General features: G+C 37.4%; 2 protein-coding genes across 4 annotated transcripts; both read right to left on the bottom strand.

Moving 5' to 3' along the window:
* Positions 1-26292: 26292 nt before the first annotated feature.
* On the bottom strand, positions 26293-48260 carry LOC139318231 (solute carrier family 2, facilitated glucose transporter member 9-like). Its single transcript, XM_070945572.1, has 12 exons — positions 48195-48260; positions 42743-42841; positions 42187-42347; positions 41214-41338; positions 39862-40007; positions 39114-39246; positions 37035-37222; positions 35245-35355; positions 29507-29608; positions 28934-29009; positions 27403-27530; positions 26293-26541 (listed from the first exon to the last, which is right to left on the bottom strand). The coding sequence occupies exons 1-12, from the start codon at positions 48258-48260 to the stop codon at positions 26293-26295; spliced, it is 1584 nt and encodes a 527-aa protein (XP_070801673.1).
* Positions 48261-53491: 5231 nt separating this feature from the next.
* BTRC (beta-transducin repeat containing E3 ubiquitin protein ligase) lies at positions 53492-213639 on the bottom strand. 3 transcript variants are annotated; one of them, XM_070945289.1, is made up of 16 exons: positions 213492-213639; positions 193980-194048; positions 176724-176831; positions 138479-138556; positions 125744-125830; positions 91866-92097; positions 90026-90212; positions 83943-84039; positions 81982-82119; positions 81333-81451; positions 75723-75972; positions 75069-75187; positions 71887-71997; positions 68154-68232; positions 63077-63270; positions 53492-57789 (listed from the first exon to the last, which is right to left on the bottom strand). In XM_070945289.1, the coding sequence occupies exons 1-15, from the start codon at positions 213537-213539 to the stop codon at positions 63109-63111; spliced, it is 1884 nt and encodes a 627-aa protein (XP_070801390.1). In that variant the 5' UTR covers positions 213540-213639; the 3' UTR covers positions 53492-57789; positions 63077-63108. The 3 variants fall into 3 exon arrangements, with proteins under 3 accessions (XP_070801390.1, XP_070801391.1, XP_070801392.1); XM_070945290.1 differs by lacking the exon at positions 213492-213639 and adding an exon at positions 213041-213091; XM_070945291.1 differs by lacking the exon at positions 193980-194048 and having other exon boundaries at positions 213492-213519.
* Positions 213640-288358: the final 74719 nt, after the last annotated feature.

Below are 288358 nucleotides of genomic sequence, written 5' to 3' on the forward strand. Positions count from 1 at the left end.
GTTTCTTGTTCTTGACTGAGAAATAAGCTCCTGTTAAATCTCCTTGAAAAAGATCCCTGGATTCTTACATCAAGAACAATATTTCTTAGTTATTATGGTCTGCCAACTAGAGGTTTACGAGTCAAATAAAACCTGACAAAATATCTCCTCAGACATTTTTCAATTCTGTAAAATAGTTCCAGTCCTAATGTAGTGGGCATCTAAAGTCTCTGCTGGAATCTTAGTGTAAAAGTTAACATGGAAAAAGCTTCACTAACATATTATTCCACTTCAGATCATTCATACAAGGAAGAATAGATTGTAAAATGATCAGGTACTATCCTTAGCATGGAGAATATGTTTTAATTGAATGCTTGCTTAATGAAAGATGTAACATCCACAAGATAAAAGCATGTAAAACATGCTGCATTCTGAAATGAAATTATATTTTTATGTTTATTACACATAAAAGCAACTTGCAGTAAATATTTACAGACACTCATTATGAATAGTAAGCTAATTAACAGCAGTTGAAGTGGAATGAAAACAAATGAAACAAATATAGACTAACAATGGGAGAATTCCACTATGGTAAACTCTGGTTATACATTCAAACTAATGGTCAGTCCCCCTCCATCTGGGCAAAATCCCAGTGGTTATTATTAGAAATTCCTATTTTTAAATGATTAGAATCATCAACAGACCCAGCGTAAGGATCATAACCAGCATTCATGGGGCGAGGGAAAGCTAATCCTTGCCAAAGGCCTCTTTATATTTAAAATCAAGCGTTCATAGGAGATAACACTGCAAGAGTGATTGTACTTTAGAGCTATTCCTTTTGACACTCCGGCTGCTCCCCCAGAAGTAATGGCTGTTTAACTATAATATCTCTCCAGGTTTGGAAGATCTATTAAACCATAGCTGGACAGGATTTGGAATCAAGATCCATAGGAAATAAAATCAGGAGGTTGAACTGAACAGCAAAGCCCAAAGATTAATGGATGGTGCAGAAACATATCAGAGCACAACAGCAGCTCAAATAAAGACTGGTGGAAGAGAGATATCCTTTTAAATCTTCCTCTTGTTCCGGAAGATCCAATGGCTAGCCTGGATGCATGGATCCAGTCAGCCCAAAGCTTGGAGATTCTGCACTGTGAAAGCTTTTCGCTATAGTTCAATGTCTCCGGCAGAAAAAATCAGCAACAATTGACAACTAGCTATGACAATAAAGTCAATGTGATATTTTTCCCTAGTCAGGACAATGGAAAACAAACAAAGATGCCTAATAGGTATTATGAAGGCCAACATGTTTTGAGACAAATGCATCCTGCTCTTGACCCAAGCGTGTAAAACAGGCTTGATACTGATTAATTAAATTATCATGCCTTCATCAGGGAAAATGCATTTTACAAAAGTTGTAGATGAAACTCTGAAAATTCAGAATAAAGATTGTTAAAGTGCTGAAAGAGTGGGGATAAACAGTATTCTAATTGGTCAGACCATGCTTGAAATCCTGTCCAGTTTCAAAGATTCAGGGAAACTGAAAAAGTTGAGAGAAGATTAACGAAGATGATTAGGAGGCTAGAAATTATGTCTCAAGAGTTTTTGAAGGAACTGAGTACATTTAGCCTTGACAGAAGATGCCTAAAAAAGAAAGGTAATGACAGCATGCAAGATAAAGGATGTCACCTAGGTATTATCTGCTCCTTCCTATAAATGCCATCTTTTCTAAGATCTTATAACAATAGCATCTTAGACCTAAACAGTTTGTGATACTGGTGTGTGTATATATGTGTATGTGTGTGTGTGATCATGCTATCCAAATGTAACCTTTGTGTGTCATGTATGTATAACATGTATGTGTAATGTGTGTGTGTGTACAAATACACACAAATACATATGTGTATGTGGGGAGAGAAAGAAATGTGGGATCTCTGCTTTATGTTGGGTTCACAATAATAACAGAATTGTCAACAAAGAGTTTTCCTTTTTAGTTTTCTTCTACAAAGTAGACCTATTGAAGCAGGATGGGGCAGAGAGAGAGGAACCGGTGTTCTGCTTCACATGGAAAAATGCTTTTGGACAGTGCTCTGTGTAAACACTCCCTCCACCTGAGCTGTGTCTCCCCCTCGTTTCCCATCAGCCCTGACCTACAGTTCCTTTTCCACATCCAGTCTCTGTGCTTAGAACAGGGAGGTAGGATTTAGCACATTGCGCTTCTTGGGCCTTTTCCTCATAACTTAGGCTGTCATCTGTGGATGAGAATTTCATGCTGATGCTTCAATTTTGATGTTGAGAAACAGGTCTTCTATCTTCCCACTTAGGTTTGAGTTCTTCAGGTTCTCTCATTTGCAACTGAACTAAATCAAGGTTGGTGGGAATGAGGATTTAATTCCTCACCAACTCAGAGTTTCTAATTTCAGATATATTGAACTCCTCTATAATGCCATCATCATCTAGATATGTGGGCTTCAACTCCTAGAATTCCTTAGCTATTGTAGGCTTTGCTGAGAGTTCTGAGTGTAATAGTTTATATATTCGGAAGAGGAGGAGGTTGGAGAAAGCTGTTCTAAGACCCATGAACATTTCCTACCGTCTTTCTCCTCAGAGTGTTGATAAGTCATCTTGGATCAAGACTTCATTCTTGTTTTGCCCTTGTTCTGTATCATGCAAACTCCTGGGATTTTTTTTTTTTTAAAAAAACAGCAAATAACAGTTTTGAGGATGTATGTTTTGAATCAGGAAAATGGTGGAGAGAGGAGAGGTAACCATTACTCACACATACATCATCCTGCCATGCTGATCAAACCTCTCTCTGCTCCAGGCTCTCCCAGGCTTTTTTTTTTTTAAATGATAACAGCACTGCAGATTCAAATAACAGATCCCACACTCATCACATTTACCTTACTTCTCACATAGCAAAATTAAAAGACTATTGTGAGGGTTTTATTTATGTATTCATTTATTTGCTGGTCGAACTTTTGTTGTTGTTGCTAGCTTTGCAGGCATTAGAATTTCCTCACTAGTCCCATAAAGAAATCACAATACTAAGATTTTCACAGAATTCAATAAGTCACATCAGCAACAATAATCTTGATGAGAACACCGCAACAACAACACTACAGACCGCTAGTAACCAACATCATCAATTACCATCTCTTCAAACAAATTACCAGGTGTGTTTGAACGCTAATGATTTATTATTAAGTTCTGGTTTTTTTTTTCTTCAAAACCTTAATGTATGAATGCAGCACAAGGTGCTTTTTTCTGCTTGAAAATTTGGCTAGAATGATACGATCTTAAAAGAGGTAACTAGGACATTCTTCCACTGCTGTTCTTTTGGTAGAAATAGAGGCATTTAATTTCAGCACAGTCAAGTGTCAAATCTCTCAGGGATTCAGCTGGGGCTAAATGGCTTCTTTTCTTACCCTGGTGTACAACAGCATCTCCTACGGACATCCCCATGACTGATCCATCACAGGAACCTTTTCGTTTGGTGTTCTAGTGAAGCACCTCCTGGCACTGATACTTATCTGGAAGAAATTGCATCTCCCTCTGCCTGATACCAGCCCCCTCTTTCACCGTCCCTGCAAGAGACAGTCGCACAGAGAGTGATTGGATTCAGCCCTTCACCTGATGGAGACTAAGCCAGCCAGATGCAGTGGGAGCTGCCGGAAGAGGCTGAAGCAGGGGGATAGAATACAAACACATGTCCCAGGCCCATCTGTGCCATTTGCCTGTCCAAGCGGCTGCCTCCAGCTCCCAGGGCACCTGTGGTTGAAAACCCCACCTGGAGCTGGGAATCTCTCCAGCTGATGCATTTGTATGAGGAAGTGTTTGGTCCTGCACCTTCAAGGTGATCTGACTTGATTAGAACAATGTTGGCAAGGAAGGCTGGGCACGCATGCCTGGGAGTTTCTTGGGTCTCCTCTTCGCTCTTTCTTTTCTGCCTTAATTGGAACCCTCCGAGACCAGGCAAAATCGCATTAGCACCAGGCCCCAGCACACAGAGCCATCCATCTTTTTTTATTACAGCGTAATGGGGCTGCTCGGGAGGCGGCGTTCGATTTGTCACAGGCCTCGTTCGCTGATAACAGGCATTTGTCATCACTTTCTGCCTGTGTTAATGTCATCATCGGCGAGCTGACAGCCAGGCCCGTCGAGGGAGCACCAGCGACACAGCACATCCGTCAAGCTAATATTTCCATGGCTGTGGGGACCGGGCAAGTCATGGACACACATTAAAGCATTGAGAGAAGACAGGAGAGAAAAAGCACCATTGTCATTAATTAAAATGTTAGGGTGGATGTGCAGATGTGTGCAGATTGAGTGTGCCAGTGAGTGTGATGCAGTCTTAGGGAGTGTGTATTAGCGTATGGTCGCAGTCCCTATTAACAGGCACTAGCTTGGATCATGAAGTGCATTTAAAAGCTATTTGGGGCTGGGGAATCCAGAGAGTGGTGAGTAAGAAGGTCATTGTTAATAAGCAAGAAAGGGAGAGAGGGATGAGGATAAGCAAGCAAGAGCATGTGAGGCTACCCATTCTTCCCCTGGAGTGCGTTTGCCACTCTATCACATTATTGTTGGTCATTCATGGACATCCTAGTGTCAATGATTAGGCTTTATGCAATCCCACGAAGCCAAGTGGAGTCTTCAAAGGAAGTTTGGAGACATTACAAATCAAAAGAACCTTTGAATTGAAAGGTCAGGACCAGGGTAGCCTCTCAGTGAAACTGGGAGCAAATTTGAATTGCAAATCACAAATTAAAATTAGCGCAATTGGCAATTTCATCCCAAGGAGTGGAATGGAACAGGATGGGATTTTCTTGGCAGAGATGAGTGGCAAAGAAGTGTCCCACAATATTTTTAACAACGCCATTCTATTTTTTGATGGTAAATCACAGCTCTCTTATTAATGTCAGTGAATAGTCTCTCTTGCAACTTTAGACCTCTTCTCATGCTCCACTAAGGGCATCATTTCAGTGACCAATCTGAATAGGATAATATTAAGACAATTCTGATAATGAATTAGTCCAAAGGTGGGTGTGTAGTGGGGAAGAGGGATGGCTGCAAAGAATTTAGGCCTCTCCTATTGTCCAGGTCAGGTTCTTTTCTCTTTTTTTCTATTTTTACCCTTGGTGTCCCTAACCTGTTGGATTCAATTGTATGAAGTAGATAAAAATAGATCCACTTTCTGTTAGCAGACATCATTTCATATTTATTAGAACTGGAGGCCATTTCAGATGAATTCACGGTAAAGCCAAGGACAGAGAGGACTTTCAAGCTCAGATCAGCAGTGTCCCTCAAAAACCAGGGTACGTGAGAGGTATGTAAAGCTCTCACTAAAAGAATGGAACCAGAGGTGCTCGGCAGCAATGGCCAAGCTGCCTAGTTTTGAAAAAAGGATCATTTGTCATAGAAGATACTTCCAGTAGCAAAGACACTTCTTGTCATTTTCTACTCCGTCCTGCTGGGTTTGTCATTCAGACCAGTAATAAAGTGTGGACTGACCCCTGTCCAAGACCTTTGCATCTGTGAATTTATTTTAATTGTTCCATTGAATACAACAACAAAAATCTTTGTGTTTTGTTTTCCCAAGTATAGGGAGCTTCCTGTTGCTTTTCCTACCATGCTATCTTGGCCACTGAATCTGATAGTCAGGATTCCTCTTTTAATCTGCCTGTGGCTATCTGTTGCAAGACGGCAAAAACCAGCAACAAATGCTTAGAAAAACCAAACCCTGACGGATGACTTAAATCTCTAGAGGTGCAAATAATTCAACCCACGTCTAAACCTAGTCATATTTTAAACTACATAGCAAGTCTGTGACTAGTTGAAAGACTTGAGACCACTTTATATTATTAATATTCTCCTGCAACACTGTGGGCACTTTCTTATAGTCACATTAGTCTGCATTCCCCTTGTCCTTGACTCAGGAGGAAAGTATGTCAACATAAATGGCAATGTTTTCCTGAACAGTTTTTACTGAGTCTCAGCAATAAAGCCAGCGAGTGATGCTCTCCTTACAGATTTAATGCAGGGCAGTAGTGACAATTTCAGAGCAGCTGCTTTTTCTTCCCATCTTATGTCACCTTCTGGTTGGCAAAACACTTACTAATCTTTATAACATTCCGAAAGACCAATAAATGTATATAGACAAAGAAGCTGTTTAATGCATAATTGCTTCATGACCATCACCAGGTAGAAGCAAAGAGAGTTGACTGTATTTCTTTACTAACCTCTAGTGATCACCGGGCTCAGCGGTCTCCAACCTTGGTAACTTTAAGCCTGGAGGACTTCAACTCACAGAATTCCCCAGCCAGCTTTGCTGGCCTGGATTCTTGTGCCCAACGTATAGCCTGAACAGACTCACTATCTACTTTCTCCAGGTAATGCCTGGTATTTCATGAACCCTTGCAGCAGGAGTCCCTTGTACCATTGGCAAGCCTTCATTTATCACTAGCCTCTTTCCCATTGGCTAGGCAAGCTGAAGTAGGCATGGCTTGGCAACTCTAGCTGGTGTTTAGAATGCGTATTCTGTGCTGCCAGGCCAGACCCTGACAGAGAGTTCTGTAATGTAGATGTTTGCTTTTTTCAGCTGTTCTTTTTCTTAGTATGCAAACATGATTTCTATATTTTAATAACAATAGGAATCTCATCTTTCCCCAGAAATAAATTCCAAAAATTCAGTAGTGTTTGAGTTCAGGTAAATTTAGAACTGCAAGACTAAATTTATTATTGTTGTATCTACCTCCTCTGACCTTGGTGATAATTTTTGTTATAATGATCTAAGCAAACAACTTTCAACTTGCTTATAATTAACATTATTAAGCTATTTGTTTACTCTAGTTGCTGGTGACTGTGAATGCCTTAACCTACCCTAACTTTGTAAAACAATAAAAAAACAACATGTTATCCAGCCAATACATATAGAACAGGGGTGGGTTCTACTTACCTTTACTATTGGTTCACAATGGGATCATGCGCGCCTTGCTTCTGCGCAGGCGCAGATCGCCAATGATGACATCCGGGGCGGTGGGTGGGGCCTCCCACCGGTTTTACTACCAGTTCTTGCAAACCAATCTGAACTGGGGACAACCCACCACTGATATAGAAGCCAAGAAACAATAAACCTTCATTACTAACAAATACATCATCATTGCAAGAATAAACAACCTCATAATGTACCTCTCTCCTAGGCCTGTTGGAACTGCTGTAGCAGTTGGGAGCTGCTGTTCTATAAAGAAGACACAGTTGAAAAGTCATGCTTTTATGGGGCCTAGTGGCGACATTCTCTGAGAAAGAGAACCAGAAGGGAGTCCATTCCTCTGGATCTTATTCAATTGGCAGATCCAACTGGAAGGAAGCAGTCCCAAAGTCATCTGTTGAAGAGACATGGAGCTAAAAGATCTTGTTCCTCATTTGGAACTTCCAGTGAATCCAGTGCCTTGCTAGAAGCTGACCAAGAAGGCAGAAGTGAAGAAAAAGTGTTCCTGATGTTTTATTTTTTTTAATTCTGCCCATAGCAATCAATCAAGGAGAAATAATATAGAGTAAAAAAAATGCTGATTAACATTTCTTTCCATTTTAAGATTTTGGCAAAGAACTGAGTAAACCTAGGACCTTTCTGATCTATAAGATGACACAGCCTACATAACATCACTCCTCCTGTTTGGTGTTCCTGATATCATGAAGAACTGACAAAATGGAGAGACGAATAGGAGGAACCAATATTGGATTTTCCCATTTAAACCTGAAAAGAAAAATCTTAGAATTCATCTGGACTCTAAGATCCTCTCCTAGGGCCATATGATGGAAACCTAGTATTATTCTTGTCTACTCAGTGAAAATATCAGCTCAGTCTGTAAAAGAAGTGAGTGGGGAACAATATATTCATTGTAGTTATTTATTCTATTTTTATAGCTACCCAGCTCAACCAAGTGACTCTATGATATACATGCCATAATCATAGCATCTGATTTTTAATCAGTCCTATTCCTAATATTCTATCGTAGTATTTATTTACCTTCCTTTGGAATTTTAAAGAAAAAAAAATGTACGGTAAATAAAATAAAACCATTAGGCTATGACAGAATGAGGAACATTATGCAGAGCTTTGATTACAAGGAGGTAAAATGTCAGCATTCATAATGATCAAAGAATTTGAATACTTACTTAGGAAAAGCTAGAGAGTTCAGCACTCAGTTCTTCTATGTCAGGGAAGCATGGAGATCTATAAAATTATCCATAACATGGATAATTATCTTATCCTCTTCAACCATTTCTCCTGGATTCGTCCTCCTTCTCTCCTCCTCTTTGTACTAGACTTGGGGTTATCCACTAAAATTAATGTTCAGGGGATTCATAACAGACTAAGAAAATGCTTGTCACATCATGCATCATTAACTACTCCAAAATGTGATAGCCATTGGCTTAGATGGCTTTCAAAGGTGATTAAATCTATGCTTCATAAATTTATCTGTCAACAGCTATTATAATAGTAAGATGGCATGTTCCTATGCAGAGACAGTTTGCCTTAATATTAGTAGCTATATAGGAAGGGAGAAATAATGCTTTGCTTGTGGACCACCCAGAAGCTTTGGAGAGTTTGATGTTAAAAACAGGGTACTTATTGATGATCACTACAGAGCAGTGATGGGATTCAGCCGGTTCTGTCTGGATTGCGCTCTGCCCACCTGTCTGGATGTAATGCGCGACTACTGCGCATGCACAGAAGGCTGGTACATGTGCAGTGGTGGCGCATGTGCTCACATTTGCGAACTGGTAGGGAAGGTACCGTATTTTTCGGAGTATCAGACGCACCTATCTAGTTATAAGACACACCTTAGTTTTTGGGGAGGAAAATAAGAAAAAAGCTGATTGGCAGATGGATCGGCCTCCTGAATACCCTCAATCAGCTGTTCCCAGAGGTGAATTTTAGCAACAGATTCCTTGGTTGTGAGCTCTGTGCCTTGCTTTTTTTTTTTTTTTTGCTTTTTTTTTCTGCCTCCGAAACTTCTGAAACTCCATTTCAGAAAAAACTTTTTCCTGCCTCTGAAAGCCTCTGAAACAGAGCTTCAGAAAAAAAGCCTCTGAAGCTGTTTGGGGGATTCTTTTCTGAAGCTTCTTTTCTGATGCCTTTTTCAGCCTCTGAAACCTCTCTTTGAGAAGCTGGGCGGGGCTACTTCGGAGTATAAGACGCACCCAGATTTTCACCCTTTTTTTGGGGGGGGAAAGGTGCATCTTATACTCCGAAAAATACGGTTAGTGAATCCCACCTCTGCTACAGAGGTATCCTGAATGTCCCAAAGGTGCTTCTCATCCAAGAAGCTTCTTCAGCTCTGACAGGATAGTAGGGAATGGAAGGATTTATATTCCTTCTTGGATGAGAAGCGAAACATCTTCAAAAGAAAAGGCAAGAAACTCCAGTTGCCTCCTGAAAAAGCACCTTTGGGACAACCATGACCTGGATGACTGAGAGTCTCTACAGACTTTTAGGTATCCTGAGTGCATGAGTAACTGTTTGAGATAGAAGGAATTTGGGATGAAAACCTAAACACATGGAGAACAAATGGCATAAACTTCTGAGATAAAGTTCTGTATTTGATTGTAGTTAACTATTATATAACATATGATACACATTACTTATTGTGGGTTCTATCTTCTCCTTTAATTAATGCTATAAAACCTGTGATGCAATATTAACTGCTATAGAGGTTGCACTATTTTGTATATGTGTATTTCACATCGAATATGATGTCATGAAGGAATTAAAACGTTGTAAGGGAAAAAAGATTAGTGCAAAATTTTTCATAAGAAAATGACTATCAATAGAATGTGTGAATATACAGATGTTAGGTAAGATCAGAAACATTTGTTAAGTGAATTTTGCTTTATTTTACAACCTTTCTTGCCACAGTTGTTAAGTTAATCACTGAAGTTGTTAAGTTAGTAACAGAGTTTTTAAGTGAATCTGATTTCCCCATTGACTTTGCTCATCCGAAGGTCACAAAAGGTGATCACATGACCATGGGACATTGTAACCTCATAAATATGAGTCAGTTGCCAAGCATCTGAATTTTGATCACATGACCATGGGATGCTGTAATGGTCGTAAGTATGAGAAACGGTCATAATTCACTTTTTTCAGTGCTGTCATAACTTTGAATGGTCACTAAATGAACTGTTGTAAGTTGAGGACTACCTGTATTGTGCTTAAAAAGAAGTATTGTGTATTTATTCTTTTTGACTGACATGCCATACTTAACCCAACATTTCTGCTTATCTCGACTGAAACGATTATCTCACCAATTCTTTCTTCCAGTATTCAAAGGAATGAATTTAAAGCCTGACCCACCTGTCCTAAAACAACCAGTCAATCTCTTCATGTTGGCTGTTTGTCCTTTCTTCATTGGATGAGATTTAATATGCGATTTCATAAATGGAAAGCTAATTGTGCTTCTTCTGTTTGTAATTTAAGCAGAATGGAAGAGGTAAGAGAAGAAGGGGGGAGGGGTGGGGCAGAAGGAATCACCATTGTCCCTGCACTGCCTTGTATGGTGTGCTAACAAGCTGTCCCACCTCCCCCCACCCCACCATCAAATCCGTGGAGATGGCAAGTGTGGTGGATCCCCAGACGGGGAGTGTAAATGCTTGCTCTTTGTAAATGAAGAACATAATTAACATTAAATTAAGGTAATACAAATGAAGACAACCCAGAGCCTGACAGGATGAGTGTTTGGGGAGGCAGTACAGTGAAGTGATTCATATTTTTAATTTACTGTGCAAATAGACTAGCCGGGTTTTGTGTGTGTGTGAGAGAGAGTGACTGTGTGGGCAAGGGCCATATAAGTGGAGTGGGGATTTCCCCCCCACTGTTGTTTTGCTCTGCTTTAAACACACAATGACTATTAAAGTCAACTGTCCATATAATGGGACATCTCCTACATGACTGCATTCTGAGAGGCAGCTTGGTGTAGCAATAATTTATAATTTATTGTTGTCTGACTGGCACCTAACCTTGGGACAAGAGAAAGAGAACGCTGGACAACCTTCTTGTGCCCTAAGAGATGCCTACAGAAGTTGCCTTCAGCCTCTCTCCATTGCCTAGGATGGAGAAAGGACTCTCTATTGCAATAGATCCAGACCTGAGATAAGTCACCAGTTGTACAGAAGAAACAGAACTGTTTGAGAGGTTCTTAAAATGGCACCTAGTCTTGATGGTCTGAAATGTGTTTGAATATTAGTAATGAATGAATGAATGAATATTTAATGGTCTTTTCTCTAGTTTCTGGTTTATGTTGACTGTCTAATAACAGCCAAAGGAAAATCATATTTACATGGGGAAAATAGCAAGCAGTATGAGCTAGAAATGCTTCTTTAGAGGAAACTGATTGAGGTACTTGTTACAAAGGGTCCTTCCCTGTTTAATTTTCCTTACTAAGACCTGGCTGTATTACTGATTTTGTTAGAAGGACAATATCCCATTCTAAGATTCCTAAAAATGTGACAACCTTTAGTTTGTATTTTTTTGGGGGGGAAGGAAGGGAGAGAAGGGGAAGGAGGGAGGGAAGGAGGGAGGGAGGGGGAGAGAGAGAATGCTAAAAAGGAAACATTTTACTAGATAAAAAGATAATGCATTTACATGTCACAGTATAGTCTCATCAAATACCATCCCACCCAGGGGTGGGTTCTAAATTTTTTTACTACCGGTTCTGTGGGCGTGGCTTATTTTGTGGGTGTGGCTTGGAGGTCATGTGACTAGGTGGGCGTGGCTAGCTGGTCAGTCATTTCTGGAAGATCCTCGCACTTACGACCAAGTCCTCGCACTTACAACCCAACTCATTTGTTTGCTTTTAACACTGATCAGCTGTAGGACGGCCCTTTGAAGCCCCGCGGCAAGAGTTTAAACAGTTTTTTTCCCTCTAGTCATCAGCTGGGACTCAGGAGGCAGCAATAGATTGGGGGTGGGACCAAATAAAAGGTAAGAATAACGTGGGTGGGGGAGTGGGGGGGGCGGGGGGGAGAACCGGTTTGGTGACATCATATCGTCACCGCTACAGGCTCGGCTGAACCAGACCGGACCGGGAGGAACCCACCACTGATCCCACCACTTCTACTAGCGCTATGAGAAATAATAATCTTTGTTTAAATCCAGTGGTACTTGGATTGTTTTTTTTAAAAAAATATGTGGTGTTTAAATGCTCTTACTTGGTGGTGTAGATACAAACAGGTGTCAAATCACACACTTGACTCATCCAGCATTTTCCTCCCATAGTGGCCAGGAAGATGTTTATGGAAAACTAATAAGCAGGACAGAAGTACAACCACACCTTCCTGCTGGTGTTTCCTAGCAACTAGGATTGAGATGCTTTGGATATTAGAGGTAATATATAGCCATCATGAGCACCAGCTACTGATATCATTCTGATCATGTCATCCCTGATGTTTGCAGAAGTAATATGTTATTTACTATCGGCATTGGCTAACCAGAGAAATAATTCTGCATGGGTAGTAAGGTGCATTGAATTCTTCCCTATTTAATTAGGTTAGTGCCTCTTTATGTGATGTGGTTAACAGATGTAGTCCTTGTGTAGCAACCACAATTGGGACTGGCAACTTGTCATTAAGCAAAGCAGCCACTAAGTGCAACTGTGACTGTGTTAATATTCTTACTTCAGCTTACTTTTGCTCTACAGGTATGCAAAGGTTATGCGTTACTTTTTCATCCCTGTTACAATTGTGAATGGTTCTGAATGAGGACTGCCTGTATGCCTATAGACTCTATTTTGAGTGAATATAGAGGAAAAAAACATTCCACTTGCTGAAATCAAAGGTAGTGGGGATGGCGATCACTGTCTGAACCTCTCAATGGCTTTTGATTATGAATATAGTTTTATCAGGAGTCTTAGATCAGAGGCCCCCAACCTTTTGGGCTCTAGGGACCAATTCTGTGGAGAGAGGTTTTTCTGTAGACTGGAGGTGGAGTGGTTTCTCATGCTACCTGCATCCCATGGATGGGGCTTTGCTTGTTTGGGTGGCCCAGTTTTTGGCAGGCCGAGCCCAGTGGCAATCTATGGACCAGGGGTTGGGGTCTCCTCTTAGATGAACTATTGGAAGACATATAGAAGTGACCTCTTCCTTTGGAGAAATTCTGTGGATCTACTGTATTTCCTTAAGCACATGGGAACCTCATTCTGCACAAATTAATTAGTGTCCCATCAGAATTCCATTCTCCTCTTCATAGATAAGGATTATTTCTTTAAATACTTATTCTCTCTCCCTCTCTCTCTCTCTCTCTCTCTCTTTATTGATTTTTTTAAAAAATTAAAAAGATAAACAGAAAATAGGAAAAGAAAGAGGCTCAGAAAGAATGAAAGCAAGTGCAGAAGGAAAAAGAAAAGAAAAAAGTAAGAAAATTTTGAGCTAGATGGGTCTTTGAATGCAGTGGAACTCTTATATTCTCATTATTCTCATTATAAATTTGGCCTAAAACTGGATAAGCAACCAATATAAATGAATTACCTTCTCTGAATTGGATTAATGAGGGCTGCTACTACTTTTAAAAATTAGTTTCCCATCAGAACTCCATTCTCCTCTCCGTAGATGAGGATTATTTGTTTAAATACTTAATTTGTCAAATATTCATAAGGTCCCAGCACACAGCCTAAAAGGATTGTGTGTAACAAGCTTGCTGAAAGAGCTAGCCACCCAGAGTCACTTTGCAGAGTGAGACGGGTGGCATATAAGTTTAATATATAAATAGTTGTTGAATGAATGAGTGTTCAAAGGTTTCATGGCTATGGCTATTCCAGCAAAAAGCTAAGATATTAGCAAGCCAGCCAGCAAGCAAACAAATAAGTAAATATATACATAAATGCAGGGACCTATAAGAACAAGATGCGCACACAGGAAAGAAACTTCACGTAGAAAAATCAGTGCTCTCCTTTTTTAGTCAATACAAAAGAATAATTGTTTTGCCTCTCAAAGCCTTTAGTTTTTGAGTGGCACTACTGCATATTGCAAAGAAAAAGAAAGTACTGATTGTTATGTTGAGCTCTATTGCTCATGTTTTAAATGCAAAGTTGAGGATGTTATATTCTTCAATATTATTACACAAGAAGTTTGTTCTATATAGCAAACCTTATGTGACGGAAGACTTCCTTTTTTTAAAAAAAATCAAGATTTCAGATGAATGCAAAATTTTTAAAAAATAATCCTACGCATCAAGCCTGAAATCTAAAATATGTCTACAACTTAGTGACTTTCAGATAGAGAGAGAGGCCTATGACTAGCGATAGCTGCATGACTATGCCTCATAATCAACAAACCAGTTGACTTCAGTCCCAAACTATGGACTGAAAATTTATAGGTATATGTATCTGTTTGCATGTGCACGTGGGTATTCTTTTTTTTTTTTTGAGAAACTTTATTGAGATTTTTTACAAACAAACAAAGAAAAACCATACAAACAGAAACATAAAAGACATAGGTGTAATGACATTTTCAGTTAGTATCGGATGTGCAGTGTTTTAACTATTTACATAAATAATACTTGGTGATATTTCAAAGGTCAAGGGTATACGATAGCTGCGCTCCCCTGCTAGAACCTCCAAACAAGCTCAAGGCACGTTGGTATTCTTAACTGAGAGCCCTTAAATGCACTTTCAAATATAGGATATTCCTTTTTTAAAGAATGACACATGGTCTTCCTATCTATTTGGGAGTATCTCTTTCCCCCCCCCCCTCTCTCTCTCCCTCCCTCCCTCCCTCCCTCCCTCCCTCCCTCCCTCCCCCCTCTCTCTCCAAGCCCATCAAAGATGAAAAAATGGTTCCTTGGTTTGATAACTTTTCCAACAAATATTTGAAATTTTCTTATACATTTTTGACAATTTTTTCAATGTGTCAAGTATCAATGATATATCAAATTTATAAAAATTCTCTTTAAGACCCGGAGCTGCATTTTTGAGTCAGGATTGATACATAAATGAAAACTTACATTGGATTAAATGCTTATTCACATAACAAATTCTCCTAGTCTACTTTCTCTTCATAAACAGCTGATGTGAAACACAAAATCAACCTAAGCTTCTCATATAAAAGTGCTCCCTACCCTGAAATTTACAGTTATTTGCTTATATCATATTGATTAAACAGTCAGGAACTAAAATAATAACCTTAAGATAAGTATTCTAATTCAAAGGCCTGAGTTATTATTTTTGCTTCCTTTTGAAATGATGCATAAATATATTATGTTATCTTATTATGCTACGTTATGCTATGTTATGCTACGTTACGTTATGCTACGCTACTCTATGGAATGGAATAGAATAGAATAGAATAGAATAGAATAGAATAGAATAGAATAGAATAGAAAGAGGAAGAGGAAGAGGAAGAGGAAGAGGAAGAGGAAGAGGAAGAAGAATAGAATAACAGAGTTGGAAGGGACCTTGGAGCAGGGGTGAAACGCTCCCGGTTTGGACCGGCTCGGGCGAGTAGGTAGTGATGGCGGCGGGCAGTTCGGAGAACCGGTAGCAAAAATCCCTTCTCCCCCCTCCCCAGCCTGCAACTTGCTTACCTTCGCTCTTCGGACTGAATCCTGAGCCGCTGGTTGCAACACCTGCCTTGCTTCGCTTGCTGTAATCCCTGCAATCCATTGCATCAGCAAGCAACTGAATCTCCCTGCCTGCAATCAAGCTCATCGGTAAGCAGCTCTATCTGCCTGCCTGCCTTGTCCCTTCAATTGGGTAAGTGTCAGCACTAGGATAAATGCATCTTGACGTTTTTCCGCTTTGGGAGCTTTAAAAAAATAGTTAATTGGGGTTTTTTTTAGTTGTTCGTTTTTTAGACCTAGCCATTTAAAGTTTAGGAAGTTTTAAATTTAGCTGCTTTTATATAAAAATAAAAATAAAATAAAATAATATTTGTGCAGCTTTCTGAGATTTTGTGTGTTTCTGTAGTGTTTCACTGTAACTACACAAACACACAAAATCTCACAAAGCTGTATGTGGAATTTTGTGTGTGTAAAGTGTGAAAGTTGGTTTTTGGACTTTTTGTGGCTGTGTGAGGTTCCTTCTTGTTGCAGGGGCCATTTTGGGTCTAGCACAGCTGCTTTTACATTGTGGGTGAGCCAGTTGTGTTGTGTTGTGTTGTGTTGTGTTATGTTGTGTATGTGTAAAGTGTGAAAGTTGTTTTTTTGGGCTTTTTGTGGCTGTATGAAGTTCCTGCTTATTGCAGGGGCCATTTGGGTTTAGCACAGCTGCTTTTACATTGTGGGTGAGCCAGTTGTGTTGTGTTGTGTTTTGTAGGTTAAAAAAGGGCAAAGAAGCCACGCCCACCTGACCAACAAGCTATGCCCACCCAGTCACCTGACCACCAAGCCCCACCCACTAATTAAGCCACGCCCACAGAACCGGTAGTGAAAATGTTTAGATTCACCCCTGCCTTGGAGGTCTTCTAGTCCAACCCCCTGCCTAGGCAGGAAACCCTTATGTTATGTTATGTTATGTTATGTTATGTTATGTTATGTTATGTTATGTTATGTTATGCTATGCTATGCTATGCTATGCTATGCTATGCTATGCTATGCTATGCTATGCTATGCTATGCTATTCTAATGTTATCATACTGTATATTATTTCTCAAACTTAACTTATTAACCATCAATTTCCCTCACAGAGGGGCTCTGGGTGGTGTACAATTCAATGAATACAATAATGTGTATATAATTATCAGTATATATGATACTGATAATTAAAATTCTCACTTTATAGACCGATAGCTAGAGGTCCCCTTATTGCAGACTTCAAAAGCAATATGGAGTGTGTTCAAATCATGAATGCATCATGCCCAGAGTAATGCTCACTCTAAAATTCTATCTTACCCCCAATATATACCAGGCTTTAAACCTGTATGATTCCCAGCTAACAGACCCAAAGGTCTGCAAACCCAGAATTTCGCAGCCCTCATATCTGACAGTTCCAGTGGACATCAGGTTGCAAAGTTGTTTGGTCCACCATGACAAAACAAAACAGCTTTTGTGTGGGCAGAAGGACTATTGTTTTGATGCAGGTTAATACGTACCAGATTGGTTTTGATTTTAAAAGCCCCGGGTTTCTGTATGAACAGAAGAACCAGGCACAGTCTCAGTTCTAATAAACATTCCTCAAGATAGGAATTTGACATCAGAAAGCTCTGATGGAACCTGTATTTTCTTCCTAATATCTTCCATCACTACCTTTGGGGAGGGAATTCTACCTAATTCTCACAGGGCTTTTGATGTTACTAAATGGCCAAACAGACAGTACTAGGCTCACTCTGGTAAAAATCAATACATGAATAAATACAGTCAGCAAAGAAACCTAAAATGATTCTCGTTTGTTGGGAATGAGAGACACCAAGTGTAATTTAGGGTTTGATATTATGAAAGCTGTGCTGCTCTAAAGCAGCGGGATTCTCAGCGGCTCATTAATAAAGGATAAACTTGGAGTCTATTTACAAGGCACTTTTTGGGATTATTTATACTTCATTATACATACATAATGTTGTACATATTTACCGATTAGCTCAGTGGTGAAGGAAGGAATTTGGAAGGAGGGGTCTCTCCTCTGTTGCCCTATCTTTCTCTTTAGAGCAAAGATATTCCAGGGAAGGACTCAACCATAGAGGATTTGGGTATACTTTTCCAAAGCAATGGAAGATAGGCCTGGTGGCTTGATCCTTGAAGAATTTGTCACATTTTTAGACTATCTGATTCTGAAGCACAGTATAGGAAAGCATTTCTATTACAGTAATTACACACTTTCTCCATCTTCCCTTTCCTTTGTGGGAACTTCATCGACAGCCAAGACATGGCAACATTCTCAAACATGCAGTCTTTATCCCAATTGCAGGGAAGAGGCCTTTTTTGGGGGTGGGGGGTTTAGAGTGTTGCATGTGAATTTTTCTAAAGGGTCTGGTGCCACATGTTTGGGGAGTAAATAGAAAATTTCCAAGTGGAAGTATCTACTGATATTTCATAATATTTTATTCCCACCCACCAACGTCATTAAATTTAATTTTATCTCAGCAGCAGAGGAAGCAGAGAAAGACCACACAAAAATGCCACAGGATGCAGGTTGCATGAGCCTTGAGCCACTAATAATTCATTCTTGATGTAAGTGGAGCCAATGAAAACTTGTCTGAAAATTATAGACTAATTGCAAGAAGCACTTATGGTAGGCTGGTATTTTACTTTTTCACCTTTTAGATGTATGAGACTTCCATCGGTCTCTGATCATTGGAACTGTAATCCATCTTGGCTTGGGTCAATTCAGTCATACCTGGGAACAAGGATTTATACTCCTTTTAAACAGCTGGTCATTTACATTCTTTTAGAGAGTTGTTGAGGACACCTGAAGGTTTATCTGTGTCATCAGGGTCACCTGAGTAGTGCAAATGGGTGTGGAGCCTTCTTGGAACTGTTGAAAGGACTGTGTTGTAGAACAGGAGACAGATGATGTCATATCCCTCCCCCTCTGTTGAGAGAGGGCTGTTCAATTTTGACATAGAGGGATTCATTGACCCCTGTTACAGGTGTTGTTTCATGCATTTTAAAAAGAAGGCAAAACTCATCTAGAAACAAACAAGATTCCCATTTAGATGGGCCTTTTGTAACTCAAGCATATTTTTGAAAGGAAATATTTGAGGGAAGAAAGAAGCATGTAATCAATCCAGATCCTGATGCCCTTTCTGAAAAGCACCAGAATCTGACAATCCTGGACAAATAGATATTCTGGGATTACTAAACCAAATCCTGAATTTTAATCTGCCCTTTATTCTTCCTATTTGAACAGAACAGCATTAAATTCTATCCCTGGGGATTCCAACAAAATGTCCTAATCCAAATCAGCAGCACACATTTTAATGGCTTAATCCTATTTTCGTCAGAAATTTGAAAGTCTAATGAGCTCAACTACATTTGTATTCTGCTGTAATGCCCCCCAGAGAATTCCTCTTTGAATTCCCAACGGTTTTCTTGATCCTTCAGCAGCACATCAGATTTGCCAAGTTAGGATATACGAAAGAGGAAGCTACATTCCCTAATCACAAATCACCACCCAACTCTAAGAGTCTTTCCCCACTGCCAAGTTAAACTGCTGCCCCTCTCCCCCTATTCTTGAATCAGCAGAAAAATAATGGGATGAAATAAACTGTCCTAATTACAAATCCCTATCCTGTTTTATTTTATCTGTTCACTGCAATTGAAAGTTATCTGACTTCCTTCCAAAGCCTAGCATATTTTGCATACTTTAAACCTGATTTTGGATTGTATCAGGAATGAAGAGGGCTTGACCTTTGGTATAACTAAGAATGCCTCTCACTCTTGAGCTCTTGAGGTGATGGCAATATCATAGAAATGGGTAAAAAAAGAGAGATCTTTCCATTTAAGGAAAGACCCTAAAAATCGTAAGACTGGGAAGCTGTGGAAGGAGGTGCAGATATCCAATCTGGAGGAGATGGGCAGAGTGCTGAGATCAGTCTTTCCCCATTCATATGACAGTGCCCTGATAGCAGGAAGCATGCCGAAAAAGGATACCAGAAAATTATTCATTTTAAATAACTTTGGCAGAAATAAGGTTAGAATTAAGGTTAACAACAGTTATGACCATAGCAATTCATGCTGCCAAAGGTTGAAGCTCACCAGTTTTCAGTGGTGGATGCTAGGTGGTTGGCAGGAAGACAGATGGAGTGTTATCTGTTTTGAACCTTAGCATGATGTTAAGTTGGAGAGGCCTTGATTTTGATATTCATATCTACCTATCCATTTCCCAAAGAATCCACCAAACTCTTTTCTTGCTTTCCTACAATAAATAAGAACACCACCATCTTCTAACCTTCTTACTGTGGCAGAATAGGGGAAGTAATGGGGTCAAAAGGACTTGTGCCAGGCTGTTTTTCTGTCAGCTCAGAGAGGGGTAGATAGTGCTTTATCCAGTGGTGGGATTCAAATTTTTTTACTAACGGTTCTGTGGGCGTGGATTGGTGGGCATGGCATGGATTGGTGGGCGTGGCAGGGGTAGGATACTGTAAAATCTCCATTCCCTCCCCACTCCAGGGGAAGGCTACTGCAAAATCCCCATTTCATCCCAATCATCTGGGACCCGGGAGGCAGAGAATAGATGGGGGTGGGGCCAGTCAGAGGTGGTATTTACCAGTTCTCAGAACTACTCAAAATTTCTGCTACCGGTTCTCCAGAACTGGGCAGAACCTGCTGAATACCACCTCTGGCTCTAACTCAGCTATTAGAAGTGTTACCATAGAGGCAGATTAGCGATTGTCAATGGGACTATTATTCTATGCTGGCATTGTTTTGTAGTGTCTCAGAAATGGGTGGATAGTACTTTAACATAGCCCAAGAGCTGAACCTGAAACACACCCCATTCTAGGTACCAGGTTGTGGAAATCATGTTATTTCTTCAGTATTGCAAAGATCCCTTATTGCTATGCTCTGCATAACTCTCAAACTGATAACTTGAATAAGAGCGAAGTGCAGTTCTGCTTGACGCAAGAGACTAGGTAAATGTACTAAGGAACTCAGATTTATGCAACCAGGTTTTATTGTTAAGCGTCCAGTTGAGGTAACTGACCAATAGGGACATCTAGTGGTCACTCATTGCAAAATCTTCCAGTCAGCAAGAACAAGATAAGTTAGATTTAGAACAACCTTACACATTATGTTTTTCTGGGTGAAATGTGACATACAATATTTTTATTACTCCGATATCTATGAATTTCAGATCTGGCTGAAACCAAACATAAAGCCTCAATTTATCATTTCTTTATTTTAAATACTTTTTGTTACCTTTCAGAGTGAAATCCTTCCAATTCAGGTTATGTCAAACCATAATAGTCATATAAAGGCAACTCCAAAACAACACTTGCAAATTTGTTCTTCAAGTCAAACTTCACAAGTCCATGCAGTTTTCTTGACTTTGAAATGGTTCTCTTGACCAGAAATGGTTTGCCATTGCCTTTTTCTTAGGGCTGAGAGAAAGTGACTGACCAAGACCACCCAGCTCAAGGCAGCATTAAATCCATGGGCTCCTGATTTCTATCCCAGTACCTTTAATTATTATTTCAAACCTTTTTTTTAAAGCAAAACAATATAGAATGTTAAAAATTAAAAATATGTTTGAAATTTAAAAATGATCAGACTCTGATCAAAAACCAACAACGTAGATTGGGCTAGTATATATTTATAGAGGCAGTCCCCAGAACTGGACTGCAGCTGAGAAGGTAAACATTTAATACACGGCCTTAAAAGCAGGGCATCCACAACTGATTGTAAGATTTGAGCAGGTTCTTATAGTTGCAGATGGTCTTTTATATACCTATCGGTGTTTTGAAGATCATTATGTGCAAGGTTTCACGACTAATAGCAGAAAATACTTTCCAAATATATCATTAAATTAGGGACTTTGCTGTCACTGGGTGTGGTGATAGCAATAAATGTAGAAGTTTTAAAATAGGAACAAATTCCAGTGTTAACAATGACTATAATCTTCATAACTGTTTGCGATTTTTGTCGTGCTCTGAGTATTAACTGCTATGAAATAACAGTGGAAAAGGCTTCCGTCTTCCTGTCTAAACTTCAAATCCATCTAATTGAATTCCGGTCTGAGAAACCAAACTTTTTGGCTAGATAGATGCATTGGAATTCTTACATTCTCATTAGCATCATCATAAATTTGGCCTAAAACTAGATAAGCAACCAATATAACTGAATAACTGTATCTGAATTGGATTAATGATGGCTGCTATCCAGGGATAAAATCCAGTAGGTTCTGACAGGTTCTGGAGATATTTTGAGTAGTTCAGAGAACCGGTAGCGGAAATTTTGAGTAGTTCGGAGAACTGGCAAATACCACCTCTGGCTGGACCCAGAGTGGGGTGGGAATGGAAATTTTGCAATATTCTTCCCCTGGAGTAGGGTGAGAATCGAGATTTTGCAGTATCCTTCCCCTGCCATGCCTACCAAGCCACGCCCACTAAGCCACACCACGTCCACCAAGCCACGCCCACAGAACCGATAGTAAAAAAAATTGAATTTCACCACTGTTGCTATCACTTTTTTCTCTGGTAGTTTCCCCACTGTGGTGTTTTGTATTTCTATTTAAATAGCAATGATTTCTAAATAAGTTTCAATATATAATAACTCCATCTCCCATGCACAAAAGGGTGTTCTTTTTTGCTCTCTTTTATTAAGACATCTTATATTTTGGATTTAAAGAAACAAAGTTATTGTCAGAAGCCAAATATGCATTGCTTTCTTTGAAAATGTAGCTAGATTAATGGATAAAGGAAATGCTGTGGGTACAGTATACTGAAATGTCAGTAAGATATTTGATAAAGTAGACCATGTCCTCCTTGATAAACTGCAAGGAAATTGGAAGGAGAATCCCACTGCCTAATGGATTTGCAATTGGCTGAATAAATATAACCAACACATGGTCCTTAATGGGTCTATGCAGGGAGACATGTAGTGGGGTACATCAAAGCCCAGTACTTCCCAACTTCTCAGAACATAAAGACTTAAATAAGTAATAATGATGCTCATAAAATTTATGAAACAAGGCTGGGGGTGGAAGGGATTGCTTGTCTTCAGAAGACAAGGTTAAGGTTCAAAATGATCTTGACAGACTTGAATATTGAATATTGAGTCATATCCAACAAAACACTGTTTAATGATAGAAAGGTAAGATTCTGCATTTAGAAAAAACCAGGTGCATTTGTACAAGATAGGTAATACCTGGCTTGGGCTACAGGTTAAACATCAGGTAGCAGTGTGCTATAGTTGCCAAAAAAGCCAATGCAGTCTTGGGCTGCATCAACACAGGTATGTGTTGAGTTCTAATTGACACAGGACAGGAAAAGATGCTAAGGAATTGGAAAGAGAGTAGTTGTGGGTGCTCCATCACTGGAGGTTTTCAAGAAAAGTTTGGTAGCCATTTGTCCATGTTGGCATTAGGATTCCTTCCTTAGGCATGGGATTAGAAAATCTCCAAGATGTCCTCCAACCCTATGATCCTAAACAACTCTCAATGTTTAGACATACAAGTAGTCCTCAGGTTCTGATGTCAATTGGGACCAGGATTGCTGTTGCTCAATGATATGGTTATACAATGCACTATCATGTGGCACATTACTTAGCAACAACAATCCCATCACAGAGCCACAAATGCATGGATCATTAAGCAGGTAGTGGTAGGGGTTCCATGTAAAAAGAGTGGGAGTGCTACAAGGAATGGGAAAAGGCTTAGAAGGCCTGGTGCAGGCTGCAGAAGAGCGCAGAAAGGCCATGGCTTGGCAGGGCATAAATGCAGGAAGGCTGGGAGTGTATAGTGTGGCAGGGTATGAACATAGGAAGGCCAGGGGTGTACGACATGGCAAAGCATGAGCACAGAAAGGCTGGGGGAGGATTTACCAGAGTGAGCTGGGATCTTTCTTCCAGCTTCTCCATAGACTTTGCTTGCAGAAACCAGCAGGGAAGGTCACAAGTGGTGATAACATGACTATGGGGGCACTGCAAAGACCAGAACTTTGAGGACTGTTCATAAATACCATTTGTTTAATGCCATCGCAACTTCAAATAACCATTGAATTGGTTGGTAAGCAATAACCACTGGTTGGTAAGAAGAGACTCCTTATAAAAATACAGTTACTGGACCCTGGAGAATTTTCCTTTGTCACAGCAAATGGGCTATTATACTCACCTTCAGGTTTCTGGTTCTGCAGACAGTGCTTCAATTTATTACTAAAGCACCAACAAACACCTCCAACTGACACTTTTCTCAAATAGTTTGATGAAACGGTTTCAGTGACAGAATCCTCAGCCCATTGTCATAAGCCTCTCTGGTTGGATTCATATTAATATGATTTGTTTGGCTTTGGCATAATATTTTGTGTGATTTTAGCCACAGTCGTTTTGAATTATTTCTTGTGGCTTAGCATGATACACTCAGCCATTATATTACAAAGTCTTGATTTGAGATGCAAAATTTTATTCATCAAACTTGGTGGCAGATTTTATTTGTGAGTGCTTCCTCCTAGAAAGAAAACTCAAGAAAAACTTTCATCTTCAAATATGATGAGTCCATATTAAGAGCTGAATATTCCATCCCTTTTTCTACACTGTCACAATATTATAGAAGTAATGAAGAAATAATTGAATGGAAATGTTGGTTGCAAATGGGCATATTTTCATGCATGCTTCAGTTGCTTAACTCAAATGTATATAATCCATATAAAGATTGCATTATGCACACAATTCTGTTATTAGTATATATTTCTTTATTTAAGAGCAATTGCAGTATAAGTCATCTGTAGGGAGTCACAGCATCATTAACACAACCTGCCCCAAATATATCTGTGGGCAACATTACAATGGAAGTAGAAACTAATTGGACTTGTTTGCCTTATGATATCATGACATGTGTTTTGTAATTCTGATGTCCTCATGGTTAGAAATGATATATATCTTGCTGTGTCTGAAAGCTTTGGTCTCTATAAATTTCATATTTTCTTTCAACTATCCAAATTGTTGGTAGTCTTCATTGCACCTCATGCAATGAAGGTTTTAGATTGTGTGGCAAGAAAGAGTATTGCCTGAATTTTCTCCCAAAACCAAAATCCCAAATTCTAATATTACAAGCAAATTTTATATTTCCCTGAAAATGGGGTTTTCCCAAATTATTTAAATTTAAAAGAAAAGGTTTGTGAGATATTAGCACAACCCCGTTGTGAGATCTTTTCCCACCCCGTGATATTTTTTAAATCATCGTGAATTCCATATCATATTTCTTTTGAAAACAGAATAACCTATATTTCTCCATTCTATGGATTTATTTTATGCCAAGCCATTTTATGCTAAAGCCAATTGCCTCTAGTCATTGGCCAAAATACAATAGTAAGGAAAGTCATGCCTCACAAGATCTTGGCAGATTTTAAATGCCATGCAACAAAATGGACACTTACTTAATTATGGCACCTTCTACACAGCTGCTAACGTCTCCTTTGAAACCATCATCAACTTCTGAGTGTCCTCACTTGTCTCATTGAATGTCAGGTCTGACCAATTGTGAAACACTAAAAAGTGACTGCTATCTGATATCTCACCTCTTCTTTTTATGGAAAAGAGAGAGGACGGGAGGAAAGGAGGAAGATCTACTAGTCCATGGTCACTGCATGGGGAGAACAAAATTGCCTCTTACAGCAATTAGAGAACAATCATTATTTTAAATATTTTTATTTCTACTTTGTCTTTAACAGCTTGTTTTGCTTATTTGTGCATTGACTACATGCAGTATGTGTTCTCTTTAAAAAAAGCACACTGCTACAACTCTTCCAGAGTAGTCATGATATCGATATTTACAATGGTACTACATGGATGCCTTGCTGTAGCTGATCTCTGACTGGAGTCTCCGCTCCATTCCAAGTGCCGATAGGGGGTACTGGTAAATAAAAACTGGAAATAGATTGGCATATCCGCCTACATGATAATATGGGTTGGATAATATGTTGTTGGGCACAGAAGGCCATCCAATGATGTTGCAATGGAATGGATACATGTTTCCCCCCTATTTTTAGAGGGGAAATATGGATGGGAATGGGATCAGGACATCTCTGAGATGCCGGGCGTCCATTGTTAGCTTACGTTAACCCAAATCATCATGTTGGGAATTTAAATTAAGTGTGTTTAAGGGTAGAAAGGAGTCTAGTATCTTCCTTGCTGACATTCTTTTCTTTAATTTTCCCCAAATGACAAGAAGTGGCCCAAATTGCCCTCAAAATGGCAACTTAGGGCATTTTTGTACTTTGTGGAGTTTTAGATAGGAATAAGAGGTGCCTTCTATTTTCCAATGTTTGAACAAAAGAAATCTGAAAAGTGTAACTATGCATTCATAGTTGGCTGGACCAGCTGTCTGCCTGTTATGGGTTCTCCATCTCTGCTGTTAGGTTTATAGAAAATAGGCATTCTATCCATTGCATCTGAAACATTTTCACTGAGCAGTTCCCTGAGAATATTATTAATTCTTTTATAAAGAAATGAAAGTAAAAGAAAGTAGAAAGTAGAACCTGCTAAAAATGAGAGGTGATAAGAGGCAACTTCTCTAGGTTGGAATGAGATATTGTTCCATTTTTTCCCACCAGATCTTTTTGTATTGACTGGGGAGGGAAAACAGGAGCCAGGTCATCTGCCCTTGGCCAGTGACAGAAGACAGCTCATCAAGATGCCTTCCCCTGTTCAGGGACATAAAGATGAATTGAAGAGCCTCATGGGAGATTCGATCCTGATCCAGAGAATTCCAAGGAGCTGTTCTCCAGGGCTCCATAGCCATTTAACTTGATCATCTTGAAAGAATCGGGCAAGTTAGAGAAGAAGGTAGGGCGAGAGGAGGTGAAGAGTTGGCTGATTTCCATAAATGTCTTATTTTTAGTCTCAGGGATGATGAAATACACATACAGTGCAACAATAAAGCAGATACTGCAGAAGACCAGATAGCAGAAAGCACCAGCTGACATCTGAGATAGAAACAAGATTGAGTCAGAAGAGATTAAAAGAAACTGGCACTGGCATTTCCCACTGCCCATCACTTCATCCAGCCTTCCCCAGATATGTTTAAATTTCAGCTCTCACCATTCCCAATTAGTACAGCAATAACAACATAGGTTAAGAGAGGGTGAATTGGTCCAATATAGGAAGAAACACCATTAGTAGGTTGAATATTTAAAGTTATTTCCCTCTAACAGATCCTTTACTGCTTTACCAATACAGTTTAAGAAGCTAGGAAATTCTCTTAAATCAAGTCAAATGATTAGTCCATCTCGCTTGGTGTCAATTATAGAGATAATTACAACTTTCTGGGAATCACAAGAGGACAGGAGTCTTTTTCCAGCCCTGCTTATTGGATGCCTAGGAATGATGTGCCATGACTGGCTCAGTTTTGTTACAAATTCTCTTCTCTGTAACTGAGGATGACTGAGCTCTTGTGATTCTCAAGAGACTCAGGGAAATTTGCAATGCCAAATTTGAAAAGATGGAGTCTTTGCTTCAGGACTAACTTGATTGGTGCTCCACTAGTATTTTCAGCTTGGTTAGAATCCAGACAATCTGTTTCGGTCTAGATAATATATCCTGTCCCCTACCAGCTCCAGCCAGAATTGTCTATGATGAAGTATGCTTGATATTGCAATTTTCCAACTGGAGGTTCCATTTACTAGTGGGGTTTGGGGCATGATTCCACACCTAAATGATCTGGTCCACCTGTTGACCTATTGACAGTTTCCAACTGCACTTATGCAGGCCAATATACTAAGGGGACATAGTTTGTGAAGCATTATCCTTGTTGAGGGAGGCAATCATAGCTCCCAGACCTATGTTACCTGCAAGAAGGGAAACACAAAGCCGACAGTGAAGTTCGAGAGCCAGTTGAGGGACCCACCCACAATATAAGCTGATGGCCGATGTGACTGCTTGAAGAATTCAGCTGTCATCAGAAATGGGACGCCAGCTGTCAGAGAAAGACTACACTCAGTACCAAGTAAATTAGTCAGGGTCCTACTTTACCTGGCTCTTGGGAGGAAATGTGCTTGAATCAGACTCAAAACCACCCGCTGACAAAACTGGGACTGAAGACAGAATTTTGGAGGGAGGGTAATATAATAGCATTGCTCCACAGCAAGTAGGATTGTCAGCCTAGTTGCTAAGGCAACAGTGATATGGTTATTTTCCCCGTTGTCCCTCCCACCCAGCACTTTCACATATTTGAGCTATCCCTTCAATAGCTGAAATTACAGAGCACTTTTCAAAGGGCATGAAGTGTTCCAAATTGTTTTACGATTCAGCTTAGTTCCAGACTCAAACATGTAATACAATGCTGGTACCTTTAAGAAAAGTGTTGCCCTGGATCCTAATGCCATCCTTTGCCCTGGTGCAAAAGAACTGCCCTCTTTTATTCAGCCGCAATTTAAACAGCACAACTGCTTTTTTTAGAAGCACAGAGTACTAAAATGGTTGCGGATTTTTTCCCCCCAAGCCTTAATAAAAAATTCTACCCATGAAGTATTCAGAAAAACCACTGAATGAGCATTGCTTACAGATCACCCAGAGTGGGAAGAGAGATATTTTTATTTTAAAAGTCAGATTCATCATTGTTTGTGAACAATGAGCCATTAAAATCCTAATTAAAGATGTAATTACAGCGAATAAATTCTTGGCCGACAATGAGTTATGGATTTGTTAGAGGCTCCACTAATACATCAATTGGGTAAACCAGCTTCCAGCTCGTCCATCATATTTAGAGTGCTCTGCATTTGCCTCTTGGTTAGCAGCATGCCGAGGAATTGCCTCTGCAGCACAAAATAAAGGAGCAGCAAAACTCAGAGAGGCAACTTGCATCTTGACACTTCAAAGGCAAGGTGTTATTGCCCTGAGCTCCTGAACAAAGGTGTGATATAAATTAAATAAATAAAATGAATTAATTAATTAATTAATTAATGACAAGATATTTTTTGCCTTGTTCTCCTAAATGAAAAATTGTTTAGAAATATAATAAATAAATAACATGAATGAATGAATGAATGAATGAATGAATGATAAGGCTGGTCATATAAATTTCTACATTGTCCTGATCTTCTGGCAGTTCAAAACTACGCAATCAAAGTTATATTATCCCAATGTTAACCACTTCTAAATGCATTTAACAAAATGCCATTTAGGGCAATACACATAAAAGAAAAGTTGTCACTATTCATTCCATCTCTTCAATATACCAATTTATTGAGCATTTTATTAATTCTTTTATTATTTTTAAGTTTGATGCTAATTGCAATTCTTCTGATGCATGGTAATATAGAATAAAAGTTTTTGTATCTTTTTATTCCTCAGATACTTTTCCCTGCTCCAGAAACTTACCTGGTCCCATGCAAAATCCTGCAATGATTCCAATCACAAAAGCCACACTGATGTAATGCATCCAGGACACACTGGGCTGCAAAAATGACATCCAATTGTTGGGATTTGTTAATGTTCAGTGCAAATAGTTACTTTTCTCTTAATCATAAAACCCTAAATCTCCTACTATTCCAGTTCTGCATTCTATAAATCCTATCTGTAGACTCCTAATTTATTGTTTTTGTTTGTTTGGAGTGATAGTCAAATGTTCTGGTGTCCTGGATCTAACTATTCTGTCTTCCTCTTCTTCCTCCTGTTTTGCAACTCAGCTTTTCATATTCTGATTAATATTTCAGAAATGGTAGGATTCTTTTGCATTTTCTCAGTTGTGTCCACTTTGATCTTCAGGGTGTTTTGCATTCATCCACCAGAGCTACTTTGTGTTTCTGTTTTAGTTTTAAGATAGAAAAAAGCAGCTCTGGGAGCCTTCGCGCACACAAAGTCACTATGTCACCTCTAAAACCATAGCCTGAAGTGAAAATCAGATTCAAATTAGATTACTCGGTGTAACTCTATGCACAAAGATGTTTTTACCTGAAGCACTAGGGACAGGGTGATGCCAGCAGAACAGATGCCCATAAAACAGAAGCCAACTATGAGGAGAGGACGACGTCCCACCTTCTCAATGGTGAAACACTGCAGGAGAAAAGTGGGCACAAGAAGGATGTTGGCTCTTAGGTTTTATGTTTCTACATGCATGTATATGCTACAAAAGTCTGATCGTTTGGATTTTTAAATTAATTGACGTAATTTGCACATTTTGAACTCCGCCACATTTTTTTTTCACATTCTACTCTTCTCTGAATTTTGCAACAGAGCTGTCAAATTTAAAAATGTATATAGAAATGCATAGATTTGGGAAATATATATCCAAAAGAAAATTACATGCAAAAATTTAACTATTAAAGAATATTGCATAAGAAATAAAAGAACATTTTCTTGGAAATTAAATTGTAGAACTTTTTTTTTGGCATTTTTACATTTCGTACTGAAAGGACATGAATACTGACTGCATCAACCAAATTTACATTGATACAGTACACACCAGGCAAGCATACTGGGAAGACACAACAATGCTACACAGAATTATTGCTAAAGAGTAAATGAAAAAAAAAATACTATTTTGTGCCATGGAAAAGAGCTAGAATGTCAGCCTCTAAAATTCTACTCCCCCCCTTATTGTTGTTAGTCCGACCCATCGCGACCCCATGGACAATGTTCCTCCAGGCCTTCCTGTCCTCTACCATCCTCTGGAGTCTATTTAAGTTCACGCCTACTGCTTCAGTGACTCCATCCAGCCACCTCGTTCTGTGTCGTCCCTTTCTTCTTTTGCCCTCAATCTTTTCCAGCATTAGGCTCTTCTCCAGTGAGTCCTTCCTTCTCATTAGGTAGGTAGATATCAAAATCCTTTAAAAGAACAATGGGACCACTGAATCTCCTGAATGAAATATTCTAGGCTCCAATATGCTTACTCCCTTAAGTATAATGCACTAGAATCAGGTGGCAAGGGAAGATTTAATTGAGGAAGTAGAAGTGAAAGCAACATTAGACTATTTAGTGCTAGAGTTCTTTTTTTAAGGGAAACAGAGCATAGTCCTGTGTGTATCTTAGATTCCAAAAAAAGTATATTTTAATAAACTCAAAGCAATTATAACTAGGATCCCATGACAGGAGAACTAATGTAAAAAAGGATCTCTGGAGAAAAGAAGTCCATTAAGAGAAATAATGGACAGCAGAAGCAGCAAATGTGACTAGTGAAAATAGTCAGGAAATAGAAAAAGGGACAGATCACAAAGGAACAGGTACCTAATCCAGAACTGAGGGCTATTGTTAACTAAGCAAAATCTCAGATTGAAATAAGGTTAGGAGAGGATTCTAAGACTAACCAAAAAGGTTTCTTTAGACACATTCTAAATAAACGGAAAAGGAAAGAATGAGTTAACTTAAAGAAAATGGCAAAATGCTAACAGGTAACAAAGAAAAGGCAAAATTATTCAATTCCTATTTTGGTTCTGTCTTTTCCAAGAAGAAGATATGTTTTCCATCAGGAAATTGTTCAACACAGGATAAGAGAAAGGACTAAACTGATCAAACACACAATTCCAAGCAATGGTGAGTTTCCTTGAGTAAGTAAGCTCTTACCTCCCTTGAAGAAAGCAATAGTGTAGCCACTCCTTAAGAAGCCATTATTGGGAAATTTCTCTAACCTTCTCATAGTCACTCATGCTAGTCATCTCTTGCTTGGATAATGCAATATGTTCCACATGGAGCTACCCTTGGAGTCTACTCGGGTGCTACAGATGGTCCAGAATGCAGCAGCTTGAGTAGTTATGGATGCATCTCAATTTGTCCATGGGAAACCATTACTTTGCAAGTTGCCATGGCTACCAATTGACTTCTCGGTGGAATTCAAAGTCCTAGTTGTCATCATAAAATTCTTCATGTATCACATCGTGGATAGCTGTAGGACCACCTGTGTCCAATTGATTTTGCTCATCTTATAGAGCTGGTAAACTGATGATGTTCCATGTCCCAACAATAAAACAGATGTGATGGGACCTCATAGACTGACCATCATTCTGACCACCCCAGGGGTGAAATGTAAAATTTGTTACCTCTGGTTCTGTGGGCGTGGCTTAGTGGTGGGGGTAATGTGACTGGGTGGACATGGCCAACTTTTTTTTTTTTTTTTTTACTTTTCAAAGCATTTTTTCTAATGCTTTGAAAAGCCTCTGCCGATCAGGCAACTCAGCTGGGATCGTCAGAGAGGCTTTTTAAAAAATGCCTCTCTGCCGATCAGGCAACTCAGCTGGGATCATCAGAGACTTTTCAAAGCATTTTTTTAACCACCTCTTCGGCCAAGAGGTTGCAGAAAAAAATGCTTTGAAAAGCCTCTGACGATCCCAACTGAGCCGCGCGATCATCAGAGGCTTTTTTTTTTTTACTTTTAAAAGCTTTTCTTTGTCGGAAGAGGTTGTAGAAAAAATGCTTTTAAAAGTTAAAAAAAAGCCTCTGATGATCATGTGGCATGGTGGGAGGGGGGGTGCAGGGATTTTTGCTACCAGTTCTCCGAACCACCTGCCGCCATCGCTACCGGATCGGGTGATCCGGTCTGAACCGGGAGCATTTCACCCCCTTGGCCAGAAAGCATTCCCCTCTAATCCACATGGCTCTGACCTTGATGATTTTTGGGATGCCTCAAAGACTTGGTTGTCAGGCAGGCTACGTTTTAGGCTACTTTGTGATCCTACAGATATTTTAGTTTGGGAGATGTTTTCTTATATGTGGTGTTTAATGTTATTATTTGTTTTGCTTTTAAAATGTGTTGATTAATTTACTGTATATAACCAAGGCTGTTTTGATGATGAAGGTCTTTATAATCTAGAATCTTATTTGCCATTATGTAGAGTCCACTTGGATTTACTGTATATGGGAAATAAATGGCATAAATAAATGGTAAACATTATGTGTTAATTTAATTTTCCAGTACCACATAAATTACATCTAGGATACCGAAGGAACTAGATGATGTTCTGGCCAAGTATTTATGTATTATTCAGGAGGACTGGTGAAATGTTATGTAACAGCGGGAGAGCAAATCCCTATCTTTAAAAGATCCAGCAAACTATGGATCAGGCAGTCTGAGTTCAATATCTGGGAAGTCCATAGAACATAAATTGATTAATCTGTAAGCACCTTGAAAACAATGTATTAATTACCAGAATGGATGACTAATTGTATCTCATTATTTTGATCAGATAGTTTTCTTAATAGAATGTGGGAATCTATATTATTATAATATAGCTTTATTTCAACAAAGCATATAACAAAATATTCCCTATATGCTGATTAACTAGTTAATAAAATATGGGATGGATGGCATGACACATAAGCAGATACATAATTCAATTGTTTGAAAATATGACTGAACAATGCTCATCACTAGTCCTCATTAAATTTGAGGAATATATTGAGTGAGTGTGCCTACAAGAATCAGTCATGGATATTCTACAATGTTTTTTTTCTATAAATAGTCCTTGACATACCGCCATTCATTTAGTGACCGTTCAAAGTTATAACATAACTTGTGACCATTTTTCACACTAATGACCATTGCAGCATCCCTATGGTCACATGATCAAAGGATGCTTGGTAACTGGTTCATATTTATGACGGTTGCAATGTCCTGGGTTCATGTGATCACCTTTTGTGGCTTTCTGACACCCAAAATCAATGGGGAAGTCAGATTGACTTAAAAACCATGTTACTAACTTAATAACTGTAGTGATTCATTTCAAAATTGTAGCAAGAAAGATCATAAAATAGGCAAAACTCGCTTAACAACTGTCTTACTTAGCGATGGAAATTTTGACTCAATTGGGGTCGTAACTCGAGGACTACCTGTATTAAAAATGTAATTGAAGTGATGCAGGGAATATTTACAAAATCTGCAGATAAAGAGACACAGAAGAATGTAGGAGTAAAAATAAAAACAGGTTAATAAATTAGAAATATGACTTGAAAACAAGATAAAATTGATCAGAGTCAATTATAAAGTTCCTGACTTGAATCAGAATAGAATGACATATACTTGGCTTGGCAGCAATATTTGTGAAAACAATCTTGATATATATCTTGACTACTGGGTCTGTTTCTAGGCACTATACTATACAGTACAGATGGTTAATATAGAGGCATACTGGAACAGGTTCAGCGAAAGGCAATGAAGATGACTATAGGATTAGGCACCAAGTGCTTCTGACTTCTTGGATGAGAAGCAAAACATCTTCAAGGAAAAACAAAGTCCAGTTGCCATTTGAAAAAGCATCTTTGGGTCTCTATTATATGTGTTCTAGTATTATAATAAAAATTTAATTCCTAACTGTAGTTATACAAACCTTGTGCCTAGTTTGTGCCTGCCTTTGGGGAGTCTGACAGCTAAAAAGACATATGAAAACATTCTTTAAACACCTAAAAGATGTCATATGGGAAGTCAAGAGTTGCTCTCAACCATTCTAGAGTGCAAGATTTGGAATGACAGATTTAAGTTATGGGGTGGAAGATTCCAAATGAATATTAGGAAATGTTCCAACAGTAAGAACAATGAAGTGAGTTGTCCAAAGCTGTGGTGGGAGTTGTCCAAAGCTGTGGCAAAAAAAACAGAAAGAGTCTGGTAGCATCTTTCCCAACAAACACATTTTTAAAAAGGCATAATCTTGATCTCCTTTTATTGCCTCAAGCAGGGGCTTGACAATCTTCTACCTAGGTTGCTTTAATTTGGATTCCTGCAGTGAAATTGGAGTTGGTGGTGTGGTGTGGAGGTGTTAGACTTGATGGCCTAAACAGTTCTTCCAAGTATAATCTATGAAGCTAAAAAGCAGCTGGGGGAAGGTGGGGGGAAAGGAGAGAGTCCTATTTGATTAGAATTGATGGAAAGGGACTGAGAGGTAGGGATCTGTAGATATATCCCTGGAAGGAAAGAAAGTCTAGACAATTAGAAATGGCCTATGGCATTATCCTATGATTGGGAAGGGATGCTAGCGTAAAGGAGATATCCTGGGATGATGAGTCTATATTGCCAAGTTGGGAGAAAAGAAGCTGCCAGAAGGAATCCAAAGCAGAGAGGCTGCTGACAGCAGAAAAAATGCCTGTAATTTTATAACCAACCTCAGTGCCTCCATTGGGGGCCATTTTTGTTGGCACTCAGGAGCAATCAGGCTGATGGAGTGATGAGCCTGCCAGAAGCAGGCATTGCTGATAGGCAGCAAAGATAGTCAGTGGATGGAAGAGCTACGGGTCTGTGTAAGAGGGAGAGAAGCGTGGGTCAAACACAGGCAGCCCTCCTGGCCCAGCTGAAAAGCTGTCTCAGATCAACTGAAATCTGGAATCAAAGGACTAGCAGCTGTTAAATTAGACTCCCCTATTATAATAATATTGGGGCTTGGATTTTCAGTAATTTATACCTCTGCTCTAGCAAAATAAACAAACCAAATTCCCACAACAGGCATGCTTTTATATTGGTATTACTAGAGTTCTCATCCAAGTTTCTCAAATATTCCAGCTCACGTATTTCTAGAATCCCATAGCTTAATATTATTTTGTTCACCCAGGTTTATTTCCCTAGCTGTCCAGCTTTCCTAAGATGGCTGAGAGGTCTGGGAATTGTAATTCAAACAAATATGGAAGACATCAGGTATAAAGGCTGGGATTAATCCAAAAATCACTTCAACAGCATTATTTTTAGGGGGAGACATTCTACTCCCCGCACTTACGCCTATTAAGCCAGCAATAACCTCAATAGCACCAGTGCCCACGGTAGTGTAAGGGATATCAGGATCAGGAATGCCAGCATTCTCAAATATAGCATTTGTATAAAACCAGATCTGTTAATGAAGAAGCAAAGACATAAGTACGTGTTGGTCTGATTTGTATTTAGATTTCATAACTGTTGGGAAATTCATTCTGAGAACAGCTTATCACAAATAGGAAACTATTATATAAGTCCAGCCAGTTTTAATAATACATACATCTATTCAGTTTTGTTAATACAGCCTTCCTGCCAGCATTTCAGGGTTTCAGGCAGGAATCATACAAATTTGTACAGTCTGGGAAGTGAACATGAGACTTTTGTATGCAAAGCATATGTTGTGTTACTGAGCAATGGTTTTCTTCCCAGATATAATACTAATACCTGATTACATTCCCTAATATGATGCTGATAATAACTGGCAAAGGAGCTAAAATGGTGTAATAATTAAAAGACTGGAATATTTTACTTATGAAGAACTGCTACAATATTGGGATCTGTTAACTGAGAGCCAGGATGTGCTAGGGAGTGCATCAGAGGTGGTATTCAGCAGGTTCTGACCAGTTCTGGAGAACTGGTAGCGGAAAATTTGAGTAGTTTGGAGAACCGGTTAATACCACCTCTGACTGCCCCCGCCCCCGCCCCCATCTATTCTCTGCCTCCCGAGTCCCAGCTAATCGGGAGGGAATGGGATTTTTGCAGTAACCTTCCCCTGGAGTGGGGTGGGGATGGAGATTTTACAGTATCCTTCTCCTGCCACGCCCACCAAGCCACACCCACCAGCCATGCCCACAAAACCGGTAGTAAAAAAATTGAATCCTATCACTGGAGTCCATAATAAGATGTAAGCAGGGAAAAGGCAACATATCTCCTTTCACAAATACAATTGTTAGAATTCAGGGAAATTTAGTGAAACTAAATGGGAAAGCTTCACAAGAAAAGTATCTCCTCACTGAATGCAACACAAAACTACTGAACATACCTGAGTTACAAAATTCCAGATGACCACTAGATGGCCGGAAAGTGTTATATATGCAGCCCGGACTTGGTAGTCTTATTTTAGTGGAAAATAGAGCTGAACTACATGATCTCTTAGTCTGATTCTGTTGGCCTCTTATGTTCTTATACACCATAAACAGCATTTTCAATCTTTGAATAGAAATCAGTGGGCCTTAATTAAACTAGTTTGGGACTCTGGCTAACCTTAAATGCCTAGGCTTGGAACCTAATTAGGATTGGGAGGTTGGAAAAATTCTCAAAATATCCCAACTCATTCCCACAAGGTTACTTAAAAAGCTACATGGGTATCAAATCACAGGATTTGACTTTCAGAAGAAGAGACCTATCTATACTTACTAAACATTTGTGTAGGAACATCACTCAATTTTTGCTTTATATAGAAGTTTTGAAATTAGGAAAATTGTCCTAGCACATAAAGTTATTGTGAGAATCATTACTCCTAATTATTTGAAACATGCAATGTAAAATGGATTAATGACTTTGAGCTGAAGAAAGTCTTCTCAGCTATCTCTCGGATCTCTTGGTGGTCAGTGGTCTATGTTTTTCTTTCATCACAAAAAAAGTTGGTAAAAATAGACAGGGACCCGAGAAAAAAGTTTGAAGTGGGAGAGAGGAGGGACAGGTTACAATCCACTTGATTCTGAAGTTACAGAAGGTAAAAGAGGATTAGCAGCACCACAGAATTGTGACTGCACTCTAATCCCAAAGATTATGACCTAGCACATTTATTCTTACCGCATCAATTCCAGAGAGCTGCATACCCATGTTGATCACTACTACAGACAGTACTTGCCATCGCACAGAATGATCTGAGAGCAGTTGCCGTACAGACACAGCTTTCACTGAGGCAAGTGAACGCTTTTCTTCCTCTATCTCTTCAATGGTATCCTGCACATTATGTTTACCAAGGAACAAGCTTAATGCTGTAGGATGAGAACGACAAGTTAGTCTACATTCCAGAGCACTGCAGGATGGGACAAGGGACAACCAATGGACAGAATGCAACTTCCAAGGTTTTCTGGACCCAAGTGACAACATCAAAATCATTGTCAAGGGGAAGAGGCAAAGGTAAAGGTTGCAACCTTTCATGTTATATCGCTGCTTTGAATGTAATAGAGAATAATATGCAGATTAATATAGAAATATGCAGATTAAATTTAATATATGTAATAAAAATATATTGCTCATAAGCTGTGAAATTCTTACAGTTCCTCAAATTGGTGACCTCCAAATATGGATTTTAATTCTTATAACTCCCAGCCAACGTAGGAGCTGAAATCATAGGAATTCAAGAAATCAGGAAGGCATCAGTTGGGAGGTGGGGGCCTGACAGAATTTATTTTATTGTTGAGCCCATCATTTTTGGCCTGCTCTGGCAAAAAAAAAAAAGTGTTATTGAACTAGAAGAATTGAATAGGTGCACCTGGATAACGTTGGGCCAGTCACCTTCTCTCAATCCTAGGAAAGAAGCAATGGCAAACTACTCCTGAAAATCATTGCCAAGAAAACTGTAGGGACTTCTTGGGTCTGAGAATTGGACATGACTGAATGAAAGGTAAAAAAAACCCTATAACCATCAACATTTCCTGGTCAGAGGTTGCACTTCGAGTGAAAAGCTTAGGGCCAGGAAAGGAACTCCATATGGTTTAATTTACATCATTACTAATTGTGTCTGTGTGTGTGACATTTATAGCAATTCAATATAAATATAATAGATATTAATTTTATCCTTATAACACATAAAAAAAATTATTTCAGTAAATGATTGTTATCAGTGAGGCCAATTCAAGCCTCAAATGCCAAAATGCATTAGAATGACCAGACGTTTAACGAAGCTGCACTTGGCTTGAATAGAGGAAATACAGTAGATAAAAATATGTTGCCATTTGAAATATTGTTAGGCGTTAAATTAATTCTGCTGCATTTTCAAGTGCTGGGTGATGTATTAAAGAGATGCAAAGGGAACCTTAATTACCTGAGAGCCAAAGAAGATTTTTTTAAAAAATCTATTTAAAAGGCTTCTATGTCACTTCAGTAATCACAACTCAAAATGGCTCATGGAAATAATATAAATATTAGTCAGAGAAAAACAACAAAAACTTTTCTGACAAACTGGAAACCTATATGACTTTTTGCTGAAAGAAAAAATAATATGATGATTTATGGGTTTTAAGATTAAAAATAATGTGTATTTCAAAAGAGGCTGAAGGAACATGTAGCAATATTGAAGAGGGAGGTGACATTGTAATTATCAAAAAGAAAGTTGGAAGTAATTGTATTTCATTTTCCTGCAACTTGGCACTCCCCAGAAATATTGGACTATGACTTCTATTATCCCCAGTCTCTAGACTGTTGAGGAAGATGGGCTTAGCATTTAAGACTAAAAAACCAGGAGCTCTTCAAAAAACACAATCTTGATAGTTTTATTTTGTTTCAAATGTAAGAGTAATGGAGAGGAGATCCAAAATATTGCATAATGTTCAAATGATCAGACAGGTTAATACTTGATACTCAGTCAGTACAAGCAACAAATTAAAGTATAAAGCCCAAACCCCTTTCAGTATTTTGAACTTCCTCCATGTGTTCTTGGAATATAGGCTATATCAGTGGGCAATATTAACCAAGGAAAGAGAGTTAATGACAAAGAAGGCAGCAAAAATAATATTGTTCCCAGGCATCTCTGGAAGATGTCCCTAGATGCTCGTCAAGTTCTCACCTGGATCTGGTCATGGTAAAAACAAATGAGGCCCAGTACAATCTCTGTCCCTACTTGACATTGGTTGGGGAAAAAATAGCAGTATGTGTTCAGCTTACCTTCAGCAGCTCCATGGACATTGTTTTTCTCAATAAGCAAGTAACGAGGGCTTTCAGGAAACCAATTCAGTAGCAAGAGCTGCAGAAAAGCAGGAACCACCACTACAGAGAGGAAAAGAGGCCAATAGGCATCCTAGAAAAAAAGTTCCCAACAGAAGTGAAGAGTAATTCACATATTCGCTTGTTTAGTTATTAGCATTTGCCCCAAGCAAAGATAACATGTGCTGTAGATAGGTGTTCAAGATCTTTGCCCATGATCAGCTTTCTTTCTATAGCTGCTGCCCTTCATCCTCCTTCATGAACTGGATAGTATGACTGGATTATTGGAAAAGTGGGTGCATAGGTAGAAATTAGAGTGGACAGAACAGCGTGTGTTATTTCTGGTGTGTGAAAAATAATGGCGTCAAGCAAGGCCAAAGTGAAAGACTGTATTTAACTCACAGGCACATATGCATTACACAAGAAATAAACAACTTTATGAGCAGAAACATTGGGAAGCAAAGGGTTTTGTGAACTACTTGCAGAAGTTCTGTATGCTTGGAGAAGCAGGCAGCATGGAGAAACAAATTGGACTTCAAGGAAGCCAAGTCCATCTACCTTATCTAAACCAGCAGGAGAACAACTGTGGGGAAGAAAATGGTGCTCTTGCCATTTCTTCAGCTTACTTTCCGAACAACGGAGGGACTGCATTTCATTGGGTGCTCTACCCTAACTCATTTCATCCAGAAAGTGAAAGTATAGCATTTACCTCCCCCAGAAGTTCTGGAAGGCCCAGGACTTGGGCAGAAAAGACCCCCAGACAAATGAAGATGCTTGGAACCAGGCCCAGGAATCCCCGGAGGTTCTTTGGGGCAATTTCTCCCAGGTACATGGGCACCACACTGAGACAGATGCCTAACAGAGGGATAAAAAAAAAGAAGGAAGATGATGTATTTTCAACATTTTTATAGCTGATATCATACAGTATTTGATAATTTAATCCCATTCTGTAAAAGCCACATAGAGTTTCTTGTGACTGAGGCGGCATTCAAGCTGACAACTGAATAAACAAAATAAATAATTAAAAAGTCACCTTTCCAGTAAAAAGATAAAAATGTGACACCATTATAATTAGTTCATTATGGCATGACATTTCTTGGGAAAACAGACTAATTCAGACTGCTTATGAAATGAATCTGCAGTCAATTACTTAGAAACATGGTAGGTTTTTTTAATGTCAAGGATTCAATTCCTGAATTAAGAAGGTGACATTTTTCTTTTCATTTCAAGACAAGCTCAGCAGGGAACTTTATTTGCAAACGAAATAGCTAGCTCAACCTTCTTCAATCTGCTGTCCTTCAAATTGGGCTGCACTGCCCATAATTTCTAGTCAGTATCTCATATCACCTGGGAATTTTGGAACCTGTAGTCCAATATACCTGGAAGACACTAAGATGGAAAAGGCTAGTGTAAATGCTATTTTGTAGCGGAAGCCTATTTTCTGGTTGCCAGAAGGTACAGAGCCCCAAAACCAGTTCATGGGGTAAGAGAGGGAAAAGGAATTATTTTCCATCTAACTCTGAGACCTGCACATTTGTTGCATATATGCCCATTGATTTGACAATCATTTATTATTATGACTACAGCAATGGTCTTTATACCATTTAGGACTGCTTTCGCTCAGAACGATAATTTTGTTTATTTTCTTAATTAACTTTACATTTGCATAATGACAATCCTATACATTGTAACCACAGAGAAAACTGGTGCAACGCAAAGAGGGGGAAGACCAGAGATAGGCTGCATATGTCTCCCTAAATTCTGCAACAGTTTGCAGCTTCAATAAAAGCATTCCAAAACCACAATGGGATTAAAGATCAATGCTTCTATAAAAACATTGCAAAAACCAATCTGTGTGCTTGACTTGCTTTATGGAAACACAAGGGAGAAAGCATATTGATGCACAAGAGAGGTCCTTGGTGGCCTCTGAGCTTGGTTGTTTTCTTGCAGATGTCTCATTACCCAAACTAGGTAACATCATCAGGACTAGCACTACCAAGGTCCCCTCATTTTAACCCCGAGCTACAAATATTCTCCTTTATTAATGCAGCAAAATCCTACCAGAATGAATCCCTATGATGAAGCGCCCCAAAATGACCATTTCAGGGGATCCCAAGTAGCGGCTGAATCCCATTAACATGCCAGCCAACAGAACAAGGAAGTTGCTACGGATCAAAGTGCCATTCCTAGTAATGAAAAGACAAACATTTTAATTGTTCTCATATTTTTCTCTTCTCCTTCTGCCTCCCCAAAATTGTTTTACCATAATCCCTTTTTCTTCTTTATCCTAAAGGAGATTGGCATTCCCCTTTCTTAATTCCCATGAGGACTATTTATCATACAGAATGAGAAATAAACTGACCAGCCAAACAATTCACTATATGCGCCTGTAGCTAGTTTGATGACTCTGATACCAAAAACTTAGAGTAAAAAAAGAAGAGCTTGCTAGAGCATAAATACAGATATTGTTCTTATGACAGCATAAATGATTCAGAGAAACTTTAAATTAAATGCAGGGCATGTCTGAAAGGCAGGCAAAAAGGAATGGGTCAGGCTTTTCTCGGTATGTCAAGCTGATTAACTCAATTATCTATTTAATTATTTTCATTATTTAAATTCCTCCTTTAACAAAATGAAGTTCTAAGACAACCCAAGGACAATAAAAAGTGCTCATTTATCTTGAAAGTTAATAAAGAGAAAATATATTTAAATAATTTAATATACTATAAGCAAGTTTTCTTATCCTGGTAATTTTCTTATCTGTTGTTCTACAGCAAACATCACTCACAGGCAGAATAATGGGGATATTCTCCATGCAGAATGAAAATTGTAATTTAACACACTTGAGTGGGACCATCAGATTAGAAAAAAATGTCCCAGGTGTGGCAGTGATTTCAGGATACATCAGGATATTGTTGCTAGCTTGCATGCTTTCTATGTATAATTGAGAATCGCTACCTTGTTTTTTATTTATTATTAACTTCATTGGTCCCCCATCTTACTACAGGGTAACTCTTGTTGGCACAGCTCTTACCTCCCATATTGGGTGACCAGAATTCCTACAGGAAATGACCCCACCAAGCCTCCCAGGGCAAAAATGGAGACAGTCAGGGAGTACATGAGGGTGAGAGGTCCTTGCGCCAGACCCTCCCCATAGCGTTGGTACCATGTTGCATTGTAGAAGGCTTTGATGTGCTGCAAAAGGAGGGAAAGGGAGACAAATAAGGAGAAGATTGCCACAATCCTAGCTCCACATTTACCATAGTCAATTTTCACAATGCCTGGGTCAACTGAAGGCCAGTGATGCCTGGAGGGGATAATATCAATCAAAACACTGAAGCACTGGAAAAAAGAAGAGAGCTAGCTCTTCTGTTAAGGTCAGGAAATGGAGAGGGCTTTCTGCCAGATCAGTGATGGGAAATCTTGATAGTTTCTGAATTGTAGCTTCGTCAACTCAGTCAACAAAGTCAATGGTGAGAAATGTTGCGAATTATAGTTCAAGAACAAAAGGCCAATCCGTTGCACCACTGCATTGTTCTGCTTGTTTAGGAGAAGAATAATTCCACTTTCCACCTTCTATTCTGTCTTACCACTGCTGGAGAGTTTACCACAGCCAGATTGAAGCCATACAGCATGGAGGACCCAAATGATGACAGGAGTGTAACAGCAAGAAGTGGAAAGGTCAGATGCTAGGAGAGACAAATAAGAAAAGCCAGGTCAGAAAAGGAAATATGTGATTTCTCAAAAGTCATCTTTAAGAGTCATCCTATGTAAGTCTGATGTCTTTTACATAAGATGGCATTACAGTTCCCAGAATTTCAGTCAGCTGGATCATATTATCTGAGGAAGACCTGTTCAAGCCATTATGTTTAACCTGAAATGGCACCAAGCATGTATTTTTTAGGTTGGCTATTATTGAATCTCAATAATTAAAAAATGAGAATCAGCAGGGAAGGAGGGAATTGATTTTCCGATATACTTTAATTCTATACTTTGATTATGGAAAACATGGACAATAATTTACAAAATATGCCCTTTTCCCTTTAACACTGGCACTAATTAGACTAGGAATAGGAAACTACTGGTCCTCTGGAAACTGCCTTATCTTGCTGCATTCAGTACAGTAGTTGGACTCATTTTGGCAGTCATAAGTCAACAATATCTGGAAAGTCACTGGATCCCTCTTTGTAGTGGCAAAACCCATAGAAGTCAACTAGAAGAAACTGTTGTTGATATGTAGGTCTTCTACTTTACAGAAGGCAAAGTAAATCTGCAGGAGGGATACCTCTATAGGTTCCCCTCTCAGAAAATGAGAATGAGGAAACGTTTAGACTCTTCAAAGTAATTGAAGATAATGGGATAGCAATTAGATAGTACAAAATATATCAGAGGGAGGAATCCAAGTTTATTGACGGATGGTGATTGATCCACAATGGGAATTAGGCATGCCTCTAGCCAGTCTATAAATAGAACTTTTCCATTGTAGCTAATGCTGAACATTGAATTTGGGACCTAGAGAAAATGGACACACATTGACTAAATCTTAAATATCATAGCAATAGATTGTATTGTATATTTAGAATGTGATATTGGTCAAATATCTTAGGTAGAATAAGCAACTACTTTACAACTGATTTAAACATTTAATATTTGTTCTGTTATTTTAACCAAATGGATTTTCCACCTATCACCTGCCATCTTAATTCTGATTTCTAATAACAAATCATATTGGGAAAAAAAATCCAATCATAAACATACACCAGGAAGGCAAAACATTAAAAAAGCATCAATGCTTCAATACAAATTTCAGCATCCAAGAGAAAAAAGAACTATGGGATATCAACTGCATAATTGTACAATAGATCAACCTGTGCTCTTGCGTTATCCTCAAAGTTTTCTGAAAAACCATTTTTCACTTTGTGTTGGAAAGGGAATAGTGACAAGGCAGGCAGATGACCTTGGAGAGAACCTTCTACAATAGGGTTTGCATGATTAGAGTTCTTTATTTTTCATTACCACCATTACACTTCAAATAGCCAGAAGACATGGAGCTGATCCTCAGGATAAAGCTTGAAAAGTAAAAGTCACTAATCTGAATTGGATCCCAAAATGAGAAATAAATAATAGAAAAGATGTGTTCTTTCTAGTGAAATTTCTGGTATTTGTGGGATCAACCGAATGTTCATCAAAATACACTGAATAAACTAAACTAGATGTTACAGATAGTGCTCAACTTATGACCATAAAGGACTGTCCCATCATGGTTGTAAGTTGCAATAGTTGTAAAATGGTTCACCCATGTGACTAACCAGATTTTATGACCTTCTTTACAGCAGTCATTAAGTGAACACTATGGACATGATTATTGTGATCCTTAAATCACAGTGGTTTGCTATGAGCCAGTTTTGCCAAAAATAACTAATTTTTTCAAAGGTTTAGATTCCTAAAAATTGTTTGGTGATTATGATAGACCCCTCCAAACTGAAAATAAATATGATTTCAGAATGACTGTATCATGTAAGACTCTTGAGAAATATGAAATTGACTTTTAATGGCTGTAATGTATTTAATCACATAATTTTTCCGACACACTGCATGAGTTTAACAGGGCTAAAAGTGTTTTGCTACTGATTTCCATTTGTACTCAGTGTCTGGTGCAACTTGCTGCAGTGTCCAACAATAACCAGCCAGCATTGATGGATTCCAGTTGCCCTGATACCATTTTTCTATTATGGCAATGTCCTGGTGAAACTTGCATCTACATTTTGGGGGAAGAAGTCCAAATGTCAATGCAGAAAATAAATCTTCAGTGCCCTTCATGGTCTTGTATGCCGTAAGAAATTTGTCAACCAGCTGAATATAGTTTGGTGCTCTGCAGTTGCCCAAAAAATTCTCAATTCTCAAATGCTTTCCAGGAGATTTTCTCTAGCTCCATCAACAGATCTTCAAACTGCTTGCCATTGATGATGTATCTGATCTGTGGACCAACAAAAATGCCTTCCTTAAACTTGGCATCAATTATTATTGGAAACATCTGTTTCAACTAACAAAAACCTTCACCTTCTTTGTTCATCACTTTCACAAAATTTTTCATTGGTACGTTTTATGCGAAGAAGAGGCAAACATTTCTTTGTTGGGTCAACAAATGGTTCATGTGCCACATTTTTCTGTCCTTGAACCAAATCCTCTTGGAATGGCCATTTCTTTATAAAATAATGTAACTATTCACATATGTAACAACAGTACTTGATATATAGAGCTGCATTCCAAGGAGCAGAGCCACTATTTTTAGATCTCCTCAAATATACCAGTTGTTCTTGGTGTACTGGATGTGCTTCAACAATAATTCCATGTTTGAGTATGTTTCTTTCAGGTGTAAAGCATAGCCAACACATACTGAAGGATGTATATTACCATTGTGTAAAAACAGAAGATTTCTATAAAATGGTATGTGATAGGTTATATTACAGTTATTTTTGTGATTAGAAGCCAAAAATATGTAAGATACATCCAAACGTGTTCAGGAAGCATATTCTTTGCTGTCCAGTGAAATCAGAAGTAAATGCTCTTTTTTGGCAAAACCATCATAAAATGCAGTCTTTTGATTGTGAGACAGTGTAAATGGCTGGAAATGTGGGCCGGTTGCTGAGTGCCCAAAATGTGATCACATGACCATGGGCAGGTAGCCATTGGAGCTTTGGAACTGGAACTTCCAATGTAAGTATTTCCAGGGAGGCCTATTATAACTTCAAAAGTTTGTTAAGTGACCAGCCATAAGTTGAGGACCATCTATACCACCCCATGAGCAATAGCGGCTTTATCTGCCTTCTCCAATGCATTCAGGAGCCATAAAAACCTAAGATGATAGAAGGCATGCCTGACCAGAGGATCACCCAAAAGTAGCTCTAAATTGTTAGCCAAGCTCTGAAAAGCAAAATACAGCTCTAGTGCACCAGGTCAACTGGTAATATTTCAATACTGTATATTATTTAACCTTTTGGGAAGAAGGAAATGTGTATACTGTGTATACTGTGTATATACATACAATGACAATAAACTTTATTTATTAAAAGATTTATAATGAGAAGAAATGGAAGAGAATATCATAAAAAGAAACATGAAAAATTGAACGTTTAACTAATACAGAACACTGGAAAGAAAGAAAGGGCCAGCTATTAGACAGGGGTTTAGCTAATATTTGTCAGGAAATATAGAGAGACAATATGTTTTGTAACATGTTTTATATCACCCAACTTAACACCACTGAAATTGCTGAGAAAGATATGCAGAAACCTTCTCTAAAGCAACTTCTAGCAGCTAAGATGGACCTATTCCCCCCCACCCCCGATGGATCTCACACATGTATACACCACAAGAGTGAGGATATTGTAAAGGGGGGCATTAAGAAAGGATTGATTATGCTTGTAGGTATAGGAGCATGCAATTCAGTCGAAGAGAGAGAATTAGTAAAAATACAACAAGACAAAAGAGTAAGATGGTGGAAAGGAAAATGACTTCTTCTTGCCTTCCTTAACCTCCTGAAGTTTTGACTTAGTTTTTTCATGCTTGCCCAATATGTCAAGCCACCAAATCATTACTATGTGCATCCACATCTACTCTACCACTCCAGAGTTATATCAGGTTTCATTACAGGCAGCATATTTGTGAGTTGCACAACAGAGCAATGTGGTAACCACTGAACTTGGCCAAGAATGAATGCACAGTGACAGATTATTGGAGCTGCAGCTAATCAACATTCCAGGCTAAATGGTACCTATTAGGCTATATTAGTTCAGCTTTTACTTTCTTCATGGTTACCTATTTTATACCTCAGTATTGGCTTCAGAACTCTTGGAAGTTCTTAAAGTATGATAGTTCTGCCAAATTTGGGAAAGAAAAAGTCTCACCATCACTCATTATTAGTAGCAATAGCACTTACTTATATACCGCTTCACAGTGCTTTATGCACCCTTCTGTAAGTGGCTTGCAGAGTCAGCATATTTCCCTCAACAATCTGGGGGCACTATTTTCCCAACCTCAGAAGGATGGAAGGCCGAGGCAAGCTTGAGCCGATGAGAATCGGCTGGCAGTTGGCAGTCAGCAGGCTGCAATACTGCATTCTAACCACTGTGCCACCACAGCTCTTATATATTAATCAGCAATATATACAATTTTTTTTAAAAAAATCCTCCCAATGATTGAAAGAAAATAAATAGGGGATGAATTTAGAACAATGATGAATAACTTTTACCGAAACTCATTTCAACCAACTATTCAGCCACCTGTATGCATTGTGATTTGAAAAATCCCAAGGTTAGGGCATTTTTTCCAAAGACCTATTTAACAGCAATATAAATACAAATTGTTACTTCAGAGAAAGTGACCACTGCAACTGGAAAGATCTTAAATGCTCAAATCTACCATACATTTTGGTTTTAAGTTTTTCAAGCTATATCTAGGAGAGCAGGAAGCAGGGGTGAAATGCTCCTGGTTTGGACCGATCTGGTAGCGATGGCGGCGGGTGGTTCAGAGACCCAGTAGCAAAAATCCCTGCCCCCCCCATGCCCAGCTGAGCCGTGTGATCATCAGAGGCTTTTTTTCTTTTAAAAGAAAAAAAATGCTTTTAAAAGAAATCAAAAGCCTCTGACGATCAGGGAACTCAGCTGGGATTGTCTGAGCCTTTTAAAAGCATTTTTTTTTACAACCTCTTCGGCAGAGGTTTTTTTACAACCTCTTCGGCTTTTAAAAGTAAAAAAAAAAAGCTGGCCACACCCATCCAGTCACATTACCCCCCCCCCCCACCCCATCCAGCCATGTCCACAGAACCGGTAGTAACAAATTTTACTTTTCACCACTGGCAGTATTCCACACAACCCAGAACACAGAGTAGCTGGGAAAATAATCTTGGCCTAGATTCTTAGATGGGGTGTAATTAAAATTCCAGGTGATTACTTCCAAAATGCCAGATCATAAGACCCTTGAAAGGAAAAAAAGAATCGGGCAAGTGGCAAATAAAAAAGTAAAAAAATAACAATCACTTACCCTTGTAATCTTTCTTGGGAATGCAGACATGGGGCTGTTGTCCATTTGTGAAAGATAGCCCGGCATCTTATGACTTGATAATATGATACAAGCTTGGTAAAAAGAAGGGGAATTGCCTGGTTGTGAGCTGCGCAATCATTTCAGTAAGTCATGAAGAGAATTTTTCGTGAGAAAAAGAAAGATGAAGACAGAAAAAAATAATAATAGAACCTTGTAAATAAACTCCTAGCCCAACACTGGGAGCTCCCAGCCTCTGCCAGATGACAAACAAGAAGGAAAAATTATTTACACTGGGGCCAAACTAAGTAAAGGATGGGTGAAGGAAGAAAGATGCAAGATGGGGAAGAAAGTTCTCTTTTAGATAAAAAGAGGACCCAATCACATGATGGACAAAGCAAATCTTATTAGGTATTTGGAACTGCCCAGACCACAATTAACTATCTCTGTGCTTGGATGATAGCTGCTGCAAGGAGGAGAATGTACTGAAGCAGTTTTTTTTTTTAAAAAAAGACATAGAAATAAACAAATATCAGACTCATATTCTAATCAACCAAACTTGATGTTTAGTCTGATCTAAATAATGTTGTCATGTTCTTTCTTACCATTCCTTGGAGTTTAAGCATGTTTCTTGACCTGTATCATTTGTGTATGATATATACAAACACAGTGATATCGTATGTACCCAGTGGTATATATACACACAGAGCACATCACAGCCAAATGTGAACGATGAAAATAGGGATGAAATAAACCACTTAGGTATTTCTTAATTTTCGATCTTGGATTATTCCATTTTGGACTATAACACCCCATAGCTTTCCAAATCATCTATAATCGCAAAATCACATGGAATCTTCAAATCACTTCCTGAAGTTTTTTCCATCAACTGCAATTACTGAAGATTTTCCTTAATTTGGAGCAGGAAATTAAAAAAAAATCATCATAAACATTAACATAAATCTTAATAGTCCTCCCAAATCAAGGAACAAAGGAAAATTTCACTTCCAGCTACATATGATTCAGGCTCACCACTTTGCACCTCTGACTTATTGCTTGTCTTGGCTGGAGATATCAATTGTAAATTTCAAAACTGCAGATACCCAGTACAGGCACAAAAAATTAGCCCACTTCTACTTTAGATTTTTAAACATGGCAGAATTATTCAATAATATATTTTGTCAAGAAAACTGGAAGATTCTGAAGAAGTCTGATACAGCCTTAGGCCAATAAAGGCTAGGAACCATATTATGAAATTTGTTCCCTCCCACTGCATTTATCTGAATTACACCTTGCTATCTTAAATCGTCTGACAGAGGTTATCTACTTTAATACTGAGGGAAGTCTACTAATCTTGAATGACTTAAATTGAGGCAATTTTTCCCAGCTTGGACCCTCTAGATATGTAGGAATTTTTCACTTCCAGAAATTATAGGCAGCAGATCTGACACAGCTGAGAGCACAGGACTAGAAATAAGGCGGCAATAAGGTATTTTGACTCCACATGTTAAAGAAACTCTTCCGTCTGGTCCTTCCTCAAAGTTGATAGGGCCCCATAGTTGCTGGCACTTTGAGTTCTTCCCCATGTAGTTCTTGATATTCTTTCCTCCCAGCCTATATTGCTTGGGAAATGCTGCTCCACAGTGTTCCTCTTGCTGGCAACAGGGCCATGGCTGCTGCTCTTAGAGGGGTGAGGAATCTTGAAGCCCCATGACTTGATGGAAAGGGACAGTCTACAAGGGTGGCCTCAGGTGCCTCCTCCATATTTGTAGAATGTTTGCATAGATTTGCTCCGTTTCCCAATGGAAGCACTAATGTTTTGCATGATAATCTTGGCTGGCATTAAGAGGCTCTGCTGCAAGGTAGAGATCTATGCATCTCAGTATTGAGGTAAGGGAGGCATGTAAATAAGCTCTAAACATTTACTAAATACAGAATGTTTTTGACAATCATAAAATACTCAAAGCATTTGCTAGCCTCAGATTCTGCTTCTCTTCCATATGAACCTTGTTGTTTGCATTGGCACATTATACAACACAACCCTTTGTCCTCCAATTTTCTGGCATTTTAAAGAATATTTCCTGCAGGGTGTGTCATTCTGGGTTTAAGCAGCAATATGAATGCCTAGTTTCAAAGAAAATTACTTGCTGCTTTTATATAGAATAAATTTATTTAGTTTTTTTTAATACTACTTGAAAATATCCAAGCAGAAACTAATTTAGGAATCATGTGACAGTAATCAATGATTCCAGAATTAGAATTTCCATTTTGGAAGAACAGACAAAATACAGAAGTAAACAGCTTTGCCTACTTAAGAAAGACTTGGTTTGGCAAAGAAAAATAAGTAATGGCATAATAGGACCACTAACCATAATTCATTTTGAAGTTCTAGGCAGAAGTTTCTATATATGGAAAGTTTTAGTTGGGTCAGTCACTTAACTTCATGTAGCAGGAAGACTTGACATTTCAGCATTGAAAGAATGCAGTTTCCTCCTTTCCCAGCGCAGAGATTCTTCATTGTCCTCATAAAAGAATCACTTTGTACTGTATTTTATAGGGAGTGGAGGGAGCTTTTGCAGAGTGATAATTCTGCAAAGGTAATACATTACTTGCTGGCAACTGGCAACCCCTCCAGCTATTATAGCTGTCCAGTATATCAAATGGCAGCCAAGAAATCAGAATCTGTCCTTCTTTTCTTCAATCCCAGAATAATTACAATTGCATGCAAACATTTATGCACTCCTGGCTCTGTTTAACTTTGTACCATATCAAGGTTGGTCATCTTCTGTTCCTTAGGGGTTTATTGGGATGCACAATTTCATAGGTGATATCTAAACTTCCAACAGTACTTCAGCATTAATGTTGAGGAATGAACTTTATAAAACAGCCTTCCCTAACTTTGGGTGGTAGTCTCCAGTTGTGTTGGACTTCAACTTCCCGCTATCCTTAGCTTGGCATACATCTGATTGAGTTGGAGAACTTCAGCTTGAGCAAGGCTATTGCAATGAGCAAAATAATTGAAATGGTTGGGAGAGGGAAGAAACACATTTACCTGGTTTTGGCATTGCACAAATTTTATTTAAGAGCTGTGGTGGCACAGTGGTTAGAGTGCAGTACTGCAGGCTACTTCTGCCAGCAGTTTGGCAGTTCAATTCTCACCGGCTGAAGATTGACTCAGCCTTCCATCCTTCCGAGGTGGGTAAAATGAGGACCCAGATTGTTGGGGGCAATATGCTGACTCTGTAAACTGCTTAAAGAGGGCTGTAAAGTATTGTGAAGCGGTATATAAGTCTAAGTGCTATTGCTATTTTCTTCTTTATGGCTTAATGTTAATTCAGCTACTGTAACTTGTGTCCAATTGTCCCTCATTAATAATGAATAATGAAATTATGATTTATTATGTGAGAATCTCTTCAGTGATTTCTGAAACCAACTTTCAAGAATATTGCATCAATAAAATGAGTCTATTGGTCCTAGTCCCTCACATGTATTCCATTCTGATCTCAGAACGTGTAAGAGAGTAGAATGCCTCCAATATGTAGATACCAGTTTGACGAGATTCCTGCCTGATAAATCTGCATAGGTATGAAATATTATGAGTGATCAATCATACGACAGATTTCCTTGTATTTTGAAGGTTCTTATTAATTCCATTTCTAATCTTCATATTTCTTCTACTTTCTAATCAACCACCTGACTCTGCATCAACTTTTCCTCATGAATTAAATTATAAACTTTGGCAGTTTTCAGGGATTTTGTTTCTGAGCATAAATATGACAAGAACAATCAATTTTATATACTGAAACACTGCTACTGTGAAGCTTTATCTCCAGAACACTTAGACTTATATACTGTTCCATAGTGCTTTACAGCACTGTCTGAGCCATTTATAGAGTCAGCATGTTGCCCCCAACAATCTGGGTCCTCATTTTACTGACCTCAGAAGAATGGATGGCTGAATCAACCCTGTCAGGGTCAAACTCCTGCCTGTGGACAGTTAAGAGCTGGCTGCACTCACTTCCTCACGCCCACCTGGCCTTGACCCAGTTGCACCCACCCTTCCACATGGCCTGGCTGCTCTGAGTCATCCTTAGACCCTCAGGAAAATCCTAAAGAAAAATGAAATAAATGAGGTGTGCTATAAAATAAAAGAAGGGAAGAAAAGGAGGGGAAGAAAATATATAGAAGAAAAGGAGGGGACTTTTTCTTCTATGACAAGGACCTGCAAATATGTGTGATTACTTCCTTTTTGTGTGTGACTTTGAATCAGTCTCGATTCCTGGTGGCTGGTAATATTTTCAGAAGGTCTAGGACAACTCACAGCAGCCAGGTCAATGTGGCTAGGTGGACGCAACCAGGTGGATACAGATAGGTTGACGTTCTTGACTCAGCACTGCTCACTCAGTGTGGCCAAATGGGTGGGGACGGATCGGCGCAGAACACATCGCACTGGCTATTTAAACAAAAATGACCTATGCATCTGTACACATATCCACAGACCCATGATTCGTCTAACAAATTGTTCTACTAATGGGCTCCTATTACCCATTTATTTTTTTCTTCCCATTAATGTCTGTAAGTATCTTTCAATAGATAGCAGGATACAATTAACTTTAAACCTCTAACCACTGACTTGTGCTGTATAACATAAGTATGTTACGTGATGTCCCTCCTTAATTTAGCCCTCCTAACATGGCTGAATGTTAAAAATAAAATCTGCAACTTTGGACTGGAAAATTGATTTCACTGTTCCTTCCCCTTATTTTAGAAGTAGATGCTTTCCATAATAGTGAATCTGAGTGCTTAAAAGTATGAGGGCTCTACCATTGGGAAAAATCGTTCCTGAAAATTAATCTGAATCCACATATATATGAAAAGTTGACTATGTATGCAAACAGAAGATGCATAAAAAGAGCAGTTAGGCCCAAGTTGAAACTTTGAAGCGGATGTGAATTGGTGAAGATGGCAAGAAAGTATAATCTAAATAATTCTGGATCTTACATGTTTGTATCAACAGCATTATTTAAATAGCTGCTTTTAGGATATCTTCCAAACTAATAATATAATATTTGAGTGAAATATCTTGTACGATCCAGATAGTGTAATAGGTTACCATAATATTAATAAACGACACATTCAAGGGGGACGCTGTTGCAGGTCAGTGCTATAGCATTTGGAATACACTTTTCATTTAAGATTCCAGAAATAAAAACACTTAGAAGGTTCACAGCTTAATCTTGTCTTTATATTCTTTTTTTTGATGAGTTAATTTTTTTAAAAAAACACACTTATCATGACCCTAGCTGAAGTGAGCTTTAGTACATAAACTACACATCACCAAAACATAATCACAAAAATTCCAAAGCACTCACCAGTTCTAGAAACTAAAGAACAAAGAGCAGCGTTACAAATAAGACCACACCTTTGCTTGCTAATCACCTATGTATGGATTATTTGCATTTCCTGCTGTTGCAATAAACATATATTGGTCTTTGAGATATTTGTTTTAAAACAGGAACAAGTTATTAGAGACATTGCCATGATTCTGTTTTACCAGATTTGGAAGTAACATTCTAATTCCTTTGTGCTATGAAAAATAAAATACGATTGACAATTATACTTTTAGACTGAAGATATTAAAAAGATTTACTATTATATTCTGTTGTGTGGATTAACAGCAACTTCCCTTTTCCCTTAGTTAAATTAGCCAAACCAATAGATAAGGATTGTCAGGGCTACACTTTTAAAAATATCTGAGGAGCATAAATTAACTGTTTCCTATTAAGACAAATGAGAAATTTGTAGCCCTCATTGTAGTGAATGTACCCTTAAAAACATGCAAAATAAATGTGAATTGCTTTGATCAAAGAGCTTTAGTATCTACAGTCCACCTTCATGGTTCTTCAGTTTTATTTTTCTCATGCAGCTCCTCATAGCCATAATAGTTTCACTATGCCTTGCTCAACATTTAATGTTGTCCTAAATCCTGAATATACAGTATATGCAAATAAAGATTAAGTTTAGATTCATTAGTGATTTGATTATTTTTTACTGTGAGCATTAAATGTTGTGCTTTTTATCCATATAAGTCAACCTATGAATCACATGTACCTTTTCAAGAAAAGCTCTCTAATATTCTATGCAGATATTTCTGCATCTAGAAATGTGACTGTACCAATTTGTGGGCGTTCCAGAAAAAGCATAATAAAATATTACATAGCACAGACAATTATAAGGTTTATCAAAGGTCCCATTTCTGAGCTATCTGGTACCACTGAAAGGCCACTAAATAATTGTAGTTACTTGAATGAGCACTGTCTCTAAAAACAGAAGAGTTACAGCCCAATTACATTTTGTAAAACTAGGCAATCTCTTTGAAATGTAACTTTACTGAAAAACAAAACTGCTACAAAGTCTTAAAAGGCTATGGCTTTGAAAGCAGACAGGAAAACCAACAGAAATTTCCCTATGGTGCTCTATAAAGGATGAGTTGCATCTATGCTTTATTCCAGTAGGCATGATATAAATCAGGAGGAAGCCAAAATTATTTTATCAGAGATGCCGCTTCCTGAATGTGCATTCCAGGCATCTGAACCCAGTTCGAGTCAGCATGAAGGGGATAATTGTGCTTTCATTACTATTGTTGGTTCACTTTCAGCTGGATATATGAGGTGAATGTCAAAAAACGAAGGTTGAGGATTATCTAGATATAGTGTGAAGAACAACTCTTTGGAAGGTTTTCTATTTCAGGAAAATAATAATTTGCTTATTTAGGAAGGGAGAAAAATAATAATTATGGATAGCTTGCAATGTTAAAATGCATCACATAGGCTGCTTAAAATGAAAAAAATAAATAGTTTTAAAAGATTTTCCCAAACCAAGAGGGCAGCAGGAAATTACACAGACCTACAATTCTCTTGATGCTGCTGTTACTAGATGTATTAGAATTTCACTCAGAAAGAGTAAAATCCCCAAACGTTTAATTTTGGGAAGTGTGAAATCCCACTACTCATACAGGCTCAAAAAGATTGTTATCTGTGGGACCAGAAAAGAGGAATACACATGAAGCCTTTTCCTTAGTCTCTTATTTAATCAAAATGGATTTTGTGAACTGCATAGTGGGGTGCTTATCCCATTTTAATGTTATAAACATACATAAATTCTTAATATAATCTTTAAAATGCTCAGCTTCCCTGATGATGGAACAGTGAAAATGCCTCAGCATTATTACAAGGGATTCCTTTATTCAGCTGTGTCCCTAATTGAACATTTTTGTTTTAAATAAACAATTGCAAGTATTAGAAATACAAATTTTTATAGTAAGAATTTTTCTTATGACTAAAATTTAGTTGTGCTCTAATTTGCTTCCAATTCCATACAATTCACAATTCCAAGTTAGTATTCATTCCAAAGCAAAATTTACTTTAGATATGTGAGAATTACATATTTAGTCAATCCATTTAATGTTTTGAAGAGAAGAGAAAACACAAGGTGGAATATTTTGAGCCAATGAACCACAAAGCCTTAGTAGAGAACTGGAGATTCAACAGGAAGTCTCTTTCAAGTTCATGCAGGGTGAAGTTGAAAGAAAAAGTCTTTCTTTTGTGGCCACTTTTATGGCAATGAATAATTTATCATCATTCTATCCAAATAGCTGAATTTCAGCTTTTTCCTTGAAATTGAGACTTTCTCTATGAAAACATATTTTGTACATCAAGATTATCTGGCCAGTATTTGGTTTGTTCAGAAACAAACAGCTTGGGGAAAATGTTTGGTGAAAACAGCAGGAAGGAGCAGGACTGAATATACAAGCAAAGTTGCGCTAGCCACCTCTTACCCTATTTAAAACTCCATCCGGGAGCAGGGGAAAACAATCACACATGCACATACACTATGGGCATTCAGGAGAGAAAACATTGTTTTGAATCAGTGCTTCCCAACCTCAGCAACTTTATGATATGTGGACTTCAACTCCCAGAATTCCCCAGCAGGTCCACACATTTTAAAGTTGTGGAGGTTGAGAAACGCTGATTTGAAGATGATAATAATCTCCTGATATTCTGTTCTGCATGTCGCACACATGGCAAAAGCTGTAGGCCTTGTACATAGGAGAACAATCATGAATGATTAAAGGGTAATGGTAAATTTCTAACCATAACTTAATTCTTTCTTCTCCTCTTGCTATAGGAAGTAATTAGTAGTAGCAAAAAAAATCTGAACTCAAAATAATTACGTTCTAAACACACTTGCACATTGGATTAGCATCTTTCCCAAGAAAACCAATGTCTCAGGCTATACTTCCTTGCTGATAATAGATTATATATGGGATGAAAAAATATAGACAGAACCAGCTGCCCAAATATTCTCTGTTCCCATCAATGTAGGTTCCACTGAGATTGCTACTAGGAATTTGCACAGGTGCAATTACTACTCTAGCAACATAAGCATTTTGTTTTCTGGAATTTCATACTTAAAAACAAACCTTTGCCAATTGAATTCAGCTCTTATCTTCCAATACCCCCAGTTGGTGATGGTGACTGCCTAATGGCCTTTAATGGGATTACTTAGAAATAAAGAACAAGTTTATTTTTATCTCTAAATCTGCACCAAACACTTTCAATCCCCCCTCCCCCCCACACTATTTTCTCTTCCTACATAAACTGGGCTTCCAGCTTGAAGGCTGAAATGTGGAGTCATAATATCAATTATCTTATAAGTTCCTTTCCAATTAGGTGGGAGAATACAAAAATGCTGGTCCATTCACAAATGATTCAACTAGGTTTGTAGGAAGAGTAAGATCTTTTTTGCGAGCATTTATTTAATATAGATGTAGGGTAAAGGTAGGAAGCTATAAGTGTGTAGGCAACCCTGTAGTTTCTGTAACTGTTTGTACTATGCCTTCCTTAAATATGGCATCCATCAAAAGAAGGAAATCGATGATCAATAAACCTCTCCACTTAAGCAATATTAGACTTAAAAAATAAAACTTACATTTTCATTTACTAGCATCTCCCAGACTAACATTTGATACAGATAAATAAATGCAAAGGTCTTAATTGAAATTGTTTTAAACTCCCATTATGACCACTTAACTAGTTTCTGGCCACCTGGGCCTTCATTTGGCATTAACCTGGCAATTCTTTGCAGTCCAAGGCCATATTACAGTGAAAGAGAGGGACCATCTATATAAGTCTTAAAAGTAGAGGCATCAGCCTGCTGTTCCTCTCTTACTTGCTCATCAAAAGGGATCTCCCAGTTGAATGAATGATGGTAATGATTTTTCTGCTTAAGAGCCAAGCAAGAAATCCTGACATATTAAATATATTTATAGGAAGTCAGCACGGGGATAAGAATTGTTGAGGGGACTTATTGTGAAGAGGGAAAGTGTGCACATCAGTCATTCAGGAAAGATAAAAGAAATCTTTGATATAGCAGCACCCAAGCAGTCAGCTGTGCTGAGAAGAACTTTTTTGAGATCAACTGCATGAGAACTTGGTTCCAAAAGCCTCTGAGAGTTTCTGCCACTTCAGCACAATCTGTTTTGAAGATAAATCTTTTGCCCTGGCACTGGCAGATCATTTAAGTATTGCAGCTCAGTCTGAGGAAAAGAAAGACAAGAAAATAATTATTTGTCATTTATAAATTTGCAACTAGAACTTAATTTACGTGCTTTACAAATTAGAGAAGACTACATCATTAATTTTATTTGAATGAACATTTATATTTCTTTTGTACATTTGTCATATTAATCGTGTACATGTAATGGATGAACACCCCTACAGAACTTAAAAAAATTGTTTCTGGGGGTACTAAGTTCTGTCCTTCTGCATTTAAATGTAATGCCTAAAATATATTGAAACCTTTACATAACCTAAAATAAAAATCGTGAGTACAGTTGAACTTGCATGAAATGAATGTACATACAGCTCTGTGAATGTGATATAAATGTGAAGTGTACACCTGGAACACAACACTCTAATTGTCAGTGTTTTTGAGAATAGATTTGAGAAGAGAAAAAGACTGATAAATCCACAACATAAATGAATGAATGAAGAATTAAGAAGAGAATTAGAAAAGACACCATCAACTTGTACTGCATTTATCAACCTCTCTGCTGCAGTCTGAATGACAGGCTGAGGCCTACAGATCTTCTTCAAACAAAGGCTGTATTATAATATAGGTTTAATAGAGACCATAAGTGTTTGCTTTGGATAACTGATATATTAGACTCCATTCTTGCATTTCTGAACATTTGAAAGTCATGACCTTTTGTTCATCACAACCTCTGTGATTCACACAAGACAGATGAGTTTTGTTTTTTTACCTAAAAAGGCACGCTTGATCGTGAGCACACTGGAGATGGGTCTGCTAAGCATTCTTGTTCAAAGCAACCATTCTCATACGTTTGCCCAGGAGGAGACTACTCTTAAGTTGTATGGTTAAAGCTGCTGGTCTTGTGAAAGTGACAAAAGATACCTTATCGATGAACTAACAAAAGAGACTAATGGCTGCAATTCATCTAATTTGAGAAAGGCTTGTTGATAGCAAGAAACTCTGACACAAATCTAGTCCATACAGTATGGGGTTAGATAAAAGGGGGGAAAAGCCTAAAGCATATCCAAATGATTCGGTTCCATTCCAACTAATTGCTCAGTTCGGGAATGACAGAGGGAAGTGTCAGAGTGACATTTCAAAATAGCTTTGAGAAGGAAAGAAACACCTAGTGGTAAAATGCAACTATGTATCAGAGCAGCTCATCACAACCCACAAGACAAAGTTTAATGATTTTGCATGTGAAAGTGATGCCAAATGAGCCGAGGTGGCACAGTGGTTAGAGAGCAGAACTGCAGCTACTTCAGCTGACTGCTAGTTCAGCAGATCAGCGGATCAAATCTCACTGGCTCAAGGTTGACTCAGCCTTCCATCCTTCCGAGGTGGGTAAAATGAGGACCCAGATTGTTAGGGGGCAATATGCTATTTAGTATACTGTCTTTGATGTAAGCCGCCCAGAGTCCTCGGAGAGTGGGCGGCACAGAAATATGACTAATAAATAAAAATAATTAGAAATCCTGTCTTAACAATAAACATAAAAGACATGAAACCATTGGCTTGAAGGCCTTTCCATTACACCCATCATCAGCAAGTTCCATACTATGGTAGAATAAAACTGGATGAGATGAAAAAGTCAAAATTTGAAAAACCTTTAAAGAAACATCTAATAGTGGAATATGTGGAAAATGATACTCTTTGAAAGGGGCCTCTAGAGGTAGCTACAAGGTTAACCCTGGAAGAAGGGTGGGAAGAGATAGGAGGAAATCTAGAATATGTTTAAGGAAACAATTAAGCAGGTTTATGCCTTTATAGCCACAAAATTTGGGAATCATTAACATTATAATTTTTTGAATTTCTACGGTTTCTATGCTGCATTCAGAATCTAGTGGTGTTTGAGAACTCAGTCTCTCTGATGTTCCCAAGTGGATACTGAGGGTTCAGATGTTAAATTAGGTTACTGCATTACCCTTTCTTCGTGTGAATTAAGGTATGGTGTGACAATGGAATTCTGTTTAGGTCCCACGGAGGAAAAAAGCAAACCAAGGATGAGGGAATGGTATAAGGGCATAAGCCATAAAGCATCTTCATCAAGACAAAGGAAAGAAAACAGTAGAAGGGGATAAAACAAAGGCATCTGACCAACAGAATGGAAAGTGATCAACTAGAACTGATGCTGGCCCTAGTGGAATTCTCAGTATTCTATCTGTTCTGGGCTGCAAACATTTCTATGTTTGCTTGTTCCCACAGTGAAGCAAGACGACAATAACAGTTGGGTGCAGATGCCAGTCATGAGATAGAGGTGACTGACTCAATGAATCTGTTAAAATATCCTGCCCAGAAAATGAGCTGTGATGAGATACATTTTGATTCTACTGTAGTTCTAAATTTGAACCTACAACTGGGTGAGGGATTTCCTAATGGCCTATTTATTCAGGTACCATGTAACTGAATGTTAACTTGTTTAATGTAATTTGCACTGTCTGGTGTCTGGTGATAGGCTTCAAAGTCTTGCACACTGCCAGGAGCTATAGAAGGTTGATATAAGATTTTCCGCTTTTTTGGGTATCTGCACTCCCTGGACCTGAATAAAGCAATAGTGAGCTACCAAACCACAGCAGGCATTGGTAGTTAGTATATGCGTTAGTGGTAAAAAGGACACGTCCATTACTAAGTTGTGTCGATCTACCCTCCTATGGAGCCATGAATATTGGTTGGCAAGTATTTACAAGAAAAAAGGACATTGTTAAACTCTTCCAAGAAAAAACAACATGGGTTGCTCAGCAGGAGAAAAACACTGCCAGTTTCATTGGTAATTGTGCATCTAAAACTATGGCTGACACTATCACCCTACATCAGCATGCCTGGCTCTACTCCACAGGTCTCATGCAGAAAGCAAAGGCATGCATTAAAGACATGCTGTTTGACAGAGAAGGACTCTTAGTAGTAAAACTGACACGATCCTCAATTAGATTCAAAAACCAGTTTACTGTTTAGTGCAGAGGCCTGGTTCTCAATAAGGTGGGGGGGGCACTCATTAAAGGACAATATGCATGTTTCTTTCTAAAGGAGCCATTGAAAGACTTCTACGCTTTAAACTGAAAACTGAATTTTGTGATATATTGCTCTACTGAGAGGAAAATGGTGTACTTGTATTAGTTTTAATCTTTGGAATGTGAATTGTTTCCTATCAGTCCAAAAATTCCATAAGGATTCTCATATCCATTATTCCCTTCCTTGAAAAGGGACATTATTTTTCACTAATGGATTTAAAGGATGCCTGTTTTATTTTTCATTATTTTCTGAGTTTTAAAGTGAAGACACAAGCTTATTGGCTTTCCTTTGGATTAGGTATTGCCCTCCCCCATGGTTCTCTAAATCTACAGCTGTCATAATAGCTCATTTGATATTCTCTGGAATAAAATATGATCTTTACTTGGATCATTTTTTTTTTTGCTGTTATTGACACACAGTGGCACCATCTTTTAAGTGTGTAGGTATTGTGCTTGACCTATCATCCAATGTCAACATAGAAAAATATTATTCTGTGTTAAATGCTTCAGATCACATGGCACCTGGCATATTGCATTTCTTCCATACCATTGCTCAGACATATGACTCTGATTATATCAGATGGTATCTGTGGATAGTCTCAAAAGGAGGAGCTTTTATATATAAAATATAAAGTTATAAAAGCTATAGAAGGTAGACATACCAATTTCTGCTCTTTGGTTGTCCATACACCATAGATCGGAAAGTGAATACAATCTTGGATAACTACAGAGTTCAAAGCCAGCTATAATGGGGGCACTAATCCTGCCAGCATGAGTCATAAAGACCATTTAAGTATATAGCAATAGCTCTTAGACTTATATACTGCTTCATAGTGCTTTTACAGCCTTCTTTAAGCAGTTTACAGAGTCAGCATATTGCCCCCAACAAACTGGGTCCTTATTTTATCCACCTTGGAAGAATGGAAGGCTGAGTCAACCTTGAGCCGGTAAGACTTGAACTACTGAACTGCAGCTAGCAGTCAGCTGAAGGAACCTGCAGTACTGAACTCTAACAACTGCGCCACCTCAGCTCAGATATGGGGTCTGGAGTATAATGGCCGAATCAAGCCTGACATCTTGGAACCAAGAAAGCATGCTACAACATGCTTCTACATTGCAGAATGGTTACAGAGGTATGACTGAGAATTAAGACTTTATCTCCCTTTTTGGGACACTCTGTCACAGACCTTGTGTTCTTACTGTCACATATACCTTGGTTGCCAGTTTACATCCAAGGTTATAGAATAAATCACCATGAATGATGCATCTTGTCTTCCTGTTTTGAACCCCAGAGCTATTTAAAAGGTACTTTTTATAAGCCATACTGAAGAAATACTTGACATTAACTCCCTAGGATCTCTATGGGTTACCAAAAGATGTCTCTTGGTATTAACTGAAGAACTCTATGGGCTGCTCAATGAGGCTAGATACACTGACATTAATCAATGTGATAACTGATAGCCTAAATCTCTGGCCTGCTTGAATCCTATGGGGAGCATAGTTTCCAATGAATCAATTGTAGTATCAGCTAAGTCTTACAGAAATGCCTTTAAGTGGGAAGAGAAGTTTCTGCGGGCCTGCCCTGAAATACAACATGCTTTTGCTGAAACAGATTAGGCAAATGAAGTGCTTCCCTATGGCTGACAATCTAAATTTGCAAAATATCAATATTTGTCATTCACATAAGATTAAAGTACATTTAAGTTGAAGAACTGCCTATTTTGTTATTGCCATAGAGTTTGAAATAGGATGGATGGCCCTAAAAGTAGATCTATTAAAGGTGGTGAGAATTCCCTTCAAAATCCTGAGTTGTACTTTTGTGAAAATCACAGTGATTACAGTGAAGAATCACGTATACGCTGTATACAGATTTTGGTGTATGGAACATGGTGTCCAATCCAAATAATCTGTACAACTATCTTCATGTTATGTTCTTTTACTACTCTTAGGTTCTTGATCTGAGGCATATCCCCTCCCCCCATCCCTTAATCCCTAAATTCCAATTGAGAACTTTTGCTATGAAAAGGATTATTATGGCACACAAGGATAGTACATTATCGTTTATTAACCATCTGGATAGATTTTTCTTAGACAGAAATTTCAATGAGAAATGGGATGGCTGGTTGTAAAAAGTGGTTAATAGGATGACCATCTTTAGAGAGTTCAGGAATGCTCTCATTTCAGGAATTAAATCCTTAAGATGCTATAAACTACATGACTATTTATATTCCTGGCCTCTCCCAATACACAGCCTGATGTCTCTTAGAGTTGTTTTGTCTTTACCTGTGCAACTGTAATTTAGAGTATAGTACCATTTATCTGGATATGTAAGTATATGTTCTGGATGGGGAGCGGTTTGATTCTGCTTGCGTAGCTGGATCATTCAGGAAGTCCCAGATAAGGATAGTATCATCATGTGAGCTGCTGACAATTTGAAATTCATCAAACTGGAGTCGAAAAACTCTGCCAGAATGTTCCTAGACAGAGGAAAGACAACCCAAAGTCAAACTTTTCCAGTTATTGGATAAAAATAAAACATATTTTGTAATTATTCTATATTTCTAAGGGAAATAGATCTTTGAAAAATAGTTTCATTACTGTTAATAGATGGCCCAAAACATGGTTCATAAGTTCATTACTTCCATTGGCAATATTTCAAGGAATGAACATTCTGAAACTAGAAATTTTGTTGCTTGGACTTTTATGACTGTGCAGGCCTTTAACAATAGCTTGAAAGAACGTTTCAGATCTTGCATGAACCCAAACTCATTAGATTAGCATGAAATTTAGAATAGCTTCCTTAAAGCAATAGCACTGTTTTTCAGGCTCTTGCTGCAGCCCCCCCCCCAAAAGGGGGGCGCTTTAATGAATAGCAGAGAGATGTTGTATTCGTGGGAAGTCCAAAAGAATTCTTGCAAATCATTTTCAAAGTCTGAATAGCCATACTAATAACTGCACAGTACTTATTTGCTTATCTAACATTTACTAGTATCTTGAGGTATAATTGAATCAGTGTTATTATTTATCGAACAGATTTTCAAGGCATGGATAGTTAAGGAGAAAGTTAAAAATATGTTGGCAATTTAAGCCCACTATAAATGTGGGTATATACCATGTATGTGCAAAATAATGTCCATTTGGGCTATTAAAGCCCCAGCTAGTTCAGTACAAAACAAACAACATATTTCATGTATTTTGGTTCAAGCACAAAACAAGCTATTTTGGTTCAAGTACCAAACAAAATACGACGACTTTGGATGAAAGAATTCTGAATGGCCTGTTCTATTTTAGATGACGTGCTAGGAAGTTGTCTTATCTTTTTGATTTTTCCAGTTTGAGGAAATACAGCAGAAGACTTATCATGTCTCTCCTGCTATTGGCTTAGGACAAGTGATGGAGTTAGGAGATTAAAAACCAGGTATTTGTGGACCACGGAGCCATTTTGGATCTGACTGTGGTTGGAGAAAGATACTGCTTTCAAAGAGGAAATTGCTATTAGGGATTATTGGACTCATGCTGGAGCCATGGTGGCTGGTGATATATTAAATATAACTGGTTACTTGCCTTTAAGACACACTACAGCCTGAATCATTTATAGTCAGGTTGTTCTTTATAAAATTAGTTTTGCAATTTATATGTGGGTCTCTCTAACTTTCCTTTCTCCTTGTTTTCCCAAATCAACCAGTCCATCCTCCAAAAAATTATGGCTTCTTATTTGAAGGGAATTCCTTAATTAGGTGTGCTCATGACACACACACACACACATAAAGTTCTGGTGATTGTACTGGCCAGATGGTAGTAAAAATGCTATCCCTACCCCTGAAGCTATAGTGCTCCTCCCACCCTGCCACTCTCTGAAGCCTGGAAGGTGAGGTAGTGCTGGTTTTTGTAAAAATCTTATGGGAAATCCTGTCTTCACGTGAATAGATTGATATGTAGGCCAGCAAAAGCAAAAGGAATACTAGATAAGAGACAACAGTATATTGTAAATACTAAAAGTAATACCAAGTGTGTGTTTTGTCCCTTTGTGAGGGTGTGCTTTTCACACACATCTTACTCAGCAAATATTATCCATTGTAAAAGCAAAAAGTACAATTAGTATATGACATGACCTTAGGCATGTGTGCATTCTGTGCATACTCTCTTTTCCTGAGATTCAGAATGCATTTATATAAGCAGTTAGTCCTCATTTTCAAAAAAAATTCTGAACACTTTGCAGACAACAGGACAAAAGAGCATGCACCGAATGCACATCCTCTTTTAAATTCATCAAGCCCTTAATTTGCTCATCTTTCCGCTGCCAAAGTGTTATGCTCAGCTATTTGAATATTAGATCTTTTGGAGTTTTTGAGTAACAATGAACTTGAAAAGTATTCATTCCTTTCTGGAAACTTATATTTAAAAATGTTACCACTGTATGCCGGATGGCCTGCTAAGCACACTGTGCCTGCTCTTCTGCAATGCTGATGTGGTCTATGGTGGATTGTGCTGCAAAAGCATGTTTGCACTTAGTGGTTTGACCTGTTTGCTGCAATTCTTGTGTGTCTTTAGCACTTTCGTTTTTGCTGAGCAAGGTAGTATGCATGACTACACTTTTTGTTCTGTTTCCAAAGTAAATGTGGCAGTGGGGCTGGGAGAATTCTTTTGTACTTCCCAGGGTGTGGCCTCTCCTGGGCAGCAACACACTTTTGTTTTATTAATGTTCTCATTCCACCAGGCAGAAAGTGTAATTCCTTTTTATTTGTTTTTGGCAGCCAGCTGATAGCAGGCTGTCAAAACAGGTACATCTGCAAATGAACTATTGGGGTAGAAATCCATATTGGTCATTTCATGCAAGGTGACAATTTAGATTAAGATGAAGTTTATCTTAAAACATTTTTTGAAAATTACCCCATTTGTGTCAATGGGTTGACTGGAATTCATTTTTTCCCCATGATATCCTATTGCCCTGAATGATGTAACTGATTTGAAAAGTGTGTATGAAAGGATAAGGTCTCTATAATCTTTTTCTTCTTATTAAGGAAAAACACTGATCTAGCCTAGTAAGCTTTCCTTACTTTTCTTTCAATTATTATATACCAAGGACGAAAAAAAATAATATATACATTTGAACCTGAGTGCAAGGAAGGCACAAGGCAGCATATGGAAAAAAAAATGCTTTCATAATGGGAAATTTCAGAAATATTTAATTTTTTTCCCTTTGCCAATCTTTTTGCAAGTTGGTTTGCTGGTAGCACAGAGCATTAACACTGGCTCTAGATGAAATTAAGAGAGCAAGAGGCTTGGTCTCTATGACTGAAACACTTAAAATGTATCAGGTTTTTTTTTTAACAAAACACAGGATCCTTGAACTGGTTCAGCTTTTGTTCTTTTGAACCGCAGTCACAGAAAACAATCTCATAAAATGCAACAAAATATATTTCCATTTTGCATGTGCTCATGCTTAGTATGTTGACAGAATATTGTTATTCTGTTTCTGCATTTTATTATTCCTGCTTGATTTCACTTGATCCCTACCCACTCTGTTTTTCCAACATATATTATTGAAGTTACCATCTTTTCTTGGCTAGCAATTCATTTTCTGCTAAAAATGTCAAAATATTCGAAGTATTAAGAACTGAATACGTAAGAAAGAATTTGAAGCACACTATAATAACTGTGTTAACTCCTGCTGTTGCTAAAATCTTGGCCCTTTCATTGGTCTCATTCAAGAAAGCATTTGTTATATTCTTGTGCAATGTACATTTTATATGGACTATTCACACTGCCTAAAAATTGAACAAGAAAACAAAAATAGATACTTTGTTCATTGGGTAACACCAATTTAATTTCAGATACTGAAGACAGTACAACAATGGCTCAGATATTTTCCCAAATTGTGTAAACATCTAGAACTTAAATGTTTCTGCCTATCCTTCCTTGGATAAAAGTAGGAGACAACTTTAATGAAGCAATGAAATCTTAGGGTTTGTTTACCTTAGCAGCTTAGCCATGAGCAGCAGGATTCACAATTCAGTCTCAGCTGAAGTGTGAACATAATCACTCAAGGGTAATGGATACTGACTCCCCTAGCACCTCATTTATGCTTAATGAATTCTACTCTGCTTCCCACACATTTAAACCTCTCCATTAGAAGACAAAACAAAGTGGATCTTTTTTTCACTTCCCTTCATCACTTGTAGATGATAAAAATATATTTAGGCATATTGGGCAAAAGCTACTGATCTGGTCTATGAAATTTGACTTCTGATAAAGTGATTTACTTCTGTAATGGATATACATTATTCTCATCAGAGGAAGAAACTTCAGAAGAAGAAGATGGGTCAGTTGATCTCACCACGTCGTCTGTAACAAATGAGCCAAACCTAAGCACAAGATCCAGGCTAGAATAATTCCCCTCTAGCCTGCGACCATCTGCCCAGGACTTGATCTAGATTATACAGACACTTATCCTAGTTGTGTGGCACTGAACTAAATTATCAAAAAACTGAAAATAGCTATTATGTTCTAAAACAGAGCATTTTATACTAGCTCAACGTTAAGTGGATGGTCTTTGCAGCCAAATCAGATTTGATAAGCACCAGTTAAGTAAAAAAAAAAGTTAGTCTTCCGTATAAATCTATGTGGGGGTGGCACAATACTGGAAGCAATTATTGCTTATATGATTGGCTACCCTTGCAACTTGATTGTGGGAATTCTTTCATTTACAGGCATTTCATTCTGGACTCCAAATTTCACTATTTCAAATTTCTTATTTTGCTTCTGGAATTAAATAGTAATGTTCTTTTTGCGTGCCAGGTTGTGGGTAACCTCTTTTATAATTAGGCCTTAAATTGTACAATAGTGCTTTTCTTCTGCTTAATTCATAACTTCACTCAAATTGGACATTTGAGAATTACAAATATATATTTACCCAAATTATGTCCCACCCTTCCACCCTAGTATTCTATATCTTTTCCTCTTTATGCATGATAATTCTAAGACTAGGGACCTGTTATTTTATATATATCTCATCTATTGAAAACTCAATCAAAAGAGATGTTGTCTTTTTTTGTGGATGAGCCAAATTTCAATCCAAAATTTTTTGAGCCACTGTCTTTTGGTTCAAACTCTAATTAATCTGGATTTAGCAAATATACTTAAAAATAACGTGTTAGATAGAAAGTATTAACGTATTATATTTAGCAACTAGAGCATCAGGTTGCTTCAGTCAATCTACCTAAGACACTAAAGGAGTTGTAGATTTACATTGCTTATTAAGTCCCCTTTCCTGTTATTCACCAAGTTCCATTTCATTATATATTAATGAAATTTCATTATATATTAATATTAGAACACAGTCAATTGAGAAAGCTCTTACCACAAGAGTACGCAGGCAGAGGGTTCCAGCAGGGGCACGGGGATCAAGCGCAGCTAACAGATCCCAGACCTTAATTTTTCTGATAAGGGGGAAAAAAGGATACAGTTTTTTTAAAAATCAAATATAAGGTAAAATTTCGTCGGGCCCTAAAAACTTATTTTTTTCAGCTAGCCGGTCTGTCCTGATTTTAGGGTTAGTTTTAAAATTTTAATATTTATTTTAATTGACAAGTTTTAAATTATGGGCCAAATTTATAAATTATTTTAACTTTATTTTAACTGTGATGTTTGTATAGATGTTTTTTATCTGGCTGTTCACCGCCCTGAGTCCGAAAGGAGAAGGGCGGTATAGAAATTCGAATAAATGAAATGAAATGAAATGAAAATTAACTGCCTTCAACCCAACCCAAGATAATGATTAATTATCTTCTAGAGAGGGACATATACCTCAGTTAAAATAATCTCCTCAAAACTATAAGACAGAAGTACATGAAGGATACATTTCTTCAGAAATTTGCCTTTCTACTCTAAATCTCCGTTCTGCCTACATGACTTACTATGCTATCAGAAAATAATAATAATAATAAAGGATGCTAAAACTTAGTCTAATGACCAAAGAATAATCAAGCTGTGTAGCTGCTCCATGTAATTCCTATGATTAACCATGTGACATTAAAAAGCCCAACTAGAAACACCTTCAGCAAAGACTAAGTCAAACATAAAAAGTTAGTGGAGGGAAACATGTTAGACTAGGATCCACACTCAAGCCCCCTCTCAGTCCTAAAGATTTATTGTGTTACTTGAGGCCAGTCCAATCTATCTCGCATGGTTTTTTGTGGGGAAAACTGTAGGAGAGAGTACTATGCTTGCTACCTTGAGCTCCTGGAAGAAAAGCAAATACATAATACGTACATAAAAGTGTGACAAATCAGATCAATTTGTGTGATAGCTCTTAGCCATGATCCTCATTTGATCATTCTCATCAAGTCACTGACTCAGATCATTACAATAACAAAGACAAGTTTTAAATATGAGAAAGAAGTTTCTTATTAAGAAACAGTCTGAGTTATTTTTCCTTGTTCAAAAATAGAGGGACAGAGCAGGAGAAATCTCTTAATTTGTTTGACTAAGGAAATATAATGAAATTTCTGATTTAACCTAGTTGGTTTTATATGTATAAGAAATAAAAATTAAGAGATACTAAAACAGAGTAAAATGAATATTGTGCGATTGTGAGAAAACATTGACTTTTCATTATCTTGATTCTTAACTCATGTGAAAACAAACTATAGTAAATTTGCACTTTTAACCCTTCTCTGAACATGGAACAACTCCTTCCACTCCCATTATTTTAATGGCGTATAAGAATATAGAGAGGGTGAATTCAAAATGATCATAGACAATAACCACTTCTATTCAAGAAATAAGGGACAAAAATAAAGCTAGAAATAATACATTTCCAATTTTTCGCAAACTCATGTTAACTATATTATTGCATAGTACATCTGGTATGTCAGCATTTCTGGTTAGTATTGATGAGAGTTCTGTAGATTTTAAAAGTACATGTTTTCTGTGGCACTTTATTTGTAACCCACATTTATTAATTTTACAAATAATTCAAGGCAAAGAACATATCCAATACACCTTCCTCTTCCTTTTTTCCCTATAACAACAACCCTGTGAGATGAGTTGGGCTGAGAGCAACTGGCCCAAGGTCACCCAGCTGGCTTTCATGCTTAAAGTGGGACTACAACTTTCAGTCTCCTACTTTCTAGCCTGGTGACTTAACCACTACACCTATGTTGGCCTTCTATAGTAACTTTCTGATTTGTTTGAATAATAATTTTGACATATAAAATTGCATTCTCTTTGACATTTTTGCCCAGATTATTTTCTTCCAGATAACCTGTATATTATTTTGCTGTGCATTGTAGCTGAGTCTTCAACAGAACAGCCTTCTCTTCCTCTGTTCCAATAGTAAATACTCTATTCTAGAACAAATGTTCTAGAAACAAGAATTTTTTCATCTTTCCAAACTCATCAAAAATATACATGGAAAGGTTTTAGGTTTGATGGATAGCCAGTTAGAAGAAAAACATGATATTTTGTTTTTATATATCACAACAGCAGCTAGACTTTTGTATGTAAAAAGATGGAAAGGCCTACAGATTCCCACAATAGGAATCTTTTAAATTCTTTTTCCCCCAATTTTCATATTTTATTTCTTAGAAAAATTCAATAAAATATATATTGCTCAAAAAAAAATAAAGGGAACACAAGCAGAAGACATCCGAGATCTGAATGAATGAAATAGCCTTATTAAATACTTTGTTCTTTACATACAGTAGTTTATACACTGCTCAAACAACTAAAGGGAACACAAAACTACTGTATGTAATGAACAAAGTATTTAATAAGGCTATTTCATTCATTCAGATCTCGGATATCTTCTGCTTGTGTTCCCTTTATTTTTTTGAGCAGTGTATATTAAAAGGTATATGAAAACTTCATGTAAATTAGGCTGGTCCACACCAATAGATCTAAGATTAACAATTCATTTCAGAAAAAAGAAAATTGTGTAATATAAATGTAAATGTATATAAATGCACTAGAATAGCAACAGCAATAGCAATAGCACTTAGACTTACAGTATATATCGCTACTTAGTGCTTTACAGCACTTTCTAAGAGGTTTGCAGAGTCAGCATATTGTCCCCAACAATCTGGGTCCTCATTTTACCGACCTGGGAAGGATGGAAGCCTGAGTCAACCTTGAGCTGGTGAGGATTGAACCCCTGGTAGCGGAATGGGACAACTCACCACAGCCAGGTCGCTGCGGCCATCTTGCAATGGCCAACTTGGGACAATTCGCCATGGCTAACTCACCATGGGACAACTCACCGCAGGACAATTTAACAATTCAATGTAATTATTTAAAATAAATTAAAACATATTTTAATTTTTGTAATTCACATATCATTTTTTCTCTCCTTTTGCACCTATTCTTTAATTATTCTATTCCACCATTTCTTTGATATTAGTGTAACTTTTGTCTTGCAACGAGTTGTCTTGCGGCAAGTTGTCTGTGGTGAATTATCATAGGCCCCCTGGCAGTGGACAGAGTCTACCTACAATACTGCATTCTAACCACTGAGCCATTACAGCTCAATTAAGTTAAAAAACTATTATTTTAGAGGACAGCTTGTAGCAGAACGGCAAGTTAATCAGTCTGTCCCAATGAAAAGCTGATTCTGAATTGAGAATCTGCATTGAAGTTGAATTTGGATTTTATAGGTACATTTTGAAAGCAATTGTTTAATGGGCACAAAAGATCAGTAGGAAAAGATGAAATAATAGATGCAATACAGATAAAAATGATATAAATGCAAATTAGATATTTTGAATATTCCAACAATTATATATAAACATTACCTCATTTTTTCTTTGTGTCAATGAGAATACTAAAAAAGTTATAAATAACAAAAGTTATTTATCCCCTTATAGCTAAGGGGTCTGCCAAATTTGTAACATGCTTTCTTCCCATTTTTTTTTAGTCTACTATTAAAATGAATCAAATTGTTTTCTTTTTTGCAGTCCACATTTCAGGAAGATTATTTTTTGATGAAGTGATTTTTCAAAAGGTATTTTTAAATTTCTAGTTTTCAGGTTTTAAGTCAGTTTAGGATAAGCAAATAAGGTATTCATGATATATGTATCTCATCATTACATTCTCACCCATCATAGGCTCCACTGACTATCCTCTTGCTATCAAAACGAATGCATCTCACCAGTTCCTCATGGCCTTCCAAGACCCGCAAACAGGCCCCACACTCAATGTCCCATAACCTGTTGGAACACAAGACAAATAACCATTATATTTTAAAAACTCTATAATTGAATTATAAATTGCAAATTGAACCTGCTTAATAAAGACTTAAGTGAGAGAACTTGAATATATCTAAGTTTCTATTTTGTATCCAGAAAATATCAACGTTTAATGCAAAAGCTAACTTCTATCCAGCAATTTCAGAAACAGCTGACATGATTTAAAGTCACTATTGGAGCTGCTATTAGGGCTAAATGACTGACAATACATAATTGAATCCAGATAAATTGGCCAATAGTAGTCCATATAAGCTTATGATAACATTTTCATATTAGACAATAGTATATTTTTTGCTGTAAACTGAGTTTGCTAGTGGAAAGAGACTGAAATGTGAGTTTTCTCTACAGTTACATCTAAAATGACTATTCTTTTTTAAAACATTCTATTGTCAACCTGGGTAAACTTTTCAGATACTGCCAATTGCATGTGATGATCACGTTTGTAGCTTCTTCACAAGTGTCTGAAATTGCATGTTATTTTATAAGTGAAATTGAAAGAAAGGAACATATTACATCAATTGCAATGGCAGATTCATAATAAAGTGAAGGTATAAAGTTCTTATGAATCTGAGTATAATGCCCTTAGAGTGCTTATAGTTCAGCATCCATTATAAAACAACTAAAAACTGACTTGTTATTCATATGAATCTGGCATAACAAAATCTATAATTAGTGCATACCAGTTATTTAAAAGAGAACACTAAAATTATGGATCTGTAATTCAAGTCTATAGGACTGTTGCCCTAGGGAGCAGGTGCTGTTATACACTTTATGACCTATGGATAAAAAGACAGTTGTTATACATTTTATGATCCATGGAGTAAATGGCTATATAACTGACTGAACTAAAAGTATCTCTTTGTGAATAGTTCATTTTTACTTCATTTCTATGCTCTGAAAGTCCTCTGAAATGCAGCTTTTAAGGTTTGTAAGGTATTGGTGGGAATGTGAAGAAGCAAAAAGAATAACTGGAAGAAACCTAGTTACATAAGAGAGATATTCAGGAGATTTTTAAGCAGATGAAGTTCATTTTTATCAGTTAAGCCTATGGCAGAGCCATCTTTTTGCTTTAATAGTCTCTCTTCCTATAAAATAGGTTTTAACGTTGTGGAAAAATGATCAAGATAATTTTTCTGACTACAGGGCCATTCTTGCCAAAATACATATAGGGAAACAGTTATCATATCCACTTCAACTATGCTAAAGGAAACATATAGTTTGTGATGCTAGCCAAATTTAGTGCAGTGACATAAATTCTAGTAGAGTGATTATGATTTTATTAATAGCTTATGTTTGGCCCATTACCCTACTCTTTCTAGCTAACTCTGAACAGGAACTGTTGTATTAAGTAACAGTGTCTAGCCATTCATTCCTCACATTTGGCTATGGTCACTGAATTCTAGAGAATTAAATTTCATTCTGCTTTTGAGATTTCAGTGTCGATTCTGTTAAAAAAAACTATAGTACCTATTAAAGAAGAGTGAGGAAGTAATACAGAATACTGAAATTATACGCAAAAGGTTTACAACCCACTTTCAAAAAACAAGAGGGATAGGAGAAACACTCTGCAAACTAATGTTTGAATATTAACTCTAAGAAGCATATAGGTCAACTATGTATTCAACCTGAATTCTTTTGAGATACAACTGCCAACTGCAGCAAAATTCCAGCACAAGATTTTTATTCCATGTAAGCAGAAAAATAATTGTATTCCTCTTTAAATTTATTACCATATTGACATTTATATTAATTTATTTTACTGTATGTGGTACCTCTAGTTGCTTTTCCAAGGTCCACAATATTTAACTGTTTCTTGGTTGGTTACTACTAGTGTTTGTGTTTTCCAAATTTTATACTTTTAGGTTTATCCTGTTTATTTTTCCTAAATAAAAATGATTTGATAGGCAAAATCTACTGTTACACTTCAAAGATTGTAGCATCAAGCAAACCTCTTTCACAATCTGTCTGACATTAATTCCAGAGGATTACACAAATAGAAAAAGGATGAGCCTAATGATAAGAGTTAATGATAAGAGTTATTAACAATGCTTATAATTCAATGAAATTTTCAGCTTTAGACTGCTAGTAGTAACTTTTTAAAACTGATCTTAAGCATTAGTTCACAGCAAGCTTGAAATCATGTTATTCATGGCTAGTATAGAAGCTCTATGCCAACACAGGAAAGCACTATGAAACATGACAAGGATTAGGATATTGTCATTGGTAGAAGGAAGAATACCTAAAGAGAAGAATGCTTTCCAATAATACCATCATGGTTTACGTCACAAGAAAGATTGGATTGGGGGAAAACTTGCACCTATAGAGAGGCAGTTCACTTAAAACATTAAGATAGCTTTTAAATTCGTAAATTGGATTGTATAGGAAGACACTGCAAAATTCACTTATTCACTTCCTTATTCACAATCATTTCCAAGCAGTAGATTTTGCTTATCATTTGCCTTCCTATCAAATCCCATCTAATTATCATCTGAAAAACATCTCAAAACTGTAATATTTGTAGTATGGAATGGACTGATGCTTGGATTATTTCCAGTGAAGGCAGAGCAAGTGGACTTTTTGAATCCAGGCAACTTGTTTCAAAAGGGGCTCAAGGCCAAGTGCTATGAGAAAAAAAAAAGCTGGTAGTTATTAGTTGGATTTAAGAACTGTATTAAAACCTCTTAGTGCAAATCCAACTTTTTTCATGCATAGCACTAAATCATTAAATGCAATGTCATATTAATGAGTGTAGCAAATGTGCCAGGGAGAGAGAGTGAGAGAATACGAGTGTTTCAAACAACTTTTCATACAAATAATGAGTAGCAATAACCTAAAGCTTCCCTTCATTTCTAAAATAAGATGATGAATACAGAAAGAATCCACATGCACACACATAAAGGCTTTATGTCAAAGTAGCTTTTAGTTGGGCAAAGTTGCTATTTAGATATATCACTGTTATATGCAGGTCTGTTTGCCTTGACCCCCCTCCCCCAAAAGACAGCACTGGTCAGTATTACTCCTATGCTTCATACCTAATTGTATTATCAGATGAACCACTGACAACTAGTCTATCTCTATATTGTAGACATGCAATGCCTCGCTTGTGGCCATTTAAGGTGCGAACAAACTCACAGGTACTTGTGTTCCATACCTATAAAAGAAACACAAAGAAGAAAAATGATTATTTGGAAATATTACATATATAACAGGTATTTTTATGAGAAAGACTTATATTGATAATAGAACCAGAATGATGAAGTGGTTAGTGTTGGACTGGATTTGAGTGTAGCAAGTGGTGGGGCAGTGGTTAGAATGCAGTACTACAGGCTAACTCACTGCTCACTCCAGGAGTTCGATTCTGAGCGGCTCAAAGTTGACTGAGCCTTCCATCCTTCTGAGGTCGATAAAATAAGGACCCAGATTGTTAAGGGCTATATTATGACTCAGTAAACTGCTCAGAGAGAAGGCTGTAAAGCACTATGAAATGGTATATAAGTCTAAGGGCTATTGCTATTAAGGAAAGTGCAACAAATTGTGATTTAGTTTATGGAGTGACTTTAGGACAGTGACATATTCTTTCAAATCTTACCTATTCACCGTGTTGCTTAGTTAAAGATAGAATATTAATGAAATAAATACAATAAATTAATACATATTCAAAATCATACTGATTTCAAGATTTGCACCTTTATAGTTCTATCCCCTGATGCTGACACAATGTATTTGTCATCAAAGTCTACCACATTGACGGCTGCTCTGTGTCCAACCAGAACCCTTCGTAAAGTAATGTCTGTTGGGGAGGCCATGTCCCAAACAGCAATGGAACGATCTTTAGAACATGTCACCATCATCCCATTATTAAAGCGCAGGTGCAGTACCGCTTCACAATGATGGATCAGTGTGTTGAGCATCTCACCAGTATTTACATCCCACACTCTGGAGTTCATGACAAAAGAGAAGATGGAAAAAAGAAGGCAATGAGTTTCTTATAGTAATTATAAACTTCCTATCACTACATGAAGTATCACAAATGTCCTGAAAAAATGTGTTACATGTCAGCTTATAAGCTTACTTTGAGAGGAATGGTTTAAGTAGCATGTATGAAATTTAAAAAATACAATAAATATAAATTTTATGAAATAGAACATTCTTACATCCATTTTAAAAACATAAATATCAAAGGACATAGTCTGGTCAACACTGAATCATGAACCTTTGACTGAGCTTATGTTTGAATCAAATTTAATTTTTCTATTAATCATGTGGGATAGCTAGCTACAGAGACCACCTAATTCAAAATAACCATACAGTACTGTTAATACTGTACTGACTGAGCAGGGCAAATGAAAACATTTTTAATTAAATGGTTTGATATACAGTATTATGTAGTGTTTCAAGAACTCCTGTCTTCAAAACAAATGGTGAGTTGCTGTGCTGGTGGGAATTATGCAGCATCTGAATGCTTCTCTAGAAGTTGTTATTCTAGACTAGGGGTGTCAAACTCAAGGCCCACAGGCTGGATCCGGCCTGAAACGTGGTTGGATCTGGCCTGTGGGTCTCTTTCTCTCTCTCTCTCTCTCTCTCTCTCTCTCTCTCTCTCTCTCTCTCTCTCTCTCTCTCCCTCCCTCCCTCCCTCCCTCTCTCTCTCTCTCTCTTTTGAGTGGATGATTAAAATTGCATGTAAAAATTGAATTCATACTTTTAATTCAAAATATATTTAAATATATAGGTAGCTAAAATATAGCATATTTTACAGCCTGCTAAATAAAATTGTATATAAGCAAAAAATATTGATTTGGGTAATATGCTGATAATATTTTCTCAAGGATAGTTATATTTATATACATATATGGTACATATGCATTGTTAAGTCTGAAATTGAGGATTTAAGTTTCTCATTTTCCAGCTTATTTTAATAAAAGCACATGACAGCTTTTCTACCTTTATAAATGCCTCCTGTCTTTTTTGTTTCAGAATGAAGTTTGACTTGAAGAATAACCAGTTCAGCATAGGAACAATCATAAGCCAGTATGGTTCAAGGTGGCACAAATAGGATTGTGTGAAGTTATTAGGGAGATGCAGCATTGCGTAAATGCAGAGGGGCTGGGGGAGGTTGTGCAGATGGGGGAGATTTACCCCAGTGACTTGCAATCTTCCCTGACAGCTGTAGGGAAGATCTCAAATTGTGATCACGTGTTCGCAGGGCACTGCAACCAGTTGAAAGTATGAGTCAGTTGCCAAGCACCGGATTGTGATCACATGATTGTGGAACTGTTGGGATGGACCTCCAAGGACCAATTGTAACCACCATTCATTTAGCATTTTGAAACTATGAACAACTGCTGAATTGTCGCAAGTCAAAGACTACCTCTAAGACTTCCTGTCTGGCTTCCGGCGCCGCCAGACGGTCCTCCATGACCGCCGCCCCGTTGCCTGTAAAAGAGCCGCCTTTACACCTGAAGGGCGGCTTGAAAAACTCCATTTCCTGACGGAAATGTGAGTCAGAGCAGGCGAGGGCAGGTAGAGCCCTCTGCGAAGTCCCCAGAGGCTTTTTTTTGACTCTTGGGGACGAGCAGGTTGAGGCTCCCTATTTCCGCTCACTGTCGCTCCGGGCATCGGGAGAACTCTGCCTTTTTGCAGAGCTAGGCGCTGGAACCGGATTAACCAACGAACTTATCAGATGGATTTATTAAAAAAGATGAGACTTGGACTTGGGACCCTTAATTGCAAGTATCCTTAATGAATTTATAAGCATTTCAGAGTGAAAGAGAAAAAAACTTTAAAATGGCGACCGCTGAGGCTTGGGAAGTAGAAGAAAGCCGAAAGTGAGAGTCCTTCCATAATAGATACAAAGTAGCGGAATATATAGTGCTGGCTACAATTTAGAAGAAAATTAGTTATTTTAAGTTCCTTTCTTCTTGGAGATTTGTACTTGATCTTGTTTGGGGGAAAAAAAAGTTTGCTGGCAAGATGGCGTTAAAACTTATAAAGCCTGATAGACAAGCGGGGGGGGGGTGCTCCCCCACTCACAACTGTTTGAACAAGCTCTGAGCCTACAGACTTTGCAGAACGGTTTTAATTTAAAAGAATTTCTTCAGGAGGAAATGGCAAAATATAATGAGACTGTGAACCAGAAATTTGAAAAATTAAGGCAGGAAATTAAAGAAATGATACAACTAAAGTATGATAACTTGCAACGAAAGATTGTAACAGTGACTAAGGGTTTTTCAGAAGTTGTTATAAAGTTGGATACAAATATTAAATTATTAGAGTCTAAAATGGAGGAAATTGATGATAAGATTTATAAGTTGGACAACAAAATACTAAGAATTGAAAAGGATTTAATAAATATTCAAGACAATAGTTTAGAAGTAAAGTCTAAAGAGGAAGCTGGTCACGAGACTTATAATGCAGAAGATATAAAGCAAGGGATTGAAAGAGAAGTTGTAATGATGCAATACAGGCTGACAGAATTTGCGATCAGAATTAGAGGTTTACAGGAAAATAACAGTGATGACCTAAGAAAAATATCTGCTCAAGTTCTGGCTGGGATCTTAAAGGTTCATCCTGAGGAGGTATCCTGTAAAATTGATAAGGCCTATAGAGTAAATTCTTGGATTGCAAAGCAAAGGCAACTGCCTAGAGATGTGGTGATTTACTTTACAGATAAAGAAATAAGAAATGATATTGTGCAAAAATCCTTTAATTCTACTTTACAACAGTATGGGAGAAAAATTTGGATATATAAAGAATTGCTGCCTAAGATGTTAAGAGATAGAAAGAAATTTGGACCTCTGGTGACTGAGCTAAGAAAACAAAATATTCTATTCAGGTGGGATGTCCCAGTGGGTATAATATTGAGATATCAAGGAGTAAGATATCAGTTAAATACTGTTGAAAAAGCGGAAGAATTTTACTACAAGGTCCTTAAAAAGCAAAATCAACAAGAGATAGAAACTCAAGAAAAGCAGAAGGAGATGGCAGTAATGAAGAAACAACAAGTCACAGAGGTCTCCACAGATGAGCCGCTTTTGGATTCTCTCTCAGAGGTCTCAGCTGGACTATTTAATATAAGAGAGGCGGTACCGGATTCTAATGTAATGATTCATCAAGCCACAAACCAGCATGGAAGTCAATCAGTTGATATACAATTTACAGAACCAGAAAGATTTAAGCCACAAAAGCAAGACCAACAAGACCAAGTTATAGATCAGCATGAAAACCAAATAGTCGATACACAATCTACAGAAAGGAATTCAGGATGGAGATCCAACCCACAAAAAGTTAAGAAAAGAAGTAGGTCTCACAAAAACAAAAACTTTTAAACTAAACAACAGTGTAATGCCAGTTATTTATGAGAGGACTGAATATATGAAAAGATAATGGGCAAAGTATTGGTTTATTTTATCCTGAGGAGAGTGACAGATCTCCGCAGTGCTGAACTTTTGGGATGTGAAAAGGGCCTTAAATTGAATGGATTGGAAATATCTTTTTCTTTTTTTGGATTTCTTGATAAATATACTACGTTTATGCTGAGTTACATGGCAAGAGATTTACTGGATTGGGGCACGCAGAAGATCTGGTTGTTACCCTATTATGATGGTTGGAATTAATAATCTGGATAAAAGACACCTCTATAGACATTATATGGAATATAAATATAAAGTCACTCGGGTGGTTGTTGTGTTTTTTGCAACATGAAGATATTTGTTATGGATGGGGGCAGATGGTAATTGAAGATTGAAGATATTGAAAATACTGTTGGAATTAGGAGGCATGTTACCCTAACATGGGCGATGGAGTTTATTATCCAGCTGAAAGACACTACAGAAGACATTATATGGATTACAAGCTTAAAGTTTTTTTTTTTAGGATTTTATTTACATAAGGGAATATTTTTCTAGTTGAGTGGGCAGAAGAATAAAGATATTAATATGGTAGCTTTTTAGGAAAGTGGGTGGAGATAGGTTAGGTTATTGATTGTTTAGTTTAAAGAAAAGGGATATTATGTCTAGATGTGAATATATATAAAAGATTTGAGCTAAGAGATATAATGATGGGGGGAAGGAAATGGGTAGCTGAACTGAATAAATGTTAAATTAGGATTTACTATATAGTCTTATAGTGGAAGGTTGTTTTGAAATGTTATATTAATATATACAAAAGATTTGACTTAAGAGATATACGTATGGGGGGTAGTAAAAGGGTAGATTATGAGTGGAAATCGCTAAATTGGGAGATATAATAATATTATGTCAAATTAGGAGTTATTAGATAATGCTACAATAGAATGTCACTTTGAAATGTATAGCATAGTATAGTATAAGGGGGATATGATAATTTTATTAGAAAGAAAGGGTCAGTATATGGAGATGGAGTAAGTGGATGGTAAAGTATGATATAATCTGTTATGAATTTGGGTTTTATTATGAAGAAGTCACAGGGGAAGGGGAGGGTGAGGGGGGGTTAGGGAGGAGGGGGGGGAAAAGGGGGAAAAATCTGTATTTGAAAAACTTTTTCAATAAAAAAAAAGACTACCTCTAAGATTACCACAGTGCATTATAAATATAAAATATAAAAGGATGCCTATGTATAATGCTTGGAAACATTAACACAATTCATTATGTACAGGTAAGATCCTATTATACAAGTACCTCATGAGCTGCACTGGGAACCAGTTTTCTGATCATAACTAACAATGTTTGTCTTAAAGCTATAGGTGGCACAAGAATTAGGTATCTTACAGACCGCTTGCTCTTTTATGGAGGCCTACTGGATGTGCTTTTCTTTTTGGAGATCAGAAACTACTTGGGACAACATTTTCTCATAGTGCCTACAGGACACAGCATGTCTCCAACCAAGCTTTATTCATGATGTGCCTACTGTGAACATTTTTAAAGCATCGATTACAATCTTTTCTGGCACACCAAAGTTTGCAATGACACTTAGCTGGTGGAACCAATACAATAATTAGTTAATATCTGAGTTGAATGAGGAAGACTCAGGTTCAAGACACCACTTGACCGTGAAATTCACTGGATGACTTTGAATCTTAGCCCAATGTACCTCAGGGGAAGGCTGTTGTTGGGATAATTAGTACAGATGTGATAGAAATGCAAATACTAATACTAGTAATTCTTTTAACTTCTTTTATCTGTTTTGTTTGTTGACAGCAGACTATATTAATAAGTTGTTTTAAAAATGTTCACTTTAATCACAATGACATAGGCTGGCATGGTGGTTTATATTGGTTAGAAAGACAGAATAAATAGATTTTTAAATGAATAGTTAGCTACCTGACAGTGGAATCTGAAGATCCAGTGATGATTACTCGCTCGTCATACTGGAGACAAAGGACTGACCCGGTGTGTCCAGTCAGAATCCTCTTGCATTCTAAGGTATTTTTGTCCCAGATCTAGGAAAACAAGAGAATACTAAGATTTTATCACAAAGAAACAGACTGCATATCGTCTTTTCTGTTTCCTACAACACAGCATTTTCTTTACTAAGGCAAACAGAACTTCTTTAAGTAGCACACGACGCACTTTGTATTCCACAGGCACTTCGGAGCAATATAAACTATCCTTAATATCTCTGTTTTTAATATGAACATCGTATTTACTCTTCTCATTAGGGAACAGAAAGACTTTAATTACTGAAGGACCAATAATATGGTTAGCCATGAATATAGCACAAGAAAATGAAGCTGGTATTATAGATGTATCCTCCCTATTTGAAACTGATAAAAGAAAATCAATATATTTTGAAGTCAAACTCAGCTGAGATAGGATATGGAAAGTAGCTAGTTTTTCTCATGCATTGCCTCTTCCAAATGAAGTTACACTTCACATTCTTTTGAAGAATAGGTCAATTCCATTATTATGCTGGCATTCTCTTGCAGAATAGATTTTGTATTCCATTATTGCACGTCGGGGGAACTCTCACCTTAATCGTATTGTCTCGTAGACCACTCACTATCTTCTGATCATCATACTGTAAACAATAAACACCTTTGCTAGTTTCACTCCTACAGTGGATTCTTTGTAAGCTGTGTCTTCCACAACGCCAGTTTGATTCTATTGTCTGGGGAAGAGAGAAAAACAATTTTAAAATGTGGAACAAATATCATGGAAATTTTACATTGCTGCACTCATGGGACAAGAGAAGCAGCTCTAATGCTGAACCTATTTATCATTAGAGACTCCCAAATGTGCAAGGAAAAAGGACAGTCTGTTTCCTCTCCCAATCTTTAGCTTTCACAATGTATTAAATCCTGCTAAAATTTCATTGTCATTTCTAAAAATCAAAAGCACCAGCTATCTAGAATATAGTACTGTTAATATAGGGTATGCATGGTAAACTGATTTTTGCATTCTTTTAAGACCCATGTCCTTCCTCAATACCTGTAGTCTTAAAAAATGTAGAATATGAATGAAATAATAAATAGGATATTTGATAATTCTCTATTACATTTTCCACTTTTTTATTTGCAATAAGCATGGAAGAATTATTAAAGTATATATCATTTATATCATTTTATTTATAATTATAGGTTGTTCTGGTTTTATATTTCTAATTTTCATTTCTATTCTAAATTAACTTCTTAATACCAAAGTCCTATCATTAACGAGTAGGAGCCTGGAACAAAAGCTCTTCTTGGACTTTGAGTTGCATGCTGGGGATCCCAGCACAAAAAGTGGACAGAAATAAGGCAAATTATTATTATGATTATTTTCAATTTTTCGCAAGTTGCCATAATGACATAATAAAAACAAAACTTTGAAACATTTAAAGAGGCTTTGAGAGTTGTACCTATTCATTTAACATTTACCCAGTTTAACTCTGAGAACGCCTGGAGAAAGGAATGGTCCAAGCTAGCCAAGACCTGGCCATTCAGAATGGAACAACTCACCATGGCTATCTCACCGTGGTCAACCCAGTGTGGCCATTTTGCTGCAGCCATCTTGCCACGGCCAACTCGTCATGAGACATTCCACACAGGATAACTCAGTGCAAAAAATGTTTCTTCTACATTATTTCCATTGACAAAAATGGAAATAATGAAGAAGGAACAGTGGTGGATAACACTTATTGCATTGAGTTATCCTGTGTGGAGTGTCCCATGGTGAGTTGGCCGAGGCAAAATGGTCACAGTGAGTTGGCCATGGTGAGTTGTTCTAGACCGTGGCTATTAGTGATCTCTCTACCAAACCACCTAGTTTTAATCTGCCTCACTCTATCTGGACAAAACTGAACAGAATTAGATGTGACACAGGAAGAAGTGTCTCTGGCCTCTATCAATGGGGGTGGAAAGATTCATCTTGGTGCGACTCTGATGCTGATATGCAAACTATTAAACATATTGTGCAAAACTCCCCATGATGTGCATTCTCTGGTTCTTTAGAAGATCTGAATGAAATAATGCCAGAGACAATCACCTGGATAGCTGAACTGAATATCCTGTTATGAGGCCGTTGTCATATCCCTGTAGAAATTTTGTATATAATTATACGGATTGTTTGTACGTGTTTACTTCTCTTTGTCAAGTTTTCATCTTGTGTTAAATAAAAAGTTGAACCTAAAATTTTGAGGGGCCACCGAATGTGTATCTCTGCACTAAAGTATCTGAACACCCTACAGTGAATAGAAATACTAATTATAAATTGATCTAGCCTACAAGATATATAAGTGATTCAAAAGCAAACTAATGCATATTTATGTGTAGTAGACATGATTTTTAGGGAAATGTATAGTCTTTATATTCCTTTTTAATTTAATGCAAACGTATATCACATTTGGCTGGAGGTAGGAAAGTCATAGATGAAGCAGTCGAAATAAGACCAAATGAAAGTTCTATAACCCATCCTACCCAGTTACTTCCTTCATGTGTTTTTTCTGACTCTTACCTCTATATCTTGTATAATTTTGGGATAAAGTGCTCTGTAAAATGAATTTGGTGGTATTATCCCATCAGGTGGTTTGTTTCTAAAAATATACTGTCCCCTTAAAGAAAGAAATGAAATAGTATTAATTTCAGTTGTTTAGTTTAGTTTTGTACAAGGTTGTTTAATATTTCAAAGATTCCAACTGCTTGGAAGAGAGAAAGTTTATTACAAAAAAAATTAGAAAAGATGATTTATTTTCTCCTTTAATATTGCCTTTTGAAATGGGGCAATTGCACCAGGAGGAAGATACCTAAGCATTTTTCTCAGTAGATTATGAATAAAAAAAAGTAAAGGAACTGTTGGAAAAATACCTACAGGTGTCAGTTTTGATAAGGAACACATCTCTGTTAGTTGTCATTGGACAATAGGGGAAATAATTTGTTTATTTAACTAGTGTTAAAACTAGTGTTGTAGGTCATAAATGCTTTAGGAGAAAGTTTCAAAATTTTCTTTCCACAGAGACTCCGATTTTCTTCAAGAAAATTGGTGAAACAATATGCACTATGGACGGCAACTTCCAAAGGTTAAATTCAGTGATATGCAACGCGTGATGTGTTGACCACATATAACCTCTCAGCACTTTCCTTTCAGGACTGCCTCAAGACTGTATCATTGAAACTGAGGAACCAGCTCCCACACTATGGCCACAAATGTTTCCTATTTTTAAATAAACAAACAGTACAAGTCAGAGGTGGGTTTCAGCAGGTTCTGACCAGTTCTGGAGAACTGGTAGTGGAAATTTTGAGTAGTTCGGAGAACCAGTAAATACCACCTCTGACTCACCCTGCTCCCATCTATTCTTTGCCTCCCAAGTCCCAGCTGATCGGGAGGAAATGGGGATTTTGCAGTAACCTTCCCCTGGAGTGGGGAGGGAATGGAGATTTTATAGTATCCTTCCCCTGCCACGCCCACAAAGCCATGCCACGCCCACAAAGCCATGCCCACAGAACCGGTAGTAAAAAGTTTTGAAACCCACCACTGGTACAAGTAATCCTTGACTTACAAGTTCATTTACATTATTGAAAAACTGTACTCACAACTTGCGCCTGAAGTTACAGCCATTGTAGTACCTCTCTGGTCATGGGTTCAGGCATCTGGCAGCCTGCCTGCACTTATGACCACATAAGTGGTCATAAGCTCTTCAACCTACCTATTTTTCCCTATATCTGCCCTTTGGTCATCCTTGTGGGTTGGCAAACAGCCCAAGAAAGCCAAAGCCACCCCAGGCCAGTCCCAGCAGTTGCCCACATCACCCTATACTCTGAGATACCTACTGTCATGTTCTCTGACTCCCCAGCTCACCTTTTTCATTTTTTTGTTCCCGCTGCTGCTGAGGCATGCTTGGCCTGGCTGCTGGGCCCAGTGTTCAGCTGCAGAAAGAAAGAAAAAAAAAAAAAAAGGAAAAAAAAAAAGCCAAAAGCACTCCCTGATGGCAATGTGCCAAAAACACCCTTGCAAAGAGGCTCCTGGAGCAGGGTGCACCAAAATGCCCCTCTTTTCTATATTCATAAAAATCAGCTGTGGAACAGGATTAGAAAATGATCTGGAAGTGGAGGAGAGCTAGAGATTGAGAATGCCCCTCACAAGAGAATTGGAAGCCAGGTGGATTTTGGTAGGGCAAGAATTAATCTCTGAGACACTTCTCTTGCCTGTTGTTCCACTGTGTTTTCCTGACTTCCAATCTTATGGTGGAAGAAGCAGTAGGCTGGAGATGAGCATAATGCATGGGTCAACATACTGTAAGTCCTTGGCATCAAGAGCAAGTGAAATGAATGGGCACTGATTTTAAACTCAGCTGATTGAAGGGTACCAGCCAAGGTGCTTTGAAGTCAGCTCAATGTCAAAGAACAGAGATTGACTGAAGAATGTATGCAGGGCAACTATGCCCAAAGGGACATTTTGGCATGCTGAGCCCCAGGAGCTTTTTACAAAGGAGTACTTTGGTGTGTTGCCACTAAAGATTACTTTCAGCCTTTTTTTTTTTCCTGCATCTGAAGCCTAGCCTGGCCCAGCAATCAGGCTGGGCCAGGCATACCTTGTCAGCAACAGAAGCTAGAAAATGAAGCTAAACTGGGATGGTGCAGCACAGGGCAGCAGTGGTCTTGGAGTGCAGGATAGCAAGGCTGACCGCAGCTGGGACTAAGTGGGTGCCGGGCACAGCTTACTGGAACATAGCAAGTAGCTCTAGAGCCACATTGTTCTGAGGCTGCTTGCTGAGTCACAAGGCAGAGTGCAGGTTGGCCAAAGGGCAGAGATGAGGAAAGACAAGTGAGTAGGGTAAATTGGAGGCAACCTCTTACCTTACTGAGGCTCGGGGCTGGGAGCAACCTGAACCACAATGGCTTTGACTGGGGTAGGTAGTCACTTACTGACCCATAATTCATGGTTAACAACTGCAATGGTGTGTGTGTGTGTGCTGGGATTACGATTATTGTGATCACATGATGTCTTACTTTACAACTGCATCAACATATGACAATAATCCCAGTCCCAACTGAGGTTGAGAACTACTATAAAATGGATATATTGCTTCTAATAGTTTGCACAATAAATAACTTTAAAGAAAATATTCAAACCCTCAAATATGTAAAAAAAAAAAAGCGCCAATAAACCCTATGTCCTGTAATGTGCTGCTAGAGAGGAATAATATTTTTTCCTCATTTGCAATTCACCAAGAAACACTATTCTGCAATTTTCTCTAGACTGGTTTTAAAAAATTACTTAAATTGCTTCTATTACCATAGGGACATTTAAATAAGAGACCCTAAAATGAGAATGACATCAGGAGAGTACCTTGGTGAGCAGCATATTCTTTACAGTTCAATTGTTTTGAGCGAAGCCTCATAGTAAAAATTATCAGTCAATTCTCAGTATTACAAATACATTTTACTGGTTCTTCTAGCTACTGGTAAACAGAAAGGCTTCTTCTTCGAACTAATTTGGTTTTGGAATGGATGTGTTTTGAAAATCAATGGGATCAAATTTCTCCAATGGCATAGTTTTTAAAATATTCTCATTTTAAAATTAAGAGGCTACCCAGTATTGTGCAGAAACAAAGAACTCCACAATGGATATTTTTATGTCTATAAAACTGAGGTGGACACAAATCCATAAGTACAATTCTGGCATCTGATGTATGACACCTAAATCTCTACTCTCCCTTTTATAACTGTCTTGTAATAATTCTCAGACCAGTTTATTCCACCTATAAATCTCTCCCTTCCTATACCCTTGAAACTGTATTAAGAAGCCTCTTTGTACATGAGATGGTCTGACACATGAAAGATATACTGTTTAAAAAATTACAAGAGTGGTAAAAATTTGAATAAAACAACCTATTGAAAACTTCTAATCTTAAATTTCCCAAAATACATTTTGAGGAATTGCAAGGTTTTACTGATGTGAAGAATATTAGTAAACAGAAATGCTGGGATTTCCTGAGAATATATTAGTAAATAAAACATTCAGCTAGGTTACAAAATGATTTATCACCAACGTATTTTCTACATATCATATTGGATATATGTTATTTTACATCTTGGGCTTTTGACAGCTTATTACTATTTTACATTTTCATGCTGGGAAGTAGAAAGTACAGAAGACATGCTACTTGATTATTCCTTTGCAGCTATAATGAATCAGTCTTGTTAAATCTACTAACCAACTGATAAAAAAAATTAAAGAGATAGAATAAGGAAAGAAACACATGTGGTTTAAAACTCATATAAAAGCAACTGTGGACTGTATAGGTAGCTTTCGGAGAGAGAAAAAAACAATTTACTGAGAAATTAAACAGAATGAAATAATATGTGGCACAGGGGCACTGACCCGATCAGATTTCAAGCTGTCTGCATTGCTCTAGCAAAGAATAACATTTTTCAAACCTTCATTTGTTGTATGTGGGCAACTCAGCAATCTAAAAATATTTGCTTTGTTATATACCATAGTAGCAAACATGCCTTTTGCTTTAATAATTGTTTCTTCTAAGGAGAATCAAAGAGGATAGTGATATAGTTTAGGTAAATATTCATTTACAACCCACTTTCTAAGGCTAAAGAAATGTTTTTTTTAATCCCATACTTGGCACAGAACTGTAGGAAATACATTTCTAATGTTATCGGAAAAGTGTTAGAACCTGTTATTGCTGCTTTTACTGCTTGATGTGTTGTCTACCTATCATTAAGATCTCCACAAATGGAATTTGATTTAATTGTTAAATTAAATCACATTTCCCTATGCTAAGTTTTGAAGACGCAGATAATTGTGATTATTATGTTTGCTGTTAAAAATACCATGAAAAAAGCAATTTGGGTACAGAGTTGCATTTTAGAAAACCTAAGAATATTTCATAAGCATTATTTTTTTTCTTAATCTATTGAACGTCAACATATTAATGATATCAACGCTTTTAATAGAATTTGCACTTGCAAATTGTGGCAGTATTATTATTATTGTTGTTTAAATAAATAGAAGCTAAAATGCCTTGGCTATCACTTTGTCTTGTTTATGAAATATTTATATCCAAATATCTCACAGAAAACTATGGAGGCCCAATGACTAGAAAATTGTGTATTAAAGGGGTTATCCCAGGAGGGAAGCATCTAATAAAATGTTAATAGTAGAACATCAGACTTGGTCCTGCATATGAAATAGATGGTGTATAATATCTGAATTTCAGATGCTAATTGCTTAGTAGTCAGTATTCCAGGTTTTATGAGCAAAGATTACATCTCCACATGCAAAGGTCTACTATTACATCTCCAAATGCAAAGGTTGATATCCTATTTATAACATAAACATCTATTTCTGAGTTGTAGAAACTTGTTTATTTGTTATATAGTAATTGGATTTTGATTACTCTTTAGGTATGTGTCACAGACTGATCTTAGTTGTGGGATGGAAGAATATTATACCTGACTGGTTTTAATATATACGCATCCCACCATTCAAATCCCTAAAAGGTGTTACATCTATTTGTTACATTGGTTTCAAATGGTGTAATATGAGAATTGTAAAGTGTAATAGTCTCCGTTAAATCCTGTGGTGCATTCTTTGCCTTTCTGCCTCTAGGCTAGCAGATGAAATATTTCTGGAGAAAAGTGCTAGTTGAGAAGAAAAAGGTGCAGTTAAAAAAAAAAAGATGAGCTCTTAGGAGTTTTGACAGAATGGTGCATCTGACATTAGACAAATCTGATAAAAAGCTCTCTATGCCATCAATATGGCAATCCATCCTCAATGCTGGATCCAGATTTTGATCCTTTAAGGGCAGTGAAACCTTTTTCAGAAGAAGCATGCCAAATCCTCCAAATTCTGGATTTAAAGTGGCCATAAAGGACTAATAAAATTTCTGTGCTAAGAGAAAATATTTTCCCACCAAATATTTGAGTTCTGGTTCGGAGAGAAACTACTTTAATGAAGCAGCAGCAGCTGAGAGAATGACCACCAGGAAACATAGGACCAATAACTAGAGAATAATGGGAACAGAGATGACTTTTCAGAGTCATCTGAAAAGAAAAACACTAAAATTACTGCCTATATCAGAAGGAAGCAGTGCAGTAGGGACGGCTGTAGTCCCACCATAGCAATACTAGGCCAGTATTGTTAAGAGACAGCACAGATTAACCTCTTATGAGGCAACATGGTAGTAATCTCTGTTGCTTGTGAAGAAGTGCTTTTGTTTTACCAGAGTCCTACATTAATCCCAGCTTGCCTTTACCTGGTGACTATATTAAAGATAGTTTTTGGATGGGGGTGAGGGAGAAAGATAAGAAAGAAATTGGGGTCTGAAAAATATTCCTACTGCCTTAAATTAGCAGCTAAATAGTTGTACCCTGCCTCCTGATGAAGGTGATATGCCTGCTGCCAGCGGCTTCTGGAATGAATTCTAGAATCAAGAGAAAACATATCCTCAGAAAATAGTAACAGACAAAATAAGAAATACATAGCAAAAATTAAAAGGTGTTTTCCAATTTTCAGGTAAAATGATCAAACTATCACTGGCAACTACTTCCCCTACTGAGCAGTTATATGTTTGATACTCTCACCATCCTCTTCGCTCCGCCAAACCCCTCCACAATGAGTCGGTACGGACCATCCTCTCAATCAGTTTCTTCCACAGCATACCATCAGACGTCACCCGGTACCATTCCTTGCATACTAGTTCAACAGAACACAAAGATTTGGCATCCAAATATGATAGAATATTCTCAGCAATGTGATCCAGGCCTCGAGCTGGAAGAAAGTAGTTAGTGATCACTGGGGAGCTTGCTTGGAGATCGTAAGTTACAAACACATTTTCAACCTCATCATTGCTCATTCCATTTCTTGTATTAAGAACTGGAATGTCTGAATAGAAAATAGTCTCATGTTAAGTTCAGCAACGAGTAGCTTCCTTTGGTTAAGAAACAGCAAAGCATTTAAGATGATAAAGAATTCAGGAAGTCATTCCAATTTATTTCTATTGGTTTTAGTACTAGAGGGATGTTCTACGGAAGACTTTATTCACTTGATGCATTCTACAAAATCTTGGTATATTAGGAACATTTTTCATTTTGCTACTATAGCTTTTCTTTTATTCCAACAGTTCAAATGCTACTTTGATGCTAAATGCTAAAATTAAAGGCTTTTGATGCAATGAAGAATATATGTTCCTACCGTAATATGAACTCCCAAGAAGTACTATCTAGTAAGAATAGTGATGAGACTGTAAAAAGTATCTGTCTGTCTGACTGTCTATCATTTATTTACTTTTAAAAGAAAACACATACAATTGAACATTGACAATTGACTGAGAACACTAGATTACTGTAGGTAGTAATCTACATCTACAATATACCCTGTAAATGATCAGCAAGTGGTTGCCTTCGCCCTCTTTTCCCTATATGTAATATCTGGACTGAGTTGCCTCTTATTCCCTTGAAGCCATCCTTTCTGGGAATCCACCTTCTTACTACATTCCATCACACAAGGCCTAAATACAAGCTGAGTATGTGAATACTTTATAGAATTAAAAGAACAGATAGTGTATCTCAAATTGAGAATATACCATTGTCAATAATTTCAAGTAAGTCATCTATGAGGTCAATCCATAGTTGCTCAGAGTATCTACTGAACATTTCACATGAGATCAAATGCTTCATTTATGCTCTTGTTAAAACTGAACTAGAGACTGAGAATCATTGATTAGTAGTAATGATTGAGCATGTAAAGCAACAAGTATATTTTGGGATGCTCAAGATCATATGTCTATACTTAAGTAGGCAGATACATAAAAGGCTTCTATCAGATGATTCTTAACATGATTAAGCAGGATATTATGTACCAAGTGTTTCCTGTTCAGGACAGACAAGCAAAAAAAATCTCAATAATGACCTTTTCAAGCATCTGAGTAATTTTTATTTCTTTCTGTCATGGTCTTCTCCAGCAAATTCATTAAGTGCAAATTGAGGAAGAGAAAAGTAACATTTGAAAGATAATTCCTTCAAGGCAAGTAAAAGGACAACTAAAACAGTTATGCTGCAGTATGAAAAAGACAACAAGGTTCACAACATGACAAATGCTTTCTGCTAAATAGTATCATGTGGATGAAAGTGTCAATCTATAGACAGTAAGGATTACTTCTGCTTCAGCTAACAGAGATTAACATCATTTATTATGTTTATATGTATTTATTATGTATGTATATAAATGAATGTGCCAATAACTGAAAGACAATTGAACTATTGTTACAGGCTCATCAAAGAAAAAGTCTAGTGAAGCATAAATGTTATGATAAGTAAGAAGATCCAAAACAACAATGTAAGCCAAAATAATTTAAACTTCTGGCAGAAAATGCACTTCCAAATAAAAACGAGTATATCTCTTTGTATGTTCCAAGTAGAATACCTGGTAATGCTGTGATGAAGTCCCTCTGCAACATAGGTTTCAAGTATGAATTTATGTGCCCATGTTGATAATGACACATCTGAGAGATGAGATGTTCCACAAATTCTACCTGGTCAGACTCTGACCACTGCTCAAAATACTTGATGCAGAGCTCCTTTTCTTTTTCATAGCTTGCAGACAACTTTCTTTGTTTTGGCACAATCATGCTTGAAGTACCATTGGTAAGTTTTGTCTATGGAAGAAATGAACACAAACAAAAAATTAGTTTTAAAGCAACAATAAACAATAAACAATAAACAACAATAAACAATAAACAATAAGCAACAATAATCTGGAATTTTTAGAAAACAATATTCTAGCATATGACTATTCAGGTGATAGGAAAGCAAATTCGTCTAGGCCTTAATATACAGTTTAAACTGCTACCAGAGTCTTACAGTGTAATCATCTTAAAATACAATTGAAATGGCTACAAGATTCTTACTGTATAATTCAATGTACTAATATAGTCACATAGTTTTAACAATTCAATTTTACAATAGCTGATTTAAGAGAAACATTGGACTTGATAAATTCATAGAAAATACATGAAATGATATATATTTTTTGTTTGAAAATATGTCATTCGTTAGTATGTTCCAGAATTTAACTGAATTGTTTAAAAATTTTGAATATGAAATGGCTGTAACTGGTAAATCTACATCCCCATTTATTTGCCCATATTTCTTTCACAGACATTGTGGTTTCTCCAAGCAGGCTTTTCCAGCAATAATCCCCCATTATATGGTTTCATTCATTGGGTCATTATGAAACAAGGGAAAGGTAGTCTACATGATCAACTGATATTTTTCTTTCCCATGTAGCATTATTTACTTGAGCCTTGACCAGAATGGGGTTATGCAAGAGTCTTAAGGAACCTGTTCTCCACTTGGAATGTTTTAATGTTCATTATGAGAATGGCTTTCATTCCAATCAATTATATGACTGAATAAGATGAAACTGTGCTAAACTGAAATCCTTCATTTTGAACACTTGGAACCCTACTCAAACACAATACTTATAGAGCAAAGTCTACTTTTTAATTATTTGCTTCATTTATAGCCCATTATGATTCTCCATCATCAAATGCCCATCATCTTTACAATAATCCTGTTAACATCTGCTTTCTGTTTCATCCTATAATAAGCATTCAGAACAGGATTCTAAAGGGTAGCTGAATTACTCTCTAACAGCAAAAACAACAAGAATCTTGTGTCACCTCTAAACTAAAAATGTATTATGGCTTGTTTTCAATGGTTGCAATCTGGTACAATAATTACCTCTAATAGATGGTTTCTCTGAAGTTGTGAACAAGCTAAACAGTCAGCATGAGTTTGCTACTAAAAGCCATGAAGTGAATCATATGCACAAGGATATTTTCAAGATAAAAATTAGGGCATGTTTGTTTTCCATTCCAGTACTAATCTTGCTCTTTGTGCACTATTTGATCACAAATAAAACTCACAATTTACTTGCAATATATTTTACTATTCTGGATCTGAATATACAAATTTCAAAAGAGATAGGAATTCTATCATCCAAATTCTAGACAAATTATGCAAAGAAAGCGGTATGATTCAAAGAGAGGTCTAAACAGGAAATATCTCAGTTTGTTACAGACTGTTCAATTTCTGGCTTTGGGCAAGTCATTTCAGCCCTCTGTGCTTCATGGAAGATGGAATTCCTAAAATATAACTCTTCGTGGCTTTTAATTATTCCTACCCAAATGTATTAACACCAATGCCTATTCTACAATCTCCAAAGAAGCTGTAAAATTCAAATTCCTCTACCCATAAATTATTGTTTGTACTTTCAAATTAGTGTTAATTCCTAGCGACTGACTGGACAAGTCTGTTGTTTTGGATTTTTGATTTGCCATTGTCTCTTTCATAGCGCTGAAAGTAAATGACTGGCTTTGTGACTAAGTAGAGTAGAATGTATGGCTTTCAAATTTCTGGCCTGTGTTTTAATCACTACATCAAATGGCACACAAAACATGGAATTAGTATTATATGTATTTGTTGAAGATCTACGGAAAAAAGAAACAATTTTCCTTTGAAAAATAGTTTTCTTCTTGAAGCAGGAAAGAAAACAAATTGGTAACTGTTGGCAAAAGAACTGTCTGGTTACTTGAGAAGTAATGTGAAGTTATCAGCAATGATTGTCTTGGAAAATTCTGCAATATATATTGGTAGGAAAAATTAACTACTGTACTGAAGTATTAGGTTTACACTAACAACTAAGCAGTATATTGTGGGCATATATTAATGCTCCAATTAACATGAAAAAGAAATTGTGAGAGGAAACAATAATTTAATTTCCAGACAGACCTATCCTACTATGACGGCCTACTAGAACAAATGCAATTAAGTAATGGGGGCCAAGGGGGGATGTCACAGCAGAGGACAGAAATGGTTGTAGAGTTGCTGAATAGTGCTTTTTTTCTACATCCTGCCTAATTTCATTAATACCTTTCTCCTATCTGAGCTGCAAAATCAACAGTAGCAGTTCAAAAATAAAACACAGTAGGATGGGTACTTCAATATCTTCTATCTATGCAACTAATTGGCAAATCCTTTTTTAATATGAATAGAATGGAATGGAACGGAACAGAACAGAATGGAATTCTTTATTGGCCAAGTGTGATTGGACACAAAAGAAATTTGTCTTCGGTACATAAGCATAACATTTTAATATTAACATCTTTAACATGTTAGCTTGCTGCCATCATGCATTTAGTACCTCAGTATCATGACATTTATATGTATTATAATTGGCCAGCTTAAACATTTAAAACTGAGCTCAATTACATATTCCATTTATGCTTCAATTTTTAATACGAAGTAGACTACCAGGACTATGAGCAGCATAGTGCCATGTTCTACTAGTTTTCATAAAATAAGGCACTGTATTGCTGAAGTATTGGTGCCATCTGGAAATAAATAGTCTTGGATACAAGGACATTATATTGATCTCAAGGAGGATACAAGAAGTTTCTGCTGAGCTTTCTACAACAAGATATGGTAGTTAATGTGTTGTATGTGCAATGGAATTATAGCTAAGATAAAAAGAATAAACCTAATCAACTAATAATTTAGAAAAGGACATATTGGATATTCACATACTATGACCAAAGGATAATTAGCTTTCCTAGTGGTAAATTTCAAAACGATTTCCTGTCCCTGCCTCTTAAACTAAAATATCAAATATATATTACCCCACCCCACCCCCACCCCGGATACAATGATTGTTTTACCACAAAATCCACACTCCACATTTTAATTGACTAATTAAACTAGGCATTTCCTTAGTGAAAGATATGGATTAAAGCTTTGCTGGATGTGCACAAACATTGCATGGGATTAAAAGAATTGACCAATTGGGGACAATGTTGGTAACTGTGGCTATTAGCCAGTGCTCAGCAAAGAGGGTTAAGGCCAAATGTTTCCCTCTTAAGGTTAACAGGATGTGTGAGAGATGTAATGGGAATTGCTTTAATGCAAGTTATCCATAGGCAACTATTTAAATAAACCTATACTACATAGTGAGAGACAAATTGTTAAGGAGATGAACCATTCTCATTGGATCAGCAAAAAAATAAAACAGGACAAAATTGTAGTAACAAGGGAACAGGCCACATATCAGGCTGTGAATTTAACATTGGAGAAAATAGCAAATAAAATAAAATAAAATCCAAATTATTACAACAACAACAAAAGGCTCACAGTTAAATTAATTGAGGGAAAGTGGGGGAGTTTTTTCACAGCAGGAAACTTCTGCTAACCATTGCTTTGCTTGGGCTGTTAAACTGACCCTAATAATTGAAATGAGAAGCATTTTTAACATATTTCATGGAAATGTGTAAGAGTTTTATGCTCTGTGGTTGAATCACAAGGACATGCCAATACTCAATCTTCTGAGCCTGAGAAGCCAATTGTTCTGTTATTACACACAAACTTCCATGAACATTTTTGACCATTGATAAAATCTATTCAAGTTATTTAGAAAATTTATTTCCTCGTGTTTAAGAAGATTACTTAATTACAACTTGGAATTGCAAGGATACCAAAATCAAAGCTTCTCAATATTTCTCTGGTTCAGCAGTAAGGTGCAATAGGAAGAGGTTAATAGAATATTATTGCACTAATAATAACTCTCTGCAAGTGGGGAAGTCCAGTTAAGAAAGTTTGTACAGGTAATCCTCGATTTATGACTGGTCATTTATGGACTGTTCACAATCACAAGGGCCTTGGAATGGATGCTTTCCAGTCCACAAGGTGCTTCCAGCCATTGCAAAATACCCCCATCCAAATCACAAGATGACTTTTCAGGCACTTGGCAACCTATTTGCATTTATGACCAGCTGCCAATTGCCTGTGATCATGTGTTTTCCATTTGCAATCTTCTCTGCTGGCTTCCCAAGAAAGTCAATGAAGAAACGGACAGGAAAGTTGCAAATGGAAGGAACATTTACTTAGGGACCTACAGGCTTGTGACTTTTAAGTAAGGAAATTTGCTATGTAGATGGGGACTAAATATTCTGTAATTATAATCACAGTAATTACAATCAATCTTCCATTGAGAAGTGGAGGAGGGGTTTAGGGTGAGAGGGGGTTAGAAATTATTTTATGACAAAGCTGTCTTTATTGGAGGTTCTAACATAAGCAAGGACTTCTAGGGCGCATTTTCTAATCAGGCTTGGGATTCAAGACCAATATGGAAAATGTCTGGGAGTGGGAGAACTAGAATCAGTAATCCAAATCTGGCAGGGAAAGGGCATGGAAATGCATCAAGGATACTTTCTTTCTTTTCAGGGCTGTTTGGCTCAGTCTGGGTTGTGTTACATCTGTTCTTATTCTTCATCCCTTTATTAGTTTATTCGCTTGGTCTATTTCCAAGTTGAGGATTGCCTGCTTTGGTATGCAAAATACAACCTCCTGTAACTTGGTGCAGCCAGCCTGCATCCTTTACTTTCTGTTACTCCAGAGTTGGCTTTGCTCTAATACCACATACTCCAAGACTACTTGGATTTTGTAACCCCAGTTAAACTATTTATAACCCCTGCAACTATTTATTTCAATGCTTATTTCTGGGGAAGGGGAAGCCCCCACCCTATGCCCTATCCGGATTTCAGATGAAATCCTGTTCAAAAACAGCTAGTGGCATTGTAACTACCTGTCCAGTTAAACTATTTTTCCACAACCATACTCAGAAACCCTTGAGCTCAAGCCTAGTGGATGAGACAATGGAAATTCTGGGGTGGGAAAGGGAGAACTTTTCTTGGCGTTTACAATAGACAGAGAGTCTTCTCTTGCTACCCCATGTCTAAGCAGCAATGCCTGAGCATATATTGGGAGCTCATAAATTTTGCTCTTCTATGATGCTGCTTTATATCATCAGCTGTATGGCCTCAGTGGTCAGTACAGTCTATTCTAATTGATAACGGTTCTTCCAAGACTCCGGCAGGGAGGTCTTTCATAACAGCCACCACCTGATCTTTCAATTGGAGATATCAGCATAGGATCTGATGGGAGGTAAGTGCTCTAGCACCGAATGTCCTATTTTTGGAAGCTGTCTAGAGCTAGTGAATGGGCACAATAAAAATGTACAAATGAAATAAAATACTATTTGATTGCATTATTCAACTGTTCTGCTGCCATAATATTCAATTAGGTTTGCACTGCATACATAAAGGTACCATGTTTTTTAAAAAAATCTTTTACACAATGCAGTGACTATAGACAAATATCCAAGAGCAACAGAAGACCAGTGTGTGGTCTTCTGTTGTTTGTCTGGGTGTTCAGGTGATGCCACTTTTCTATAAAGCTCACACAAGAACAACAATATGGAACAACAATCTATATAAATGCCAAATATTATTACCAATACCAGCAAGCAGGCAGTGTCCTAACACCCGCTTTGAGACCTCACTACAGCTTTGGCATCTCCCCCCCTCTCCCAGTGTCAGCAACAGGGCAGAAAGGTTTCCCACTGTCCTCTCTGTGATTTTTTATAACAGCTTTGATTCCTCACTAATAAACTTGCTGATCTTTCTACAGCTGCCTCAACAGAATTTTTGTTTGGGTCCAAGTGAAAGGAATGGGGGTGGAGTACAGGGGAGAGAGGACATAATGTTTAATTATAAGAAATGATTGAAATAGGCACAGACATACCCTGGGTGCCTCTGCACTGCAGCAAGCTCTAAACTTGTTATCCTTAATGGTTTAAATTTCACTGTGCTAATCATTTCAGGACACAAGCCTTTCTTGATAATCTAATGAATTATTCCAACATCCTTCAGCAAAAAAAAATCCTCCATGACAGCACTAATTACAAGACATTTTCCCAGTGCTTATGCAAAATATGACAGAGCAGCAGCTTAGGGAATTGCAAAAAAGAAAAAAGAAAGAAAAGAAAAGAAAAGAAAAAAGAGGGAGGGGGGAAGAAACCCACCCTAACACTACTTCTAATTTCCACTGAGAAACTGACAAACACCTCTCTTGCATCTCTCCCAGCTCTCAAGTAAGATTTAACTTTCTCATTTAGTTAATTACCGAGTGAGGATCATCATTTTCCCGGATCGGAGCGGCACAGAGCCTTTATCGTGTTAACTTGTGAACTTGATCGATGGCTGCTGCTAAAACTTAATAACTTCACCCCCTGGCAAATTGTAAGATAAATATAATAGGAGAAACTCTGACAGTAAAAACCTGCCAGAAATGAGTGCTGTGTTTATGTTTCTTTGCAGGCACCAAAAGAAGAGATTGGGAGGGAGAAAGAGAAATTGGGAGAGAGATGTGGGGGGGAGAGGAAGGGAGGGAGAGAAACAAAACAAAACCCAACAAAACAGGAATAAAAAAAGTCAACCAACAGTTTATTACTGGATGTATGTATTTAAAGAGACCAAAGGCAGTAATACCCTGGGACCTAGGTCTATGTACCTTTCAAACTTTGTTGAGGTCATAAAAGGCAAAAGCAAAACAAAGGGGGGGGGAGATACAGAAGTAGGATGGAAGGAGAGATGATAGACAAAGGTGTTAGGTAGCCAAGTGTACAACAAATGACCAACCACACTAATCAGTTTACCCGACCTAATAATATAAAAGGCTTTTTAACATACAAATTATTGATTGTTGGATTTATTTCCTACCTTTCATTTAGCTGAAGGCAGTACAGTGCTGATATGTAATACTTCCTTCATGCAATTTCTTTAAATCTGAGATAGCCAGGGGTGGCGGTGGGGGACAGGATGAAAGCGGTGACTGCCCTCAAACCCTAAACCTAACCCTACCCCCTTTCTACTGCTGAGCACAGAGTTGAATTTGGGTCTCCTTGGTCCTAATTCAGTAACTGCTACATAAGAGAATCTGAACAATAAAGTAAGAAAATGCAACTCAAAACTATATGCAAGCTAAATTGAAACTTAGCAAGATAGAGCTGCAATTCGTCCACAGCAGTTAAGTGTTAAAGGGACACTTAACAACTTAGGGTGTTCCTGACATTACAGCTATTGCAGGAAGGTTTTGCCCACTTGCAGCTCACCTGGAATGGGAGGACATTGCCATCATTACCCAGATCCTTTATTCACCTAGACTACCGCAATAGATTCTTACATGGGACTGCCTTTAAAGAACACTTGAAAATTGCAACGTGTCAGGATCCAGCAGGCCATTTGCTCGCCTTGCATATAATACATATGCTTGGGAACTTGTACTGGCTCCCAGGAATTTTTCAGGTGGAATTTAAAGCACTGCTGGAGATCAAGATCTTGTCTTTTAATATTATATAACACTTTTGGTCAACTCTTAAATGCTTATTGAGTCATAACATTTATCACTGCTTAAAGAAGAAGTGCATAATTCAGATTTCTCCTCTTTTTTCTCCCTCTGGAATCCAGAGTCCGGATACATTTAAAGGTAGACTAAGCAGGACTACTTGGAGAATAAATTCTTAAATATTTAAAAATATAAGTCTTAAAGGCAATGAAAATGCAAGATGCATATATTTTTACAAATGAATAGACTCATTTCCTAGAAATTAATTATTAAACATTTCTGTTACTGTCTGAAATTAGGTTTTTTTTAAAAAATGAATGCTTTTTAAAAACTGTCTAAATATACATTTTTGTAAATTTAATTTCTCATTTGCATTTTTGCCATGTTGCTGCATTCTGCAATCTTAGGAACTGACTTTTAAGAGGAAGATAGAAATGACTGTTCTGTGTATCTAAAGAGAATCTGCTGAAGGTCCCAATCCTTGTGAAATTCATTCATGAAATATGACTAAGTGACAGGCCTTCTTGATGTTCCCTTCCCCCACCTCTTTGGAATATTCTCTTTCTGAAGGTACAGCTGTCTTGAAACCTCCTTCCATTTGGACACAAGTGAAAACCATCTTGTTCAATCATGCTTTGTGGTTATTTAATTCATTGGGGTTTTGTATTTATATTTTATTCAATGGCTTCAGTCCATCAAGATTGGAATACGAAATAAATACTAGAAAGTAGACAAATTCAATGTTATGAACAATTTCATATTTAGAAATTTTTTCACTCCTAACTGTATCCTGAACAATACTATGTTCTTTTCTTTATGAACATTTTATAGAAAACAATACATCCTAAGAGTTCATGTGATTACATAATCTTCTGTCTTTAATCAATTAACTCCAAAATAGTTGAAAATATATTTTCTTAAAGTGAAAATATAAAGAATATACCTATCCAAGATGATTTTATTTCTGATTTGGGAAGCTGGGCTGGAATAGTTCAAATGTCTTTAATACACTTTGCACTCAATAAAGATACTTGATTATCTTTTTTACTGATGAATTTGTCTTGCTAACCTGTTGTTGACAGCAACACTAATTCTTCAAGCCACTCAGTCCATTTATTTTTATTTCAGAAACTGAAACGGACCAATTTCCCCCTCTCTCTAGAAGCCCAACTTGTACAAATTCATTCCAGGGGTTTAATTGATGAAAGACCTGCTCAACCAGTGCTGAATCACCCTCTCCACATAGTGAGCTCACTGAAACATTTAGAAATCCTGTGCAATTTAGCAGTAAATCACCTGAAGTGTCAAAACAACCACTGTGAAAGAATGTCAAATACTCATTATTAGTTATATCCAAATATAAATACTTAATCTTGTTGAGCAAAACAGGGAGAAGTTAATCTTGTTCCTATTCTTCCCAACAAGACTTATTTTGCACCCACACATGACTTCCAATTATGCAGTAAGTTTTGATGAATGATGCATCTCAGTGACATCTTGCAGTTACTTTGAACTATGCAGACTGTTCTAACTGGAATGAAAGCAATTTGAAAACTTCAGCCTTTATCTTCTCTCTTCCTATTGGTTTTATTGTGTACACCACTACCTCTATTACTTTTGATGGTGGCCCCAACTTTTGCAACAGTGTCAGCTTTATAGAATATGTTAGCAATATACAATCAATTTTTCAATTATTTATCTTTTCCCTAGATAGAAATCTGGAATTTCATTCAAAAAGCATAGTATGAAAACCTATGCCATGTTCAACATACATGAGGTAGCTTCCCTTAGAAACAGATAAACATCTTGCTTTAGCATTTTTTACAGCCCAATCCTATCCATAGTCTCTGATATGCTGAAATCTGAAATAAAATTATTTGAATCGCAACATTTTTTAAATATATTTACAGAGTAAAGTATACTTAAAGAATAAATTAAGTTAAATGGTCTTTTTTAAAAACAACAACACTGCTTTAAAGTATTCAAAATTGTATCTTGAAATATATGTGAGCTAACACAATCGTTCTTTTTAATTAAACCAAGAACCAATGAGCTATTTAAAATATCTCTTGGGTTACACACAATCTATGTTATCTTTTGCTGCCCAAAGAAGTGAAAACATTTTTTTCAGATTTTCAATCAAGGTATTACAAAAATCTTAATTACATCTTCCTTTAGCTATATGTGGCCCATGCAAAGTAGAGTTTGTGCAGTTATAAAGAAAATGCCTGCTGCAATACTAAAGGCGGAATTCTCCCACATAGATAAACAGCAAAGAGGAGCAGAGAAAGGAGATGGAAAACTTAAAGCTGTTATCCTTGATGTTTCAAACAGTCTAATAAAGTTTAATTGTCTGGAATGTACTATTTCTTCCTGTGATATAGGTCTCCCATTTGGTTTTTAAATGCTGGTAGAACCACCAAAATAAAACTTCTATGCTGTTGTGAAAGAACTGGAAAGATTTTGCCAGCTTCAAATTCATCTTCAAAGACTGATCTGATACAGAATACTTTATTGCCAACACAATAAAGAATACAGGAAATGAAATTAAGAGATAAAAGAAAAAACTGCATAACATGCTGATATATCTGGATGAATTTAATGAATTGTTTTAAAAAAATAAGAGACAAATTATTTCCCATAATTGAGGCAAAAAGGAGTGCATGATGATTCCAATTTAGAAATTTATTTTACATAGTTATATCTGTTTCTATGCTACTACTATCCCAAGTAAGAATTACATCAAGAATGCTTCAAGTAAGTTTGATTCTCTAAATATATGAAACAATGTCCATTATTGTGGAAGAAAACCTTGCTAATAAGCATTACTCATAGAGACCTTGATTTCCTTATGTGCAAATGCCTTGTAGGAATATCCTTAAAAAGAATTGCTGGGAAACAATACAATTCATATGCAGGGTTCATATGAACCAACTCTCAAACTTGCTGAATTGTGACCATAATTCATTTTAATCAAGTTCAGATAAGAGTAAATTCTCACACAACCAAGATGCACTGGTATCAGATGCGAAAGGCCAGGATCACACCCAAAGTTCCAATTAAACAGATTTATTGTTCATGCCTATGCACAGGAGTTTTTTATGAAACTTTATCATTCAACCATGTTTTCACTTGTTTTTAAGATGACAATTCTTAACTGAAACAAAAGTATCATTTGATTCAAGTGTTGCTTGGAATGCTATTCGTTTCATTTGAAATTCAATACTTGTATTTTGCTGATGGAATAATAGAGTTCCTATTCTACATAGTTTATATCCCAGGTTCCCCAATTAAATGCCCATACTTATTACATCATAACTGTTTTTTCAGATCCTCTATTATTTTAATTTTTATTCTGGTTCAGTAAACTGTAATGAACTAACAGGGGCAATGAATATTTCTTAAACCTGAGTGTCTTTTAAATGGCAGCTAAGATTTTACTCATATGTAAAATGAAGAATGGACATTCTTAGAACAATTAATTCACAATTTAATTCTTTGAAAAATAAACAAAAGCTGCATTTGTAAAACAATCTATCAAATGATGTTAATATGTCAGCATTCCCCCTAGCGCTGGATATTTTCATAGAATCAAGTAGTTTCCAAGTATTTATTGGGAGACTATTCAAAGAATAGTCTTGTATTTCCTACTTGGCACTGAAAAAAATGTTTTGAAATTGTGAATTGAATGAAAATCTTTTATGACTCTAACTTCATAATAAGCAAATAAGGAGGAGATGGAAATATCCAACTTGACATAAAAGAGACTTTTATTATCAAATTCTCCTAATAATTTCAGACTTAAGGATCTTCAGTGTTCTAAAATGAAAAATCCTACAAAACCAGAGTCAACCGAGAACTGGGCAGAGAAGGCAAAACTGGCAGATGATGAAACTTCCCCAGAATCAATAGGTAAGTGGGCAGGCAAGGTTGCAAGTGGATGGGACATTGTATTTGAAGTCCATTCTCCCAGTATGCCAGGGAGGTTGTGTTCCAGTTCCTCCTTGCCTGTTTCATTGCATGGAGATTCCCAGAAAACTTAAGAGCTGTTAGGGTCATGAACAGTCTATTTTAGTTCCTCATTCTTTAGGTCAACAAAGTCCCTGACAGCAGTGGTGAAATCCACTTACCTTCGCTACCAGTTTGGGAATGGGAGTGTGCTATGCGCGCGCTACATGCACATCTCGTCTATGCATGCACAGAACCTTCTGTGCATGTGCAGATGGTAAAAAAATGGGACATAATGATGTCCTGGCAGATGGGCGGAGCCTCCCACCGCTGGTGCTACCGGTTTGGCGAGCTGGAAAGAATGGGGGGATTTCACCACTGCCTGACAGGATCACTGGCACTGGCTCTGGCTCTGGCTTCATGAATTCCCCATAAACATTCAAAAATCTATTAGATTCCATAAATCTTAAGCTTCTTAGGAATCCCCTCTTCTGCTACTTTATCAGATAACAGTGACTGCGACAGAAAGATAACCATAACTCCTCACCCACATACATATCTAGGTCACTTCCAATTCAAGCTGAGCTAAAACCTAAATTGAGGATATGTCCTACCCTATGCATTAATCCAGTAAATTTGAGACAGATCCACAGTTGTCATGGAGTTCATGAAATTCCAAGCTGGTCGTGGCAATGAAGCTTTAACATTAACATTGGGCAATTGGATGAATGTGATATACCATCAGTATACCTTGTCTGCCTTGTTGAACTAACACCAAATACAGGCCCTATAGTTTATCCTAGCTTAGAGAGGCTTACTGGTGAGCAAAATAATATTTGTATGGACCACAGTGACTTTCCCATCCCAGCAAGCTCCCTAGTTTAAGTAGATGCTACATTGAGAAACCAGGCAAGCATAGTTCAACTATCTAAGTCACAATAATAATTACCAGATACATTTTATGGAAGAAAGATATTTTACTGTAAATTGTCTTGGCATTTAACAGCATCGTCAACAGCAAGGGAGGATCAAAAGCCATGCTACTATGTATCTATAAAAGAAGAAAGCAGGTAATGACAATTAACAACCAGAGGGAATGACAGCCTAAATCCCCTGGTTGTTTTATATCTTTATCTCCTATGTCACTATTATCTGTGAACAGAACAGCAATTGCTTGAATTGAGGCAGTACGCTTTCCTCTTTCTTACTTGCTATTCTACAAACTTTGCATACATGCTAGCACAGAAAACAAGAGGATTAAAATTCCACAGAATGCATTGAAAAACCACTACTGAATCACCAAATGCAAAGGGGAATGAAATCAAGAACAGTGACCAAGCTCTCACTTTGTCTTAACATGTGTTTTACTACGGTAGTAGGTGTATACCTTAGCACCTCCACACTCTCACTGGGAAACTCTCAACTCTTATGTAATAATACCCGGGTACAGACTACAGTCAGTCTTTAGGAAAAGAGAAAATAATTCTCAGGACAATAAATGCAGGGCAGAAGCTGGCCTACTAGTATTTAGAAGTTCTTCCTTCTCCTGTAGTGGAAGAAGAAAAGGCAATTATGATCGTGAAATATGATCTTGTCCGTTATTTTGTATTATTACCTTTATGCCTTTTCTTTTATTATAAAACCATTATTGCAGAAAATTCTCCAGTATCTTATCTATTAGGCATAGATAACTCAGTATTATAAAATATTTTCTTATTCCTTGTCAGTTGGAACATTGACATTTGTCATACAGAGAACCAATACTAATAGCGCCAAGCTCCTTAATTGAAAATGACATTTTCTAAAAGGCTCTTCCTAAATATGTTATTTAAACTAAGTCAGTAATCTTCTTGACTGTTGAGCTCTCTGAATTCCAAAAGCTAATGGTACGGTTTATTTTTTATTGCTGAGGCTTCATAATTCTTCCTGATAGACATGCTACATTCTGACAGCTGCTTTAAAATCAATACCAATATGAAACCAACTAACAAATTCCTGGAGTTCGGAGAAGTGCCCTAGAGAGGTAGCACTTTAGCAAAGTTACCTTACTTATCACAGCAACTTCAATATTTAACCAACAGGGGATTTCCAAACTTTGTTGAGTTTTTTGAAGTTAATGATTATTTTGTCTGTCATCTAGAGAAAGAGATATATACACCGGGTTTGTGTTAGGATAACTGAAATTACATTTTTCTTTTTTCCCTCCCCTTTAGAACTTGCAGCAAGAAGATGAGTGACTGAAAACAGCTAAAGTCAAGCCTCCCAGGGGCATTATATCAGAAACAATGAAAATTTTCTTTCACTGCATTTAACCCTGAATTAAAAACACACCACTAGTAGCTCTTCTTCAAACATTTCTCATAAACAAAGTTTTTTTTTAATTAATTAAATTTAAAGGGGTTATTTGAGGGCAATTCTGAGTTTTCCTACAATTTGACAAAGTTAATGCTAGAAGAATTCTGAATCAAACTAACCACTGCTTTGGTTTAACAAGATATCCCTGCCTTTCCAATTTATAAATAATATTCTCCCCTCCCGTCTCAGTGAATAAATATTGCACAAGAAGGAAACACTCATGTTTAAACAATATAGAATTAATGACTTTAGTATTTCAAACAACAATTTTCTTATAAATCAATTACCATACACTGCCTGAACTGTCTAAATTAAGAAATCCAGATCACAGGTTACAATGCATTTAACTTACTGTGAGGTTTAATTGCATTTTTTTCTCTACACAGCCATCAAATGTACCCAACCTAATCAATATTGAAGAATATAAATCATGACTTCAAATTGAAGTGACAGTCTTAAATTAACAGCACAGAGAAGCATTCTAGTTCAGTTATATGATTTACTTATTTTACTCTGTTTTACAAAATCTTAAACTTCACAGTGGCATTAATTAAACATGTTTATTACTTTCTACCAAAACATTACAAGGAGGGTATATAAGTCAGCTCCACTAAGGAATTATAAGCTTCACTCAATTTACAACTTTGTGGGGTTTTTTTTTGGTGGTATCACTGTTAATTGAGTTACCCTGTTTCCACCAAAATAAGACATCCTCTGATAATAAACCCAATCGGGCTTTTGAGCACATGGCAATAAGGCCAAGCACTTATTTCAGAGTTCAAAAAAATATAAGACAGGGTCTTATTTTGGGGGAAACACTGTATTTTTTATTTTTATATGTTCTAAATTATTGTTATAACGGAGAATTTTGTCCAAGCACACAGGCAATCAAAAGAATCTACATGAATCCTGAGGTCAGGAGAATTAACAGTAAAATATTTATTAACAGAATTTTGAAGATGCTGTTTTTTTAACCCCTAAAGTGGGCACTTTTATTTTTCATTCAACATTTAATATTTTAAATCGTAAATGTAGATAACATTGTTCTCCTGCTATTGATATTTGAAAGTACATTTGTCCAGTTTAGAGTTAATTATTGTTCATCAAAAACAATATTTTTATAGATTCAGAATTTTTAATAGAATTTGTAGACCACCCCAATCAGACCAACTCTAGGCCGTGTATAAAGTGAACAAAGATTATATTAAAAATAATTTTAAAATAAATAATAATCAATAATAATATATGGATGCCCCTGATCACCTAGGGTTTGAAGGTTCCCTGAAAGAAGTTGAGCAAAGGGAAGGCAACATGTTTCACCTAAGATAGTAGCCATCTCTTTCTCTCATGATGAAGAATTCCACATGTGCTGTATGAATTTCTTTTGTCCTAAATCTCATTTCAAAGCTTCCCTCATCTCATTTCAAAGCTTTTCTCCTAGCTTTTTCAAAGAAATCTAACTGTCCAGTTTATATCACAACCATGTCTCCTTTCTTCATTTTTTTCCTAAGCTAGCTCAAACATTCTAGCCTTTTCCCATATGAGAAGTATTTATGCCCTAGATAATTTTAGTTTTTCTTCTGTATTTTTTCCAATGTATTGTATATTTCAAATGTGAAAAGCAAAACAATAGGCAGCATTCCAAGTATGGCAACTAGAACTGTAGTCAGTATACAAGATGCAGACCGTACTGTACAGACATTTCAATCTGTTGATAATTTTATTTACAATCTCATTCACAGAATTTGACCTTTGCTCTGTTGCCACACAGAGTAACCATCTTTAACTGAGCTCTCCAATACGACCTCTGGAATGTTTTCTTGAAAGTTTATTGAAAGTTCAAACCTCATTAGTGTATATGTGAAGTCAGATTAGTTTGTCCCAATCTGCATTACTTAACAGATATCTTTATTATTACTTTTAATAGTGGAATACAAACACTGAAGCACTGTTTTTGTGTTAAATTTATATTTACAGACAAAGAAATAAAGGGAGACTTCTTTGTCAGTAAATATAAATTTAACACAAAAAATAGTTTGTTGCAAAAGTGACTGCCTACAAAGGCTCCTGGATTGGGACTGAAAGGTGAAAGCGGAAGCAGTATGCTCCTTCCCATATTTGGGTAGACCAGGTTGCCCTGATAAAAAACACTTAACCTGAAGCACTAGTAGTGATTTTACATTGGTGTTGATTAAAATAAACTAAATATAACAACAACAACAACAACAAACTAGATGAAGAAAAAGAGATCCATATACTATCAAGACCTTGGTGTGTGTGTGTGTGTGTGTGTGTGTGTGTGTGTGTGTATGTGTGTATGTGTGTGTGTATGCACGTTTTGGTGTATTCAAGTCTTTTCCCGTGTAAGATTGAGAGTATCTTGGCGATGTTTCGATGATCTCACTCGTCATCTTCAGATGGTGTCTTCGGCTTCGTGTTTGTGCGAGGAAAGCGTGATCGGACCTGCCGTTTCTCTATAAATACTGGTGGGGAGGTGTAGGGTGCGATCTTCATTCTATTTTTTATTCCTTATAAAATTGAATTGTTGGTTTTGCTTCAAGCATTTAACAATTTAAGGTTCCTAAAATCAGAAGTATCTCTGAAACTGCTAAAGCACAAGGATCATACTGTTTAGTCACTATAGGTTTTGACTGTATATACATCTACTGTATGTGGATGCTATATGGTAAATCATATTGAGAACACAATCTCTCAAACTTAAGCCTTAAAGCAAGCCATATAAATAAACTGATTTAAGGTATTTTCCCCTTAGTTTTGGTCTTGGCGTTCCAATAAAAGATCTTCTCAGCAATCTCCAAGTTTGAATTAGCCTATTATCATATGGTCTGGATGAAAAGTTCATTGGTTATCTTCTAAGAATCACATACTGTATGTCTAGCAGCTTTCAAGGCTGAAAATGAAGAGCTCCAGTTAGTATTCTTGGACACTAAAACTTACCAAGATTTCAAAGCTTTATACACTTGCTCTCTAAAGAAGCCCTAAGAGGACAACAATAATAATAAAAAAAATTCTCATTATATTTTTCTCATTCCAGAAAAATATAGGCGTTAAAATGAAAACTCAATGATGTAGTTAAAAATCTGGTTAAAGCTGCCTTTAACATAAGGCAACTTCAATTTGCCCTGTCACAAAAAAAATCTCATTAGTTTGTCGATCTATGTAAAGTATCTGATATGAATTATTAACATTAGAATATCTTGTAAAATATACATTAATCTTGATGTAGTATTCATTTTAATTACATTAATTTTACCCCAGAGACTTAATGAAGTTTTTGTTATTGAGTAAATCTCTTGAAATTACATCTATACATTTAGACATATTTAGTTCAACATACTGATATATTTTGAAAAAATATAAACCCAAGTACTTTATGGACTCTATACAAATTGTAAATTTAAATTTCTTACAAGTCTATAGATATTATAGATCTTAAAGAAAGCAGATCAGACTTTTTCCGATTGGCTGTGAACCAGAATATAAACCATATCACACATATTTAAACTGGGTCCCAGTTGCCATTTGGTTGACTAATGGCTATTTAAGGAGATCTTTCTGGATCACTTCTTCAATCACTTTGTTTTCATCTTCCTAAACAAGATTCTGCACTAGTTGTTCATTTATCAAATCTAGACTGTTTACTATGTAAGAATGAAAAAAAAATCTGGAAATATTCATGCTAATTCATGCTAATATTAGCGGTCCAGAAAAATAGATGCTAGTTCATTGAAGCAATTTAATATACTAGTTTACTAGTATACATTTAACAAAAAGAAGCTACCTTTGTACAGATTTCTGGATCCATGCCCCCCTATGGCTCTTTGAAAGAGCTGAAGGTGGAGACAATCAAGCACAATTTCAACTCCTACATTGGTTCTTAAAGTGGCTATACTCCCTAACCCTAAACAACAAGCGTACAAGGAAGTAGGATCACACAGAGTTTTATTATTTAAAAATGAATCTTAAAAACTCACTCCTCATTTATTCCTTAAGGAGGGATTTCAGTGAAGTGTCTGGATTTCATTTCTTTTCCATATTGAAGGATCCATGGCTTTTATCAGGTAAGACTGAAATACTGATCTGTTCCCTGTTGTATTTTGAAATACTCCCTTTTCATCTCAGCCTGACTCTGAGGGTCATCCAACACTTGTCCTGAAGCAAGGGGATTATGATTGGATTCTTCCTGAGTACCTGGCTTCTTATTTGATCAGCAGGTGGAGGCTGTAGTCAAGAGGGATTTTGTCCAGCTGCAGCCTTTTTTGAAGCAGAATGCTATTGACAAAAGCTCAAGCCTTCTAGGATACTCTACTTGGGGCTGCTTTGAAGAATTCCTGCTGGCCTGTTTGTTGGTGGGAAAAAGTTGCTGTAGTAGAGTAACACTGGTTCTGTGGATGCTACATTGACTGCTGATAGGTTTCTAAGTGCAATTCAAAGTATTAGTATTGACATTTAAAGATATATGATATGATATGACTCTCAGTTACTTTGGGGGATGTCTTCACCAAATAGAATTGGTCCATCATCATAGTCTTTCTAAAATGGGATATATTGGATTCCTGACCCTCATAAGCTTAAGAACACAGTTCTAGAGACAGCTCTTCTCAGCTGCAACCCCAGTGTTATGGCTGCTGGAAAAAAAGCATAGAAACTAGTGGAATCGGATTTCACTGAACTAGGGCTGCATAAAAATCTTGGTTAACGTAGGAAGAACCTGGCTAACAAGAAATACACATAAAGGCCTACGAAAAGAAAACAAACACACACACACACACGTATACACACACGCATATATACACACACACATGTACATATCTGTGTATTTAGGCTCTATGTGTAATAAGCGCCTAAATGACTATATAGATGTATTAATCCAAAAAGGAAGAAAGATATTAGATTACATGCTTAAGTATCAAGTATCTTTTGATGATAATTCAACTACCCCATTTGAATATACTTTTAGATTCAGTTTAGATTTTAACACTATTAAAACTGTAATCTATCTGCAAAAACACGGAGTTCCTGGACATGGAGTTTGCCATTGTTCTCCTGGCAGTGACTCCAAAGCCACTTGTAAGGATAGGACTGCGGAGGTGGTGGCGGTTGTGCCGGCAAGCCAGGGAACCAGCTCACCAGCAGCAGCAATTAGAAATACACGGAGCTGCCCTGAAGGGAACAGACCTCTGGAAAGCTGCTTGATGAAAAATCCTGGGTGGTGGAAGCAGCCTGGAGCCCCAGGCACTCTAAGAACACCGCCAGCAGCTGAGGGGACTGCTGTAAAGCCCCTGTAAATCCACATTGCACAGCCCTTCCTGTAAAGTCCAAATCAATCAAGTCCAGTTAATCCAAAGAAATAATAGTAGTAGTAGTAGTAGTAGTAGTAGTAGTAGTAGTAGTAGTCCACAAAAAAGACCAACAGAAATAAAACAATTAGGAAACTGACCAAGTCAGAGAAATGCAACTCAAGTCTCTTCAGCTAGACTGAGTGAAAAGACTGAAGAGCAGGAGCAGGTGGCGTACCTAGACCAACGGAAAAACTTTGGCACTCAGTCTCTAGCAAAAGAGGAAGTGAATACCCATGCATGGATTGTCGGAGCAGCGAAGCTGAAAAATAACTGAGATAGACCGTAATGATTTGGGAATGTAAAAGGACACATTTTATTATCTGAGTCTCACCAGGTTTTAAGGATTGTTCCTGCTGTCTGTCTCACCTTTATTAGGGCCATTTTTGGCAGAAATACATAAAATAAAATGAATTAGGGTCTGAAGTTTCCTCTCAAGAATGGATTTACTGGATAGCATGCTGGAGAGCATTAGTAACTAGAGTTAAATTTTAATAGTCTAATCCTGTAAAAAACATAATTTATAAAACAAAATGTCATATAAATGATCAAGAACAAAGGCCACTTCAACTAAGGTGCAATCACTTCTTGGGTCTGACACAATTACTTTGCTAGAGAGAAATTTTAGAAGTCATTCTCTCCAGGAACAACTGCAAAAGTCAATCTCTCTAGTGGAAACTACAAAAGTAATTTAGGTCTCAGAATGTAATCATCACAGCTGAATTTGGCCAGAAGAACATCAGGGTTAATAACCTCACTCTTGCGATAAGCACCAAGGGATCCTTAATGACCAGTATAAATTGAACTCCTTTCTTACTCTTTATTAACATACTATGTGGCTGATTCAAACCTACAAAAGCAAGAAATTAAGAAATGAAACTGCTAAACTCACCCTATAGTGCGTATATGTTGAAGTACCAAGACCGCCTACTGTTGTGAAAGAATCTTTTAAGATGCACAGCCTCCATAATTGCATGTTGAAAATGAATGAAATTAAAAGTAATTTTAGAAGATATTTTTGTAAGATGTATTTTAAAGAAAGTGACGTTTCTTCTTTACTTTTGCTTTACTAGTTTAGAAACTTGTAGAATATTTTAAGAATTGGGCCAATTTGTAAGTTTTATGTTCTAACTGTATTTTTTTATTTAGGGTATGGCACCATGCATAATAGACATGCCATGTATCTTAACTGACCAGTGGTCCCAAATTAGGTGAAAAGGAGAACAATATATAATACCACAGAAATTTTAGTTTGATGATTTGACATTATGGTTTCCCATGAAAATTTAGGAAATACTGCTCTCATGGATGGATCAAAATAAAAATGCTGCTAAGATTATCTCTTCATTATGAAAGTTGCAAAGCAGCTGTTCAGCATTCACTTTAAAGTGGTGAGACATCTGTCTTTAAATGACAGACCGTACGTAGAGGAAAATCTTTGTTATACCAAACAATACAAGCACACAATTTGTTTTTAGTAGGATGCTATGTTGCTATGTAGGGCAGTTTATACTAAAATTAGAGCTCAGCCATTCATAAATATTAACTTTAAGTAATACAGAGCTGTTAAGCAATCCATTTAAAAATTTGAATTTCTTGATTTGAAATTGCAGAACAAATTAATAGCAGCTAGAAACTGGAGAAAACATTAATTCACAAATTTCTATTGACCAAGGAAAACTTAGAGGGGGGAAAATGTCAACCACGACCCCTGAATGTGGTACCTCTAGATTCAGTTTTGTTCCCAACAAGCTTCATTCCATATTTCATTTAATATTTGAAAAAATAAATAAGGGGAATAATAGCATTTGGCAAAATAAAGCATTGTCTTCAAAGTATAATCATTATTCTGGCCCATATGTATCTTCAAAGCATTATTTGAAAATAAATATGGTTGGGGGTTGCAATTTGAAAGTACGCTAAATGGGTAGCCACTTCGTGAAACTGTTCAGAGCATGTTTTAAAATTCCAAATGTGTTCACTGCCCTCCTCCGAAACTGGAAATTGCTGAATTAAGCTGTTAAATAGGACATAGTTAGCAGAAAGTTATAAAAGGCAGAAAGTTTTAATAAACTAAATCAAAATAACAGAGTCACATGAATCAAACACATCCTCTTTGGTAATCACAGGGAGAAATAAGTCTTTTGAGAAGAAAAAGAATTTATTTTTTTAAACTTAAATTGTAATGAGCAAGATTTTTATATTTATTTTATTTTATTTATTTATTTGTTTCAATTTGTATACCACCCTTCTCCAATAGGACTCAGGGCGGTGAACAGCCAAAATAAAAACAAACATACAAAATTTAAAAACAGTTTAAAATAATTAAATATTTTTGGCCGCAAATTTAAAACAAACCCAGTTTAAAATCAATTAAAATTTAACCCAAAACTGTGGGATCAAGCCAGCCCGGCTAGTTGAAATAAATAAGTTTTCAGGGACCGACGAAAAATCCGGAGGTCTGATATTATACGTATCTCTGGGGGGAGGTTGTTCCAGAGGGCGGGCGCCGCCACAGAGAAGGCTCTCCCCCTGGGGGTCGCCAGCCGACACTGTCTGGCGGACAGCACCCTGAGGAGGCCCACTCTGTGTGAGCGTACTGGCCGGTGGGAGGCTATTGGTGGCAGAAGGCGGTCTCGTAGATACCCCGGCCCTAAGCCATGGAGCGCTTTAAAGGTGGTCACCAACACCTTGAAGCGCACCCAGAAGACCACCGGGAGCCAGTGCAGCTCGCGCAGGAGAGGTGTCACATGGGAGCGCCCCGTTGCTCCCATAATCCCCCGCACGGCCGCATTCTGGACCAGCTGGAGCCTCCCGGTGCACCCCAGGGAGAGCCCCATGTAGAGAGTGTTGCAGTAGTCCAGGCGGGAGGTGACGAGTGCCTGAGTGACCATGCGTAGGGAGTCCCGATCTAGAAAGGGGCGCAACTGGCGTATCAGGCAAACCTGAAAAGCCCCCCTGGCCACGGCCGTCAAATGGTCTTCTAAAGACAGCCGTGCATCCAGGAGGACGCCCAAGTTGTGAGCCCTTTCCGTGGGGGCGAGGGATTCGCCCCCAATAGCCAGCGATGGCACCAGCTGGCTATATCGGGATGCCGGAAGCCACAGTCACTCGGTCTTGGAAGGGTTGAGTCGGAGCCTGTTTCTCCCCATCCAGGCCCGCACTTTTGTATGCATTGCAAACAAAATCTGCAAAGAAATTCTCAAAGATAGAGAAATACTTCTTTGTCTTAATGTACTGTACTTACTAACAAAAATAAATAAATAAATGATTTCCCTTAGAAATAATTTTTTTCTAGAGATTTTTCACCGCCTCACAAATATGATATACAAATGCAACAACTATACTATAAGTTTTTCAAAGAATAATCGTCCACCAGACTGGATCAAATGACAGGGCGTTCTTTATTTTTTGTTTTAAAAAAGCCTTTAAAAACTTGAAAAAAGAACAGTCCAGCTCTAATCCTTGAAACCGTAAATAATTCCCTTCATCATAAAGAACTCACATGATGAATAATGACCGTATAAACCTATTATCTTAGGAATCCCAAATGCAACTTCAATATGTCATGAGTTAAAAGAACTAAGGCTTCATCCAAATAATTTTTTTGTGAATAATAATCAAATATCTGTTTGATTACAGTTAAGAATCTTTCTCTCAAACACCCAAGATATTAAAAAGTTAAAAGAAAATTATCCATAAAGAAGCAGCTGAAAAATCAGCTGTCTTTATGAGGTTGGTTTCTACTGGGCAACCTTAAGAATAGTTTTGTATTTTTAAAGAGTCTTTTAAAGAGGCATAATTTCATAAACCAAATTTAGCAATTATTTCTCACAATATTTTGTCCAAGTAACTAGGTAACTAATATATTTCTGAAGGATACATTCCAGTTACATGTTTAATTTAGTATTTCCACAATTAGTACATTTAGTATGTTCTCTAATGATTCAGTTCAATGTCCACAATTAACAAAGATTCCAGTTTTAAAATATTAGGCACTGCTTTGTATGATTGAAATTCCAGTTTAGAGCAAGAATGTGGTATAGTTAGTAGAAATAAAACAAAAACAATCATGTGTTTGAAAAAGTATGTTCCAGGAGAATATTTAAATGACCCATTATCAAAGATTAATGACAGAGATAATTTTGATTAGTATTATTTCAAATTCCTGATATATTAAATGTGTCTGAATTTCTCTCCCTTTTTCACTGCATCCATATTTTTTGTTTTTGTTTTTGTTTTACAGTGTAACTCCTAAATGAGATTTTGGGACAGGAAGTTACTACATAAGTACTGGTAGCATGGAAAGATAAAATGAACAGAAGGATGGACTTGCCAAATGCCAATACCAAATTTCACTTACACTTCTCAAGCTGTCACACAGCATATTACTCTTTTGATTAAAAAACAACAACCCTCTCTTACTATAAACTACTGTAAAGCAAAAGGAGCACAAAAGCCAGGTTAAGCAAAATAATTATATCTCCAACTAGGAAATATATCAAAACTTTTAAAATCAAAGCATGTTATCCTTTAACAAATTAATGAGGTACTGTTATGAAAAGCTTTGTTTACACAAATCTAGTTGGAAGCAAGCATTATTTGCAGAGCTCTTAAAAAAGGTTCAAAACAAAGCTAGACTGCTTCTGGGCGAGAAGCTGAGAGCAGAGTAATTTACAATGCATGTTTTTCCCTCCCCCTTTGCAGGAAGCAAGGCTGTCATTGCGCAGCTGTGCTTCAGGCGTCATCATTCCCTCTGTCTCCCATCTTGCTAATTAAAAGGTTGATCACAGAACAATGCTCTTCTCATTAATTTCAGTGTTCCGATTGGGCAAGATCCCCGATTGCTCCGCCTGATCTTTTCCATGCGGTTGAAGTTAATGTGACAGGAGTCCGAAGATAGATTACCTGCTGCCATATTGCCTTTCGCCTCCAATCAGGAGCTATCTGTGTAAACTGATTGTTCTAATTTGCTCTCATTATTTTTACAATATCAGGAGAAAATAACGCACACAGCTCACTGTCAAGGCCATGAAAATCAGTCATTAGTTAAACCAAGGCAATGAGTGGCTTTATTAGGACACTGCGGCTTATTGATGTGTAGCTTCACCAAGCTAAAATAGTGCCTTTTTCCAAACAGAAATAGAGTGTCTTTAGTTGAAAGAAAACATTTATTACGGTAATTCAAGGAGCAGTAGAAAAATTGCTGCTCTGACATAGTTAATTGGCATTATGATATGTATAGCTGACTAGGAACAATGAAAATGTTTCAGTTCAGCCTGCATCTAGATGTCAATCTGTACCAAACCTGAGGGCTGTAAGCCTTTTTGTTTAAGGATTCACTCAACTGTTCCTTTAAATTGAATAACCAACAGCAAAAACAAAAACAAAAATAAAACAAAACTGATATAATCAATACCTACCAAAGCAGTTTCTGAGCACCAGAGAAGACATAAGAAATATTAATAATTGTCTGATGTTTTCTCAAAGTGCTCCCAAGGTCCAGTATTTTGTCTGAATACCCAAAGGATTTCTGATTAAGAAGGGAGCAACCTGGACTTTCTTTCAAAGAAGGTACCATGCTATCCTATTCAAAGGAATCCTCAGAAGTTAGAGAAGAAAATGTTTTTTTTTTTCTCCTGATAACATTTTCGCTTGTACTCTGAAAATTCTTTTGAAACCAGAGTTTGGTTGATGTATCCATAGCCAACAAATATGGATGCTCAAGCAAAGAAAAAAAAATGTGCATGCCAAGCATGCCAATTTTAGTAACAGCCTTGTCCTTATTGTAACAAACCAAACAGGACATAGCAGACAAATAGTACACAAATAACTAAATTCAATTAGCTATTCAGAGGCCTGGGAAGAACAGCAGGGATGCACAATATTGAGCTAAAAAGTGAAATCTAATGAGAAAATGAAACATTAACAGTTCCATTGATGGATCTATGCATAGTTAAGACAACTAAAGAAAAGAATTAGAAAATTCATGTCCTTTGTCCATCTTGGCTTGTTGGCTTACTTATGAAGGGCTCTATTATATTTTAAATGCCTTAAGAAGAATATAGTAAACTGTCTTGTCGGCCATTATTCCCTAATTTTAAAGAAACAAGAAAGTGCTCTGTCTTTTTGCTGTTGGTTTTTAAATAATTTTAAAAGCAATCTGACTTATTTGCCATTCTGGACAAATAAGGACTGTAGGATTCCCTAAACTGTATTGCCCTTCTCTCTATATTAGCCTCCTTTCAGAGAACCTTAGCCAGGTTTTGCTCTTCAGAATTCTTGCATGGAAAATGGTGCACCGTGCCACAGTCAGAGAAACGTGCTGATGGCACAAATTACAAGCCCCCAGCCGAATGCTCCAGCCCCCACCATTCGGGCAGATTTATGTGGGCTCTTGCCGACGTTATTACAAGTCAGAGTTTATTGGGAAATTGTTACATTATGCGGAGTGTCTAACAAATTGCTTATGCTGCTATAATTGGATTACAACAGCCGCTTGCTCCCACCGGTAAGATTAGGCAAGTAGGACTCCTGCCGATCTCTGAGCGTTAGCAGTAATTTTATTTGCCTTGCCTCTCTCTTTCCTAACAACATGCCTCTCTCCCTGCCAGCTGTCTGCTGAAAAGGCACAGGCTTGTTCCTTGGCCCTAACAATGCAATTACAGCCCTGCAGATCGCACTGTTTGTGCATTAACTACAGAGCCAAAACGAGGCGAATTGATCGTTTGACTTTTGGAGTGGTCACGTGATCCGTGTGTGTATGTGTGAGATCTGGCATGCATCAGCAGGCAATGCTGCAGTACATGCCTGATGAAGAACTGGCTCCTCATTATAACCCCTCCTGGGGACAAAGACACAAGAGCTTTTCTGTGCTGACCCAAATGAATGTAAATTAATTTTTCGTTTAGCCAAAATGGTTAAGCAAAAGCATAAAAGAGTTTCAGTTATGAAATTCTTTTTTGCCTTATTATTTAAGTCCAGTATTGTGGTCTCTGGCTGTTATCTAAAATGGTCACTCCTAGTTTTAATATGATTCCATTATATCCAAGAAGATAATATTCATTACATTTCAATGAAGTGTACCATTATTCTTCCCATTTCATAGACAGAAAACTGAAAGAAACTTCTAACAACACATCTGCTACTATTTAGTGATTACATTGCTCAAGCGAAATTTAAATCCAGATTGTGGAATCAATGGTTTTAACACAACAAGAACCTGCTACTACTAGAACATGCATAAGAATCAGATTTTTCATTATACTTGTTTCTCAAACATATGCAAGAAACACATTATTTATATTTCTATACTTAACATAGAAAATAAATTATACCAAATTATTTCACCCGCAAAGGATACAGAATTCCTTAAGATTCCTAATCTCTATATCTAACCATATAAATTGGAATATTTATCAAGCTCATTAGTTTGATTCCTCATTTGTTAATTCAGTGCAAATATTATTGACTATACAGTAATGATCAGGCCCAGAATTTAAAATGGCCCTATCTAAAAAATGACTTGCCAGAGGCACCATAATTTGTGGAAATAACAAGATATAACATTATTTAATTCATGATGAATCCAACATACAAAAAGTAGCTTCCAAAACAGAAATAAAAGCATATGGTATGTGGTGTGGGTATAACAGAGACTAAATATGCCTGTTAAAATGTAGTTTAACACTCAAAAAGAAACTCTGAACAGCTGAAATATCTTATAAATAGCTCAGACCCAGAGGAAGTGCAAACGTCTGCATTGTGAATTGTAGATCTTAATTACAGACAATGGCTGGTACAGCAAGTACTAAGGAAAAAAAACATCAGTGAAACAGTTGCACTGTTCATAGCTGGCAATAACTCTTCAGGAAAATATTTACTATCAATCAGTTATGAGAAAAGGGACTCCATGCTCATAAAACAGCACGTTGCTTCTCACACCAGCACTATTTTGATTCAGCATAATCTGAATTTAAACAGCTTGTTTCCTGTGGATATAATTTTGGAAATAAATAAAATATGTCATCTATCAAAATCTGGGAAAAATGCGACTTGGGTAAAGGGAACAAGAATATTAATATTTTTGCTTCAACCCATTTTTAAATAATTTTGACAAATGCTGGAAGGAGGAGTGACTAAGAAAGTGAAAAGTATTTCTTGTGATGTTGACCTCACAAAGATAATAAAAACATTGAACATATTCAATAAATTAATTATGTCTTATGGTTGTAGGATACTTGAGTAAATTTCATATTTCTTCTTTGGATTTATTTTCAGTTAATAAATGTGCATTTTCACTCTAAAATAATTATTGACATTCTTTTTTAAGAGGAAAGATGTATAAAATACATAGATTTTTAATTCCTCTGTTCAAACCCCAATTTTGAGCAGAACAGAAATGCACCAATTCCTAGAAGGCAGCATTAGCCATGTGTTCAGCCATCATTACAAAGAAAACGTTAATGTGGATAAAGTGCAGAGCCTACTAAACTCTGATACAAAAAACAATGAGAAATAGTATTGAATATAGAAAGGTCACAATGCATAAACAGTCTTTCACTATAACTGTATTGACAGAATGCCTTTAAAGAAATTCCCAATAGGCATAGAGATGTTCAACAAATCTCATGTGCAAAATAAGGTCCTTGATCGAAGATCACTAATGCATTTCACAAACTTAAAATTTTCAAATACTATATACCCTATTCTAAATGATCCTATCACATCTTTTTATTTCCTAAGCCAATTAACTGCTCACTATAGAGTTTACATGTGCAGTTACATATGGTGCATGTAGTTTACCAACATGTAAAAAAAAAATCTAGATAGGAATGTTATCTCTTGATCTCCTAACCCCTTTGAAACAACTAGGAGGATACCACTGAAACAAAGCATAATTTCCCAAGTCAGAACAGGATGACTAAAAAGCAGGGAGCAAGAGCTTCCATAAATTCAGGCCTAAAGAAATTCAAACCACTATGGAAGGAAATTTATTTCTGCCTCAGGATTCCTGCATTTCCAGGAACTTTCCATCCTTTTTGAATCTCCCAAAGATGCTTTTTTTCAAGAGGCAACTGGACTTTCTGAAAGTCCCGTTGCCTCTTGAAAAAAGCACATTTGGGACAACCATGACCTGGATGACTGAGAATCTCCATAGACATCCTTTTTGAATATTCTTGGACCTCCAAATGAGAGGGGACAAGACATTAATAAGTACTTATATTGCAAAGTCTCCTCTATTGCCCAAAATACCCATATAGTATATACTTAGAGCTTACAAAATAAGAGAACAGCTGCTAGCTTGGCTGACTTTCAATAAGCCTCATTAAAGCAATACCTTAATTGTCCTTGAACTCAAGTAAAAGTTGTGAAGATGTCTCACTAAATTTATTGGGCCAACCTTAGAAGTGTCCACCTATCTGTGATTGAAATACTAAAAATGAGACAACAGTTAAACAAACCTTATTAGAATACTTGTTTACATACCTGGCCACATTGATTGTACCATTCTATAGCTGATGGTGATCTATGTTCCTAATATGCTGGAATATTTTTTTTAGCAATTTGTAGGTACATGTCAATTATAAGAAATCAGCTTAAAACCCATCTGAAGTTGACATAGTTTTTACAAGTTATGGTAGTTTGTTTCTGAGCTCTTACAAGGCACATAACCATTTAGTTCTTCCTTATATAGCATCATAATATTCATACAGGTAGTCCTTGGTTAATGACCACTTGTTCAGTGACCATTTGAAGTTACAATGGTGCTAAATAGTGGTACTTAAGACTGGTACTCAAAATTCTGGTCACCCCAGCATCCCTGTAATCACATGATTGCGAACTGGACACTTGGCAACCAACTTGAATTTATCGTGGTTGCAGTATCCTGTAGTCATGTGATCCCTATTTGTAATCTTCCTGGCTGGCTTCCCCGATATATCCTCCTGCATGCTGCAGCCACCCCAAACCCCACAATGCTTACATTGGACCTTCCTGCACCCACCCCAAGCCTTCCACACTCACACTGTGCTAGACTGGCCCCTCCCACATCTAGCAGCAGCCCTAAACTGCCCATCATCATGCTTGCAAGATGCCTGGGACTTCCTGTCAGCTTCCCCAGTCACTTTGCTTGTTCGTAGCTGGCAGGAAGTTGTGAGGAGGTCTTTGCTTCCAGATCCACAATTCTTGCTTAACAACGGCAATGGGATGCAATCATATGATGTCATGTTTTACAACTGCATTGTTTAGTAACAGAAATGCCAGCTCCGGTTTTGTCATTAACTGAGGACTATCTGTATTGCAATGCCTATTTAAAGTTAACGTCATGCATTTTTTGGCCAGTTTTGAATTTCTATGTCAAAGGGCGCAACCACACTGCCATGGTAATTTGCTTTCTAAGTATGCAGATATAAATATAAACATGACTGCCCCAAAACCTACCTTTCATTGCTTCTAAGCACTGAGAATAATAGAGGTGCTGCCTTCAAATACAGAATAGGTTCAGGGCAGTGACTGGTGGATGTCTGGAAGTCCTTTCCTCTCCCCCAGCAGTGACATTCAAATGATATGAGCAATCACTGTCCCAAACGTGTGATGGTGAAGATTCAGAATTCCACTTGTCATATTCACTGCTTAATAATGGCAAAATGAAGTGGAACCCTGAGTGGCTAACTACTTTCTTCTTATGGGGAGTTCAAATCATCTAATAGTGATATTCCCTTGACAAAAACTTAAGTAAATATTCTGCTTTGAAACTCTGCCACGTGAATCCTCTAATATAGGGTTGGGCAACTGTGGCCCTTTTACAACCTGTGGACTTCAACTCCCAGAATTCCTGAGACAGCCAAGCTGGCTCAGGAATTCTGGGAGTTGGTCCACAGGTTGTAAAAAGTCCATAGTTGCCCACCCCTGCTCTAATAGGTTTCCGTCCTATTTTGTTCTATAAAACCCTAACAAGATAACAAAAGGTGTTTATTATATGCAACATACCGGGTAAGGACTGCCACTATATAGGACAGATAGGCAGAAGACTAGCAGAATGCATCCATGAACACCAACTAGCAGTCAAAAAACACAATGAAAACTCTTTAATCTCATAACATATGGATGGACTCAACAACAGTTTCAATTAGAAAATTGAGCATCCTAGGACTATGCTACATCCAAAAATGTTAGGGAATTCCTGGAAGTTTGCATTACACAAATCAATCATCAATAGTCACATAGAGATAAATCACATTCATACGCTAAGAGGCAATTAAAAAAGCTAAGAAGGAAACAAAAAGACCAGAATGCATCTTCTCTAGCAACTAACATTCAGAGAAACAGGAATTAACACCAGACAAACAATCAAGCAAAAACCAATAACGTAATCACGGAATTACCAAATCCTAGCATATAAACTAGTGCATATAAGCAGGGCACTAACTACATAGTCGCTAGCACTGACAATGTTACCTAGTTAGGTAATGACATGTTCTGCAACCAAACTCAGAGAGCACAAGGGCTCCACAGTTATTATAAACTCTATACTGGGAAAGCAATACTGCTGAAGCACATCAAAATGTCCAGGAAGTTCCCTCCCTTCAAATCCTCCATCCAATTCAGTTGCTGAACTTTTCTTTTCTTCACAGCCTTCTTAAAACTATGACACACAAAGCTAGAGGTGGTAGGTTTCCCCATTTCCCCACCTCTATATCTATCAAAGCAGACCTAACCTTCTGGATCTTCCATAAGGTTAATCTTTTCATACCAGCATCAGGAAGAGGAAGAGGAGGTGCCTCCGACATGAGTGACATTAAACTGGCCATGCCCCCTGGCCACACACACACACACACACACACACACACACACAAGGTCAAACACAATCCTGATACGGCCCTCAATGAAATAGAGTTTGACACCCTGGTCTAGTTCTTTTGGCAGTCAACAAAATAAGCTTTAAATCTCCAGCAGCAAGACAAGAGGGTGTAATCCTGCAACAGTCCAATTGGACTATAACTGACCTTTAAAGACTCTTCCTACAATGTCTGCAGGAGAAGTCTTCTGTTAATACAGAATGAATAACTGTTGATTCTTGTAGAAACAACTCTTATCAACTTCAGCCTGTCTCAGCAATTGGCTGATAATGGGGTTGTGGCTTCACTGTGAGAACATATCCTTAGTGAACAGTAAGTGGAGTGTTTTTACAGTGTGGTAACCTAGTTGTATGGATGAGTCCATAGAAGGACAAGATAATGTTCATGGAAATAAAAGAGAATAGCTTCTTCTGAACAAAGTGAGGATATAAAAGCTTTATGTTTCCATTTTAACAGGATAATACAAATACCCTGTCTATCTGTATATTTCCTAAACTGTGCAAATTTGTTTATTTAATATTCAAAGATATATGGTAAACACAGCTGGTTTAAAAATAAAAAAGTTTTGAGACATATATGTTACACACACCTATTCCCTTGCAAAATCTAGCAAAACCAATAAATTCATACACAAAAACATGCAGTCAACTATAAAAATCTTAGTGATACAGTGCTAGAAAAGAATATATCTTTAATTTGACACCAGGGCTTACTAATTATTTTTTGTTATCATTGGCTTTTTTCTCATGGATTGTCCCAAAGATTCTAGGAAGAATAAACAGAGGTCTAATTTCTGTAAGCACACCTTCATGTGCTGCAAAAAAAAAAAATATTCACCTCATGTCTCTCTACCAGCTACTTGTAAGTTCTGGTCAAACCAATGAGCTCTGAACAGAAAAGCCTTACTGCTGAATGAACTGCATATTGCCCAGCTTTCTCATACTCCCAGGGTGAAACTCAAACCAAATTTTTAGAGGGAATTTTCAAGCAGAGTGTAATACTGTGGTAATTACAAGAATCCCCATTTGTAGAAGATGGAATCATTTCTCTAATGCTCAGATAGAGCCTGATCATGTAATTACCAACTGTAGATAAGTGAAACTATGGATAATGAGGCTGCTGGAAACAAGGACTACCTTTTCCAGTTATGTTTAAGAGACCTTGGCTATGAAGTTTATACAGATTTAACATGTTCATTGTGGAAGATATATATTACAAAAATAAATTCTACTTACCATATTTTTCACACTATAAGACGTACTTTTTTTCCACCCAAAAAGTGGATAGAAATGTCTGTGCGTCTTATAGAGTGAATGTTGCTGAAGCCCCGCCCACCTGCTGGCCCCTACCCTTCGGCCATTTTCAGCCTCCACATGCCTCGTTTTCAGCCTCCGTGTGTCCCGTTTTCGGCCCGTTCCAGATGGTGGGGATTGCTGTCGCCGCCTATTGTCGCCAGGAACGGGGCAAAAATGGGGCGTGTGGAGGCCCAAAATGGGGTGCACAGAGGTGGCAATATGCAGCAGCCATGGGCAGCAACAGTGGTGATGGGTGGCGGTGATCCCCGCACCCTGGAACAGCTGATCGTCAGTTCTGGGAGGCCGATTCAACTGCCAATCAGCTGCTCGTGCTAAATAAGGCTGTGCTGAAGCTGACTAGGCTGCAAGGAGGCAAATTGCTGGGAGGCAGAGGCAGATTTTTTTTTCTTGTTTTCCTCCCCAAAAGCTAGGTGCATCTTATGGTCTGGAGTGTCTTATAGTGCAAAAAATATGGTAATAAGGTGCTTATTTTCCTATCAAAAATTACCTTGTGGTTGGAGCATCCATAAATGCTAACCTACAGCTGTATGCACTGAATCTTACAGGACTACCCTGAACTTTCTTCTAATGAAAACATGAAGCTTAAGTAAGGAGAAAGTGCACCCACATTCCAGTCATTCACAATTTCTCAGACTTAGTTCTTATTTTAAAACAGTCATATTTGGTTAGAGGGAAAGCTAAGACAAGATACACATTTTGTCTAAGAATAGTTCTTCTGAAGTGGAAATATAAAAAGACACATTACCCATTTACCATTATATGGCAATTTTAAGTTCTTCCGACTTCCACTCTATCATGTTAACAGGAGTCTCCAAAGGGGAGGGAATACAAGTAAATCTGAGTTTTTATTATATAATGGTGGCCAGCAGAGGGGGTAGGAGAGTATCACATGCTCACCATTTAGACTTCTATATAAACTTTACTTTAGAAAATAGATGATAGAGGCATTTAGATTCTTGGGTTACCTATTTAAATCAAACATGGGTACTTTCTTTACAAGAAGGTAGGAGAAAAATAAATCAAACCAACATATAAAAATATGACCCATGCTAAAATGTATTAAGTAGAACATCTAGGATATATTTTGTTAAACTACTAGACTACAAAATATTTAAAATACATTTTGGCTTTTAATCTCTTTATTTTTCAGCTTTCTGAAAAGCCAAGGGATTATAGATAGGATGCCAAATGCCCACAAGGGTACACAGTCAAAGTTTTACTTACTTTGGCCACACAGCTTTCAGTCTTCATTGTAGTACCTAAGCAGACCGTGTCTTGGTTTAAGCAAAGTCTGGTACAGCTGTTATAGGCCTGTGAAGATAGGGAAAAAAAGTGATAAAAATAGAGATACAACATAGTAAGAATCTATTTCTTTAAAAAAAAATCTGTATTCCTAAAAGGGCCTTACCATAAAATATCAGATAATATTATTTGCAAATTTGTTTTCAGTTAAAAACTCAGAAGAAAAGCTGAAATACTGTGATTTAGTGATTAAAGAATTTAACTGGAACATTGTTTAAGATCTTAAACAAAATTCATATCAATCCTCAAGTATGAAAGATCAGTGATGATATTGGGTCATGGTCTCTCAGCTGCTGGGAAAAAATTGGAGGAGTCTCTCCTTTGTATATCATCTTGACTTCCTGAAGAAAGTCAGGATATAAGAGAAACAAATAAATGCTAATTTTGTGATCACCAAAATCCTGCATTTACTTGAGACAATAAAAATTGAAAATACATATGTAAAGGTATGTAAAGGAACATTTACATATAGTATACTCCTCCCTTTCCCCCTCTCCCATGTACCCCTGCTATCAAGAGTCCATTAACCTCCTGCAGATCTGGGGATTCCTAACAGGTATGTATGTATTCAGTAGACAAAATCTACTGCAAAAGCATTGCTATTTTATCTTAACAGCAATCACAATAGCACTTATATACTGCTCCATAGTGTTTTACAGCACTGTCTGAGTGGCTTACAATGTCAGCACAGTATATTGCCCCCAACAATCTGGGTCCTTTTAGCAATCTTGGAAGGGTGGAAGACTGAGTTAACTGAGTAGGTCAGGATCGAACTCCTGGCTGTAGGCAGAATTAACCTGCAATACCGCATTCTAATAATGGCACAACTATGCTCGTCTTTTAAACATATCTGATGCCAAAATATACTTTGGCTTACTCACAGTGGTAATTGAAACATGAGAACTCTGTGGCTAAGCAGAGCCACAGTCGTAAAGTGAGATGTCATGTGATCATGGCAATTTACAATAGCTGTTTTGGCAGTCCCAGCTGCCACTTTTAGGTGAATCCTGCACAGTCATAATATCCCACAGTCACATGATTGCTGTTTCTGATTTTCTGCTAATTTCCCAATGACTTTGTTTATCAGAAGTTGGCAGTTAAGTTTGCAAATGGTGAGAACATTACTGCAGGATGCTGCAATGTCATAATTGTGAGCCAATTGCCAAGCACCAGAATTATGGTCATGAGCTGCCATTGCACTGACACTAAATCCCCCTTGTTCAGCACTGTGATAACTTTGAATGAACAAATGGTTCTTGAATAAAGACCTCCTGTATTATATTCATATATTTAACAAGGACATTGCACTGCGCATGATACAGGACTGGTGTTCTAATGAGTGAGGTCTATGATTATGGACAATGAGTCTGAACACGGAACACAAAATGTGTTCATACAAATTATATGGTCACAAATAGGAAAAGAAAGGTGTGTTGGACATGTTCACTAACTTCAATTCTTTGTAAAGACAAAGGGGGGATATAAATAAATAATATAAAATGAGTAGTTTATTGATGAAGCAAACAGTATCCAATATTAAAATAAGGTTCTTAAGTCTGTTGTTATCTTGGCTTTAAAAAAACAGAATTTTTAAAGATATTTAAAAGGCAACATCTTTTTGGAATGATGCTGTATTTGTTTGAACAACTGTTTCATCAGAGGGGTGATAGTGATAAATTTTATAGCCCCAAATTCTCGAGATCTTCCCCAAATTTTCTTTAAGGAGGGGTTTAAAGATAGACCCAGACCTTATTTTTGTTTCTTTGTTTGAGGCACGAATACTTTCCATTAACCAAAACACATGTATCTTCAATGTTCACTGAAAACAAAGATGGAAGAAGACATTCTGCGTTTTCATTTAGATGCTCCTTCCCTATTATTTACTTACTTTGAACACATCTTTTCATTTAAAAATATTAAGCTAGTTAGTTACAGAAAAATAAAGCCAATAATCATGTATGTAAGGAAAAATAAAATAGAGAAAAATCACCTTTCATTCAAAGCAGCAAAACCCAGCATCTACAAAGAGAATCTGTCTACTGAACATCCAAAAGTGAGAAACTAAGTGTGCAATCCATAGAAAGTCATCCCACAATAGTTTGCTACACAAATTATTTCTGCTTCTCCTTATTAAAGATCTTTGAGAGGCTTGAACAACTGCTTTCTTGATCTAGGGGATTACCCTAAGGGTAAAGCTTGAGAAATCTAAAACTCTTTCTGCCATGCAGGCAATGTTACATTTTTTCACACTGCTTTGGATTTGTTCACAAAATGCAGAATGGAGTGTTAATGAGAAACAACAACTTGTATTTCAAACAATAAAATAAATAGTCTACCTTTGCATTAGACCAATGTTTTCTATGTGCCCATTAATAGTAAAAAAATAGTTTCTTTGATGAGCTACAAAATAACAAATATTCAATTTTGGATTGATATTTGAGAGTCAATATGGACTATCATTTTTATTTTATTTTACCAAGATATTTTTATCTGCTATATTTTAAAGAGTCAGTTTGGTGTAGTGGTTAACACATCAGGTTGGACATTAGGGAGAGTGTGAGTTCTAGTCTTGAAGCCAGCTGGGCAACCTTGGGCCAGTAAGTCTCTCTAAACCCTAGGAAGGAGGCAATGGCAAACCAATCCAAAGAACCATGCTAAGAAAATTGCAGGGATTTGTCCAAACAATTGCCAGGAGTCAACATTTAAAAGGCAAGCATGCAAACACACATTTTAAAATAATATTTGAATTTGGGGGTCTTATTTGATTGCCCATTTTTCCTTTAGCATGTATTCTCAGCAGCACAAACTCTGTTACCTGTGAACTAGATTTCTGTCCGTCCTGGCTTCTTTGGGCATTTCAGCGTGGTGGTGTTATGTTTGGGAGATTTTGAATGACAATTTAAGGGAAAAAGTAATGCTCCCTCTCTTAAAGAAGCCAGTTTTTGGTGTCACTGTTTTTGACAACTTTCTCCCTGTCTCTAACATTCTTTTTCAGGAAAAGGAATTTTTAGAGAACATCTTCTCTAAAAATTTCAGGAAATTTTTTAGAGAAGATGACAAAACTCCAATTATAAGGGATCCTAGATTATCAAGATCCTTTCCAGCATGAATTCAGATCTAGATATACTGTAGGAAACTACACTGCGGACTATATAATTTACTATATATATTACTGCAGACTATATAATTTACTATATAATTCTTTGACTTTCAGGCTCAGAAGCTGAATTGTCCAAATACCTCCTCCCCAAACACCAAGAGAAACCCGCTTCTGGGCCATGAGAAACAGTGTCTGAAATGCTTGCCTGATTCTGTGCCAGAGGTAGATAGCCTTTAATACAGTTTTATATTGCATATAAAGAATGCAAGCATAAACCAGTTTGTTGAAAACTACGCTTTTGGTGAAAGCTTGCTATAATTCTGAACAAGTTTTCAATTTCACACTGCTGCTAGGGTAAAACATTTTAAAGAGTTTAATTTTTACAGTGGCTTCAATGACACAGGATTATCTAACAAAGTAATGGCTAATCAATAGGGGTTTAGTTGTCAGGTGAAACATATAACACACTAAAAGGGATTGATTGTTAGACTCCTTCTTATTTACTAGGAGGTATATATTTAAAATGACACAAACTTGTTACCAAGCTACATTCCTTTAACCTTGCAAAGACTGTTTGAGATGAGTGTTAAGCAGCCTATAGCAAAACACACACTAATGGAAAAGAATATCAAGAAAACACACCACTGCTTCAAATCATGTCAAGAGCAGGAGGAATACAATGAGGGTGACTAGGAGATACAAAGCTTAATCTGTTTCCAAACTGCCATCCCTGCTGGTACACGCTAAGAAAAAGAGAATAAACTCTACAATAATTGTCAGCGTGGAGGGTTTGGGAGGCCAAAAACTGGCCCGTTTTTTGTGAAAATGGGTCCATTTTTCACAAAAACAGGATGTGCAGAAGGTTTGGGAGGCCTACAGAGTGCTCCTGGGAGGCCACAATTTTTTTTTCTTGTTTTCCTCTTCGAAATCTAGGTGGGTTTTATAGTCTGAAAAATATGGCATATGAATCACAATTTATGGGTGGTGGGCTTAAATAATTGCATCAATTCAGAATATTTTGATATGGACTTAAACAGCAAACAAAAAAGATGGACTAATATACAGAAAATATTTTGAAGTTTGACCATAATCTGAGTTTCTACAGGTATTGTAAAAATGGCCAACATTTTCTGTGGAGCCATATTTTTTTACACTAAAAGAATCTCATTTTTCAATTTAAAAAATTACACAGTTTTCATTTTATCGCTTTTTAATTGACAAGCATTTTCAAGTTCTCATAAGTTACTTATATACAGTTTATTGATATCAATGTGACAAACAGCATGTTCATAGAATCAGAAATAATTACAAAGTTCTTAATGTATATGTAATGCTGATATCACTATGTATCAGTCTGTCACATTTATTGTATATAATCATAGGTTATTACAAGCTAAGTGATGTGTAAAACTGTCCTTAGGTTACCAGTGTGAAGTAAGGTTAATTGTCAGAGAAAATAGCCTTTGAATCGCTGAGAGATTTCAAGCTTCCCATTTAAACCAATTGAAACCTTTTACAATTGTATGGTCTAAAGAAAATGTAATTTCCCAAGCAATTCATCCAAAAGATCACCATCTGTGAGTAAAACCCCATTTTTGTCAGGTGTGGCAACCTAAAGTTCAATGAGAATGCTTTCCCTACCAATTAATAAGTACATGATTTATCAGAGAAATATTGTAATTAAAAATTCTAAAATACACAGCTCACCTTGTCCTACTATTTTTAGAGACATGATTGTTAAAGAAATATTTGGGAACAGAACTGCCAGATGGTTTTAAAAATATTAGATTCTGAAGAACTCAGCAGATTTGAGAAGTTATAGGTAAATCACTTCTACAGATTCACAAATACTATTTCCATTTCAAAGGCGGAAGCTTCCATTAATTGTGTTTAATACTTTTTGCAGAGAGAGATACTTCCAAAAGTATTAAATAATGCTTGTAAATTTGAAAACATTTATAAACCATGCAATTAAAAATGAAATTTAAGTTGAGCTGCACAGTATTACCCATATTTCAACATGCAACTAGTATTTCCAAATCTATGGTTAAATCTATTTCCATAGTCCAGAGTATTTATTATTCAAATTTCTAAGATTATATATCTCAACAGGAATTCTGGCCCTAGATGAATTAATAATAAGAGAGGCAACAGAAATTTGCAATGTAAAATCCCAATATAGCTCAATCCAGGTAGGCACGTGCCTCAAACAGCCTCAGGACCTAAGAGAAAAGCCAGGTATTCAACATTTGAATGCTGGAGGAATATGCTGTTCCAGAGGGCATGAAGTGAGGCCAATATGTCAGATCATAGAGGACAGGCCAAAAGAGTGGCAGAAAAAAAGTCCCTCAGATAAGCAGGCTGTATCCCATGAAGGACATTGTAGATGAAAACTAACACATTGAATGGAGTATTTCGCAGAGGGATTATATGGGCATATCAAGTTATGCCCATCATTCATCTATTTTAAGAATGTATATGTCTGCTTTCATTTTCCATTTGGAGCACAATTGTTTATACCGCTGCATTTTGGACCAGCTGTTGTTTGAGTGGTCAAGAAACAATGCACAGTTATTTCAATAATCCACTCACAAGATAACTAAAGCATGGATGACTGTGATAAGAATCTCCCAGTCCAGTGTAGGCAGTTTTGAAGATCTTGTCCACTTCTTCAGTCTCAGGGTCAAACACTTCCCATGTAACAGGCAAGGATATGCCTAAAAAACTCAAGAGTTACTCAGTTGGAGCTCGGTTAAGTTTAACACTCATATCTTTGCCAGAATCCAGTGCTGCTACTTTGAATGCTCATCACAGTGGCTGAAACTGAAACCATCCCTTTTGAGGGAGATGGGCGGTTCAGAAATGTAAACAGTAACATGAATTTTCGGGCTGGAAATCAGCCAACTGCCAACCTTCCAGATGCCACAACCCCTCCATGCTAGCTACATTGTTTAAAATGGTAGATACAATATAAGAGGTCAATCATGGATAGACATCCTATTTGAGGGCCCATCTCGTCATTCCTGGAAACCCAGGACTTTGTTCTTTACATTTATCCACAGTTGTCCTACTCTACTCCAACCACCATTCTCAATTAAAGAACAACTGAAATCATCAATTTCAAATAAACCTTTCCACCCACTGGCTGGAAAAACCTAGTAAAATACTATTTTCTCTGTGGCTACCATCAATATTCAACCTCCCTTGATCACCACCTTAAAGATAAAGGCATAAAAAAGAAAGATAGAAACATTTGGCAAGGCACAATATAAACTAGATAAATCAAAACCCTTTTCAAAAATATTCCCACAGCTCTGTTTAAAATACTGCAATTAGATATTTCTTCCTGTGGAACCCAGAGAACCTAATTTTACCACTAGAGGGAAGAATTGTCTTGGTACATAGGCACAATACATAGAAATTATTTTTTTAAAACAATTTCTTTAACAAAAGTTCTCTTGACTAGATGAGCCTTCTAATTACATACAAAATAACTAATAAGAAAAAAATCAAGACTCTCTCAACATTTTTTAAAGGGCAGCGATATTATCTGTTCCCATTTTAACTTCCCCCCAACCCTGAAAGTTACCCAATAAAAGCTCTACTGACAAAAGCAAGGAAAAATAATTGTTTGTAAAACAAAATCTGAAATAACAAGATCAAACAAAAGAGAAATGTCATGGTAATTAGGCATCTGGTAGTAACCTGTAAACAAACTGTCCTCCAAAGAGAGCAGAAAATACATTCTGCTAAATTATGATTCAAGCACTTATTTTTAAAAACAGATTAGCTAATGTTGGCAGAATTTGCCAGATTCAAATAGCATTTCTTATGTACAGGCGGTCTATTCCATTCCTGCCTCATATCTTGACCATAAAAACATGCAAAACCCACTTTTTCTGGCTTTCCTGTCTGCTGTTGCTAGCCTGCCTTATGTTTTGCTCATCTTCAAATGTTCAGATTGTTCATTTTAAAGCCTAGTCATTAAAAGGGAAGATGGCAACTTAAGCAGTCATTTTTCTTCCCATTTACAATAGGTGACATTTCTCCAGCAGTGCACAAGGTGTTGAAAACCTGGCAGCTGTTACCTCCTGGGACAGAGCTCCTTTTTTATCCTCCTCTTGACAGTTTAACTCAATGGGTCAGCACCTTTAAAGACAGCAAAGTATCAGTGAAGTGGATGGCTAGAGTTGAATTACTGCACCCTTCCTAATCAATGGAAGCCCTCACTGCAGGTGAAACTCTTCATCTATAGAGGTGCATGGGGGAGGAAAATGTAATGCCTTAAGCCAGATGGGTTTCATCTTGTGGTGTGTGATTTTTGCTTTGTCTTAAAAAAAAAAAAAGAATGGAACAAGCTAACAAGCGGACAGATACTTTGTTAGCTTCTTGGCCTCTCTCATGGCTCTGAAGCCCCAGGGTTCCAGCCACACAAGAGAAAAGAATTCAGCATACACGTAAACACTTAAAGAAATATAACTAAGGGGATGGCAGCATGCTGTTTTCAAAGAGTTGAAAGTCCTGTTCACAGCTTTATTTATCACTATGCACGTTCAGTAGGCTGTAAGTGGACAGAGAAACAAAAGGTCAGAAGAATAGGCAATGCTAGACATTTACTCCCTTAGAGAGGAAGGCAGAAAAGCAGCACATCTGACAGACATGATTAGTATTAAAGTAAAAAGTCAATACAAGTGGGCTTTGTGTTTCAGGATAATATCTTTGGCAGCAGCCTTGAATTCCTGTTTAATTTATAAAGTTAACTCTTAAAGTGCTAAAGAAAAGATTATTAACTGAGGGAGGGCAGGAAACATAAATGCATTACTTTATGGATATTTAAAAAAAAACTTGATGGTCATTATCAATGTTAAAGGTCAGGCTAAATCAATCATGTTGATTTTTCCCTCCCTGAAAGATATGCATTCAATTTTAGATAACTATGAGATTTATTTATTTATTTTTATTGTTTTTCCTTCATAAGGTTTGCCCAAAATTGTAAACATCCTATGGTTGGGCTCAGCCAGGGTGTCAAACTGGTGGTCCATGGGCCAGATGCGTCACGCACAGGCCACACCCACCCCAGCCCCATGAAGGGGGGAACTGTCGTGAAATATCACGTGATGGCAATGTGACGCTGCAAGTTTGACACCCGTGGGCTCAGCAGTTTTTCTACTTTCCCCACAATATATCAGAAGCTTTCTAAGTCCTCTGAATATTGCAGCCAGAAAACACAATGCAAAACTGCTGAAGAAATGGCTGACCAAAATACGGTGATGGAAAGGTGTAACTATTCTAGCAGGGGAATTCAAGGAGCTGAAGTCCATACATCTAAAAGTTGCTGAGATTGAGAAATGCTGATGTAGAAGGAAGGAGAACCATTTTAGTTGACAGAAAGTCAGGGATAGCTGCTTCACTTTTATTCTGTCTGGAAGCTGTGCACTTCAATGCAAAAACTGCCATGCATATCATTTCAATGATGCTGCTATCAGCACTTCCCCCCACATGGCACCTTTTGACATAAATTCCTCTCTGCAACGACTATCCAATCTCCCTCCACCCGCAGAGCAAGTTTTGACAGGAAAAAGATACTTCATTAATACTCTATTTGAGCAAAGGGGAGTAGTTTTCCTTAAATAACCTGTGCTGAGCCAATCTTTTCAAAAAAGGCAGGAGAGTAATCAAGTTCAGGGCAGCCCTGGACAGCTGCCCTGTGACCTAGGCCTGTTGACCTTTGCTATTCATCACTTTCCTTTAGAGTAGGAGGGCAGACTCTTGGGGAGTGACTTCACAATAGACAGCTACAATCCAACAATAATATGGTGCTTACAAAAAGAAAGGGAAAACCCAGATGGTATTGCAATAAATTTACAAATCTTCATTCATGGCTCTGTTTAACACACCCCAAAGCCAAAAGGCGCAAAAGTCCCTGGAGAGATTTCCCGTCATTGGCTTCTAAAGACTAACTCTCTTTTAAGGCTAGTAAGACTCAATTCTTCACAGAAGTAGAGCCCTTAAAATAATAAATGCTTGACCCAATCAATCTACCATTCAGATCCAACGCTAAACGATGGGTACTGAAAACTAATTATGTTTTTGGCAAGAACTTTGAATTTAAAATAGAAACACACAGGTTAAAAGGGGCACTGAAGCATTTGAGAGGGTCTTTCAAAAAGGCTGCACACATACATAAAACAGGATTCAAACCAGGAGTTTCATTCAATAATTCACACATTTATTTTTAAAATGAATCAGATTAGTCCCATGTGTGACCTGCTGGTCCATCTGTATTCACTGGACTTAATGGGCATTCTTTTCACACTAGCTTCAGTTTGAAGTATGAGACAGATAAATTTAGTTTAATTTTCAACAGATCAAGCTATCCATTTTCCAAACAGACCATCTGGATCAGCCTATTAAAATTAATTTATAACTTAGCAGAGAAAGCATTTGTTTGTTAGCTAAACATAGTTGCCAAAAACTTTGGCCCTCTTGTTATTGTTTTCTAAAACTTCACACACACACACACACACACACACAAATCATATGCTGCATGTGTGTATACAGATTTTATCCCTAACCTTGCCCCTCCACAGAATTTACTACATGTATTTTTTTCTACTTTTAAACTAATTATTTCTCTCTCCTTTATTCCTTCTATTCATGAGAAAGTGAAAGCAGTCAAAATGAAGTCCCTCATACACTATCTTTCAACTGTTACCCTGTTTCTCCCAAATTAAGACATCCCCTGATAATACGCCCAATCAGGCTCTTGAGATCATGGCAATAAGGCCAAGCGCTTATTTCAGGGTTCAAAAAAATATAAGACAGGGTCTTATTTTCGGGGAAACGCGGAAATGTTGTTAATGCAGGGTGAACAGTGGTAATTCTTGCCAGAGAAAAGTTAATGGTCACTAGGATCCTTATGACTAATTTAATTCCTCTATTATGAATGCCTTTATCATTGTAGATCAGATAGCGATAACGGCTTCTCACATTATTTAATCACTCTTCAATTCAAGATAAATATTTTTATTTTAATCAATTAACCAACCCCTTCATCAAGTAATCTCCCAGAAGAACTTTTGTTTTGTATGTAGCTTAGAGTTGAACTGCAAAGTCTTTGGTCCTCCCTGAGCACTGATGTTACCTAGTTGGGTAATGAAATGTCTGCAAGAAAACAACCAAGCTCAGAGAGTACCAAGGACTCCACATTTTAACAGCTCTAGCTAAAGAAAAAGCCATATTTTGCAGGGCTAATGTGAAAAATATATCCAGTAACTTTGGCAGTTATTGACTATATTTTAAAAACATGTTATTGCTGGTTTAGCTTAGGTTAGATTATCTATGAGTCTTCAGCTTCTAGCAGCAACAATTGCACAGTAAAATCTCTAATTTGGGGGTAAGAATACTGATTATTTGTAAACTATAAAGGACAAAATTCTCCAAACAGGTTAACACACTCAGGTTGCCATATAATCTTTTCCATAAAATTTGCAACAGCAACAGCATAAATATGCTGATAATATACCGTATTTTTCGGAGTATAAAATGCACCTTTCCCCCCCTAAAAGGGGGTGTCTTATACACCGAATTAGCCCCGCCCACTCACTAGCCCCCACCCTTTGGCCTCTGCCTTGCAGCAGTTACCTCCTTGGAAGCAAACAGCAAGAAAAAACAGCTCCTTTCAGCTTCAGCACAGCCTAATTAGCACAAGTTGATTGGATCGTCCTCCCGACTCTCAGCTGATTTGCTCTCAGCTGTTTTGCGTAGGGCTCTCTGCTTGCTACAAAGAAGTAAATTGCTGGAGCAGATTTTTTTTCCTTGTGCTAATCAGGCTATGCTGAAAATGAAAATGAAAGTAAAGCAGTTACTTTGCTTGGTTTGCTGTTTGCTGCAAAGGCAAAATTGCTCAGAGGCAGAGGGAGATTTCTTTTTCTTCTTTTCCTCACCCAAAAAGGTATGTGCGTCTTATACTCCAGGGCGTCTTATACTCCAAATACGGTAAATCGTATGCCCCTCATTTAACTAGTAGTTCTGGTACAGACAGAACACTCTCCTTTCTATATTGCAATTCTCACACACTTGCCTGCTGCTCACCTCCAGCTCTGCGGTCCGGTTCCTAACAGGCCACAAACCGGTACCAGTCTGTGGCCCAGGAGTTGTGCACCCCCTGTCTTAGATCACTGCCTCTCAAAGACATAAATTGTAGGTCAAATTAAATTAACCTTGCTATTCCAAACAGTTTAGTCAAATCATAATTTTACTTTCACACAGTCCTGAAATTTCTCAATAGTACTTTGCCAGTAGTAGGTATGTAGCCTCACCAAACATTATGTTGCTATGTACCGTGTTTCCCGGAAAATAAGACCCTGACTTATATTTTTTTGAACTCTAAAATAAGCGCTTGGCCTTATTGCCATGGATGCAAAAGCCCGATTGGACTTATTTTCAGGGGATGTCTTATTTTGTGGAAAACAGGGTACGTAACATAGTCATTGAAGGTTAAGGATATAGCATAACTATAGATAATCTGAATGCATTGGGGTCCCTTAACTTTCCTTCTTATTGCATTCAAACTGGGACCAGAAATGTATGACATTTTACTCTGATGTAACTTTCATCAATATATTGAATAATTGACTGCTAATTACTTGTTCACTTGAATTTTGTATGAGATAATCTTGCTGTTTCCTAAGAGGTTAAATAGGTTACAGAAGTCTGAATGGCTAGGTTATACATAAGATGGGAGACTGTTGCCAGGTGAAACCAGCAAAGAAAATGACTACAATTTTATCTGTCTGATACACAAGGCTCTGCTTTATAGACATTACTCAACTAGGTTAAGATCCATAGGGAACAACTCCCAGACTGCTCTATAAAGATTATAGGTTATTTAGACAAAGATTAGCTCCTAAAAGTCAGCTTCTGAAGAATACAGAATCACTTCAAAATTAGCATAATGTTTCAAATTGAAAGGTTGTAACAAAATCATGTCTATATTTATGCTATAGCTTTTCACATTCCAAAAGTATGTCAGAGAATCCTAGCTGTTTCAAGTAAAGAGGTGGATGGTATTTGTGAGTCTGAATCAGGGGTGAAATGTAAAATGTGTTACTACCGGTTCTGTGGGCATGGCTTGATGTGTGTGTGGGGGGGGGAGGGGTAATGTGACTGGGTAGGCGTGGCCAACTTTTTTTTTTTTTTTTTTTACTTTTCAAAGCATTTTTTCTAATGCTTTGAAAAGCCTCTGGCCAAGAGGTTGCAGAAAAAAAATTCTTTGAAAAGCCTCTGAGGATTGCAGCTGAGCCATGCGATCATCAGAGGCTTTTTTTTTTTTTACTTTTAAAAGCATTTTTTCTACAACCTCTTCCAACGAAAAAATGCTTTTAAAAGTAAAAAAAAAAAAGCCTCTGATGATCGTGCAACTCAGCTGAGCATGGTGGGGGGAGCGCAGGGATTTTTGCTACCGGTTCTGCGAACCACCCGCCGCCATCGCTACCGGATCAGGTGATCCGGTCCGAACCAGGAGCATTTCATCCTGGTCTGAATCAACTTCATACCTGCCTGAGTGCATTCTTCTCAGGAATGATCTTTCTGGGAGGCTCATCATTATTACAATCTTCTCTTTCAGAGGAAGTCTACCCAGAAAAGAAAAAGAAAAAGAAAATATTAGTTCAAGTATTCCATTAAGGCAGTTACCTACATAATTAAACAAACATTTATAATACAGGCAGTCCTCATTTAGCAACCGCAATCGGTTCTAGTGGCAAGGTTGCGAAGAAAATCATGTGACTGAAAGAAAGCGATGCTGCAAAGATCACTGGTTGTTGCTGTCTCATTTAGCAAAAGTTCTCTCATGGAGTGATGCCAAAATTACTCTCGTTCTGGTGTGTATTGTTGTCAGTAGAAGAAATTGGGCACAAGTGCATGCCCAGGTCAGAAAATTATTTTTTACTAACAGTTATTACCATCATATTTGGAAATGCTCAATTAATAAGGCAACTGCTAAATGAGAACTACCTACCTGTATTGCAAATATAAGTTTGTTGCTTTAAATTTCTACAATGCAAAATGCTTATTCTTTTACATATCTAAACTCGTATGTCTTACTCTGTGACAGTACAGGATTTAGTACACTGAAATCTCTTTTATGAAATTTAAATGAATGTAACAAAGTGGATATCCTATAAAAACAGAGGTTTTTATGTAGCATTTGTAGGGCTCAGAGTCCAGTTTTTTTGTTCAGCTAAATGGCAGAGACCCTATCTGCCTCCCACCCCCCAGAAAATAAAATATACCTCTTTTCTGGTAAAATTCTGTTTCTGTTCCTACAGGTGATATTACAATGACATCACCCCAAATCATGAAACCCTCAGTAGGCAAAATAACAATTAAAAAAAAAAATAAAACTTGTTTGTTTTGCAAACCACAGCAGATATCTCCAAATCTCTTGTGAGGTCTAAGCTAGTGAGGTTTTACACTTCCAAGCCAAGCCACTGCCCCATTTACACTTCCAAGCCAAGCCACTGCCCCATTTACTTTAGTACTACCTTATTCTGACATACTAGCTGTACCCAGTCCTCAGTAGCTCTGCCACCTGATTCTGTGAAGGTGCCACAGACTGAACCAACTTACTTTTTACCATTTAGCTTCTGTCCTTCTCATCCATGATACTAAGATGACCATATGATTATTTTTAGTCACATATTTCCTAGCAGCAAATGTTTATTGTCTCAATGATACTAAAAAGCCATGAACAATTATAATTAACTGTGTTGTGCTAATTTTATTTAATAATCTGAGAAGCCACATTTTAATTTTTTTCTGGTGGCTAAAAAGGTGATATTAAAATGTTTGTAAATAACTAAGGTATATACTAATTTTTGATTGCATTAAAAATAAAAATTCATACCCAAAACACTCATTTGGACAAAATTCAATAGATCAGGGGTTTCCAACCTCTGGTCCCTGGACTGGCACCAGGCCAAAGCATGCCAGAAACTGGGCCATGCAAACAAGTGAAACCCCATCCGTGGCATGCAGGCAGCTTGCGAAAGCACGCTCCCTCTGGCCCACAGAAAAACCTCTCTCCACGGAACCAGTCCCAGGTGCCCAAAAGGTTGGGGGCCACTACAGTAAGACAACACAGTGTCTCAGTCATGATTCTTATACTTTTAAGGACAACCTTAAGTCAGAAGACTGCTGACATCATTCCATAAACACAGAAAATATGGGAAAGAAAGAATCAGACAGCAAGTAAGATAAAGGATGGAAAAAGTTTACACATTACATTTTTAGGTTAATATTACAGTGTTAATGCAACTGGAATTTTTTTAAAAAAACTTTAATTTTGGATCCTATTTTGCTTTGATGTCCTTCTAAGTTATATTACTAAAGGCTCTGGAATTCTATTGCCTTTATGTAGCCCACCCCAACATGCTTGAAGTTTACCAATTTCATCTTGAAACTAAACAGCTAATTTGAAGCCTTTGTTTTATTCATTATCTTTATAGGTGGCAAGACTAAGAGGTTGGCTGAACAAAGACCAGACAATGACTGCCAAGTGCATATGGTGGCTCACAGCTTGCCGTCACCCTATTCTACTGCACCAACACAGCAGACTATTAAAGAGGAGCGCTGCTCATGCACTTTTGTCAGCAAGTTAAGTTACGCTTGGCAAAGGCTGAAAAACTGGAAAACATTAAGCTCTGTAACAGCAGCAAAGATGGAACTCATTGCTTAGAAACTGGAAATCTTGGTGGACAACAAGCCTTAGAATATTCCTGAAATATATTTTGTATTGTAACCAATCCCAAGACAAAAAATAAATTTCAAATGCTAGTTGTTTTTTAGGTCTGTTATGCATCCTAACAAGTAAAATAGATATGGACATCTGTGATCAACACTTCCCACTGAACTGCTTGTTGACTTTCTTATAGCAATTTAAGAGGGCCAGGGCTAGATTTCTGATTCAGCAAGATGATTATTCTTCAGAGGAAAAAAATTAAGCGATTGTTACTATCTTCTACTCTGCTGATCAGTAAAGAAATGCTTTGCAATGAAGTACAAGGAAGTTCAAAAATTGTGATTAAATTAGATAATTATGAATATAACCATTCATTATATTCCTGTTGCTAAAACTTTCTTCATTTTGAACGTACAATTTAGATAGAAAAAAAAGTCATTTTGCTATTGCTATTCTTAAAAAAAATTAAATCAGAAATTATATTCTCTCTAATGTATGTATCATCGGACATCATGAATTATTAGATCTTTTGACTCGGTTTACCATATAACATATGGTCTTTTGCTATTTCCCCCCACATTTAACAATTCAGAAAAAGGCAATAATTAATGATATAGTCCCACATGGCATCAATGAGAAGAGAATATTCTGAATTATTCTATAATTGCCACATGATATTCAAGAAAGTAATGAGATGGTGTGGTTGACATTATTTTTATCTGCTTTAAGGAAGGCCTGTATAAATAAATGTAATATAATCATAACAAAAAGAGGTAACTTTCCTGGGAAATTTTGTTTTCTGGCTTCAACCCTAACCTAGTACAAGATTAAAGATAAGAAAGCATAAGAAAATGTAAAGTAAGCTAATTTTGTGAGAGATGTGTTCTTTATTCTTATCTCAGTAATCAATAGGCGGGCAATACTTAAATTACTACTTCCAAAGTGACCTAAAGAGGAACAGACTTTTGAGAAAAGTCATTTGTTTTACCTTGTAATGAACACAACAAATCTGCCTAGCCTGTGACCACCTAAACAACCATTGTACACAGTTCTCTCATGAAATTCAGTCACACCTCTCCAAAACATCCCTTCATAGTTACAATGAAAACTCTGAACGTAAGGCAAATTGTTGCATTAAATTCATCTGCTAGAATCAGAGGCAATGGATGTATTAAAAGCCTTTCAAGATTATTAAAAATGCCTCTTGTCTCAAGCAATAATCTTGCCAATGGAAGCATTGGGGTTTTATTTCCTGAGGATGGGAAAAGTAGAGGCTTGCATTTGTCAGCACTATTAATAAACCATACAGATGCAGCACTTTTTGAAAAATCTATCTGCATGTGAAAGCAAGGAACCATATATACACAGAGAGCACTTCTTTATGCTTTCAAATCCTTAATCCTGTCTGGAACTGTCAGTGGGGGTTAATGGTAGCTTTGGATAAGAGAATTCCAATCTGGTTGGCAGATGGATAGGTTGGTTATAGCTGCATAACTATGTCTTGCCTACAGGCACAATTCAGAACACTGTTAAAGCAATATAAAATCACTGTCAAGCTGAACCATTTGGATCAGTAGCAAGGAGAAATAATAATAAAAGGAGTTCATTTCTGGGCCTTGTGTATTCACGCTAGTATGCAGAAACTGATTAATTGTCATCATGTGCTGGTCGGCTGCACCTCAGATTCCTACTTCTGGAGTAGATTTTGCATGCTAATATAATCATTTCCCCTCTTGAGACATTAGCAAATAATCAAATGAAAAACTGGATCATAATTTACTGAGATTCAGGCAATTTTCTATGCAAATTTGACTTGTTATTGCTGCTGCCTCGTTAATCTGAATGCCTTTGACAAACTCCTTTGATTTATGAACTCATGACAACTCCAATGTGTATATATTTTGCTAGATTGACATTATCATTAAGAGTGGGTGGACTGAGCTCATATGAATGGCTGATTTTATTCGCTGGTGTCGGCTGCTCAACAGCTGAGCATCTCCTTTGCACAAAGCCCCCAAGCACAAGGCTCTTCCCATCTACCCATCCATTCATCATCTCGATGTTAATTGGCCCAGGCTTTAAGCAAATTTTCAACACGATTTAAAGGCATGATGACACTGATTACTGACCCTCTGCCATACGGTGTCTATTGATTAACCTGACAGAGAGAGAGGATGAGCTTGAGGGGAAGTAAGTGTATGGGGATTTACAGAGAGAGGAGGGAGGGAGCGAGGGAGCGAGGGAGAGAGAGAGAACATACATACATACATACAGTGTATATGTGTATGTGTGTGTATACACATATATACACACATACACCTATATATATATATTCATACATAATACATACATACATACATACATACATACATACATACATATACTATATATGTACTTGTGTGTGTGTGTATACACATTTTATTTGCATTGTGTATGTGTATGCATGTGACTGATAGTTACATGCATATACATACACAATGCAGATAAAATGTTTATCATTAGTCATTATCTCATGAACCAGAATTTATTGGTCTTTAAAGCCTTTAAGGACTGCACACACTAATTAAAATGAAGGCTGCTTTGAGAGAATAAAGCCAGTTACAACTATCATGTCAAATATCATATCAGACTATGGAAGCAGGCAAAGCTAAATGATAGAATTAACTGTGTCTAGTCATCATGAACACTATTGGTATACAGAAGTAAAAATTAGCAGCAGCACAATCAGATCACAATTAATTCCTTAAGTAAATCAAGAACAATTAAAGAGATTGAATACAACATTCCAGACACTTTGATAGACTCACATTTGGTCTTTCAATACAGAAGAGGCTTTGGGGGAAAGAATCCAAGTTGAATTTCACCATCTTATGGGACAGCATAACTTAAGTAAGGATTAGAAAATTAATTTGAATTACCTTGTGACTCTGTCCACAGCACACATTTAAAACAAAGGGGAAATAAATACTAGTCTAATAGTTGCAGAAGAGTAAAGCTCCTACAGTCTTTGTAAATGATAGATTGAAGCAAGAATCTTGTTACTGTAAAGCAGGGGTGTCAAACTCGTGACGACACATTGTTGTCATGTGACATATTGCAACTTCCCCCCCATCGCTAACACCGGGGTGGGTTCGGGGTGGCCAGCGCATGACGCATCTGGCCATAATTTTGATACCCCGCTATAAAGGGACCATCAACCTCTGTTTCTTATGTGAGCTTTAGTAGTTTATAAATTTCAAAAAATATTGACCTGAAAAACCGATAGATGTGTGATACATCTTTAAAAACAAATCTCTTCAATATCCAAATGTCTCCTATCCCAAGAAGATAAATTAAGTATGATGAGGACATAATCTCTCCAATGCTTGAAATTTCCAAAGAATAAGAAAGCAGATAAAGATCTACAAACCATAAACTAATACAAGTTATAGAAAATAGTTGGAACAGGGGATTTCTTCAGTGAGAACATGTAAACAAACTATGTAATACATTACCATAAAGTGTGAATTGTGAATTATAAAATCAAGGAGAGTGGGACGGGCAGGAGAAAATGGGGAAAGTATTTTTCTCTGAAGCATTTCTTTTGCTTTAAGAACTGAATAAATGTTAATATACTGCCTAATGTATCTCTAAGTGGTCAGAGATAAACATAGAATATTGGTTGAAAAGAGTCACTAGATTACAGATCCTCGCTTGTATAGACCAGCAAGAAGATGTTTGGAGCAAGACTGAACTTCAGCTGCACTTGTGCCATACAAACCAAAATGTACCAAATGTGTCCTCATAATTAGCAGGAAATGCTGACCTTGGCAAAGGCATATCTAAGGCTGCTCATCTAGTCTGTACCTTCTCTATATTACTAAAAAGTGTTATACAAAAGTTTAATTGCCCAAAGTCATGATAATGAAAGTCAATTATCTGTCACCCTACCAGCTGAAAACCATGGCATATGAAAGACCGCAGCTTGGAATGTAAGAAAAGTAAATTAATTGATCAATGGAAAAAATGAAAGAACAAACTGTATATAATAACTGAAAAACTAAGAAAGAAGAAACATAGAATTGAAGAAAACACATAGAAAACTGAAGGTGTAGGTATAGTTATAAAAGACTAATTTATGATAAAATAGAAATTATCATTTAATTAATACCAGGATATATGAATGTAAGACTCTATAGGCTGGTAATACAGGTGTCGTCTTACAACTATTCATTCAGTAATCATTAAAAGTTAACATTGTACTGGAAAAAGTGACTTATGACCGTTTTTCACATGTACGACTGTTGCAGCATCCCTATGACTTCGTTTTTTCTTTGAAGACGTTTTGCTTCTCATCCAAGAAGCTTCTTCAGCTGAAGACAACCATGACCTGGATGACTGAAAATCTCCATAGACAAAATGATTTTATTTACATAAGTAAATAAGAGCCATAGAATATAATTTCAGTGACTTTTATTTACATAAGTAAATAACAGTCTTCGAATATAATTTTCCACAATTAAGCAAAGAACATTTGCTTTCTCTAATCAGGACATTTAATTATTTTTGTTTATTCAGACAACTGTACTAGAGCTGTTTCATAATATTTCTTAATAAGCGGTTAGATTACATCTATAAAAACTTAAAGGACATTAAGGCTTATCAGCTTCCAAAATGAAATATCCTTTTAAAATCCTCTTCATCTTCCATTTGCTTTCTAGCTTTTTACTTTTTTCGCCGAAGGGTATATATATTCTATTTACCAGTACTTAAAATTTAAAATCACATGCTAGGAAAAACAAAACGCAAAAAAAAAAAAAAAAAAAACTGTTTAATTTTACTATTGTAAACTACTATTTTTGGTAAAAGTGCAAATACCTAAATCCCACTGTGCAGCTTACTTTAAACTTGGAACATTAGTAATACAACAATGTAGCAAATCAACTGGAACTAAGTTTTTGTTCATTTGAAATTCTTTTCAAATTCTTTTGCATTACAAATCAGTATTTTTAAAATGCTATATCCTAGCACATAGAAGAATAACATTTAACAATGGAATGCAATAGAATTCAAGACTTTTTCTGAGTATTGGCAGAGACATATACAGTAGGTTGTTTTTCTTGTATAGCAGAAAGCAGAGTTAAACATCTATGGTACAATGCCAAGAGACATTCAAAAACATTTTTCTAGAATTAACAAGAAGCAATAAGATTCAAGAGGCCTGAGGAAACTTAACAAAAACTTTGTATTAACATTCTGTAGTCACAAGTTCATAGTCTCTTCTTAGTATCTATTATGGCTTCATCTGCAGGAGAACAGCAGGTACTCAATTAATGTTTTCTAAGATTTGCTAGTTTCATTGCACCTTTTGTGTCATGTTCACAAAGACTAGTTAACTTTGATATCTATTATATGACCTTAGATCTGATTATCCCTTAAAATAACTGAATCCTCATTTCCACCTCTATTTATAAAATATATAATCATAGTTCACAGATAATGGTAGTCCATATGATGGCTTATGTCTAGCCTAATACAGTACACAAATCATTTCACTGTGATTTATAAAACAAAATGGACATATTTGCACATCATGCTATGAAAAAACATGCCTTATATCTTATGATTGTCCTATTTTTGAATTCTCATGACCACTGAACAAATGCCAAATGGTCTATGTAGTTCTTAATATGTACCTCATGTCCCAATATTGCTCCTCACACATGTAAGAACATCTTTAGAAGTAAGAACAAAACTAAATAGGCACCAATAGGTTTGAAATGGGCGTCATTGTAGAACTTAGAAATGTCTAAACCTCGTGATTCTAGATTTCAATTTTTTCCTAATCAATATCATGCCAGACTAATCTTATTATATTCTTTGACAAAGTGACAAAATTAGTGGACCAGGAATACTGTCGATATAATTTACTTGGACTTTAGTAAGGCATTTGATAAGGTAGACCATAACCTACTCTGTTCTAGGCCCAGTACTCTTCAACATCTTCATCAATGACTTGGACGAGGGATAGATGGGGAACTCATCAAATTTGCAGATGACATCAAGCTGGCAGGAATAGCCAACAGTCTAGAAGATAGGCTTAAGAATCAGAAGGATCTTGATAGAGTTGAACATTGGGCGCTATCGAACAAAATGAAATTCAACAGTGAAAAAAGCAAGGTTCTACATTTAGGGAAGAAAAAAAAAATGCACAGGTACCGTATATGCGGTACCTTGCTCAATAGTAGTAACTGTGAGAGGGATCTCGGAGTCCTAATGGACAACCATTTAAATATGAACCAGCAGTGTACAGCAGCTGCCAAAAAAGCCAACACAGTTTTAGGCTGCATAAACAGAGTGATAGAATCAAGATCACGTGAAGTGTTAATACCACTTTATAATGCCTTGGTAAGGCCACACTTGGAATACTGCTTTCAGTTTTGGTCACCATGATGTAAAAAGATGTGGAGATGATGATGATTAGGGGACTGGAGGCTAAAACATATGAAGAACGGTTGCAAGAACTGGGTATGTCTAGTTTAATGAAAAGAAGGACTAGGGGAGACATGATAGCAGTGTTCCAATATCTCAGGGGCTGCCACAAAGAAGAGGGAGTCAAGCTGTTCTCCAAACCACCTGAGGGCAGGACAAGAAACAATTGGTGGAAACTAATCAAGGAGAGAAGCAACCTAGAACTAAGGAGAAATTTCCTGATAGTTAGAACAATTAATCAGTGGAACAACTTGCCTCCAGAAGTTGTGAATGCTCCAACACTGGAAGTTTTTAAGAAGATGTTGAATAACCATTTGTCTGAAGTGGTGTAGGGTTTCCTTCCTAAGCAGGGGTTTGGACTAGAAGACCTCCAGGGTCCCTTCCAACTCTGTTATTCTATTCTACTATTACTCCCTTGCACAGCTCCAATTTTCTTATAAATTACTTGGAGAAGAGAGGGGCTTTTCTTTCAGAGTACCATATTGCAAGTTCCTTTAGAATGGTTTCTGGCTATCCCACTATTTCAATTCTATTTTCTATGAAACAGTTGAATCACAAAGGAAGCTGATCTGAAATGTTGTCCTGAACAGCAAGATGATACAACCAAATTTGATCTATACCTCCCATTTTTCTTTTCAATTTGAGATCCTCTAAATAGTGAGATAGACTTGCAGGCATCTGAGCCATATTCCCATTCACTTCTTTTCCTATTAAGCAAGATTATCTTTTTCCTAAGTAAAAGGAATGTTGTGCTTACCTGAACATTCTTTCTATGTGTGCTACATGAGAGTCCAAGCAGTGGGTTTAATCTCATCTGATTGGCCAGAGACTGAGTTAAAACTTGCATAAACATGCCTCCTTCTTTCTGCGAGCTCAAGTTTGTTAATGAAGTCTGGATCTGGAGAGAATGAAACCTGCAATGAGAAAAACCACAATCTGTCCCAGACCCTGGACCCTCATGAAAAATGGGAGGGTTTGGACTCACGAGCGCACATAGAAAGAATGTTCAGGTAAGCACAATGTTCCTTCTCCTGTGTGCTGCTTAGAGAGTCCAAGCAGTGTGATATACCCAAGCTAAGTATCTCTGGGCTGGAAAATGGAAACGTCCAGGTCCCTTCAGTTGGAAGAACTTGCTATAGTACTCGCCACCCAAAGGATGCCCCGGCCGAGGCAAACCTGTCAATCTTGTAATTATGGATGAAGGGTAAGGGGGAAGTCCAGGTAGCCACCCGACAAATCTCAAGGATTGAAGCCTGAGTGGCGCAGGCTGCTGACATGGCCGTGTTTCATGTTGAGTGAGTCGTGATGTGAGACGGCCGAGGCCTGGCCTTCTGATCATAAGCCAGGGAGATACAAGCCTTGAGTCAATGGCTGGTTGTGGAAGGGGACACCTTCGTGCCCAAGAAGCTAGGTTGGAAGGAGACAAATAACAATTCTGTACATTGAATAGAGACCGTTCGGTCAATGTACTTGCAGAGAACCCTGCGTACATCAAGGGAGTGCCACCGTAGTTCCTTGAAATGTCTGGGTCATGGACAAAAGTCAGGTAGAATGACCTCCTGGGCCCTATGGAACCAGGAGCTGATGGGATGATGACATGATCAATATGTCGTCTAGATAGCACAATAGGCAAATGGGCTGTGCCCGCAGGTGGGCAGCCACCACATTGAGAAGTTTCGCGAAAAGGAGAACAGTGGGGTCTAGAGGGTCCAAAGATCCCTCTTGTTGCCCAATAAGTGTCCCCATGTTGGCCATAGTCTTGGCCTTGTACAATAAAGAGTGAAAAAGGTATGATGGAACAGACCCATGGTAGCTGGTTTGTCGAGAGTAACTCTTTCATTGTCTGAGAGATTGTAGTCAGTCATCTCTTCCTCGCAGACATATGACATATCGGAATGTTGTGAAGGCGAAGGAGAAGGAAGCTCCAACATGCCCTCTCTGCCTACATGACCCAAGGGTGGAATGGGTCGGAAAGGGGGCTCAGCCGCTTGTAATGGGCCTAAAATGCCCCGTTGAATGAGGGCAGCATCGATGCTTCTGGAAATACCATATCACACATTTCCTGTGACAGAGAGGGGCCCATGCCTTCCTCTGGGAGGAGCCCCGCCGTGGTAGGCATAAACATGGCCAAAGCATGGGAAGACCTGCAGGGATGGAGAGATCCTGATTCTGGCAGGTAGGATCCAGGTTCAATTCCTGCCAATCCTGCATGTCAGCAGATGCAGCCAAACTGCTCCGATTGTGTGTCCTGGACCAAGGGTCCCTTGTCCAAGGAGTCAATTGATTTCCTGCTGCACTCAGGAATTGTAGAACTCTCAGCCTGTTCTGCCCTCTTTTGGGCTTTGTCAAATTATTTCTCCAAGGCATGTTGGCGCCTTTGAGCATCCTTCGCCAAGGTAGCAGAGGAAGAGGCTGACACAGATGGTTGAGGCCTAGACTGTATGTCCCTGGAACGAGATCTCTCTGTTTTGCTACATGAGTCTTCAGATACACGATGCCTGAGAGAAGAGGAGGCCGAGGTGAGAGAGTGAGAGCCGCCATTTTGAATCACACAAATAGTCCCTCAGAGAAATCAAATTTGAGTATGAAGGTGACCCAACATAACCAACAGTCTGTGTTGTGGCCCAGTAGATTGAAGGTGGCTGGAAAGCCCAATACGCAGAAGCCGGCACTATGGTCCAAAAGCATAATTAAAGGGCAAGCACTGTTAAATCTGTGGAGCACAAACAAAATGGAGGGAAGCTGACACAACAGTTCCAAGTGCCCAATTCGCCACAGTTAAGCCAGGAAACTAGGAATCTGACACCACGGATCCTGTCCCAAATACAAATTGCGCAGGGCCGACACCATGGCTCTTCATGCGCCAAGCCGCTGCTGGCAAGAATAAACTCCTGACAGGGGGAATAAATACCACCTCTTGTTGCACATTAGATCTTCTTATGGCAAGACTGCAGCCCTTGAGGAGAAGAAGTGCTAAGCCGACACCACGGCTCCACACGTGCCAAATGCTGCCGCCAGAGTCACTGCCAGTAAAAAGAAAGGGTGTAGAGCTGACACTATGGCTTTTAAAATGCCAGGCCGGCTGCAAAATTCAAATCCGTCACAACCACACAGGGCCAACACCACGGCCCTTCGAGCACCAAAAACCTGCCAGGAAGTGTATTGGGGAAGAATTAAGTGGCATTGGGCCGACGCCATAGTTCTCTGCGTGCCAAAACTTTGAGGAAACAGAGTACGAGAGACCACTGATAGAGTACAATGAACACAGAGCCGACACCACGGCTCATAGCATGCCAATCCAGCCGCAAAAACTCATGAAGAGCTGGTTCCTTGAATCCAAACATCGTGCAGGCCTTTGCCTGTGAAGAGCCACTGCTCGAATTCCCATGGCTCAGTTGATCAGTGCAAGGCCGGGGGAGCGCCCCAGAGCCACAGTCTCTCAACAAACCAAGAACAGTTGATAGAAATCCAAACTCTTAAAATGCAGTTAGAAATTCCAAGCAGTGGAGCTAAGAAAAGAACAAGTCTCTCTTGGCCGACTGAGTTAACAAACTGAAGCTGCAGGAGGAGGAGGTGTCTTTATGCAAATTTTAAATCAGTCTCTGGCCAATCAGACGAGATTAAACCCACTGCTTGGACTTTCTAAGCAGTGCACAGGAGAAGTTACAGATTTCAAGTCATTATCAGCCATCACTGAATTACTAAAGATACGTTTGTTACTTACTGGCATCACTATCAGTAAGCATACAGTAACTATATAGAGACTACTATTATACAAGTATAACCCCTTCATGGATTACTGCCTTGTTGTGGTGAAGGGGCTTGCATAGCTCAATGAAGCTATGAGCTATGCCGTGCAGGGCCACCCAAGATGGACAGGTCATAGCACAGAGTTCTGACAAAATATGATCCACTGGAGAAGGAAATGGCAACCCACTCCAGTATCTTTGCCATGAAAACCCCATGGACAGTATCAAAAGGCAAAAAGATATGACACTAGAAGATGAGCCCCTCAGGTCGGAAAGCGTCCAATATGCTACTGGGGAAGAGCAAAGGGCTAGTACTAGTAGTGCCAGAAAGTGTGAAGTGACTGGGCCAAGGCCAAAAGGACACTCAGCTGCAGATGCATCTGGTGGTGAAAGGAAAGTCAGATGCTGTAAAGATTCTTTCTCCATAGGAACCTGGAATGTAAGATCCATGAATCAAGGCAAGCTGGACGTGGTCAAACAAGAAACGACAAGACTAAACATTGACATCTTAGGAATCAGCGAACTAAAATGGACATGAATGGGTAAATTTAATTCAGATGATCATCAGGTATACTACTGCGGGCAAGAATCCCTCAGAAGAAATGGAGTAGCCTTCATAATCAATAAGAGTAGGAAAAGCAATACTGGGATACAATCCCCAAAATGACAGAATGATCTCAGTTTGAATCCAAAGCAAACCATTCAACATCACAGTAATCCAAGTCTATGCCCCAACCACTGGTGCTGAAGAAGATGAAATTGACCGGTTCTATGAAGCCCTACAGCACCTTATAGAATTAACACCAAAAAATAATGTCCTTATCATTATGGGGGATTGGAATGCTAAAGTAGGAAGCCAAAAGATAACCAGAATAACAGCAAGTTTGGCCTTGGAGAAATGAAGCAGGGCACAGGCTGATAGAATTCTGTCAAGATAATACTATGGTCATAGCAAACACTCTAACAACCCAAGAGACGACTCTACACATGGACATCACCAGACGGTCAACACAGAAATCAGATTGACTATGTGCTATCTGCAGCCAAAGATGGAAAAACTCTATATAGTCAGTAAAAATAAGACCAGGAGCTGACTGTGGCTCAGATCATGAGCTTCTCGTTGCAAAATTTAGACTTAAATTGAAGAAAGTAGGGAAAAGCACTAGGCCACTCAGGTATGAACTAAATCATATCCCTGATGAATATACAGTAGAGGTGACAAATAGATTTAAGGAATCATGGCGCTCCCATGTAACACCGCTCCTGCGCGAGCTGCACTGGCTCCCGGTGGTCTTCCGGGTGCGCTTCAAGGTGTTGGTTATCACCTTTAAAGCGCTCCATGGCATAGGGCCTAGCTATCTCCGAGACCGCCTGCTGCTACCGACGACCTCCCATCGACCCGTGCGCTCCCACAGAGAGGGCCTCCTCAGGGTGCCATCAGCCAAACAATGTAGGCTGGTGGCCCCCAGGGGGAGGGCCTTCTCTGTGGGGGTTCCCACCCTCTGGAATCAGTTGCCCCCGGAGATAAGAAGAATCCAGGACTTCAATGCCTTCCGTCGTTCCCTGAAAACCCATCTTTTTCAGCAAGCCGGGTTGGCTTAAGAAGAAATTTTTAAATTCTTTTAATTAGTCTGTGATTCTTAACTTTCAGGCCAAAATTTATATATATTTTTAAATGTTTTAATATTTGTATTCTATGTTTTTTTTATCTTGGCTGTACACCGCCCTGAGTCCTCAGGGAGAAGGGCGGTATATAAATTGGAAATTAAATTAAATTAAATTAAATTAGATCTGATAGATAGAGTGCCTGAAGAACTATGGACAGAGATTTGCAACTTTGTCCAAGAGGTAGCAACTAAAACCATCCCAAAGAAAAAGAAAGGCAAGAAAACAAAATGGTTGTCTGAGGAAGCTTTGCAAATAGTTGAGGAAAGAAGGGAAGCGAAAGGGAAGCGAGAAAGATACACCCAGTTGAATGCAGAATTCCAAATAATAGCTAGAAGAGATAAGAATGCATTCTGAAATGAACAGTGCAAAGAAATAGAAGAAAACAATAGAATAGGGAGGACCAGAGATCTCTTCAAAAAAATTGGAGATATGAAGGAAATGTTTCATGCAAAGATGGGCATGATAAAGGACCAAAATGGCAAAATTAAGAAGAGGTGGCAAAATTACACTGAACTACTATACAAGAATGAGCTTAACATCACTGATAATCACGATGGGGTGGTCACTGACCTTGAGCCAGACATCCTAGAATGTGAAGTCAAATGGGCCTTAGGAAATCTGAGCAACAGATGGAGGAGACAGTATTCCAGCTGAGCTATTCAAAATCTTAAAAGACGATGCAGTAAAAGTGCTACACTCAATTTGCCAGCAAATTTGGAAAACCCAACAGTGGCCACAGGATTGGAAAAGGTCAGTTTACATTCCAATTCCAAAGAACGGCAATGCCAAAGAATGCTCAAACTATCGCACCATTGCACTCATTTCACATGCTAGTAAGGTTATGCTTAAAATCCTATAAGCTAGGCTCCAGCAGTATGTGGATCAAGAACTACCAGAAGTACAGGCAGGATTCCAAAGAGGCAGAGGAACTAAGATCAAATTGCCAACATACGCTGGATCATGGAGAAAGCTAGGGAGTTCCAGAAAAACATCTACTTCTGCTTCATTGACTATGCTAAAGCCTTTGATTGTGTGGATCACAACAAATTGTGGCAAGTTCTTAAAGAGATGGGAGTACCAGACCATCTTATTTGTCTCTTGAGAAAGCTATATTTAGGTCAAGAAGAAACAGTGAGAACTGGACACGGAACCACTGATTGGTTCAAAATTGGGAAAGGAGTCCGGCAAGGCTGTATACTGTCGCACTGCCTATTTAACATATATAGAACATATAATGAGAAAGGCGGGGCTAGATGAATCAAAAGTTGGAATTAAGATTGCCGGGAGAAATATCAACAACCTCAGATATGCAGATGATACCACTCTAATGGCAGAAAGTGAAAAGGAACTTAAGAGTCTCTTGATGCAGGTGAAGGAGAGTGCAAAAGTTGGCTTGAAACTCAACATTAAGAAAACTAAGATCATGGCATCCGGCCCTCTAAATTCCTGGCAAATAGATGGGGAAGAAATGGAGGTAGAGACAGATTTTATTTTCCTGCGCTCCAAGATCACTGCAGCCAAGAAATTAAAAGACGCTTGCTCCTGGGGAGGAGAGTTATGGCAAAGTTAGACAGCATACTAAAAAGCAGAGACATCACCCTGCCAACAAAAGTGCTTATAATCAAGGCTATGGTTTTTCCAGTTGCAATGTATGGCTGTGAAAGTTGGGACCATAAGAAAGGCTGAGCGCCGAAGAATTGAGGCCTTTGAACTATGGTGCTGGAGAAGACTCCTGTGAGTCCCTTGGACTGCAAGGCGATCAAACAGTTAGTCCTAGAGGAGATCAACCTTCACTGCTCTTTAGAAGGTTAGATCCTGAAGATGAAACTCAAATACTTTGGCCACCTAATGAGAAGGAAGGACTCACTGGAGAAGAGCCTACTGCTGGGAAAGTTTGAGGGCAAAAGAAGAAGGGGACGACAGAGATTGAGGTGGCTGGATGGAGTCACTGAAGCAATTAGGCGTGAGCTTAAATAGACTCCAGAGGATGGTAGAGGACAGGAAGGCCTGGAGGAAAGTTGTCCATGGGCTCGCGATGGGTCGGACATGACTTCGCAACTAACAACAACAATTATACAGGTAGTTCTCAACTTACATACATTCATTTAGTGACTGTTCAAAGTTACAACAGCATTAAAAAAGTAACTTATGACCAGTCTTGACACTTACGACCATTGCAGCCATCCCCATGGGCACACAATCAAAATTCGGGCACTTGACAAGTGGCAAATATTTATGACAGTTGCACTGTCTTGGAGTCAGGTGATCACCATTTGTAACTTTCCCAGCTGGTTTCCAACAAGCAAAGTCAATGGGGAAAGCCAGATTTGTTTAAGTACTGCACAATTCACTTAACAACTGCAGTGATTTGCTTAATGACTGTGGCAAAAGAAGTTGTTAAATGCGGCCTAACTGTCTTTCTTAACAAAAGAAATTTTGGACTCAGTTGTGATCATAACTTGAGGACTACCTGTAGACAATGCACTACTGTTCAGCTACAAAACAGAACTCTTACTGAATTCACAAGAGTATCTATTAAGACAAGATTTCATTTAAATCCATCAAAAACCAAAGGAATGTAAAATATGGAGACAAATGCTTAGAACATAAGTATTGAAAAGGTACTATTAAAATACTATAACTAGGAAGTAAGAAAACTCATTAATAACTTACAGTCATTCTTGTAACAACTATTCAAAGTTATGACAACACTGAAAAAAAAATAACTTATAGCTGGTCCTCATACTTACAACCATTTTCTGTGTCCCTGTGGTCATCATGATCAAAATTCAGGCACTTGGCAACTGGCATGTATTTATGGTGGGATCATTTGATCACAATTTGCCACCTTCCCCGGGGACTTCTGACAAGCAAAGTGAATGGGGGAAGCTGGATTCACTTAATGACTGTGGTGATTGTCAGACCTTCCAGGTAAATCAGATAAGAAACACGACTATATGAGCTAAATCTACTTTATTGTAAGGCTACATTAACATAATCTTACAAGTCAGAATTTACACAATGTCCTAATGCTTCTTTGAACTGTTTGATCCATTAAAGCAGGTCCTTTCTAAGTTTCTTTCTCTTACTGTTAAGCCACGAAAGGGGGGGAGGTGTTCTTACAGTGGTGAAATCTAAAATTTGTTACTACCGGTTCTGTGGGCGTGGCTTGGTGGTGGGGGGTAATGTGACTGGGTGGGGGTGACCAATTTTTTTTTAACTTTTAAAACCATTTTTAAAAAATGATAAAAAAAATGTTTTCAAAAGGCTCTGACGATCCCAGCTGAGTTGCCTGATCGGCAGAGGCTTTTTTTCTTTTAAATACCTCTGACGATCAGGCAACTCAGCTTGGATCGTCAGAGGCTTTTAAAAGAAAAAAAGGGTTTGGAGCGATGGAAGCGGCCGAAGAGGTTGTAGAAAAAATGTTTTTAAAAGTAAAAAAAAAGCCTCTAATGATTGTGCAGCTCAGCTGGGTATCGGGGGGGGGGGCAGGGATTTTTGCTACCGGTTCTCCGAACCACCCGCCTCCATCGCTACCGGATCAGGCGATCCGGTCCGAACCGGGAGCATTTCACCCCTGGGTTCTTGCCTCTCGTCTGATGCTAGGCAGCATTTCTTCCCTCTTTCCTCAAGGTCATTCCCACATTTCATTACATTGATTCGCTTAACAACCGTGGTAAAGAAAGGTCTTAATCAGGCATGACTCACTTAATGACAGTGTTGCCTAACAATGGAAGTTCCAGTCCTCATTTTATTTATAAATTGAGGACGACCTGTATTGCTGCACTAACACAACTGCCTGATCGTTGGTCTTACACCTACCTATCAAAATTACTGACCACTAATAAACTATACCTGAGTATGAACAAAGATTACCACTACAGTGCATATAGGAATACACCAGTACACACATGTAGTGCCATATGAATGATTCTAAAAAAAATTCAGTTCGAGAAAAGAATAATTATGGTAATATTATATTGAGAATGGCACAAGATCCCATGTCAATCAAATAATGGTGGCTATCCCAACCACTTACTATCATCATTTTACAAATATAAACTTTGAATAACAGAACTCTCATTTTGGAATCTTCAAGAGCTTGAATAGCAAACAGAGTTTCCTCATTAGCAATTATAGGAATAAAAGTTTTTCTATGAATCCTTCAAAGAACTGCAGTCAAGGAAGTAGAACATCTATCAGAAAGAAAACAACTTTAACCCATGGTGTATTAAAAGCCCCTATTCACTCCGTCTTGCTTGGACCTGAATGGCCTACTAAATTTACAACATATCTTCTTTTAGTTAACTTCTGAGCAGGGAAGGGACCCAGAAAAAAGCAAAATGTACTTAAATGCTGGGCTCCCCCCCCCTTTTGGGCTGAATGCCTTTCATCCAATAAGACATTCAAAGCAGTGACCCAGCAAATAGATTGAAAAAGCAATCTTCCATCTGAGTGCCACATTATCCTTCCTATTCAGTATTCTCTATGAGTGATCTCAATCAAGTGGATGTGTGTGTAAGAGACAGCGCAGCCCATTGCTGGGTTAATTAAACATTTGACTTTAACACCATCCCATCATTAAGCAAATAAAAACAGATAACTCAAATCACACTTCATATACAAAATACACAACACACATCAAAAATTTAGAGAACCACTAACCCCCTTGAGAAGTTTTGTCAGGAAAATAATCAGTTTAAATCCTGGCTGGTTTATCAATTATTCCATTGATTAAAATGGGGCAATTATGCAAGAGACTAGATTGCCACATGGGATCAACATCAAAGAAAGGCTAAAATAGTTTGGAAACATGAAGAGACCAATATGAGCTATTATAACTCACTTGAAATACACAAATGGGAAAATGTATGTTTTGCTTGTTTTGACATACTAGAAAAATTGCGTAGAACACAATTACTTATTTATTTTTGAATGCATATCATGGAAGCCAGGCATGTGTCTCTACATTTTCATAAACAGTATTATATTTTACTGACAATGATTAAACAATTGAATAAGGATGCACATTTTTACATAATTATTTATTTATTGAACTAATGTATACAACTTCCATGAATAAGAAATTATGGCCACAGACATTTCTTCATCATCTATATAACTTATAATTTGAAGACTAAGGCATCTATGAAAATTTGGGAATAACAATATTTATTTTATTCTCTGAATTCTCTTATCTTGGAATGATTATTTCTAGGAAAATATTGTTTGTTAAAAATTTCTACTTCAAACTTTTAAACTCAAATTAAATATTGAAATAAATAGGTGGATAAAAATGTCCATGAGTTTATGGGGTACAATAAGTATTGTTAAAGAATAAACATTATATTGATATATTGTATATCCCAAGAAGTGCTTTTATGTAAATTTATCTTAGATACATAATCATCAAGAAAACTTTTGAAGATACATAGATCCCAAGGAATTATCTAAACTGCAACTTCCATATGAAAATTGGGTGATGGATTTTTTTTAAAACTTTTTTTTTATGTTCAACTTTATCACTTTCACTCTCCTTTTCCTTTTGAATCCAAACAAATTTACTTCAGAAGACACTATGGCACAACTAGAAAATTATTACCTGATCTCTTTTATACCAAAGACCTGGTTCTTCTTTTAGTCAGAATTCAGTTGTTGTTGTTTTCAGCATTTAAGGATACAAGGCATATTTGAAAAATGTGGAATTGGACCTATAGGTTTGATACCTGTTCGTATGAACAAGTGGCACTTTGAAATTATTCTAATTTAATGTTTACATGTAACTCGTTTTCTGTGGTTGCTGTTGAATATTTGGACAGAAAATGGTATTACAACTCTTGTCCGACTTATACATAGTCCTTGATTTATGACCATTCTTTTTTTTTTTTTAATTTGATTTATATGCCGCCCTTCTCCGGAGACTCAGGGCGGCTTACAATGCATTAAGCAATAGCCTTCATCCTTTTGTATATTTATACAAAGTCAGCTTATTGCCCCCACAAACTGGGTCCTCATTTCACCTACCTTAGAAAGGATGGAAGGCTGAGTCAACCTTGAGCCTTGGAGAGATTCGAACCAGCAGTAAATTGCAGGCAGCTTTGTTAATAACAGGGTGCTTAGACCACTGTACTATCAAGGCTCTCACAGAGTGGGCCTCCTTAGGGTGCCGTCGGCCAAAAAATGTCGGTTGACGGCCCCCAGGAGGGGAGCGTTCTCTGTGGGAGCCCCAACCCTCTGGAATGGATTGCCCACCGAGCTCAGGACAGCCCCCGACCTCCTTTCCTTCCGTTGCAAGCTGAAGACATGGCTCTTCCGTCAACTCAACTGATCCGTTTGGGTGTACACTGTTATAATTTTAAACTGTTTTAATTGGGCTGTTGATTTTAATTTTATTTTATTGTGATTTGTATTGGAAATTGTCATTTTGTAAGCCGCCTTGAGTCCCTCGGGAGAAAGGCGGCATATAAATCGCAATAATAAATAAACAAACAAACAAACAAACAAAGCAGTATATTGATTAGTAATTTGCAAGAAATTTGCCATAGAGTTGGAATATTCTATTTTAAAACGTGGATAATTTTGTATTTTGGAGAATATTCATTATGTTCCTACAGATAAGACCAACTCATCAAAATATTATCTTTATACTTTCTGGCCACCTAAAAGGATGTTTCAGAAGGCCTAGATCAGTGATGGCGAACCTATGGCATGCATGCGAAATGTAGCACGCAGCGCCCTCTCTGATGGCTGGCGAGTCATTGCCCCAGTTCAGCTCTGCTGCGCATGCGCACGCACCTCCCACCAGCCAGCTGGTCTTTGGGTCTCTGCCGTGCATGCACGGGGGCAGAGCACGTATGGGGGCCCGTGTGCACATGTGTGTGGGGTGGGGCGCATGCAGGGCCACGCATGTGCATGCACAGGGGGTAGGGCACATGCAGGGGCCCGCACGCGCATTGCATTTTGGGGCTTCGTGCATGAATACTTTGGGCACTCAGTACAGAAAAGTTAGTCATCACTGGCCTAGATGTCAACCTTTTTATAGCAGAGATGTAATATTAAAAAATTTTGTGTTCTCACCTAACTTTTTTGAGATTTACTGTGGGGAATTAACATTTGAAAAAATTGGAAAACGTATCATGTGAGTTAATAATTTGAAGCTATGTGCCTGCCATGCATGGATTCTAGTTAACAGCAAAAATATGAGGTGTAGCGAAGCCATCTCAAAGAATACACTAGTTTATATTGGCTTTGCTATAAGATAAAATATTTCAATCTTCATGAATCAACGCAACCATTTTTCTTGACTCCCCATATCACACAGATATGCTTGCTGACTCCTCGTTCTCATAAAATTTGGGAACACCTACGTAAGAGAATAGGTAGGCTGTGGGCTATGATAGTTGGGGGACAAACATGGTTGTTATAGAAATGGCTAGTATTTATTAGTATTTATTAATTAAAATGTCAAAGTAAAAAAAATGAGGCTGTAATTTTACTTCGTATTCTACTGCACTGAAAAAAGTTGAATGTCAATGCTTTTTTTCTTTTCTCTTTAGCCTACACTTCTTCTTCACCTTTCTTTCCCTTTCTTTCCCCATTTCTTTACTATCTTTATTTTCAGTTGTATTTTATATTATGATTGTGTGTGTATGAATGAACTCTCATTCCATATCTTATATGCACTAGTTTATTACTGCATTATTTCTTCTTCCCTTCCCCCCCCCAAATGTTCTTTATATTAACATTGCCAGAAATTTTACAGTCACTTTAAATTCAGCTAAGCAACCCCTGAATAACATAGGTCACATACATTTCAGGCAAATCTGCTTTCACCATCCCTGTTTCCCATAGAAATTTCATTTGGGATGGAGTTTTCATTATGTCAAGTTTAGTTTAAAAATTAATTTTAATGCTAAGAAAAGAAAAATCTTAGAAATAATAGCAGCTTCTGCTAGAGTAGATTCAACTAGTCTCTATAGCAGTCACATGTATACAAAATCTGATAATTAGCTCAGTTAACTAAAAAAAGCAGTGAAGATAGTATTACATGCAGCATGTAACATAAAATATCTGTAAGATCTACACGTATGTTGTCATGTTGTCATAAAAAACCAAGCTGACAATAAAGAACCAAGTAATGGACTCAAATGGAACTGCCATAAATTAGTTGCAAATCTTAAGGAGAAAAAAATTATAAAGAAAACACAAAGAAAAGTGTACATTACTGTACATAGGTTACACATATAAGCTCCAAAGAACTACATGCAAATCCAATTGTACTTTAAAGGTTTTTCCCCCCTTCAGATCTCCCATCTTTCACAAGCCATCTTAAAAACAAAACAAAAAGTCCCGTTATATTAACATGCTGTATTTTACCCTCACCACTAGAAATACTAAGGGTACGATTTGTAATTGTATTCTTTTAAGAGGTTTGTTCTCTGCAGCTGTTTTCTGCTTGCAGTGTATTTTGTGTAATCAGCACATCATCATAAATACATTGGCTGTTCCCCTGAGGGGAGCTGTCAGTGTTTAATTTACAGAACAACCTGGCCAATGTGAATTCTAACGTTACATCACTAAAGCAAAGAGTAACCATACACAAGGAAAACAGGAGGGGGAAAAAAAGAGGTTTCTATGAATTTTTATGTCAAGAGCTAGTCCCAGGACAATTTAGGTTCAGAAATAGATTGTTTTAAAAAGCTTTTTGCACAGTATATAAAATGGATTCTTTACTGCCTATAACTTAACACTCCCCTGCAGGCATTAAGGGAAGTTGGCCTTGCTACAAAAAAGACTTCTGTTTCCAATCAGCAGGGGGCAGTAAGAAAACAATGCTTTCCAAAAATTAATGAATGATATTCCAACTCATTCTCCTCTCTTTGGTTAAATGATGAAGCACTAAGGTACTCCAAGTTTTTGATTCATGCCTTGTCGTTCAATTTCTGATATTTTGAATGCATTCTCTAAGAGTAAATGTTGTAAATATCTCTTTATCTTTTTTTTTTCAATTGCTTTATGGAGCAGCATACTAAATTTCCATTTCAGCCTAATGATCAACAAAGGTTTGACTAGCTCCTTTTCTAAAAAGCACAGCACAATCCCAATCTGGAAAATGTAGCTATAAATACACTTCTGAATCACTACAAATATCTGGACATCCTTCAAGCTGGCAACATCAAACACACTGAAATCAAGGAGGAGGTTAGAAGCGAATACATCATGAGTGTAGAAGTACTTAAAGTCCACATTCAATGGAGGAAATACCACCAAGGCAATTAACACCTGGGCAATTCCAGTCATTAGATACAGAGCTGGACTAGTGGAATGGACTCAGGCAGAGCTAAAAATACTTGGGTAGGAAGACCAGAAAAATAATGATAATGAATCATTATCCATGCAGTGATGTTGACAGACTCTGCTTACCAATGAAAATAGATGGGTGTGGAATGTTGCAAATGCACCATACAATTGATGAAGGGAAAAAAGGGTCATTGGAAGAATATCTGAAGGACAGTGAAGAACATGCACAAAAGCTAGTATACCATGAAGGCCTAGTGAGTACCAGAAAGACCAAAGTGGTCTAGAAGAAAGACCAAAGGAAGAATAGAAAAGAGACTTGGCAAGGCAAAGTGTTTATAACCAATGGGGGAAAAAAACAGGCAAAGCCAATAACAACCAGATCTGGTAATGACTAAGAGCGGAAAGTTAAAGAACAAGACAGAGGGGCTAATTCTGGCTGCACAAGACCAAGCCTTAAGAACAAATGAACACAAAGCCAGAATTGAGAAAACAGCAAAAGACAGCAAGTGCCACTTATGCAAAGAAGCTGAAGAAACAGTGGATTACCTGGTTAGCTGCTACAAGAAATTCACAAGGACTGACTACAAACAACAGCATAATAATGCAATAATGGTGTATTGGAAGATCTGCAAGAAAAACCATTTGCCTATAAGATCTGATAAGACCATAAAATAGAGAAAGTAATAAGAAATGAAGAAATGAAAGTGATCTAGACATTTAGACTTCAAACAGGTACCTGCCACATTACATCCAAGATTTAGCGACTGTTGATAATAAAGACAAAAAGGTTTGGATACAAAGACCTGCAAATAGAAATAAAACAACAATGGCAAAAGAAAGCAGAAGTAGTATCAATAGTCATATGTGTCTTGGGTGCAATTCCAAAACAACTGGAGCACCACTTGAACACCATTAGCATTGACAAATTCACCATCAGTCAATTGCAAAAGGCAACTTTACTTGTAACAGCTTACATCCTGCAATGATACCTCTAACATCAAATATCCACATCTGCCTATCTCTGGTTCTCGGGAAGGACTCAATAGGTGAATAAAAATGCCAAATCCAGTTTGAACATCTGGTTGACTCTATAACAAACCATATAAAATTAAGCAATATTTGGAAACAGTAATTTATTAGAATTGAATTTGAAAAGAAAATTGCAGTTCTCTTAATAATTCCCTTATTCTCCCCAAACCTAGATCCACATATGCAATCTTTTAAGAACCTCAGTATTAATTTTTCCTTAAAATACCATCCTAAGAAATCTCTCAATATTTCTCTTACCGGTGAAATGTGGCAACTGTTATCTAAACACTTTCAGATATGCATATTTAGAAGTATGTTTTGCCAACTTAAATATTTTCACCCAAGTTAATAAAGGCAGGGTCAAGTCTCATTGAGGTGATAAAGATATATCACCCTTGCACGTCCTTGAAAAGGCTGCACTGTTAATATGTGCGTTAGAATAATTCATAACTATCCATCATTCTACTTTTTTTTGAGGTAAACTGTATTATACAGGAACACAAAAAAGTAAGAGGTATTAATGGCAAAAGACAAAAGAAAACATCTAATCTACATCAATAAATGTAATATTATCTCTCCATCTACATTTAATCTTGCAACTCATCCTTCTTTCCATGCATTGATTCACATATTGCTTTTTGTTCTTTAAACTCTCACCTTTCAACAACATAATCCAGCCACAACATTCTCAGTCTTCACCTTTATCTCACTCCATTCATTCTTACTCCATAAATTTGTGTTAAAGTTTATATTTACTCATTTTTTTCAACATGACCAAGTAACTCAATGCACATCTTTTATAATGGTCACCTTTTCATTCAATTAATTTTGTACCTATTAATTCTTTATATGTTATTATTTTACCAAAAGGACTTCTTACGTAACCAAGTCCCAGTACAACAATTTTTGTGTGTGTTTTCCAAACGTATCCTCCTTTTAATTCGATGTATCAAAGAAGCATACGTCTATGCAAAGTCCTTTTTATTTCTTTCAACATACAATACTAGCAACAGAGCAAATACTGTTCACCCCAACAATGCCCTTGATGTGATGTCCCGCTGCCTGGAGGCCGTGCGGGCCTGGATGGGGAGGAACAGGCTCAGATTCAACCCCTCCAAGACCAAGTGGCTGTGGCTTCCGGCGCCCCGATATAGTCAGCAGGTGCCATCGCTGACTATTGGGGGTGAATCTTTGCCCCCCACAGAGAGGGCTCGCAATCTGGGTGTCCTCCTGGACGCACGGCTGTCTTTAGAAGAGCATATGACGGCTGTGGCCAGGGGGGCCTTTTATCAGGTTCGCCTGATTCGCCAGTTGCAGCCCTTTCTGGATCGGGACGCCCTGCGCACGGTCACTCACGCCCTTGTCACCTCCCGGCTGGACTATTGTAATGCTCTCTACATGGGGCTCCCCTTGAAGAGCACTCGGAGGCTCCAACTGGTCCAGAATGCGGCCGCACGGGTGGTTATGGGCGCAACTTGTTGTGCCCACGTGACACCCCTCCTGCGCGAGCTGCATTGGCTCCCAGTGGTCTTCCAGGTGCAATTCAAGGTGTTGGTCACCACCTTTAAAGCGCTCCATGGCATAGGACCCGGGTACCTTCGAGACCGACTTCTGCCACCAATAGCCTCCCACCGGCCAGTTCGCTCCCGCAGAGAGGGTCTCCTCAGGGTGCCATCGGCCAAGTTATGTCGGCTGGCGACACCCAGGGGGAGGGCCTTCTCTGTGGGAGCCCCAGCCCTGTGGAATGAACTGCCCCCGGAAATATGTAAGATCTCCGACCTCCGGGTGTTTCGCTGAGCACTGAAGACCCTGTTGTTCCGCCAGGCCGGGCTATCAACATAACGATTTTAAATTGGGGTATTTTAAATTTTTGGGATTTTAATTGGAGCCTAATTATTTAATGATTTTAAATTTTAATCGTTGTTTTGTTCTGTGTTTTTAAATAGGCTGTACACCGCCCTGAGTCCTTTGGGAGAAGGGCGGTATAGAAATAAAATTATTATTATTATTATTATTATTATTATTATTATTATTATTATTATTATTATTATTATATGAACTGTAATAAGTCGAGGACTACCTGTACAAGCCGATTTGTTTTACCTACTTTTCTATATACTGTACAGAAATGTGCAATAATATTCTGCCATTTTTTAATAGCTTCGTGAAAAGCAAAAACATGGCATGCACACACTGCCATATTTTTGTCCAGCATAAAATTGCTGTGCTCTTCTCCTCCCAATTTGCTTGCTGTCACCTCCCAACCATGCCTTCAATCAGTATTCTGCCAATCAGTGTTCTGTCAATATTCTTCTGATTAACATGGACACATTTTCATACACATTAACTCCATAAGCAAACCACATTAAGATTTTTTTCAGTTTTACCATCTATGCCTGCAGCCTTAGCACTTTACAGTAACCACACCATATTCATGCTTTCCATATATTTTTTAACTGGATTCTACAGGTTTCTAATTTGCGCCAGTTCCATTCTTCAACACATATCAGTCTCATACATATCTCTAAAATATTCCTTCCCGCATAATATCATCTCAATTTCATCCCAAACAATTGTATTAATTTTATTCTCACTTTCATTCTTTTTTGCTGGAAGCTCCTTGTTTACCCACTTCAACACTTCCAAAATGATTGCTATGGTCATTAAAATTAGTCCACATTTTCTCTACTTTTAATCATTCCCCCTCCCCTTGGTCTGCAAAACAGCTATCTACCTATATACATTATGATTATATGCAATGATTCACTTAATGACAACTAGAATTGCCATTGCTTAAATGTCACTGTCATGTTATGACATCACATAGTGATGGAATTTCTGGTCTCAATTGCTGTCATTTTGGAAATATCCCAGGGGCTACAAAGTTAGGAAACAGATTAATTTCAAGATCAGTGTCCCATTATGCTCCTTAAAAATTTTCAAAACCTTATACGCTCTTTTTTTCCCACTAGCAGATAAGATGTTTTCTGAGAATCCACAGGATTAGATCTCCTGGGGAAAAAGGTTAATTTTAGGAAAATAGTACCAAACTCTAGTTTCCTAGGAGATAAAGTCCATCTCTAAATATAAAATAGCATTCTTAATACATCTAGATTTTTCCACAACATTCTAACATCTTTTATTATTTCATTTTCATCATTTTTCTTTGGATAGTAACATTTATCATATGAATTTCAATTTCACTCATCAGCACATTATTTTGAATCCCACACAAATCTTTCTTTCCAACATTGCATTAGTGTCATTAAAAAATATTTCACTACTTTTCATTCCATTTACTTTTCTGGAAGTTCCTTATTTAATCATCTTCACCATTTATAAAATGATTATTTCCTTCAAGATTGCTCTGCAGATTTTTCTGTATGTTCTTGATTTTAACCATCCTTTCTTTTCTTTGACTATATTTCTTTGCAGTTACTTCTCCAAATGAGATTTAAATCTCTCTCATCCTCATTAGCAACACTGAAGCTGCCTGCCTCAGAGTTCTTGCTTGCATTTTTTTTCTTGTACTCATTTTTTGCAGCTATCATTCTCTTATAAGCACTTTTTCTTCATCCACAGCCTCTTTCTCTTCATTATTTTACCAAACATTAAATTTCACAGCATGGTGCAGCATGCTACTGCAGCATGGTTCTTCTTTTCTATTTCAAACAGCTTCCACATCATTTCTTATATCCCATTCATTCTGATTCATTTTGTTGGGAGATGAATCTTCTAATTTTTTTTTCTACAGGATTTATACCTTCCTGGAGTCATTCTATTTTCTCTCTCCTTTTACTCTTGCTTTTTTTTCCATGTTCATTTTCTCCCAAGATCTAATTCTAATACTATCTCACATTCAGAACATCTCATCACTCTTGCACCTTTTAGTAATTCTCTTAATCTTTAACAATGAACAATCAAATTAGCAGATCATACTATCTATTCCTTTCCTGTGTCTTATCTATGCATGAACAATTTATGTGTGACCATATTCAAAATGAATAGTTCTCTTTTTAAGCAGGTATTGACTGAACAGACACTCTTCTCATACATTCTTGTCTTAAAAAATAATTTTTTCACTTTTTTTGTCTCTTTCCTACCCAACCTAACTTCACATCACAAATCATATTAATTTAGGATGTGGATCATATTTACAGTTGTCCTCAGAATATATCTCTAGGTAGCCAGATGTGATGTCCAGTGATTTAAGTGGGGCCAGATGGAGTTGTTTATTGTTTTACCAAGTTCCCTGTTATGCAGCAGCACCCTTAAATGAGCTGCTAATCTCTGTAGGGGTTGGTGGTGGAGACCATTAATTTTGGGAGATTTCAACTGACCCTTGTTTGGTAGTCAGTCTGATGCAATTCATTAAGACTTCCTGTTCATCTAAAACTATCCCCAATCACAGAAGGCTTAATTCACCTAAGTGGTCATATGCTGGGTCTGTTTTATGTTTTAGGGCAGCTGCAATGTGATCTGAAGGTGGAGAACATAATCATCCTCTGACTGACTTCTCTGTGTACTTACAGGCATGTTTGAAAATCTGTAAAACAACTGTACTACTATTTTAGAGTGGATTCCTTCATGTTCTCTGAGCTTGGTTGTTTGCTTGCAGATGTTCATTACTCAACTAGTTAACATCATCAGTGATATTATGTAGTCTGGTAGTGAAACAACGATTCAACAGCTCAATCTTGAGCTACATATATTATCTTCTATTGCTATGACTTTAGCCTCAAATACTTTTCAGTCCACCTGATAAATATTTATCCCCTTTTTGCACAGAAGAATCTTAAGATGACAGCTAAATTTCTTTTAGTGTGTGTGTGTTTTTAAAGAATAGGTTTGGGCTCTACAGGACTTTTCAGCCTGAATTAACAATTCCAAATATTTGAAGTTTGAGGCTATTGATGTAGAGCAGATCTGGGTATTTTACAGCCGCAGGGCTACATCCAGCCCTTTGGCTATCCCTGTCCAGCCCATATGAGGTCAGTGGCAAATTACAAATCAAATGTAAGTAAGTATACGACAAGGGACAGAAGAAGCTGAATTGGGTCCAGCTCTGCGCAGTTGCTGTGCACTTGTTCAGTCGGCTGGCAGCTACGGAAGGGCAAGGAGAGAAAATACTTTCCTGCATCTCAGCAATGCTCGTCCCTCACCTGGGCAGCCTAATGAAGTCATTGCGTGAGGGATCCTAAGCTCAGCCACCCACTGCAAGTCTTACAGGCAAGTGGCGAAGTGCAACTGGGAGCTAGCAAACGATATTAAGCAGAATTAAGTTCAGTCTATTGGTTCAGCCCCCCAGAACAGTCCCAGTTTCTGATGTGGTCTCTTGAGAAAATTAAATGCCCTGATGTAGAGGTAAAACAGCCAATGAGCTTAAATACACCCTTGTTTAATACTAGCAGCTGGAGTTAGCAGCTATATTTTAAGAAATAAGCAAAAGCAACCTTTAGTTTTCAGGCAATGGTCAACCTTTATTTTTTGTAGATTTAATAAGCATCTTCTATGTGGCACATATTAGAACAATTTGCTCCTTTTAAATGTAAATAATCTGTGAATATTTAAATTCTTTATACCTGATAAAATATAACCTATTGCTAGATTTTTGTGAAGTTGTCATGAAGAGACAATAAAAACCAAAGCTAATTTACTTAGTAGAATCTGTACTCTAATTATTCACTACAATATCTTTTATTTTACTTAAATAAAGAATATATTATTTCTTTAGAAGTCAGACAGTACCAAGAATTGCCATTAGGTAGCAGCAAAGGATACTCTATTTCCTTATTCCTCTCCATTTTCTTACTTTCTCATATAGCTCTGGATTTGCTAATTTCAAAACAGCATGCATATCCACACTCATACAAAAACTGGCCCTAATTCAGTTAGTGTAATGTGCAATTCCAGGAAAAAAATTCAATTACTGCACTGAGGAATTTTCCAATACTACTGATGTTTACAAGCCTCGGAAATGTGGGGTTAACTTTAAGAGTACCTGTATTCCATCCAATTGTTCCTACATATGTCATTTGTCATAATACTTATACCTAATTTTCTGTCTTATAACAAAGAAAGGAAGAAATTCTATATTTGACAGACATGAAGCTAAGCAGAAAACAGGAAGTAAATGGCTCTATTTTTTATTTAAAAATTACAGATTCTTATTTGTTTGGAATTGATGTTATTTCATCAATTGTATTTTTCCCTCAATCATGTGTGTGTGTGTGTGTGCGTGCGTGTGTGTGTGTGTGTGTGTCTGTGTGTGTGTGTATCTTCCTTCAATACATACATGCACACATTCAAGTCAGTCTATAAAAGAGTGACTAGCTCAAAATCACTCAGGACTTTGCACATAATTCAGGACTAGGCCTCCCAGTTTCCAGCCTGGAACCTTAATCACTATACTAAGATGTCTCCTGTGCCCCCATCAACCCTCAACTGCTCTCCTCTGATCATGATAAATTTCACCAGAGACTATGCCATCCAAAAATTATAAGGTATTCTAACACATTGGAAAGTAACTAGTTTAGGGACTCTGCATGGTACAAGCTTTTCCCTTTGTATGATTGTCTCTACAACATATGCACTTCAACTGCATATTCCCTCAGATAATATGCTCACTCATTCTACTACATAGCAAAATGCATAGTCAGCTTCAATGGATAGCTAATATATTGGAAAGCTAAGCTTTATCCACAACCGATGCATGTAAATATGAATATCAAATGCTTATTTATTTTCAGTACTATCCGTCACTACATTTAGGTCCTTTGGGAGTTGATAATGAGAAGAAAAGAGAGGTCTCAAAGAACTTAAATATATGTAATTTTTAAGGCCAATGTTTAAAACTGAATGTCAGAAGTATGGTGGTTCAATATTTCATAGCCAATACAAGAAATGTGCAATGCCACTGCAACTTTAAATCTTGATAAATCCCCTATGTCAGCCTCTCCTTCTCATTGAAATGCCAGAGGGAGCAGCAATCAGAGAGGAGATGTTCAATGTGATAGAGGTCAGGACACTGGTGGATCAACGTACAAGGAACACGACCTTGTTTATTTTTTTCTCCAGTATTATTGTTTACAGGGTGCTTTGTTCATGTACCTTGTGGTTCTTAGCTAAAAGATGAAATTACAGCCTAGGATGGTGCACTCAGGCACACATCCAATTTGTGTTTCCATCTCAGAAAACAAAAAGCTTTGGAGGCCCTCAGGCTGCCATTCAAACTTGGAGAGGCTGACATTTTTAACAGCATGAACCAGAGACTGGCAGAGGGAATGATCGAATGCATTTCTAACTTGTCAATCAAAGATCTCACCTCTGCTGTCTTGTAAACAGTTGGGAGCCATCTAAGTACATTCATAAATGGGGACAAGTACATTCAGTTGGGGGGCTGAAGCCATGGCCATAGATTGCTAGCACTTGAAATCAGAGCCTAGTGTAATAATCTCAGCACAAATAACTTGTAGATTTTTAACAGTGCTGCTACAGCAAATCAGAATGGACAAGGTATATAGACTTCAGACAAATAAAGGCCATCTTTTTACTACCTTGATGGATATTTGGTTCAGGGGATATTCCAATTATATTCAGGAAACTTCCAATTATATGCAAGAAACATCTTGTATTAATAGAAAACTTTACCTTTTTTATCAAAAGACATCACTTTTATTGCAGATGCTAAACTAGTTACATGCCAGAACATGACTTGTTTCATTAGTAACAGTGATTTTTTTTGTAGTAAATATATAACAAGAAAAAAAAAGAAAGGGACAGAATTATTGCTTGAATGCTTATTGCTTGAGCAAGTTCACTGGAGAAGAAAAAATTAGGCGCTCTCCAGGAGAACAAATAGTAAACAATGTGCTAAAAATACAACGATCCAATAAAGCATTATGGGCAATGATGTAAATAACTTTACAATCAGCAGGGATTAAGCAGCCCTAGATGTTGCAACTTCTATAACATGAGAAAAGTCTACTGATACACTCCATGTACTTAGAACGTATTAAAAGAAAAGCTTAATCTCTGAGAGTAACTATGCTGAATTATTGAAAAAAATCTTATTTTTAAGAGACCAAGGCAAAGATGGGTATGACTAGAGGGTCGGAATAAGTAATTTTAATTCATCTCTAAAATTTATTTCAATCCACATTCAAAATAAGCCAAGAGAACAAAACTCCATCTCAGGCATTTCTAGCAAATGCAATTCATTCCTGCCCTGCTAAGTACAATTGTATTTTTTTCTAAAAACTGGCAATTGGAGGCTATCAAATCAAAAAAGAATTTTGCAAATTTAACTTCTATGTGTCTGAAATACTCAGGGATTGCTATTTGCTTGGAGGGTATCACTTTTCCATCTTGTTCAAAATCTTAAGAAAACTGGTTTGAACCACAGATTAACTGCAAAAGGGTCCAAAAAGCAGGTAAACGCCATTAGCATCTGTTAATATTTTAAGCTAAATAAAGTTAAATATAAAGTGTTCTCATCCAGTTATGCAAAAAAATAAGACTTTGAACAGATATAATTTCTGTCAACCTGCCATCATTTATGACTTACCTTTAATGTTATTCTAATGTAAGCCACCCAATCATCTCACCGTGAAATAGTCAGTAAATAAATTTAATAAATAATAATGATAATAACAATAACTTAAGTATTTGCATTATTTAAATGGCAAGCTCAATTCAACCAAAATTTTAAGGAAGATATCTTACTTACTCCAGGAACCAAACTACAAAATCTTCTGTTTAACCCTAGTCCTTGCATTCCCAAAATCTGTTACCTTCTTTAGAATCTTCATTAGTATTTTGTAACTATCCTTGAATCCAGTGCTCAGAAAAATTAGAAAATTAAGTGGGCGCTGGCCTTCTATTACAACAACTGGTAAACTTCCTAATACAAGAGAGTTAAGATATCTCTGTCACTTTTGTTGCATACACATAACATATCGAGCAAGCAACATTACACAGAGCAACAAAAATGTAACAAATAATAAAACAAAAAAGTTATAGTTATATTAGATATACTTATAGACTTAGATGTGCATTGATCATTATAATGAAATATGGTAACCCTTCATTGAAATATTTGCATAAACTTTCTATATACAGTGTTTGAAGATGTATTGGAAATGTCCATATATTTGTTTCATTTCCTTTTTGCTTTTTCCCCTCATTTCTTTTAACTAATTTAAGGCAGGCATACTTACATACATACTTATTTTGTATGAAACACTTGTGAAATAAAGAATCTTCTCCTAAATCACATCATTTTCTGCAAAATTCACACATGGTTCCTTTACATGGAATTACCACAAACCTGTAATTACAATTTTCATACATACTCACAACACAGATGATACCTATCTATACTCACTAGTATATATTTCATTTTTTTCATTGAGAATTAAACCTACCCCTCTAAAGGATAAGGTATTGTATATAAACAGAGGACAAACCCTTCCAGCACTAATGATGTTTACCTAGTCAATTAATCAAATGTCTACAAGCAAACAACCAAGCTCAGAGAACACCAAGGTCTTCACAATTTAGCCATGGGCTACATATATTCTCTTTTATTAATCCTTTATTTTCATAAATTTTTTAACCTTAAGCTTCTCAAGTGCTCTTCAGCTTATATTTTATCTCTTCTAGTACAATGAATATCTAGCTCTCCTTATGGAATTTATGGAAATTAAAAACATCCAAATCATTTAATCCCTTAAAAATCCTTTATAAAAATGAGGTACCAATTTACAAATAATTAATGCTGCCACAAATTGCCAATCAACTTTCTAAAACTCGAATCCAGGAGCAAATAACATCTTGGATTTATTCAATCTATACAAATCAAGGCAGAAATATATGAAGATAATTAAATTCTAGCCTGTATTTCTCCATACTGAAAAAAGATAAAATGTCCCTATTTCTTTAATTAATTTTTATTGATAGATATTAATTTTATGTAATAGAAAAACAATGCAAATTTAAGAAAAAGAAAAAAGAGCAAAGAAAATGGTGAATAGATTTATTTATTTATTTATTTTATAGCCCCGCTCCCATCTTACCTCAAGGTAAATAAATAGATAAAGAAACAGAAAAGAAAATAAAGTATAAAGAAGTGGCTTCTGATCATCTTTACAGCAGTTACAAATCAATCTATCATCTATCCTCCCACTTTAAGGTTGCATCATGATTCTTTCTATATTTTATCCTTTCCAATCATCAATCCCATAAATCACCAGTTCATTTTTTTCATTTTCAGAAAAAAGTCCAGAAAGGATTTTCAGTCACTAATAAATGTACGTCTTTTCCCTAATCAAACAAGTCAATTTTGCCCTTTCTGCAAATTTGATAATGTAAAACAGCAATTCTTCCATTGTAGGTAGTTCCAAATCTTTATGCACATACCGGTAATAATCTTGCTAGAGTTACCATATATAACATCAATTTTCCATGAGACTTATTAATGTCCCTATTTCTGAAAGTTGTGCTAGATAGTCAAGTAAATAAGTAGACTTCTTAAAGTCTATCAGTGCTGAATACTAGCTCAACTACAGGAACTCCCATGGAATGATCTAAGATGTGTCAGCATTATTTTCACATCACTCAAGGCAAAAAGCCAGATTTAAAATCAAATCAAATCATATGTTCTTGGCCACAATCTATGGATTTACCCAACTAACTGTCACAATGATTCATGAATGTCAGGAACATGATGAAGCAGCTGTTCCACGAGGTTTCCCCAGGTACTGATGGCACAGATTTCTGTTACCACAAATTTATTTAATGTTCTGATACATCATATCTCACATATTTCTCTTGGAAGCCAACATATAATCATTCAGATTTTTTCGCTTTCATTTGTATTTGCTTATAACTCTCCTAAATAATAATTTCATTGCACAGCCTTATGTTTAATTCAGTGGTTTTAAAACCAAAAACTAGGATTGTGAAAGGAAAGTGTAATTTTGCCTTATTAATTAAAAACTAAGGAGGAGTGAAAATGCCCAAGATCAATTAAAGTCTATGGGAAGATTCAGACTATCTTGTGGGAAACTGCCTACTTTTTTTTAGACACAAATTATTTAATCTTGTTTTGTAATAAATGTAAAAACAACTTCAGTTACTTCTGGATTTTTCAATTTTGGGTCTCTTGGGTGAACAGATTCTTATAACGAACAGTTATAAGAAGAATCTCTTTCATATACATACCTGAATACATATATCTTTCAACATGAGAAAATAGAAGGATATAACATATAAATTGATATGTAATGCATATCAATACTCCCTATTGATACACATTATATGTAGTACAGGGACTCCTCAAATCTACAACCACTCATTTCGTGACCATTTGAAAGTTACAACGGCACTGAAAAAAGCAATTTACAACAGGTCCCTGCACTTGCAACTCCACAGCATCTGCATGATTGTGTGATCAAAATTCAGAAGCTTGGCAACCAGCATGTATTTACAGTAGCTGCAGAATCCCAGGGTCATATGATTACAATTTGCAACCTTCCAGTCAGCTTTCAACAAGCAAAATCAATCTGGGGAAGCTAGATTTGATTAACAACAGCATGATTCATTTAACAACTGCAGTGATTCGCTTAACAGCCGTGGCAAACTAAAAAAGTTGCAAAATCGGGCACAACTTACTTAACAGCAACCTTACTTAACAATAGAAACTCTGGTTCCAATTGTGGACATAAGCTGAGGACTACCTGTATTGCACAACTCCAGCTAAACACAAATACAGGTATTCCCAAGCTTACCACCATTCATTCAGTGATGAAATTACAAACACACTGAGATATGTGACTCACAACTGGTACCTCAAGTTTTGGCCATTGCAGCAATTCCATGATCAAAATGTGGTGCTTGGCAGTTCTGCACTTACACCCACAGGCACGGTGTAACTCCACCCACCTATGCCCTTTTTATGAGGTATACCAGAGGTGGGTTTCAGCAGGTTCTGACCAGTTCTGGAGAACTGGTAGTGGAAATTTTGAGTAGTTCGGAGAACCAGTAGTAAAAATTCTGACTGGCCCCGCCCCCATCTATTCTCTGCCTCCCAAGTCCCAGCTGATTGGGAGGAAACGGGGATTTTGGAGTAATCTCCCCTGGATTGGGGAGGGAATGGAGATTTTACAGTATCCTTCCCCTGCCATGCCCACCAAGCCATGCCCACCAAGCCATGCCACACCTACCAAGCCACACCTCGTTTTGCCACACTCCAGGGCGGGGCTGGAGCTGGGTAAGGGGGGTGAGGGGGAAGATAGGCAGTCCCTCAGCCACGGTGTCTTAAAATGCTCCTCTTCACTTCCATTGCAATTTTTCACTCCTTATCCAATTGGGACTTTTATTCCTGGCAACCAGGCAATTTGCATGGAAACCACTAAATAAGATTGCTAGAGGTGATCTCTTGATTCCACAGGAGATCTGCTTGGTGCTTTTAATCCTCAGGAAGTCAAGCCAAAGCCAAGAACAAGTCAGCTGTTGCACTCTATTGCTCTTTTCTTAGCTGATGGTCAGAGGTCACCATCAGCTAAGAAAAGAGCAATAGAGTTCAACAGCTGACTCTTTCTTGGCTGTGGCTTGATTCCCTGAGGATTCTTCCTTTCTTGCAGGAAAGCACTCAGGTATTATCCGTTGGGAGTTTTGCTGGAAAAGGGTATTTCCTTGCAAAGCACTTAGTTGCCAGGGCATTTGGATTTCCTTCAGAAACACTGCTTTACACGCCACTGTGGAGGCCTCCCAGGCATTGGCCCTTTACGGGAGAAGCGTGGTTGCTTTGTGCTGCACCTGGCGCTTCCTAAGCATTTGGCACTCCCCAAGGCATGACGTGTTTAGTCTTGCTGCTGGGCTAGACTGGGTCTGAGGCTTCTCGGGTTGGCCTAGCTTATTTTCCAAGCTTTCCCCTGCTCTCACCACACTACAGCACCCCAACTTGCATGCAGCCTGCCACGGCCACCTCCTATCCCTGAGGCACTCCTATGTTCTTTATCTGGGACTCCATCCACATAATGATCCACAATTCTCACTTAAGAACAGCAAGGGGAATTGCTGAGATTGTGATTGTTGAGTGAAGCTGTCAGGTGACATCTCACTTAACAACTGCTAGTCCCAATGGTGATCCTAAATTGAGGATTATCCAAAAGATCAATTTGTAAATTACAATGTTTGTCTGTTCATTACAATATCACTTAATAAAGTCTTGATCTTTTGAATAGTATAATTTAGTAAAAAAAGTTTTAATTTTTTAATTAAAAGACGTTTTAATTTCAATCTCAGAAAAGGCAAAAGTCACCCTCCAGAAATATACCTTTGATTCTGTGTGAAGTAGGGGTGTAAATGGAATACGGGATAGACAGAAGGCAGAGAAATAAATTCTTCCAGAATCTATGACAATTAATCTTATCTGTCTACCTTCTTCCATTGTCAGTATACCACTAGGAAAGCAAGAATAACAGCACAAGCCAGAAATCAGACAGCTTGAATATGAAGTACCAATTCTTACCATATTTAGGTTCTAATTTAAATATCAAATGGCTTCCTGTCCAGGCCAATCTTTCTAAGCACAACTATACCTAATTTGCAAGGATCAGCACTGTATCTTCTTGTGAGATCTTAGCAAAAATATTTCTATCGGAACCATCAATCTTTCTGTGTTAATGGCCAACTCTGGATCTCTGCAACATGAACAACTGGAATGACATGCTTGTAAAAGCACTAGCAATAGCAATCATAATAAAGATGAAAGAAGTTATGAAAACAAACAGGATCACAAACCTCAGACACCCAGAGAGAGACAGAGTGAGAAAGTACCTGAAAAGTTGTGAGTGTGCCAGTCCCTGGGTTATACAGGCATCGCAGTGAGGGCATGCTGTCCGCCAGGCTGGAGCAGCCCAGCCAAAGAGACCGGGGCATAGAACACTGCAGAGAAAGGACAACTATGAGATGGGACTATATGAAACAGGTTGGTACAGAATATATTTTTTTTTATGTCTGTACAGTTTACTCATTGACATATGATCACAATTGGGACAGGAATTTCTGACATACGTTGTTGCAGTCATAAGTCAGTCAGATCTAATTTTTAATGATGGACGTTAAGTAAATCACCATAGTAATTAAGAAATCCAGTTTCCCCATTGGGTGCTTTTTGCTAGAAATTGGCAAAAAAGGTAACAAATCACAACCCCGTGACTGCAGGAGGCCGCAACCGGTCATGATGCAAGCCAGTTATCAAACACCCAAATTAAAATCATATGGCCATTTGGGGGGTTTTAAGTGTGAATATAGGCCATAAGTCACTTTTTCCAAGGCTGCCGTAAATTTGAACCATCAAAGTTAAACAGTCATAAATTGAGGACTGCCTGTAATTTAAGTTCTTAGCAAAATTACAAGTTAGTGTTAAGAAACTGGAAAAGCTTCCACACACCCACACATTAGTGACCTGTATGTTCCCCTTAGAGAAAAACAGAAAGAAGGGCAAGGTAGGAAATACCACACTACTTGCACACACAAATAAGGCTAATTAAATTTCTCATTAACATTTCATACTATTTTGTCTGCAAATGTATTCTAATTCAAAAGAGTCAATTCAATGCTTTTAGTGGAGCTGAATTACTTGTTCTTTTAACCCATTAACCAACTAATTAAAGCAAATATTATAAAACCTAGCGTAAGTATAATCAAGCTAATTCACTGACCGATTTTTTCTTCATAGAAATTCACCTGGACCTTTCCCTGTGCATCTTAATCATGACTAGTTTTCATCATGGCAATACCTTAACTATTGTTAATATTTATCATCTATTTCTACCCAAGGATTGAAACAGATTAGCAATAAATAAAGTTAACATTTGTATCAATACGCTGAAAATTGAGACCAGAGATAAAAGGTAATGTTTATATTTTATACAAATACCTTGCCTTTTTTTTTCAAAAAAGTGAAGGCTAGACAAGTTTTTTCTTCCATTCATAACAATATACTTAGTGTCAACTCGTGAAACTTCCCTGACCTGCTCCTGAGTTGCCATAGGTAGGGGGATGGGAAATTGCACCTCGCAGCTGCACCTCGGAATTTACTCTTCAGTCATAAGAAGATGCATTCTGACTGAGCAAGTCAAGGCCATCTCCGTGGATACCAGCAATGCCTGGAAGAGAGTGACTTCTGCAACCCGTGAAATTACCTAATTGGGGAATGTGACCGGGTGACACACTTTGGGGGGAGGGGGAAACAGGGTCAGAGGCAAGCATGAAGGGGGTGAAGTCAGAGTTGGCTTCACCTAGGTAATGCTGACTGGAGTTTTATTGCCAGATGGCTTGAGACTCTTAATTGTGTTAGGACACTGGTCGGAACCCTGACATTTAGGTTAAACTAGTTACCAGTATAAAAGCACCTGATAAACTTTAAGATGAACCTACCCATTACATTACACCAACCTTAGACATTTCCATGTCTATGATGCTCCTTTACATACCTGAATTGTTACAAAAACTGACCTTAACTACTTGGCCATAATTAACAGATGGTTCTGTTACCTGTTTTGTATACCACAGCATGCGATAATTTGATTATCTTCTGCTTTGAACTCTACCCGTTCTATGCATACAGTTACCATGAATTATAGAATATGTTTATAATTAGCACAAGTGTGAATTCAAACAAATTTAGTTTATTCAGCAAACTAGATATACTACAAAATTTAAACTCAATTTCAGTCCCCTCCTATTCATCTAGCACTTAAGACTTATAAACCACTTCACAGTGCTTTACGGTCCTCTCTAAGTGGTTTACAGAGTCACCATATTGCCCACAACAATCTGGGTCCTTATTTTAATGATCTTGGAAGGATGGAAGGCTGAGTCAACCTTGAGCCCGTCAGGATCGAACTCATGGAGTAAGCAGAGAGTTAGCCCTGCAGTACTGCCTTTTAACCACTGCACCACCCCAGCTCTTAACACCCATAAGGATGAAAAATCCCTTAGCAAAAGTTATTTGCCCTAATAAATTTTGTATTAATTTAGCTACAGCAATTTACAAAAGCAATCAAATGAAGTCATTGTGCAGCATCATGAATAAACCAGAGTTTTAGGCAAATCTGGCTTGGTGTTTTGTGCAAATTTAACTAACTAAAAATCCTATTTGCTCTGCCTCTAGAATAGGTAATTTCTAGCATGCAATTATTTTTCATGAGGAATGGAAGAAGTCTGTTTGAAATATCATCACTCTTTAAAAAGTAGGAGCTATGTTAATCTGATACCAAAAAATCAAGTGTCTGGTAGCACCTTTTTCAATCAACCACTTTAATTTTTTTTAAAAAAATAAGATTTTACCATTCTATTTATCTGATGAAATGAAGTGCAGACTACTAAATTTGTTAGTGAAATAAAAAATATTATCAGCCTCTTTATTTTTGGGTCTTCAGCAAGTAGCTTTGAAAAGTCACAGTATCTATCAAGCCCCATTTCCATGATTATACCCATCTTCCTTTTTCTAAATACTATGTTGTCCACTATCTCGTTATTTTTCAGTTGTATCTGAAATTGCCACTCCCACCCTAAAAGCATCTCCTTGTTTCTCCCTATCTTCTTTGATATTTGTCTTATAGGCGTACTCTTGATAACCCTTTGTCTCTGGCTTTATTTCAGCATCTTTTGGGAAGCAGCATCTTTTTTGTAAATAGTTCCACACTGAGAACCTCTTTTAAATTAAAAAAAAAAAATCTTAGGTTTTTTTTCATCCCACTCATCATCTCACTTTCAGCAAAAGATCAGTGTTCCAATTTTAATGCAAAAATGCAAAATATGTCTAATGAATTTATACACATAAAATTGTTGTCAGAAAAATATTTTAATTACTACTCCAGTCTCATTTTCCTTCACTTCTTTGCCACTTCAGTACTATAGTTTGGTCTCCTGTATGAGCTCCTATACTCTAGACCAGGGTTACCAACCTTTCAGACCTCAGGGACCACTAATATGATCTGCCTAATGACTGGCTGGGTGGGCATGGCTAGGTGGTCATGTGAATGCGTGGGCGTGTCACTCGATGTCACTCACATTGAAGGACACATTGTCGACCTCTCCTCACTCCTGCCCTCCCAACCACTCCTTGCCTCCCCACCCAGGCTCCTTAGGCCCCCTACAGAAAGCAGTTGTTGGAGCCACCATGAGAAAGAGTTGACAAAACAGCTGGTTCAGTTCAAATTGGATCTGACGGAGAGGAGGAAAGACCTGCAGGAGTGCAAGGCCAGGTATTGGTGCCTGGAGGCTCAGTTGGCTGAGATGGTCAGCTAGTTCCAGACCATGAGGCAGTCCCACTGGAACAAGGCCCTCCAGCTCTATGCCATCAGTGGCACTTCCCTCCAGCCTTCGCCCAAAGCCCCGCACCAGGAGGTTGAAGCAGACCCCAAGTCGGAATTTCTCCCCCCCTCTGACCCCTACAAAAAGACCCCGAAGGGGGAGATTCTCTGCAGCAACACAAACATTCATTGCATATATCTGTCCCAGGGGCCGTAGTTTGAGGACCCCTGATTTAGTGCAATATAAAAAATGCAAACAATTTTTCTGCAGACTACCAAAATTTTCTCGTGGACCACCAGTGGTCCACAGACCACCAGTTGGTGACCATTGCTCTAGACTAGGGCTGTCAAACTCCCAGCCCATGGGCCAGATGCATCACGTGATGGTCACACCCACACCCGGCTTAGTGAAGAGGGAAAAAATCCTGATATGTCACATGAAGCAGTAGTGATGATGTGAGTTTGACACCCCTGATCTCAACTCAATGCTGAGTAGATTTCATGTCTGTGACAGCTCTATCCAGTCTGCTGGACCCTCCCAGATAGACAACTGGGTACCAAAACACTAATATAAAGCAGTCTTCTTCCTAGCAATTTATTCTGAATAGTAGACCTGAATAGAAGCTGGGTTGTTTTTTTTTCCATTTAAAAAAAATTCTTTGCCTCTGGAACATTTCAATCCATAGTTTTATCTCATGAGCATCAGAATTCCCCCCGAGATTGATCTCCATGTACCTTAGAATGGACATAAATTCCAATGACTGCTGCAAGTTTTCTCCTTCCTTAATAAACCTCTTCTTCTTGTTTTCCCTCTTTGCTGAAATCCCTTTGGCTTTAGTTCTAAGGACCTATATAGCATGTCATTTTTTATCCTATAACTTTTTCCATCTATCTAATCTACTTCTCCAAATGTATTCTGATATTTAACTTAAGTGCTCCTTGGTGCTCTGTCTACTCAATTCCAAACATCTCACATTTCTTTCCAATATCTGTGCACTTCATTCTATCTTGCTACCTATTTCCTCCAAACAGCTTAACCGGCACAAATCTCTGGTTTTCTCCTTGATTTCTCTGTTCCCTCTGCCCTTGATGAATCAGTCAGAAAATGATGCTTTTCCCTCTACAATATTTAGTTCATTCTGCAAACATTTTTTACAAAAAGATTGGTCCATGCCCTGCACATTTTACTCTCTAATCTTCCTTTGCATTCATTCACCCTTCTCCAGCATTCTGTTATCAAAATCACATACATATTCTGACCACATAAGGTCCTTCCTTAATTCTAAATACTGGCATTTTTTTCCATTTCCAAATTCTACACCAATTTCTTTATTTTTGTATTTGTCCTGTGCCTGGCCTCTTTACTGTTAAATCTCCTTCAGATGCCTGAACATTTCTTATTCATACCACAGTGCCTTTTCTCCACGTTAGTTATCTAAACAATTACCTCTCAGACTAATCCCCACTTTAGTTCCTCCAAATTTATCCTAAAAACCTATGTTCTCTAACAGTTTCTTTCTATATCCTTATTTCCACTTTAAGTGGTTTTGGCTGGGAAGATAATAATTAAACTAATGAAGTGGCCTCTAGATTACCAAAGTTCATGCTGTAATACATTTTTCATCAATAGCCTACTATTGCTAACTCTAAATTAGTGCAATGTAATGTGGGTAATCTAGATTCCTTTGAACAACTACCGATCTATCACATTTGCCTGGAACATGCTCCCAGAAACCAGTCTATGGAATCTAACAAATAATTTTGACATCGTAAATAAAATCCTAAGAAACACTAAAGTGCCTTAAAGCTTCCTAATACATTTTATATAGCTTTTGTATTCTATATCATATGCAAAAAACAACAAACTACAGAAAATCCAGATACTGTACAATTATAAAATAATAAATAGGTAGAAGTCTTGAATGTAGAAATAAATGTTTAAATTCTTCTTCAAACAAGAATTATTAAAACAAGCCAGAGATGAAGTAATCCACATTTCTAAGGGGAATTAGAAAGGAGGAAAAGTCCCAAGAAAAGCCTTGCTCTAGCTCACAGGTGTCAGACTTGATTGCATCACATGACATGATGTGACGTATCGTGACTTTTTTCCCTTAGTGGAGCTGGGGTGTGGCCTGCGTGTGATGCATCCGGTCCACAGGTTGCTAGTTTGACCTCCCTGCTCTAGCTGATTCCAAGTAGGCCGCCACCATTCAGGACACCATCTGCAAAAAAATCCTTAGAAAGCTATGAGAGCTTTAGATTCACAACTTAGAGGGGAAGAGGTTCCTTCAGGTAGGCAGGGTCTAAGCTATTTAGGAATTTCAATGCTAATAAAAACACTTAGAATTTAATATGGAATTCTACTACTGGTTGCATGGCCATGGGAAGGTGTGGCATCACATTTTATGATGACCAGAAGTCCATTACATTACACTCATTTTGGGTCCTTCATAAGTGACCAATCAAGGATTACCTGTAGCACCAAAGAACTCCAACCAGAAGCCTTTCAAAGTGCTTGAGAGCATCTGACCTTATGCCAATGGGTGTATTTTCCTTAGCAAGAAGTCTACTCACACTCCTATTTTACTATATTCTAGAATATTTACTATATTCTAACCTTGTCTCTTTTAAAATCTTTGCATTATGGGATAAGCTGTCACTTCATTTTAATAAATCAGTAATAATCTTTTAGATTTTCCCATTTGTTATGTGCTAGATGTCTCAAAATATCATTTAGACATCTTCCATATACAGACCTTCACATAGGTTCCCAATTTTCCCAACCAAACATATGGTTGTGAGGATGATAAAAGCTACAGCTTCAGCTCATTTGAAAGATAATTAAACACATTTATGGTTCCAATTCTAAATACACTTCCTAATGTGTATTTAGGATTAGAACCATAAATGTGCTTAATTCTAGAGAATTTACCATGCTGAATAAAACAACTTCAGAATAAGTAAGGAAAAAACTACTGAATAGATACAAGCACAAGTAACAATACAATAAGTATAAATGTTAACTAAGTTTGCTATTTAAATACAATATAACAGAGAAACAAAAGCAATGAATCACTTTATCTATGAAATCTGAGGAAAATATACCTAATATATATATTAATGGGCTGTTTTGCAAGAAGCTGAGTTTATCTTACTAAGTTTTGATGCTCCCATTCCCATCTTTATTTTTGGAGGAAAACAAAGACTTTAGTTCAAAAATTCTCACTTTTTAAGCAACTTTGTTGCTAAATAATCTGATTCCTTCAAGGAATAGCTAAAAAAATCATATATCTGATCAGTAGAGCTCCTAAAACTGTATATATGTATATGTGTATGTATGAAAGAAGGGAAGGAAAGGGAAAGGGAAAGGGAAAGGGAAAGGGAAAGGGAAAGGGAAAGGGAAAAGGAAAAGGAAAAGGAAAAGGAAAAGGAAAAGTCTTTACTTTCCATTCAACTTGATAACTGAAGCAGTTAATATAAATAAAATGAAGCCAGCTATTAAAATATAAAATAAGATTTTATTGCATTTGTAAACATTCTCATTTAATAATCACAATCAATTTACATCATACGAGTCTGAACTATAATAAAGTTACAATGTTACAATACAAAATCCTCACAAAAGCATCAGATGGAGCAAAATTTCTTAGCAAATATATAGTCTGATTGGACACCATGTTTAATATACCTCCCAAAGCAGTTAATTTTAAGCTCCTCACTCAGACTGCTGCCTCCAGGCACTGCCCATGATCACCACTATAATCAACTCGGCACTCCAACAAAAACATATGCTTCAAGCCATTTAGGGCTTTAAAAGTCAACAGCAAAACCTTGAAAACTGGCAGTCAGTGAGGATCACTAAAGGTAGATACAATCATAAATAATTCCAAGGATTGGGATGAAAAGGTGACTCTGCTTAACTCATTTTCCAAAGGCAGAGAGAAGACACAAATGTAACATCTAACAAAAAGCATTTCATAGCCTACACTGTTCTAATTTAAGATGTTTAGAGATTATGCCATTCTCAACGGAAACATTATACATGACAAACAGACTAGAGGATCTTTTGGTAGTGAAACTTGCAATCAAGTGCATAATATATGAATGCAGAAGGGGAATTTTTTTTTCTTTTGCAGAATAAAAAGCCAATACATTCTGAATTAAACTAATTAACAAGCACACATTAAATTGCCAAATAGGAAACTGCCAAATAGGAAATAAGAATTAAGAAGACACACCTTTTCCTTTTTCCCTATAGGTTATTATAACCAATTAGGTTATAATAATTGTCCCCAAACTCTTTCTATTCGCCATAAAGTTTATATAATCCAATGCAGTCTCCTCTCTTTTTAAAGATTTTAACTCTTGTTATGGTTAAAAATAACCATAATAATGTGAAATATTGTATTTTAATTTGAAAATGAAAAGGGAAGAAATCCAGAAAGGGCTCAAATAAACACTGCTAAATTGACACAGGAAAAATAAGTAGTCCTACCTAGTGTTCATACAAAGAATTCCTTTTTATTCTATACTGGTCTCTGTGGTAACAACAGGGTGCCTGTATTGTTGTTATAACTGCTTTTGCCTTTATAGAAGGACAAAGGTTAATTGCTTTTCTGGAGGTCACCCAGCAAGCCAACACTGGAGTCAAAAAATTGGACCCAAACTTCCTTATTCCAAGGCATTATTTAACTATTTCTTTGCAGTTATTTCTTGTACACACAGCATGCTTTAGAATCCATCCAGAGTCTCGAAACCAATAGGATTGACAAATCCCTTAATCCCTGCATGGAAAATAAAGTAGCATAAAAATAAATTCAGCAGTGGGTTTTGAATCATGCCTTAGTAGACTACTGCTGTATGATAGATTCCATAAATTCAAACACAGATTGAGAACAGTTACTTTGTTGCAAGCACACCATTCCATTCACACTTGAATGACAATAAGGAATTTCACAGCAAAGCCATAATATGGCCATAATATTTGGAAAAAATCCGCTCCTTCCATAAATGCTAGAATATTCAGGGCTTCCAAGTGTAAAAACAGTGCAGTACTGAATAACACAGATTTTACATCTTTTCTCCACATAATTTTTCTTAATACATTCTATAACTAGTGAAATTTAGGAACAAACTTTAAATATCGTGCATTATCTAACTAATCCAATCCAGAAATCTTTGGCATACATTTTTGAGGATATATCTTTAACTCCCAGAATCAATTGTCAAGGTAAATGCTGTTCTTAAAAGGCACTCCTTCCCCCACCCCTTATTTGAATTCAACTTCAATTATTTCCAATCATTTCATCTAAAGCAATTTTCAAGCACTTGTTAAGGGATCCTCTCCCTCACTGGAATTCCAATGGAAGCTAAAATAAAGCTGTGCATCATCAGCTATATAAAACCACAAACAAATTTTTCCAATGTTTCACATAGATATTAAGCAGCCCAAGTGATAACAACTTATGAAATTTCTCTTATCGAATTCTGGATATTTTACTTTTTAAACACTATCAATTAAATAATTCATATGCAAAAACAAGAGAAGGCTCCCACCAAAGAATCTTGCAGGCTAAATCCAAGAGCTGCGGGGAGCGGGGGGGGGGGGTGGACACACAACAAATGTGAGATAAAGGGAATAGATACTACCCTTAAGGCCTCATAGAGAATTATCATTCTCAGCATTTGGTGTTTTTTTTTAAAAAAAAAACAAGCCTAAAATGTTTTTTTTTTAAAAAAAAAAAAAAAGAAGAAGAAGCCTTTAGCCTGAAATGATAGGAAATTCAACTAGACATTTTTTCTAGTTCTGTGTTTTCCCCCCGATTAAACTAATTATCCCTGTGGAAGTATTTTCCAGGCATGCGCATATGCACCCTAAAGATTTCAAAAGGCCCTTGAAGCAGAAGGGCTTAGTCTGTAAATAGCTGCTTTGAGAAATACTTCACTGAATAATTTGCACAGGCCCAATAAGCATGACTAGGTGGCTCAGTGGCTAAGATACTGAGCTTGTTGATCAGAAAGGTCGGCAGTTCGGTGGTTGGAATCCCTAGTATAGGTCTCCTGTGTGAGCAGGGGGTTGGACTAGATGACCTCCAAGGACCCTTCCAACCCTGTTACTGTTGCCAAGCATGTTTCTTCCTACCTTCTAACAGGGGTAGGGGTAGGGCCTTTTACAAGTATGCTTCATATGAAATTTTGCCCATTACTTATGAAATATTATATCTTTTTAAAAAAAAGAGAAGGGAGGATAAGTGGTTATAAACTTTTATGGAAATACCACAAAATATATTGTGCATTTTATCCAGTTTTCAGTTGACTCACTACAACTACATTTACTAATCCCTCCGATAATACTTGTTTAACTGATAGTATAAAATTGTAGTTATTTTTACAGTCAGTGAGCACTCACAATATCTAATTAAAAACAACTAAACTCTAGCCCTACCAGATTGTCTCAACCAAATTACAATCCCTTAGTTCCACATTTGCTAAATAAAATGACAATATATCTACCGGATAAAATATTGCAAAGAGATATAAAAAAGCAACATTGTATATATCACATTCTTAAAAAAAACTACATAATTTTTACTCTAGTTACTGTATAATTGGAGACTTCTATGGAAATATCTGTCTAAACAGGTATTTTAAAAATGTGACATACTACCACGCTGTGCATGGAATATGCAACGAACACATTCATTCAATAGGATGCATCTACTCAAAACTGCCAGTTTTACTGTCTTTAATAAGTGCAAAAATCCTCCAAGTGCAATATGCGGATTTGGTGACCTGTGGAAAGTGTGTACAGGTAGCTCATTTAGCTACCACAAGTAGGATTAGCAACTCAGTTGTTAAGTTAAACTGTCACTAAGTGAAACTGCAACCGTGCTTATGGTCTTACTTCAGCTTTTCTTTGCTTTACAGACCTGAAAGTCATAAATGTAAGGAGTGGTCATAAGGTTACTTTTTCACTGCTGTCATAACTGTGAACATTAAACATAGCAGTCACAAAATGAGAACTGCCTCTTTTTTTCCTTGAAAAAAGTATAAAAGTGTTTACACTGAAAAACCTATCACCAAGGCGCTTATAGGCGACATTAAGGTGGCACTACGGGAAAGGAAACTGTTTTAGCCAGAGTAAGAACCAGTATTTAGGAATTGAAGGCTATTAAAAATCCTTTCAAACACTAAGTGTGAGAGAGAGTGATGCAATCTTAGCTGAAGGGGGAAAGGACAGAATAATATAGGAAACAAATGGTGATACAAAATTGATCTGCTAGCTGGAGTGATAATATCAGAGACCATTGAATTATGCCATGTGGGAAAAGTCGGGCAGCAAAGATGGCAGAGATGTGGAAAAGGAGAGTATCTTCCAGAGAACCATGGTGATCTGAGAAGCCACAACTGGAAGAGAAGCTGGAAGCCCATCTTTGTTCTCTTTGCACCCCAGACTGTGATCCAAAGAAGAGGATTGAAAAAGACTGAGCACACCCATGCATACAAAGACAGAAGGAGATATACCGGTAGATGGGAGTAATTAAAATCAAAACATGGAGAGAATGGCAGCAAGGGCAGGCAATGGGTGAAAGCAACTGCTCAACCAGTGGGTAAGAGTGGAATAAATAAAGAGGGTTTTGAATAGGAGGAAGGAATAAATGATGAAAAGGATGGGCAATCATGTATCAGTGAACAGATTAAACATTATTGGAAACTGTACGAGACACTTCCCAGGGAAGCAATAGCAAACTAAGATGGCTTCACTTTTAGTGGAGCTGACAATCCTGGTGGACAGTGGAGCAGGTGAAGGAGCTGGCTCCCTAAATTCCTCCCAGATAAAGGAGACGGGATTGCTCAAAGTGCTTCTTACAGATGCTCCCTGTGATGAGCGGTCTCCAGAGGATTTTAGAGCTCTGGGAGTTGGGAGAGACAGCTTTACCCAAGCTACAGAGTTCAGAGCCTTTCAAAATGATACCGAGTTAGTCCAATAACCCTCTTCATCACTTTTATTGGAAACTGCAAATGTAACCTGCTTTTTGGACATTAAGAACCTCCAAAAGGACAAGTTTTATTACAATGGGTGATATTCTTCCAACCTGCAGCAAAAGAAGATTTATGTAAGTTTAAAACTTAAAAAGAAAAATGTTACTTAGAAATAAACAGTGAAAGGGTGACTAGAATGTTGATTCTGGAAAGCTTTTAAATGGACTATGGGGCCAGATTGACTAGAAACAAGGTTTTTGAAAAGTAATAAGAATATTTCCTGCTCAGTATATATGAAGATTTGAGTAAAAAATCTCTTCCTGGGAAAATGTTTTAGATGAGAGCAAAGGTTGATGAGATTTTGAAGGCTAGTTACTAGAGGCAGCCATAAAGACTTAAAAGATTGTATTAAAGGAGAATTCTCACTTCCCCAGAATAAAGAAAAATATTTTAATTCTGGAAGAATTTAAAGATATTTGGCCACAATGTATCCAAAAAGTACCCTTAATACAATGGCTATCCAACCTTTTGGCTTGCCTGGGCTACACTGAGTGAAGAAGAATTGTCTTGGGCCACATATAAAATATATAAAATAGTTAATGTATATAAATATCACTAAAATCACAATAATTGTAAAAGTCTATGATCTTGCGGAGCTGCATTATTAGCTGTCCAGGACTTCATGTGGCCCATGGGCCAAAGGTTGGTCACATTTCCTTTAGACTTTTTTTTATACATAAAAATGGAAGAAATACCACAGCTATCGCTGATATAACTGAGAATCAGGCTGTTTTGGGTATGGTTTTAAAAATGGCATGATACAAGAATGATGTTGACAAAAATGTTATACAGGATCTACAAATGAAATCTACCAAGGTAAACAAATAATAAACCAGAAGAGTGACTTGGATATGTGGATTTTAACTCAGAAAAGTGACCTGGATTATTTTTTTACCTTGGATTTACAAAAGAAATGTATTATATTATTTCATGAGAAAAGGAAAAGAGAGAAGCTATCAGCTTTTCCACCATTACCTAAAATAAATAATTAAGACCTTTAAAATGAAGGTTTACAAAGTTGGCTTATTCAATCAAGGTTAAACTATATATGATCTTTTTAAAATAGATTTTAATGGGTTTTCTTGACTAGGACTGAATGATGACATATTAAAGATTTGTTTATAGACAAATATAGGAAGTAGACTGTTTCACTGTATTTTTAGAGAAAGTGATAAATTATATTAAAATTGAGAGGAGATGAGAAGAAATGAATTTGTGGGACATCATTTGAAGGGATTAAAAAATTAATATTTTTAATTTATTGTTTTAGTAGCTCTTAATGGATTTTTTATCTGAATGATTTAAAGATTTATTTAAAGGTATAAGATGAGGTGTGAAATATTTTCTTTCTTTGGACAAAATGACAAGATATTGTGTAAAGTATAGCCATTTCTGGGCAAAAGAGGTGGCATATCAATTTAATAAATAGTATAAAGGGCTGAAATATATATATATTCCACTCTGGAATCTCTTAATGGACTTTTGCTGATTAAGATTGAAAGGCTTTATTATTTATTATAGATAAAACAGGAGATATGGGATGAAGAGATTTTTGACAGAAATGTTAGAAACAATGTTGAGTTATTGAAAATATTTTTATTTGTCTTTCTGAAGAGAGAAGATATTTCTATATTTCTTTTGCTTTGTTTCCTTTTTTATACACTTTCCCTGTGCCCCTCTCCCTCTTCTCTTTCTTTTTTGCCTTTTTTCCCCTTTTTTTCCCTTTTTTTAATATTTTCAGCCCATCCAAGGGAAAAAGTGCTTGTTAGGAGACGTCAAGTTTCAAAAAGTGCAGTAAGAGATTATTTGAAGGCAAGCTGATGCCTTCAAAATGATTTGTGTGAGTTTTCCTACAAAAAAAATCCCTCCACATATTTGCAACCACATATTTAATATTGAAGAAATATCTAATATATGGCTTTTCCAAGAGGAGTAATTCTTTAGAGGTATTTTTTTTTAATTTTGATTTATATGCCGCCCTTCTCCGGAAACTCAGGGCAGCTTACAATGTGCTAAGCAATAGCCTTCATCCTTTTGTATATTTATACAAAGTCAGTTTATTGCCCCCATAACTGGGTCCTCAATTTACCTACCTTAGAAAGGATGGAAGGCTGAGTCAACCTTGAGCCTGGCGAGATTCGAACCTGCAGTAATTGCAGGCAGCTGGTCTTAATAACAGGGTGCTTTAAACCACTGTACTACCAAGGCTCTAAATTTAAATGCATGGTGGTTTTTTTCTGATAATTTACAGTCCTATACTTTATAATTGCTGGATTGCATTAATTTATTTTTTGGTGATTTTGATGACTATATTATTATAATGTTGTATTTTGTTTTACTGTAGAGAAACATTAGAACATAGCAGCATTAAACATTTGCAATTAGTAAATAAACTAAATCATGGCTCAATAGAAAACCTTTGTTTAGAACTGATTACTTACATTCTCCAACCTCATAGAAATCAATTTAACATGTTTATTATTTCCCTTTCCATAAAGGTACAATCTTTGTTATTGCAATGAACTATAATTGAATTTCATTGCTTACTTTCATGTCTGAATGAAACCTATCGTTTCATAATTCAACAATCAGGTTTTTAAATGACTGGGCAAAGAAAAAAGCAAGCATCTTTTAAACTATTAAAAACCATAATATTTTCCCCAATCGATACTTACTATTTAAAAAAATGGTATCAGTATGCTGAGGGTGTAATGTTATTGGTCAATGGACAAGGCATCCAATGGAAGGAAAAAGTCGAGATTAATATCTTAAAAAGGAGCATGGACATCTGTTTCTCTCCAAAACTTGTGCTCATAAACCGAAAGGGCAAATTTGTTCACCAGTCACAACTATTCTTCATTTTAGTATACTACACTCTGTAAAAGCGTACTAAGGGTAGTAATACCTTTTTCCCCCAAAAATAAGACCTTATCTTATATTAATTTTTGTTCCAAAAGATGCATTAGGGCTTATTTTCTGGTTAGGTCTTATTTGGGGGGAAAATACGGTACTAAATGCATCTATTTGGCTGACAATTTTAACTGGGGCTTATTTTGGTGGGTAGGGTTTATATTACGAGCATCCTGAAAATTCATGCTAGGACTTATTTTCTGGTTGGGTCTTATTTTCGGGGAAACACGACTGATCCCTCATAGTTTCTGCTCAACAGTTATTCTGACTTTAGGTGGCTAAAATTATTCAAATCTAGTCAGTTATTTTTAAATAAAATGTCAGCTTTATTACTATTTCACTGACTGACCAGCTTTGCAGAAATCCATTTTGTTTCATTTTTATTTATAATATAAATTAGTTTAAGATCACTTTTACTAAGGTACTTATATTTAATGTATAAATCAGACACCAGATCGATAGAAAGTAATGCAAAGGGAAAACACTACTGCCAGTGAAAGAGACAATTTGGAAAACAGTTTGCACATAAACCAAGATTTTGCTAAAGGCTTTGTCAAGCTAAAGGATTTGCTACAATGTTACTTTTTAATAACATTTTCTTTTTAATAATATTTTCTTCATATCATAATTCAATTCTCCTAATTACACTTTGCCACATAATAATTTAAAAAACAAAGCCAATTGAAAAAAGGGGACAAAGAACAGGTTTACAAGAAAAGGCAGCATATTTATTTTAAAAACACAAGGAAAAGAAATATTTGAAAAAATTTGTAGTCATTGCTGAAAAATACCTGAAAGAAGAGGAAAACTATCCCCATTGCAAATAAAATACTGCAAATAATTTCCACCTTATTTACTCATTTATTTTGGATCAATATGTGGACTATGTAGAATCCTTGGGGTATTGCTTTTTCTCCAGCTATAAAAATAACTCCCCAGAAATACTGCATTTAATACAGGTAAAGGTGCATAAGTTACTGTCATTATTCACTCAGTGGGTAAAGACTTTGATAAGAATATGAAAAATACACATTCAGCTATAAATCATGCATTAAAGATTCTGTTAAGCATTGGAGTATCAACAAATTTATTTTCACAAAAATAACTATGTGCAATATATATTTAAAAGAAAAGTGAATACATTTAAATTTTCATCAAGTTATTTGTATTCATATTAAATTCAAGAATTGAAATGGAACAGTTTATAATGGTGAATGAGTAAACTCAGTGACACTCTTATAAAAATGTAACTTAGGCAAGTAATGTGACCATAAAGTCAGGAAATATAAAGACTTCAACTGTGATTTATTTAACCTGATTAATTTAAACAGGCAAATTCATATTCCATGTTTTAAGCAATTTTTTCTGATCCTACATAAAAATAGTCTTGAAAAGAAATAAGATGACTAATTTATTACATGATTAACGTAGCTACTCTATCCTAGTTATAGAATAAAAACATATTGACTAATAAATTTGTTTCTTCTGTACTATAACATATAAGTATTAGAAGTTATTTAATGATTAGGTGCACTATGGCTCAGCAGGTGGCAGCACCTGGTTAAGAAAGTTAAACATGATCAAGCTTGGTTAATTCTTGACTAGGGAACTCCAAGGCTGTATGCTAGACTAGGATGCTGAGAAAATGTCCCAGAGATATGTAGTGGTAAACTACTTCCTGTATTGTTACAAAGAAAATAGCAGGGACGCATCCATGTGCTCATGAGGAAGTGAGCTCAATTTGAAGGTTTGTCTCTCTTTTAAGGTAAGGTATACATACTTCATTTAAATTTTATTACTCCTAGGTTCTATTTTTGAAAGAGAGAACCTAATATTCCCTTGGCAATTCTTCACAACATTCCATCAGATTTACATATTAACTAAATGGATCCTTCAGTCTATCTTCCTGATTCTAGAGCCACATATAAAAAAATGTGAAAGATCACTGAAACACTCAAAACTCTACCCTTTCTTTTAAAAGTTTATTTTATATCCTCCTGCTTAATTTATTGGATTTTTCAAATCAGTTTGCTTTATCAGAACTCCAAAGAGAGATTTATTTCAGCACAATGTTCATTACTCTAACTACAAACATGGTATGTAGTTTATCTTCATTGTTTTAGTTTTTCAATAACAATGACATAATTCCTAATTCCTTTTCATCTCTACTGCATTTTCCCACAAAAATTACTATCACAAGCATGCATGTGTCACACATGCAAAGTTTAAAACAGGATTCTTTGGGGAGAATTGTTATACTAGATATGTTTTAAGATGCTGACAGCAATTGCCAGAGCCAGAGTGCCGAAACATCTAAAGCTTGGCCTTTAATAATCACCAAAGTAATATAGCACTAGACTACGTCTGAGCAGGGACTCCCAATAGTGTCAGATTGTGTCAAACTGCAGGATTGTTATGGGATATGAGCAAATGTCCACACTTGTTTTACCCAATCAAATCTGAATTAGGCTCTAGATGTAAGTCTCCTGTGTATTAACCCATTGCCCTCCCTGTTATTACCACCACTACAGATCTTCACACTTGAAGGTTAATTTTAATTTGGCAATCTAAGTTGTTGTTTCCCATCTTTCTAGGTATTGTTCCACTCTCCCTTCTGATGATCCTTGTTTGAACTTTTACTCATGAGAAGTGGAAATGTACACAGCATGCAGACACAAAACGCACATGAATACAGAAATGGCACTGGTATTTGATTACAGAATAAGAGTTGAATTCTGTATATACTTGACTAATGAAACAAGCACATGTTTCTGGTGCAAACTCTAACCATAAATAAGAAACAGTAATAAAGTCCAACCTGTTTTAGCCATGCTTGGTATCCAGAAGATGTAAGTTGGAATCCATCTTTAGGCATGTGTATTCGTGGCTAGGAAAAAATAGACATAAGAGACCTCCTTTTATATTGGGACCTGGCTATTCTAAACTTTGTTCCAGGTGATAATAAACATCAAACAAATATTCTGATATAATTTTCAAGTAAGGTATAAGTGCAAAATACAGTAATAGAACTATAATTACAAGGAAAAAAACCTTAACATTCTATAAAGGCTCCATCCCAATAGATTTATCAGTATAGTAGACTAAAATCTTTGGTAAAATATAATAAGGGACATACGACTCTCACCTCAACATACTCTGCATCTAATCTGATTTGGAGCAAACATTTTGATTCAGGTTACCCAATGAAACCACTTCAGGTTTTTTGCAACCCTTTAAGTCATTTTCTGCACAGTACAAATGTAACTTTTTCCCCAAGATGGCAGCACCTGGATTGGCTGTGGCTTTATCGTACAGGTTATGAAAACTGGTGTTCACATTGCTCTAAAATATGAAAATGTAGTACTTGCAAACAATGCATTAGTGATGTTTGGATGTATGACATACGTGTTAATAGAATAAACAACAGCAATAGCACTTAAGACTTATATACTGCTCCACAGTGCTTTACAGCTGACTCTGAGCAGTTTACAATGTCAGCATATTACCCCACAACAATCTGGATCCTTATTTTACCAACCTCAGAAGGATGGAAGGCTGAGTCAACCTTGAGCCCTGTCAGGATCAAACTCCTGGCAGTGGGCAGAGTAAACCTGCAATATTGCATTCTAATCATTGCACCACCACCAAGTTAATAGAAGAATCTAATACACAGACATTTGGTATGGGGTGGGTAGGGAATGACTCAATGTCATATATATTTGTATCTGATGAAAGGGTGGGCTGTGATAGATTGGGATACACGTTTCATCCTTTTTTTTCCTCATCACAATTGGTAACTGATGCTTGAATGAATCTGCAGTACATAACAGGAAAGTATACTTCTTTGGAAAAAAAAGCCATAACTTTAATAAAATAACAATGTTTAATTGAAAAAGCCAACAGTCTTCTATATACTATTAGGAAAAGCAAAAAAAAACCCAATTCTTAAGGCAACTTTTCCCTATTCCATTTCTGTTTTATCCTATATTCTGGCAGGAACTATAAGTCTGAGTTTTTAAAAAGACTCTCATTCAGCGACTTCCCAACGGACTTTACACTGTCAATACAGAATTATCCCAGTGCTTGTTGGGAAAGCAACTATCCCAGTGCTTGTTGGGAAAGCAAAGTCTTTAGTGCTTTTCAGAAGGCTAGGAGGGTAGAGGTCTGCTAAAATTCAGGGAGAAGTATGTACCATGTGGCATGGGGTGCCATGAAAGAGAGGTGCTTCCTAGCTGCCTTAGGGTGGCAATGTTTAAGGTAGGGGATCAAGTGCATGGCTACCCTAACTAATCTGATAGGGTGTGTAGATGTTCTTAGGGAAAAGTGGCCCTGCAGACAAGCTAGCTCTGGCCATATAGAATTTTAGAGGTAAAAACAGGCAACTTGTAAACCTAGGGGCACCCATTACTATGTTCACCACTGCATTCTGGACAAGTTGTAGCTTCTGGGTGATCTTCAAGGGCAGCCCCATGTAGAGCACACTGATGTTAAACTGCCATGGTATGTCAGTCAAAATCCATTTTGAATCACTCATTTGTTTGATTTTAAAAAGCTCATCAGTTTCAGTATTGAGATCTGAACCAAATCAGGTTGATTCAATTCACATTTTCCAGATAATGTAGAAAAATTGCTTTTATACATGCACAGAAATTGTCTGAATCTCGTAAGTGTACCCACATATATCTGTACATATACAGTCAGGTCCAGAAATATTGGGACATCGACACAATTCTAACATCTTTGGCTCTATACACCACCACAATGGAGTTGGAATGAAACAAACACAATGTGCATTAACTGCAGACTGTCAGCTTTAATTTGAGGGTATGTACATCCAACTCAGGTGAACGGTGTAGGACTTACAGCAGTTTGCATATGTGCCTCCCACTTGTTAAGGGACCAAAAGTAATGGGACAGAATAATAATCATAAATCAAACTTTCCCTTCTTAATACTTGGTTGTAAATCCTTTGCAGTCAATCACAGCCTGAAGTCTGGAACGCATAGACATCACCAGACGCTGGGTTTCATCCCTGGTGATGCTCTGCCAGGCCTCTACTGCAACTGTCTTCAGTTCCTGCTTGTTCTTGGGGCATTTTCCCTTCAGTTTTGTTTTCAGTAAGTGAAATGCATGCTCAATGGGATTCAGGTCAGGTGATTGACTTGGCCATTGCATAACATTCCACTTCTGTCCCTTCAAAAACTCTTTGGTTGCTTTTGCAGTATGCTTTGGGTCATTGTCCATCTGTACTGTGAAGCACCGTTCAATGAGTTCTGCAGCATTTGGCTGAATGTGAGCAGATAATATTGCCCGAAACACTTCAGAATTCATCCTGCTGCTTTTGTCAGCAGTCACATCATCAATAAATACAAGAGAACTAGTTCCATTGGCAGCCATACATGCCCACGCCATGACACTACCACCACCATGCTTCACTGATGAGGTGGTATGCTTAGGATCATGAGCAATTCCTTTCCTTCTCCATACTCTTCTCTTCCCATCACTCTGGTACAAGTTTATCTTGGTCTCATCTGTCCATAGGATCTTGTTCCAGAACTGTGAAAGCTTTGTTAGATGTTGTTTGGCAAACTATAATCTGGCCTTCCTGTTTTTGAGGCTCACCAATGGTTTACATCTTGTGGTGAACCCTCTGTATTCACTCTGGTGAAGTCTTCTCTTGATTGTTGACTTCGACACACATACACCTATCTCCTGGAGAGTGTTCTTGATCTGGCCAACTGTTGTGAAGGGTATTTTCTTCACCAGGGAAAGAATTCTTCGGTCATCCACCACACTTGTTTTCCGTGGTCTCCCAGGTCTTTTGGTGTTGCTGAGCTCACCGGTGCATTCCTTCTTTTTGAGAATGTTTCAAACAGTTGTTTTGGCCACGCCTAATGTTCTTGCTATCTCTCTGATGGGTTTGTTTTGTTTCTTCAGCCTAATGATGGCTTGCTTCATGGATAGTGACAGCTCTTTGGATCTCATCTTGAGAGTTGACAGCAACAGATTCCAAATGCAAATAGCATACTTGAAATGAACTCTGGGCCTTTTATCTACATATTGTAATTAGGGTAATGAGGGAATATCACACACCTGGCCATGGAACAGCTGAGAAGCCAATTGTCCCATTACTTTTGGTCCCTTAACAAGTGGGAGGCACATATACAAACTGCTGTTAAGTCCTACACCGTTCACCTGAGTTGAATGTACATACCCTCAAATTAAAGCTGACAGTCTGCAGTTAACGCACATTGTGTTTGTTTCATTCCAACTCCATTGTGGTGGTGTATAGAGCCAAAGATGTTAGAATTGTGTCGATGTCCCAATATTTCTGGACCTGACTGTATCTGTGTCTAAGATACTTAAACAACATAAATAGGACCATGTCAGGAGATATTGTAACATGATCCTTAAGAAAATGCAGCAGAAGACCCTTAAGAAAAGCAGCAGAAAATGGACCAATAGCATTAATTTCATTTTAAAAGGAGATGACTGGACAAAGTTTTAATTGTCAAGATTGTAACATTTCTTGCCTATGTTAAGAACTCAACACTCCCATGTATTTATTGTAAAAGTAATACTGCTAACCAATGTTTTAAAAATCCCAAGATATCCTTTTTTATTTTATTTTTAAAAAGTTTTTTATTAATAATGCAAAATTAAAAAAACATTGGACATAGATATGACATCACTGGTTCCAAACATCTTCCGTCACTTTACAATAATATTAGTACTCATATAAGTACTCATATAGTTTTTAAACATACATTTATCTATAATAACATCTATATTTTTGTTCTAACACTATACATTTGTCTTGGCTACCCTCTTGTTATCTATCCAAATCATAAAACTGTTCCCATATTTTGTAGTACTTAGTTTCGCTTTTATCCTTGAGTTCCAAAGTGAGTCTGTCCATTTCTGCGCAATTAAAGACTTTCAGTAATATTTCCTCTTCAGTTGGAATATCTTTCTCTTTCCATTTTTGAGCGAAGGCTATCCATGCCGCTGTAAGTATATGCAGTAATAAATAATGTGTATCTTTCTTATATTTTCTTTCTATAATTTCCAGTAAGAAAAATTCCAGTTTGACTGCTATATTTGTTGACAAAATTTCTTCCAGTCAGTTCTTTAGTAAATTCCAAAATTTTTGCGCCTTTGGGCATTCCCACCACATGTGGTAGTAATTCCCAATGGTCTCTCCACACTTCCAGCATATTGAGGATTTTCCCTTATTCATTCGTGCTAATGTTGTGGGTGGGTGGGGGGAGAGGTGCCAAAAAATCCCAAGATTTCTTGACAACAATTCCTCAAAGTTTCTTAACCATGTCAACATAATTGTTTTGTGCAGAAATTGAAACACAACCTTTCTACACACATTTTACAAGCATGATTCCATTTATCATCAACACAATTCAGTGCATTATCCAGCTAAACTATCTTCAGCATTTCACTTTAACACTAAAACTCAAACGTTGTTTTGAATATTTTACCTGACTTTTAAGGTTGCCTTCTCAATGTTCTCCCTCCCAGTGTTATAAAGCCATTATCTCACTCTGATTTCATACCGGTCATCATTTTCCTGCAATCTTTAACGGATTTTTTGTTTTATTGCCTTCCTTTGCTCCTTCTTCCACAGTTAAGTTAATGGATCTGAGTAGTCTCTAGTGAGGTTTGAAAAGGCTGTTTTCTCAGAATGAGTCAATATTTTAAATTCTATGGAATGCATTTCTTTTTTTCTCCTAAAAAAATGCAGTTTTTAAAAGACAGACATTAAATTACAGGCCTCAGTTCCTATTTTCAAAGCCTAATACAACCCCTGAAGGCTTACAATATTTGAATCACAGCTGGAGCCATGGTTACCATACAGTTTAAATATCAGCTTCTTTACTGTGCAATTTGTTTTAAAAATCAGATCAGAGGTTGTGTCATAAACAAGTGCTAATTATGTAGCAAGAAAGAATAAGGCTTTTTGTGCAAGAAAGGTTCTTAAATATCTGCCTCTCCTCCATACATAAAAAGGAGAAATAAAGCAAGCTGAGAAAATTATGGAGCCAACTCTGGCATCACATATAGAGCAAAAAAAAAAATGTGGCTGACATTAACCTTGCAGTGTTATTCCTTTGATATGAGAGTCAGGGGGCTACTGATTATGAAAAATTCCCTGCTTTAGGTGAACAATGTCAAATAAACACAGCAATATGATTTTGATCACATAATTCTTTAAGGAAGTCTAGTCCCATCCAGCAATCTTGCTTCAAGGCTCTCCATTTCAAAGCTACTGAATTCAGAACTGCAGCTTCCTTTTGGTACCATAGAACTACTGCTGGGATGGAAGAACATTTATTATTTTTATGTGGTCCTTCGCACAGACATATTTGTTAACAACAAGAGCACAGTAATTTATTATTATCCATTATTTGTTAAATTCATTTATGCTTAGCTAAATGCTTAGCTAAGAATAAATGAATTTTTAATACAGTTTTTACAAACACTTGTCACCGCTTCAGCATTGCCATTTAGTGAACAGGACTGATGTTTTTTCTCAGCAGGGGGTGATATTTTAATGATGCAATGCTGTACTTCCTAGAAGACAGACAAGCCTCATGAGGCAGATTATAGGACTACAGAAACTCTAATTCCATTAAAAGTAGACAGCACAAGACCATTTTTAAAATTAATTTTGTTTAATGATAAAAAGTATTATAACAGGTGGGTAGCCAATTGTAAAATTAACCAAAACATAGTTAAAGGAACAGAAAAACGCTAGGAAAGCAAGGGATGTTTTCATTATCAGTGTATTTAAGACTCGGTAGAAATATAGACACTGTTCTTTGCCTCCTCTTTCCTATCTACAAAGCATCCATGTTCTTTTTTAAGCTGCCCATTAGCCAATTGATACTTGACGACATAAGTGAATGTTTCAATTTAGAGGTAATCTTGCAGAGTGATTTGTTTAATTACCGTTGTACTCCTATAAAATGTTTGAATATTTCCAAATGTAGTAATTATTTCTGGCATGAAAATAAGCAATAATATCTTCTATTAACTAACTTATGTGTTGCTTGTCCTACTTCTGTAGAGTGTATAAAGGATTCTGCATGTTCCATCCCATTTTCCATTTGTTGGTGTCTTTAATTATATGGTTGTGACTGCCAATGATAAAAACTAGGTCTGAGAAAAAGAGAGAATTGGGTGGTATTGTTTGCATTTATTAAAGTGGGAAATCTAAATGGCTGCCTCAGGTTCGCTAAAATTATTTATTTAGTAATGTCTTATAAATATGTGCAAAGCTATGGATCTTAACTACACCAGTCAGGACAAGCTACATGGTCAAAAGGTAAAGATTAAGCTAAAAGGAATATTCCGTTCTGCAGCATATATATTATCATGTCCAATATCTGGAATGTTTAAGAAAATCCGTAAGAAAATCTCTGAAAGAATTATCTTTGACAAATGCCAAGTGCTTGATTCAATTCCCCACAAAGTGGACTTTACCAGTTATGAATGAAGGCGAATATACATTTCCCAGGATAATGTTTCAGGATCCAATCTGAGTCAGTCTCTCACATTCTAGTGAGAAAGAAGTTCCCTAAAGATGGGCTCCAGCATGGATCCGAAAGCTCAGAAGATTAAATCTCCAGTCCCAGTGACTGCCCCAGATTGGCTTTGTTCCAGTTGTGCCTAGATTAGCTGTAGTTACAACAACCTTTTAAAAAACAGTCCCACATAGAGAAAATATGTTTTGCAAAGGTATCTAGAGAATGATTGGTTGCACAAGAAACAGAAGTACTTTTAATTAAGGTGGAAAACTAGCTGCATAACAATACAATATTACAATGCTTGAAATAATATATGAATGTTCACTTTGGTTCATTAAAACAAAAATAACACAACTCCATAGTTGGGCAATACTTGCTTGCAAGTAACCAACATTCCACAATTTCTCTGAGTTCTCACTACTTTTCAGCAGGCTAAAGATTCAAAACCCAAGGAAGAAAAAGCTGTGCACAACCATGAGGTTTGCTGTTTAGATTTATCTTGGAGAGGTGACATATTATACAATTATTAGGAAACAATATTTTAGTGCCTAAGATTGAGGGGAGGGAGAGGAAGAGAGAAAAGGAGAGAAAATTGATTTTATACCTCAGTATCTGTTTCAAATTACACAGCATTTACTAACAAAATAGCAAGCATAATCCCCTCCCTTCCCATTTCTGAAAACTGAACAGGTTCACTATAATTCAGATATGTTTCTTACCTTATGTGATGTATAGAGATTTCTGACTAGGATCAGACCTTTATTTTTCTTCTCCCAACCCTTTCTTTTTGTATCAGCTAGCCTGATGAAGAATTACAAAGTCAAAAGTTTGTACACTCTTATTCGCATTTTGCTTACCTCTAATAAAAGTATAAAATCCACCTCTTTTATAATTCTAATGCAAATTTACTTTGCAGTAACCTGTAACAAAAATACTCCCTTAATCTAATCTATCTATCTATCTATCTATCTATCTATCTATCTATCTATCTATCTATCCATCCATCCATCCATCCATCCAGCTATAAAACAAAATATAATGATATATTGGAATAAAGAAATAGAAGCATTCTCTCACAGATTCAGTCATAAAAAGACACAAGTAATCTTCCATCCTTTGCAAATAAAACAAAACATAAACTATTACTCTGGGATCACTGATCACTTTCCCATCCCACACAACAATGAACGTAAAGACTGCCCAAAGCATCTATGTGCTGATTTTCTTCCAGGTTCTTCATTCACACACAAAGAAAACTCTACAGATAGTCCTCAACTTACAACCACAATTGACTTCAAAATTTATGTTATTAAGCAAGACAGTTCTTAAGTGAGTTTTACTCCATTTTATGACCTTTTTGCCACACTTAAGCAAATCACTGAAGTTAAGTGAATCATTCAGTTAATTAAGCAAATCTGACTTTCCCCATTGACTTTGCTTGTCAGAAGCTGACTGTGAAGATTACGATGGTGACCACATGACCTCAGGATAGTGCAACTCTCATAAGTACATGCTAATTGTCAAGCGCCCGAATTTTGAGCATGTGACCGTGGGGATGCTGCAACAATCACGAAAACAGTGTGAAAACCAATCCTAAATCACTCTTTCATTGCAGTTGTAAGTCTGAATGATCACCAAATAAATGGTTGTAAATCAAAGACTACCTGTATTACCTTCACTTTCCCTCAGTCTAATCTTGTGCTGTCTCTCTATTGCCTTTGCCTTCCCATCACTCCTACCTAGTCAAAAGGTTAGCATCCAGTATTGTTTTGATTTGCTTCTTAACAAGAACTATAATTTAGCACTAACTACTCATGAGAAATTATAGTGCTGCTGGCTGGTGAATAATTTGCCAAGGAAGACCCGCTTAGCCATATAAAATAAATATCCACCTGCATATACTAGCACTAATCAGGGCGTGAAATTAAGCTTTTCATTCAGTACAAACTAAATGCTGCAAGGCGGCGATTTAGTGGAAACAAATATTAAGGTCAACCTATTCTTCCTATTGCCTATATTATAGATGCTAAAAGAGGGCATGGAGCACTAATTCCACTTTTCTCAATCCAAGAAGCTAAATACTTCAATGATGTGTTAGCAAATTCACCATTTGCTTTTTACTAATTGCATATAGTTAATGAAGCGAATGAAACAAAAGCCTCCAAAACATTGTTAACTTGATCCCTACATTTCCTTTGTACTGTAGCTCAAATACAAGAATAAAAATCCATTTGCAAACCTTAGAACAAAAATACAAAACATTTATTATTTAAATTTTATATAAATTCTGAAAGAATGAGGAACCGATTTGTACAGTAGAACTGCAATGCACTGGAAAACATCCTTTCAGTTATGATGTAGGCAGCCAATTCTTGTACACAGCTGAAAAAGTTCCCTCCAAAACATAATTCCCCAAATGTGCAAGAGAACAATATATCTACGTGGACATAAACAAACATGGATCTGTTTACACTGAGTTTCCAGCAAGTGTTCCTAGAAATAACCAAGTAATATATGACATTTACTCATTCTCAAAGCACTGTGATACCCTAATATTTGCTTTAGCACTACTGTCAGCCTATATTTACAACCTACTCTTTCCTAAAGTTTGCAGGAATAACCAAGTAGAGAACAAAAATGGTACTCCCATTAGAATTACAACTGTGGCATTTTACTATTTTTACTTGTAATCTAAATAAAATATTTCAAAATATTTTTAATCAGATGAACAAATGTTAATAGAACATATAGATTGTTAATACATATGTATATGGACTATTAAGACAACTCTGATTATTAATCAAAGCATGTTATAGTTATCTACTTGATCAAATTATGATTGTCATGCAGCTTAAACCAATCTGGCACTTTAGCACTCACCTGGTCTATAGACTGTCAGAAATGAAGACAACAATATCACTCATTCCTTTTCTCCAATAGCCTATTCTGGTCATGGAAAAGAAGAAATTCCACTCATATCCACCACACAAAATAAATAGAAAGGCTAGGTGCAACCATTCTGTTTTCTCAGTTTTTTATGAGTAAAAAACTAGAGAGCATTTATAAAAATAGTGGTATTTAACAATTGTAGACTTATCTATAGATAGCATAGCATTAGCATTTAGACTTATATATCATTTTACAGTGCTTTACAGCCCTCTCTAAGTGGTTTACAGAGTCAGCATATTGCCCCCAACAATTTGGGTCCTCATTTTACTGACCTCGGAAGGATGGAAGGCTGAATCAACCATGAGCCTGGTGAGATTCGAACTGCCAAATTGCAGTCAACCGGCAGTCAGCAGAAGTAGCTTGCAGTACTACACTGTAACCACTGTGCCACTATGCAGTGTAGTCTCTGTGATGTAGTCTCAATGTACACTGTGATGTATTCTCAATGGCTCCAGATTAACTCAAGATGACAACTAATCAACCTAGCTATAGATACACAAACACTACTATCAGATGTGGTTTAATAACAGAGCACTAAACCTGCACTAATGACAGAAATGGGTTAACTGCATCCTGCTTTGACCAGAATGCCATCCTAAAATAAGGACCATAGTACAGTATTCTCAAGACTGACAAACTAATCTGATGCCAGTAATTGACAACACAAGAAAGACTTGATTTATCAGCATGATAAACGTCTAAATTTACCCTCTTCCAAAACTCAGAGATACCCACATCTAAATTATCACTGTGATATCTAATTTTTTTTTAAAAAAAATTTGATTTATATGCCGCCCTTCTCCGAAGACTCAGGGCGGTTTACAATGTGCTCAGCAATAGCCTTCATCCTTTTGTATATTTATACAAAGTCAGCTTATTGCCCCCACAACTGGGTCCTCAATTTACCTACCTTAGAAAGGATGGAAGGCTGAGTCAACCTTGAGCCTTGGCGAGATTCGAACCCTGCAGTAATTGCAGGCAGCTGGTCTTAATAACCAGCTTAATAACAGGGTGCCTTAAACCCCTGTACTACCAAGGCTACAAATTAAAATCATAGACTGCTAAATTCTTCAAGAAATATTTTCCACTTTTTGAAGAAAGTGAAAAAAAAGAATCTAAGGATCCTCCATAAGTTCCTGAATTTAAAGTCTATGAAATGGTAAAGGAGATAATAACCTCAAGAAAGATGCTATTGGGGGTTTTAATAGAAATTCAAGAATTTTTGTTGTTAACTTGGTTACTTAAAAACCTTCAATTCAAAATAAAAAATGTGAAACCAAGAAGTATAATTCATGTCTTCCAATTAAATTATCCACAACTGTCTTTTTTAAAAAGGCACTCAAAATATGACAGAACTAAGACAAAAGAAATCTAATAATGAATTGCAAAGGTATTTTTAATTAGACATCTAAACAAATGTAGTTTAGCTATGTGCACTGCTAATTATGTGAAACCTGAAGTAGCTACTGGCCGATTCAAGAAAACAGATGTTGAATCACAGAACTTTGATATCATTCTTAAATACCTTTGAAAACAAGGATCAGAAAATATGAACTCTTATTTAAAAAAAAGGCTTTATTGTATTTTTATAGCATATTACATACCTTGTAAGAATCAGTTTGTTTGCATGAATGTCAGTTTTATTTTCTGTCCTTCCCTTTTTCCTGGCTATTTACAAGCTTTGTAAGAAATTGTTCTTTAATTAAGTCTAAGCATAGTTTTATATAAATGGATTCCTGGAATTAAAAACATTCAGACTTAAGAAATGATTGTTATAGAGACTGTAAGAGGCCGTAAAAAAAAAGAATGCCACTTTAAACAAAGATTTCTCATTTTAATTAAAAAGATAATCATCACAACATTCCTACATTTAGCAAAACCATTTGAAGCTACTTTGGAAGAAAAAGAAATTCATTTTTGATGCAGTCACACATAGAGGACTTTAGAACTTTATTTACTCAAAATTCTGCCTATTCCTCTGTGCTTTTAAGAATCATGCATGCAATTTGAATTTTTTCTCAAAAATACACATTGGACATTAATCTCATCCATACTATCCTTGCAAATTACAGCACAATTTATGTCAAAACAAACTCAAGGAACTGTTCTAGGTTTATGGATTTCTTAAATTAAATACTTCAACATAGATTAATTATGAAATGTTTATTGGATTTATAGTGTACATACTGAGCACAGCTGTTCTAAAATGTTAAGCATCCATCTTTAAAAAATACATTTAAGAAACCAATATGCACATGATCCTTACATACTGAAAGATGCATCCACTATCATTATTACAGCTGTATAATCCTTTAAAAATGTGCTCAAAGATGTTCAGGAACATATAAGAAGCATTTCTATTTGAATAATGAAAAATAATGGGAACTTTTTTTCCAAGTTTGCACAACTCTCTTAGAAGATGTTCCTGGCTTTCTTTGTATGCATGTATATGAAAAAATGCAAGCTAAAGGAAATATAAAATGAATGTTTGGATTAATAAGATTTGAGCAGAGATATAAAAACCTCATTCCTATCACTTTTTCAACATTGTTAAAAGGAGGAATTTGGATAAAGACCAAATGTGTAGGGAGGATTATATACGTAACAATGGAACCTAACTTTACATTCCTAACAATAAATAGACACCTGCCAAATAAAAACTATGCATAATGATCAAACAACTACAAAATACATTAATGGTTATCAGATATTTTTCATATATCCATCAATCTAGTTGGTAGGCAGATCTGAGAATATATTTTGGCTACAAATACAGAATCGTTGCCATAGCAGGCATTGCAATTATAAAACATCAATTTGCCAACCTGATGGCTGAGGTTGCTCCTTATCACTCCATTTAGTTCTTCAGGATAATATCTACCATCTTAACTTCTTTGAAGTTTTCAGTAAAAAAAAAAAAGTGGACACAATTTCATGTGGAATATTGAGCTACACTTATCCCTTTTATTTTATGAGATTGCCTCTATAAAATGTGAAGCTCCATATTAATTTCCTGTGATTAAAAATGGTAAAAATGATGGAACTTGATGATCAACTTCTTTCAAAAGAGAAAAGATTATATAGTATAGTGATGGCAACATTGCCATCGTGCGGAAACATTGCACGCATGCATGCTCATCAGGGCCACACTCCGGAAAAGCTGAACTTCCGGGTTCTAGTGTGCATGCGCTCAATGATCAGCTGCCGTGTGCACAAAGGACACCTGATCGTTGCACACGCATGACCACCAGAAACCTGGAAGACAAACAGGCAAGGCCACGCGTGCTGGGCGCCATGGCTTTGTGTGCCACTTTGGGCATGCGTGCCATAGATTCACCATCACGGATATAGTTCCTTTAGTGCTGACTAGAAGCCCTTTCTAGAAACAAAAACATTTGTTAAGTGAGTTTTGCCCCATTTTACAATCTTTCTTGCTACAGTTGTTATGTGAATCACTGCAGTTGTTAAGTTAATAACACAGTTGCTAAGTGAATCTGGCTGCCTCATTGACTTTGCTTGTCAGAAGGTTGCAACAGGTGATCACATGATCCCAGAACACTGCAATGGTCATAAATATGAGACAGTTGCCAAGCATCTGAATTTTGATCACATGACCACAGGACACTACAATGGTCATAAGTATGAAAAACGGTCATAAATCATTTTTTTCAATGCCATTGTAACTTCAGTCACTAAATGAACTGTTGTAAATTGAGGACTACCTGTACTGCCTTGCAAGGGCTAATCTAAAGAAATGCTATTGTACAGATTACCACGAGTATGTTTGAGGTAACACTGGACTTTGATTACATTTAGGGCACACTGACCAAAATGTGCCAGAACTAAAAAGTATAATATCTTATGGTCAGTAGAAATGCCACCTGCATCATAGATACAAGTAACCATGTTCACACTTTATTTTTTAACTCCTTTTCAATACATAGTATTGTTGCTTATCATGAAAGGAAACAATGTGATCAGTATATATTAAACAGCATGTATCTGTGTATGTATATAGGTTTCATATTCAGGAATCTTCAAAATAGGGGATAAGATTAGGTGGGGCATGGAGTCTGACAGAAATGAAATAATTTGTCTGTGGGAAACCTACTTTCATAGATTTGGACTACAACGCTCACATTACTTAGAACTGCTGGCTGAGGACTTCATTATGTAAAACATCTGAAGGGTACTAATTTTACTGCTCTTGGTATACAAAGATAGTCTCTTAAAGTTTTATTACTGTAAGAATTACTGGCTACACTACAGCAACACTTAAAATGTCTAAAAACGTTTCTATTTTTCCTAACCAAATATAATGTATGAAAGAAATCATGTAAAAGGACTCCATCAGCAGGACAATTCTCCAAAAACTAAACTGAGCAGGAACAAATCTGGTATGATAAGAATGCAAAAGAAAGTCAGAGTTTAAAAATGGACTGAATTAGCTAGGAGCAGAAGAAAATAAATATTTCATAAAAAATCTCCCCCTCCCCCCCAAAAATCCCTGTGGAATAGGAAGTTAGGAGGTATCTCAGAACATTGTCAATTGCTCCATTCTATGTCCATCTCTATCCTGGCCATATGACCCAGGACAGAGCATATGCAGTGCATGTACTGAAACAAACAACCTGAAATGGAAGCAGAAACACACGAACTGTATAATGACACCACATATTATTTCATTGCATACAGACATAGTTTATGGCCACAATTAGTAAATGAATTTATAAGAATTTAAAAAGTCATATTCTGCATGCTTTGTTTTGTTCTTGAGATAACTTTAGCAACTTAATCAATTTTAACTTCAATTCAGAAGAGGACCCTCTGAATTTCTAACCCTGGTCTGCAATAATTTTGCTATAGATATACAAATATAGATATTTTTTAAAATTCTGTGGTAAAGTAAGAGAAATTTGAACTAGAAATAGGGAAAAATTGTGAAATATCTATGTAATTGATATTCAAGGTCATTTCTGAAGCCAATGGCATGTAATAAGCTGAGTGATCATTCTCTTGCTTGTTAAACAGTTTATCCACCAAGAATGGACATGAAAGATTAATAAACCAATTCCTGTCCATGGAAAGATAAAAACTCCACTGGAGAAGCTCCTAACCTATCATTAGCATTAAAGACATTTATGAGACAAGCCATATACCATATAATTGTGATTGTCTAAAACTCTTAACAAATAATATATAATTTACAGCATACAGCAATATGGATGAAATACAAGTTTTCAACAGGGATGTCCTTGAGGGTATTAGTATTCAAGGCAGTAACGTCATAAACTAATCCATGAAGCTCACCTAAAATATTTGTTTCCAAATAAGCTGAGTAACTGGGAAGGTCCTCAAAAATATTTGAAGGGCAATGATAGTGATCACTAATAATGCTAAGGATTGGTGCCAAACAACTAATCAGAGTGAAAAGTTAATAAAGAGATTCCTTGAAAATGATTCAATATGAAGGAGATGGGATAGGGACTTTGTCCAAAGATTACCAAAGATCCAAGACCCAATTCAGGTTAAATTACAGAAAATACAAACCATCTATGGTATTTTTCTTATATTTGCATAAGCTCTGAAAATCTTTTCAAGTCATTTTATAGTTTTTATTCCCATATGCTAAAAAAGTAATATATATTTTATCGTAGAAAAGCTGGAACTGCCCAGCCTACATCCTCAGAATACCCTTTACTTACAATATGATACTATTCAGTATTTTATGTTTAATTATATCCTGATTAAAGCTGGTTTATACAGAATATGTATACTCAATAATAACGAGTCAAGAAACTATTTGCTTAAAAATAGCCCAACCTGAAAGGATTTAATAGTGTATTATTGTTAATGCAGTATTTTTATTATTGCTTGTGGCACCCTTATATTACATACAGTCTGCAAGATCAAGAAACCAGAAAGCATAGAGTAGCTCTCTTGACCAACAATCCCTATGCTTATACAACATACCTGGAATCAAAAGAAAAGTACTTCATTTGGCATTGCATTGTAATAGGAATTCTCTTCTGAAAAACATTTTGATGCAACTCAAATCAATCTACAATACAAACACCTGGACAAATACCCCAAAAAAGCCAGCGGTTAGGTTTCTTTTGAAGACGTAACAGCAAGGATGGTTGGCTATCTTTTATCTGTTCAAGAATAGTTCTGTTCCTTTCTTTTAGCTTTCTTACTTTTTCCTTCCCCACAAACTCTGAATGAAAGTTTTCTCCTTGCGTGAAACATTCATCATACTTGTCTTCTTCTTAGAGAAAGATATTATGACCTCTACAGTTTGCAGTTGAGAGAGACATTGAAAAGATCCATACACAAGCAGATGCATTCACACCCATGCAAAAAAGATCAACTATCAGTTTCTAAAATGAAGGGAACCTCTGTGAAAATGCCCAGAAGCAGCATAGAGAATGAGGGATAGGAGGAAAAATCACTTGAGTCCCTACTGGCTGACTGAAGATGCTTGTGAGTTTACTGCTGACTCCATCTGCTCTTTTCCACATTCCTGATTACAGTATCCCAAACAATTTGGGCAAAAACCAAGCAAGAGTTGAAGCAATCTGCCTCCCCCCGCCACTGTATAATTAGGCAAAGTAGTCAAAGTGATCTGCTGTCCCTCCAGAGGAAAACATTTCTTCCCCAATAACCACAAATATCCTGGAAAAGGGAGGACCATAGTGTTGGTCAGAAAATGTTCAAGTCACATTTACTAATCTTGCCTTTTAGTTGTTGACTGCTCCTCTTTAGGCTGAATGACCAGTATTTTTACTAATAATGGTTAACAAATGATTGTATGCATAATCAGAAAACAAGAAATAGTCATACCCTAAATCTTTTAAATCCAATGCCATAAATTGGTGAAGACTTGTCAGGAAAACTTCACAAATAAAGCTATAATGGTAATTCAGGGTTTATCAGAGATGGATTTCACCTGGTGGTCTTCCAAGGACCAAAAGAAGAAAGGGTAGAGTAGCTGCTTGTTAAATGATTTTAACTATTAGGTAAATCAACTTTTGATTAGTATTGTGCCGATCAAGTATAGCCAATACAAATAATGATGAAATATATAAAACTTTGATTTTAAGAACATTTCAAAACCCAAAGATATACTAATTGTAGAATCTGCAATCTTCCCAAAAAAAATTCTAGCTTTAAATCACAAAAAATTACTTAGAGGTCCTTCTTCCCATAGAAAAAACCATTTTTCAATGTTTTATGAAGATAAATATAGGTATTTTTAAGAATAGACCAAATCTATCTGGAAAATGGTATTCCAAAAAAAAAAGTAGATCAGGAATGTTTCTTATGAAGGGCAGAAGTATCTAATATCTTTTCCCTCATTAGTCTATTTGTCCAGATGATAGATACAATAGCCATAGGTGTGAAAAAACATATCATATTCATTAACATGAATATATAACAATAAAGGAAGTATATCCTAGACTACCAAACTCATATGATGTCCTTTCAATAAATACAGGTTACATTCTCAAACATGAGTAACAAAAAACATTTTGGCTGGAAGCTATTATTTGCCTCTTCAAAGGTATTAACTAGACTAGGCAGTAGAATAGATTTTAGCTTCCAAATCTCAAATTTCAAATATAGTGACACTGAAAACTACTTTTATGTATACCCTGGCAGTCTTTCATCAATCACACCCTACAGCAGCAATAGTTTAACACTGTAAATTTATTCAGCTATTTTATACTTTCTGAAATTGAGGCTTAGCTCTCCCCTCTTGTTTTCAATATGAGAACATACAATTTTCCAATGCCTGCAAGGATCAGTTTTCTGACTGTACATACTGCCCACCATAATTCCACTGCCTTACAGCTTGTTTCTCCCAAATTCTGAGAGATTACCTTTAAATTGTATAATATGAAAACTAGGAAACATGCAATACCTGCAAGCTTTATAGGAAAAATACATGTCACTGGCTCCCATGAAATTAAAACATTGCCTATTGCTTTGCCATACAAGACTTATGATTCAGGCAGACCAACCACTGATCAGCATTTTGGTTTGGGTGGGCTACCTTTCTCAGAACTCATAATTGGTAGTACTAGTGCAGATATTGGATATACTGGTTATTGAATAAATGTATTTGTATCCACCATTATTTATTCAAATTACTCAAGGCAGCAAACATATTCCATACACCTTCCTCCCTCCTATTTTTTTGCACAACTACTTTGTGAGCTGAGTTGGGTTGTGAGAGAGTGACTGGTCCAAAAGAGATGCCCGGGAAATGCAGATTTCTTGGCATATCAATGAAAGCAGGATGAAAGCCTTTAGGGTAGGGGTCGGCAAACTTAAACATTCAAAGAGCCTTTTGGACCCGTTACCCACAGAAAAGAAAACACTGGGAGTCACAAAACTTTTTTGACATCTAAAATGAAGATAACACTGCATATCTTTTTTTTACCTTTATGCTATGTATAAAAAAACGATAGTGTGTTGCATTTATGAAATCAATGAACTGCTATAGAGAAAACAAATTTTTATTTCAAAATGTTTCAAAAACATTTTGAACTCTGAAAAAAAAAGATGGGTTGAAAAGCTCAATAAATCACGTGACAGTGGGTGTCGCACATTGGTGGTTGTGACTCATATTTTGAGTGACAGGGAGCCGCAGCAGAGGGATGAAAGAGTCACATGTGACTCCAGAGCCGCAGGTTGCAGACCCCTGCTTTAGGGCAACAGGGAAGAAAGGTGGATCAGGTATAGAGTATATTGCTTTAGATACAATTTCTACTCAGAGATGACTCTACTTACAACACATGACAAGATTGGAGATAGACCAATCTTGGTTTCAGGGGAATGAGGGTGGAAATGTAGTAGTTTCTACACAAACTCACCAATTTGTGTGTACCTAGAGAGAAGAATGTCCTCATAGCTTTTGCTGTCATATGACATCAAGTTGCAATAAGGAAAGGCAGCAAAGACTGCTCATCATAGAATAACAGCCTTAAACATATACATCAGAGTAGAGATTATACTCCTTGGTTACATTTAGCAACCATGTATCTAGCCTTTAAAAAACCCTCTCACAAATAGAATCTTTTTCCAATGCAATGTAACTAATCTAACATTCTATCATACAATATTTATAACAGAACTCAGCATTTTACTGATAAAAATGCCCTTCTATCATGATCTACTTTGTAAAATTGCAAACCTCTTTGATACCAAACACTACATAAATTCTTCTGTATCTTAGTTAGGCTTGCTAATGTTTTTTTTAAAAAAACATTTGTATAAAATGCTTCTTATCCTGTGTTGTTCAGGTGCTAATCTAATCAAGCCCCTCAAAAAATAACAAGCATTTTCATTTTTCCTAAATCCCATCCCATCTTCCAACATGTACCTCACAATGTTCTGATCCAAAACTTGGCCTTCTGGGCTCCTTCATTATAAAAGCCAGGCCTTCAGTCCAGATTCCTATAAAATCCGTTATTAAAAAAAAACTAAACAGAAAGAAAACCCAAATCAGGGAACTTCTTTTCCACTACAACCGAGGATCATCTATGGAAAGGGGGGGGGGGGGAACCTGATGGAGAAACCTACGATTTGCTTGCTTTCCTTTATTTTCTCAGTATCCCGTAAGAATCTCAATTTCCCAATGTTTGTTTTTTTCCTCTGGGCTCATTTAAAAGATAACTGTTGCCCTTATGACTTGTTAGTGAACCCGTATAAATCTCTCCTTCTCCACAAGTCCCCATCCTCCTCGGCTTCCTACGGTACTACCATTACCAGCCACAGCCATTGCCAACCCCCTTTTCTCCTTTCAATCCCCTCCCCACTCTTTTCCTTCTTACCATGAATTTCAGGGCTTTCTCTTGTACCACAGCCTCGGCGGGGTCCATAGCCTCGCCAATTCGCCTCTGGTGTAGCTGCCGTTCCCCCGCCAGCTCCGGGCCTCAGCCGGCCTTGGGCCTAACGCCGCCCCTCCCCCAAGCCTCTCTCTTTCTCGCTTAGTGCAAGGCCGCAGCCAGCGCGGTTAGAGAGAAAGCTCCGTTGTTCTCCGGCTCCTGTAAACGGGAAATGTAGTTCCCGGGAGCTCCTGAGAAGCAGCCGAGACTGTCCAAAACACTACACTTCCCAACAACCCCTGCTTGAGAGGAAATGCTGCACTAATCGCCTCTTATGGAGCACAAAAGTGGGGGCTCATAGAAGCGGCTGTGCGATCCTTTTGAGTACAGTAGCTGAAATAGGTAAAGGTGGGGGAGGAGAAGATTTCACGTTTAATCTTCCTATTCCGAAAGAGAAAAGGCTAATGAAAACTGAAGTTTTTTAACGAAACTGTGTGAATTGAATTTTAGGACAATATGTTGGGCTTTTCTATATATATAGTTACATATATACATCACTGTATATGTAATTGTACCATTGAACAGAATTGGCTTGCAGTGACTAAACCCTGACCAAAGAATGCATTTGGCTTAGCACCTCTTATGGATCAGCCATTGTGATGTATAAACATAAGCCATGTTAATATATTGTGCGACACCAGCTGTGTTTATTCAATGAGCATTACTTAAATATACCGTGGCTTAGCATGATATATGGATTTAGTGAAGGAATTAACATTTTTAATTAGCTGTTCAATAAAAAGTGACTCCAATATAACACTGTGTGTGTTGTTAGGATTGTTTTTAACACACATACACCCACCATCAAATAATTGCTGAGGCTCAAGTAACTCAAGTGGACCAGAAGCCCAACTTATTGAATAGCATCTCAAGACCAACACAAACAGAGGGACTCACTTCGATCTTCTCTCTATATGCAAAAAATAAAATAAAATGTTGCAATAGCAATCCTTTGTCATGACTCTTGTTTCCAATTGTAACCATTTTAGTCTCCTGCCCAAAATAGCTGGTGGTGTACTGGTACTCATTTTACTCATTCACCTGTTTTCTTTGGAGAGTCATGAGGAATAGGAGTCTTAGGTTACAGGAAAGCAAATTCCAGCTGAATGTTGTTAAAAGTTTTTAACAGGAACCTAATTCACCAGATTAACAGCAGAACTAATTACCAAGGATGTGATGGAATACACTCAATTTGAAATGCTTTAATTTGGATTTTTAAACAGAATTGTGGATTAGTTTGTTAACCAAAGTGTCCCTTATACCTCAGTGATTCTTTTATCCTATTAATTAATCCTGTACTGTCAGTCAGAGAAAAGTCACAGCTATTCCTTGAAGAAGTAGGGATAAAACAAGCAAGGTGTGATATCAAAAAGTCTGGTTTCCTATCCACTCCCTGGCTAAAATCAAAGTGCTGATGGGTGCCCTTTAAGGTTTTGGATGGTTAAAGGTTCTAGCAGAATGTCTCTATCACCAATCAGCTGTATAAATCTAATCTGGCATTAGTTTATGATTCAGCATGTTGTGAAAACCAGAAAGTTGCATGAATAAATCATTCTTTTTGTTTGTGGTTCAAATAATTGTTTGGTCATCTACTCAGATTTGCAGATGCCTGTAGGTGGTATTACCTGAAAGGTGATAAGTTGAGCTAGCCAATAAAGAAAATGAAAACAGCAACATCCAGGGTCTACAACTAGGCACCCCACCCCCATATTTTAGGTTCCAATTTCCCCAGGACACTGGCTGTACCACAGCTTTATAAATAGCCTATGAAGTCTCCAAAAATCTTTCTCTTGCTTATATCCTTTTCTACATTAGCTATTAAGTTTAGAAATATTAGTAACTCGCTAAAAACTTGGGAAACATATATCCTACCAGGAATCTATACTAGGACTTCAAGCTAAGCCCCTTTCAGAACAAAATAACAGAGTTGGAAGAGACCCAGTCCAACCTTCTGCTCAAACAGGAAACCCTACACCATTTCAGACAAATGATTGTCCAATCTCTTCTTTAAAACCTCCAGTTTTGGAGCACCACAACTTCTGGAGGCAAGCTGTTCCACTGATTTTTTTTTTATTTTGATTATAACATATAGTGATACATTTGGTACATTTTCTGTTCATTGGTGCAATTATATATATATATATACATCTACATGCATTATTACTTGTCTTTTATTTGATATTGTTTCTTAAAGCTATATTTAATTTCAAAACACTTAAAGATAATAGTGCTCAAATCTCTAAGACTAAATATAATACTATTCATATGGATTTTGTTAATTAATTAATATTTAATCTCTATTTCCTTCTTTATTTCTTTTCCCCATCCATTCGTACCACATGTCCCACACGCTATAAAATTCCGAATCTTCTCTGTCATTAATTTTCTGAAGTCAATTTGTTCATTTCGGCGCACTCCAATATTTTTCCAATAACATGTTCTTGAGGTGGTAATTGTTCTCTTCCCTGCACTCTCAACATCTGTTATATATCATGGTAGCCAAAACTGGATGCAATATTTCAAGTGTGATCTTACCAAGACATTATAAAGTGATACTAATGCTTTACATGATCTTTGTTTTATCCCTCTGTTGATGCAGCCTGGGACTGAGTTGGCTTTTTTGGCAACTGCAGCTCACTTCTGGCTCATTTTTAAATGATTGTCACTAGAACTCCAAGATCCTTCTCACAGTTACTGCTATTGAGCCAAACCCCACTTATTTTATACCTATGCATTTGATGTAGAACTTTACTTTTTACTGAAATTCATTTTGTTCGATAAGGCCAAGTGTTCAAGTCTCTTGCGATCCTTCTGTATCTTAAACCTACTTTCTAAAATATCCTTCAGTATGTCTAATGTTAGAATATTTTGCTTTATTCTATAATTGTAAGTAAAGAGTAAGTAAAGAGCCGAGATGGTGCAGTGGTTAGAGTGCAGTACTGCAGCTGACTGCTAGTTCAGCAGATCAGCAGATCAAACCTCACCGGCTCAAGGTTGACTCAGCCTTCCATCCTTCCGAAGTGGGTAAAATGAGGACCCAGATTGTTGGGGGCAATATGCTAATGCTAATGCAATATGCTATTATGCAATATGCTATATGCTAACTTTGTAAACCGCTTAGAGAGGGCTGTAAAGCACTATGAAGCGGTATAGAAGTCTAAATTAAAAAAAATTCATGTGTTCTTCTCCTTTAATTGTAACCTTTAGTTCGCTCTACTGTCCCAATTTTAAAAATCTTATCTTACTATGTTTTTTTCACAAAAATGCAAAACAAAAGCATTTTTCCACAGGAAAGATTCTTTATAATTAATTCCAAAATCATATTTTAAATTTATCTGAACTCTTACTCTGTTTGTAACTTTTTAAAATCAAAGTTGTAATACCCCTTTGCTCTTATTTAAAAAAAAAATCACATTTCTTAAACTTTTTTTTGCTAAGGATTGAAGGAAACCTACCTGGTGCTGTAAAGACTTGTCAATCCAAAAGTTTCTAATAGCTGAAAAGCAGTTTAACAAGCAATTTCTGAAAATGATAAGAAAAGGAAGAATGTGAATTTTGTATCCTTTCAGATGTACTGACCATAGTTTGAGCAGGATAGCAATTGACTTGTCTCCCAGAGCTCTAAACCTATTGCACACCACTTTCTTGCAGCTTCTTCATAAGGAGCAACTGTCTGGAGTACTTTTGGGCAATCTCAAATCCTCTTTTTGCCCAGATTGATTTCAAAGAACTGCACTCTTTAGCAAGTACCAATTGGGGAACGTGCTTTCCTTTCCACCGCAGTCATTGGCTCCACTTTTTGCAGAGCTGCCTTCAGTCTTCCAAAGTAATATTGTAAAATTCACCATAATCTTCTTGGTCAAAACAATCTCACAACAAATTATTTAGTGTAATTGAAGAATCTTTTTCCAATTCTAAAATTTTATCAGCAGAAAACTGATATTACTATAAATACCAATTATAAATTACACCAAACAGATATGTAATCAAGAAGCTAAACAGATTAACTGAGCAGTATGTCAATAAGTTATTTTATTTAGAAAGTTGTTTTATTTATTTGGTATAGTGCAATCGTTAAGGTGCTGGATTGGCAGCAGAATATGTAGGTTCAAGTCCAGCATCAGCCACAGAAGCTAATTGAATTAGTTTAGTTTACTTTTTCACATACTTTGGCCACCTAATGAGAAGGAAGGACTCACTGGAGAAGAGCCTAATGCTGGGAACAATTGAGGCTGTGGTGAAATCCAAATTTGTTTACTACCGGTTCTGTGGGTATGGCTTAAGCGAGGTGTGGCCTGGTGAGTGTGGCTTGGTGGGTGTGGCAGGAGAAGGATACTGCAAAATCTCCATTCCCACCCCACTCCAGGGGAAGGATACTGCAAAATCCCCATTCCCTCCCCACTCCTGGGGGAAGGACATTGCAAAATCTCCATTCCCATCCCACTCGGGCTAGCCAGAAGTGGTATTTGCCAGTTCTCTGAACTACTCAAAATTTCCGCTACTGGTTCTCCAGAACCTGCTGGATTTCACCCCTGGATTGAGGGTAAAAAGAAGAAGAAGAAGGGGACAATAGACAATGAGGTGGCTGGATGAAATTACTAAAGCAGTCGGAGTGAGCTTAAATGGACTCCGGGGGATGGTAGAGGATAGGAAGGCCTGGAGGAACGTCCATGGGTTGTGATGGGTTAGACACGACTTCGTGACTAACAACTTTTTCTCAGTCCAACCTATCTCTCAGAGTTGTAAGGAAAAATGGAAGATGGAAGCACTGTTTACATTGCTTTGAACTTCTAATGGAAAGGTGAGATATATATTTAACAAAATTATTAAAATAACAATGAAGATTTTATGGTAGAAATATAGTAGCAGCAGGAAAAAAAATATTTACTGTGTGCTTTTCTGATCATACCGTCCTCTTAAGAATTTCAGGCCCCAGATAAGAACACCTGCTGTTTCCCTGAGGAGTTGAATATTTGCTATACAATCTAAAAGCAGCTGTAACTGTCGGTCCAAGATAAATTAAGGTGTTCTAGTACTGGAATGATCATATAAACATCTGTAACAGCACAGAGGATCCTTGGATTAATCAGCAGAGGCATCTGCATGACTGACAAATAGAGACATCAGAGTTGTTGAAGCAATTATGAAAGATCTGTGATTACTTTTTTTAATTGTGTATGAGGTTTTTTAGTTTAACTTAGAAAACTATCTACACTTAAGGATCTGGTAATTGTAGACATCAGCTCTGCCTATTTTTATTTTGGGAGAATTAAAGACAATAAGATTTTCTGCAGGTTAGCAGCTACAGTAGAACCTCAAACACTTCTGACCACGACCAAATTGGGTTCCGACCAAAAAAATCCACCACCACCACCCCATGGCCGAGTTCCCCTTCCGCACTATTTTTTTTTTTTTGTAAGCGCCAAATTTCCAAAATTAGGTTTGGGTCATGACCAAATTGACCAGAGGTTCTACTGTATTTGTTTTTCTTGTCAGAAAATTAGAGCTTAATTGATTAAAAGAAAGTTGAAAGGCATATTTTAAAGCTAATTTATAATGCTGCAAGGAATCTTAAAACTGACAAATGTTGTGGAGCTCTTCCCTCCTCGGTGCATTTTCCAAGGAATCCACCGTATTACAGGATGTTCTTGTTTCAGATGGAATTACAAATTAATGTTTGGCATTACTATCACACAAACATTTTTTTCCACACAAACATTATTAAAGACACAACCACATAAGCCCTATACAGCAATTCAAAATACCCTTGCAAAATAATATTTAAGGGCGCTTCTTCATAATGTAATCTTCTGCTCATATCTATTATCTAAGGTCAGCTAACAGGTTGTATCATGTTGTTTTCAACATATCTTGGCACAGATATTTGATTTTTGGTGGATTGGCAGCAACTAAGGCGATGACAGAGAAGAATCTGGAACTGCCCAGGTTCTGTGAGCTACTTTTGTCTGCTATGTGTATCTTGGCTTTGTTCTGGTCACTGAGGTAACATCCCTCCATGGCCATTTTGGCTTTGACAAGAGGAGAGATCAAGTATCAGCCATCTGTTTATTCTTTTCACAATTAAAGAATTAGATTCCTTTTCCTCATTTTAAATAAAGGGCAATAACTATGAAAGAGCAAATTGAGAAGATAGATGATGGTTTACAGAAAAATAATTCATTATTTCCTCAAACTTTTTTTTAAATATAATTTTATTAAGAGTTTTTTTAAAAAGAGCAAAAATTAACACAATCTAAAATAGAATGAGGAGGGGGAAAAGGAAGAAATAAAAGAGAAAGCTAAGGTGCAAAAAGAAAAAAAGAGAAAACAGTAAAAAAGAAAGAAAAAGGATATAAAGAAGTGACCAGAAACCCTAGTCTCTTTCCAATCAATTGATTGGAAAGCCTTTATGGACTTCTTGTGTACAATATTAAAAAAAAATGAATTAAATATTCTTTGATGAATAGATGGAATAGATTATATAAAGAAGAGAGTCATAATGTAACTTTACAGAAAAAGGTAACTATGCAGTTGTATTTACAATTGCTATAAAGAAGCTCAAAAGTCATTTCATTATCTCCTCAGTCCTGACTTTATTACTCATTGTGCTTATTCTGATTTTCCCCCCACCACTGGCTAGTCTCATAATCTTTTTTAAAAAACCTGACTGTGGTAGGTTGTTGTTATTGTTGTTTGCCAAAGCCAACTAATTCTAGATATGTTGTTACCATAACAGACATAAAATCCAAATGAAGCCTCTTATCCAAAAAAGGACTACATAACAGTATGTACCATTGAAACATGTGGATGTGTACTTAGAATCTTCAAAACTCTGAAAATTATTGACTATATGGGGAGTGACCATATAAACCATATAATTAATTAAATTCAAATTTTATTTATTCATTAACTTACTTTTAAAAAATCTGTCTCAATCTTTGAAAACTGGAACAACAGAACGATGCAGACAACAAATATAATTTTAGGTTAAGTTGTTTTTTCAGTCTCACCTAGTTCTTTGTCATAGTGCCACCTACCTTTTTGAAATGCCAGACCCAGCAATGCCAGAGTGACAGATGAGGAAGAGGAAGACATGTGATAGAAATATTACTGACTGAGAGTGGTGATGGAGAGAATGTGAGAAGGCAAGAGTGACAAAGCAACAGGAGACCAATGGAGAGAACAAAGAGGTGGGAAAATGGAAGAACAAGAGAGAGTAAAAAAGCCTGAGTGGGTCTTTCAGATAGACAAATGAGATGAGATGCAAAACTTGAGCCACAAGCTGAATGAGAGCTTCTTGATAAAGCAGGAGGTGCAGAAGGGCCTCTTGATAAAGCAGGAGGGGCTCCCACCACTTATCTCCAAATCAAGTTTTGACAGAGTGCTAAATCTCCTGTCTGTCAAAACTGTACTAGCTCTATCCACTTTAGCAAGAGTGATGGCTGCTTGTTTTTCCTACATGGCAAGTGGGAATGGGAATGCTGGTTGGAAAGAAAACAATGTAGGAAAAGAAACACCACCATCAGTTGTAAAGATGGAAGCATTTACTGTAGCTCCAAGGAGGATCCCTTGCTTTCTACCATTCTGGGATCCTGGGGGTATGACATGGATGACTGCCTGTCAGCTTTGGAGAGACAAAACCATTTAAAGACTAAAATAAATTACTATATAAAAGAAGAAAGTGAGAAAAGACATAGTGGATGGAAAATAATATATCAGTAAATAAACATATATTTCAATTCTCATACGATTTAAAATTCATTATTTTGTTATGTCATTGATTACATAAGTAATTGAATGCATAAAACAAAATTCATGATATTCTCAGAATATAAATCACAAAATTATAAACATTAATTTTTATACTGATTTAAATTATACCACTATTTATCATTACCTAAATAAAGGCACATCTTATAAAATAAAATGAAAGAAAGGTCACCAGATCTTATGCAGTATGTCCATTATTTGGAAGTCTGTAATTATTCTCCTGCAAATAAACTTGTCCAACAAGACCAATTTCCTTCAAGAATCTCTGATAAGCTTCCAAGAAATCCTTGAGTTTCATACATAACAATTATTTTTTTAATATTTGTTCTTATTTACATATGTCAATATATATACTATTCATTTTATAGATGCTTGCTTAGAGACCTCTGAACATTTGGGAACAGTTTTAGATATGTTTATTATAAATATTAATTTTATCAATTCCATTTTTCAGTTATCTTTACAGCTTGTGTCATTTTAATGCTGAAACAAAAGATGACCATTGCAGTAGTAGTATCATCCCAGAGGAAATACATGTAATGGATTGATTATTGATTAATAATTGATTATTAAATAATCAAGACAATGATAATCAATCATTGTCTTGATTATTTTTGCATTAAGATGTTACCTCAGATTCTTCATCAGAAATGCTCATCCTTGGATGTATTCAATATAAATAGAAAGTGGTTTGAACAAAATTCAACAAGAACAATTGTCAGCTGAACACTAGCATTCTGAACGCTAAAATATTTGATAAAATATTATTCTAATCTGTCACAAGTAAATGCCCTACTTGCACCAGAGCCTGCAGAGAGTATAGCACTGCAGGGGTTAACACAAGCTCACACGCAGCCAGCCCCCTTCCCAAACCACTCCTTACCTGAGACTCCGCCCCATGGGCATATAAGGTTGCCCCTCACCATTCCAGATGCTTCTCCCAGATTTTACTTGACTTGTACGGATAAACCTGTAAATAAAAGAGATTGATTGAATGACTTGCCTATGTCCATTATTGGGCCTGATTCAAAGATCCTGTAACAAGATGGTAGCAGAGGATGGTTTAATGGCCCAATAAATCAAGGACATTCAAAGGAAACCTGATTGCATGCCTAAAGGATGGCGACACTACAAAAACAAAGCGGTGACAGCACAACAGGATCGCCAGAGAGGGCAGAGGCCACGATCGATCCCAAGGCCAGCACGATGGAAGAAGGAAAGGAAACTGAGGAAGGAAGCAACCTAGACCCCGATGATCAAGAGGACGAAAGCCTGCGGCTCGACGTCCTGCAACTGCTGAAAGAGCGAGCTAACGACAAGAACCTCCTCGCGGACCTCCGAAGCTTCATACTGGACCGTGAGGTGGCAATAAGTGAGGCCGACCCGAACCTGGAGCTCGAAGAACTGGACTCAGTGAGTGGATCGCCCCAAACCGACCCCACAGCGACCACCGAACCCCATGGCCCCGCGCAAAATTTCAAACAGCGGCCATCTTTGACCATGCGGCTGGCCAAAATGGCCGACTTCCGACCAATCGGAAGCCAGGATTTAAAATGGCCGGCGCGCGAAAAATACTCAGCCCTAAGTGACGGGGAAAGTGACAGGGGTGAGGGGCCAGGGTCCGATCCGGATTCCAAATGCCCCCCGACCGAGCGGCAAGTCGACAAGGCCATGAAGACCCTCGCCGCCGCTTTTGGCCCAGGCCTAAGGATCACCAGGGAGGAACCGAAGGGACCCAAGCGAACAGGGAGCCAGGGAGGAGGACACTGGGATGCCCACCCAGGGGATGCCGATATCACCACCAGCGCGCCAACCCTCCTGCGCACCCCAGGAACGCCGCGCCCTAGATCGACAAGGCCGCGAACCCTGGAACGCAGAGACTGGAGTGGCTACTTACCATCATTGCCGGGCCTTCCAAGCTGCCTGGATCTCCACGCCGATTAGATCGCCGCGAGCCAGCTCCGCCAGAGACACCGCTGGACTCCCAAGGTCGAGAACGAGGCCTACCCGACCGTGAGAGACTTCTATGCGGGAGCAGCGATGAACAGGTCCTTCCAGGGCCGAAATGGACTTCGCGCATGCGCAGCTCCACCTAGAGGAAGAAAGAAAAAGAAAAAACACAGAGAGGGCTTTTTAAACTCCCAGCAAGCGTCCCCATGCAGTATTGCTGTTACAAGCACCTGCAGAACCATGGACAGCAGCCTGCTGTAAGTAATTTAGCAAATAGTGCTGGGAACTTACCAAAGGACTTCCCAAAGTTGAGGATGGATGGGGGTAACATCTTAGAGTGGTCACAGCAGCTTCAGTTGGTGTTCCTAAAAGAAAATATGTCACACTTTATCAATGACCCCCCAGAAAAACCATGGACTTTAGAGTTGGACTGTGTGCATCAAAGGGCTTTTTACCTGTTAATCTCTAGCATATCACCAACCATATATCATAGCATTGGCCACCACCTCACAGTATCAGAGATCATACAAAAAATGTTTGGGTTATTTTACAGTGAGAGTGTGGCCACCACCACCCAGATTTCTAAGGATTTTTTCTCTGCCAGACTTAGGCCAGGGACCCCCATAAGCGAACACCTGGTGTCCCTGAACGCCACCAGGGCCGAACTACACCTTAGTGGGGAGGTCATATCAGACCAGACCATGAAGAGTGTAATACTTAATTCTTTAGACCACACATGGGATAGTTTCATTGCACACCTGGATACAATTAGCTTAGGACATCTGTCCATCGAGAGGCTATCCAACAAACTGATAGCCGAAGATAATTTGAAAAGGAGCCGCCATAACACAGTTAGGGAACACAAACACATAAGGAAGGTAGCCTTCCAAGACAGGCAACATGACACAACTGAGTGCTACAACTGCGGATCTAGGGGGCACCACAAGCAAGATTGTCCCAAAGGCTACAGAGAAAGAAGCAGACCAGAACACAGACTCAGACAGGCAGAGAGACACACTCCCGAAGACAGATACAGGCGCAGGGATTCCCCCAACCCACGGGACAGAAGGGGAAATAGGGACAGCTCCCGTGACAGCAGGACAGGGTCACTATATGAGATAGGGGAATGCACACACTCAACATGTCAGGATAGGGAGGTCAACTCATGGCTCCTGGACTCTGGGGCCTCTAACCACACAACCTGTAACAGACAATTGCTCTCCTCTTTTACAGAGGAAAACTTCTTGATCAAGGTTGCCAACCAAAGTGAGGTTAAGGTAACTGGAAAGGAAGTAGTAATACTGCCGGGCATAGGGAAAATAGAGGGGGTACTGCTAGTCCCAGAGATACCCCACAACATTCTAGCCGCATTAAAACTTAGTAAAGACTCGGGAATCAAAGTGACTTTCGCTGAAGGGAAGGCACACATAAGTAAGGACGGAGAAAGCATAGGGAGGGTGTTAGTCAAACAGGGGTTGCCCTACCTAACATTCAATGAGAGCAACACCCCCAGTGTAAACACCAGCTCAGCCCCCATAAGCAGCGCGAACCCAGACAAAAATGAGGAGAGTCGTGAAAGTGAGAGGGGGACACACAGCGAAGAAGACACTGCAAAGGAAGCGAACACAACCAAACACACACAGGGAAAGCTATCGATAGACAGACCCATGCACGATGAATGTGCCCACCTGCTGCACCGAAAATTAGGGCATGCTAGTTTCCCTGTGATTCAAAAAATGTCCGATTGTACCGAGGGTGTCAAAATAAAGAATTGCGAAAACTACCTTGAGTGCTCGGTGTGCAAATGTTCAAAGTTAAAGGTCAAGCCCAGACCAAAGAAATCCTCACGCACCACCAGCCAAGCCTTCAACTTAGTACACATGGACTTGGTGGGGCCCCTAAGGCCATCCATCAAATACAAAAAGAGATACTTTCTCACCATCGTAGACGATTATAGTCGCTACGGCTTCGTCTATACACTAAGGCAAAAGAGCGAAGCTTTCCAGAAATTTAAGGAGTTCTATAAAAGGGTAGAGACTCAAAACAACACACAGATTAAACAAATCATGACAGACAGAGGGTCCGAATTCCTATCAAGGGAATTCTCCCATTGGCTCAAATCCAAGGGCATGCTTCACTTTACGTCGACTCCGTTTTCGGCCTTCCAGAATGGTGTCGTAGAACGACGAAACTCCACCCTGCAGACCATGGTCAGGTGCGCACTAGAGGATGCAGGGATTGGCCAACACTTTTGGTCTGAGGCCTTAGTCTACTCCAATTACACGCTGAATAGGACCTGGTCCAGTGTAATAGATAAGACACCTTACAAACTCATGTATAATAAGAAACCACAAATAGCACACCTACACGTGTTTGGGGTCACCGCTGATGTGCACATACCAAAGCAGCTGCGCAGGAAGGGGAACAAAATATCCGGAAGGTTAAGGTTTATGGGATACGAACCGGGCACCAAAGGGTTCAGGTTTGTAGACAATAATAACAAGTTTGTAGTATCTAGGACGGCAGTTTTCCATGAACAGGCCAATTGGTCCAGGATACACCTTAACGATGTACACTCTAGGCGGGAAATGAGACTAGACAACCGAGAACAAGATAAGCAAGGCGCGCTAGACAGCGTAGAAAGGGAGGAACCCAAACCCAAACCCAAACACCAGGAGGTCAGGGTCAGGGAATGGAAAGGAGACCACCCCAAGATAAATGTAGACTCACTGACACAAAAGGAAGCCAGATACCTACACGATAACGAACACACAACAGACAGGCTGGTTAGAACAACCAGAAACCAGTTACCCAAAAGATTTGATGACTACATAATGCACATACACACATCTCCCATCATACCCAACTCCTATGAAGAGGTGTTGAGACTGCCACACGAAGAGAGGTCAAGGTGGGAGTCAGCCATGGCTAAGGAGATGGACAGTCTAAAAGAACTAGAAGTTTTCACCCCAACCGAGGTCCCAGAAGGAAAAAACACGATAGGTACCAAGTGGATCTTCAAGATCAAGAACTTAGAGGGGGGCAAAAACCTATACAAGGCCAGGTTAGTTGCTCAAGGTTTCTCCCAGAGGTTCCCGGAAGATTACACCGACACATACTCCCCCACCGTGAGAGCAGAAAGCGTCAAGAGTGCACTCGTAATTGCCTCCGTACTAGGGCTAGAGGTACACCAATTCGACATGCAGACGGCCTACTTACACGCCAAGCTAGATAAGGAAATATACGTCAGAGCGCCGCACAGCAAAGAGACCAACAAAGGGGACACCTGGCTGCTCAACAAGAGCCTCTATGGACTGAAACAATCCGGTAAACGCTGGTATGACTGCTTAGTCGGAGTATTGAAGTCGATGGGATTTACTGCAACCACAGCCGACAACTGTTTCTTCACCAGAAGTGGAGAAGAATCCCCTGAATACATCCTAGTCTACGTGGACGACATTCTATATATCAGCAAACACAAGGACAAGCTTGAAGCATTTGCCCACGGGTTGAACACACACTTCACATTGAAATATTTAGGAAGAATAAACAAGTACTTAGGGGTGCAAATCGATAAAACACCCAAGGGGTTCCGGCTGTCTCAGAAAGAGAAAATAAATGAACTATTACATAAGTGCAACATGGCAGATGCCAAAGGGTGTGAAACCCCCATGCAACCGGACTTCTTAGAGAATACACATGGCGAGTCCCCTGAATTCAAGGACAACACCCTATACAGATCCACCATAGGCTCACTCCTGTACATCGCCAACTGGACAAGACCAGACATCGCCCTGTCAGTTAATCTACTGTCCAGGCACGTAGGTAGACCCACAATGTACCACTGGGACGCTGTAAAGAGAGTGCTGAGGTACCTAAAGTACAGCGCCGATGCCTGCCTGCTCCTAGAGCCAAGTACATCTAGCGGGCCAGTCCTCACCTGCTACGCCAATGCTGATTGGGCCGGAGACACCAAGAGCAGGAAAAGCACCTCGGGGTATGTATTCTACCTAAACGATAACCCAGTGTACTGGTACACGGGCAAACAAAATTTGGTAGCCACCTCGATCACGGAGGCGGAGTACATATGCCTATCCAAGGCTGCCAACAATCTTATATGGCTCGATGACCTGCTCACCAGCATCTGGGCTGATCCCACGTATCCGATAACTATTCACGAAGACAACAGAGCTGCCATAGAAATATCCAAGGCCGATGCGGTGGGTCAAAGGTCCAGGCACATTGATATAAAACACAAGCATGTGAGGCAGCTCTCAAAAATCGGATTCATAAAAGCCGTCCACTGTAATACAGAAGAACAGACTGCTGACATCCTAACGAAGCCACTACTAAGCAAACAACACTCATACCTGGTATCCAAATTATGCATCAGGCCTTATATTTCCCACGAGGAACCCAACTCACAATCACATGCTAGACATTTAGAGGGGGATTACACAAGTAAATGCCCTACCTGCACCAGAGGCTGCAGAGCCTGCAGAGAATATAGCACTGCAGGGGTTAACACAAGCTCACACGCAGCCAGCCCCCTTCCCAAACCACTCCTTACCTGAGACTCCGCCCCATGGGTATATAAGGTTGCTCACTGCCATAAAATTATTTCCCACCTCCACACTAAAAAATGCTTTATAGGTAATATTCAGTTGCCCTCTTCTATGGTATATTAGTAATAATGGGCAGCAATATATAGAAATATTTACTTGAAATTGGAGTAGCAAGTATACAATAGATGGTAGCCTTACTTGTCAAGTAAAGTAAAGTAAACTAGCCCTTCCACCATAGACTAATGTATGATATAGGAACATTAAATAAATAAATACATTTAATGTTAGAAGAACTGGAGTAGATGAACTAGACTGCCATGACAGAAAAAGTTAAATTCTTTACTTTAGTTTAAAAGGGATCAAAGAGAAAAAAAAGCTAGCTCAATTCAACAGCATAAAAACAATCCCAACAAGTCTCTTAGAGCCAGAAGAGGCATTTTAAAACCTCATGAATATTTAGCTTGTCCTCACGTAAAATATATGACTTTGGGTAAGGATCAAGCAAAGGAGGAGCATGATTTTTTTCTGATTTATGAACCCAGTGACGGATTATTCATAGCAGAGCAGCTGTGTGGAAAGATTCATCCACTGCAAAATGTGATTGTACATCAGGCAGTCTGAGAGAATGGAACTATGACTAATGACTACTTTACATATAAATGAGAAGGTTTGTCCTAGGTATATACACACACAGATAGAGAATGAGAGGGAGGGAGGGAGGGAGAGAGAAATACTTTACTGAAGAAGCCTAGTGGCCTCTGTGTAATAACTGGGACTATAGAAAAGAAAATACCTAGCTAATCTTATCCCAATCCAAAACATGTGCTTGGAAACTAACTGGAAAGTCAGTCATTCTTTTGCTGCTCAACCATGAATTGATGATCTTTCTACAGATTCAGCCAAATGCAGTAAAGAACTGGCAAATCTCTTACCTATTCTTCATTAGAGCAACCTTGGAGAGGAGCCAAGACACATGAAATCTCACCCTAAAATTTAGTGGTCCATTCAAATACTAGCTTCAAAAAAGAATCTTTTGATGCCTGATGGAAACAGAAACGTGATGGGGTATAACATTTTTCAGGACCAACGTATAAAGATTGTTATATTTTGCTTCACAGGCTGAAACTCTATATTTACTAATTTGAAAATAAGCATAATAGATTTATATCTGAGCAAAGATCATTACTATCATTTTAAAGCATGAATTGGAATGAATCCAGTTCTGATGTTTGTATTAATTAGAGTTTTTTTTTAAAAAAAGTCTTAATTAAGTGTCAAGACTGTACTATATTTAATAGCTGTATAATATCTCCTGACTTGAAAGCAGACATTTTTAATACTGCTGGGAACTGATAACAAAGGAAAGATACTACAAACTTGTTTGTTTTTTGTGAGCATTCTGAATGCATCTAGTTACCATTATATGATTCAAATTCTGGGATACACAAGCCCTTAATATGATCCAGCAGAATCCTTGCTATGTCTTGGTTGGCCTTCTCTGTATTACAGCTTCCACTTGAAACAGTATGTTGGACAAGATTCTTTCTATTCAACTAGAAGCAGAATGGAATTGCTTTTTAGTAACCTCAAGAAGCATTTGAAATAAGCAAGAAAAAAATTTGGTTAAGAGCCAGTAACATTGTGAGAAACATTTCCTTTGATCAGAAACCTTCATTAGCAAGAAGGTAAACAGTGATCAGTAAGATCATGTTAATATTGATTACTGCCTGATTTATAGTGGAAAGTTCCCTATTCATGTGCAGTCACAGGAGGTTACTTATTATACCTGGCTCAATCAGACCTCCAGACTTAGAGAAGGGCTTCTCCATTCAATTACTGGGCGTTGATGGCTTTATGATATCTTACCGAAGATATCCTGGGCATTAAAAGTTAGTGAATCTAAGTTAAAAATGTTCTTCAATTGTTTTCTAAATGTAATTAATAGTACTTATTTGCAACAAAGAGATGAAAAATTTTCAGAGATGAAAAATTCACCCCAATGTCTAATTTGTTCTAGTTCTTTTTTGAGCAAGATACTACCCATGTTTTCCCAAAAATAAGCCTGGGTCTTATATTAATTTTTGCTCCAAATGATTCTTTAGAGCTTATTTTCTGGTTAGGCATTATTTTTGAGGAAATATGGTACTAAATGCTTCTGTCTGGCTGACGATCTTAACTGGGGCTTATTTTGGGGGTAGGGTTTATATTACGACCATCCTGAAAAATCATGCTGGCCTTATTTTCTGGTTGGGTCTTATTTTCAGGGAAACATGTTATAGAATAAAGTTTAAAAGTTGATAGTAGGATTCAAAAGGTCTAAGGAATTGATAGGTTATTTATTACCATTCTATTTTTTATAATTGGCTTATAGAAGACAGTGAAGTGCTTAAATGAAATAATTGCATGTCATTCATTAGAATGTCTTGACTAAAGCAGTGTAAAGAAGTGTTACTGAAAATGTCCAGTGCTAATGGACTCCATTTAATCTGATCATCAATTCAGAAAAGAATCCAAAAGCCTGGGAAAAGTTAAAAAAAACAAGATGGCATCATTGAAACCAGAAACTATGAAAGTAAGCTGAGAAATGACAACTTGAGTTACTTATCCAGATAATGTCACTAAGTGTGACAATAGTAAATAGCTGGCTTCAAAGAAGTAGAAATGTTAGAAGAGGCTCTGAAAAATTTTAACATTTTTGATAACTGAATTTGCTTGCTTATATTCTGGTCACCAAATCTCTGACGAGAGGAACTTCAGCAGTTATCCCAAGTAGAACTGACAATGGTATATACGTTGCATTTAGGAATTTTAATTGATAAAATACATTGATAAGATATAATCTTGTAAAATTAATGTATTCATCATAAATAGTGATTTAATTAATTTTTTTATGTTTTAAATAATTATTTGTATCAATTCTACATTGAAAGCCTAGTATCATAATATTGGTACTCTTCTTAGGGGAATATTTTATTAGGGTTTTATGATGACAGATTTTAAGAGAAAAGTAATTGAAATGAATTAATAAAACAGCCAGAAGAAAGATTTGTAGCCAGGTTTTTCATTATTTGGTGAGTTTCATTGCAATTTAAGAAACACTCATAATTTCCCCATATTTCATTATAAAGATTATATAAGTACACATAGCTTCCACATTTCATGATATAACAATGGCCTAATAGGTTCAGCAATAATCACCAACACATTGGATTGAAAGAAAGAAATTGATAACTACTTTTAGGGCAGAGTTATTATTGTTATATTCTGAAATACTTGCTGCTTCCAAAGATTCTTCAAAGAAAACCCATGTAAATAGATTGTAATAATCCAGTTTAGAGGTAATTGAAGGATACATCACAAACTCTAATTGTTTTACCTAAAATAGACATTTGGAGCATCAGCTTAAGTTGGATAAAAGATCTCCAAATCACACCAGGTTGAATTCCTGTTTATTTCCTAATCAGAATCATATTTGTTTTATCAGGATGAGCTTTCAGTTTATCAAACTTGATTGCAGAAAATGCGATTTCCATAAGAGAGTGGTCAATGCCTGGAATGCACTACCTGACTCTGTGGTTTCTTCCCCAAACTCCCCAAACTTTAACCTTAGACTGTCTACTGTCGGTCTCACCTCATTCCTAAGACGTCTTTAAGGGGCGTGCATAAGCACACCAGCGTGCCTACCGTCCCTGTCCTAATGTTCCCTTTTATTCGTATCCATTTTTATATTTATATCTGTTATCAATACATGCTTGACAAAGATAAATAAATAATAAATAAAAATAAATAAAACAGCCTGGGGAGTAAAGTAGAATTCTTGAATGACCATAACACTCTTAAAAAATTGTACATATTAAAGGGTATCTCTCAAGTCCAATTCCAACAGGTGATTTTGGATGATAGCCATGGTCAATGGTACTGCTATAAGTTCCAGATGAACCAACAAGGATATACACTCAACCTAACCAGCTCCAAACCAAGTCCTGTTCTTCATATCATCTCAATGAATGTATAATGAATAGATAAATGTTTGTTATTATCAACATCATATGGTATAATAATATAGCCATAACCTGATGGTTTACATTGTTTTTTAGTTTTCTTTACCTATTAAATTGTTAACTGTTTCATTGCCCTGAACTTCCCAGAAAATCAGATAACTTTCTTAACAAAACCAAAAGTGAAATATGGTCAGTAGCAAGTATGTCAACTGCAAGCTCATTTCCCCTTTTAGAGTTTTTAACAATTATCCAGATGGAGTGGTAGGAAATTTCCATAAGTCAGATAGGACACAATTTAGGTTTATTTATCAAATTTATATGGCCACCCATCTCACAAAAAGTGACTCTGGAGAGCATACAACAATTGATTAAAAAATAAACATATAAAAACAGCCATTATTAAAAATGCAAAAAATTCCTTTGTGGGGAATGGAGAAAAGAGGGATTGCAAATATTGTGTTTGCAAAGATACAGTATATAGAAATAAAATGCTGAAGCTGAGTTCAGGAGCTAGAAAACTGAGTTGTGCTGATAAATTCTTCCAGGAAAGGCTAAAACCAATGGTTCCCAAATTAAAAAGAACAGTTAATAAGCCTTTATCAGTTACCTGCAAGAGATTAATCAAGTATTCTTAATCTGGAAAGACAGGAAGAAAAAATCTAGAATTTAAACATGAAGCTCAAACAAATCAACTGAAACATTGTAAGGTTTTATTTTTGCCAGCAATAAAAGTTATAATCTAACCAAGTCACATATGAGAATCTTCACCATATTGAGCCCTGTGTTGAATATGGAGTTAAGTGTCAGGAGAACTGATATTTACTGCCAAGCCTGGTATGAAGTCTCCCATGAAATACAGCAACAGAGGTGCCAATAACATTGTGATTTGAAAAAAATTCTGAAGGAGACAGGATGATTGCCTTGTCAAAACTGCCATTAGATGGAATTTTCATGGTGGACTAAATAAATTATTGTAATACCTCTGATTGTTTAATAACTATAGGCCTGATGAATAAACTGGTCAGTTGTCAGTTAAGAGGGAAAATATAGTACTAAAATATTAATATCATCACCATCCTCCAACACACATCATAATGTAAGCTAATGGAGCAAGATGCTCACTGTATCAGTTTATACTTCAAACAAGATTCAGTTTTGTCCTTGTTGGTTGCTAAAAATGAAAAGTTCCAACAGATTGTTTCCTGTATATCATTTAGTCTTCCTGCTCTATTTAGAATGCAGATTGTGTTCTTCTGGGACAATAAATGAAAGTTAAAAAGTAAACTGAATAGGTGTACCAAAAATCTACTTTTAAAACTTAAAATGGTCCATTTGCATATAACATAAAGCAGTAAAAGAAAATTGATTTTAAAATGTCTTTCATTGTTAGAGGAAAGCATCATTGGTTAATTCAAAACATTATTATCTAAGCTTAAAGTATTTAAGAAATGTCTTAATCACAAAACTGTCATCATGCAGGAATGTGCCCAGGCAAAAATGCTGCCTCAATTCATTACAGGTTGTCAAAAAGCAGTGAGGAAAAGATATGCTAGATTGCTGAAATAGGACATAGCTGATAATTCATAGAACAGAAATGTGGTATGAAGACCACTGGATGGAGTCTTAATAGAAGAGCTAAGGTCATCCAATGAAAATCAGAATTTGCCCTTGAATTAGGAAGACATTGCTCCAAAATTAGTTATAGTTGATAACAGACTTAATGGGTGGTCTATATTTATTTATTTCACTAATTCTTTCCCACTCCAGTATAAAGAAGCATATTATATTTCAAGGTCCAAAAGCTAGTAACACACATTATGTCAAATACACAATTTCTGTCTAAAAAAGGATTAATAACTTCACTCCTAAAAATTATATATTGGGGTGTGTGTGTGGGTGTGTGTAAACTTGACTCCCATTTTACTGAACTTGGTATGTATTGTATTTTTATATGGTTTTTATGTTTTTATCTGTAAACCATCCAGAGTCACTTTGAAAGTCAGATGAATGGTATCTAAAATTGAATGAATGAATGAATGATATCTGATACTTATGAGAGAACAAAGCAAATCCATTTGCAAAAATGTTTCAAAACAACAAAATGAACTGTAGCAGGCTTTTGTTGTGGTTGTTTTCTGGAGTTTAGTACATTCATAAGGGGTTTTGACAATTTTAAAAAATAGTTTATATTGTCTATTATATATGATGTGCAGTATAAGAGAAAGGGAAAAGCATAGAAAGAAGAAAATAAATTCAGGTATGTACTCTTGTACAAACAGCTTTAAAGATTATTTCTTTTTCTGTTGAGGGAATTATTAGATCAGAAGCATCTGATCTATTTTATTTTTTATATTATAATAGACATGTATTTTGTACTATCTAAAGGCCTTGGGCAAATTGCAATGTTCATTTTAAAAGTGAGCAGAAAAGAAATTCACACATAAATGGCTGCTTTGATATGGCTTCTGCAGTTTAGTATCTATCTTTGAAACTCAATTCCCAAACTGAAATATGGGGAAATTGGTGATTTAGAGCTTCCCCGCATCACTTTGTGTATAAGAAATGCTCATTTCTTTCTCATTTGAGGTACAATATTCAGATAGTGTCCTAGGGAATAGTTCTTCATTCCCCTTAAATTCACATGCTTGATTCCATTTTCTGAATTTAATTTTTTGATATATGAAAACATTAATACACTAACCTTTTACACATTTACTAGGGAGTTGAATTCAGTAATCGTTTGCTATAGGTAGACCCATATATAATTGCAATTAGCTTTTTTCCTCGCCCTTTTTTATCCTTCCTAGAGCAACTCTGCAAACTTTGAATTTTTATTCTGATTATTTAAAAATTGCCATGCATTCTTTCTTTTATTTTATTGTGGAAAGCTCTAAAATAGTCAACTAGTTTAATCTGGTTGTGTATGTAAAAAAGGCAGACATTTAAATACCAGTAATTTGATAAGTCCAAAAATAGCTATTTTTCTTTTGCCTAGTAATAAGTTGTGGTACCAATTATGGCAAAGACAGTTACACAATTTTTGCATTTTTTTTCCTCGTAGCAAGAATGCTGCAAACCTTTTTGCAAAAATGGTTGAGAAAATTTGGGGAAGGGAAATGAAAAGAATATTCAGGTGGTTGCTATATACTGGTTAGATTTTCCTTTTAAGTGAGAAAAACTATTAAATGCAGGAATGGAGAATGTACTATATCATCAATAAAAGAGTCCTTTAAAACCTTTGTTATTAGAAGATCAGATAAAATATTTGCACAGAAGAATAGATATTTTTGGGAGGTGTATTTTCTTGGGTAGAGTGAAAAAAAAAACCTGTGCCTGCAGAAATATGAAAGGTACTCTCTTGTCCATTGCTTCTAAGTCCTTGACTTGAAGTGGCTACAATGTGCTTGTAGTATAACTCAAAATGACCTTTTGTACTGACATTAATATAGTAAAGATGAACAAAATAAATCACTGAAAAACACTTTGCTACTATTAAAATGTTTATAACACCTTAAGTATGCAGTCAAGATTCTGAAGCAACCAGCCAACTCAAGAAAAAGCTTGGCAATTTCCCCCCTTCCCCTTTTTTTATTCATGTCTTTGCTGTGCTAGATTTAATAGTTCGGGGAAATGAGATATGGTAACAGCTCAAACATACTAGAAATATAAAGTGTCTCCATCTCTTTTGAGGGTCGGTTTGTTTTGTTGTTTGCTTTTGGTTTTTTGACCTCCCATGGAGGAAATGGGGTTGTGGGCTTTTAGTGGAACTTAGCAGGACCCTCTTCTACCCCCTTTCAGCTCACTCATGCTATTTCAATTAAGCACTGCAGAATTTAATCTCTTGCTCTTAATAAAGTTTATTGTTGTCTTGCCAACTCGCCTCCGGACACCAAAATGCTATTACTCCTAACGCAACGGGAAGGGCTATTTTACTGCTGCAAAGTTTCTAACTGAAGAGTCAGGGAAGAGAAACTCCCATCCCACAGCAGGCTGCAAGCCATTTGGATCCGGGGAAATTAAAGGCAAGGAAATGTGCAGGAGGCTGCAGGAGTGAGCCAGAGGGCAGAAGGGTATTGCAAAGGCTGACACATCCACATCCACAGATCATGATGCAAATACACAACCCGCACATGGCCAGTACACAAATATTTTCTTTGATAATCCCAATATGTCCCAATATGCAACTGCAGAAGTGAACTTGTTAAATCCATCTGAATGAAAAGTGATACATTTCTTTCTCCTGAAAATGTTTCTGCTTTCTCTGACACGCTAGCATTTTCTGTTCTCCAGCATGACTCTTTTCCATACTGAAAGAGATATATTTAATATTCCTTTCTAAATTTATTTCAAAGCTGCAGGAATTGTATCTTCATTCCAAAGAGGATTTCTGTGGGACTCAATCACTGCAGTCTTTTCCTTTCTTGTGGGATAATATAATTTCTCCTCCCTGATTTCAGATGAAGAGTTCACCTCTCAAGGAATGCAGAGAAATCCTTTTTAAAAAAAATTCAGTAGTGAACCTTCATTTAAGGAAAATCTTTCACAGCCCATATGCCAATACTGTAGAGCAAGGCTTTAGGAACCCCAGTATCTGTGGGGATAGGAAAGCCCCAGAAAACAGCAAGGTTGCTTTAAGAAGTGAAGTAAGTCCTCAATAACAACAACAACAACAACAACAATACAGACTCTATTTACCAAGATACCAGACAGTTGAAGGACATTGGAAGAATATTTGAAGGACAGTGAAAAAGATGCACTGAAGCTAGCACACCATGAAGGCTTACTGAATACTGGAGAAACAAAACCGGCCTACAAAAAAGATCAAATGAAGAATAAAAAAGAGCAATGTCAAGGCAAAGTATTACATAGCTAGTACATACACAAATTATCAGGCAAAGCAGATAACAAAACCTGGAAATGGCTTGGAGCAAGATAGTTGAAAAAAAGAGACAGAGGGGCTAATTCTGGATGTATAAGACCAAGCCTTACGAATAAATGCATGCAAAGCCATAACTGAGATGATAGCAACAGACATCAAAAGCTGCCTCTGCAAAGAAGCTGAAGAAACAGTGGAACAATTAGCTACTGCAAAAAGTTCGTATAGACAGACTAGAAAACAATAGCACGACAAAGTAGCAACAATGATGCACTGGAATATTTGCAAGAAGCACCATTTGTCTACAAGCGAGACCTGTTAGGATCACAAAATAGGCAAAGTAATAAAAAGAGAAGAAGCTTCAGTGCAAGATCACCATCAGTCAATTGCAAAAGGTAACTTTACTTGAAACAGCTTACATCCTGCAATGATACTTTTAACATCATCCAACATCAACATCTGCCTACCTCAGGTCCTTGGGAAGGACTCAATATGTGCACAAAAATGCCAAAATCAGTCAAACATCTGGCTGACTGTGCCACCAACCATAATAATAAATTACCATATAATTATTCTAGTTGCCCTACAACCTGATATTTCCCTTTAGAAGATGTATTCTCTTGGTCATTTTCTTACTACACTTTGTTGTGTTTTTCTAGCCAAGTAACAAGCATATCGTCACAAAGTTATATACAATGAGTTAGGCTATGCTCCTACAAATAAAGCAAAGAAAAAAAGCTAATAGCCAACATTGTCATCTGCTCACAATTTATATCTATCTCTATTTGTCTGCCTGCCTGCCTGTCATATTTCTCCCTCTCTCCCTCTCCCTCCCCCCCCTCTCTCTAATCTATCTAATCTCAAGACTTTTTAAATGGTGCCAGGTGATAAGTAGTTGCCTACTTCAACTCTCATATTTGCAATGTTAGAGGAAAATTACTATTCACTTCCTTTTTAATTTGTTTTGCACTGAAGCTTATACTCATATATGCATACACACAAAGTATCAATTTATTCATATTCAAAGTTCTCATGAATTCTATGATTTGTCTCAGAGAAACAACATATGTCCAGTTCAAAGAACTCTTGTCCAGTTTGCTTACGCTAATCCAGTTTTAACAGAAGCACACATTACAATTATTTAGATCTTTTCAGATGTCATACAAAGGAATCCAGAACCATGAGAAATAATTTATGTGAATTGTTTCCTCTATGAAAAATGTATCTGTCGTATCCTAGTGATTGTAGGAACTATAGTATCCTACCCTCATATTGTGTTAAGGAAAGCAACCTACCCGTGTTCACCAGTCTACATAGACATGGACAATTTCTACTCGGGTGGCCTGTTTGCATACCTCTCTTCATCCCTGGCAGTCAACTTCCACATCAGCTCAACCCCCATTCTTTGTCATCTATAAATGCCAGAGATTCCTCTCTCCCCTCCCTTTTCCTCCCCTTCTCTCCCTTCCCCTCCCGTCTCCAGGCCCCTGCTCAGCAAAGCAGGCCCCGCTTCCTTCACTCTCCTCTGCCTGACAGATGCCTCAGAGCCTGGGGCCGCAGTTAAGGTGACAAGATGCAGCCATTCTTTATGAACATTTCATTCCCGCTCGCTACACGACGTAAATTAGATTGGTGTGTTACATTCGGGCGAAAAGCAAGCGATGTCACTGCTGAGCCGGCCCATTGGATGGAGAGGCTAATCCTGCCGTGAATTTCATTATAGCTTTTATACCCTCAGAATTAGCCGGGCGGCAGTGAGCCTGATTGCCTTTCACTAGGGGTTGCTGGGGAGCTGAGCGGATTCCACTTCTGATGGGGAATGCTGCCGAGTGACCCCCAGCTCCCAACTACTTTGATGACTGTGCCTTTCCTTGAGAGGGAGGGAGGGAGGGAGGGAAGGAGGTTTATATCTATCCCTCCCTGGCTGCACCATAATGGAAGTGGAAATGGAGCCCCTCTGTGAGAAATGGTCAGAGCCTAGTCAGGGGTAATTGCTCCCTGTGGGGGTGCAATATGTCAGTGGCTCCTCTACCACCTCACACTTGCAGTCTTTAACTCTAGAAACTCTTTCTTTTCTTGATTGTTGTTTCTCATTTACACCTTAAGCGCAGCATGGTAATTTTGTTCAGAATGCTGTGGTTGGAAGGAGAGGCTTTGAGACATTATATTAACCACGCCAACTAGTAACCACTTCCTTCTGAGAAGCAAAACATCTTCAAAGAAAAAACAAGAAAGTCCAGTGGCCTTTTGAAAAAGCACCTTTGGGTGCTATTTACTTCAATTTTTCACCACTTATATATATCTTGCAATTGTTCACTCCATTTCCCCTGTTACATGTAACTGTGTTGTTATTATTGATAGATTAAAATTTAAATCTAAACTCTTAATGCATCATGCACTATAATATTGGCTGAATATCATTTGAATTACAATCTATATAGACAAATACATGCACATTCATATCCCTGATCAGCACACTTCTAAATTTATTTATTTATTTATTTATTTTATTAAACTTGTATGCCGCCCTCTCTCCCAAAGGACTCGGTGGCTCACAACGATAAAAAACACATAAAGTTCAGTATTCAAATATAAAAACCAATACAATCCCCTTTAAAAATCCCTTCAGTCCAATCCGGCCAGGCCAAATAGCCATGTTTTGAGGTCACGGCAGGAAGAGCGAAGGTCAGGGGCCAAATATTACAGAATACTGAATAACAGAGCTGGAAGGGCCCTTGGAGGCCTTCTAGTCCAACCCCTGCTCAAGAAGGGGACACTATACCATTTCGGACACATAGTTGTCCAATCTTTGTTTAAAAACTTCCAGTGATGGGACACCCACGACTTTTGGAGGCAAGCCATTCCACTAGTTAATTATCATGAAATTTATCTTTAGTTCTAAGTAGGATCTCTTCTTGATAAGTTTCTATCCATTACTTCTTGTCATATCCTCAGGTGCTTTGGAGAATAGGTTGACCCAATCCCTTCTCTGTGACAGCTCCTCATATATTGGAAGGCTGCTATCATGTCACCCCTAGCCCATCTCTTCATGAGACTAGACCAGGGGTATCAAACTTGTGGCCCGTGGACCAGATGTGTCATGTGCTGGCCCCACCCCGTCCAGTTTAGCGAAGGGGAAAAAAGTCCTGATACATCACGTGACGCTGCCGTGATGATGTGAGTTTGACACCCCTGGACTAGACATACTCAGTTTCTGCAACTGTTCCTCGTACACTTTAGAATCCATTCTCCTAATTATTGTTGTTGCTCTTCTCTGCACTCTTTCGAGAGTCTCTGCATCTTTCTTGTATTCGGTGTTGTGGCCCGTCAGTGGCCTGTGCAGCTAGTAGCCAATTCCGACAGCGAGGAGTGTGGTGTGGTGCTGCGCCAGCAGCCTGTGCAGCTGGTACTCAAGTCAGACAATGAGGAGGTTGGAGAAGAGGCAGGGATTCAGCCAGGGCCTTCAGAACCTCCAGAAGCTCCCATAAGTAAAGAAGAAGAAGAGGAGGAGGAACCTCTTCTCTATGCACAGACACGCAGAGCTGCCAAAAGGCAGGAGTGGCTCCTCAGGAGGAGGTCTCCTCGAGAGTAAGGCTTGGGGCTAATTGGCCACTCCCTTAGCCTATTTAAGGAAGGACGACGACTGAGGCAATTTGCAGGGAACAACTTCATTCACTCTCCTTCGCTTCTTGATCTTAGTTCTCTTATCAGTTTCCTGCAAATTGCTTCTGGCCTTTCTGCCAACCATAGTAAGATTACGATTATTTATTCTTTGGATTCTTGTAGGCTGTTAAGAAAGTTAATTAACAGCCTTTGTTTGAAAAAGACTGATTTAATTTAGTAAACTAAGGTTTGTACAGACTTTGTGTGTGCTGTGTTCTTTGGGGTCTGTAGCTGAGGCAGAACATCCGGGTGTCTAAAACTGGACACAGTATTCCAAGTATGGTCTTACCAATGCAGTATAAAATGGTACTAATATTTCACATGACCTTGATACTATCCCTGTGTTAATGCAGTTTAGGATTACATTGTTTGAGCCACACTGCTGGCTCATATTTAAGTAGTTGTCCACTAGGACTGTTAGATCCGTCTCACTGTTACTGCCATTGAGCTATGTATCACCTATTCTATACCTGTGCATTTGTTTTTTTTGCCCAAGTATAAAATGTTACTTTTCTCACCACTGAATTGCATTTTGTTAGATAGCATCCAATGTTCAAGTCTGTCAAGGCTATCTTCTAAATTGTTGGCTATTCCACCAAGCTTGGTAACCTCTGCAAATTTGATAAGTTCTCTTCTATCCCTTATTTAAATTGTTTATGAAGATGTTGAAGAGTACTGGGCCTAAGACGGAACCTTGGGATAACCCACTGCATACTTCCCTCCATATAGATGTAGTTCTATTGGAAACTACACATTGAGTGTGGTTTGTCAGTCAGTTACAAATACATGTGGTCAGGGGTAAAATCCACTTACCTTTGCTACCGGTTCACAAATGTGAGCGCGCGCACCTCCTCCACGCATGCACAGAGCCTTCTGCGCATGTGCAGAGAGTTAAAAACGGGGCATGATGATGTCCAGGTAGGTAGGCGGAGTCTCCCGCCACCAGTGCTACTGGTTCGCCCAAGCTGAATAGAACCGGCTGAATTTCACCACTGCATCTGGTGATGATGCAGTCTATTCCATATTGTTCTATCTTACCAAGAAGTAGGTTGTGGTTTACTTTGTCAAATGCCTTAGTGGACCACTAATTTAGACATTTTGTTGAAGACTGCAATAAGGTTTGCATTCAGCATGGTGGGGCATTCTGACAAACCATTTATAACATGTTTTCACGTTCACTTTTTGACCTACCACTGTCTCTAAAATATTGATATCTTGTCTTTGCGTATTTTGATCTTCCTCTATCTTAGCAATCTTTTCAATTAGTCACGTATTACCTTGGAGTAAAGGTATTTATAAAATACATATCCCACATTTTCATAGTTTTAAACCAATGCTATTAAAAACTGGAAAGCACTTATGAATGTTCAGAGAACTGATACGGGCCTTTTTGTAATCTTGCCAAAGTTTGCTTGCCAAAGCAAACATAGACACTTAACAGCTACAAAACAACACTTAACAAACACCACTAGAATTTTAGCAGGGAAGGAGATGGAAGACAGAAAAGAGTAAGGGTGGATAGGAGTATTAGGATTCAGATGAATTGAAATATAATTGTAATTGGTTCATCTTGTCACCCAAGCAGCTTCACTGAGGGGATGGAAAAGAAGTCAATCTAACTAAAGCAATGTGATGATTATTAAACAACCTTCACCCTCTTTCTTTACTTTGTTGTGTCACTCAAACAAAGTGGAGCTTGCAACATTGCAAAATTGACAAAAACAACATTCTGTGGATATGGCTGTATTGAAGTAAAGGTTGCAGTATTTGATCATTAAGGTTTTAGCCAAATGAATAAATTATACTATAAAACTTTGATAAAAATCCAGTCTAAAAATATTTATATTAAATGTTGCTATTTTGTGTTATTTTCTCCACTAAAATATGTTATTCACAGTTCCTTCTTTACAATGGAAATAACTAATAGACAGATGGAAGCTGCAAGTAGCACCCAAAGCAATGTTTCTGCTGATCATATCAAAATGCTTTTAAATTGTTAACAGAAAAAAATTGTGTTATCTTAGTTCTTATTTCTCTATTTGAAAATTGATATACAATATGTAATTGAATATATTTTGTATTAAGCTTATATCTACGGAGCATGATCTATAATGCTAAGCCTTCCTCTTTCACCAGCTTTATTGTGCAGCTGATTGTTCACAGCTTCCAAAACTACTTCCTGGAAAATACTGAAGAGCAGTAATTGGAGGTGGCAGAAATTGTCACTCTCTAATTTAGATTACCTTGTCTTTTTTTCTTGAAACAGATAATTGCTTTTTCTATGTAGCTATTTCATCAAATATCAATTAGACTTTTGCAAGCAACCCTTTAATATGACAATAATCTGAGTTTATGCTCTAATCACTGATGCAGAAGAAGAGGAGATTGATGAGTTTCTATGATCAAGTTTGAAATCAGCAGAACATGCAAAAAAGATGTGCTGCTTGTGCCTGGAGATCAGAATACCAAAATTAGAAATATCAAGGAGTAAAATGTAGTTGGACCGTACAGTTTCAGAAACCAAAATGAAGCAGGAAAATGACTTATCAATTTCTGTCACTCCAATAACTTCTTCATAGTTGTTTTCAAACAACCAAAACAATGCCTGTATACATGGATATAACCAGATGGAGTACATAACAGGTAAATCGATTGAAGTATTGCTAAAAGAAGGTGGAATTTATAGTATCAAAGATATGGCCAGACCAGTTTCTGTAATAAGATCTTAAGCATATTCCCACAATTTTCAAGGACAAATCAGGACTTGCTTTGAAATCCCAAGCCTCATTGACAGAGAAACAGAGGAACTGTGTAATGAATAATAAAGATGTTGTTAAGGATGAATGTGACAATGATGCAGAAGAAAACAAACTGGATGTCAGTACAAACCATGGAAATTGTCAAGAAGAAAAGAGAAACCAAAGCTAAGAAAGATACAAATCTCAAGAAGGAAATTAACCAAAAGTTTCAGAAAGTTGCTAGAAAAGACAAGAAGCAATATTACAACAGCATCTGTACATACATTGAAAATGGAAGTAGTTATGTAAAAACAAGGAAGTCTTCCAAAAGATCTTGGAACTCAAAATGAGGTTCTAACCTCAACTTGGAATGCCATAGAATACCGATGATGTTTTAAACACCAACTTAAAAAAAATCAAAGTAAGATGGAAGTATCTTGAAATACTATACACTAGAGGCCAGCATCTAAGACACTTTCGGAAATATTCCCAAATTATAAGAATCTCTAGTATTAAAAGATGAGGTTAAATCAATAATTCAGTTCTTACCAAGTGCATTCAAATAATGAACATCACTGAATAGAAGTGATGTGATTTGAGTTCTTTCTGTGTCAGCTCTAATCTTTGGTATCTCCATTTAAAAGGAAAACAAATTTGGAATTAATATAAAACTTTTTTGCCCAAGATGTTGGGCTGCTGCTATACTATTGCTGCTGCCAGTAAAAAATAGTGAGGAGTGGTTTAGATTAACAAATATTCTGAAGTGGAATACAACAAGACAACTGTCTTTAAAAGTAAGTTACAATAAGACATACTGAAAGTAACAGCAATCATATAAAGTATGCAAACGTAGTTTACCTTCACAAAATTGGTAAACTTTCCTTATGTTTATCCTACTTTTGTGGGTTACTAAACTACTTACATCTACAGTAGCAAACAGTACCTATAAAATCTAGACACCAGAGGAAAGGTGGTTGATTCTGTGTCTTCCTTTTCGTATTAAATATACTTATTTATTTAATTTTAATTCAATTTCCATTTTATTTATATAACCCACTCCTGGGGGGAGGGTGGAAACAATCATGGCAAGAGATTTAAGAATATAATAGCTGATCAGATCTAGACAGTCTTGGATAAAATAATTTCCTAATTAACCAGCTACCATGGTTTACTGTAGAGAGAAATGAGAGGAGAACAGCCTACTTGATGCTTTTTTAATGACATATGATTTCACTGACTACTGATTCTTCTGGACAGGTTGCCCAAGTTAGTATGGATTATAAACCTTTAAAGTGGTGCTATTAATACTTGAATATGATGAAATGAGTCTACAAAGGGGGAAGTGATATGATGCACTACAGTAACACAGCAGGTACTCAGGAAAAAGGGAGAACATTCCAAGAAGTGGGGCAAGACAACAGAGCAGAATTCTGAGTTGGATCATGGGAAGAGGAAGAGATTTAGGATAGCCACTCCCTAAAATCTCCCAGGATATATCTATTAGTTTGGGGTAGCATAGGTTTAGCCTGGCAAGATTCTGTCTATACAGTGTAAGCAAATAAAGAACTGAACTTTGGTGGAATTCATTTGCATAGTTCTTGGGCTAGGGCCAACATTGGATGACCATCACTAAAGGGTTATACTTGGAGATTTCTGCTTCACTTCATGGCTGTGAGGTTCCACAAGGTTGTGTTTCATTCCTCATGCTGTTTAATATTTACATGGATGAGATCGGTCATATCTAGTTTATACTCAGGCTCAGCAGTAAATCACAGGTCTGCAGAAATTTAGCCTTTAATTTAGTTCTTTTATAAACACTTGCAGACATAAGTCAGTAAGATTAGAAATTGATTGCAGAGATGAATCTAGCCTCTAATTCAACAGTTGATTATCTTCTGCAGAGCAAATATTTCACACACACGCACACAAATATGAGTGAAAGCCAGTGTGGTGCAATAGTTAATGTGCTCGTATAGGAATGGGGACAACTAGCTTTTCATCCCCCTAGACATGGAAGGGGCCTGAGTGACTTTGGGCCATTCATTTTCTCTTAGCTCTAGACTGGAAAGTTTAAAAAGGTCTATTGTATCTACCAGCCTGTGTTATAAATTATGCTTCAATGAAGCGGTCTTAATCCTGCAGTGGATTGATTTGGCATAACAATAACAATAAGAGACTATCTGAAATAGAATCACTGCTCAACACTATCTGAATATGCAGCCAAAATATTGCAGTGAGATTTGGACTGGACAAAGGTGCCAACCTTACCATGAACAGGAGAAAAACTGAAGGAATCAAGATGCCCTATAGAAGTAACATCAAGAATACCAAAAAAAAAAAAAAAAAAAAAAACCCAACCCCAAAACCCCCACAAACAAACCACAAAACCACCCTCTAACAGGCAAAGTAGATGAAGCACCTTTTACTAACTAAGCAGATGCACTTAGCTTTAGCTACAGCCTCACTTGGATAAAAATAGCCCTGTAAAAGAGATCTACATTCTGGTCATTTCATATTTAGTTTACTCTAATGCATTAGTTGTACAACTGATGTTAAAGGGAGTTTGAAAATTACTGTTATCAGCAGAATGCTCAACAAGAGTACTGATTGGAATTGGACAATATAACACATCAGGGTTTTATGTTTTATGACCTTCCATGATTCCCAGTTTATTTCAAATTCCAAATCAAGATGTGTTTTATAGGTTAGTATCACAATATCTGAAAGGATGCCTCTTCACTTACCTTTCCACCTATACCCAAAAGTCATCTTTAGGTGGTCAGATTTTGAGTATGTGTGTGCCCGACCAATATGTTTTTATTCTTCTAACCTTTTAGTAATAAATCTGTTGTGCTTTCTAACCTCCTTATTTCATTGTTAGTGCTTTAATGTTTTATTCCTTATTTTATTCTATATAGGTTATATAATGTTTTGATGAAAATTTACTTGTATATTATTGCATATTTACTTGTATATTATTGTTAAAATTCCTGAGTTTGATTCTTAATGACTTTCCATTTTTCCTTATTTTATACTATATTGGTTATAAAGTGTTTTGATGAAAATTTGCTTCTTGTATATTATTGTTAAAATTCCTGAGTTTGATTCTTAATGACTTTCAGTTTTTTTAAATAAAAGGTGGTATATGAATACTTTAAATATCTGAGTTTTGTTGTTTGCAATTATGACCCTGTGGTGATGTAATCATTGCTATTTAAACAGTCTCCCAAGTTACAATCCTTGACGTGGACTACTTCACTTGTCCAACAGTAGGGACATCATGGATAACCCTTTCCTCTAAATTATTTCACGGAGAAGAGGTGAAGTGCCCATTAGGCCAGTGCGAAGTGAGTCAACTTTACTCAGTGAGATGCTTCACAAACCTGGAAGTGACACAGTTCTCCTTAATGAAACATCTCAACGTCACTTGGAAGCCTTCTCCAGCTGTTCTGGCAGGGTTCTCTGTGTATGTACAGATGATTTTTGTGGCTATTGTAATTGTCAGTGCTTCAGAGTAAAATAACAGAGCCACTTTGTTGTTTGAAATGGGAAACTGAATGCCGATTTGAAGGTGTGCTTTCTCCTGAGCACTGCCCAATTCTTTTCAGCTAAGTGGAAGGTTTTACCGGGGAGTGAGTGGGAAAAGAGAATGTACCAAAGCCATCCTGCCTTTCTAAAACAAAAAGCAAAAAGCACTGAACAATCAATTAAGAATTAGAAGAGGAAGAAAAACTTCACAGTTGGGTTTCTCTATTTTGTCCTGCTAGTCTTCCGTCATCTCTAAACTGGCTCCAGGTGAGCTGTGCAGTGCTGACAGATGACACTCCTCTCTTCATCTGGGGCAGATAATGCCAGAAGAACTGTTAAGTCGCTATTAGCATGCAAATAATGTGAGGTAGCTGAAAAACAGAGAAAGTGAAAGAGAGAATGTGTGTGTGGGAGAGAAAGAGAGAGAGAGAGAGAGAGATGGAAGAAGGCAGTTGTTTTATTCATGGCTGGTGATATTACAGACTGAGTGAAAATCACATTATCGTAATGGGAAAGTTAGAGTTGCTGAGACGATGCCCTGAAGCCTGCACACTGATTGGGGTGTGATTGCTATCTGTATTTATATGTAGAAAGCAAAGTTCACTCTCAGTTCAAGATGGTGGTGTCTGCTTCTTTCATTCCATGTATTCTTCAACAGAAAAAGGTGGAAGATAGAGGAAGCAAATGTGAACCTAATCAGATGAGGGATTTCCAAATTGCACAGGCAATCTGACCCTCTATATACTTTCCACACTGCCCTGGTTCACACCTAGGTAAATCTTTTTTTTTTTTAAAAAAAAAACAGCTGCCAAAAAGCTGCAAGAGAATGGCAGTACAGCTTAATTGTAAACAACCCAAGAGAAAGCACATGTTGGAGGAAAAAATAGCAAGACCAAATGTGCAGAAAACCTTGTGAAGTATTTTCAACAAATCTGCAGCAAATGCAATTCAGAAGGATCACAATCTAAGTTGGCCACCCTTGACTTAGTCTCTATTAGCAAGGCCATTACTAACCTCTCCTGAGGGGTATTATTAGAAATGAATATACACTAGAGATTTTAAAGATTTTTTTCTTTGCTCTCCTCTGAAGATCATCAACTGATCTAAAACTGGGGGAGCACAAGGCCACAGAGAGACAATATATTCTCCGTTCCAAGAAGAATATCATGGCAAAGGAAGGACCTCTACGCCCATCCTTAGCCAGAGCTGTGCAAAGCTGTATCTCCTTTATCTCTCTCTGCCAGAAATGGCTATCTTATCACAGACTAAAGACCTAAAATGATGCAGATAATGACTTGTGTCATAGTCCTAGGAGGCTAAAGTCATTGGGTACATGGAGGCATGGAGAACATCAGCCTGGTTCATAAATAAATTATAGACAAGGAAACTATAGAAGGAGATTCTCTTTCTGCCTAGAAGAACATTGTACTCAAGTGGCTTAACATTCTCAGGCTACTGAACTGGAAAAAAAAGTTATTGACTTAATCCATGGGTTAAGAGGATCCAAGACTGTTTGAATGAACTCCAAGCCTTTTCTATTGGTTTCATAGGTTTAGACATGGCGAGCATGCTCTGGATCCCATTAATACAAGAGTATTGTCTTGTGGCTGCCTGGAATCATCTCTGCTGCTCTCTACCAGAGCCACCATCTGGCTTCAACCATGCTATTCTATAGTAAAGATTTTTAAAAATGACTTTTCAACAGGCAAAGGCCAGGACAATTTGCGATCCTGGCTGAGATACAAAGAATGGTTGCCTCTTTACCTGACCCTTGACTAATACTGCAAAAGAATGCAAATGCTGGTTGTGAATGACCAAGGAATCCACTTTAAACTTTATAAATCTAAATGTAAACATTCAAAACTAGAATGGAACAGTCAAGATGAGGCTACTCCACTAAGTAATAAAAATAGTAAAAGTATAGCCAAAGTATGCTTGTTGATAGAAACATTACAAAACTTGTGTAGTGGTGACAGAATTAGCAACTGCTGGCAGAATCTCATTTTTGTTCCAGGTTAAGTAGAAATTTGATTCAGCACTACAGAAGCTATTTTTTGTTAAACTTCCACAGATCTAGGATTCTTTCCAAAGAGTGCTAAAACTGCACTAATAAGACCTGCATGCTGTGATAGCAAATGCTAATTATGCATTGTGTGAGCAGGTGTAAAAACTAGGTCTACAGTTGTACAATCTCTTTGGCAGCTCAAATGACCAGGGGGAGGGGCAACTTCCAATGACCAAAGAGGAGGAAATTGTCTAGTGCAGTCTGAAGTAACCAATACAAGGTGGACAAATTCTAACTGACTTCATTAGAAACAATTTAATCTGCCAAGTGTGGCAAATAATATCTATGGCCAAAAATGGGTTAGGAGAATAGAAAAAAACATTGTGTGATGACCCGGGGAGTGGCACAAGGGCAACACAGCCAGAGAATAAGTATGAGTCCCTTTATTAGCTCCAAACTTTTCCCCCAACGTCCTTTTACTCTCCAGTCTGGAGAAAAACTCTTCCACAAACCTGTAAGCAGACAAAACTTCCAACTATACATCCAACAGGACAAGATAAGGTAATTAATCCGGCAGGGCAAGCAAAATAAGAAGTCCAGACTTGAAGTAGTATCGCAGTAAATCAAAACAGTTGAGAAGATGCCAGGAACTCAGATAAAGCAGTGAACACGAACTCAGTGTTTGTTCCCAACAACTGCCCCTCCCATTTGTCTCTCCTTTTAAACTCCAGCTCCAGATGTATCTTGTGAAGGGAGCCAGGGCCCTCTCCTCCCTCATAAACCACGCAACCCACGTTGCTCTCTTCTCCGTTCTTCCTTGCGTGCCCTAGGATGAGGAGGGGGTGGGCCTTGGTCTTCATCAGAACCCCCTCTCCCTTGTTCTACCTCTCCCCTGCTCTGCCCAGCCTGACTTTGCCCTTCCCCAGTTTCCTCCACAGCCAAGGGAGCCACTCTCTGGGCTCTCTGTCAGCTGTTCCTGTTCCATCTCAGAGTCAGACTCCAACAGGGACATGACACATTGCTTTAAACCTGGAATAGTTTAGGATGTCTGAAATTGTACCTGTTAGATTTATATCTAATAAATCTGTTCTTCAGAAACTAAGAATGGTATACATCAAGCTCCCTCTTTTCATTTTTACCAACAAAAATCTTGTGGAAAAGCTTGTGCTGAGAGTGTGACTGACCTGAAATCATTTAGTGAGGTTCCATGAAGGCAAGAGTGAACTTGAATCATGGAGCTCCCCAGTAGACATCCAACATCTTAACCATTGCATATGGTGTCTGTCTTAAGTTGCATGACTATGGGCTGTGAATGAGATGAAACAATTTAGGAAGGAAGGAAGGAAGGAAGGAAGGAAGGAAGGAAGGAAGGAAGGAAGGAAGGAAGGAAGATCAGAACACAATTATGCTGTGATAAAGGAGACATAAGGAAGGACTTTTGTCACCCATGATGCTGGAGGAAAATCAAGTACGGTAATCACAACAACAATAGAGGCAAAATAGAATAGCAAATGTCAGGCTGGTACAATTTTTTGCTGCATCAAAGATGGTTGGATAATATTTCAACTCAGCATTAGCTGAAGATCACCATTCTCTTGCTTAGGTCATCTCTAAGACATAACAATTTGATCATTCACTCCTACCCATTTTTTGCAGTCTTTAAGCGGGCAGGCTCAAATATATACTGAAATCTTTGAGTGACAGAATATAGAGGATAGAAAAGACTATATTATAGGAAGTCAAAAGCAACTGAGATAATCCTCCCCTAACCAAGATCTTTCAGGTGTATTATAGCTGCCTGAAACATTATTTGAAATCCTTTTTTACTTTATTAGTAAGGACGGGGATGGGAACAATTATCTGAATCTTTTAGAATGGAAATATTTTAAGTTATACTACTTTTTTTTCTGGTGAATTGGTGACCCCTGGCTCTTTTTGTGCATTTACTCAGTTATATTTCTGCCCCTTGGCCTGGTAGTAGCTCTCTGGCACTACCTTAGTATAATGCAAGTGTAAATCCATCAGATTAGTGTATCTTTGTGTCCTCCAGGCATAAGCGGATTTAGAAGTTGTTAAGTGGGGTGAATGAGGACACAGCAAGCCAGAGTAGTGAGTGACAACAGCTCTTTATTGTATAGTGAGAATCCAGCAACTAACCCAGGGAGCCAGCTCCCTTTATATACCTTGCAGCTGTAGTGGTTAGCCAATCAGCTGAAGGTCAGTTAATTCGAGCTTCCCGCCAAACAAACCTATTTACATAACAGAAGTAATCTTGTCTTTGTCCAATGGGCATAACTTCTAAAGCTAACAAACTCTATATGTTTCCTTCCTGCCCATGGCTAATCATTGGGTAGTTAGTATTTCCCTCTAGAGAAAGAATCTTCACTGCTTATTGGTTGTGAACTATATAGTACTAAATAAAACCAATGTCTTTTGACATACAATTCCAGATCCTGCTCTCACTTGAGCATAGATTGACCTCTCTGCAAAAGGGTGATTTAGCTTCCCTTGAAGCTCTAGATAGGGGGAAAACACAATTATTTGCCAGCTACCCAGGAACCTCCTATTTCACAAAGGTTAGAATCAGTAGTAGCTGATTCCGTCAAATGGGGACCAACCGTTAACTCGTTTCTTCTTCCTCCCAGTACATCATAAGCTCCAATTGTACATCCTTTAACTCTCTGACACTTCGATGGTGCAGAACTAGCTTCAAAAATTCTTCTTCCTTCTCCCCATTTTGATTTTTTTTTGTTTTTTTAAAGTATCATTTTACCCAAAATCTCAGAAACAAAACAGTGTTTAATTACTTTCTAAATCTTCTGTTCAATGCACTGAGTTTTTCTATTAGTCGGAAAAAAAAAATACCACAACCCATATTTCTCATGTTTTTTACAATAGCATTCATGAAAAATATCAAAACTACAGAAACGACAATTTTACTCAACTGTAATATTTGGGTTGGAGACAACTTGCTGAAATATACTGTTCCAGTTTGCATCTCCTGAAGAAAAAATGCAGGTTATAGCAGCCAGAGAAGTTCTTCTCTGGATGTTACTCATATAGCATTCTGTTCTACTATTGACAATGAACCTATTTGCCCAAAGATAAATTTGCAGTGCTTGACTCTGAATCTTGCAATCAATTCACTTTTGCATCTGATAAATTTGCAACAAAGCAAGCCAGAAGGGCAGTGGGTGGTATGCAGAGGCAACAATGGGAAATCTGCATGACTGAACACATGGAAATGTATGGAAATTAGACATGGCTAAATACTTCCGCTCTTCCCCCCCACCCCTTCCCCTGCAGGGTGGTAATTCTAGCTGTGTACAGATGGGGATAAATGTTAATAATGATTAACTCCATCAGTGCTAGAATATGTTCACTTACATTAACTTATTGAAATTTGCCCATGAAATAAGTGGCAGTTACATAGGAGTTGGTTGAGGTATGGTTGTTACATTTTTATAATGACATTTTATCAATGTTGCTTTTGATGTTCTTTTGTGTTTTTATTAGTGTAAGTTGCCCAGAGTCTCAGATAGAGTGAGTAAGTGAATGTAAATAAATAACTCTATTTCCTTATGTAGGTTTTTATGATCAGCTTAAATTCAGATTTTATTCTAATATGCAGCATGAAGAATAAAGAGAATTGTAGCTGAAGTTTAAGTTCCAATGCTGAACATTTATAAAATCCAAAAATTCATATTAGGACAAAGGTTGAAAAAAATTGTCCTAAAGTAATCCATTCACTATGCCAATTCAAATGTCACAAAAAAATTTTTTTTTTAAAGATCTGTAAAGTTTCGAGATGCATTATATGATGCTACCCTCCCTTCCCACACCCCTGCAAAAAAAAAGAGGGGGAAAAAAAGATTTAGGAGTGAAATTACTGGAAGTCATGAAATCTCTATGGGTCACAATCCCAATAATGTCAAAAAATGTAGTAGACAATAATTTTCAAATTAGATCTTTGGTCTAAAACAGATTAAACTCAGAAATAGTTCTGGGAACATTGAGGTGAAGAAGGAAATAATTATCAGTCCTACATTTTTAAAAAATATAAAATCTAAATCTTACTGAGTTTAGTCATCATCAAAGGTAAACCAGCAGGTTTCTTTGTAAGTAGAAAATTCTTATGACGACGCAGAAATTTTTTAAAAAATGTTTTTAAAATGTTGATGAGGGTGAATGCTATTGCAAGCCTGAAGCAAGCAAAGAGCTATGTCATTTTTTATTTGTCCTTAGATTTGAGGTACAGGTAGCACTCTTGAATAACCATTTGTTCAGCAATCGTTCAAAGTTATGATGTCACTGAACAATGATGGTTGTCGTAGTTGTGGCTGTCCTAGCATCCCCACAATCATTTAATCACAGTTTGAGCTCATAGAAACTGGCTGGCTTCCCCATTGCCTTTGCAATCACATTCGTTGTGATTGCCATTTGTTACCTTTACAGCTGGCTTTTGATAAGCAAAGGCAATGGGGAAGCCAGCAAGAATGGCAATCATGTGATCACAGGATGCTACGACTGCATGGAATTTACCAAATAGCAGCTATTACCAAAAATTCTGCTATTGATTCGATTGTCTGTCTGGTTATACTTTGAGAGATTTATAGACAATGATACTATCTTCAGAACTCTGATCTAGAATCAAGCCAAGAGAAGAATTAGATTTTGACTGATTTGTTATATATAATCAGTCTCTGAGCAGAAAGCTTATTGTTAAAGTCAATGCACTTAAACAGATTCAAGGTAGAAAAATGCTTAAGAAAATGATTCTGGAATCTCATGAAGAAAACATCTTTAAAAGATAGACAGAAAGTCTATCTGAAAGTTGGAATTCAGGTCCAAGGCTTTTAATGCAAGGCAATCTAAAGTTCTTAAAATTTCCTTATAGAGCTTTGGTATAAGCAGCCTTGGTGGTCATTATGGAAAAAATGTTTTGTAAACTGTTTTCTCCTAAATAACTTCATTCGATTGAAATTGAAGCAGTATTTTTTGTTCAAATCTCAGTCTTATTTTTGACCAAGCTAAGTTGTGATAGGAACTTAGGAAAACCTAAGGAAAACCATTCTGGGAAATACCTTGAAGCTCTCCAAGCAAGCAATAACATTTTGGAAATAAATGAGGGGATTAGTCTCAAAAAATGTATGTTACTATAAGTGAATATTTAAAATTTCAAATACAGAATAATCATGATATACATAGGTGGATGGAAAAAATGCCCATGAGTTTATGGGGTGAAATAAATATTGTGAAAATGAATATATCATCCCAGTTGGTATATATTGGAGAAAGGACATTAAAATACAGTAATTTAGATAAATTGAGAAGTACCCTGTTTCCCCGAAAATAAGACCTGATAATAAGCCCAATTGGGCTTTTGAGTGCATGCACTAAAATAAGCCCCCCTCGAAAATAAACCCTCCCCTGAAAATAAGCCCTCCCCGAAAATATTTAAATGCATGTGCAGCCAGTCCCCACCATTTACTCTGGTTAGGGTTAGGGAGACAGAGCTAGAGAATCAGGTAAGATGGCAAGAGGAGCCCCGCCTTGCTCCACACGCCCCAAAATAATAAGACCTCTCTGAAAATAAGGCCAAGCGTTATATTTCAAAAAAATATAAGACAGGGTCTTGTTTTTGGGGAAACATGGTAGATGATTACAGTTTAATGGAATGGTCAGGCTCCAAGGTTCTCTTTCTCTAAACTCTGATTCCCATATGATTATTGGGGGGGGAGGCTTTACTTTCCCATACTTTCAGTTGTACCATTGGGCATACATTTGGGGTTGTTTTGGAATGAAAAGGAGACTAAATATGCACCACTATGGGCACATCTAGAGAATTATTTTTTGGCACTTTTGAAATCTTGGCAATCTTGGTTCTAATTATATTCGGAATTTAGTTGCCCTAACATTAAAGGCAGCTTTATATATTGGATGTTATGTAGAAAGAAACTATAATTTGATTCTTATTTTCATCAGAAATTTACCTTTGGAATACCCCTAATTCTTACCTAAAAATATTGGATAAAAGTGATTTGTGGAAAATTTGAACTAAAAATTGAATTAAAAGCATTTTTTAAAATTTATCCTTATGACTTTGAGAAGTTACAAAAATAATATATCCCAAATTGCTGAAAAGCATTATTTCAGTTAAAGTATTTGTTATGATATTGATTTAGATTTGATGCCTCAGGAATTCCTATGATTTTGAACATATTAGTCAAAGGTTTTTCAAAAGCAAAACCAATTACTCTGTTTTATTTATAACACATTTTTACAAAGATTTTGACAATTTACAAGAGATTTAGAATAAATAATTGGATGCTCCAATTCCAATGTTAATGGTTCCAGATTTTTAAAATATTGAATATGTTTCTTATGATCTTAAGATGAAGCGAATTCATTTGGGGAGGGTCTATTGGATTCCTCAGTAAATGTTTAACAGGGCAGTTACCAACCTTTCTGTGCTGGAGATACAATAAATTTTAAACTATATTAGCATACGTGATTTGGTCATGCCCTCTGGTGGTTTCCTATTAGATAGATATTCTCAATATGATCAGTTAAATTTTAGTAAGGAAAGCCAGATTTAAAGAAGTTATTGAAATATATCTATTTCTGAAGAATGTTGAACTTATCATGCTTGGATTGTTTCAAAAAAGATTATTATATGTTCTTGGGAGGTTTTTGACTCATATGACTGTAAGCAATCTCCATCCAAAAGTGTCATTTCCATATTGAATGTTCAATCAAAACATCTGTAAATCTTTACCTTCACATGGAAACAAATGGGCTAAATGCATTTATCCAATCTTTGCAAAAGTTCTAAGGAACTTTTGGAATACAGTGCCTATAAGTTTTGTTTGCACAGGTCATCATGCTGTTCACAGGTTCTGCATCGATGTACCACCTGGACAGACATTTGGTAACATAGTAAGCAGCCCAAATACCATAGAAGTGCCACAGTTCTAAATATTTCAAGTTAAGTGCTATGCTGAAGCAATATGACAGTGTAGACCAGGGGTGTCAAACTCGCAGCGTGACGTGACATATTGGGACTTTTTTCCCCTTTGCTAAACCGGGCATGGGTGTGGCCACTGTGTGATGCATACAGTCCATGGCCTATGAGTTTGATGGCCCTGATGTAGACTGATAGCACATTCTTTTCCCTGCTTATCAATCAAATTAGCAAAATCTGAAATAATTTAAATGCAGTTTTAGACCCACTAAATGCTTTATGATCATTATCTCAACCATCACTCCTCATGTTCCTTAGAGTATTTGGTTCTACTTGGCTAGTTTCTAGACTATCGTGACTAGTTACCAACAACAAGAGCCATGGTGGCACAGTGGCTAGAATGCAAGTACTGCAGGTTACTTCTGCTTACTGCCTATTGCCAGCAGTTCGGCAGTTCAAATCTCACCGGCTCAAGGTTGACTCGGCTTTCCATCCTTCTGAGGTCAGTAAAATGAGGACTCAGATTGCTGGGGGCAATATGCTGACTCTGTAAACCACTTAGAGGAGGCTGTAAAGCACTGTGAAGCAGTGCTATTGCATTGCTACCATATTTAAAATAACAACAGTCAAAATTCTCCAGAGGCAATTTTAAGTCTGTAAGTGTAAAGAAATGTGCATGTACAAATGAAACTTCAGCCATATCCTTATTAAAAGATTAACTTAAAATGATATTTTTAAAATAATATTTGCAGTAGTGGTATATTAAAGTCTTTCAATATTCTATTCATGATTTGATATTATTTACAAAAATATTAATTTAACTACATTTCTTTTCATTTCCGTTCAGTAGCTGTCAATAATGTCATTGTGAGGCCAATTCTGCTTGGCAGTGCAGCCTTGAGATGCTTTATTATATACAGGGTTAGAAATAATCAAGAAAAAATATGCTGAATGAACAAGCACTGCAGAAATTTAGTAAAGAATAGAACTGAGAAAAAGTGGCAGAGTTGTCTTATCAATGGGAGGATTTCCACACTACTGAAATTGGTAATATTATAGCATTCCAAATGCCATTCATATTAATTGCATGATGGGTAGTTCACATGTAAACATTTAACATACAGCAAGACTCTATATTGGTAGCCTATGCATTTAACAGAAATAAATCCCACTTTATTGAATGCTTCTAGATTTAAATAATATAAGATATTGTGGTCTTAATTAATTTTTATTGTCAAAATATGATTTCAGAATTCAAAGATAAAGAATTGTACAATGGATATAGGGGGGGAAAAAATCCAACATGCTATTTACACATGCATTTTTTTCAAAGGTATTTGGTTATTGTACCTGAAGGAGAAGTCAGCAGGCCTACCTAAAATCCCTGGATGTTAATGGAAACCTAAGGCCAATGAATTTTTCACAAAGGTTTCCAATACCACTCTTAGATTGGGACAATATACTTATGTATATTGTCATTGACAACATTGGGCACATAAGCCAATTTACTTCTGTTTCAGCTGTGGTACAGAAAAAAATGCAAATCCAAGTTTAATATGAACAATTAGTGCTTCATGAAGTTTTTTTTAGAACATTTGATCATTGGTGGGAACCAATGATCAAATTACCATTGGTGGTAATATGTCCCATGGTAACATGGGACATATTACCATGATATTTTATCAGCCTTTTTCCTAATCTAATGTGATACAGTTTGGAGGGAGACCATTAGCAAGTATGAAGGGAAGGTGAAATATTGGGCACTTTTTTCACATCACAGTTTCAGTGGGAGCAAGGAATTCTTGTATTTTCAACATTGTGAAATCCACTGCAATGAGAACACATATTGGTATGAAACTTTCATAAGGATTTAGGAATGAAAGTCATGGCAGGGTTTAATTCCCAAAGCACAGACCTTCCTCTGTCTTTTACAGTGGTCTACCAACTTCTGCCATTTTTCTATTCCTCCCCCCTTTCCCATCTAACTTCATTCTCTGTTTCCATGGTGTAAACCAGACTCAGCAGCTTCTTACACCTGCTGCTACCTGCTTCGCTGACTCTGCTAAAGCCCACAGATGTGCCTGTGTGATTAAATGCAAGAAATGGAAGATTAGTGAAGAAATGCCACTGAGGGGGTCCTTACAGTAGTGGAGCAAGCAATACAGCTGGAATAAGATTTCCCTGCGCTCCCCTCACTGTTGTACATGAACACTGGGGGATTCAGGGATAGAAGGAACCAGAGAGGAGACAGATTAAAACAAGGTGTTAATCAACTTGCTATAGAAAAATAATGTGAGGGCTTTGTGATTTGTTCAGCAAAGAATGAAATGGAGTATCTGTACTAAGGGTATCTGTACTATAGGGAAAAGATGAAGTTAATAATTCAAGAAGCCCTGATTGGTGTCTAGAGACTTGAGGATCTGGATTGGGTTAAACAAGCTGAATAAATCCCATCAGGTCAAAGTTGCTAGTCATTAGGACTAGCAGCTTAGTAAAATCAGTCCTAATAGTTATTCTTGACAGAATTGTGCTTCCCTTAAAGGAGATGGTTCATGACTTGGAGATTCTCCTGGACTTTTTGCATTCATGTCAGAAGCACCAAAGTGCTTCAGGATTGAAAGGATTAGCCAGTGATATCATTGTTGCCCACGGGACACCCACAGTTGGGGGATCCTTTCATGTCATGGCAGGAGCTAGAGTGAAGGATGAGAGCTCATCCTGCCCCACAGCAGCACTCGGGTCTTGAATGCAGGCTTGCTAATCTCCAACCCATCATTCTAACCACAAGAACCAACATGCTCCTTTTCTGCGACTGAAATAAGGGAAACTATGTTTGGGGTGTCTTCCGCCACTTATACCAGTGCACCAGTTGTGATCCAACTTGAACCAAGATGCCCTGAAAAAGTATCCGTGCTCTGATCATAACTTGACTAGACTATTGTATTATGCTATACATTGGAATACATTTGAAGATGGTCTAGCATCAGATGAAATAACATTTGCTAGCTAAAATAAAGACTTATGTGAAGTCACGGCATTGGTTGCTAGTTAACTTCTAGGCCCAGTTCAAAGTGTTGGTTATAACTTTTAAAGCTCTTTATAATGCAACTTTGGATGTAACAGGCAAACCAACTGTTTGATCCTATCATCAAAGCAAAGACTCTTTCAAATTCTTTCTCTCTGTGAGATGCAAGTGCAAAGCAATAGGCCTTGTCAGTAGCACCCATTGTAGGAAAGCCTCTCCATGTGGCAGTATAGTTGATTGTAACCCATTAGGCATTTACAAAAAAAGCAAAGACTTAGTTGAACTCTTAGATTGGGATTGGGATTAGGATTGGGATTGGGATTCAATTAATTTTAAAGATGATTTCTTTGGGATTTTTAAAAATGATTTTACCATAAATACTGAACTTTACATTTACTTCTATTTTCAGTTTTTACATTTGACTTGTACCTTTCCCAGTGTTTGTTAAAGAGTGGGGCAAGGTATAAAAGAGAAAGGAAGGAAGGAAGGAAGGAAGGAAGGAAGGAAGGAAGGAAGGAAGGAAGGAAGGAAAAGTTTTCTTTGAAAATAAATCCCAGTCCATGCCATGAAACTTGCTTCTGTATATAAATCTTTAGGATTGGAGTGCAAAATTTTTGTTGTTAGATTGGGTATAATATTGGAATTGTTGGTCAATAGAAATAAAAAAAAATGTTTAGGGTTTCTTTAAAAAGGACTTTTGTAATCTAATAATTGTATTTAGTATTTATATGATGCTTTAAAGTATTCAAACAAACATTTCATCTTTTCTTTCTATGGTCATTACCACAGCTCTTTATGATTTCTTGTTATAAATTAGGGATATACAACATGGTATTGCTATTGATCCTTGAATGCATTTGTCAGTAGTGTCAGGTTTCACCTAATATTCAATGACTAAGTAATTTGAGATCTATAATTTCCATCTTGAAACAGACTGACTGATTGACTTTCATTATTATAATAACTTGAGATCTTCATTCTTCCTCATCACCTGCTTTTTCTGGAAACCTGGAAAGCTTGCACAAAGCTTTTACCTCTTGCTTAAGATCAACAAGCAACTATGTGGCAGAGACAAAATTCAAGCTGGAGATTTCCAATCACTACACATTATGCCAGTGACTGGTTGATGCCCCTGAGCTTGAAATGTCTTATTATTCTCTGTGACAGATCCAATGACTGTTAAACATAAAGTAAATTATTAATCATATTCTTTACTAGGGAAAAAAACATACAGATAGCAAGGTACAAATAACATAAGCAAGAAAGAGACAATGATATGAAAACAAAAGAGGCAAGGTACCAGCCAAGAAGATAACTGTCATATGTTAAAAGACTGATGACCAGTGTCATCAGCAGCAGTTCTAACAAAGGATCAATAAATAACAGAAATATGCATATAGATTAGAATTTCTGCTATTCAAGACAATAATGCCTGTTAGTATATGGGTTTAAAATGTCCAAATTCAAATAATGCTCCTCTTTTCATTTCCTTAACTCATAAGCAAAGATCATGTTGAATATTATATCAGTCATAACTGTTTTGTCATATATATTTTGCTAACTGAGATTTGAGTTATTTCTTTTTCCTGTATTCTATGTCAGCACACCACTATTATCTTCCTAAGGTGCTGGCGGCTATTACCCAAGGCCAAGACAATATTATTGGGGTGGGTGGGTTCATTTAATTTTTAAAATCTACAATCAGCAGGTGGATGGACTTAGTTATGAGGTCAACAGGTGCAATGTTGAAAGACTTGAAAGACAAAGTAAGGGACAGATCATCATGGAGAAAATCTAATTATGTCAGGGGTCAAAAATGACTTGATGGCTCATAATCAATCAATCAATCAATCAAATCAAATCAATCAATCAATCAATAAAGAAGTGTGTTGCCCAAGGACATGGTCTTGGCTAAACTTTAAGAAGCAAAGCACTGTCAAAACCAAAAAAGTAATATGAAAGTGTATTACCATTGCTTTTTCTCTTGTTCTGAATTCTAAGTCAAGGCCTTCAGATTTGTGATTTTCTCACAGTCCATGTACTAACCTGGTCTGGCCTTACCTATTCAGCAGATCTTGAGCTTGACTTAAACAACTTTACCTTTAATCTTTCCCTCATCATAATAGAACGCATGTTTCAAAATTAGATCTTATAACAATCTCTGAGTAGCTATCTCTGGCTGCACTCTAAGCTCTATATAAAAAGTAAGTTAGGATTTCAGTAAATGGCTATCTATCTATCATCTAACCATTAAGAACTGTAGTAAGACATATGGTTCTTTTTCTCTGCATAATCTTTATAATCTCTTATGCAAGTCCTTCATTTCCTCTAGCTTCAGGTGCCCTCTTGCATACACCTTTTAGTATGAAAAGTTATCTGCCTCCTCCCTTCTTCTGTGTCCTGCATCTTCCCACATATCATAAATCTTAATTGCATCTGTGATTTTTTCCCCCTGCAGCATTAATTAATCATATTTAGGCCTCTTACCAGCTGTTGCTGCAAACTAGCCTCCTCCCAGCCCAAGGCAGGTGCCTATTACTGTGCAGAAGCTCAATCAGTATGAGGAGGGGTTTTTCTCCCCCTTCCCCTGCCATACAGAGATACTAATTCATCTGCCCTGCTTGTCAAGACTCTGCCTTCTCTGTCTTTAGATATCTTCCACTGTTACTCTCCTCCACTTGCTCAGAATTTCAGCTCACGTGATCTAGCTGAAGAATCAGCCATTCAAACAATACATTATGACAAGAATGAATGTTTAGAACAATAACAGCAATGTTAAAAATTACACAGAACTCTTCTTCAAATGATCAAAGTAATGGCAAATAGAAAGTTTTCACATATTGAGAGAGGCTAATTTAAAACAGGATAATTCTGGAAGGAAAGATCCTAGTCTTTCCTTTTGCTATTGAGCAAAAAGCATTGTGCAGCTCTTCTCTCTGTTCCTCTTCAGTGATTTTTCCTTTGGAAAAGGAAATTCCTTTGGTAAAAGAAGCCATGAAAGAAAACAAGAAAGGTCTGAATAAATGATGCCACCCACTCCCCTTGCAAAAATTTGTGAATAATAAAGTCCAGCAATTGCACAACAAATGTTCCATCTGAGAATTTGGTTGATAAAACATTTTTAAACCAAAACATTGAAAATGTTTATGCTCAATAGATTAGCCAATCCAAATAACTTTATTGGAAGAATGATAATAAAGAGTAATATAGTACCTTACTCGTGTGGTAATAAACATACTTAGTCTTTAAGTTACCACCCAAGTCAGGGGATAGGGGGTAGATATTGAAGTACATTAAGTTTGCTATCCCCCTGGCACAGGGCATTTACAAATCTTCTTCATGAAGCAAGAAAACAAATAATTTCAATGAGATATAGGAAACATACTACAGACATAGCTATTTAAAACAACCAGATTAATCTATTCAGTCAGGAAAATATTCACAGTTCTATCGTTTTTTTTCTATTATCATACCTGTAACTGAAATGCTAGTACACTTAAAATAAGTTTTGAATGTAATTAGCTGAGGCCATATTGCAAAATTTAAAGTCCACAGATTCTTTTGTCCACTCTCTCTGTTTTCTTTCCCTTTTGGTCCTTTTCTTGCCTCTTCATCTCCCTCTCTTGCTTCCAGTTAGATAGCTAAAGAGCTAAAGGTAGAGATTTCTCTGTGGGTGATCCCACCCTCTGGAACCAACTTCCTCTGGGGCTCCGGTTGGCCCCTGACCTCCGCACCTTCCACCGTGACTTAAAGACATGGTTGTTCAGCCTGGACTGGGGGGGTTAACGTGTATTTTAACACGCTTTATTCGGATATTTTATTGTTGTGAGCTGCCCTGAGTCCTACGGAGATAGGGCGGCATATAAATAAAATAAAATAAATAAATAAAATAAAAATAAAGAGCTATCATATTTGTCCACAAACCATAAAAAAAAGGCCACCTGAATGGTTTCTGCTAAAAATGTCAGAATGAAAATAGCTTTGTGTATGCCAGTGGTTTAGGAATTGTTCCTGATAATAATCTGATGTCAGGCCTCTCCTCTCCCTCTGAACATTTGGCAAATTTGTACTTACCTTCTCCTCTAATTCTCGAATGCTGTACGGGTGAAGGAAATCTATAAGCATTTGCTACATTGAAAGTATAATGAGGAAAGGTGGGGATTGTAACAAAGAGACAAAATCAGTCACATCCTGTCTTCCCTGGCGCAAGGCTCTGAAAAGAAAATCAATATTAGACAACTGGGACAAAGTATACAAATAAACATTTATTTAGTCACAAAATATGTGTATTCTACTTGCTAAAATTTATAGGTGCTGTTAGATGTCTTCATGTATACATTTTTAATCAACTGTCTATATCTAAGGATCCCTAGATTTGAAGTTTATCTAGCTAAGGGAGCTTTGAGCCTTACTCAATTTACTCTTTCTTACTGAGATTAAAGGAAACTACTATCAAAGGGCAAACCAAAAGCCTAGATTTTTTTTTAATGTTCAAGGTGAAGAGAATTAATTATTAGAAATCACATGTGGGGCTAGCATTGTCTACTACTGACTGACCCTCTGTCCTCCTTAATGACATGGAGGTGCACTTCTTTTTCTTCTCCAATATTAACACTTTAGTATGACTGACATCCTCTTGGTCATCCAAGAAGCAGGGAATAGCTCAGATTTTACATAGCAAACATTACATTGCCAGGATAACAGAACATCAGCCTTCTCAAGTTGATTCCATGCACATTGAATTGGAATGCCATGGGCTAAAAATATATGCCTTCTATAGATCTGTTTCAATCACCTTTATGTTCTGTGTAACTGCAATTCACTTGCTTGATATACTTAATTGTGTGCTCATCACTACAGATGGTCAACCTAATAAAAATGGCTAGTTAGAATGTAAGATGTGAATCATTACCATTGTTTGACAATTCCATATCTTTGCTACTCATACAGTTCCATGGGAAAACCAGCATATTGGCAGAAGTATTTATACTATGCCTGAAAGCAGTAATGCCACCTGCTGTTCATGTTACCACTTTACTTAAACCTGCTGATTATGACCTAAGAATCTGTTCCAGTAGCGCTCTACCTCTCTGGCTCTGCCTGCCTGTCTCTTTTTCACTCTCATTGTTTTCACATTGTACCATATGTTCTCTTTCCCTCATAAATATTGTTCTATTGTTGTATCTATTCCACTGAGTTACTGCCACGCGTCCTATTCTTGGGCTGGATTAGCCGCTGAACTGACGGGTTGGAATGAAGCTTTCTAAACTATCCAATCCTTTGGCAGTTTGTACAAATTACTCACACATATTCTGTTACACTATTTCCATTTCCATTCTTAGGGAGTTTCATTCTGGAACAGGTATGATTTCCTGAAATCCATCCTATTCACACCCCCATAGAGCTTATAGCACAATCCTTTCTATTTTTGATTCCTAACACATTAAAAGATGTTGGAGGCTTGTTGTCACATACTTCGCTGACTGATTGTACCCATAAACCCAGCATTTAAAAATCTGTATTCATAAATTCTCCTCTTCAGTGTTGCAGGCTGAAGCATACTATGCCTAAGTATTCCTAAAATGGGAATCTGGCTTGAGCCACAATTAGTAAAGAAGATTTTTAACAATAAGAGAAAGGAGATTTATTGGAGGAAATACATTATAGGTAGCCCCTTGATTTACAACCCCAATTGAGCCCAAAATTTCTGTTCTTAAGTGAAAGAATTGTTAAGTGAGTTTTGCCCCATTTTGTGACCTTTCTTGTTACAGATGTTAAGTGAATCCCTGTTGTTAAGTCAGTAACATGGTTGTTAAGTGAATCTGACTCCCCCCTTGACTTTGCTTGTCACAAAAGGTGGTCAGATAAAGTGAAACCTAATTCTATAGTCCAAATATGAAGTAATTGCAGACAAAACTTCACACAGTTATCTTTGTTCTTTCATGAAATGTCTCTTTTGCAACTTCCCTGTGTTTTCCCTTTCTTTTATTTTATGAGAAAGTATTTTGAGGGGGGGGAGGAGGAAAGCATTTTGATTAGTAACACTTGAAGCCTGCCATCTGGACCCACTGTTCAAGACTGAAGGGTTTGGAAAAAGGTAAAATAGGCAGGCAATGTAGATCTGTGCTTTTTTAAAATATTCTTCAGCAACAACTTTCTTTTCAGAAATAGGGTTTTTCTACATCAAAACCTTAAACTGTTTGATTCCTATGCATAAACCAACTGGAAATAAAGTTGGCTTAAGAAATCCTTCACTGGATTTTACATTCTTTACTTTAGTACAGGGATGTCTGATGTTGTGTCTTGACTATGCTTATCAAAGTCCCTAGCTGATAGATTCCTTGCTTCCTTACTTTTCCTTCTGGGTTGAGAAAGCAAGGATCCATAACTTTCTTTGCTATGGGGACATCTTTAACGACATGTAATTTGTATTGTACTGATGGACAATATGAGACCCACTGCAATGATATTTATATTTGACACCTTCCCCTTTGGAAGGAGGGAGTCAAAGAGATACCGTTTTATCTGTCAGTTGGGCTAGAGGAGAAAAAAGAAAGAAAGAAAGAAAGAAAGAAAGAAAGAAAGAAAGAAAGAAAGAAAGAAAGAAAGAAAGAAGGGAGGGAGGGAGGGAGGGAGGGAGGGAGGGAGGGAGGGAAGGAAGGAAGGAAGGAAGGAAGGAAGGAAGGAAGGAAGGAAGGAAGGAAGGAAGGAAGGAAGGACTTTCATTTTATCAGGGAATTTGCAAAAACCAAATGAAAACAAAGCTCAGACCTTCATTTTTTCACTAGTGATCTTGTTAACCAAAAGGATCCAGTGGTTGGAGATCGTCCAGAGGAAGAAAAGCATCCTAGTAACCCAGAACAAAATGGCCAAAAAAACCCCAGCAATTGGTGATGGGAGAAAGGACATTTATGCCACAGAGCCCAATAGCAATTAGAACAGAGCCTTCTGCCTACAATGAAAGGAAGTGAAGCAACCAAACAGATAACAACATCTGTGCCAGCAGAACTGGGAAAACATTACTTTTGACATGTAGTAGCAAAAGACAGATAAGATTGCTTTGGAACTACACTGGGAGTGGATAGAGGACAAAGTTATTTGTTCCTATCCGTAAGGAATGGTTAGTGGCCCCCAATCGCACTGGAACAAGCAGCTGTACAGATCAGACCATAGTAATCCTCCTTATGGATTATTTCAAATACTAAAAATTTATTATGTATGTTATTGAAGAACTTAAATTCACCAAGATGTTTGAAATATAACAATATACTTTTGTTCTAGAATTCAGCTTCCTTAATTTCCAGAATTCCTGGCCAGCGTGGACATTGCTGAGAATTTTAAAATCCATTTACTCCATTTGGAAATGCATCCCTGTATGGGTAAATTGTTCTAAAATTGCCATTCTGCTGGGACAGGGGAAGAAGGGGAAGCAGGGGCTTAAGTTCAGTCAAGGCAAGAGTCTTTTCATGAACACTTGTTGACCTAATAACTGAATTCTTAGGAATAATGTCTTCTTGTATAAAAAGCACATCTTTTATACCAGGGGTGAAATCCAGCAGGTTCTGACAGGTTCTGGAGAACCGGTAGCAGAAATTTTGAGTAGTTCGGAGAACCAGCAAATACCACCTCTGGCTGGCCCCAGACTGGGGTGGGAATGGGGATTTTGCAATATCCTTCCCCCAGGAGTGGGGAGGGAATGGGGATTTTGCAGTATCCTTCCCCTGCCACGCCCACCAAGCCACTCCCACCAAGCCACACCCACAGAACCAGTAGTAAAAAAATTTGAATTTCACCATGCTCTATGGCAATTCCTAATGGAGACACCTGATAAGACCTCCTCCTCCTCATCCCTGTCTCCCCAAAGCTCCTTTTGTATTTTAAATCCAATCTTTCCTATCATAATCTTTTTCCTTAGAAAAGGAAGCCAAAATTCTTGAGGGGATCAGGAGAGGAGACATGTTTACCTCAAGAGTTTCCAGAGCAACATTCTAAGAGATGTTAATTGAAGACTGTGGGCTGGATCCAAACATAGGGTATTTCCAAACTAATGATTTACAGCATCCTACGGTCTCAGCACTGTTGTGGCAATATAAACCCTATCTTCATTAGTGATTTATCATATCAGTGATAAAAGATGGCATAGAAATGGCTAGTCATAGCCATAGTTAGAACAGACCCTTTGAAATCCCATAGATTTTTACACTATACCTCAAGGAGTCAAATGTAGATGTTTACAAAACCTGCAAATAGAGAAGAGCTGGTTTTCTCCTCTTATTATCCATGATCTCCAACTGGTAATAGAAAAACCTACAAGGACATTGTCAATATATGCAAATATGGCCATTCATGTTTTTTGGGATCCTTGACTGCACAGGATTTTCAGTATCTAAGCCATTGAAACTGCATTCAAGTGAACTCAGTTATAATTTGACAGCAAAAAAAAAAAAAAGAAGAAGAAGAAGATTGAAATGGATTTTCAAAGCTCCCTTCCTCACAGATTTGTAGAATACCTGCATCAAACTAAATCTGAAACTGACACAACAATTTCTCTTTACTACATAAAACATATAATAGTCCATTCAATGATAATCTTGAAATGCATTATCTAAATCAGGATATAGACTCAGATTATTTATGTCAGCAGTGAAATTCTTTGCAATGGATCAGTCCAATTAAACTGGAGTAATTTAGTAAAATTAGTACTTGAAATTTGTAATTAGTATGTTAAATAATTACACTGATTTATAAATACTAGAAAGTTTTATTGATTTTTCCATACTGACATAAAACCACATAACAAATTATTCTGTTTCATATTATGTACAAAAGGATATTTTATATGGATACCAATTATATGCAAAATCAACAGCTCATTAAAATATTTCCTCAAAATAAGATCTAAACATGTTCAAGTAGTAAATCAGGATGCCAATATTAAAACAATTATCATTGTTGGATGAATAGAACAACCTAATCAGCAGTGTTTTAAAAACCAGTTTTTACCTTATTGCTTGGTTGAAAATAATATCTAGATATCTGACCAGTTCCTTATATTCATCTAAAAATTATTTGAGAACATCCTATTGCTGAAAATTCAGCAAAAAAATTAACACAAAATGCTATGCTGATTTTGAAAATTCATGTCACCTTTGTTAGATGCATTCTAACACCCTCAGGAATGTTTTAATTCAAACTCCTGCACTGAGCAACCAATTAGATTTGATAGCCTAAAATGCCATTTTCAGCTGTATTTGGTAATCTTTGTGCATGCTTCAGTTTAAAATTTAGTGCAATTCCTAAACCACTTGTGTTCTATGCTGCTCCTACATGTTTCCAAAACCAACTTCAGAAATTCCTATCTGGATTACAGGGGATTAGTAACAGATTCAGTTTGGTAGTCTGTCTAGACTACAACCACCAGAAGTCATTATTGGCCATTCCCTTGGTTTTTGCTCTTCACCTCCATTCAGGAAAGGCAAGACTTACTGGCTGATGCCTTTGGTAGCAATGCACACTTTTTACTACTGCAATATACAAGTTTAATAAATTATGATTATTACAATATCCAAAACAATGGGGAAAGTGTGTTCTTATGTCTTTTGTAGGTCTACTGAAATTTTGTAGCAAGGAGGAATTATAAACTCGGCTTCATAGAAAACAAAGTAATGTGGGGAGGGAAGGGAAGGAGAAGGAAAGGGAATGGAATGGAATGGAAGAGAAACTTGGCAGTACAGCAGGCAGAAGGTAGGAAAGCAAGAGCACCTTGCTTCATCCAGGCTGGACAGAAATCAAAACTGGGGATGAATGAAACATAAGCACCTAGGGTAACAGAAAAAGATTATTAGAGAGAGAGATAAAAAAAAAAAACAACCCAGCAACTTCCAACCAATCAGCAGAGAAGCCCAGAAGTCCAGGGTGATATGGCTGCCCACAGCAAAAACAGATTCTGGAAGAGAAAAGGTGCGCAGGCATTGCAGCCAGTCAGAGCTGGGCCAGTACTAAAGTGCAACAAAATGCTGGAGACCATCTGCTCTGAAGGGTTTAACATGGCTCAGGTCAGAAAACCTCAGTTTTGAATCCCTGCTGGAAAATACAAGTGTGGAGTGCATTTGTAGTGGGCTGAGCATTGGAGGAAGATGACAATCATCCATTCCTGCATAGAAAGCAGTGAACGGCCCGTACTGCCATTGGCAAGCAAAAGGTAAGGATCTGTTCTTAATTTCCTAAAAAATATAAATCAGTATTTAATGTTGGTCCTCGTTACTTTATGATGGGGCAGATACTCTCAGTAACTGAACTTTTTGAAAACAATGCTAGTCTTTGAAAAAATGAAGGGCTATTTCAATGACAAAGAAAGCAAAAACAATAGAACAATCACATGCTTAGGACAATAAATGCTTTGGGAAGAGACAACTTGCCTCTCTGAGGAAGAGATGGAATTTGGGAAAACGAAGTAACCTTAAATATGGGACATAGGAAGCTAGAACCTCTCCACTTCTCTTTCCCTTCTCACTTCACATGCTTTAGACTTTAGTTCAATCTTCCCCCATAACTATAACTGCTGGCTGAGGTAATTTTTTTTTTTAATTTGATTTATATGTTGTCCTTCTCTGGAGATTCAGGGCGGCTTACAATGCGTTAAGCAATAGCCTTCATACTTTTGTATATTTATACAAAGTCAGTTTATTGCCCCCACAATCTGGGTCCTCATTTAACCTACCTTAGAAAGGATGGAAGGCTGAGTCAACCTTGAGCCTGGTGAGATTCGAACTTACAGTAATTGCAGACAGCTGGTGTTAATCACAATGCTTTTAGTCTGCTGAGCCACCAGGCCCGAGGCCCCAGGAATTGTTATTTAAAACATCTGGGCAGGATGGAGGGCACTGGTTTGGACAGGGTCTTCATATTTTTATGTTCTCCCTTGCATCAATAAGAACAGATATTTGCTTTTCAAAGAATGATATCAAAACATTCTTGGGTCTCTATGGCACACATCTATGCTATGACGGACGATTTATTCCATGTTTCACGGTGCAGTTGCACAAACATCTATTTCCAAATGTCCCTGCCAATAGTATCTGAGGCCAGGAGATGTACAGGCGGTAGAATGAATGATGACCTTCCATTTTTATACCACTGTGGGCAAAAACAGCAGGTGATGATAGGCAGCTTCATGGGAAGAAGAGGAGGGTACTGCAAAGGGCAGGGACATCCAAAAGGTGGAAGATGATAGACGCTGTGTCATCACAAACTTTTCCTCTTAGCCTCTTGCTGAACCCAATTACGTTAAGGGAAAGGAATATGTTGTAGTATGACAGAGTTTTCACTTTGATTAAAGACCTCCAGCCTCTTTTGCAGGTGGCACATTTCATAATTCACTCCTGGAGATGGCTGAGTTTTATAACCAATGAATGGCTAAGCTCTTTCTCCTCTCATTCCCTGCCTCTTGCTCTTTCTCTCTCCTTCTCTTTCCCCTCCTGCATCTACTTTCTAGTCGAGACCAAACTGGGTTTAACTAGGCCTGAATAATTTAAGAGAGTTATTATGCTCCTGTGTTTTTCCCTTACTGTCAACTGTAAAATCCATACAGTAGCTTCGGGAAATGGGGGTAATTTGAATTGATAATAGGAAGCACTGGAAAAAGTCATCTATTGCTGTGCAATGGTGGAGCAGATGCGTGCTAAATCTTGTATAATGAAAGAATATGCCGATGTCAATTATGTAAGAAAACGACTTTACAGTGGTTTGAGGCAATGGGTTAGCATTCTGCCTGATATTATCACATAAAGAAACACCCATCAAAAGCTCTCATAAATATGGAACGGCAAGTAAGATTACATTATAAATTTGAATGTTATGAATGTGTATGAGAAAGACAGATAGAGGCAGAAAAAGAAGTCCACTTCACCACTGAATAGTAAAGAAGGGCTGTATTTTAGAGTTTACATTAGAAGCATTAAGAAGAGTGCAGTGAGGACAACAAAACCAGTCCTGTAATCTTGCAAGTGAACCAAAACGTAGCTCTTAAGAGTTGCTGTTTTCATATTGCCCTAATAAGCAATCAGGAGTTCTGCTTTGTGATTCAGGGGCAAAAGGAGATGAAGGTTAAATTAAGGTGCACCTGTCATTCTCTAGTCCCCTGCTCAGTTTTCTCAATCTAACTCTGCTGCTGTTTCCTTTCTCTCCTTTTAAAAGTCTCTAATGTCTTTGTTCATCATATTTGCAAAGTTGCCATCATTGTTGCTTTGGGAGGAAGCGAAGGAGGCCAAGCATTTATTCAGTGGTCTGCAACTTTTTTTTTGACTGAGTTGCAACTAGTCTATCAGTGTCACGACAGAGCTCATATTTCAAAGATAGTTGAGTCTCTAGACAAAGAAGTAGATGGGACAAAGATAGGAATAAACATTGATTTACTATAATAGATGTTTAAACATAATGTTAATTTCAACTAAATGCAATTAATATAATTACTTCCCATGTGTTTCACAATTTTCCCTAATTCCTGGTGCTAATCTTAAAACAGCTGTACTTATGGCTTTTAGGCTTATCGGCCCTGCCGATAAGCCTAAATAGGACTCTATTCTCCTAACCTGTATTAAAAAAGAACAGAATAGAATTCTTTATTGGCCAAGTGTGATTGGACACACAAGGAATTTGTCTTGGTGCATACACTCTCAGTGTTCATAAAAGAAAAGATAAATTTGTCAAGAATCATATGGTACAACAATTAATGATAGTCATATGGAACAAATAAGCAATCAAATCATATTAGGAAACAGTCAATATAAATCGTAAGGATACCAGCAACAAGGTTGCAGTCATACAGTCATAAGTGGGAGGAGATGGGTGATAGGAACAATGAGAAGATTAATAGTAGTGCAGACTTAGTAAATAGTTTGACCGTGTTGAGGGAATTATTTGTTTAGCCGAGTGATGGTATTAGGGGAAAAACTCTTATTGTGTCTAGTTGTTCTGGGATACAGTGCTCTATAGGATCATTTTGAGGGTAGGAGTTGAAACAGTTTATATCCAGGATGCGAGGGGTATGTAAATATATTTACAGCCCTTTTTTTTGACTTCTGCAGTATACAGGTTTTCAATAGAAGGAAGGTTGGTAGTAATTGTTTTTTCTGCAGTTCTAATTATCCTCTGAAGTCAGTGTCTGTCTTGTTGGGTTGCAGAACCCAACCAGACAGTTATAGAGGTGCAGATGACAGACTCAATAATTTCTCTGTAGAACTGTATCAGCAGCTCCTTGGGCAGTTATGAGCATTCTGAGGTGGCGCAAAAAGAACATTCTTTGTTGTGCTTTTTTGATGATGTTTTTGATGTTAGGTGTCCATTTTAAGTCTTGAGATATGGTAGAACCTAGAAATGTGAAGGTCTTTACTGTTGATACTGTGTTGTCTAATATTGTAAGAGGTGGAACTATGGGAGGGTTTCTCCTAAAGTCCACCACCATTTCTACGGTTTTGAGTGTGTTCAGTTCTAGATTGTTCTGGTTGCACCACTAGGCTAGTTGTTCAACCACCTGTCTGTATGCGGATTCATCATTGTCTCGAATGAGACTGATCACCGTTGTGTCATCTGTGAACTTCAGTAGTTTAACAGATGGATCTAATATATCTATTAGATATATAAAATATAGAAGTGGAAGTAAGTCTGAGCCTGAGCATGGAGTAGTATATGTGGAATATTTAGAAACACTATAATGTTCATGGGACAAAGCTAATTTTAGAATTGCAACCCAGACTCTTTAAGGAAAGGGAATGTTAACACTTTGGAGATCTAAACCTCATACAGCCTCCTTATAAGCAGATGGATTTGGAACATCTCATGACAGTCCAGAACGGCAAAACTTTCAGCAGCCAGTTAACTTACAAATGCTAGTAATGTTCATCTGTCTGTCCACCTGGACAGAATAATATTTAAATTGTGTTTTGTTGCCTAAAACCAATACAAGAAAACATTTAGCTGTAGGAAGAAATTGCACAAAATCACATCAAAAATACTGCAACCTAAGGATTTAGCACCGTGATGGCGAACCTATGGCATGCATTCCACAGGTGGCACGTGGAACCATCACTGCAGGCACGTGAGCTGACACCCAGATCAGTTCCACCGCGCATGCCAGCGTGCCTCCTGCTAGCCAGCTAATTTTTGGGTCTCTGCCGGGAGGCTCGCATGCATGTGCAGGGAGTGAGGGGGGTTCCGCATGCATGCGTGGGGGTGGGGGGGTGCAGCGCCCACCCCCGTGCTCCGTTTTTTGTCCCAAGAGGCTTGCTAGCACCAAAACGGGGCATGGGGGCGTGCGGTGCGCCCCCCCCCTCCATTTTTTGTCTAAGGAGGCTTCAGGGAGGCCTGCTAGCACCAAAATGGGGGTCATGTGCGCATGCACGGGGGTGGGGGGTACGGAGGCGGTTGCGTTCGCATGCGCAGGGTGGGGGGGTGCGCGGCTGTCACGCAAGAATGCATGGGGGGCGGGGCCTGCAGGGGGCATTGCATTATGGGTGTCGGCACACCATCACTGATTTAACATTTGATTTGAGTGCTTGATAAAAATTAAGAGACTTACAGAAAAATATAGAAGTCTTACCGAAGGTTTCCGCAACTAAGATTTCTTTAAAATTATGTTCAGAAATAAACTCCTTACAAGTATTTTGCAGCAATTCAAAAGCAGCTCTAGACCTCTCCAGTGTCCCAAAGGTGGTTTGAGAGCTGAACCAGATTTGCGCCAATTTATTTCATTTCAGATCTAAGCTGTTTTTCCTCTTTACAACACCATAGCCACAGAGCCTGTGGGTGAACCGCATTGGCAAGAACTCATTATGGTTCCCTGGATTTAAGACAACCTTTGCTCCTTATCTGCCTGTCTTACTTCTATCAAATTTCTCTATCATGTTTCTTCTATCTGTCTACAGATGATTTGAATCTCCCCTGCAACCAAAATAATATCATTTAGTGACCGTTCAAAGTTACAACAGCACTAAAACAAATGACTTATGACCGTTTTTCACACTGACGACTGTTGCAGCATCCCCATGGTCACATGATCAAAATTCAGATGATTTGCAACTGGTTCATATTTATGACAGCTGCAGTGTCCTGGGGTCATGTGATCAGTTTTTGTGACCTTCTGACAAGCAAAATCAATGGGGAAGCCAGATTCATTTAACAACCATGTTACTAACTTAACAATGTAATGATTCACTTAACAACTATGGCAAGAAAATTTGTAAAATGGGGCAAACTCACTTAACAAATGTTTCATTTAGCAACATAAATTTTGGGCTCAATTGTGATCAAGGACTACCAGACTACCAGCCAGTTTTCATCATTTCATCCCATTCTTTCCATAGCTTTATTTATTGTAGTATTATTACAAACTAGAAATTACAAAATAATTTTATAGGTAAAATTGCAAATTTGGTTCTGAAATTGGATTTTATTTCTGTCCTGGGATTGTCCCAGTATATTTGCTTACTTTAGTCATTTACTGTATTTTTCGGGGTATAAGACGCTCCGGACTATAAAACACACCTACCTTTTTTGAGGAGGAAAAAAAGAAAAAAAATCTGCCTCTGCCTCCCAGCAATTTGCTTCCTTGCAGCAAACAGCAAACAGCCTGCTTTAGTTTCATTTTCAACACAGTCTGATTAGCACAAGAAAAAAGATCTGCCTCTCAGTAATTTGCCTCCTTGCAGCAAACAGCAGAGGCCCACACAGCAATAGGCAATGGCAATCCCTGCAGCCTGAAACAGCTGAAAGTCCGGAGGCCGATCCAACTGACAATCAGCTGCTTGTGTTAATCAGGCTGTGCTGAAGCTGAAACAGGCTGTTTGATGTTTGCTGCAAGGAGGTAAATTGCTGGGAGGCAAAGGCCAAAGGGTGGGGGCTGGCAGGTGGGCGGGTGGGCGGGGCTACATTCGGTGTATAAGACGCACACAAATTTTCACCCTCTTTTAGTGGGGGGAAGTGCATCTTATCTCCGAAAAATACAATAGTTTCCTCCCATCCTAATGGAGAAATGTTAGGCCAAGCACTTGAGAACATTATCTGAAACACTAGCATTGGGTTTGATTATCTTTATATTGGATGGAGTCAACATTTATTGAGATGGACTTAAAAGCATGGAATCTTACTATGCAGATTTATAATTATAGAACTTCTTTGTTCTATAAATTATCATTTAAACAATTAAATTCATTGCACCACTGGAGTAGGAAACAATATTATTTCTGATTATCTTCCAGGTGTCTAGAATTAACCAAGTTAACCATGATTTTCAGAATATTCACTGGGGAGAATCCAATGGTCTCAATTTTAGAAGGGCAACTAGTTGTTTTACACTTTTTAAACTTGAATTTTATTAAAGATAGTACCTTGTAATCAATACCTTTGGGAGAAAGACTTTTGCTATTGGCTACAGTATGTGCAGGTCAACCATGCTCCAGCCAACACATATTCAGTATCAGTCTGATGCTTGATTGGGCAAGACTGGCTGTATGAACACAGCCTCCTTTTAGGTTAACACTTTAGAGGAACATAGATGTACACGGGGATAGAGGCATAATTGTACTCGTAGAAACCACTTAAGATATGCATTGGTTTAATATATAATTGGGTTTATAATTAATACTTAATATATGATTGGGTTTATAAAGAGACATAAAGTGGAGAGGGGTGAGAAATAATAAAAAACTGTGTCACAATATGAAAGTTGGTTTTCAGGAAATGTTGTCCAGCAAATGTGAAAAGTGTCAGTTTAGGAAATACCAAATTATAATGGCAGATGAAGAGGGGAATACTGAATAACCCAGCCTTGAATCTTACTGGGTGATCAGTCATGATCTGTTAGTTAATACCAGAGTTGAGGATAATTCACATAGTATCTTCCCTGGGCGTCTTATATGAAAAGAGAAGGAAAGAGGGAAGAGCGAAGGGGAAGGAAAAGGAAGAGGAAAAAGAATCATTTTTTGTATGGCTAGTGATGTGGGTATGAGCCCATCATTCAAACTTGTGAGATCTTCATCTAATTTTTTCTATATCTACTAGGGATTTCTTGTTCACATTGTTCTCCACATTTAAGTCAGGTAAGTTTTGTTACAAATCTTGATGCCCATCTCTCTGCTAAATAGTCTGAATTTCATATCCCCCAATCATTCTCCATGGAAAGCTGATATCCCAGCCAGGGTCATTTGCTTTTCCAAGACCCAGTACCATTCTGATTTGCAAGGCTGACAAACTGAAGGGTAACTTTAATCTTTGACTGTGACAAATGCAGTAAAAGGAGCTATTTAATGGTAAAATACAAGAAAGATAGATTTTACCAACCTGTAGTAAAGGAAAGGTTGCAAGAGTCTGTCAGAATATGATTTGTGCCAGTCATTGGAAGAAAAGGAAGACAGTTCTGGCTCCCTCTGGTCCTCTCCAAGCAGATATCCTTCTCTGATAAAACAAAGATGTTGGCTCTTAAATCTAGCTATCTTAGATGGCGAATGACAGCTTATCTACCAGGCTAAAATATGACCTCATTCAGTAGTTATTGCCAGAAGCACAAGGCTGGATAATTTAATATTCTAATAGAATTCAAATAGCCTTTAAACTAACAGGGATAACAACTCTATTAGCTGCTATGCTAAGAGAGGAAAATAAAAAGGCATTGGGAACTATCCAAAGATTCATCAAATTCTGACTTTGACCAAGACAGCCCCATCACCAATTCTTTCTCCTGGTATTTATAATTTCTTGACACAAATAAAGTAGTGAATAAGAAAAGGAACATATGTTGTAAAACAAAGAGACGATATGTGGAATACTAAGAACTAAATATAGTTGTGGTTTACAGTTGGCATCAACTTTTCTTTTTAAAACAAAAATCCAGTCATCTCCAATTTGCTTTGGCTTCAGTTCCCAATGGTCACGCTGTCTGTGGTAGTCTCAGCCCATCTAATGGTGCCAAATTGGAAGCTACTGCAGTAAACTTTTGCCTGAAGAGTTTGTTTTCTCTATTAGATGGACATCTGGAACAGGTTCTCTGATGCAAATTGTACTTTATTGTAGACTGCTAGTGCAAGACAGAGATAGCATTCTGATTTTGGCTGGGAGATCTGAGTTCAAATCCCTGATCCACATTGAGCAAACCACAGATTGCTTATACAAACCTGTATGACTGATAAATAAGACTGAATAAGCCCAAATATAGGATTGAACTCTCTCTTAAGCTATAGTCTGAATTCAAGCCAAAATAGTTGTGGCAATGAAAAGACAAAATGATGTATCACACCACATTCAGAATAAGAATAAGTTGGGAATTGCCAAAGTTGATGTTTTCTGGAAAAAGTGTCCAGGAAAGCATCATGGTAGTTCTCTGGGAGAGAAATATCATCTTTTTGTCATTAAGTCATTCCCTCTCTCTTTTCGCTTGTTACCTTTGCAGAAAAAACCCATTTGTGCTCATTACACTCTGCCACACCTGTTTTTGTACAGAAATAAAGTAGTCATATTGTACAAGAAGCCTGGTCAGACAAAAAGCATAAATAATGCAAAACACAATAAGTGCATGCAAATCCACTAATACACACAATATGTTTTAAAGAATGGATATGGATTGCTGAATTTGGATTTGGGGTAAGAGGGGAGACTGCAGGGTGTAATAAAGGAGGATGAAATGGATGAAAATGATATTGTTAAAAGCCTTCTGCATCTGAGTTGCCAAAACAGGTCATTGCCTAGATAGGGCTATAAAGATTGTGCTATAAAGACTCTTGCATGAGAAATAAAATTGTTAATAATGTCAGCTTCAGCATCATCACTGCTGAGCATCTATATTAACCCTATTATGGAGATGAATGGGGCAGCTTATGCTCAGACATATTGCAACACACTCTTTGAGGACACACACATTCTAGGTCAAGCCCATTAAACTAAATCACCGCTTTTAGCTGTGGCCTGCAAGGTGCAAATGATGGAGAATCTATTCCCATGCTATGCCAGCAGTTAATCAGGGAGACAGAAAGGAAGGTGGGCAAGTCATTTATCTGGCAATATTCCAGTTGAAACTTTTTTAAAAAACAAAACAAAACAATGCTTGAACTACCATAAAACATCATGGGAATGTAATCAGATTTAACACATGTTCCTTAGTCAAATGAATTCACATCTTATTTCATTCTATTTGAGTACTGTAGTGCCAAATACTTCAATTTTGATTTTCTGACTCTTCAACAAGTTATTTTTGGCCCTTTAAGAAAACTCTAATTTTCTTGCTTGCTTAATTATTTTTTTAGTCTTTCATATAATTTCTATATTGCTTTTTTGGAACTTCTCCAGATGGTCGTCCAGTCCTGTTTTTAAAATGAAAGAATAGTAATTTGTAGAAGGATCACTTCTTCTACATTTTATGAAGCCCAGATTGTAATAGACTATGATTTTCAGCTGTAGTTTCTAGATGGCTGCTTTAAAAAGATATTTTCTGGATCAATGGATTCTTGGTTACTGCAATTCCAGTCATTTAATTCTGCGATACTTATTTGTTTCTGAATTCCTGATATGATTATGAATGACATCTTTATGAATCATATCACATTTCTAATTCAAATCAAAAATTAGAGTTTTCTTTTCAATAGCAGTAGACAGTATTAACAGTAGATCCTCAAAAAGTAAAGCAGAATCACCTGTGATGGTCTATACCATCACAGGTATAGTGTTTTGAACTTCAGTTTCCTTTGACAAAACTGCAAGACATCAGCTTGGAGAAGCTCAGTTGGAGACAAGAGATTTTTTTCATATTAGCCTTAGTTTGGGAAAGCCCTGTGTGTTAGGACTTTTTAAAATTTATATTTTATCTTCAGGAAACATGGTCATTTATACTTAGATAAATTTACAATAGATTATAGAAATTGAAACTTTATTATTTTTAAAAAAATCATCTGATCCTCAATAAAAGTATTTGATACATGGGAGCACTGATACTTGCACATGTAATGAACAGCTACTATTAATAAAACATTTGACTCCAGACTCGATATCAGATAATAATTATTCTTTTGAGTGTATGTATTTTTCAAACAGATGAAGATTAAGAGAATGAATGAACCAGGCCTTATACAAAACAAAGAGCAAAGCCAAAATAGAATTCTGGTGTTCATTTTGAAAAGCCCCAATGCTATTAATTGGACACCACAGGCCTATTCTTTATTCTTTGATGGGCATCTATTGTTCTGATTGCCATTTGTTTTAATGGAAGTCTAGAATTCTGGCTGAAGGTTAGAAAGTTGCAGCCCTAAACAGACAGATCTCTGTGTTTGTGCACAGCACCCATAAATAAAGGAAACGCCACTGGATGTGATCATTGTCGTGCCCCAGGGAGGAAACAGCTATTAGAGCACTTACCGACATAGCGGTGTGTTACCTTGATAAGCCTGCTGGAGCTAGCAGTGGCTACAAGAACCAGAAAATTGCTGATTACTTCCTTCCCGCTGGGGCTGTTTGGAATTATCTGCCAATGCATCCTTGCAGTGTAGAAAGTGCTGCTGCTCTCCATGGGAAAAGAGAGGTGTGAAAAGGAGCAAAATATTGTTGCATCCTTTCTGTGCTTCTTTCTGTGATGAATTGCAGAAGATCTTTCCTTGCTGTTCAGGCTTGGTAAAGCTTCCTCCTATAGGGCACTGCAGTCCATCAACTTTGAAGATAAGCTGTATGTTCACTCTCACCTAAGGGCAGGATGAAGTTGAATCCAACTGAAAACATTTCCTGATTATTAAAAAGGAAAAGAGAAAATAAGCACATGGCTGACAACATGCTGCTCTTAGCAAGTCCCAATCCAGCAATAGTATAATTTCCTGTCCCCATGTAAAGGATAGATAAAACAGAACTCATTATCTTGATAGCTTTCAGGAATACATGGTTTTTGCAATCAATTTCTTTGGCATGAGAATACCTGATGATGAAGGAAGGAAGATACCAATATGCTCAGTACCTACTAGGGATCCCACTTGGCCTAGTATCTGACTTTGATAGGTGGCATTTGTTTTTGCAGATACTTCTGATCTTAAGATCAAAGCTCAGCCCTTCCCTCACTTGGACATTACCTTAGCTCAGTCGCTGTGCTGCCCCGCTTCCCCGCCCCCACACACACATGGCTTTTACAGGTGTTTATTCAAACAGCCTCTTGGAAAGCACCCCTGTTACGCAGGTCCGGATTCCAAGCTCAATACAGCAAGAGTCACTGGGTAACTGAGTCCAATGGGCACACACTAAGTCCAGGAAAGCAGTCCAGGAATCAAACAGGTCAGGATACACAGCACAATCACACAAGGCACAAAACTGGGCACATTGCTCCAGCAACACTCAAGTCATGAGGGCGGAGTTAAGTAGGCAATGTCAGTGCAGCCCTTAATGAGAGGCAAGTTTGCCCCTCGTGAGTAGTCTAGCTAACCACCATTGTGTCTGCTCCATCTGACTCCATCTCCTCCACATTGCTGACGGGAGCAGGTGCTCCTGGTCCTTGCCTGGAGCCTCCTGGCCAACTTACTACAACTGTGGTTCACCTCAGTCAGCCTCCATCTGTCGCTCCTCTGATCGACCCAGCTGAGATGGCTCCATCAGGCCAGGCCAGCATTCTCTGAGCACTGATACTGACCAATACTCCGCTCCACGTTTTCCTCTGCAGACTCAAACTGACCCTCCTCCTTTGAACTCATGCCCAGAGAAGAGTTGAGGAGTGGATCTATGACAGTCACATACTGATCTCCCCCGAGTCATACAACATTGTCTCCATCAATAAAACAACTTTAAATTGTTACTAGGTAAAATAATTTTAAAGAAATAGTTTTCCCATTAACCTGGCATTTGCAGTCTCAAAGTGTGCAAACGTGTTATCTTGGAGAACACATTCAGCTGACTTGTTGTGGCAAATATGGATGTATCCTTTCTCCTCTGGTTAATAGTCATTTTTCCCCCAGCATTTGAATTCTCTATTAGCATTATGTTTTCAGCTCCCTTTCACATATCTCACCTGGGATTTTCTAGAAGTCTCTACCCCCAAATTAGCCAGTTTTTAAACCAGAAATCAATCAAAATTGTTTTGGTGCTGTCAGATATATATTTTCTTCAATAAATATCAGTGTACATTTCCCTATGCCTGTGCCAAAAAACTGGCTGTCTTCTGGTATGTGGGTAAGAAAAGGGACATCCAAGTGATATCTGAAAATGTGAGCCAGCATTCCTCAGATGGTCACTTTCCAAATCTGGAGGCCCACAACTCCCAATATTCCAATTCATTGTGACTTTTGTTCTAGAGGTTTTAGCTTCCAGACTGCTTGATTCCTTTTTTTTTTTATTTATTTACACTTTCTCTAATAATGATTGTCTCTGAATGGACCCTCAGGTACAAAACATATGCTATATGGATAGGAGAGAAAGAAGAGATAGACATCATTGGAATGACTGTATCTTGATTCTCTTCTTTCATAGTCACAGATGGTCCAGTGGAAGGGCTGAACAGAATGTGCCAGAAAAGTTAGTTGTAACTTTCTTTCTTTTCTTTTTTCTTTTTTGCCTGCCTTAATGGGCAGCTTCTTGTGGGAAAGCAAAGAATGTAGATAAGTCATGACTGCAACACCCTTGGAACTGAGCTGCAATAGAACAGATGGCTGGAAATGGGAGCAGAGGACTGGTCTCCTTCTGTATATAGGAAATGTACAGAACATATTTACTAGTAAGGCTTGCAAGATGGCCAAAACAAGGGGATAAAAAAAGAAGTCTTATATTCATGTCTTCTTTCTCCCTTCAATCAATCAAACCAACTGTCACCTTACAGATGGCTTAATTCCTTCAACCATGCATCTCAAGTCAGGGTTTGAGACTTAATCCAAGACTGAAGTTTTGATAGTTTACATATTTGGATATTATGTAGGGTGGGCCTTGCTTAGATATCATTCCTAGGAAAGAGTGGTTGACTATAGGATAGGAACCCAGTTAGCTGGGATTCTCTAAGGCCTCCCTTTCATCTTTCAGATGGGTGTTGACCTCTATGGGATTTTCTCTGGTTTGAGAAGGCTCAATTTTTGACATTTTGAGGAATTTTGCTAATGTGGTTAGTTTTCAAAACTAAATATGCAGCAAAGGAAGCTGTTTGTTCTTTTTTCCTCCTGGTATAAGATATATACAGTATATATGCACATTCATTTCATCTTTTTCTCTGAAACAATGCCCAGTTTTGGGCGCCTTTGCTAAGACTATAACAATACAAACAATAGCTGCTTGCATTTACCTTTAGGAGGTAAAGTCTAACAAAAAAAAACCATCATACAAACTTAAAATGGTTTAGAAAACGCAGCGGTGGCCAAAGGACTAGAAAACATCCATTTATATTCCAATACTAAAAAAAAGGCAGTACTCAAAATTTTACATTCAGATTTCAGGAAATAGAGATGTTTACTACTTGGGATAAAGTCTATGACAGATCCACAAAAGAAATTGAGGCACAGAGAGATTATACTGACCACAAAGTATGTTTTCCAGACCATGGTTTTTTTGCATGAATAGGAAAGACAAGAAGCAGGGGATGGGCTAATCAAGTTTTGCAGTGGCTACAGCCCAGCTAAACCCAGCCTAATTCCATTGCCAGTTCACTATAATCCAGATTAGAATTTCTGAAACTGATGTAAGAGACATCTGAGAGCATCATAGGAGACAAGTGGTTAAGGCTGCAGTACAGAATTATCCTCAAGTCAGCTAAAGACCTAGGGGCTGCATTTTGTTTTCCTTTTTTATTATTTGCATTTAATTTAATTAGGTGGCTTAGCAATATTTGGCATTCCAGCACTTTTGGTTGGGTGATGGTTCACTGCATTGTGCAAAATTGGTTAATGTAGGCAATCAAGTTAAGTATTTCTTCCAGCCCAATAATAAAGTCCAACAGCTGTTTCTGCCTCCTTGCTTAACCATGCTTGCTCACCAGCCATTATTTTTGAGCAGTGGAACATGGAATGAAAGGACCCTCTACCTTCTCACTCAATGGTTTTCTTTTGCATCTAGGTAAAAGGGAAAGTCACTTGGTGATGGAACGAGAGCCTCATTCAGGGCTTTGAAGCCAAGCATGTAACCCCATGTTCATCCAAATTGTAGCAGGTAGATGTCCAAATCTGTCAGACCAATGAACACATTTGAAATGGTTTCTGAAATGGATATAGCCAATCACAAAACATCCTATAACAAAATATGTAAATAAAGCACATGATTGCAATCCCCCCCAACACTTTTTATTTTCTAAAAAAGGCACCATTAGGAATGTAAATTATGCTTGAGACTGGTGCTTTGCTTTGTGGCATGATAGCTTCCCATTTGGTACTCAGGAGCCTGATGAGCATGAAGGAACATTGTGTAGCTCCTAGTGTGGTACTGGACTCAGCAAGTAGCAGATGCTGATGCCAGTGACAAAAACTCTGGTCCCCTCCATTTCATAGGTTGACAAAGACAATGAGAATTCACATTAAGTAGAACAATTTAGAACAATATCAAGCAAGAAAATGCAAAATTGTTTGCAATCCCAAGTACTTCCCAGAAAGCAGGGAACTTAATAAATATTCATCAGTAAATACTCACTAAATACTTGTCAGGTTGGACTCTAATTAAGAATTCTTAATTTAGTGTTCAATACAGGAAGAATAACTCCATACATAAGATTAGTTATGAAATCTCTACCTATTCATTTCCTTAAAAAAACATTGTGAGTCTAGAAGACCCTTATAATATTATATAGATATTAGATTTTGCCACAAGCTGTTGGTTTGCCATTCTGAACACAGTATTTGGTTAAGTTTGTTTCTTAGACAGAAGCCAGTGCAAATCTGATTCTTTCCTGAAGATGGTGGCAATGGCATATGAACACCTCCCAATGTATCTGCATTCTGCCCCACAGTGTGATACCTGTGGCCACCGTGTGGCAAGGTGGTGAACACACAGTATCACAACAGGTTTTCCTGAACTGAATTACATATGTTTAAGTAAGCGAACAGCATCTTGATATAGGATTTTACAGTTTAAATCAGAAAATGAAAGGAAAACAGACACAAAGGCAAGAAACACTCTTAATGAAACCCCAACTTCGATTCTAAGCATCTGATATACTATTTAGACTGGCGAAGCACTAAGCATTTCAGATGAAATATAACAACAAAAAACAATCCAACAAACTGTAATGTCATCTAAGTAATAGTTCAAATATAATCTTGGTGATTAATTGTGTGTTTGTGTGTATATTAGATGACCATGAGTTTGTTTCATGTTTATCTAACTTTCAGAGTATAAGTATAAATATACTATATGTGCCTCTTAGCAAACAGAGTATGTCAATATGGGTTAGAAAGGCTCTAAGACAGTTAGAATAGTTTATTCCTCCATCTCTCTAAAACTGCTCTAACTGATACTGTAGTACCTCTCCAATTTCCAAGCAAAGGTCTTCCATATCACCTGCTTTCAAGGTCTTCTTACTGGAGATGCCAATGACTGAAATTGCATACAAAGTACCTACTCTCCTTATTGAACAACAATCCCTTCTGTGGAGGTTATGGCTGCTGCTGTTCTTGAACATAAACCATGTTGTGTCTAGCAAGCTCACTTGTGCCAATGAACCACATTTTCCAGACTATGATAGCTGTCAGTTCTGCACGATTGCAAACCAGATACATCAACTGTTAGTGATTTCTACAATAGCCAATTTAGACAAACATATGCCTGGATGCATCTGTATAAAATAAATGTTTTGGTTGGCATTATTTATGGATGAATTACCTCACAAGACTCTTAAAGTATTTTATAGTATATGGATCATCATTTTAATAAAGGCCTACCCTCATTTTTTTACATTGCTTTCCTTAGAAAAACTACTACCAGTATCTACTAAAGTAGCGTGCTCAGGAACTGTAAACAGGTATCTGAATCCTTGTTCTACTTATAAGTTTACACTGAAAGAATGAGAAACACCCACTAGTTTTTCAATATTCAGTTTTGCTCTCCAATTTTGTCCATAGTGAGATATTGTGGTTCCAAAGAAGATATGCAGGTTTTTGAATCTCTTCAAACTAGGATCAGATAATGGTAAAATATTTCCTCTGATCCAGCATATTCCAATAAAGCCTGGAGCATATTAGATCTGGCAACACCTGAATCCAGATTTCTAGCACATGCCATAGCACAATAACACCATTGCAGTCAAGATAATCAAGTCAAGATAAAGACTTTTAACATCCTCCAGAGCATGCCTCCCCTTCCAAAGCAATCTCCTGGAAGCCTCTGTCATTGTGCAAAAAGTCCCACTGTCCACCTCAAGATCCATGACACCTGCCAATAATGCACTAATGTTCTCAGATTTGTCCTTCTGCTCTGTGACAATGAAACCACCAAAGTAAAATGCAGCATGGCAGATCCGAAAGTAATAGTTTGCATTAGTGTGCATTAGAATGAATAGCCACTACAAAAAGAATGTTTGTTCAAATGCATATTGTAAAAAATAATAATAAATCCATCAGATTTTGGTATCTCAGCTTTACCCATTGGGGAGACTTATAAGCATATCACGACTGCAACTTTCAGAGCTCCCAACAATGCATACACAGATGTGTGCTGATTTTTTATTTCATTTTAACATACTTATACAGTGGTCTCTTAGTGCATTAGCCAGAATCTCGTTGTATAAGCAAAATAATTACATTTTAAAATGATGCTGGAACAAATTAGAATGATCAGTGATTGTAAACAGGCATTTAAAGAGTGCAAGAAGCTCTGTAATAAGGCCATTGGTGGGTGCTATTTACCTTGATTACATTCAAGGATAAAAATTCTGCACACTTCTGTTACACATAGAGAAAAGTTTCACGCATCCAAATGAGCTGTTTCAGAAAGTATATGCAAAAATAAATTAGTTAAGCTTTAAGGTGGAACCCGACATTGTTGTTTTTTGTTACCACAGCCTTTCCCCAGATCCTCTTTTCAAAGTAGGATTGGTGTGTGTCCTGCTCTTATTTCATTTATACCGATCTAGCAGGAAGAGTCACCTAGAGACAATCTCTCCCCCTGAGGCTGAGGCTGCCACAGTGCATGTCAGTGATGATTTAATCAGCAAGAGAGATATAGAAACTGCCAGCATTGACGTTAGGGGACAGGTAGAGGAGAGTGAAGAAGTTAGCAATAAGAGGTAAAGGTATAGCTAGACTCTATCAGGGTGAGAAGCACCGATCTGGGGACAGATACAACCACAGCTTTCCACAACCTGGCACACTTCATATCTGTTGAGATTGGAACACCTGGAATTCCAGATCAATATGGTCTTGTCTATTGTTCCTAGCAAATTTGGAGGGTTCCAGTTTAAGATAAACTGATACAGGCTCTGGCAAAAGGGTACAAAATAGGGAATAAATGTGAAGAAAACTCCAAGGTTATTAATAAGGGTGTATAAAGAAACTCGGTTCTATGATTCCATTGTAACCGAATTCTGAAGTTTGCATTTAAGTATGCGTGTATTTCTTTGACAGGCAGTCACAGCAATTTTTTGCTTGCTGCCATTATTAAATATAATAATCAGTAGACAAATATATAATAAATACTACAAACATTGTTTCTAGAAAAAGAAGTAAACATCCATAGGAGATACGGAATAGAGACTGATAAACACTCACCCTGCTGCTGAATTAAACTCAGGAATTGGAAATTAACTTTTTAAATTTAGTCTTTTCATGATTTTGTCACTTTGGGAATTGACATCAACATCATTTTAGTCTATATCTCCAGTATTTGGAGAATTGTGGATTTGGGAGAGATGAGAACTAAGAAAAAAAATGATGATAATGCAATACTGGAAGAACAAGAAATATTGCTTAACGCATTGTAAGCCGCCCTGAGTCTCTGGAGAAGGGCGGCATATAAATCAAATTAAAAAAAAAAATCTGCACCTGATTTGTAGCAATTGGTTGTTTTTATTTTATTTTATTTTATTTAAAAGAAGTATATGGCTGTCCATTTTGAGCAACTCTGAGTGACTCACAACAATAAAAAGCAATCAGAAAACAGTAAAAACAGTAAATAATAGTTACAATGGCACTGAAAGAAAGTAACTAATGACCTGTCCTCATGCTTAGGATTGTCGGAATCCCTTGAAGTCCACAAGTCTTAAAGCTGCCAAGTTTGAAGACCTCTGCCCTACAGCCACATGCTCAAAATTTGGGCCTTTGACAACCAGTATGTATTTATGACAGTTGCAAGCCTTGGGCCAAGGGATTGCCATTTGCAACCTTCCCAGAGGCCTTCCAACGAGCAAAGTCAATAAGGGCAGCCAGATTTGCTTAACAATCATATGGTTCTCTTAACAACTGTGGTGATTTACTTAACAACCGTAGCAAACAAAATCAGATGTGACTCACTTAACAACCACATCACTTAGAATGGACATTTTGGTCTCAACTGTGGTTGTAAATCGAGGATACTTTATTTAGGGTTGGCCTAAATTCTTTTGGACTGTCTTTATACTGTAACATAATTTCCAGAAATTTTCTTTCTTTTTCTTGTCTCCCTTTATTATCATCGCTATTAACTTTTTTATATTGTATATTATATTTTTTGTATTGTATTGTATATTATATAATTGTATTGTGTTCTTTATACTGTTATATGTCTCTGTTCTTTTTTTATTGATTAACATAATAACATAATAAATTTGTATATTATATTTTTGTATTGTATTGTATATTATATAATTATAATATATATATATATATATATATATATATATATATATATATATATATATATATAATATAATTATATATATTAATTACATTATATAATTATATTGTGTTCTTTATACTGTTCTCTGTTCTTTTTTTTCATTGATTAACATAATAAATTTGGGAATGACAACTGATTCACAATGACTTCTGCAGTGACATGGCAACAGCCGAGCACCAAGTCAAATCTTTTGCAGCTTTATATTTCTCAAACCGAAACAGGGAATCTTCAACCTATGGGGTTAACTTGATCCCCAGAAGTCTTTGCACTGACAGCATGTTCCCTTTTTTGACATCTCACTCTCTTTGTTTATGATCTGAATTTCAGTCTAAGTTCTTGTCAGAATCTAGCTTGCCAAGCAGCTTTCAACAACTTGTTTGGGATTTTTTGCGCTGGTCCTTGTTTTAAATTTCTAGAATACACCAGTCTTAACTAAATAATTTCTGGGAAATGTGTAACTTTCTCCAATCACATATATAAAAGAATGCATGGGTATTGGATATGCTTCCTTGTTTCTGAGATATTTATAGTGAATGAAAACCTGACTTTGGGAGTAGGAAGATAATCAAGAGTCATTCTCTTTCTTTCCTCTGTATCTTGGCTGATTGCTTAAAACTTGATTTCTGAGTTACTTATACTGAAAACTTTTATTAGCATCCTTAACTAATGGCATAGTCATAATATCTCAGTTTCCAGGTCACTAGGATTTGATGAGACTTATTTTGGAAGTGGATATGGATAATATAATTTTCTAAGCTCAATTTTTTTCTTAAACTCAATTTAGTGGGATTTACCTTTAATAGATATGCATAAGATTGTATTCTACTTTTTGAAGTAACTACATCTACCAGATCTGGGCTGGTAAAATCTAGATGGTCACTAGACAGCAGATGACAGCAGAAAGGCTTCCTTTTCCTTTGTCTTGCCATATAAAGGTCATCTG

This window comes from Pituophis catenifer, unplaced genomic scaffold (genome assembly GCF_029215685.1).
Source record: "Pituophis catenifer annectens isolate HBS135680 unplaced genomic scaffold, rPitCat1.0.hap2 SCAF_6, whole genome shotgun sequence".
In the NCBI taxonomy this organism is placed as follows: Eukaryota; Metazoa; Chordata; class Lepidosauria; order Squamata; family Colubridae; genus Pituophis; species Pituophis catenifer.

What these genes read in the sequence shown, in the direction of transcription:
- LOC139318231 (XM_070945572.1), bottom strand. Translation starts at nt 48,260, where the DNA reads ATGCCGGGCTATCTTTCACAAATGGACAACAGCCCCATGTCTGCATTC. An exon ending in TCCCAAGAAAGATTACAAGG is followed by an intron (nt 42,842 to 48,194) that starts GTAAGTGATTGT and finishes TGTCTCTCCTAG; the next exon opens with CATCTGACCTTTCCACTTCT. An exon ending in TTCCAGAACTTCTGGGGGAG is followed by an intron (nt 39,247 to 39,861) that starts GTAAATGCTATA and finishes CTTTTTTTCTAG; the next exon opens with GATGCCTATTGGCCTCTTTT.
- BTRC (XM_070945289.1), bottom strand. Translation starts at nt 213,539, where the DNA reads ATGGACCCCGCCGAGGCTGTGGTACAAGAGAAAGCCCTGAAATTCATG. An exon ending in AGAAAGCCCTGAAATTCATG is followed by an intron (nt 194,049 to 213,491) that starts GTAAGAAGGAAA and finishes ATTTTTTCCTAG; the next exon opens with CCACGAATACACATGCCTAA. An exon ending in TCATCTGATAATACAATTAG is followed by an intron (nt 71,998 to 75,068) that starts GTATGAAGCATA and finishes GTGTTCCAACAG; the next exon opens with GTTATGGGACATTGAGTGTG.